Raw genomic sequence first — 232,576 nt, 5'->3', positions numbered from 1 at the left:
GGACCTCTCTTTGTCAAACAAGATGAGCTGATGTCTCTTAACAACTTCTTATTACTGAAAGTGTGTAATGATTGCAGCAGATTTTAGCCAGGTGCTTTATTTCTTCCTTCCTATTGCTCCCGGGCTCCATTCAGGCCCACTGGGTTTCTTAAAAAATAGAGGTAGCAAGTAGGTGGGTTAGGTGTTGCCTGCTTGGGGACTTATTAAAAACAGAAAAGGAAGTCAAAAAAGGAAAGAGATCCCTGCCACTGCTATTGTTGATAGGGCTAAGGGCATGCAGAAAGTATGGCGTGGGCAGGGGTTAGCAGTAGGGAGTTGGGATAGATTTGTTTTGGTGTCTTTGTGTGAGCAGGGGTAAAGGAATGTGTAAGAAAGAGTAAGAGCTGGGAGTTGATTCTTAGAATAACAGCATTTGTGAGTAAGGTTAAGGAAGAGTAGGAAAAAGGCAGGGTGAATGACTGGTGGGACAACTTCTGCTAAATGGGTGGCTTGCCTTCTGCAATGTGGGCTGCTATTCCAGCATGCTGCTTTTTCTCAAAATTCCCTATCCAAGGTGATGAACAATGCTTGACCTAAATTACACTAACCTTCAGGATTACCCACTTAGGGTTACTTTCATTGAAGGCATTTGAAGTTTCTTCATCCTCCAAAGGAAACACAATCCTGGGAACAGCTGTGACTACGTCAAAGAGTTGCACACAAATGCACATTATTGGAATCAAATCCAAAGCAATGCACAAGCATACTATTTCCAGACTCCATTTTCTAGTTTCATTGAATGGCTTAATACCGGAGTCCCCAAACTCTGGGCCATGGCCAACCACGGGCCCTTGAGCCATTTGGAGTCAGACAGTGGAACGGGCGGGTGAGCACGCATGTGCAAAACCACTTGCATCAGCAGCGGGTGAGCATGTGCGCATGCACCATTTACGCAAGCAGCAGGCGCGTGTGCCCGACGTTCACCTAAATGGAGCTGCATGTGCGCGCTTGCCTGCCTCTCCCACAGAACCATCCCCTCTACACCTCCCCCTGCCGGTCCGCAAAGCTGGAAAGTTGGGGGACTCTGGCTTAATACATTGTCATGTATTGGTTTTATGCATTGTTTTTATTTTCATTTCTACTCTTATCAGGCTAGGGTGGTTCCTCCCTATAAAAATTGAATTTGTCATTGCTTCTGCTCTATATGTAGGAAGAAATGGCGCATTTGAAGGAAGAAGAGAAGCCAAAGGGAGGATTACCCTTCTTTCATTGGATTTGTCAGCCATACCTAAGAGCGGGGTGAGCGCTGATGTTGCATTGTTAATTTGACAGATTGATTTGTGCAACATATGCACTTTATCAAAGTAATCCTGAAGGTGAAGGAATATAGGGCATGATAGCTTAAGAAGCCTGTCCATGGCGGTCTGAGTTTTTTCCACTCTGCCATGTAACAAGAGCTGTAGTGATAATTGCAACAGGTGATTCTTTTCCTCTGAATAGCCATCCTTGTGTGTATTGAGGTGCACATGTATGTTACTCCTTCGGGTCTCAGCATTTTCCTCTAGGCTTGTCCCACTCTAACGCAAGAGAGGCGTGTATTACTACTCACATTTAGTGGAATTGTTTTATGCAGCGTGGCTACTTAGAAATAATATAAATTGATGTCCTCAACTTTCTTTGTTAATTGGAGCAGTAAAGAGGAGTATCGTGAGCCACAACATTTTTGAAAGAGTTGTTGTTGAAGTGAATTTTTTAAAAACTTTATTTGGTATACCCTTCCTGGAGAATATTTTCTTAAATCTCTGTTTATATAACCATTTATAACTGATTTTTGTCAGTGTTCATCCGGTCAATCTTCTCTCCCATGACTTCATATCTCTTCTACAATGGAACAAAGATGGCAGGAGAACATGTGGTATCTCTGCTTCGTTAATTTTAAGAAGCTTCTGTAGGGTCCTAAATTGGTGGTATTAGCAAAGAAAGTAATTGTTGCATTTTAGATGTTTTCATATTCAACCTTCACAGGCCTAAGGAAACGTTCAACAAAAATGCCCCATCTGGCATAGAAGGAACTACTCGGGGGAAACGAGCTCTGGAGGATGAAGAAGATGGAAACTCTGATTCTCTCTCAAAGAACAAACAAAAGAAGAAATTAAGGAATCCCAACAAAAGCTTTGATCCCTCATTAAAACGTGAGTTATAAAGCTGTATATAATGCAGCTGATGTGCATAACTGTACTAAAAATAGGAGCATCAGGCATTTATGTTTCTAAAATATCTCTTTTTAAGCATAGGGAACAATTTCTCAAAATTTCTGCAACAACAGGTCACCAAATAAACATTTGGAAAATGTGCAATTAAACAAATAGTTTCTCTTTGTATTTAAGTGCATGGCAAGGGTAGATGGAGGGACAGGGATTTCTTAGCATCAGGTTGGACAATAAAGGAGTAATAAAAATAGGTAAGCATAAAATCAGCTTTCAACTCAGAAGTGTAAAAAGATCTTTAAAATATGTTGTTTGTTGTTTAAAATAATTCAGTGCATTCTGCTTTTTATGGTTAACCCTTTATCAACAATATACTGAGCATCAATTATACAACTTTTACAATTTTTCCGTCCACTTACCAATATTTTTTTCTTTTTTAAAATGCTTGTTTGTTTTTTAATGGTTAAATAAAAATACACGCTACCATGTTAGGGGAGTAATTGCATCACACGTTTTGATATTCCTGAAGTTTTGGGACAACAAAAGCACTGAGCATGTTCTGTGAGTGGATCCTCTGTTGGTTGTGGAATGTTTTTAACTGTTGTTCAAAGTCTCTAGAAGAACAGTTTTAACTGACAAATGCAATACTTAGTTGTCTTGTTCTCTATATTTTATTTTCTCTTCAATAAATCTGTTACGTCTTTTAGCTAATAGTGGAACATTTAATTTCAAAAGCTATTTGAGGCAACATCTTAATTAGGCCAGCTGAATATTGCAAAAGAGTTGCAAGCAGAAATACTATCCCACTCTTTTGTAACCCTGTTAGCCTTTTAAAGGTGTTGCCTTCAACAGGTATTATATTTTTTTCATGGCTAGCCTCTCTTCCTAGTTTTTTATTTAAATTAGGGTACTTTAAAAATCTCTTTTTAACTATTTTTTTCCACAATTGTTTTTAAATTCAAGAGATAGAAATTGTATGTCACTTTCTAGGAGAAATGTTTGAAATAATCTGAAAACTAATCCATTTTTCCTTGTTTCAGCTAAATATGCAAAGTGTGATCAGTGCGGAAATCCAAAGGTGAATCTTTAAACATTTCATTAATGCCCTAATCGTTACAACCTGGAGTGGAATGATAAATGCTTAAAAATATGTGTGTTAAGCCAAGGGATCTGCTGCAACATAGTTTTAATAATATTCCTCCCAGTAAAATTGCAGTCCAGGGCAAATCCTAAAAATTTAAAAGATTGAAACTATTTCATCCTCTAGTCTTTAAAATAAAGTCATAAGCACTATGTTAATAAGAAATTAATTATCATGTCTTTGTTATAGGCTTAAATGCTGTATGATGCTTGCTTAGAAAGGTAGGCCAAAAAGGCATTGTCTCCAAGTCAGACTTCTGTTGGTTTCACGAACACAACCGTACAGCTTTCTTAGAAGCCATACAGCATATCCTAGTCTAACCTACAGCCCTGTTATTTTCTAGAAGATTCCCATGCAAGTATGAACTGGGTCTGACCCTGCTTGGCAAAATCAATTTAGTCCAATGAAATATCACTTAGAACAAGCAGATTTTATTAAATTATCTGGAAATGTACTGCCACCTGCAGGAAGCACTTTATATCACTTCTCTTAATTTAAAAAAATCTTCACTACCAAAGCATAGTACAGCCAGTCCTCGCGTACCAATTGCCTCATTTAATAATAGTTGAAGTTGCAACAGTGTAAAAAAAATTGCTTTTGCAACCAATCTTTGCATTATAACTGATGCCGAGTCCTACAATCATATCATCCCCAACTCTGTGCTTCATCACTGGCTTGGCAACAAGCAGAGTTAATATAGAAGGCAAACATAAAATATGTTACAGTTATGTGATGTTTCACTTAACTGTGGTGGTTTGCTTAACTACCAAAGGGATAGTGAGGCCATAAGACTGTCATGGTCATATGATTTTTGCTTAGCAACTGCAGCACTTAGTGATGGAGTTGCTGGTCCCAATTGTGGTTGCTAAGCAAGGATTACCTGTAAAGAGAAGCATAATGCTGTCCAAATCTATGATGGATTCTTTAAATTTTTCTGTATAGAAGGCATAGATAGACTAAACAAGGAGGAGTAGATTTATATCCATAAGGGAGTTGACTCATAAATCATCTGCTGTAATTGTGGTGAAAAATCAGCTATTGGCTCTTGCTCTCTTTTCCCAAAGACAATTATAGACAAATAATAAAGTGACATCCACATCTGCTCAAGAAAAAAATATGGCATTTATTAATGATGTGGTGGGATCATAACTTTTGTTGTGCTTTTGGCTTGTGTCAATGGGCCTAATAGATTTTACTTCCACCAGATTATATAAATTATTCTAAAAATATTCTAAATCTAATCCCTTCTTCTGAAATACAAACATATCAGCAACTCTTTTCAGCTTGTAGAACATTAGCTATTTTCATTTTGGGGAAACTTGAGATTATCAGGATAATCCATAACCTGCAGTGTTTCTTGACACTGGTCTGTTGGGGACAAAAGGGGGGGGGGGCAGAGTTCATGTATTAAGGTTATTTTTCAGTAGGATGTTTCTCCCAATGTAGGTGTGGTAATTTGTCTGCACCATAAAGTTAGCATTATAATCTTTAGTCCACACCTGTACATCTTGGGGGTAGATGGCTATTTTGTCCAAATACCTAGATGAGTGGGAGGTGTTGGCAAGAGTCAATGTTTTAATGATAGTGATGTGGTGTGATTTGCCACGGTGCGTAAGGCTTACCTAGATTCTTCTAAAATTGATGTGTCCATTTTGTCACTGTTCTAGATCTTTAAATAAATCTGCATGACACATTTTAAAAGGTTTCAGCAAAGCCTGGGAGACTTTAAACAGATGGGTATCTCTCTTGTAAATCTTGCCCATTTTTTCTGGATTAGCAGTAAATCCTATTAAAGGGAGGGTGAATTATCTTTTTCTTATGAAATGGCAATCTGTTAAGCATTTTTTTCTCTCTCTGTTTTTAGATTCGTTTCACACTTTAGTTCAGGGACTACATAGAACTTTAAGTACCCCCACATACTGGCAATGTGATATCATATGAAAACTGAACTAATTTGCATCTCTTCCTAGGGTAACAAGTGTGTATTTAATCTGTGTCGAGGCTGCTGTAAGAAAAGAGCTTTCAGAGAGACAGCAGATTGTCCTGGTGAGTGCCTGTGTAACCAAAACTCAGTTTTTCAAAATAAAAAAGTACTTCTAAAGGGAGGAATGTTAAAGTCTGTTGCATGATTTTATACTTGAAAACACAGAGCTTACACTTCAAATACTATTTATCCCAAGCCAAATCAGAAATATTTCCTGGAAATAGCATGCTTGATTTAATACAATCAAAGCAGATTTTCTTACATCTTTACCAAAAGAAAAAAAGGTCACATCCAAATTACGGTATGAGAGTGATACCCTTTATTCCCCAAATAGTCCTAGAATGTATTAATAATAACCACAGTCGGCTAAGCTATTGTCCTGTATATAAAATTTAGTTTCAAAATAATTCTCTCTTTTGAAATACTAATTACTATCATATTTTTTAAAAAATAACTCTTGTGGTTTTATTTTCATCTGATGTATTTGATTTAGGAGCTAAATTGTAGGATTTTTTAAAAAAATGTTATGAAATTTGAAAGCGCGCTACTTTTAATACAAAAGTGACATTCTTTAATCAAGTCACACAAAATAACTCACAGAATCAGATCAGCTAGTGATCATGAATAAATATTTCTGTAACTTTTATAGAGAATCCTTTCTGTCATAAAGATATAAAATTACTGAGTTTTTTTTTACTTTCCCTTTAAATAATCACCTTATGCGCAGTAGCTTTTAAAAATTAGTGTCTATCCCATTTCAGACATTTGATCATAGTAATAGTGCCATTTGTATTTGGGGTCATTTTACTTTTCTGCTCAATACAGCAACCTTCTGAATGGAATCTTTTCCATTTCTTATTCTTCAACTGCTAGCCATCCAGGATGTATTTTCTTTTCCCTTTTTTTTTTCTTTTTTAGGTCACGGTCTGCTTTTTAAAACCAAACACGAAAAGTCTATTTTGTGGAAGGATGGCCAATCCCACATAGAAAATATTAAGCGGACGACACAGCAAGGCGAGGTGGAGGAAGCGATGTTGCTTAAAGAAGCTATCAATGGTGTGGCATGAAACCTTGGAAAGCCCTCCTGGATCTTCTGACCGCCCTCCCTCCTCCCGCCCTGGGCCAAAGAAACCTCTGCTTCCAGAACACAGCTGTTGACACCACCACAAGGCCTGTTTTAAAATTAATGACAAATTTTACTTAAGAAAAAGTTACTTTCTCAGGGAAATGTCCTGCAATGGAAATAAAAGGATGCAATTAAAGTTTTCACGCTGTGTTGAAAAGACTTCAAAGACTGAGCCAGAAGTACTAGCCTTACAATGCTGCATTGGAGACATCTTTAAAGACACGGCCTGCCTGTTTTAAACTTTATGTATGGTTTTAAAATTGGCAAATAAATCTTTTATAAAAGTAGTTTTTGGACTATTATAACTAAAACACAATTAAGGCACAGTCTGTATGAACTCTAAATTTAAAAAAAAATGTTTGAAGCTGGCATTGGGCACAGGCAAGATGATGTGTGTAAAAGGACCGAAAAACTCAAGAGGGAAGCCATAATTAACAGGACAATGGACTATTGGATTTAGATTTTTATGTTTATAGCTTAATGAAGATAGTGTCTGCAACTACGCCTTTGTTGGAAATCTGCAAATCAGCAAGTCAAATGATGCCAAAAATGAAAGCAGCACACTGTGTGTTTCATGTTGATTTTGAACAGTGAAAAGGCAATGGTTCTACTACTGGCACAGAGGTGGGTAATGGGTGGCTCCTGACCTAACTTGGTACTGCTGTTAGCCTGATTTCCAACTTCCCTTTAGAGATCCTGTAATGATAGCTAGTTGTTCTTGCTTTGCAAGCTGTTAGTCCAGAGAGAAAATGGGAATTTCCACTGGTCTAGCTTTGTTCTTAGCTTACTTGCCCAACCTTGGATACCTCCAGTGGATTATCCCTTAAGAGATGTGGCCCTAATAGGATAAAGGGTTTCTCACCTCAGTGATGAATGGTGTATTAGAACAGGTTATATGCATCATGAAGGACAATGACTAAGCATCAGCCCATTCTTTAATAACTTACTTGGGAAAGTTATTTGGGCCACTTACTAATCTTTTCCAAAGGAGGCATAAAAGAAATAGATTTTATTCTAAAATAGCTACACTAAAAATACAAAGTTATTTGCTTTCCAGAGAGACCAAAGTTTGGAGCATTCTGTGGGTTTGTCTGCATACCAACCCATGAATATTGACGTGTTTGTGAACAAATATTGCTGAAAGAGTAATTCTCATTATAAAAATCCACACCCTCCACTCTGGATATCAAATAGGTCATTAGGTCAAATTACAGTGTTTACTCTTATCAGACTATGGTGATTCTTAGAAATAAATGCCACTAAATTAAATGGATGTCCAAGTAAATGTTATTAGTAACTCTTAAATATTTGGGCACTTGGAAAAAACAGAAATAATTCACAGTAAAAATATATTGTTACTGTTATTGTGATCCAGAAAGATTTTCTTCTAACAGCTTCATAAATTATCTTAGAGTAACAATGACCTGTCCTGGGTTGCATGCTGTTTACTTAGCCAAGAGCAGTCCTTGAACTTGGCCTCTCAGGAGAATGTTGCAAAATACAGCAGGTGGAACCAGCTATATTTTCTTTCTGTGTAAACCAGGGGTAGTCAACCTTTTTATACCTACCGCCCACTTTTGTATCTCTGTTAGTAGTAAAATTTTCTAACCGCCCACCGGTTCCACAGTAATGGTGATTTATAAAGTAGGGAAGTAACTTTACTTTATAAAATTTATAAAGCAGAGTTACAGCAAACCCTTACCGCCCACCATGAAAGCTGGAACGCCCACTAGTGGGCGGTAGGGACCAGGTTGACTACCACTGGTGTAAACAAATCAAATGCAAATACAACATTACAATACTATCCAGTCATTAATTTAAATATTTTCTCCTTTAATTTTAATCAAAATTACAATTGGATGGCACTGTTTGGAATCCTTGGGGGTATAAACTAGGTTCTCAAGAGCTTCAGATTGTGCCACTTGGGAACACATGCAAGCACAGTAGGTATATTGTGATTTCTCTTCAAATTTCCATTCAGCCTCAGAAATATTGTCACATGAGGAAAAAGCCATCTCTTGCCTTTTCCACTACAATGCATTTGTTTCCCATATGTTGGTCTTATCTGAGAACATTGTAGAAAAGTTTTTTGTCACAATTATTTTAGGAATTGTGATTACAATCCATAACTTGTGATGGTTTTCGTCTTCCTTCATATTGTTCTGCAACTTTTTGCTCCCATTTGGGTAAAGTTAGAGAATGCTGTGAAAGCAAATGCAACCATACTAAAAGTTGTAGTTGACAACAAATCTAGTTTGGTTATTCAGAAAAATTGTGCATCCATATGCAATTTATTATACAATATATTGCTTTAGTAACCTTTTAATCAGGTTTTCTGACAATACTAACACACACATACGCACACACACGCTTTTGTTCATTTTCCTACCAATATGCCAAGTTAATATTTTGTAATGAGAAAATCCCAATATCTCATACGTAGGCATCCAGTGAGTGATGGCATCAAGAGGGAAGAGATGAGATGTGTGTCATGTGTTGTTATACAAACCCTGTGATTACATACTTGCAGTTAAATCTGGGATGAAAAAAAGTAGAGTTTGCAATATGGCATCATTGAAACTTAGTGATAAATGGCTATGATCTCATGCGTCATTTGCCTTTTCTTCTGAAATGCACCTATTTTAAACCACACTGTGGCATAAGGGTAAGGCCTTAACAGATTAACAGAGTTGGAAGGACCTTGTAGGTCATCTAGTTCAACTCCCACCCAGGCAGGAGACCCTACACCATTTCTGACAGATGGCAGTCCAGTCTCTTCTTGAAAGCTTCCAGGGATGAAGCCCTTACAACTTCCAAAGGCAAGATGATTGTTGATCAAGGCCATTGGTTGATTGTTCTGTCAGAAAATTTCTCATTTCTAGGTTGAATCTCTCCTTGTTCAGTTTCCATCCATTATTCCTTGTCTGGCATTCAGGTGCTTTGGAAAATAGCTTGACCCCCTCCTCTCTTTGTCAGCCCCTCAAATATTGGAACACTGTTATCATGTCTAGGTATTTTAGGTGTGGTCTTACTAAGGCTTTATCGAGTGGTATTAGTACCAATCCAATCCAATCCAAAATGAATTACTGTGATGAAACTGGGCACTTTTTTCAATTACTGCAATTTATAGTTCACCATTTAAATGCATAGCTATAAACATTAATATGTTTGGGGGTGAGGGGGGGGGGACATAAATTAATCTATATATTATAGCATGTGATTATCCTCTCCTGTTGTATTCCTGTATATTTGCTAAAAGTTTATTCTGTTTGTAACTTCTAGCAAAGAGGAATCCTCCCCAGCACTTCTTTGTTCACTAGCTGTATACATCATTAGTGTCCTCTCAGTCCTGAAAAGGGGCTGTTGTCTTAAATTTGTTGGGGCCTGATTTACTAACACACACACACACACACACACACACAAACACACACAGTCCTTTCTTCTTTCAGTCTTCCTACCTGGGGCCCGAAGGGTGTTAAAAGGAATCTGATGGACTTCTTGGAGGAACCTCCCTTCCCCCGCCCATCCCCCTTTGTTAGGATCTGACTGGAGGTTTAACCTTCCTAAAAATTTCTCAATATTTCCCCCTGGCTGAATGGCAGAATCTAGTACAAATTTCCTTTTTAACACTACCCTACTAACCCAGCAAAGCTTATTGTATAAACACAGGATGACTAATAAATTAATAGATATATGAACTACCATGACTGAGAATATGAAGCAACATTAAGAATCATGCATGATTTTTAATTCCTGCTATTCAGTCCAATCTTCAGAGCCATTTTGCAAATCAGTCTTAGCTGTACTTTCAAAAGGGCGTGAGAGATTATTCTAATTACTGACAATTTATTGTGTGGCTGTCAGACACACCTCCGCCTCCATTCATTCCATCCTATATTTTCAGCTTTTACTTTGCTTTTGCCTCACACCTACTACAGGATTTGCTTCTCTGACCCTTGACTGCAGGTCAGAGATTGCTAAGGGGTGGATGCTTGCGCTCTCATTCATTCACAAATTCACATCCATGGAGGTAAAGCTGCACTTTCACGTTAACAGACTGATCCATCTTCCACGTGGAGATCAGGAAGCAGAGCTGGAGCTTATCTGAAGGTCTAATCTTTAATTCCACCCTCCCTTTTATATAAGAAAAGATTGAGAAGATTAATCAAACAGCCAGGATTACATTTTGCAGGGCAAGCTTCTCACGCAGAGAGGAAAATGTAAACCTAACTGAGGGAGCATGCTACTCTCTTATGGATTACGGATTACCAAGGACTAAAATTATGCTTTAATTTGCACATATTAAGGAAAGATAAGGACCTGCATACAGAGCTGGGTGAGGAACCAAACAGCTAATCTACTGGTAACTGCCCATTGATGGAGAACAATGCCCTGCTTTCTAGAGACCAAACAAATTGGTCTCACCGTGTGAAGGAAAACAGTTTGCTCAGCCTAGCTTGGGAGGGGGAGGGACTCAATTATTTAAAAATGCCCCCACTGAAGCAGCTCTATTCTGCATGTTTGACAAAGGCTCGAAACAAGTCTCAAGGACTGGGTCTTTCATCTGGCAGGTAGGTGGAGCTTTGAACATGCATCCCTTTTATATTGCATTGTTACACTGCTCACAGCAGCAGAACTGGGAGTAAGCCACAGGCTACCTGGGGAATTCTGGGAGCTGAAGTCCACCCATCTTCAGGCAACCAAGGTTGAGAAACATTGGACTGAATCAGCCAAGGCAGATAAGGAAAGAGAAAATACATTGATGAAAGGCTCCAGTTGGACATTACTGTGATAAACCTGAGATTTATGCTGTTTTCCAGCGACTACAGCTGTTCTAAATCTAGTGCCTAATTTAATGAACTTGTATCTCACCTTTGTTATATTTTACAAATAACTCAAGATGCCAAACCCTCCTCCTATTTTCCCCACAACAACCACCCTGTGAGGTGGATTGATTTTGCTGAGAGTGATTGGCTCAAAGGCACCCAGGTTGTTTTCATGGCTAAGGCATGACATGAACTCATGATCTCCTACTTTCTAGACCAAAATGTCTCTTGTGACATGTGAGTGCCCCAATATGGCATGAGTTAAAGGGATAGAATCAAGATCACGTAAAGTGTTAATGCCACTTTATAATGCTTTGGTAAGGCCACACTTGGAATACTGCATTCAGTTCTGGTCGCCACGATGTAGAAAAGATGTGGAGACTCTAGAAAGTGCAGAGAAGAGCAACGAAGATGATTAGGGGACTGGAGACTAAAACACATGAAGAACGGTTGCAGGAACTGGGTATGTCTAGTTTAATGAAAAGAAGGACTAGGGGAGACATGATAGCAGTGTTCCAATATCTCAGGGGTTGCCACAAAGAAGAGGGAGTCAAACTATTCTCCAAGGCACCTCAGTGTAGAACAAGAAGCAATGGGTGGAAACTAATCAAGGAGAGAAGCAACTTAGAACCGAGGAGAAATTTCCTGACAGAACAATTAATCAGTGGAATAGCTTGCCTCTAGAAGTTGTGAATGCCCCAACACTGGAAATCTTTAAGAAGATGTTGGATAGCTATTTGTCTGAAATGGTATAGGGTTCCCTGCCTAGACAGGGGGTTGGACTAGAAGACCTCCAAGGTCCCTTCCAACTCTGCTATTGTATTGTATTGTATTGTATTGTATTAAAACTATCAGCAGTACTGGAGTTTAGATAGAAGTTAGGAACAAAACCTGTGCCAGTAGTTCCTCTATCCTTCCATGCATTAAGTCTTTGTAAAGGAGTCAGAGGCTCCTCTGGAAAAAAAATAGCCACTGGAACTCAGTAATAAATCACAAATGTGTTTACAGACCCTAACAGGCATAGGTCAAAATTAGAAAGATTTGGATCCACCCTGCCCCTACAAGCTTTTAAACTCTAAAAACCTGGCTTTTACTACAAGTTGATCAGTGACGGGCCCATTTGATCTGTAGTTTGCTTTGGTTGTGATATCCATTTCCTTGTTCTGTAATATTCCTTTTGTTTCTTCTTAGGTTGTAATTGTATGCTGCCTAGAATCAGTTTTGAACTGGAGCAGTCTTATCAATTGAAATTATAAATGTAGCCTCTCTGAATTACATTTTGCTCTGCATATTTTTGTCTGATTTACTGCAGATGTACTTATGTTATGTCCTGTATATTTGATTTTTAAAGTTGCATCTTACTTGCCTTCTCACAGAGCTCAAAACAGCTTGTAATAAAATCAGCTCTTTTTATTAATAACTTGAAGGCTTTAAGTGAATTAAACCCAAAGACACACCCCCAGCACTGTTAAGTGTTGAAGATTTGTTAATTTGTACATCGTTGGCACAATATACCTTCTGATTTTTCTAAAAACTCTAGTTTGATGGAATTAGAGGTCAGAAAAACCACTGATGTTAATGGATGAAAGTTATGACTGCCAACAAAATGGCTATGACTTTGGAAATACTTAAAAAAATTATTAAGTATTCTGTTAAGGTATATGAGCTCCTTGAGGATGTCACATCTGTCTTCCTATAAGCCAGGAAATCTTTAAAATGGGACCACATAAAAGGACTAGGTTCAGGTTGTCGACTTACAACCATTCATTTAGTGACTGAAGTTAAAGCAGCATTGAAAAAAGTGACTTATTGCCAGTTTTCACACAAATGACCACTGTAGTATCCCCATGGGCACATAATCAAAATGACATACTGTATTTTACTGTAAGCTATCAAATCATACTAGTAAACAAATAAAAACAATATACCATATTTTTCAGAGTATAAGACGCATCTTTCCCCACCCAAAAAGAAAATCTGGATGTGTCTTATACACTGAATACAGCATTTTTAGCCTGTAAACCCTGTCCCACGTATCCTGTTTTTCGCAAAAATTGACGCGGAGAGGGTTTGGAAGCCTGCGGAGTGTCCCTGGGGGCTGGGGGTGGCAAAAATGAGAGAATGACGGGCCCATATTTCACAAAAATGGGGGTGTTTTTGCCCTCCCCAGTCCCCAGCACTCCGCAGGCCTTCCAAACTCTCTGCATGCCCCATTTTTTGCTCGTTTTTGCTGTCCCCAGCCCCCAAGGGCACTCTACAGGCATCCCAAACCCTCTGCAAACCCTGTTTTTCATCCCCCCAAACCTCCACGTTTTGCTTTCCCTGGCCTCCAGGAACATTTTGCAGGCCTCCCAAACTCTTTGCACGCCCCGTTTTTCACAAAAAAGCAGGGTGTACAGAGGGTTTGGTAGGTCTGCAGAGTAATCCCTGAAGCCGAGGAGGGCAAAGACTTTTTTTTTAATGTATCTCTTCAAAATCTTGATGCGTCTTATACTCCGGTATGTCCTATAGTCCAAAAAATATGGTATATTTATGAGAGTTACAGTCCCCAAGTATGTGATCACCGTGTATAACCTCTCCAGTCAATTTCTGACGAGCAAAGTAATGGGGGAAGCCAGGTTCACTCAACAATGGCATGATTCACTTAACTCAGCAATTCACTTAACTGTGGCAAAAAATTCATAAAATGAGGTGCAACTCACTTAACTACTGCCTTGCTTAGCAATGGAAAGTTTGGGCTCAACCGTGGTAATAAGTCGAGAACTACCTGTAATATTCTCAGTGTTACCGTCTGTTTCTCATAGCCCTTTTCCTATCCAGAAGTGGTGCTGCATTAAAAACACCACTCCCATGCCTATGAAAGGACATCAAGCTATACCAGTGACATAAGATGCTGAAAACGTATTAGAACGATAGGTTTGCTCAGTATAAATAACCCTGGCCAGCCATACAGACGTGAAAACAATATGCACTGGATCTTTCCTTATTGTACTGAGTATATTATTACCCATCAGATTCTTATAGATTCCCATCCAGTCCTATGGTTAAGTACCTTCAGACTCGATTTGTCCTGTTAATCAGACTGTACCTTACCCATTGCCTCAAAAAACAACTACAGGTAGTCCTCAGCTTATGACCACAACTGAGCTCAAAATTTATGTTGCTAAGTGAGAAATGTGTTGAGAGCTTTGCCTCACTTATAACACTAATAATCACTTTTGTTAAATGACTCCCTACAGTTGTTAAATTAGTAACACGGTTGTTAAGTGAATCCGGTTTCCCCATTGCCTTGGTTTGTCAAAAGGTCGCAAAAGGGGATCACATGACCCTGGGTCACTGTAACCATCATAAATATGAGTCAACTGTCAAGCATTCGAATGTAAATCGCGTGACCAGAGGGATGCTGCAATGGTCCTAAGTGTAAAAAGTGGTCATAAGTCACTTATTTCAGTGCCGTTGTAACTTTGAATGGTCACTAAGCGAACTGTTGTAAGTTCAGGACTACCTGTATTTTGTTAGGAATGCTATCTATTAGAGACCAAAGAGAGAACTATAAAATGAAGGGGGAAAACCCCCCAGAAGAGTGAAATATCTTCTAACAAAAAATACAAAAGTAGCAAAAGTAATAGCAGCAGCTAAATCTACTAATAATTAAGCCATACAACTACTTCAAAAATTGCTTCTCAAGTAGTGCAGAAGACCAACCCATATGGAACAATAATGGGAAAGGATTGCAATTTCATTTTTAACTGTGTTTGTGAGCAACAGAAGTAAGAAATCTTTTAATTTGTTTAGATTCTGAAAATCTTAACATTTGATTTAAGAAACCCAAGGACCATTCCCTAACTTGACCCATAATGTAATGACTCAGCAGATTAAGAAAAGTCAAGGTTTGTATACTGCAAAGTCATCTTTTTTTTTCCAATACTGGGTTAAAATTGTTCATTTGGCTTAGGCAGTTTATTTTAATCTTGCTTACTGTAATGGTGCGCTTTATTTGTTACATTATGCTATCTTCATCATTAGTTTTGCCTACTATTTGTTTTCAAGTGGCCTTTAAGTCATATTATATATACACACTGCCTTGATATCTATGAGGAAAATTCAAAGTATTTGTGCACTAAATGCATATGGATTCTTTTAAGAAAGGTAAGGAATCTTTATATATTTTGCATCGAAATATATTAAATACCAGATAGTACTACTTGTAAAGCTCCCATCAAATTACGTAGATTATATGGATCACCCGTCTCACCGATTTCTTTCCATACTTTTATAAAAATGGCATGATAAGATAACACTCAGGTTAAAGGGTCCACAAAAAGACATGTTCGGTATCATCTAGGATTGTAATTCAAGCAATCCTTAATTTCGGAACTGCACCCTTCGGATATCTGTACTAGAGGATAATTGAGTTGAAAGGTTTGTGGAGGAGAGCAAGAATTAATGCTCAGATCTGCAGTTATCATTGCAATTATGTTTTTAATGCATAGGAGAGAATGTGGCTTTAAACTAAACAACATTAACAGTGTCTGGGAAAAGTAGATAAATTGGCCAAGAGTTAAATCCAAATTTGTAACTGCTTCCTTGGAACGAACCCCAGTGAAGCGCCCCAAATGTAAGCAACTGTGGAACACTCAAACACTCAACTTACACTTGTTAACGCAACACAATCGGAGTCAGGTCTGTAACCACACACCCCTTTTGTTACGAAGGAAATTAAAAAGTAGTAGTGCAGGCAGCCAGGCAAGTCCTGCCCAAGTGCAGGGGGAGACAATTTCATGTGTTTCCCCTCCCTCCCCCATCCCATTTGGAGCAAGGATTATCAAAGGAACCAGCTAGCCATCTGAGGTCTGGGGATGTGAAAACAAGCCAGAGCGCACACTTTAAAAAAACAAACAGGAAGAACAGCTTAAAATGGAGCCGATTCCAGGTGAATGGAAAAAAAAACCAGCCCTGAAGTGAATGAAGGGAAAGGATGCCTGTTTTCCTGTGATGCTGTCCAAGGGAGACTCTCGGGGTCTGAGACGATGCGTTCGTACAAATGAGTTCCGCACGAACACACAGGTCCTCCAGTTTCATGCTACTTTTATCTTTTACTGAACAAAAACAACAAAGCTCTTTTGGCAGCCGAATGAAACCAAGATCAGCTTCTGTTTGTGAGGAAACCCCCGGGAAGGATAGGATGAAGCCAGCACTCGCAGGCTTGCATATTCTCAAAGGGCTGCACCTGACAAACGTTGTCTGTTCTAAAAGGAGTTCTCAGACTCTCTCAAAGCTTGCCTTCAACGGTCTTGCCCCCCAGCGCAGCCCTCCCTCCCCCCCCCCCCACAGCCAGAGAGTCTGAAAAGGCACCAAGGGACAGTTGACGTTGTGGATACTGGATACACATGGCCCTGGGTAGGTGGGACAGGGAGGGAAGGGACAGTCTTTTGTTGGCTCAGAGAGCTTCACATGTTGGTGCTCATCCGGGACTGGCTGTTTGCTGGAGTGAGTTCACCTTGGCTTCCTTCTCGTGGAGGAGACTGTAACAAGGCGAGAGAGAGGGAGGGAGGGAGAGAGAGAGAGAGAGAGAGAGAGAGAGAGACCCAAGGCCCAGTAAGCAATCAAATAGGAAAAGAGCTCATCTCCCATCCCACAAGTTGCCACACCAGCAGGCAAGTGAAGGAAACCCCCAGGGAGCCAAAACCAGGTGAATGGAAAAAGAATTAGGGACTAAAAGATTAGATAGCATGGAGAGACATGGTTTTACTCCTTTGGGGAAAAAAAAAAGGACCAGCGGTAAAAGAACCCCATCTTTTGGGTGTCTCACAAAGTGTAACACACAGTTAAGAGAAACTGAGGACTTAGGGCCCCCAAGCAGGAAGGTCTCTTCTAAGGCTGGGCAAAAAAAAATTTGAAAGAAGGGTTTCGTAATGTGAGCAAGCAAAGCCCTCTTCCTCTGAATAGTTCAAGCAGTTATGCCTGTTGCTAGGGTCACACTACTACTTCAAAAGCCGTTCCCAGCCGCTTCTTTCAAATGCCTCGCATAGCCCTCTTCTCTTCCTTCATCTTCCCTGTGGATCTGCCAAGAAAAATCCACTTTTGGATTATGTTCATTTTGTCACTTCCTGCTGCAGGAAGCTCTGTGCATAATATATAATAAAACAACGACATTCATTGCTACCACGTGTACAATGGATTCAAACCTAACATTTCTAAGTGGAGCTAGAGTGATTCAGGGAGTGACCACCACTGTTAATCTGCACAGCAGGCAGAAGCAAAGTTTCTTACCTCCCAATTTATAGGGAGCCACATTGAAAAAGGGCTATTGACGTGAGGTCCACAAGTGGATGGGTGTGTTTGGTTATTGCAGAATAGAAAATTTGACTAGAAAGGCCTTAGGCTTAATGCAGCAAGGCTCTTCTTACATCCGCAACAAAATCTGTACTGAAATAATGTTTCTAAGAAAGTATCTTATCTAACCTGCTTGGGGCCTTCAAATATCTATGCATCAGCTGAAGTCATTCAGGAGATGCATAGGAACTACTTGCCCTGGTTCCGCTCAACAGCTCAGTCCAAATGCCCTCATTTATATTTACACCAACTTCTGATTGATCCTGATTCATGAAGATGCAAACCCCCCCATTTTTGCTCACCTTCACATGGATCTGATTACGCAGGACAGCAGCTCGTAGGATCATAGCTTTGGCGCGACGCTGAAACTCCTTTCCCATGAGCAGGGACTTTTCAAAGGTAGTACTGCGTTGGTCAACCTCTCTGGCATACAAAATCTACAGAATAAGATTAAGTAATAGGGGAGATACAATTCAGAGATGAAGAGGAGCAGCAAATGATGTCTGAGAAACAAAATGCAAAAGCCCCTCTGGTATTTGTTGAGGGAAATGAAAGAGACCTTCAAGTTTCTAGGTTTTATCATATCTCAAGACTTAAAATGGACACCTAACATCAAAAACATCATCAAAAAAGCAAAACAAAGAATATTCTTTCTGTGCCAACTCAGGAAGCTCAAACTGCCCAAAATGCTGCTGATTCAGTTCTACAGAGGTATTATTGAGTCTGTCATCTGCACCTCTATAACTGTCTGGTTTGGCTCTGCAATCAAACAAGCCAAACATTCAACAGATAATTAAATCTGCAGAAAAACAATGGCTACCAATCTGCATTGAGGACCTGTACATGGCATGGGTCAAAAAGAGGGCTGTGAAAATATCTACAGATCCCTCATATTCTGGACATAAATTGTTTCCACTTCTGTCCTCAAAATGACGCTATAGGGCACTGCACACCGGAACAATTAGACACAAGGACAGTTTTTCCCCGAATGCCATCACTCTACTTAACACCTCATCCCCACAATTCAGTCAAATAATTTACTAAGACTGTATTACTATTATTCTTCTCTTCCTTGCTAGTATTTATCTCTCCCCACTTATGACTGTAACCATGTTGCTTGTATCTTTCAATTTATATTGTTTTTATTTGTTTACTAATATGATTTGATAGCTTATTAGCAACCTTGACTATCGCTAATTGTTGTATCTTTTTATTCTTGATGAATGTATTTTATTCTCCTTATGTACCCTGAGAGCATATGCATCAAAGACAAATTCCTTGTGTGTCCAATCACACTTGGCCAATAAAGAATTCTATTCTATTCTATTCTATTCTATTCTAATCTATTCTATTCTATTCTACTCTACTTTACTCTAAATAGCAAAAAGCATCTTCTGAAAATTTAAAAGACAAAAGAATTGAATTCTTTTTACATAGAAATGATTTTTTTCCTTTAAATAATTACTTAAAACCGAAGCAGAGTTGCTGGGTAACTAGGAGTTATACCTTGTCTACAGTATCCAAATTCTTATAATTGGCTAAAATATTCTAGACTGCAGGTATTTGTCAACTCACAGCCAAGAAGTGACTTATGACCTTTTTTTACTTACAACCACAAAAGCATCTCTATAGTCACATGATCAAAATTTGGATGCTTGGCAAATGGCATGTATTTATGAGGGCTGCAGTGTCCTTGATCAGTTTCTACAACCTTTTGACAAGCAAAGTCAATGGGGAAGCCAAATTCACTTAATGACCTTGTTACTAACTTAACAACTACAGTGAGCCACTTAGCAACTGTGCCAAGCAAGGTCGTAAAATGGGGTAAAACTCATTTAACAGCGGCCTTCCTTACCAACAGAAATGTTGGGCTCAATTGTGGGGCCCAACTGATTACCCAAATGGCATAATTACTATGCACAAACAATTAAGTTCATTCTTTCTAGCTACCCATTGGCTTTCAGCAGTGGCCAGAGAGACTTAGGACCACTTGTACGACTGGGACTCACCTTGCTATGGGAGTCTATTCTGGCATTTATTAGCCCCTCTAGGATCAGCTGAGTGAGCTCATCCTCCAGAGCTGCCACGGTAGTGTTGAAAGCGGTGGCCATCTTGCGCATGTCTGCTGACACATAGGGGCTAAAATACTGGGAATAAAGGGAGAAGTCAAGAGAGAGAAAGAGACAGAGAAATATACGGGGAGTGACTCTGCACTGCATTCAGAGAAGGAAGGAACCAAGGAAAGTCACAATTGCAGCCACGGGTAAAGACAGTTACCTGGATAAGGGCCCGGTTTCGTATCTGGGTGTAAAGTGTTCTCACATGAGGCGCCAGGTACATATCCAGTAGTAGGTTATCCTGTCCAGAACAGCAATAAGAATGGACATAAAGCTTTCCAAAGCTTTGCTCTATAAAACAATCATTTCTATAGTTTGCAAAATGTTAGTAGTAAATAGAAAAAAAAAAAAACACTGAATCTACCTAATAAGATTTACTAAGGCACTGCCACATTTCCTTTGGAGTTACCATAACATCCATTAATCTCTTTCTACTATTTTGCTATTAATCTGGGAGAACTGGAAATAACTGTAATAGCAATAGAGTGAATATCCAAAACTATTAACTGTTTCCTTGTTTCCCCCCCGAACAGGGCAGTCTCGTCCCTTACACATGATGGATCTGAACTAACTCTCAAGATAGTACAATTTCAGCCTAATGGTTTTTCATGGACAATCTTTTCCTCTAGCAACATTTGTTTGCTTTTTTTCCTGTTTTTTTAAAAAAGATATTTTATAAGAATCTGTGTATTTATAACAGTACATAGCTATAACGTATTTTTCTATTTTTCAGATTGAGCTTAATATCTAGTAGCTTGAACATTTTACCTGAACACACTGAAACAGTGTAGTTAAGGTTAATGTGCAAGAAGGGGAGAAATTCTTGCACACACACACACACACACACACACACACACAATGACCTGATGTTATCTCTGAAGTCTTTCGCTTAGCCCTTCCTAAGCCAGGCTTTCTGATACTTCTGAGACAAGAGTAGCTTTACCAGGTTAAGAAAGGGTCCTCAAGAGTTCAAATGATGTTGCAACTGTTTTGCAAAACCTACTGAGGAACCCTAAAACTCTAGGACATACCTTCATCTCATCCAGCATCTTGAGACATGAAGCATATTTGGATTCATAGAACTTGAAGATGATGTCACGAACCTGGGGTTCAAGCTCTAAGAACAGTTTGAAGGAGCTGTAGATACAAAGGGAGTCGCACAACCCAAAGTCGAATCATCTTTTATGTTTCTTTCAAAGAGGGCTAACTCTATTCAATGGAAAAGTCATTTTGATTGTGTGATCATTTCTACAAGATTGTGAGTGACCGCTGTCTAAAGAGCCAGAGAGCATGGCAGTGGAAAGGCATGACTGTCTAAAATCTGGACCAGATGTGAGTAAGTCTATAATTCTTCATCCTGCCTTTCTTAAAATTACAGGTAGTCCTTGACATATGACCATAATTGACCAGTTGTAAGCTGAGGACTATCGGGACCAAGGAAAAGGAATCAGAAGAACTTAAAATTGAACATGGTGGATACAAGATGAGGGAGACTACTTAAATCTCTTTCACTCCTGCCATTTGTCTGCTCCCATCAATAAATACACTAACATATCCATTATTATTTAGTTTATTTCATCATCAAAGTTCCACAGATTGTTTTACCTGCTGGAGATGACATTACGTTGCAATTCTTGTCGGTCAAAAGTTGCTAGTGCACACAGTCCACCATATACAGCTACATTGCTAGGAGAGAGCAGCTGGGGAAAAAGAGAGAAGGGACAGCCTCTAAAGAATAGAGATAAAGAAGCCAAGATTGCCTGAATCCTTTCCCTAGATTTCCAAGGAAAGGAAGAGGTGCCTCCCACCCAAAGGAAAAAAAAAAAAACAAGGGGGAAAAATAGCTGATCTCTCCAGATTTAGCTTGGACATGTGGTCTCGTGTGTGCCATTTTCTCCACATTAAACCCCACTGTTTTGCCAGCTCCCATCTCTTCCACATCCTCACCTCAGGGAAGTCACAGTGATCAAATGAGGCCAACAAGAAGCACTTTGCTGCCTGCTTGTACTTCCGGGCAGCTAGTTCAGCCAAGCCTAAGAATGAGATTAAGTTACCCTTTTGTGCAGATGAATCAGAAGAAAGAGAAGGCTGGAGGTCACGTAGAAACCTAAGCCTCTTAAATTAATAATAGTTTCTAGGAATAGAGACTGACTTGGGGAGCTTTTTGCAGTTACAACATTGGGACAGATATTGGAAAAACAAATTGGAACGTTTTGCTAATCTATTGCACTGCTTGGACACAACCCTTCCCAGGAACACTAAGGACGATATCAGTTAAGGAAGCAAACCATTTTCTCACCTGCGGCACATTTCAATTTGGTAAGGATGGCCTGTGTCTGGCTGTCCCGTTCTCCTCTTTGCTAGACAGGGAGGAGGGGAAAATCAATCGATAAGCAATAATATTTCAGCTAATTCGTTCCATTAAGCTTGTCTGAGGGAGCAGTTCTTTTTTCTATTTCTTTTCCCTGGGCACGGATCAAGAGTCCATCCAAAAGGCAGATGGATTCATTCAAAGCTCTAAATAGGGATTGTGTCCACAACACATTAACACGTACAGGTGAAACTTGAAAAATTAGAATACCGTGCAAAAATTCATTTATTTCAGGAATGCAACTTAAAAGGTGAAACTAATATATGAGATAAGACTCATTACATGCAAAGCAAGATAGTTCAAGCTGTGATTTGTCTTAATTGTGATGATTATGGCTTACAGCTCCTGAAAACCCCAAATCCACCATCTCAGAAAATTAGAATGTTACATGCAATCAATAAAACAAGGATTGTACATAGTTTAGTTTAGTTTAGTTTAGTTTATTAGACTTCTAGACATAGAACAATATTGGACCTCTGAAAAGTATAAGCATGCATATGTACTCAGTACTTGGTTTGAGCCCCTTTTGCAGCAATTACTGCCTCAATGCAGCGTGGCATGGAAGCTATCAGCCTGTGGCACTGCTGAGGTGTTATGGAAGACCAGGATGCTTCAATAGCGGCCTTCAGCTCTTCTGCATTGTTCGGTCTCATGTCTCTCATCTTTTTCTTCAATGCCCCATAGATTCTCTATGGGGTTCAGGTCAGGCGAGTTTGCTGGCCAATCAAGCACAGTAATCCCATGGTCATTGAACCAGGTTTTGGTGCTTTTGGCAGTGTGGGCAGGTGCCAGGTCTTGCTGGAAAATGAAGTCAGCATCCCCATAAAGCTCATCTGCGGAAGGAAGCATGAAATGCTCCAAAATCTCCTGGTAGACGGCTGCGTTGACCCTGGACTTAATGAAGCACAGTGGACCAACACTAGCAGATGACATGGCTCCCCCAATCAACACAGACTGTGGAAACCTCACACTGTGCATGTGCACAAGAGCAATACGACATTTGAAGCCCATGTCCAGGATCTGTCTGTGTGTGGTGGCTCTTGATGCACTGACTCCAGCCTCAGTCCACTCCTTGTGAAAGTCCCCAACACTTTTGAATGGCCTTTTCCTGACAATCCTCTCCAGGCTGCAGTCACCCCTGCTGCTTGTGCACCTTTTTCTTCCACACTTTCCCCTTCCACATAGCTTTCTATTAATGTTCTTTGATACAGCATTTGGAGAGCATCCAACTTCTTTTGCAATTACCTTTTGAAGCTTTCCCTCCTTATGGAGGGTGTGAATGATGGTTTTCTGCACAACTGTCAGGTCAGCAGTCTTTCCCATGATTGTGATTCCTACTGAACCAGACTGAGAGACCATTTAAAGGCTCAGGTACCCTTTGCAGGTGTTATGGCTTAATTAGCTGATTAGAGTGGGACACATTAGCCTAGAATATTGCACCTTTTCACAATATTCTAATTTTCTGAGATTGTGGATTTGGGGTTTTCATAAGCTGTAAGCCAGAATCATCACAATTATGACAAATCACGGCTTGAACTATCTTGCTTTGCATGTAATGAGTCTATCTCATATATTAGTTTCACCTTTTAAGTTGCATTACTGAAATAAATGAACTTTTGCACGATATTCTAATTTTTCAAGTTTCACCTGTAAGCCAATGAGGAAATGGAATCTCTGCTTCTTTTCACAGGGGAATCTGAACCTCATGTCTACTTCCAAGTTCATTGTTAATTAAATAGCTCTTAACAATCCTTCTACAATTTAAAACAGTACACAGTGCCACAAAGGTACTATAGAGGACTATATTTTATCAGGAGATCAAAACAGGGCAGCTAAAGTCAAACAAGGAATCAGCATGATCTAGCTAGCATATGGCTACTTCCAAATTCCCATTTGCTTGGGAAAGTGACTTGACTCTATCATTTGGAATGTCTTGCCACAGGCAAGATGGAGAAGAGTTAATTACCTCTGCAATCTCTGGCGTGGATTCTGCTTTGCTCACGTAGCTCAGGACGTGGGACCAGTTTTGAAGATAAACACTGACCTGCAAAGAAACAAGTCCAGACGTAGCTGAGCAACCCATTAACTGACTCGTTCTATTCTGTCCCCCTATTAAAAGAGGTAATTGTGAAAAGAGACACCTTTTAGGGGGAGTTGCGGTAGCCTAATATTACTGACACAATGAGGCCTCGTGAAAACTACTGATGGGAAGGTTTATAAGTTAATTATGAATTGGGGAAAAAAGCTCTATTCTGAACAGAGATTAGATTCTACCATACTTAGTCTCCCCTCTCCGAATAAAGAACTGCTGAGATAAATGGCTGTTTACCTTGATAACATTGAGGCACATGTTAATAACATGTTTTGCACTGGTGCAGTAATCACGGGCTCGTGAGTAACATTTAAGGGCATTGCTGAGGTCTCCACAGTCAAGGTAGTGATCTCCCAAGTCATCATGTCCTCTCCTAAAAAGCAGGTACATGTCAGCTATAAATGACTATGCAACAGAAACACATTACCCTAAACACGGTTGGCCTTTCTCCAAAAGGTATAACTACAGGGTTACACACGGCAAAGAACGTTCTTATTTATTTCTGGCAGATACTTAGCATCAACACTTCCATAGAAAACTAAAAATGAGGATCAAGTATGCTTCTTGATTATGCTTTTTAGTATTCTACTACAAAGTCCACTGTGTTTCATTGCTAAACAGATCCATAGCCTCTTCTGAACATTTATTTCCTTGCAAAAGTATTCATAAGCTACCATGAATAATGCCCACCGTTGCTGAGGAATACAAACTGTTATGCACATTATCGAAGTCAACAAAGGTATACTACATGGCGAAGAGTGCAAGATACATGCACTGCAAAATCTGAGAGTGGGAATAAGCAGTAGCCGCATTAGGAAAAATGTGGGTCACCGAAGGGAAAAATTATATTGGGGGATGTGTCTCACACATTACATGTTTAGAACAAAAATAGTATATTTCCCACAACCTTCTGAAGGGTTCACAGAGGAGGGACATTATGGTGGGCCAACTGTTTATTCAATTCTTGGGAATGAGTGAAAAGCAGTTCAATCATTCAATTTTCTTTCTCAAGACACATTTGAGAAATGATCTGTGACTACAGATTATGGAAAGGTTTTTCATGTGAATAGGAAATGTGTAGCATATTCTACACAAAGATTCCTTCATGGTTTTATTCCATGGCAACATGTATCGGAAAACAGTAAATAATAAATTCAAGAACGTGTCATCTGAAGCATACACAGCCCATCAAATGATTGCAGATTACATTTTAAAATGTTTTTCTTAGATTAGCTTTACAAATGTGTAACTACCAACTGCATTTTGTTTTCATTGTTAAGGTCCTTAGTGTCACCTGATGCTTTCCTTGATTGAATTTCCTTTATAATTCTTAAGATCTGTGTCTAACTTTTCCAGTTTGAGAAGAGCTTTTTTGCGTGTAGCCTCAACCCATGCTGTGTCTAGAGGAGGGGGCTCTATCCCACCGTCTGGGACCGCGTCAGGTGTGTTCTGCAGCTCTCTGAAACGAAAACAGTAGATACACAAAGTGTACAGGGACACAGAATCATCTGTTACCTACAGATAGAACAACCTATCTACTGCCAGAATCGACAAGAATTGAGAAGGATCATAGTAATGCATTAGGAGTACAATCAATTGGCTCAAGACAATATTGATATTTTGATGAACTCTAAACTCAGAAACGGCGTTCGACTCATATATAGAACTTCTATAATGCACTGCCACATGCAGTGCTGAATGGATTGATGGAAACTAAAACTAATGATATATAGGAAAACTACTACAGATAGAAAACAAGACAGATCCCTTTGTTCCACGGTTTGAATGAGGAATAGCAATATATCTGTGAATTAATCAAAGAAGTTAAACAAAGAGCCAAGACAATCAAAAGCTGACTTTGACTAACTACATTCTATCTCCCTGCTATGGTAAGCTTTTATTTAAACAGCAAACATTCTCAGATACACTTGATTCTAATGCTTAGTTCATCAAAACACCAGAAAGCAAATGAAAGAGCTCCCTTTCTAATGGGTGAACAAATGGCTGTTAGGATGTAAAGAAGAATTTCAAACCATATGCAAGAGCTGGAGTAAAAAAGATAACCACCTAGATACAGTCATCTGGCTAAAAGGGGGCCTCTCCCATGGGTTTCTACTTTTTATATATACACATCAGTGGTGGGTTCCTGCTGGATCGCACCGGATCGCGCGCGCTCCCTTTCAGCGCTCCACCTGGCTTGCGCGCTCCCTTTCAGCGCTCCACCTGGCTCTCGCGCTCCCTTCCGGCGCTGAAACCGGAAGTACAGTCTTGCCCCGCCCCTGGCGAAGCAACGACGCCTGCCTGCGCTCCACCAGCTCGGCTGGGAACGGAGATGTTTCCTCAGCGGAGCGGAGCGTCTGAAAAGACTTTTCAGGCGCTCCGCTCCGCTGAGGAAACATCTCCGTTCCCAGCCGAGCTGGTGGAGCGCAGACAGGCGTCGTTGCTTCGCCAGGGCCGGGCAAAACTGTACTTCCGGTTTCAGCGCCGGAAGGGAGCGCGAGAGCCAGGTGGAGCGCTGAAAGGGAGCGCGCAAGCCAGGTGGAGCGCTGAAAGGGAGCGCGCAAGCCAGGTGGAGCACTGAAAGGGAGCGCGCGCGATCCGGTGCGATCCAGCAGGAACCCACCACTGATACACATGGTAGTGCAAAATGTCCATGGGAATGAAATTTGGCAGTAATAGCCCTAATTGAAAACTTAAGTGCTCTACCCTCAAATTTCAGTACAGCCAATAAATACCTTAGACAGACTGACTGCAGTCTATCTAAATATAGATAAGGTAGGACATTAGCACAACTTAATCTTTTATCAACTGTTGACTTGGAAGTATAAGAGAATATCTTACAATGAACAATGTTGCCCAGAATGGATAATGGTGAGACGGCTGCTCATTTTCTTCTGAGCTCTCTTCCTTTTATAAGGATATTTATGTGGGCTATTAGCAAATTCTCCAGAGGATCCAGATTTATTTAATCTTTAGTTTCCATTGTCTAAAAGGCAGAATATAATCTCACTGAATGCTTTTAAATTTTGCTATATTAACTACAGATATCAAAAAGGGGTAATTGTTTATTTCAGGGAGTACTGTTTGACATTTATGCCATAGTTTTTTATATCTATTAGATTTTGTGTTAGAAATGATAATTTACATTTCATATTTTGTTGCACATTTGTATAAAGGTTAGTTTGAAAACACCAGAATAATCTTTTTAAAACTTTCATAAGTTGAAAGGCTTACTTTTATAGATTTCATAGCTACAATGTTTATAATGCCATGTGCAATACTTAATTCATATCATTCATATTTCTATTAATGCTTTTATTATATTTAACTGTAATTATGTATGTTGGTCACTAACATTCTCTCTGTCTCTTTCACTCTCTATGTGTGTATGTACACAAACAGAGAGAGAGAGAGAGAGAGAGAGAGAGAGAGAGAGAAAGAGAGAGAGAGAGGAAGGAAGGAAGGAAGGAAGGAAGGAAGGAAGGAAGGAAGGAAGGAAGGAAGAAAGAAAGAAAGAAAGAAAGGCAATCAGGCAGGCAGACATAGGTATATAGTTATAGATATAGATGCAAAGTCAGTCAACTAAAGATATATGTGTGTGTGTGTGTGTGTGTGTGTGTGTTATATTTGTACTGATAAATAAATAAAGGGAGACTAGTATAGATCTATTTCGAGCTAATTAGCTCTCATCAGCTAGCCATACCCTTACTGGTATATATATATATTAGTACTATGCATCCCCAAGAAGCCTCTCAAGACCCTACTTCATTGTATTACCTGGTAGCTTCAGTCAACTTCCGGTGAATCTCCTCATAAACATCCACATTGAATGTTCTTTGGACAAATGAGAGCGCCATCTTCAGGGCTTCCACTCGCAGCTGTGGGCAATGGTCAGCAATGAACTGCAATCTCTCAATCCTCATCAGGCCGCTGTAACTTGCTGCATACTGTTCCAGATCCTGCTCCAGCCGGAATGAAGAGATCATAGATGATAGTGTATACTAGCCCAACTATTAGGCCTCTTATATTTTTAGTCCAAGAAATTTAGAGTAGCCATAGAGTTCCCAGAGGATTGCTAGCTCCAGATGAGGGCTGTCAAACTCCCAGCCTGAGGGGTGGATACATCAGGTGCTGGCCATGCCCACACCCGGTTTAACGAAGGGGGAAAAAGTCCTGATACGTCACGAGACAGTACCCTGACGATATGGGTTTGACACACCTGCTCTAGATTCTAAAGAATACAGGAATTATTCCTTGATATTTTTGTTTCTTAATGACAATTATCCAAATTGTACACTTGATTAATTTTTGCTATATTCGGTAATAAGTAGAACAGGTATCTATGCATCAACATTTTCTGTAGAAGTAATGCATTGGATGATAATCACGCTATATCATTTTTTATCTCCAAAAAGAAAAAAAAAGTAATAACTGGGCTTATTGAGAAAGTTAGTAAAACAATACAGTACCTATTTTACTCCCACAACTTTGTGAGCTATGGTGGGCTGAGATAGAATGACTGACCCAATGCCGGTCAGCATTTGTGGTTAAGGATGAATAGACTTGAGCTAAGATTTTTCTAGTCTTAGCCACATTCTTAACCTCTATACTGTAAAAAGCTCATATGATGATGACACTCCCCAAGACTGCAGAGCAGAGAAGGAAGAACTAGGAGGTACAGTTATCACAGTAATAATTTTGCTCCCTTGAGGCAATAGATATGAAGTTCATCTAGAGCAGTGGGTCTCAACCTTCCTAATGCCGCGACCCTTTAATACAGTTCCTCATGTTGTGGTGACCCCCAACCATAAGATTATTTTATATTTTCTGTATTTTTTCGAAAATATGTTTTCCGATGGTCCTAGGCGACCCCTGTGAAAGGGTCGTTTGACTCCCAAAGGGGTCCTGACCCACAGGTTGAGAACCACTGATCTAGACAATGGTAATTTTATTTCCAATATGGGGTTAATACTGACCTATTTTACAGGGTTATTGTAAAGTTTATAATCAAAAGCACTACCTAAATATAAGAATTTGTTTTAAACTGACAACTCAAGCATTTGTATGAGATATAACAAACAGATAACGCCACCCAGTCTCAAAAAGCTAAGATGGCTGATATTTATAAGAATGGAAGCTGAAAAAACATCCTGGGAGAAGGCAATGGCAACCTATTTCCCTATTGGTGCCACTAAAGCAACACAGGTATCTTCATAAGGTCTCCAATAGTTGACCTTCACTCAAAAGACACTTTACCAACAGAAGAAGAGGAAAATTGTGGACTGTTTTCATTACACAATGTGAAAGAGTTTCTAGCAGTTGTGATTCAGCTCCTTCTCGCCTGCCATTTTAACCGACAATATAAATCAATTTTCCTCTATGTATAAGCAAAGGTTACAAGTAAAACAATAAACAGGTACCATTTGTTTAAAGTAAGGACTAATGGAGAACCTAGATTTAGGAAGGCAATTCTAAGAAGCCCGCTTTGTCATTTTTGCCCTCAAGCACATACCAGAGTTGGGTTCTCCACCACATAGTTGATATCAGGTGCATTTTGCTGATCTTCTTGGGGATCTACATCAATCTGCATGGGCTCTACCGCACCCTGTAACGGCAGAGCATGTGAGTGAAACAGAAATGAGGAGCCTGACGTCCCAGCCCCAAGGAAAAGATTCCCAGGAATCAGCAAGTATAGCTGAACTTGACATTTAAGCAGTGCAGCTACAGCTTAGCATTTTCACTCCATAAAGTTGTTTTCCAGGCCTGCCAGAAATACCACCCTCCCTTTTCCTTGCTCTCAATAACAAAACAGAGATAACTAACCATTTTCTGAACAAAAAAAAAACCAGTTTAATCCCCTCAATTTGAACCAAGTGTATGTACGTATGTGTGTGTGTGTGTGTGTCACACACACACACAAAATCAATGTCTACAAAGTTTGTTCTTATGGTAAGCAAATAGAACAATGTTATACTGGGAAAGAAATTAACAGAATTTAGCAAATTAAATTGGGATATTTTTCTTACTTGTCAGCTTATTATGTAATTTTATATTGTTTCATATAACTCAATAGGAAATTCTAGGCATACTTTTTATTTTCATTCATAATGAATGGAAATAATTGTTAACAAGAAAATCAACTTAAATCTTTATGAATTTTTTTCAGCCAAACCCAAGAGCACATATACCTTATACAGTACTGAATATACTGTTATTTCCACAATACTGCCAAGGTTGAAACATGAAATAATAGTCTGAAATTATTGTTGTGTTGTTTTGTTATTCTGCAATAATTCATTATCCAGGATCAGGGCTGGATTTATAAGTGGACAATTCAGGGAGTTCGCCTGGACTTTTAAACTTTTTGGGAGAGGGGAAGATTGCCCTCATCGTGAATTTTCTCAACAACTGAAACAAAGAGCAGTAATTTTACATGGCCTGAGCAACTGCAGATTTACAATTCCATACATGAAAATGTACAAAGTTATACACTATGGATAAATCAGGCAAGCATACACACTTCAAAAAGACGACTAAAATGCAAAGAAAAGTAAAACTATTCATACCAAAGGGAGCTAAATATGAACCGTGACAAAAGCACAATTAGATCTAAAGCCATGTCTGATGCTCCACAAATGTCATCTTTCACACTTATTTGGTGTAATCTTGATCTAAAGGACATCAGTATCAGGAATCTCCCTAGATCATATCAAAGATCCATTTTTATATACTCTATATTCCGTCCAATTGAATTCCTTTAGAAAGCCCATAAGGACATGAAGGCAAAAGATTCAGGAGAATCTAGGCTTCTTGGAAATTAGACATTTACCAATGTGAAATTAAATAAAATTAGTTTTATAGCATGACAACCTACCCATTACCCATCTTCCTCTGTGGTGTGAAAGCAGGGATTGAATATGATGTAATAGGTTGCACGCTTTATTTATAACAGCACAGGGCAACCCCGTGCCCCAACCCAAAGACCGTGGTGAATCAAGAGGCAAATGCTTCATTGTACAAAATATATGCAATGCATCCTTAACAGATTCCTCTATTTCTAAATCCTTTTTTTAATTGTAAAACAACAAAAGGGGGTTTAAGAGCTTGTCATTTTAAGCAGCATATGAAGGATATTTTATCTCCTTTAATTAGAAAATTGTTTTGCTGAGACATAAGCCTCACAAAGAAAGATTTAAAATATTTGATCCAAAGAAAATTTTATTGCCATTAGATCCTAAGTATGTTCTTATGTGAAGAAATAATGTTGTGAGTCTTCCAGAGTCACTTAGGTGAGATGGATGGCTATATAAACTGAAGAAATAAATACTACTATTGTGACTTTTCACCTGGACCCTATTGTTTCAAAGGATAAATGAAGAGGCTGGACAATAAAATGTTCAATTTCACAGACCCTTCTGTGATTATAAATTAGCTACCTGAACCCACCCAAGGTTTATGGCATTCACCTAAGTTGAATCCTCGTAGGGTATTTTAATTAACCCTATGCCCCAAATGGTCTGGATAATGAAACAGTGATAAACCTAGGCTTCAAATTTACCCCATTTGCAGACATTGGAGCTACCAAATTTATATGAACATTTGAAGATATAGTATCAGGGCCAGATCATTGGTCAATCTATCTTGATAAATTGCAGATTGGCAGCCTAAAGTTCTGCAAATGCCATTAGAAATATCCACTAGTTGGGAAGATTAGGACCGAAGCAGCTAGCCTAGCAACATATGAAAGGCTACAGGTTTCATAACTGTAGTCTTGTCTGGTTAGCCTAAACTCTCCAAAGTCTTACTCAAAACCGTTTGAATTGCCCAAGGTTTTTCCAATTGAGAATCTGCATTCTTTGCATAAGAAAAAATGTGCTCTTTCAGAGGATAGTCTTTTTAGAAGAAATCATAATTTGAGTTCTTTATGATTAAAGTTGGGTATCTGAACATATACAAAGGGCAGACTGTTTACCTATGAATCCTCTTGATTGTTTAGACTTTGTTTTTTGAGTGCCCATCTTTTGTAAACAAGCTTTTTATGGCAAAGTACTATTTTTTTTTAATTTGGGGATGTCTGAATGTCAAATTGGACAGGGCAATATCAGGATGACAACATGCATGGAGTGGTCATCCAATGCCCTCTACGAAGAGTCCTCCTTCTGTCAGTTCCATGACTGTACAGTACTAAACTATGATGATATATTAATGGCGTACTTCAAAACCCAGAAGAGTAAAAAGTACAATTTTCAAAAGAATGATCGGAAGTTTTAAGAGATGAAATATTGTAAGGCAGTCATTTCAGTCCTTAAAGCCATTCAGCTTTTTCAAAATAGATCTAAAAGGGCCTAGCTTTTTGGCTTCACCCATTCTATGGAGTCTCTGAGAATTGCAGAAAGGGTTCCTGCCAGGGGTGCGCATTTACACAAAAATAGATCTGTGCATGCGCACAATGTTAAAAAAAGAAAAAAAAAACAATAAATTTGTGCAATTACAATTGTTCTGTGCATGAGCAGAACCAAAAATCAAGATGCCGGTCCCATAGGAGAACTGATTCGCGGGCATGGCAGCCCTGGGTCACTGCCGGTTCCAGTGACCCAGGCTGCCAAACCACTACTAGTTCAATCAAACCAGTCCAAACCGATAGGACCACCTCTGGTTCCTGCTAGACTGTACTCTTTGCATACACTGTTTTTATTTCTAAGGATTAGAATACTGTGCTTTATTACTCAGCAATTTGCTGCCAAATTTCACCTCTGTGATCTCTGGAGGCCATTAAAAACCAAGCAAAACAATACAGGAGCCATATGCAGTCTCTGGACCATTTATCCCCATTCCAATAAAAGATGGCAAATTATTTCCAAAGAGACAGCCTTCTTCATGCCAGTACCTCATCTGTGCATTCCCTCCCACCCACCATGAAACAAGGGATCCCAAATCAGTCCTGCAGTTTTCTTAGCTTTAGTATAGTTGGGTAATCCTGCTGTTGTGTTAATGTCCATTGTTTTGATTTTAAGTAATGACATTTGTTAAGAAGAAGAAAATAGATAATTCAATGTTGTGTTAACTCCCTTACTTAAAAGTAGAAAAATGTTTAAAATACATAAATTACATACACAACAAAGTAGAGCCATACAACTGCTATGGAAAATTATAGTCTGTCACCCATTGCTTCGAGTCTGCACGCTTTCAACTATTCTTAGACAATGGGAGACAAATATTTTTGCTAGCAGCTCAACAGCATGTAACAAAACCCTTTGTTATTTGAAATGCATCCAATTCAGAGAAAGGAAGGGATTTTGTTTTGGGGTTGTTTTTTTTTAAAAGAGAAGAATATGTCTTAATGTTGATAAAACTTAAGTCATTCTCACTCAGACATCCTTGAGTGCTTTCTCCTTTGAGATACCTCATAAAGTAGGGTGCAGGCTGATAAGCAGGCACTCAGGCTGAAGTCTCCAGATGTACCTGGGAGGAAGAGGTCTGACCTACTGCTGCGGGGAGTGTTGTATAGATCTGTCACTGACGAGGAAGCTGAGCTTGGAACTGAACTATCCCTCATCCTGTCCTGACTCTCTGTACCCCCTCGCCCTGACACAGAGCTCGCCAGCTGCTAAAGGAAAGAAAGGAAGTTAATGCCCCTGCAGTCATAAACAGCTATAATTCATGGTAGGCTTAAAATAATATGAACTGGCTTTCTTTCTCTTTCACATAGGCCTTTATTAATATCCATCTTAAAGTTACAAAGAATTAGCATTTATGTGCCACATTAAACAAGCAACAAATGTCAAATCCACTGGCTTGGATGCACAATTTCCTAAAACCTGTGTTATAAATAGTAAAATCAGAACAGATACATTTCATGCAACTTGTGACACTGCAATTATGAAATTGTGTGCAGAAAACTTTCCATGACGCCCTTAGAGAAGCTGGAAAAATACATGGCATCTCTAAAGTAAGAAAGATGAGGAAGGTTTTTGGGGAGGGGAAAGCAAATTTTTTTTAATTTTTAAGACTTAAAAATTAAAAATTAATTTCCTTAATGTGGCAAGGAAAATGTTTTAAGAGACACTGATCAGGGAGAAAATTGAACATCCAAATTCCTCCCTCTGTTGTCATCTTTCAAGGATGTTGGTTTTGGTCATCAGTTAAAAACAATAACAGAAAGCCAAAAAAAACCTTTGAGAAACAAAAGAGAACTTTTGGGCAGAGGACTGTAACCAGGAAGGAGACAGAAAGATGCAAAAGTTTCTCCATCCTTATTTCTGTCCTGCGATTCTACTATTCTTAATGCAGCAACAATTGTGAAGTTTCCGACATAGGAGATAGAATTTGATTGCCCAAATATCTGTTCACTGGTACTTCAATTTCTCACTACATTTCAGACATCATTTTGATATTTTTTTAAAATCTCCAGAAGCAAATGCACAATTACAAGAGCACAAAAAAGTGTGCCAGTTTATTCCAACTTTTGAGTAGCAGAACTTGCTGGGGCATTGCATTTCATAACCAGGAGATCACACAACTCTTCCTTATGCAAACTGTAAAGGTATAGGTAAAGGTTCCCTTCACACATATGTGCTAGTTGTTCCAGACTCTAGGGAGTGGTGCTCATTACTGCCCAAAGACGTCTCTGTGGTCATGTGGTCGACATGACTAAATGCCGAAGGCGCCCGGAACACTGTTACCTTCCCACCAAAGGTGGTCCCTATTTTTCTACTTGCATTTTACATGCTTTCGAACTGATAGGTTGGCAGAAGCTGGGACAAGTAACGGGAGCTCACTCCATTATGCGGAGCTAGGGATTCGAATTGCTGAACTGCAGACCTTTCTGATCGACAAACTCAGCATCTGAGCCACTGAGCTACCACGCCCCTTATGCAAACGGTGCTAGAGTATAATTCCTTTTCGGTGGTATTTAGGGTAGGACCAGACAGCGGATTGTGACAAGTCATTTATATCTACTTCTCCCACTTATACTGTAGTATCATGGCACAATTCTGGGAGGAAGGAATAATAAAGGCAAAAACAGACACACACACACACACCCCAAACCTAAAAGCGTTCAAATGAAGCCCAACTGCTCTGTTTAAACCGTACAGGGGTATATTCAGTGTTTTTTGGCAGTGGTTTCTCTCTCCAACCTTGTTTCAATTTAGCCTCTGAACGTTTCATTACCAGACTAGGTAGCATCACCAGGGCCACTTTCTTGTCCTATCCCTCTTTATCTTTATCAATGCCTATTAAGGGTTCTCAGCCCGTACGTGTAGTGGGAAACTCCGGACCGACCCTTCGGCTGGAAAACAGTCCCCGAGGAGGCCACCTCTAATACCGCGTCTACACAGAGATCCCAATGAAGAGCAAGGAGAGGAGGGCAGCGCAGGGGGTTGGGCGGGGAAGAGAGGGGAGCAGCAGAGCCAAGCGCACCGGGCGGCAGGGCCTCTCCATCCGGCGGCCACGGCCGCGGCCAACCGCTCGACCTCGGGGCAACGGATCTGTTTTCGCCGCTCGAGGGCCCCCCTGCCTCCCTCCCGCCTGCCTCCGCCGCCTCCCCTCCTGAAGGAGGCAGCCGGGGCCGGGGGGAAGCTTCCCAAAATAACACATGGGCTGATCCCACCGGAGGAGACGCTCGGCAGCCTCCTTCCCGCCGCCGCCTGAATTGCGCCTCGAGCCACCGCAAGACACGCCCTGCGGCCAGGCCTCCCCCCGCCCGCCCCCCCGAGGCGACCCCCTCGAAACTTCCTCGATACCTGCAAATTGAAGACTTGGACGGGTAGCGGCATATTGACCCTGGCACCATGCACCTCCGGGTCACGTCCTCCCCTCCCACTTCCACGTCCGGGTCACTTACGCAACCGGGTCAAGCCAGCGACAGGTAAAGCCCTTAAAGGGACCGTAGCCCCTGTTCTCTTCTCTTCCCCGACCGCCCTCTTCCCCGCCTCCCCTCACCCCCCTCCCGGTGTCCGCTTGATTCGGCTCGGCGAGGGCTCGTAGCCTGGGTCGGCGAGCGCCACGAGAGTCCAGCGCCCGGCCCGGCTTCTTCCGCCGCCAGCGGGAGCGGAGCCGGCCCTGCCGGTAAGTGCCCAGAAACCCTCGCTCTGGCGGGCAGCGGGAGGGGTGGAATTCCCATAGCGTTCTCACGGGGCGCGGGAGGGAGGGGGGAGGAAGGAGAGGAGTGGGAGTCAAGGTGTGCGTGTGCGTGCGTGCGTGCCTGTTGCCATGGTGAGGAGTCGAGGCAACCGCTTTGGGTCGCCCGGTCCCCAGAGAAGCCCCGCACGGAAGCTCGGGCGATCCCGATGACTTCTTTCTAAATGTGTCCGCTTTAATCTGCTTGAAATGACAGTTGACCTAAAAATGATTTTGAGACGGCAATCCTATCTAAGTTTATTTAAGAATAAATTCTTACTCAGGATTATAGCAACCTGTAGCAATGTCACTACCCTCCTTTAGAATAGAATAACGGAATTGGAAGGGACCTTGGAGGTCTTCTAGTCCAACCCCCTGCTCAGGCAGGAAACCCTCTACCATTTCAGACAAATGGTTGTTCAATCTCTTCTTAAAAATTTCCAGTGTTGGAGCATTCACAACTTTTGGAGGCAAGCTGTTTCACTGATTAATTGTTCTAACTGCCAGGAAATTTCTAAGTTGCTTCTCTCCTTGATTAGTTTCCACCCATTGCTTCTTGTCAACAAAAAGCAGTTCATGGGGGAAGCAGTTGTCATTTTCCAAAAAATACAAATATCGCTTGGAATATATGTTATACGTTTTGCTTATTTACTGGAATGATCTCATTTGACATATTCTGGGGCGAGGAAGGATGCTCTGAAGATTTCTTTACCAAAAGCACCAATACACTTAAAAATCAAATCTGTAAATTTCACTTGTTTGTGCTATTGGGGTTTCCTAAACACATTTGATTTAATGCATCTGATTCTGTGCAGAATGGACTGCAATTTTACAGTGTATTTCACAACCCTTATAATATAAAGCAGGGGCGGTGGCCAATGTGGTTCTTGCCTTAATTTCATGCACTTTTTGGCCTTATTTCAAAAGCGATTTGCAAACACTTAATTAAGAGGTTATGCAAGGTTGATCTGGTTTTTCTGGAAGTCTGCCAGATGGGAAAAAAGAGATAACGTGAATAAGAAAAGGGAGAGCATCAAGAAGAAAAATTAGGTGTTAGGAAAATATATTCTCCATTGCTTAATTCAACAACATCCACTAATGGTAGGTATGTGGTCTAACAGTATATCATTCACGATGCATGTTTCTAGACAGAAAATTTCTGTCTTTTTTCTTCTCTTGAATAAACCATCTAACTTCAATTATTAATTTGGTTTCACTTATTTCCCCAAAATAAGCCTAATCACCCAAAAAATGTAATTAAGTTTATTTCCTTATTTTGCGGGAGGAAGTTTCTACTAAGTTTTTAAGTAGATAGGGATGTCAAGCCGCGAGCCAGATGCGTCACAGGCTGGCTACACCCACCCCGATTTAGCAAAGAGGAAAAAGTCACGATATGTCACATGACATGATCACATGAGTTTGACATCCCTGTTGTAGATTGTATATATAGATTATATATAATAATTAGATATTGTAGACCCCTTTTTAAGTAGGCTTAAATCAATAGAACAAGTAACAGAAACTCACAGACATAACAGATTCTTTTTCAATTATATTTCCCTTTCTTTCAGCATGTTTCCTAAATGTTATTTAAGGTTATTTTCATTAATAATGCACATAAAGCTCTAAAATGCATTCAGTTTTTTGCATAATATCCAGTTTTTCTGTTGTAATAGAGTTTCAACAATATCCTACACATTAAAGTTCTAACCAAAACAAAAGCAGATAATTGGAAAGACCTGGGAACTGCTGTCGGTCACAGTAATACTAGAACAAGGAGATCAGTTATGATTCTGTATAAAGCAGTTTAATATATTCACATGTTAGTCCACAGTAACAATCTCTTTGATGGTTATAAGGCACTTTGATTCTTATCTCAAGGTTACTTAAAACATTCAAGTTTGTTTCTTTGTTTGTTTGTTTTTGTCTCTCATGTAACAGGTTACAAATTCTGTGTTTTAGGATGACAAATCCAGGCCCCGGTATACAAAGAAATCAACCCCTAATGATTGAATGCCACAAAGATGATACTGTATGGCTATAAAAGTCCCACAGCTTCAATAATTTTTACACAATTGGGCTTCACTTCAAAGGCTTCATCTTCACTGGGAAGTGATATCCCAGTTTTACAAGATGGCAAATGCCCTTAGGGGCTGAAGAATGAGCTTCTCTTGCATTAGGCTCAGTAAGATAGGCTTCCTGCTCTCCATTATCACTTGCACAGTTCTCCTCTTGCTAATTCCCAAATTCCAATCCAGTTGGAGATTTAAGATCTATCCTCAGCCGCATCCATCTCTTGTTTTTAATACTTTCAACAAGAATGATACCCCACTTCAGCAAGTGGAGTTCAATTCCCCCAATCCTTTGGATACTGAGATCTTAACAAAAGAAAACCTACTAGAAAAATGGAATCATTATGTCACAGACACTGGTGGATCCCATCTGAAAGCTAATGGAAGGATAAATGAAAGGCCACACAATGTGATACATATGGATTCTGCTGAGGTCTCTGATAAGGAAAAGTTGGATTTGAAAGATATTTTTATTGCTGTGAAAACCACAAGGAAATATCATAAAACAAGGCTAAACTTGCTCTTCCAAACATGGATATCTCAGGCCAAAGGTCAGGTAAGAACACTATTTAATAGTTACCGTATGTTATTTTGTTAGTGATATTTATTATTAACATTTTATGTATAAAGATGCACGTTAAAACATTTTTTAAAGGTTAAACATAATGTCTTTTTACCATTACAGTGTTGGAAACAAATGATTTGCTTATTTTCTTATGATAGCACAATAGTTGAAGTTAAATCATTCAATTAAAGTAAAAATGATAATTTTATCTACTTATATCATCCTTTCCCCAAAGACATTAGAGTTCTAGAAGCTCTCCATTACAGGGAATTCCTGGCACGAGTAAATAATACATTGCAGAAATCGAGCTATTCAAGCTAGCCCCGTCCCTTGTTCCTAGTGAAGCAACTCTGCAGATTCACCATGCATCAGATCAGTTATGCATGCATGCTGATTCTGACATGTTTTTCTGCATGAAAGTAAATCATATTTGGCTATTTATGGTAGTTATACAATGATTCAATTGAGAATATTTTTATTTTTATCCCATCTTTATTATTTTTACAAATGACTCAAGGCGATGAACATTCCTAATTCTCTTTCTTCCTAAATAACCCTGCGGGGTGAATTGGGCTGAAACAGTGTAACTGGCTCAAGGTCACCCAGCTGGCTTTCATCCCTAAAATAGGATTAGATTGACATCTCCTAGTTTCTTGTCTGGTGCCTTAACCACTAAACCAAACTAGCTATGAAACCCTTAACCTTGGTTGGTTGGGATTTTGCTGAGTTAAAAATAAGAATGACACGACTGCTTCTTGTACCATATTACACCATATATTTGGTTTCCTTTCTGCCTATTGCAGGAGTCCCCAATCCTCAGCCTGTGGACCGTCTGCGGCACGCCAGAAACCTGGCCGTGCAAACCAGCAAAGCCCCCATCCGCACATGTGCGGGATGCAGGCAGTACATAAAACTGCGCCCCCTGTGGTCTGCGAAAAAGCCTCTCTCCGTGGAACCGGTCCCTGGCACCCAAAAGATTGGGGGCCACTGGCCTATCAGATAATGTGCTTAACATTCCTGAAACCTATAATAAGGGGGGAGGAAGAGACCTTTTTTGGTTTGAGGCTGTGAGGAACCAATATACAGGTGAAACTTGAAAAATTAGAATATCGTGCAAAAGTTCATTTATTTCAGTAATGCAACTTAAAAGGTGAAACTAAAATATGAGATACTCATTACATGCAAAGCAAGATAGTTCAAGCCGTGATTTGTCATAATTGTGATGATTATGGTGTACAGCTCATGAAAACCCCAAATCCACCATCTCAGAAAATTAGAATATGACATGCAATCAATAAAACAAGGATTGTACATAGAACAATATTGGACCTCTGAAAAGTAGAAGCATGCATATGTACTCAGTACTTGGTTTGGGCCCCTTTTGCAGCAATTACTGCCTCAATGCAGCATGGCATGGAAGCTATCAGCCTGAGGTGTTATGGAAGACCAGGATGCTTCAATAGCAGCCTTCAGCTCTTCTGCATTGTTCGGTGTCATGTCTCTCATCTTTCTCTTGACAATGTCCCATAGATTCTCAATGGGGTTCAGGTCAGGTGAGTTTGCTGGCCAATCAAGCACAGTAATCCCACCGTCATTGAACCAGGTTTTGGTTCCTTTGGCAGTGTGGGCAGCTGGAAAATGAAGTCAGCATCCTTCATTTCTGTCCTCTTTTCTGATGAGAGCAACTTATGCCAAAAGCACCAAAACCTGGTTCAATGACCGTTGGATTACTGTGCTTGATTGGCCTCTCTATTCTTCCTCCATACTCTGGGTCCTTGGTTTCCAAATGAGATGCAAAAGTTGCTCTCATCAGAAAAGAGGACTTTGGACTACTGAGCAACAAGACTTTGGATCACTGTGCTTCATTAAGACCAGGGTCAACGCAGCCGTCTACCAGGAGATTTTGGAGCACTTCATGCTTCCTACCGCAGACGAGCTTTATGGGGATGTTGACTTCATTTTCCAGCAGGACTTTGCACCTGCCCACACTGCCAAAAGCACCAAAACCTGGTTCAATGACTGTGGGATTACTGTGCTTGATTGGCCAGCAAACTCGCCTGACCTGAACCCCATAGAGAATCTATGGAGCATTGCCAAGAGAAAGATGAGAGACATGAGACCGAACAATGCAGAAGAGCTGAAGGCCGCTATTGAAGCATCCTGGTCTTCCATAACACCTCAGCAGTGCCACAGGCTGATAGCTTCCATGCCACGCTGCATTGAGGCAGTAACTGCTGCAAAAGGGGCCCAAACCAAGTACTGACTACATATGCATGCTTATACTTTTCAGAGGTCCGATATTGTTCTATGTACAATCCTTGTTTTATTGATTGCATGTAATATTCTAATTTTCTGAGATTGTGGATTTGGGGTTTTCATGAGCTGTAAGCCATAATCATCACAATTGTGACAAATCATGGCTTGAACTATCTTGCTTTGCATGTAATGAGTCTATCTCATATATTAGTTTCACCTTTTAAGTTGCATTACTGAAATAAATGAACTTTTGAACGATATTCTAATTTTTTGAGTTTCACCTGTAATATTCTGACTGAAATGAACAATAACATTACTCTGAAATCTTCAGATCAATAATTCTTGATATGTATCTTTTATAGACGTTTGTATTCACAGACGGGGAAGATCATGAGCTGCATCTTAGAGCAGGTAAATTATTACTCACTTTCCAGATTTATATTTAAAATAAGATATGAATTACTCTTACCAGTCACTTATCTTTTTAGAGTAGGGATTATATAGTTCAATATCTCAGGGGTTGCCACAAAGAAGAGGGAGTCAAACTATTCTCCAAGGCAACTGAGGGTAGAACAAGAAGCAGTGGGTGGAAACTAATCAAGGAGAGAAGCAACTTAAAACTGAGGAGAAATTTCCTGACAGAACAATTAATCAGTGGAACAGCTTGCCTCCAGAAATTGTGAATGCCCCAACACTGGAAGTCTTTAAGAAGATGTTGGATAGCCATTTGTCTGGAACGGTATAGCAATAGCACTTAGACTTATATGCTGCTTCACAGTGCTTTACAGCCCTCTCTAAGCAGTTTACAGAGTCAGCCTATTGCCCCCAGCAATATGGGTCCTCATTTTACCAACCTTGGAAGGATGGGAGGCTGAGTCAACCTTCAGCTGGTGAGACCCGAACTGCCAAATTGCTGGCAGCCAGCAGTCAGCAGAAGTAGGCTGCAATACTGCATTCTAACCATTGCGCCACCGTGGTTCTTAATAGGGTTTCCTGCCTAAGCAGAGGGTTGGACTAGAAGACCCTTCCAACTCTGTTGTTCTGTAATTGTATAATCTGCTTTGCAAAAAGAAGATCCCCAGCTGAGTCATTGTCTTGAGGAGTACCGGAATCAGTTCCTGTCCTGAGAAACAAGGGATAGATGCTGTCCAGAATGCACTTGCTGTTTATGACGTTATACAGAGTTATTTCCATTTCTGGGTAGAAAAAGATTATTTTCTTTTTGAAATGCTTCCTTATTTGCCTCCATTGAGAATTTTACATTGATGCCTCTACATGGGGCTTCCCTTGGGACGCGCCCGAAGACTGCAGCTAGTCCAGAACGCAGCCGCGCGGGCGGTCATGGGGAGTACCAGGTATTCCCATGTGACACCGCTCCTGCGTGAGCTGCACTGGCTGCCTGTGGTCTTTCGGGTGCGTTTCAAGGTTTTGACTACCATCTTTAAAGCGCTCCATGGCATAGGGCCCAGTTACCTGCGGGATCGCGTCCTCCCACATACATCCCTGCGGCCAATTCGCTCTCACAGAGAGGGGCTTCTCCTGGTGCCGTCCGCCAGGCAATGCCAGCGGGCGACGCCAAGGAGTAGGGCCTTCTCTGTGATGGGCCCAACCCTCTGGAATGACCTCCCCCCCGACATTAGAACCACCACCGACTTCCGCTCCTTCCGGCAGAAACTAAAGACTCACCTGTTTCGACTGGCTGGCCTGGCATAATTTCAACACCTATCTCCTGGCATTTATATTTTACTGGTTTTTAAGGGTATTATTCTATAGTCTTAATTTTATTGGGTATTGGGATCTTAATGTCTGTTTATTTTAATTATTTATTAGCAATACAGTCCTGCACATCTTTTATCCTCCTCTTATCCATCCATGCATTTTATATTTGTATATATATATTCCCCATGTAGTAAATTTAACTGTTTTAATTGTGTTCTTTGACATGGACTGTACACCGCCCCGAGTCCCTTTTGGGAGAGGGGGCGGTCTATAAGCGCTAATAAATTGAAATTGAATTGAAAATTGAATGCTTATATCTTTAAATTCCTTCAGACTGTTAATGTTCCAGAAACAGTAATGATAAGTAGTGCTTGCAGTGATCAATGTAATATATGTTGCAGCTTTATGGTTGTGGAACATGGAATTGCAAAAAATACTATAACACTATTAAATGATACAATAATTTTCTTACATTCCTGGTGAAAACTTCAGAAGCATTAAGTAAAACTATCATGCTTGCCCATTTGCGTTTTCCATTTCATATTCTTATAGCATGACATTGTTTGCTCCACAGTCTAGATCCTTCACAGCTAGCACTGGATGCTTATTAATTTATGAATCAAATTTACATAGCTGCCGATCTCACCAAAGGCAACTCTGAGCGGCATAGAACAGTAGATGTGATGTAATATTCGTGGCTCTTCTTCAAATATGAATATGATTATATTTGCTTTCAGAAACTGCATAGCTTGTTCCTTTACAATCAATTTTATTTTATAGGGGATCATGTGATTAATACCAATTGCTCAGCTGTTCACACCCGCCAAGCTCTCTGCTGCAAGATGTCAGTGGAATATGATAAATTTCTAGAGTCTGGGCAAAAGTAAGTGGAAATCACTTGTTTCATAGTTAATTTCATTGCTCTTTTGGCTTCATCAATTAGTATCTGCTGTTCTTTTGATCAGCAGATAAAATAGGAGAATGTTGTGTTTGATCTAATTTTATGTAGTTAAAAAGATGTTCTCCATTTGTTCTCTCTCCATTCCCTTACATTTTAATTATGTCATTTGTATTGTCAACAATGCATAGATATGAAAAATTAGATCTTCTTCCAAGAGAGCTTTGTTATATTTTTGTTATGACCTCCAATGCAATTTTCTTTTCTGAATTTTCTGCAGGTGGTTTTGTCATGTAGACGATGACAACTATGTGAATTTGAAGAGTCTCCGGAGTCTTTTATCTGCTTTTTCACACAGCCAAGATATATATTTAGGAAGACCAAGTCTGGACCATCCAATTGAAGCAGCAGACTATCTCCGGAATGATGGATCAGTGAGCAGATTCTTTCACTGTTGGTTTTCATGAACTGAAAAAAGCAGATTTTTATAGTCTTGCATGTTTACTTTCATCTGGAATTCACACCCTACTTTGTTATTTTTCTAGCCCACCAGCATGGGAGAGGGCAACACTTTTCTTAGAGGCATGGCTTGAAGTTGATTTTTGCAGATGCTATTATTTCAGATTACCATTGCTTCTTTTGTTGTACTGAATTGACTGCTGGGAAACTGACTAGTCTTGTCTCCAGCCAGAAAGCAAAATCACGGTCATGTGATTTCCCACTTAGGGTCCACTTAGCAGTGTAGCTGCCTGTCCAATTTAGGGTTATTAGGTGAGGATTACTTGTATGTCTTGCAGGCCAAAATGAGTAAACCGATGGAAGAAGAATGATATCCAGCAGGAACACCAGAAAAATCACTAGAGGAGGGCAGTTCAGTCTTTTTGGCTTAGATTAAATTCTCCATCCTTCACTGCTAATATAGCAGGCTAATAAAATTGAAAGCTTTATTTGCAATAATTAGGCAATTATGCAACTTATAGGAACATATATTTGTAAATTTCCAACACTTCAGAATACAGAACACATGAAAGATTATTTTTTAAAAGAAATTAAAAGATCTAAGCTTCTTCATGTGAAATAAGAAATATACAGATTTTCACATTTTAAAACAAATTGCAAAATTCAACTTTGAATTTATAGATACAGTTGTGTTTTCATTCCTTTACTTACACTTGGCTGTCTATCTGTAATTAATTGTAGTGATTATTTTGTTCTACAGCCATAGAATATGGTATTACATATTATATGGCGTACGATTACAATTCTATACATGTTTCCTTCCATAAATCTGATTGAACCAATTTTATTGAAGCTATATGAAGAATTAGTTGTACGCAGAGAAAGTCCAGAGCTGGTGTGTTTCTTTAAATTCAAATTTGATTTAAGATTGGTTTCCCGAAGCGCCAACAATTTTCTGAGGCTTTCTAATGGTCAAATAGAATTGATAACGTCCAATTGATCACAAAATAGTCAGCCGTTCTAACTTGTCTCTTGTTTATTTTGCTAGACCACTACAAAATTCTGGTTTGCCACAGGTGGTGCTGGATTTTGCATCAGCAGAGGCCTGGCCCTCAAGATGAGCCCATGGGCTAGGTAGGTGCAGTTGGAAGGCTTGCTCCCACCTGTGGCTCAAATAGAACTAAGGACAGATTCATTCCTTGACTTTTGCTTTTGGCAGCCTTGGCAGCTTCATCAGCACCGCAGAGAGAATTCGCCTCCCTGATGATTGCACCATTGGCTACATCATTGAGGGGCTCTTGGAAGTGAAACTGTTGCACAGCCCTTTATTCCACTCTCATCTGGAAAACCTACAGCGGCTGCGTGGTAGAGCTGCACTCAGACAAGTAAGGACAACTCTCCTCTAAACTAAGCAGATGCTTCTCCCCAGCCCCCTTTCTTCCTTAAAAGGGTCTGTTTCATGGGAGTTTCTTACTGAGACTACTACAAGTTGGTCATCTGCGACAGTACTGATTTAGTACAAACAAAATACAAAAGCCTTTTGTGAATTTTTCTCATGGTGATGGGAAAAACAAGGAGAGGAAACGATGGGCATTTTCAAAGTAAACTTAAAAAATAAGACTTGCTCTTAAATTATTGTTGAGGCGAAGGCTAGGTTTTGAAGCCAAAACAATTGGGAAAGAAGTTAAATGTCAGTGTCGAATTGCCAGTAATCCCACGGTCATTGAATCAGGTTTTAGTGCTTTTGGCAAAAGTTGCTCTCATCAGAAGAGGACTTTGGACCACTGTGCTTCATTAAGACAGGGTCAACGCAGCTGTCTACCAGGAGATGTTGGAGCACTTCATGCTTCCTTCCGCAGACAAGCTTTATGGGGATGCTGACTTCATTTTCCAGCTGCCCACACTACCAAAAGCACCAAAACCTGGTTCAATAACTGTGGGATTACTGTGCTTGATTGGCAAGCAAACTCGCCTGACCTGAACCCCATAGAGAATCTATGGGGCATTGCCAAGCGAAAGATGAGAGGCACGAGAGAGAACAATGCAGAAGAGCTGAAGGCCACTATTGAAGCATCCTGGTCTTCCATAACACCTCAGCAGTGCCACAGGCTGATAGCTTCCATGCCACGCCGCATTGAGGCAGTAATTGCTACAAAAGGGGCCCAAACCAAGTACTGAGTACATATGCATGCTTATACTTTTCAGAGGTCCGATATTGTTCTATGTACAATCCTTGTTTTATTGATTGCATGTCATATTCTAATTTTCTGAGATGGTGGATTTGGGGTTTTCATGAGCTGTACGCCATAATCATCACAATTATGACCCATCACAGCTTGAACTATCTTGCTTTGCATGTAATGAGTCTTATCTCATATTTTAGTTTCACCTTTTAAGTTGCATTACTGAAATAAATGAACTTTTGCACGGTATTCTAATTTTTTGAGTTTCACCTGTATTTCCAATCCCTGTTAAGTAATTATACCAACTGTAGAACCCAATTTTAGGACTTGAGTATGTTCCAATTTTTAAAATTCTTTCTAACAAGTGCCATTTTGAATATGTGGGTTATGTGTGTTTTTTTCTAGGTTACCTTGAGTTATGGTGGCCCTGAGAATAAACGCAATGTTGTCAGTGTGGGTGAAATATTCAGTATACAACAAGATCCAACTCGGTGTGTACATTATGTCTTAAATCCCCTAACTTACTTGTTCAGTTAAGACATTCTAACATGAAAACTGAAAATAGCCAGGTAATTTATTTGCAGTATTTATAACTTACCTTATTCTTTGCAGGTTCAAATCTGTTCACTGCCTCCTCTACCCTGAAACACTGTGGTGTCCTACCGTAATAGTGAAATGACATTTTACCTTTCCTGTGAATCTCTTACGCAGCTTTCTTTAAATGAATAGCCAGAGCTATATATCGGAGGAAGAAGACAGACAAAGCAAGTCCCAGATGAACCAGCCACTCTTCAAAATAATACTTGAGAACTTTGGACTGGGGCACATTATAAATAATATCTGCAATGTTTCTTTTGGGGTCTTAAATATATCCTTGCTGAGCCATAATCCTTCCCACATTGTAGGAATACAATTTCAATGTAAAGCTGCAGTCTGGCACTGTAGCAACATGGCTGATAAAAAGAGATTTATAGAAATGTTTGGAGCAGAGCATAGCTTTTTTGTTTTTATTAGAACAAGTGTTCTTATTTGGGAAGGCAGTATAATCAAAGTATTTTTGTTAATTCTGCTTTACCAACTGTATTCCTGTGGAACCACAGTGGAAATGTTAGAAATATTGTCTCTTACAGGTTGAATATAAGACAAGCTAATCCCTAGCAACCTCTCTGCTCCATGCAGTACCAGAATCTCTTTCCTTCATGGCCCTTTAAAGTTTGCTTTCCTTCTTACCTTTTCAGAAGTTCTCCACTGTTACAGTCAAGTCCCAAGTGATTGGTCTTCAATATTTTCTAACCACTAATTGTTTCAAAATATTGAAACAGATATTTCTGTTGGCTGGACCATCATCTGAATCTTACATATTGCATCTAGACTTCCTGAAGTGATACATCCAACACCCAGTAGATTGGATCTTTTAGCAAATGTATTTGTAAAAGGATAGATCATGAGGGGTTTTTTGAGGGTTTTCCACTGGTTCCATGATCAACTTAGTCACTTAATAAAAGATATTTCTGAGTCACTACTATTGTACAGAATCCTTCTTGTAAATATAGCAGCATTAATCAAAAAGCTTTTATGACCCAATCCAGGCTGTGCTGGATTGTCTGATCTATCTGGTATTCTGTAAGCTCCAGAACAGTTCTGATTGTGAGCACCACCTGATGAAAAATGTAACACTACTGACAACTCATTTTGGAGAATAGTTGCATGTATTGTTGTCTCTGCTGGGCATTCCTGATACAGCTGATGGACATTTTAGTTTGACAGAAGAATCCAAAATAGAAGCCAAGTATTTGCCATCAAGTCGAGGCACAGAAAAATGTAAAAGTTGAAACCAAGATTGTTATATTTAAAACTAACTTAACTATAGATGGAAGCTTGATTTTAATGCACATTCATCTGCTACAAAGAATTGAATTGGTCAGGATACAGCTTTGACAAGTGACAAGAAGTTATTAAATTATTAACATCATTAAATTATATTAATATATTATTACTGGAATATTAATGAGAGTGGTGTGGTGGCCTACTGGTGGAGCTCTCATCCAACAATCAGGAGGCTGTGAGTTCAATCCTAGGTAGAGGTAGGTATTTCTCTCTGGACATGATGAGAATATATCTGCTGAATATAACTCCACATTGGTGACAGGAAGGGCATCCGGTCAGTAAATACTCAGTTCTCTTCAGTTGCCCAGATTCCACCCTGAAAGGGATTATAGCCTCATTAAAAGGAGATGATGATGATGATGATGATTGGAATATTAATAGGGTCCTGATGTTAGATGGCAGTGGTTAGAAGTACTGTAGGCTAATTCTGCCGACTGCCAGCAGTTCAATCCTGACCTGTCAAGGTCAATAAAATGAAGACCCAGATTGTTTGGGGCAATATGCCGATACTGTACTCAGAGACGCTGTGATGCTGTAAAATAGGGACACCCAACCCTTGGGCTGTGGCCCACTACCAGGCCGTAGTCCATTCAGAACAGGCCCGCAGATATGGCAGGCAAGCACGCACACACGTATCTCCACTTGCATGTGCAGCTCCATTTGTGCACGTTCACCTGCCACTCACACAGAACCATCCCCTCCCTGCCCCCAAAGCACAAAAGGTTGGAGACTGCAGCTTCAAAGCACCGTGAAGTGATATATAAGTCTAAGTGCTATTTTGCTGAAGTATCAACCGAGGTGCCACATAAAATTGTTCATTCTGTATTGTTGAATTTCTACTGCTTATTGCCTCCGGAATTAAATACTGTCTCTTTTACACCGTGACTAGGAGGGAAAAACATTTACTGCTCTGCGTTTGGTGATTATCAGAAACTAACTAGTGTAATAAAAACGGAACTATATTAAAAATTATATTACAATTTCTTTCTCTCAACCACCTCCCTACCCTAACTATTGTATTGATCAGCCTGCAATGCGCTCGTGTCATAAACTCTAAGAAGCCTTGCAGGTCTCCGTTTTTCTCACAGGGATCCACACCACAAAAACTCTTGATTCCTCCAGAAAAAAAAACATGGCGACACAAAGAACCAAGAACCTCCCCTTCAGACAAAGGAGCGGTCGCCCAGATGCGGTTTTACACCCGGTGCCCCGAAGGATGCCAGAAACCGGACTCGGGCGCTCCCGATAGACCCGAAACGGGGAGATAGGGGAGGCGCGTCCTCAGGCGGGACTGCAAACGCGACACTCGGGAGCCGGGAGGGCTTAACAGAAGGCGAAAGGGGCGGCGGCGGGAGGACCTCCTTCCCCCTTGTGGAAGCCCCTTCGGGCGCCGCCTCTTCCCTTCCAGCGCTGCCTCCAGCGCCTATTGGAAGTTCAGCCGCCGCGGAAGATGGAGCGCTTCTTTGGCCATCGCGCTTTGGTGACGGGTGCAGGCAAAGGTAGCGTCCCCGGGGGCCGCGCCGCTGGAGCAACCCTGGCGCTTCGGGGACGAGCCCCGCCGCATTGGTGCCGGTGCAACAACGTTGTGCTCCCCTTTGCAGGGATCGGCAGGGCTGCGGCAGTACGGCTGAGCCAAGCGGGGGCCCAGGTGGTGGCGGTGAGCCGGACCCAGACAGATCTCGAGAGCCTGCAAGAAGAGGTAGAGGCAGCGTGGCTCCTGCCTGCTCAGCCTCTGTGCCCAGTTGTGGATCTCCTTTGGCTTCTGCTTGGCCCGACCCTCGCTTTTCCTCTGGTCGAAGAGACATCCTCTCTTCCAGGAGGTTCATGCCTGGGTGGTTGCCTCTCGCTCAGAGGAAGGCTTTGCTTCTGGGAGACAGAAATACGAGGCAGCTTTTCCACTGGGGTCTCTACATATAGGACTAGATCGGTTCTCAAAGGTTTTAGCCTAGGGGTCTCTTTGATTTTTAAAAAGTGATTGAGGACACCCAAAAGCTTTGATGTGTGTGGGTTATATCACTGCTGTGTAGTATGTTAGAAATTAAAACCGAGAAATGTTAAAAATATTTATTTATAAAATACTCCGCCATCCCCCTGAAAGAGTATGGTAAACCATACTTTGAGAATCACCGCTCTAGATAAACCTTGAATTTCATTCTGTAGGGCCCTTATTACCTCAAGCTTGTTCATTTCTGTGAGTGGAGCTACACTCCAATTGCATCCTATTTTTGTTAGCCCACCCTCAAAAAGAAAAGTCCTTGTATATGCCAGATGCATGTTCCTATACATGCCTGAAGAGTCCCTATATACGTGACAGATCTCAACTATTTGAGGCAGATCTGCAATAGAATGGTCAGCAGATACTACTACATTTCACCACGCAGGTGTGCTAAGTGCATGGGTTGTGATTTTGACCATTGCAAAAGTAGACATTCCACCCTGTCTTTCTACTACATATTTATCATGCCTCAAGGTAACCAATTAATCAGAGTATCCAGTGCCACTAGCTGCTGAAGAAATAAAGAATTCTTCCATTAAAATTGCTCCCTTCCTTCCCTTTGCCCTTTACCCAAACATTTGAAATACTTTAAAGACAAAATCAGTAGTAGTCCTAGCAAGGTCACAGAAAAACCTTCAGGGGTGTTCCCATTTTTTCACCAGCTGTTCTAGCCTTTAGGCTATACTGAAAGGCAAAAGAGTAAATTAATTTCCACCCTGTTTTCTGCATTTGTCTGGCATAGAAGGGGAATAAAATGACTTGACCTAATCTGGAAATGCCTGGGTTTTATAGATTAAAATATTGTGCCTGGCTTGCTAGAGTGTCATTGAAAAGCTACCACTATCAGATAAGCCACCTGCAATCTATGTCCCCAGAACAGCACCAATTTAAAAATAAGCTATTTACTGCATTTCTCATCATTTTCTCACAGAATTGCGATGAAAAGGGAAAATGTACTTTGTACCAAATGAACTCATCTGCCATTCTTGGGACATTCTTCACATAGTGTAAAACATGTTTCAAGGGCATATTTTTTTAAAAAAAAATTAGGTGATTATCGCAGGATAGAGAATCTAATTAGAATTGCAGATGTCTAAATTATTCTTTTTGACTGTCAAAAACAAAACTGGAATGTTGTATGAAAATATCCTTGCAGTTCAAGCTTAATGAAGGAATTACATCTCCTTGGACCTTTGTTTGAAATCAGTATTCTGTCCTGGTAAAATTTATTTTGTATACTTTGTAAGAAAAAGTCACTTGAAACTAGCAGTCCTAACACCCTTGCTTTATAATCAGCATCAATCCCCGTGTTCCTTAATGTTGCTTCTATCCTCAGTGCCCTGGCATCCAGACATTGTGTGTTGACCTCGCAGACTGGGAAGCTACAGAAGCTGCACTAAGCACAGTGGAAGATATTGATTTGTTAGTGAATAATGCTGCTGTAGCAGTTTTGCAGCCATTCTTACAGGTTTCCAAGGAGGCCTTTGACAGGTAATCAAGGGGAGGTGGTGGAAAGCAAGTAAGCAAACGAAGAAATAATCCAGGCCAAAGAAAAGATGTAAAAAAATTGAAAATTTAAATAAAACAGGACCCACAATTACCAGGTAACTAAAGGGAGATGTGAGAATTCGATTTTAGAAACCACTGCTGTAGGTTCTGATTTTCAACCTTAGAGGTCCTTTCCATTCCACTTTGAAGGGTATATATATATAAAATGTTCTTCTAGAACAGTGTTTCTCAAACTTGGCGACTTTAAGTCCTGTGGACTTCAACTCCCAGAATCCCCCAGCCAGCATAGCTGGCTGGGGAATTCTGGGAGTTGAAGTCCACAGGACTTAAAGTCGCCAAGTTTGAGAAACACTGTTCTAGAATAAAAAGCGAGCTTCAGATGTTAATTTGGTTCAGTTTGCAGAACAATTGTTTTCCTTGTCCTTGATGAAAAAAGTGCAGATTTGTTTGTTTGAGCAACCTGATCATTCCTTTGTTTTTCCAAGACTGGTGATGGGATGGGGAAGACTTGGGGTTTAGTATGCAATCCCTGCACTTTGGGCTTCTAGCAATTTCCCACTTTTGTTGCAATTGGCTTTTCTTGGTGTATTTAATCTGACTTTCCTTTTATATAGATCTTTCAGTGTCAACCTTCGGGCTGTGCTGCAGGTCTCCCAGGTGAGAAATCTGCATGATGTTGGAAGGACCATGTAGGACTATAGAAGCAGTTAGTAAAAAAACTTCCATTAACAAACGGGAGATTATCATGGTCTTAAAGAAGTTGGATTTCTGGTTGCATCCTATGTGCATTTGCTCAGAAATAAATCTCCACCTCACTGCTTTGGCAACTCTCTTTATACTAATTGTATACTTTATACACCGAGGCCCTGGATATCATTAAATTGCAAATGATAAATGTCTGATAAATTCTGTGTTGTCATAGATTTTTGCCCAGAAACTGATTGCCAGAGGAGCACCAGGAGTTATTGTCAATGTTTCAAGCCAGGCTTCCCAACGGGCTGTGTTAAATCACACTGTCTATAGTGAGTATCACTATAGGAAAGTAAAGGAAAAACAAGGAGAAGAGGAAGAAAGGGGAGCATTTAATACACTTATTTTTTTCTGTTTGCCTGAAGGTGCAACCAAGAGTGCCTTGGATATGCTGACAAAGTCAATGGCTCTGGAATTAGGCCCCCATAAGGTAAGCACCTCTGCCTGAAGAGAAAGATAAGGTGAAGGAGAAGCAATAACTATAGGACATGCAAAGAGCAAATAAAAATAAAATATTTTGTCATTAGGTGACTGTGTAGAGCTTACTATAAACCAAAACTGCAATAATAATAATAATAATGGAGCCTTATTTTGAAGGAAGAAGGCTCAGCAAGACTGAATGATATATTTCACCGAGAGCCAGCTGATTAAAATGTTAGTTTTCATAGTGAAAAACCAATTCCTTAAGAGTAACCTCAAAAAGCAGGGATGAATAACGTGTGACCCTTCAAATGTTGCTGAATTCCAACTCCCATTTTACCTTGACCAACATGACCAGTGATGAGGGATGATGATAATTCTAGATTACCAATATTAATGAGAGTTCTAGACCATCAACATTTCTAGACAGAGTATGTGTCTGCTGGGTGCTTAGTCTAACCATGCATTCATTCTGTATTTCCTTTCTTTGCGTTTCAAGATTAGGGTAAATTGTGTGAACCCTACAGTTGTCATGACCAACATGGGACGCCTAAATTGGAGTGATCCCCAGAAATCTGGACCTATGCTTAGCCGCATCCCATTGGGAAAATTTGCAGGTAATTTGGGAGACAAACATCCTGTGTCAGAGGACGAGAGAGGCTCTCTGGGGATCTAGAAACATTATTACAGAGGCAAAGTGGTTAGCAATAACTGAGAAACATGCACCAGTGCTGTGGCTGCTTTAAAGAGCCTATTCATCTGGAATGTACAAGCTTCTGATCAAGGCCTATAGTCTCTCAATTGTTCTATGCCTCTGATAGTGAAGCTGAAATAGATTGCATTTCTGGAGAAGAGCTCTCCCCATTCCTTACATAGCAAGCCCTAAGCCAGTTTAGTTAAAGTTAATGAAGTGTTTTTCTTAGAAAAAGGTGATTTTTGTCTTTTCCTATCAGAGATTTAACTTATCCCTGGAACCATATCACCTCATTTCTCTGTTATCAGTATCACACCAATTACAGACAATTTAACAACAACAAAAATATTACATCTGTTCCTGTGAAAAGGAACTTTTGAATTTAATTGCCAGAAAAAGCTATCAGGGTTAGGGTATTGCTCACTGGATAAGAGTAGATAGTATCATTTGGTTTTAAGGATAGGAAACTCCTTCCTGTCTTTGAAAGATTTCAACAGATTTGATTGCCTTCGCAATTGCTTTCAGCCAAACTTCCTGAATCTGTCTTTACAGAACTGGATGATGTGGTAAATGGCATCCTGTTCTTGTTGAGCGACCAAAGCAATATGACCACTGGTGCCACACTGCCCATTGATGGAGGATTCCTCTCCAGCTAGAAAACCTTGTTGGATAAATTCTTTTGGGATGAATAGCCTGACTCTCCATGATTTATCCAGATTAGTCTTTTCAAAATACAGAAGGATCATGAAATGGAACAATTTGATATACGAATAAATCAATAAAGTAGTAGAAAGAATTTATCTTCTTTAATGCAATTAACAGGAAGAGGGATGATGAAATGTTCTTCCATCAGCCGATGACTCTAAAACACTACTTACTTATGGATAAATGTTTATTGTATAAAATAAGAGGTGTTCAGCTCATCACTACACGATGATTAAAAACTGGACCCGTCTCCAAATCCCTCAAAGCTCTCTCTAACCCAACCCCCATCATTCCATCATTCCTGTCAAAAGGAAGGCGTCGCTTGACATCTTCCACACGTCTTACGGAAAGGTTCCTCCCAGGTGGCCCTCTTCTGCAGAGGCTGGACAAGGTAAAGAGACCTCCCTCTTCAGGGGAATTTGATGATTAGTCAAACCACTTAGGAGCAGCAAACAGGCTAATGGCCTGAAAGGCAGTGGTAGATTTGAATAGCACAAGAGTGGTCCGGACTATTGGCTTAGATAGTGTCCCACTTCATAAAGCACCAATGGCTTGTTCTTCAACCTGTGTCTCGTTTGTCTTTCCTGCCGCACCTGGGGTTCATGATATATTCCCACCACAATGGCTCTAGCACCAAGAGAAGTAGTAAGAAAGGGCTGTTCCTTTCATTCATGAATTATGTCCTAGCAGAGAGCCATGGAGGGTGTGTTTGTTGCATGGCTCCACCCTGGGGGTGGGATAGCACCGAGCTCCTCTTTTTTTCCCATGCGGCCCTTTTACATCAACACGTTAAATTAAAGAGACATTTAAAAAACACTGACTTCACACATGATGAGGGACCCCCGCCATCCCCTTGTGGGAACACCCGACAAACTCTCTTCCTCCTCAGACTCTAGAAGAGTCATCCATAACATGTGGAACTCAGGAATGCTCTAGAACACGGTGCATTTCTTGCCAGGCTTCTTCACAGGTGGGGGGCAGAGCACAGCACGGATGGCTTCATCAAAGACAGTCTTGAGGCCTCTCTGGGTAAGGGCAGAGCATTCTAGGTATTTCACTGAACCTGGAGGGAGAGGGCATAAATGAATTAGGAACCACGCTTCTTTCTCCCTGAAGACTTCATCAGATTAGGGAGCTTTATTATTTCACTTTTAAAAAAGTATGACAAGGAGAACAAAACGGGTCTCTTAAACATTCTATTCTCTCTACACCACGGGTGTTAAACCTGCGGTGTCACGTTACCATCACGTGATATATTGTGCCGTTTTTCCCATTCGTGGAGCTGGGGTGGGCGTGGCCTGTGTGTGACACATCCGGCCTGTGGGCCGTCAGTTTCACAACCCTGCTCTAGACCCTAATGCTGCACCTGTGCTGGGGGTGGTCTGGCAGTTTTCTGGAAATATCTCTTCCAGAATAGGAAATTGTTTGTGGTTTATTCCCTAAAAACTGCCAGGTCACCTCTAGAATTGCTTAATCAGCGTGGCCTGAAATGAAACAGATGAAATTGGGATTTCTCAGGGTGTCCTATCTCTGGAAACAGACTTTCCTCAACATCACGTCATGATTCCAATGTTTCTTGTTTTCCTCACCCCCTTTTTCTCCTTCCATCCCGCTTACTGAAACCTGAAAGCTTGCACCTGTTTACTTAATAAATCTCTTGTCCTCTCCCCTCCCTTCCGCTCCTCCCTTTCCTTTTGATCAATATAACCACTATTCATTTTTAAAAGGAAATATGCTACTTAATCTAACAGAAAGGAAAATGGAGGATAACCATCTTTCCCTGTTTGGGGAAAGAGTGATAAGAGAGTCTTCATGGTTTTAAGTTGGATCGACTGAACTATATTTGTGATCTCTAATGCAACAGAATGGGAACCCAGCTGCCATTTTTCAGCCAACCAGCCATCAATGTTTAACAGGAAGGGAGCTCTGTAAGCTGCAAAAAAATGGGCTGCATGGCTCACTCCTGCTCTAGTTTCTGTTTCTAAGACTCACCAATCTCCCTGGCCATGGCCAGTCCTTGGGGATAGGTAATGGGAGCCAATTTCTTATCGCGTAGCCGCTCGATGGTGTCCTTGTCATCTCTCAGATCCAGTTTGGTGCCCACCAAAATGATTGGTGTGTTAGGACAATGATGTCGAACTTCTGGGTACCACTATAAGTAAGACAGAACCGTCAAGTCATTTGATAACCAATTGGAGCAGCAGAGAATGGTTTCAGGATCAAATATAATCATTTCTTGCATTTTAGCTGACCAAAACCTGGTCAACCTTAGAAAGTGGGGGAGGATGGATTGTGTTCTGTATCATATTCCTTTGGGTTACACATCTATTCGAAGTATTCTTTGTTGCCATCAACTAAGAGTAAAATATCGTTTATTAATCAATAGCAAGAATGTAAGTAACAGTCCCACCTTAGGAAAATGATTTTCAATGTGAAAGAAAGTTACCTTGGCTCGGACGTTTTCAAAGGATGCAGGGCTCACAAGTGAGAAGCAGATGAGAAAAACATCCTATAAGGATATGAGCAACAGTGTTCATATGAAATAATCAAGATGCAAACGTTTTCTTTCATGCCAAGTCAAATCTTGGTTTCCCACCCACCCAACATTCAGTCCATAAAAACTGAAACCCCCCGTTTTATAAAACTGATACGTCAGGTGATGTTGACATTTAATTGGCTGGAACTGATATTACTCAGGTCTGGTTCTTATGAAATATGGAATGGGTTTATTGTAGAATTTGCACAACAGGTCCTATTGGGAAAGGGAGGAACCCAGTTAAACTCCACTTCAGCGCTTGACCGAATAACAGAGTTGGAAGGGACCTTGGAGGCCTTCTAGTCCAACCCCCTGCTCAGATAGGAAACCCTAACCATTTCAAACAAGTGGTTGTCTAATCTCTTCTTAAAAGCTTCCAGTGTTGGAGCATCTACAACTTCTGAAGGCAATTTCTGATGAATTGTTCTGTCAGGAAATTTCTCCTTAGTTCTAGGTTGGTTCTCTCCTTGGTTGGTTTCCACCCATTGCTTCTTGTCCTGCCTTCAGGTGTGCTTTGGAGAATAGCTTGACTCCCTTTTCCTTGTGGCAGCCCCTTACTTACCGTCTGGGGATAGGAAAGTGGTCGCAACCGGTCATAGTCTTCTTGTCCTGCTGTGTCCCAAAGCCCTAGATTTACGGGCTTTCCATCTACCATGACATTGGCAGAATAGTTATCAAATCTAGGGCAAAAGGTCTTGTTAGCAGTGGTTTAGTTAGATGAATACAGTCTCAAGAGAACTCAAATTCTCTTTTCTCAACTAGTAAAAGTCACTAAATTCTACTTTAATAAAAACATATTTTATTACTTTTGCTTATTAAACTCCCGGCACAATTTCTATGTACAAACAATAAGCAGTTAAGACTGAGGTCTAGTTAAGAGCATGGGTTTCACTTCTGTGTTATGTAAGCCGCTTACAAGGTGGTGTTTTCTGAATGCCTTTTGTACTTTTGTACTTTTTGTTTTTTATAGTAAACTAGCACTATGTAGGCTTAAAAAATAATCTCTTCAGAGACAATAATTGACCATTAACAGCAGACCCGCTGTGGAACAAATAGAGAACCAGAACCATTGAGCAGAAAACTTAATGTTGGCCTGAAGAGGACTTCTGATAAATTTTACAAACTACTTGGCAACAGGATTAGATAGTGCTGCGTAATACACTGATACATTAAATTCTTTCCAAAAAGGCAACTTTCAAATGACCTCAGAAAAAGTGCCTTAAGAGTGACAATGGGATCAAACTTAGTTAATCTGTATATTACACACCAATAGGTTATAAAATAACATGTGTGGAGATGCATAGGCTTTGAAAAGATCCTTTACAAAGCTAAAGCAAGAAAATAAACTGGATCTTGTAAATGTTTAATTTTGTAAAACTGTTTGAGAACAATCCTGGGAATTACTCTTGCCAGCATGAATTATGTCAGACCATAGTATTTCCACACGATCATACACAAAATAATGTACAATCCTCAAACATCTCATCTTCTGCAGTGATTACTCAAGGCACTTTATGCATAAAGGTAAAGGTTCCCGTCGCACATATGTGCTCGTCGTTCCCGACTCAAGGGGGCAGTGCTCATCTCCGCTTCAAAGCCGAAGAGCCAGTGCTGTCCGAAGACATCTCTGTGGTCATGTGACCGGCATGACTAAATGCTGAAGGCGCACGGAACGCTGTTACCTTCCCACCAAAGGTGGTCTCTATTTTTCTACTTGTATTTTTACATGCTTTCGAACTGCTAGGTTGGCAGAAGCTGGGACAAGTAACGGGAGCTCACTCCGTTACATGGCACTAGGGATTCCAACCGCCAAACTTTTTGATCAACAAGCTCAGTGTCTTAGCCAGTGAACCACCGCATCATATACATATACTATGGAATAGTGGCTAACAAAACTCTTAATGCATGATTGAGCGTACTATTTATCTGTATAGAACTTGGTCACGCTTGAAGGGCCCCTTGGTGTATTAAATTCTTCTAATACCTAGCATCTCAAAACCCTAATATGGGAACAGTTCAAATCACTATGCTTTTGCATTTATCTTATCTCCTGGAACCTAAGCTTTCTTCCACTCATACTCACACAGTGGGGATGTATTCTCCAGGGAAGGCATTTGTCGTGTAACTGATCAACAGACAGGTCTTTCCCACAGCCCTGAAAAAAATGAAAGGAGAAAGCACTCCTTTAAGCACAATAAATACGGTAAGATAATAAATCCCAGAGTTTGGAGAAGAAACAGATACACACTATAGCCCTAAACTTCAGGTTACTAACCCAGGTTTCTTTGCATTCCATACATGGAAAGCACATCTAAATATCATCATTATCACATTGTCATCTGATGGTCTGAATGTGGCATTACTACTGATTCCTTCCCAAAACTCTGGCAGCTAAAGATATTGGTATAATATATATGTTGTTCCAAATAATGCAACTTTTGGTAATGGATGAAAAGGTATATTTTGCAAAGATTCTTTCCAAGATACTCATAATTTAAATTATTAATTATTGGTATTTAAATCACCAATCTAATTAATTAAATTACCACAATCAGATTAAAAATTAGAGGAATAAAATGTAACACATTCAAATTCTGAATTATTAACCCAATAACACCTTAATTGTTGACATTATTTCACCTTATACTGCAGACCAGCTAGTAACATTATCTTCTTCAAGCTCAAGAATTCTTTTTACTATGTCCTGGAAAAGCCAATAATTAAACGGGTAGAAATCCATACTTTTGGCCCAAAGATAATGTCAGCCACATGCTGCAAATACGAGTGCTTTTTGGCAGGAAAACAGTGCAGGAACACCCAACTTAGTATAAGAATGGCTCTGTAATAGCTATTCAGAAGGTGGCAAACGTATTACTCCCTGCTATTTATCTTTCAACACTCCCCCTTCCCCTAGCAATTAATGCTGTTTCTACAGACTGTCTTGAGATCAGCACTAGCATTTTTAGCAAACCAAAATATAAGGAATAATACTTAATTTTGCTCTCACTTCCGATTTTGAACCAGGGATATGTTTTTGAGATTAAGGATCTGAATTATAATTTAGAGGACTTTCTCTTGTGTGGCCAATTATAGTGTGTGTCTGAGTATTCAAAATAATACTCATATATTCTCATATATTACGTACCAGTGCAAGGCAGTGGTTAGGGCAGTAGTTAGGCAGTGGGCTGACCCTAGTTCAAGCCCACCATGCCCAGTCACAAATGCTCCCTTAGTGATTTTGGGCCAGGTAGTCTCACTCGGCCCAGTTTATCCTACAGGATAATTATAGTGATGGAAAATGGGAGGAAGGAGCTCTGTGTATACTCCTGAACTTCTGAATGAAACAACTTAGGTAATTTCATATCAGAGTGGTGTGCCTGAACTACAGTGCAGTGAGAACAGGTACCTGTCATAAATTAGATGGGTAGATAGATAAGATGTTGAACTCAAATGAAAATTGAGCAACAGTTCACAGCTTTATCACCTACTGCAGTGATAGCGAACCTTTTCGGCACCAAGTGCCCAAACCAGAATGTGTGTGCGCATGTGCCGGAGCGCCGGAAACCCGAAGACCAGCTAGCCGGCGCATGCATGCCTGTTTTTTGGCCCATTTTCAGACTGTTTTTCGGCCCCCAAAACGCCCTGGAAACTGGCCTGAAAAATGCCCAGAAAAAACACCCCAGAAAATGCTCCCCAAATGGCCCGTAAAACAGCCTGTTTTTTGGTCGTTTTGGGGCACTCCGGCACCCATGAAGACCAGCTGGCCGGTGCACATGTGTGTGCCAGAAACCAGAAGAGCAGCTGGTGATGGCATGTGTGCCCACAGTGAGAGCTCTGCATGCCACCTCTGGCACGCATGCCATAGGTTCGCCATCACGGACCTACTGCATCCTAACAGCAAAAATCAAAGCTGTAAGCTCTTTTCTTCCCCCAAATAAGCCTATGGTATAGAATTCCACCACACAGAGACAAAGCAGTCAGGCTTACCTGTGACTGCTTGGCTTTCATTTAATGTATCATATGAACCGGACATTGTGATTTTGTACGTCATAACCAATGATTTATCAAATAAACCATAACTAAGCATCACCCAACCACCAACAGCACAATCCAACAACAAACCATGATTAAACAGATCATTGCTTAGCATGGTGCATGAATCATGGCAGTGACTCCTCCAAAGCTTAATCAGCAAGGATTGAAAGCTCAAACCTCAGCAACACATGGCAATTCCCCCTCCCTCCAAACACATGTTGCAAAGTTATGCTGTACAGCCAGTCCAAAATCTGTTCACATTATTCTGGAACCACAGGTGGAAACTTCCACAAGTCCCTCCCCTGCCCTAGCAGGAAAGCACAATACTAAATTAAGATATGATTTGCTGACTTTCACTATGCCGCAAAATAGCTGCTTCATTCTGTCCAGTAGAAGGATGGTCTCTGGATATAGGAATCCATGAGGCTTCAACTCCAGCATTTCAGTAGCTCTACAGACTAACCTGCTGTATTTTGTAGATATCGCAGAGGGGCACTTCACAAAATGATCCCCAACCCTCCCTTTAAAAAAAGCTTTTAATGCTTCAAGATGCCCCCACCAATCTCTGTTATGTAGTAGTCTATTTTAAAGCTCTATTCTCTACTAATTACCCATATCAGCCTAGTAAATCCTTTTCACCCATCCTTCCCCTTGTGGTCCATTTGATCCTCCCACCACAGAACGTAAGAGAGCTAGAACTTAGAATCACTCAGGGTGGGCACTGGATGGAGTTCTGCCAGTCCTGGTCCTGTTATTTTGAATTGGCTTTTCTTTCCCCATCAGTCTGGAAGCAAGGTGGACAGGATGCACCATGAATCATCATTCCACTTCAAAGAGACACCTACACTTTTCGGTACAATGGCAGAGTCTTTGGGGACAAGGGTTCAAGTGCCCCTTGGCCAGAGAACAGAGCGAAGGGCCAGGGATCAAGCAGCTGCTGCTTGAGAAAGCAGCCTTATCAAACCACAGGCTAAGAGGGAACCAGCAAAACATTTTTTGGGGGGGGGGGGGAACCTCCCTTGAGATTGCAGCAGAGTAGGGAGAGGGGGTGGCGGCAAGAACTGAGCAACAGAATAATGGAGAACAAGCCGTCCGTCGCTAGCAAGGCAAAGACTTCAGCAAGGGCTGGCTTTTGCCACAATAGGTGGAGATGGATGGGCGTGTGTGCCCAGCGCTTCCAGCTCCACCTCGCCTCCCCGCTTGCTCCCGACCCGAAAGGAAGGGTGAATGCGACCTTCCTCCCCCACCCCACACCGCTCCCTCCTCCTCGGGGGAAAGAGGCGGCAGCCTCCCCGCTCCCTCACCCAGCCCCACCCTTTAGCTTCTCGCCCAGCGGGCAAGCCAAGCACATGGGCTGCCACTTGGGCCGAGTGCCCAAGCCTTGCCCCCCACCCCCACCCCGCCCTCCCCGTTCCCCGCCGGCGCTCACCCGTCTCCCACCACCACACACTTGATGGCCTGCATCTGCCCGGGGAGTGCGGTGGGCTGGGAGGGACGAAGGCGGCGGCGAGCTCAGCGCTTCTCCTGCCTTGGCGATGGATGCCGTCCCGCAGTGAGCGAGCGAGCGAGCGAGACCCGTAGCCGGGCGGGGCCGGGGAAGGAGGAGGAGGAGGAGGAGGAGGAGGAGGGACAGAGACAGAGCGGGAGTCCGGGAGCCCCTCCCTGCGACCCTTCGCTCTCCAGAGCAGCCGCGCGGAAGGAGGCGGGCGCGGAGAGCAACACTCCCCTCGCCCCCCCCCCATCCCGGCATCTCTCTCTCTCTCTCGGCTTCTTAAGCAGCCTCAGCTTGGGAGCCCCCCCCCCTACACCGGTATCTTAGCAACTGGCGCGCGTGCTGGCCCCTCGCCGGGGCCGAGCGCTGTGAAGGGGTTGGCGGCCCTTTGTAATGGGGGGGGGGAGGATTGGAAGCGGCTGGCTGCTCGCTGTCTTGGGTCGTCGGGCCAGCGCCTTTTTCCCGGGGGGAGCCGGCTTTCTGACCCTTCCTGAGAGCGGGCTTGCAAGAATGGCATTATTTTATATTTATAGCAGCTTTTTTCAAGCCAGTCTTTGAGTTCTTTCACTTAATGCATTTGGGGGCTTCGAATTAGTCCTTTGGATTTACGATTTTGATTAATTTTAAAATTAATTTTCATTCATCCATAAATGGGTGGCTTTTCTACCTGTCGTAAATCTTCCTTACTGAGGACGAGGCAGTTAGGAGTGGAACTTGGGCCAGAATTTGGGCGGAGCCCTGACCTGTCTGGCAGGCAGTAACAACCCAGTGCGGGGTTGTCACCGGCCCGTTTGGTTCGGGGCCTCGCAGTTATTCAGGCGACCTCTTTGTATTGGTATTGCAACCCTCCCCCTCCCCCTCGGCTGAGATCCCAGAACATCGCTTTGCTTATTGATACCTCTGCTTCTTTATGCACGGCCCATTCCTGAAGACTGGGCAAATTTTTTTAACAGCAAAGAAACTCTTCCAAAATAATAAACTCGTCCAGAAATTAAACCAAAGAGAATATGAATAATACAAAAAGGGGGAGGGGGTAAAGCCACATTTTGGTAGAAGAATTTGCTGGGGGGGGGGGAATCCAAAAGGTTGGTCGGTGTTGCATATAATTGAAGCCCCACCGCCTTTAACGTGCGTTGCAAACCTATAAAAAGAGAGGCAGGGCTTCAATCTCATTGCTTTGCTGGACTTTTTGGATTCCTCTAATAATTGATCATTCTTCTTTTGGCTACTAAGTTACCTGGAGACCTCAAATCTTTCTTTGTGTTTTCTGTTCTTTATTCTACCTACAGGAGTCGTCACTCTTAAACACAACTATGTTCCTTTCATCCTGTCAGCAAAGAATTAATTCTGCCCTATGGTCAACAACCAGAGTTCCCTGAGAGTAATTCAAGTGACCTACAGATGAAACTCGAAAAATTAGAATATCGTGCAAAAGTTCATTTATTTCAGTAATGCAGCTTAAAAGGTGAAACTAATATATGAGATACTCATTACATGCAAAGCAAGATAGTTCAAGCCGTGATTTGTCATAGTTGTGATGATTCTGGCTTACAGCTCATGAAAACCCCAAATCCACAATCTCAGAAAATTAGAATATTGTGAAAAGGTGCAATATTCTAGGCTAAAGTGTCCCACTCTAATCAGCTAATTAAGCCATAACGCCTGCAAAGGGTTCCTGAGCCTTTAAATGGTCTCTCAGTCTGGTTCAGTAGGAATCACAATCATGGGAAAGACTGCTGACCCGACAGTTGTGCAGAAAACCATCATTCACACCCTCCATAAGGAGGGAAAGCTTCAAAAGGTAATTGCAAAAGAAGTTGGATGCTCTCCAAATGCTGTATCAAAGAACATTAATAGAAAGCTATGTGGAAGGGAAAAGTGTGGAAGAAAAAGGTGCACAAGCAGCAGGGATGACCGCAGCCTGGAGAGGATTATCAGGAAAAGGCCATTCAAAAGTGTTGGGGACTTTCACAAGGAGTGGACTGAGGCTGGAGTCAGTGCATCAAGAGCCACCACACACAGACGGATCCTGGACATGGGCTTCAAATGTTGTATTGCTCTTGTCAAGCCAGTCCTGAACAACAAACAACATCAGAAGCGTCTTACCTGGGCGAAAGAAAAACAGACCTGGTCTGTTGCTCAGTGGTCCAAAGTTCTCTTTTCTGATGAGAGCAACTTTTGCATCTCATTTGGAAACCAAGGACCCAGAGTATGGAGGAAGAATGGAGAGGCACACACTGCAAGATGCTTGAAGTCCAGTGTGAAGTTTCCACAGTCTGTGTTGATTGGGGGAGCCATGTCATCTGCTGGTGTTGGTCCACTGTGCTTCATTAAGTCCAGGTCAATGCAGCTGTCTACCAGGAGATTTTGGAACACTTCGTGCTTCCTTCCGCAGACGAGCTTTATGGGGATGCTGACTTCATTTTCCAGCAGGACTTGGCACCTGCCCACACTGCCAAAAGCACCAAAACCTGGTTCAATGACCGCAGGATTACTGTGCTTGATTGGCCAGCAAACTTGCCTGATTTGAACCCCATAGAGAATCTATGGAGCATTGCCAAGAGAAAGATGAGAGACTTGAGACCGAACAATGCAGAAGAGCTGAAGGCCGCTATTGAAGCATCCTGGTCTTCCATAACACCTCAGCAGTGCCACAGGCTGATAGCTTCCATGCCACGCTGCATTGAGGCAGTAATTGCTGTAAAAGGGACCCAACCCAAGTACTTACACTTATACTTTTCAGAGGTCTGATATTGTTCTATGTACAATCCTTGTTTTATTGGTTGCATGTAATATTCTAATTTTCTGAGATGGTGGATTTGGGGTTTTCATGAGCTGTAAGCCATAATCATCACAATTATGACAAATCACAGCTTGAACTATCTTGCTTTGCATGTAATGAGTCTATCTCATATATTAGTTTCACCTTTTAAGTTGCATTATGGAAATAAATTAACTTTTGCAGGATATTCTAATTTTTCAAGTTTCACATGTACTTTAGATGAAGTTCTTGTGTGAAAGGAGAGGGAAGTTATTTGGCCGGCATTCCTTCTCATTCTACAAAGTAATGCTATAGTTTATTTGTTTGTTTTATTTAGTTTGTCACTCATGAACAAGATAACAGGAATAAGAATAAACATGAATAAGAACACAGGGAATGGAGACAAATAAATGGGGACAGTAGGACAGGGATGTTAGGCACGCTGGTGTGCTTATGCACGCACCTGCTGACCTCTTAGGAACAGGGTGAGGTCAACAGTAGACAGTTTAAGGTTAAAGCTATGGGGGTTTGAGGATGTAACAACAGAGTCCATTCCAGGCATTGACCACTCTGTTGCTGAATTCATATTTTCTGCAATAAGTGGTATGCAGTTAAGTCTATCGATAGATATAGATATAGATAGTTGTAACTAGAGTTTTTCTAGATAGTTCCTGTACTCAGCTCGCCAAGTTGAAAAAGTTTCTGGCAATTGGTCTGTAGCTTTTAGCTGTGTGAGGATGGCCCACTAGTCAGGTTTGACTTCTGATGGTATCTAACAGTGATCCGAAGCCTTCGGGGATCTGCCAGACAGTTAAAAGCTCCATTTGGAGAAACATTCAAAATAAGAGAATCTTAGATGAGCAGTTGGCAAACAAAGCTATCCATAATGTTATGTGCCCTGGAAGCCAACTCTTTTTTTTGCCCACATTACTCAGCACAAAGCATTGCCAACATAGATTCCCCTCTTTATTGATTTTGGTTACTTCACTGCAAGACACAGGTAGTCCAAAACAGAATTGCCAAACCTGGAATATGAACTTTTCAGTTCTCCTAATTAGATATCTAAAACTTCAGACTAATCTGTTATTGCTTATGTTCATCTTCTGCCCCTTCAAATAAAGTCTCTGCTAGTCATAGAAGAACTAGAGAGGGGAAACCTAGAGCAGAAGTCGAATTGTCTGGCTTCACATTTGAAACTACTTTTGCTCTAAGCAGAGTATAACTGGGGTTGGGGACAGGTTGATTTGACATTCATAGCTTCAAAACTGCCTGTCAAAGTCACGATTTGGTGATTAAAAATTACATTCAATCCTGTGGCTCCTTTCATCAAGCAATTCTTCCTCCAAGGGCCATCACTTCGGACCTCATGGCATTCCATCCCCTGCCAGTGTGTCAGTTCCATATACTGGTAGTATTCACACACTACAAAATGGTTTAAAATTACAAAGCCCAGTGGCTGGATTTATCCAGCATGCAAAATAAAACAATGCATTGTGTTTTAGCACAATATGAATATATCAGCAGGATACTTTCAACCAGCTTTAGCAACTGAACATGAGAAAATAAAGTATACAGGAAAAGGTACAAAGTAAACTGAGTAATTGCTAGCCAACAACAAGTGTTAAGTTTAACACTCGTTGTTGGCTAGCAATTATTCAGTTTACTTTTGTTTTATATTTTTATATGCTTGCTTTTAAAACTTTATACTATCATACAATCACTGTTCTACATAAATATATTTGATTGGTGATAATGGTGATGGTGGAAAATTTAGGAACTTTTGTTTTAATTAAAAATCCAAGTGTGTAAACCAGGGTCACAGCTACTCCAAACATTACTGTCTAAAATTAAATCTGTCCCTCACACATTTTGAGTTTCTCTTCCAGCTCTTGCCTATATGTGGGGTAGGAAAGTTCATTAGGACCAGTAGCAGCAGAAATGCAACAGCTGGAGTGACTTGGTTTGGCAGTTGTTCCTGCCACCTGCCTTTATATTTGGTGGCCAAAAAGAGTGTTGCAGATTAACCCTATATTTCATGAAGTTTCACAATTCAGTAAATATACCATATGAATATATTATTATTGGGGAGACTTTAATGAGATGTTAAGACCTAAAAAAATCCAACCCTTCAGTAATCAAAATGACAATTCAAGATCTATATGGAGGAGTTAAATTTGATTATTTTTTAGATACTGCTATGTCTTAAATGCACCTTTGGCATTTAGTCATGCCGGCCACATGGCCACGGAGACGTCTTCGGATAGCGCTGGCTCTTTGGCTTTGAAATGGAGATGAACACTGCCCCCTAGAGCCGGGGACGACTAGTACATATGTGCGAGGGGAACATTTACCTTTACCTAATAAAGTGGTGGCTGAGTGGCTAAAACTCTGAGCTTGTCGATCAGAAAGCTCAGTAGTTCGGTGGTTTGAATCCCTAGTGCCGCATAACGGATTGAGCTCCCATTACTTGCCCCAGCTTCTGCCAACCTAGCAGTTTGAAAGCATGTAAAAATGCAAGTAGAAAAATAGGGATCACCTTTGGTGGGAAGGTAACAGCGTTCTGTGCACCTTTGGCATTTAGTCATGCCGGCCACATGGCCACGGAGACGTCTTCGGATAGCGCTGGCTCTTTGGCTTTGAAATGGAGATGAACACTGCCCCCTAGAGCCAGGGACGACTAGTACATATGTGCGAGGGGAACATTTACCTTTACCTAATAGCTTATATGTTGGAAAAATTATTACATATACCAATTCAACTCAAATTTATAAATAACAATTTATAAATGAATCCCCTGGTATAAACTATGGATCATTACAATTACATATGGCTATACAAATATGTTTCTTTTCTGTTTTATTCTTATATAAATTTGTATATTTTTATTATTTTATTCAACTAGTAAAAAGCAAAAATGAACTTATTTTCAAAATACTCCCAACTAAGTTTAGACAACACTACAAATTGTAGTTTAAATGAATAAACGAAGTAAATCGTGATGGTAATTTAGGATTAAGATTGCTCTTCCTTAAGCACAATTTCTTGGTCAGATTTAATGTATACTCTAGTTTCTCTTCAGATCATACAAATCCAGATGTCATACTAGGCTTAACTTATTCCCGATGCGTAGATTTACAATTTTGGTGCATTGTGTGAATGAAGTATGAGTGGTGCATATTTTCTAATTCTTGCAACAATCTATAAACTTATTGACAATGTATAATTCCTTTTTTCTTAAAAACTTACACTGTTGCTTACTTGTGTAGATAACATTCATACAGACTACAGAGATAACAAAATAACTACATAAAATGTAACTAGAGCAAATTCCTTCTAGCAACTGTTTGTTTTTGCAGTCTAACCCTGAACAAATTCACAAGTATTAAACCTTTAAAAAGATTAGAACACCATACTAAAAGTTATATCAACATCCAGCTTGAGTTTAACCCATTTGTAGTCAACATGCCCACCCTTGCTCTAATGACAAGTTGAAATGAAGAGGCATGGAGCTGCCCATGTTTCACTCTTGACACTTTATGCTTCTCCCTACTGAAAAGGAGTTCCATCTTGACTTTAATTTCATGCCTGTAAAATGAAAACCAATTTCTAGTCATATAAGAAAGATTATGTATGAGAAAATATATTGGAAAATGTATAAAAAATGGATGGGGAACCTGAAAATACTCCTAATGAGGGTAAATAATTGATGTTATAACAACAATTAGAAAATTATGGGTATTTAATGATATCTAGATATGTAATATTATTATGGTGATAGCTGGAAATGCAGATATGATTTCAAACTATGTGAAACCGGCCCACACTTTGTCCAAAAAAAGATGCACTTGTGGGAGGGAAATTAATGGAATTGTTATATATGTATACATTTAAAAGGAGGATATATGTAAAATTATTAATATGAAAGATGATTACTGGAATGTGACTATTAATACCATCAATATTAAATTTGAGTCTGCTCAGATGCTGAAATACACCATGTAAGCCAAGCGGAGAGAGTGGAAGGGAGGAGGGGAGAGGAAAGGACGGGATAGGAGAGAAGGAAGCAGAGAGAGATGAGGAAAAGAGTAGGAGAGAGAGAGAAGGAGTGGAAAGAGGAGAGTGTTTGTTAAGCTGTAATAGTATACTTGTGGATACTTATATGAAAAAAAGAAAAGAAAAAGGAGCTGATGTCACGACGGTACAATGTGTGACCTCGGAGCTCCGAGATCGCAGTCAACACTTTTGCCGCTGGACGGTCCATTTGGAGCTAAACCATCCTGAAGAGAGGGTGACAGGGAAGAGTACGTCTTGCTGATCTCAGGGAAATCGCAAAGTCCCTGATTGATCCAAGAGAATCTCTTGTTACCGGCAACAAAAAACACAGCCTCAAGCTGCTGAAGTTGGGACAGCTCCGCAACGGGAGGAAAGCGGAAAGAGAAAATGTGTCCATCTGGTGAGAAAATCTTATTTTTATAAAAGACTGCCCAAAAAAGATTGAAGTTAAATTAAACTGGTAAAGAAAAGGAAATAAGCGGCGAAATTAAGCATTATTGGACAGTATGTTATCTTTTTTATTTTATTTTTTTCTATCGATGGAAGTTTTGTGAACATTTTTTACTTTTTAAAGTGAAAGTATCAAAAAATTTTCTTCTATTTCTTTTTTTACCTATGGATTAAATATTTTCCTTTATTTCTACAATACTGGTTGGGATGGATTCTTTTTTTTATTTTGTTTCATTTAAGAATTTTGTTTCTTCTAAGCCTGAAACATAAACAAGATATAAAAGGAATATAAAGAGGGTAGTAATCTTAGAGGGAAAAGAAGTTACACTGCCACTTGGAGGTTGGAGGTTGAGATCTGGAAATGTTGTTTTTTCTTTTTTCCCTTTGATCATTTTGACCTTGCACTTCAAAGGGTTCAGCTTGTTTATAGAGAAGAGCATGGGTTGCTTACGCAGGTGCTCTCTGGATGCTTGTTGGTAGCTGGAAAGAAGTGAAAACAAAGATTTGTTTTTAAGCTAGAGTGGCAGTGTTTACTAATTGGAAGGATGGCACTACATCAAAAAGAAACCATAACATCACAACAGATTATGTTTGGAATTCAAAAATTATTAGAAACAACAGAGAGAATTGAGAAGAGATGGAAAAATATTGAAAATATAAATTTTAATGTGGTAAAACCTGATGGAAAAATGGAAGATATCCAGCAAATGGAAAAAGTGGAGGCTAGAGTCCTAAAAACCCAAGGGAAAAATGAACAGAGGCAAGATAACCGTGGATATTGACAGTGAACTGAGTGTGGTTGGAGATGGAAAGGGAACAAGGAAAGGGAAGATAGATGGAAAGGTGCTTTACTTCAGATTTCAAGGTATAGAAGAAGAAAAAAGAGAAGAATTGATGGACTTAAGAAGAGAAACTTTGACAAAAACACTACTGATAACCAAAGATAAGCTGATTAAAGAAGCTGATGAAGGGTTTCGAGATTTTACAAGATATGTAATAAGCAACAAGTTGCGAAGAGAAGTCCAAACAAATTTGATTAACGAAATAACCAGAAGACTTAATTCCACAAATAGCAAAAGAAATTGGACTACAGAATTATTGGAAAGACACAGGTTGAGATATGAAAATCAATAATAAAACATGTTAAATTTTGTTAAAATTAGAGCATTATGTTAAAAATGTAGTGATAATGGATAAAGTTAGATAAATAATTGATAATGATAACAATGTATATATATGTATTAGTTTGATAAGAGGAAATTTGGTAAAAATTTTAAATGGTGAAAAAAGGGGAAAAAGTAAATTAAACTTAGTCATTCTATTGTTAAATAAATGACTGATAATGAGAATAATGTAATAATTTATATTGCCTTGATAAAAGGGAAATTGGATATAAATTGGAAACAGTGATTAAGAAAAGAGATCTAAATTTTTTGTCATTAAACATAATTAATTTTTATTTTGAATGTTATAAAGGTAAAATGTGGTTGGATGATATTGAAAATAGATAAGGGAATGCCACTATGTGGTTTTGTTTTAAATTTTGGAATGTTTGTTATAAAGGGACGTTAAAACAACTATGGTCATATGAAGGATGAGGTATGATGATAGCAATATATAAAAATGTATGTGATGTAAAATATATAACTTGATATGAATCATAGGTGATGAATGTGGAAGGGATGCAGGAAAGTTCTTTGTAACCAATTGACACACTTTTTACAATTTGTAATGGAAGATGATTTTAAGGTGTTTGTTTGTGTTTATTCAAAAAATAAAAAATTTATATAAAAAAAATAAAAAAACTTTTAAAAAAGATTATCTAATTAGTTATAGATGCTCTCTTTTAAAAGTACTTTGTGTGTGTGTGTGTTTTAATTTCCTGCTCATGTATTGTTTAGGAATGTGTTTTGTTTCTTTGGATGTTTAATGGCTTTTCTCTACTTTCTGTCATACACTGTAGAATTTAGGTTTCCTCACAGTGCAAATCATTTGTTTTAGCTGCAGTTTTCAAATAGCTACAGTACTCAATGAACTGCCATTTTATATAGCAGCCACGGGCTATAATAAAAACAAAAACAGTAAGGAGCGAACACAGCAGCGACACAATCTACCCATTTCTAATCACATTTTTTAAAAAATGGGAGTGGGGAGCTATTTGGTTGTTTAATCGTTCTTCTGTTAGGAAACCATGGAAAAAAGGTGTTGCCTTTATCCAAAAATTTGAGATCAAATATCAGCCATCCAGGATCTTGATTATAAGGCTCCAGAATCCACAAATTGCTCAAGGTACACCTTTTCAGGGAATGGGTCCCATTACACCCAAAAGGCCTTTTTTCCAGAGTTGCAAGCATTTGATCACTAGTGCCATGGCTGAAAAGTCAAGTTTCCTGCCACAAAGTCAATAAACCACGGAAAGCAGATCAGACTTGGTTGCCAAAGTAGAAATGTACAATAATAATGACTGATTTGCTGCTTTTCCCTTTTAGCCTCGCATTCTATAAAGCAAACCTAACAACAAACCATATTTCTTTTATACTCTGTCAAATGGTATTACTACCAAGACATTGGCGGGTTGCAGGGCACTGATTATTTCAGAAAGGCATGAATAAAAAGCACTAAACTTTCTTGCAAAAACAGGTGGACAAAGCTTTGAAAAGGGAAGGACTATCCTGAGCCAGAATACTAAATTCCAAGGAGAAACTTCCCTGGTGCTGTTGCTGTGAAAGTCCCCATCTAACTCCACCATGATTGTTTTCTGTATGAAAGATGGGAAAAGGGCAGCCACTTGTGCTTTTTGAATGCACAATCACTAAATCATACGCGTCAAAAGTAATTCGTCTTCCACTATGACAGCCTCCTAGTTTTGATATGGCACTATAGCAAAAAAGCAAACAAACGCCCAATTCCTGATAACTGATCTTTGTGCTGGGAAGGTCTGAAAGTTGGAAAGTTTTTTGTTCTCTTTCTCTTTACCTTCCTTTGTAAACTAAGACAAGAAATAAGATTTAAGTAAGCCAAAAAGTGACACGTTTTACAGTAGCCTAATACATTAACTTGCCTGCATCTTTTCCAGAGCTGTGTTATCAGAACTAAGCAGAACTTACACAGTAGTTCAGACACTGGAACTTACAACAGCAGTTTTATTCTCAATCCTTTTTCAATAATTTCTACTACAGAATTATTTTTTGTAGCACATTAGATCACTTTATTTAAGCTTCCCATGACAAGATTTTTTTTCTTAATCAATCACTGCTAGCTGCAGTCCCATTAATATGTGTGAAATTTAGAAGTTTTGCTCTAATATGTATGATTTGAAAAGTCCTTACCCTGAAGGATACTTGCCACGTTAAAACCTATTCACCCATTTTAATGTGCCGTCAAAGCAATATAGACATATTTATGTGCAATTAAACCTGTAAGAGCAGATATTCTTACATGTTTCATTGCATATAAATATGTCTATTTATAAATTTATAATTTATATGGAAATAAATGTAAGCCAGCCCCTGCAACAATGGCAACATTTCAAATCTTTCATTTTCGCACTAGTTATAAAACTAAAAACCAAAAATCATTCTTTGTTCCATATGTGTCATCTTGTTCTCAAGACAACTACAGCTAAATCAGGATTATTTGGAAGTTATTCTAGCCTCTGGCTCACATTTCAAATGTTGTCATCAGGGAGAGAAGCTGTCTCTTCTCCCTACTGAAACTGAAAAGGCTTCGTGGATAAATTGAATCCTGCCCCTAATAGGACCCTCCATCTGTTTCACCTTTAAGTCCAGAGGAATCAGGAATTAATGGCTGAGGTTTACTGTAAAAGAGCTCCTTAGAAAATTAGACAAAACAGGGATATTCTCAGGCGTGGGAAATAAATTCAGTGTTCTACTGGGTCAGGACAGCCCCAAATGACTCTAGACCCAACGTTAGTCCTTTTGAGATTATCTGGAATGCTGTAGATCTTGCAGAGTAAATGAGTATAGGAAAAATCTACATGATTTGGCTGACTTAGTAAATGTTCCTTTTAGTATTTGTTGATTGATGCATTTAAAAGAGGCGAGCACCTCAAAGCATTGTTTTTTGCAAGGACAATCCTAGCACTGAAGTGCACTTTGGATCTAAATTCGAGGCCAAAATCAGTGAGGGAGAACTCGTGTGAACATACATTGGTGTCTGTGGGCTACACATGGGGATAGATGGCTTTCTCTAGCAAGACTATTCTTGCTGCCGTGGTTGAACAAGATTTTTGCACAGAAATTAATATGGTTTCTCTAAAGCAGCCACAAGTTCTTCAGTGACACTTCACACTTAGTTCCAGGAAAGTGGCCATGCAGATTCTTTGGTCTTCAAGAAATATAAGGAAGCCTGGCCACCATGAGCCTCCTATGATTCCTTTCCTTGACTAACGAACGGCAGAACTCAGTTTCATTTCTTGGGGCTGAGAGGGCCAAGTGGGGAACCCTGCACATAGGTCAGGATGGCATTTTGAAGGAAACTGGCCCGCTGAGCTTCCTCCTCCCTTATCCGGGAGATTTCTGCCTCCCGAACCCGTAGTTTCTCAAGCAGGCTGGAGATTTCGCCCTCTTTGTCCAACAGTGCCTCCCGGTGGTTACTGGACAACACTAGAAAAAGAAAAAGAAATGAAACACAAATGTATTTAGCCTTTTTTGACTCGGGATAATGAAATCCTTTAAAGGCAGAATATATTTTACATGGCCTCAAGAGAACTACATGATGTTACATAATTTCTTAGATGATTGAAACATGGAGATGATGTCATTGTCTAAATTTAGAATGAAAGAGCAATCTAACCGGGATACGTTAACTGTGGCCAATTTCTTCCTAGGATACCATTAGCTTGGCAACAGAAAAGATTTGCAGTATTATTGAGAAGTATTGGGCTTCAAGGTTTAGTGATTGTGGTTCATCAGCAAGAGTGGGTGGTATCTTTAGAGTCAATGTGGTCTGGACACGTGGCTATAAAGACCACAGCTCAGTCAGTCCGTCCTTGCTTAGTTGACTATGGTCTGACCACCCTGCCATTGAAGATGCCAGCCGGAGTTGCTGGCAAAATGTCAGAAAATCTGTTGCTTAGACCATAGCCACTGAATCCTGAGGTTGCCCAGCAGATACCAGCTGTGAAAGCCTACACCAGTACATTATCAATTAATTCCTCAATAAGAAATCAAACGGGAAACTGTCCTCCAGCCAGAGAACTGAACTGGCTTTCAGCAAGGAAAAAGGATGGGATGCTACAGGCAAGGAGATGGAAAAAGCGAGACATGAGATATTTCTGGACTAGACAAACCAAAAAGCCCCCATGACTTTTATCTAGAATTGCAGACTTAACGATGTATGACAAGTGAAGATGCCCTGTAGGAATTACAGTGGTTGGCCACCCAGTCAGCTGGATGTTTAGACTGGATTTGGCATTTTTGTTCACATCCTTCCCAAGGACCTGGAATAGGCAGATATTGTTTAATAATATTAATGGTATTGTCACAGGATGAAAGCTGTTTCAAGTAAAGCTGACATTTGCAATTGACTGATGGTGATTTTGTCAATGCCCTGAGTGCTCAAATGGTGCTCTAGATGTCTTGGGATTGCAACCAAGGGACACTTTATCATTGGTAGTGCTTTTGCTTTCTTTTATTACACCCACTCTATTTGCATGGTTTATATTTTGTAATTGTCTTCTTTGTCCGATTCTTTCTCTTCTGCTATTTCCAGGAATTCAATGTCCATGACATAGACATTTTGTCTTTCTTATCAACAATTGTTAAGTCGGGGGTGTTGTGTGGCAGATGCTTATTATTACTTATTATTACTGAGGTTATCTCTCTGAGCTTGGTTGTCTTCTTGCAAGTATTTCATTACCCAAACTAACTAATATCAGCAATGATCATCATTACCATATTCAACTTCCTTCCTCTAGTTGTTCTGACCTAGGCTTCCTGAGACAGTAAAAAGCACATGTTTAGTCCCTAAAACCCTCTTTTTATTTCAAAGGCTGTGAATTATGTTCATTCACAGCCCGTAATGAGTCACAAATAGTTTGTAAAGAGTCCAACAGAAGTCTGCCACAGTCCTTCAGGATAAGGCTGATAAGCACCCACCTTTATCTCCCTTGACACGCTGCCAAAGACCTAATTGGCAATTAGCTTTGCAAGGCCACATGGAGCACAGAGTCAAAACAGAGCTTCAGAATGTAAACCAACCAGAATGAACAAAGTTGCTTCCTGCAAAAGCTCACGTACCTTTGCTCCTCCTTTATGTCTTATGGGAGGGGCCACTCCTCCAAGCCTTACTACTGAGTCGTCCCTTTTGTCATAACTGTTCTTGCTTTCTGGCAGCTCTGCGCATGCACATACTGGGAACAGGCTCCCCCTGTTCCTCTGCCTCCCTGATGTCTAACTCTGGAGGCTCCGGAGACAGCACATACCGTATTTTTCAGAGTATAAGATGCACCTTTCCCCCCCTAAAAGAGGGTGAAAATGTGGGTGTGTCTTATATACTGAATGTAGCCTCACCCACCCACCGGCCCCCACCCTTTGGCCTCTGTCTCCCAGCAATTTACCTCCTTGCAGCAAATGGGGAAAATGGGGCTTGCAGAGGCTGCAATCGGCTATGGCAGTGATGGCGAACCTTTTTCGCCTCAGGTGCCAAAAGCACGAGCATGTGTGCTATCGCGCACGCTCGCGTGCCCACCCCACAATTTAATCCCCCCCCACGCCTTGCCCCCTGCACGTGCACACGTGACTTTGGGAGGGTTGAAGCCAGGACAGGCCTTTCAAGGTAAACCAGATCTCTCTTTAGTTTGTTCTAAGACCGAGGTTCCAGAAGGAGAGGTAGGTGTTTCGGGGGGGGGGGGGACCACTACCTCGGAAGGCTTGAGCCCCTCTGCTTCTTGGGGGAAATAATTAAGATGTCTTGGAGATGGCCCCAATTGGAAATGTCCTGAAAGAGGCCAGTTGAATATGGTGGCTATTTCTATCCGAAACTCACAAGTTTCCAATGCTGAGGAGGGAGAAGCTGTAGTTCCAAGAGGCCTGCATGCAGCCCCCAGCAAAAAGAAAAAGGAAACAAAAACCCAGGGCAAGATCCCTTATAAAAAACAGGATCCCAGCTTTCCAATGAAGCTTCCCAAGAGTTCTAAAGTGAAACCTGCAAAATTGATTGCAGATCAAAACGAATGGAAACACACACGCACACACCCACCCTTGCATTTATCTTTCAGTTTTAGCCAGCCCCCAACAAAAAGAAAAAAAAAACCAGGGCAAGATCACTTATAAAAAGCAGGATCCCAGCCCTGCTCCATTCTACAAAAATCCACCGAATGTTTGGCTGTTTGCAACGAAGCTTCCCAAGTGAAACCTGGGGAATTGACTCCAGGTCAAAACAAATGGAAACAATGCTCCTACCCTCCCCCCACTCTGCCAAACTTGCAAGCAGGAGAGTTGCAAGCAGGAGATAAAGGTGGGGGAGGGGCGAGGGAGGAAGAGAGCGATCTCAAAAGTTAGCAAATGGCAAAATCTCACCTACCTGTAACAATACCCAGAACGTTTGGAGAGAACATCACAGCCACAAATCACACACACACACACACACACACACACACACACACACACACACACACACACCTTTCAGTTTTAGCCAGCCTAGCTAATCTTTACTCTCTCATGCTCTTTTTAATTTTTAAAGTTATTTTTTAACTGACAATTTAGAGAACAACCGGATCACCAGCCACCTTAGCCAGGCTTGTTTTTAACCAGATCAACCACTTGCCGAGCCTGGATCCAAGGGACTCCAAAAGGCAGCTTACCTTATGATTTGCTGATTGATCCAAAGAAGGTGTGTGGGGGGGACAAACCGAACAGAACAAACCAAAAGGAGTACGGAAGATCAAAAATAGGAGAAGAGATCAGCTGAAGAGCAAAAGTGTCTCAGAAGAGGAAAGGCTTCTCAGAAAGCCCCAAGCGCGGCTTTGTACTCCAAGCTCGTCTATTTCAAAGAGGTAGGAAGAAGAGGCACTCCCCCCCGCCCCCCCCCCAACCTTCCTCACCAACTGCTTGGGCCGAGGGTGCAGAGCTTGCAGTGTTGGGCTTCTGGAGGGAATGGCTGGCTGGCTCTTCTGGGGGGGGGGGGGTGCTTATCTTTTGAAAGGGGAACGTTTGGCGTCTAGGAAAGCAGAAAGGCTAAAGGGAACCGGAGGATGGGGGCTCCTCCAGCGCAGCCCGTGCAAAGCTGAAGCTCTCCGCAGTGACTTACTTCTCCAAGAGGGCCATAGCTGTGCTGGAGTGACGCGCAACTTCCGTTTTGTGCCTCAGGAGATTTAAGGAGCCTTTTTTGAAGCCCCCGGAGGCTGAAAAAACGCCCAAAATGAAGGCGAAAATCAGCTGGCCATCGCGCACATACACGCTGGAGCTGACACAGGGAAATGCCTTGCGTGCCCCCAGAAATGGCTTCGCGTGCCACCTGTGGCACGCGTGCCATAGGTTCGCCATCACGGGGCTATGGCAATCCCTGCAGCCTGAAACAGCTGATGATCGGGAAGCCCAAGCTGAAATTGAAAGTGAAACTTGGTGTTTGCTCCACAAGGCAAAGGCAGATTTTTTTTCTTGTGTTAATCAGGCTGTTTGCTGTCTACTGCAAGGAGGTAAGTCAATAACTATAAATGCCTATAGAATGTTCAAATTATTAGAGATATTTTTAAAGACTGTTTTATTATTATTCTAGACAGCTTAACAAAATGAAGAAGCTTTTTAAAATAAATGCTTGATCTGAAGAGGCCAGCGCTAGTGTAACTTCTTTTAAATAGCAGAGAATAACTATACTACCAGAAAGCACATCAATTTTAACAGCATCTGTACAAGTATAGTCTGAAATGTAACACTACAAACAGTGTATATTGTCTGTACTGTTTGCTGTTTTTTGCAAGAAGGCAAATTGCTGGAAGGCAGAGGCAGATATTTTCCCCTTGTTTTCTTCCCCAAAAGCTAGGTGCGTCTTATACTTCGAAAAATATGGTAACTGCCAGATGGCCCTGGTCCCCTCTGTGCCTCCGATGCAGAGCCCTCGTCTGAGCCTTCCCCAGACTCCAGGACTGCCCCATGTTCCTCCCCAACCTCCTCACTGTCCGATTCTGCTGCCAGCTCTGCAGGCCGCCGGCAGACCACAACACTGGTCAGATTGGGATGATAAACGGGAAAATTGAAGTCTCACCTTGCCTTTAAGGAAATGAGTTGCTTGGGTACTCCTTATTCATGTGCCAAAATCATGGGGGGGGCGTGTGCACGCGTGCCCACACCCATAATTCTATGCACCCTCCCCCCGCGCCTACGCGCACGATCCTCCTTACGCTCCCCATGCTTTTGGCATGTGATGGCATGGTGGACTTGCTTTTTGCCTTCCCCAGGCTCCAGACACTTTCTAGGAGCCTGGGAAGGACAAAAAAGACCTTCCCCACCCGCACGGAGGCCTTCCAGAGGCCAGAAACGGACTGTTTTCTGACTTCCGGTTTGTGTGTTGGTCAGTTTTTCGCCCTCCGGAGGCTTTAGGGAATCCTCCTGAAGCCTCTACAGGGCGAAAAACAGCCCAACACGCAAACTAGAAGTCAGAAAACGGGCCATTTCCAGCCTCCAGAGGGCCCGTTTTCTGACTTCCATTGGGCTTCTCTGAAGCCTCCAGAGGTTGAAAAACAGCCCAATGCGCAAACCAGAAGTCCGTTCCCGAATTTCTGGTTTGCACATTGAGCCTCTGGAGGGCCTCCAGGGGGGCTGGGGAGGCCGTCTTCACCCTCCCCAGGCTCCTAGAAAGTCTCTGGAGCTTGGGGAGAGTGAAAAATTGACCTACCGGGTCCACCAGAAGTCAGAAAACGGGCCCTCTAGAGGCTGGAAGCAGCCCATTTTCTATCTTCCGGTTTGCATGTTGGGCTGTTTTTCAGGGAAAGCCTCCGGAGGGCAAAAAACATCCAAAAATGAAGGCCGAAATCAGCTGCCAGCACGCATGGAGCTGACAAAGCAACATCTTGCACGCCCTAAGAAATGGCTCCGCGTGCCACCTGTGGCACGCATGCCATAGGTTCACCATCACGTCTCTAAGGGGAACATCAAGAGATACAGGAATGTCAAAAGTATATCAACAAGCTGACAGAAATGCCAGGAAGCAGACATGGTGGCAGTGAGAAGTGGATGGAATCTCCCATTGGAGAGAAGGTCAGAGGTAGCCCAGTACTACTGAGAAAACCAAGAGACCCATCACCTGCCTCCCGTGTCCCTGCTCTCCCCTGTTAGCTCCAGATCTGGAGCCTCACTTACGTTTCAGTTGCAGTAGGTAAGGTATTGATTACAGGTGCAATATTATGGCACATCATGCAAGTTACTGCAGGTACTTAGGTGGAAGAAAAAGGGCGTTTCTACTTACCTTTCAGCTGGCGCTCAAGAGCCGCAATTTTGCCCCGCAGCCCTTCTTGAGCTGTTCTCTCAGCCTCCAGGTGACCAATCTGCTCCTGCAGCTCCACACGCACTTTGCTGACCTCAGAAACTTTCTCTTGTTCCTTAATGCCCAGCTCCTGCCATCCATAGCACACAGGGGGTGGGGTGGAGGTGGGGAGTAATCAGCGGCTTGTGCTTCAAATGTTGGTACTACAGACAAAGCCACCATAATGGCCACATGGAGCACGCCTTCACCATCGGCCCAACAACCCTGTATTTCTCCTGTGTCTCACGCTCCCTTTACCACTTTTGGGATATGTATGTTCCCAAATAAAATTGGGAGGCTGTCTAACCCGGTAGAGCACCTAAGCAGATTAGGAATGGCCAGTGGTAGGCTGCAACCGGTTTAACAACTGGTTTGGTGATTGGTGCTTTGCTCGTGTGCCCCTAACGCGCTTTCAATTTGAAGCTCAGCTGCTTGCCTTCTAAGGCAGCCCCGGAAGTAGAACAGCGGAAGGGCGGAAACCAGCTGTGCCGTGCAAATCAGCTGAGCCAGAAAGAAGGAAATAAAGGACAGGAGAGGGCCGGGGCGGGGCCAGCTGATCATCACAACTACCGGTTCACCTGAACCAGTCCAAACCGGCAGCAGCCCACCACTGGGAATGCCACTCCCCACCCCTCATTTGAGAAGGCAGCAATGGGAAGCCACTCTTCACCATTGCCAAGAAAACTATGTGGATGGGTCAAGTCCCCCACCAGGAGTCAGGCTCAATTTAAGGGAATTCTTTAATTTTTATGATGAAGTTATGTTGAACCTGCTAGAGATATTGTGAGTAGTTGAGTATGAAACAGGAAAAGTGATCTAATGTTTTGCCAAGAGGAATAGCAACTGCACCCACTACCGGCCAGCATCACCATTTTGGATCTGAATACCAGAATATCACAAAAAGTTCTTGGCTCAAATATGGTGCTTCTAAGGTAAAGGGTCCCCTCGCACATATGTGCTAGTCGTTCCCAACTCTAGGGGGCGGTGCTCATCTCCGTTTCAAAGCCGAAGAGCCAGCGCTGTCCGAAGATGTCTCCGTGGTCATGTGGCCAGCATGATTAAACTCCAAAGGTGCACAGAACGCTGTTACCTTCTCACCAAAGGTGGTCCCTATTTTTCTACTTGCATTTTTATATGGTTTCGAGCTGCTACCGTGTTTCCCTGAAAATAAAACGGTCTTATTTTCTTTTGACCCCCGAAATAAGCACTTGACCTTATTTTCGGGGAGGCCTTATTATTTTTGAGGTGCAGGTGGCAGCGAGCATGGTCATCTCGTGGCTGCTGTGCTGCAATATTTTCGGGGAGGGCTTATTCTAGTGCATGCGCTCTAAAGCCTGATTGGGCTTATGATCTGGGGAGGGCTTATTTTCAGGGAAACAGGGTAGGTTGGCAGAAGCTGGGGGGCAGCGGGAGTGGGGGGACGCCTGCATGTACAGGGGAGGGTTGCGTGCGGATGTGCAGGACGCACATGAGGGCACTGTGCGCATTGTATTATGGGTGTGCATGCGCGCTTCTGGCACATGGTAAAAAGGTTAGCCATCATTGGTATAGGGTTTCCTGCCTAAGCAGGGGGTTGGACTTGAAGACCTCCAAAGTCCCTTCCCACTCTGTTATTCTATGTTTTATACCCTCCCGGTTAAGTCGGTGGGAAGTTTAAACAATGGCTAGGTGACCGATTGTCAAGGACCACCTGTAATCCCAGGTATGTACCTAAGGAACTACTGTAGCCTACAGTTGAATGCTGATATCAGGCTTCTTCCTGTGAGACTTTTTCCAACTCCCTCACCTGCTGAAGGTCTTCCAGTCGCCTCTTGAGTCCTTCCACCTGCAGACTCCACTGGCCCTCCTTAGCGTGGGCTTCTGCCACTGTCTGCTTCTGCTGCAAGCAGTGATTCTGGGCCTCGTCACGAGATTGCATCATCAGCCTCAGCTTCTCCTCCATCTGCTCCAGGCGCTGTTGCTATTAGTTGCCCAAAAAAAGAAAAAAAGAAAGAGAGAGAAAGCAACCATCTTTTTTTCAATCTATTGCTGACAGCAAGCACCCCTCCTTACTAGCCCTGATGATGTTACCTCGTTAGGGTAATGAAATGTCTGCAAGAAAACCAGCAAGCTCAGGGAGCACCAAGGGACCCCTAAATAAATAAAGCCTCCTTGAATTAGAAAGCATCATCAACCACCCCTCAACTTGGGTGCCCCCCCCGTTATAATGAGATGCAATCAAAATTCGCAGGTTGGTCTAGATCAGTGGTTCTCAAATAGTGGGGCGCGCCCCCCAGGGGGGGCGCGAGGCTCCATAAAGGGGGGCGCGAAGGCTCCCTTTCCATCTGGGTGCAACGGCGTCGGCGAAGGCGGCAATGGCGGCAGCGAAGGCGGCAACGGCGGCGGCGGCGTAGGCGGCGGACTGGAGTTTCCCGCCAAGGTTGCCTGTCCGACCAGCCCCCGCTGGCTCCTGGCTGAGGGAGGAGCTGCCGCTCTGCCTTCTCCGAGCGGGATCCACGCCCTGCAATTGGCCGCGAGGGGAAGCGGAAGCAAAAGCTTTTGCTATCAAGTCTTTTGAAAATCTCCAGGAAGCACAAAAAATGGGTGAAAATGGCAGGTTTTGGCCAAAAAACGGGCCATTTTTGCCCATTAGTTGCCAGTAGAATTCTTCTGGGGGTGGGGGAGGTGAAAAATGGGGTGCACAGATGCCCCAGGAGGCACAAAAAATGGGCCCCTTTTCACCCCCCCACCTTCAGAAGATGATAGAGAAAGAGAGAGCTAGTGAGAGGGAGGGAGGGAGAAGTGAGACAGAAAGAGATAGACAGAGCGAGAGACAGAGAGAGACAGAAGGAGAAAGAGGGACAGAAAGAGAGAGGAGAGAGAGACCGAGAAAGACAGAGAGAGACAGAGAAAGACAGAGAGAGAGAAGAGAGAGACAGAAAGAGAGAGTGAGACACAGAGAGACAGAAAGAGACAGAGAGAGGAGACAAAGAGAGAGAGACAGAAAGAGACAGAGTGAGAGAGAGACAGAAAGAGAGAGGGAGACAGAAAGACAGACAGAAATAGAAGGAGAGACAGAAAGAGAAAGGCAGAGAGAGAGAGAGGGAGAGAGACGAGGGAGGGAGAGAGACAGAGGGAGAGACCACTTGGACTGTCTTCGCATCTGGGATGCATGGGTCTTTCCCACTGAGATGAGCAGGTGTTGTTTCTAGAAATCACTGCGTGCAGGAAATATATGTGTGTGTTTGTGTGTGTATACATGTGTCATTTCTTCAGTGTTATCACAGAAGTGAGTACACCCCTTAACATTTTGTAAATATTTAAGTATACTTAAATATTTACAAAATGTTAAGGGGTGTACTCACTTCTGTGATACTCTATATATAAATATATGTATGTATATGTTCTAGCTGTGCTCCTTTATATCTTTTCTGCTACAGTTAATAAAGCTATTCTTTGTTGTAAATTGATCCACATTTCTTTTTTTATTCTCTTATACGTTAATAAGGATACAGTGTTATGCAGAGGTGTACTTATAACAATTTTATAGACAAATGATACTATTTACAGTCGCGCGGGGGGCGCGAAATGTTTTCTTCTTCCTAGGGGGGGCATGACAGAAAATAATTGAGAAGCACTGGTCTAGATCGACCTTGGCAACTGGGGAATGCTGAATGGGGAATTCTGGGAATTGAAGTCTACATATTATAAAGGTGTTAAGGTTGAAAAACACTGAGGATATGAGAAAAGAACGGATGCTTCCCTTTTGCCACCTGCAGCTTTTATAAGGAAAAGTTAAACCATAGTTCATTGTCTTCATTCTATTTTACTGAATAAAATAGGTAAAATAGGATTCTATGTGACATAGAATAAACAGAGACACACTTCTGGGTCAAGCAAGAGAGACTATTTTAGCTTGATGAACCGGAAAACGTAATGTTAAATTCTCCCCAAGTGGACATTCATCCAATATTCTAACTGTAGAACATCCCAGCATGCCAGTTGTAAGAAAATACCAGTCTTAGCTAGCCCCGCGCCTCCATCTCTACTTTGCTTCTGATGTATCATTGGCATGAATAGGGGATTTCAATATCTGATGGGGAAACAGATTATAGGCTACCTAACAGATAAAATAACGTAGCAATGTTGCTTTTAAGCTGTCCTGTCAACCTTACCTCTTCCAGCCTGGTTTGGTTTTTGGCTCTGATGACTTCTTCCTCAATTTTGCCTCGTTCCATGAAGGCAGCAGCTTTCACTTGGCTCAATTCCTAGGGTCAAGGCAGAAGAACAATGCACTGCAATTTCTGATCATAAAAGCAAATCAAGGAACTTGCAGTGGTCTGAACCTGGACATATTCCTAGAGAAGATCCAAAACCACCAAGGACAAGACCTTTCTATGGTTTTCAGGGGGGAAAAAATCAACAATACTGGGAAGCCATTCCACTCACCTCCTCGAGCCCAATTCGGATGGCCTCCAGCCTTTGGATGCGCTCCTGTAGAGCATGTTCACTTGTCTCCATATGCTGAGTTATCTGCCCCACCTGCACGTCACACAACATTGTTCAGAGGATCTTTAGCAGCACATAAATACAACTGATTGACACTAGCCTTTCTCTTCGGTAAATGGGAGACACACGAAGAATATTGGAGCAAACATAATTATTTATTCCACAAAACCTTGGGGCAACGTTTTCCAACTCCTTAGCAAAACAAATCCAAACATACAAATGTAATATGAACCCATAGAATGGGTCATCCATCCATCCCTATCTACAGTATCTATCTATCTATCTGTCTGTCTGTCTGTCTGTCCGCCCGCCCGCCTACCCATCCACCCACCCATCTAATTTCTTAACTACCCATCCTCCTCAGATAAATAATGAAAAAAACAGAGCCCTGAATTTTGAAGGGTAATGACAATCCTATTGTAAAAAAGGAAACAGATTTATTTAGGAGAGTCTGATTCCCAGAACCCTGAACTAAAAAAGAAATCCAACAAAGGGAAACATAATTGCCTTCCCTGGTCTCAGACTCTTGAATTGTAGACGTGAGGCAATAGTGAAAGTGTGCAATTACTTTTGTGGAGCTGGGGGATTGGAGGCTCAGTAATGGAGAGAAGAAGCCATTTCCTGGCATCCTGACCAAGTCTTACAACACTCCCAAAGGACTTCCTTTATTCATATGGGCCAGGACGGAAGAGCTCAAGACCCTTGTAGGCAAGCCATAATTGCATCCTATCTTACAAACAAGATGCTGAATTTATTTTCAGGTCGGAAAGCACATTTGAGTCAGATCCACTTCAGCCACCCCATCTCTCCATGTAGGAATGCTAACATTCCAACCGGCTCCTCACCTCCTTCACGCGAAGGGATTCTGCATCACTCAGGATCTGCTTGAATCGCTTCTTTTCATTTTCCAAACGCTCTAAGGAAAAACACACGAGTGAGGTACCCAATTCCTTTCATCTTTCTTCCCTTTTCGAAGGACTCCAGCAAAGCCCTCCTTTCACTCAGTAGCTGAAGACTTGTGAGTTATGCTCACCTTCAGCCTGTACCGCTCTCAGTTTCGTTTCTGCAGTTGTGTGGGCCAGCTCCTCCTTCACCCGGAACAGCTGCTCTTGCTGGGTTTTGCATCTTCTTTCCAGCTCATCCACCTAAAAGGAAATCCACCCGTAGTAGAGACAGACAAGCCCCCCCCCCCATCTGTCTACAACAGGTTGCTGGGAAAGAGTGTCAAGCCCAAACAGGCAACCTATAGTTCACAAGCAACAAGAAATCCTTGGCAGCCTTCTATCTGAAGGGCTCCCTGGTAGCCTATCTAGCAACTGATTGTCTATTGAATAAGTGCTGTCAGCCTGATTAGCAGGCTTCCTGGGCAGACTGTTCCACCGTGTTGGATTGACTGTGTTTACACCTTTATGGCGCCTAACCCACAATCTGTAACTCACTGAAGCAACTGACCAAAGCTGTTATTGCCCAAGGCTGCATCCAAGAGTCAGAATCTAAGCTGAGAGGATCTTAGTTAAATAACTCTTGGGACACGGAGTGTGTCCCAACCTTGGGAACTTGAAGATGTGTTGACGTCAGCTCCCATGGTGGCTGAAGAATCCTGAAGTCCACATATCTACAAGTTTGTCTGAGCCATGGTGGCGCAGTGGTTAGAGTGCAGTACTGCAGGCTACTTCTGCTGGCTGACTGCCATTTGGCAGTACAAATCTCACCGGGCTCAAGGTTGACTCAGCCTTCCATCCTTCTGAGGTGGGTACAATGAGGACCCAGATTGTTGGGGGCAATATGCTGGTTCTGCAAAGCGCCTAGAAAGGGCTGTAAAGCCCTGTGATGCAATATATAAGTCGAAGTGCTATTGCTATTCTCAAGGTTAAGAAACACTGACATAATGTTATTCAAACAATGTTTTACCTCATTTTGGAGCTGGAAATTATTCTCGTTGGCTGTTGAAAGTTCCTGCAGAAGCTTTGCCTCACGATCAGAAGAATTCTGCAAAAGCAGAGATGCATCAGTCAGCCCTTCTTCTTATTTCCAATGTCCTTCCTTGTTTGATCCAAACCTTGGCTTCACACCCTTTTCCCACTAACACTTGGGCTTGTGTCAAGCAAAGACATCTGTTTCAAATAGTGCCAGATTCCTTGCTCGATTATATATGCTCCCTGACTCCTCAGATCATCCCCAGTCTACCTTCTTGTGTTGTTGAAACTCCTTGGCGTGGTTCTCTACCAGTTTTTTTTGCTCCTCCTTTGCTGTGCTCAGAAGTTCTCCCAGGCTGCACACCTTCTGCTCTGAGAGCGCCAAAGCTGCCTCTGTCATCTGGAGTCTGCAAGGCAGCAAGTTTCAAGTAAGAGCTACTTTCAAGTCTGCCTTGACGTTTTCTGAGCCAGCAGCCCAGCAACAAGAACACCTGCACTGCAAAGCAAGACTTTTGCCTCAGAGTAACTAGAATGGTAAAGGAGCTAAGCAATCCTTGTTTGTATCTATTGCCAAATCTACCCATTAACCTCACCCTCTGGATCTGGAGTGTCAGGCTGACCAAAGCAGATCCAGAATTTGCGTTCCTTGAAGGCTTTCCGTAATACATGTACCTGAGATTGAAATCTTTGGTCACTGATTGAGACGATCATTAAGCAAGATGTCATGTGACCAATTCTCTCAAATGACATTGTGATCTCCTGGGTTGTTAAGTGGAAGGAGGAAAAGAACTGCCTGCAGAAGGAACTCACGTGGGGCTAAAACTCTACGATGGGCAGCCTTCCTGCTCTCAAAGAAGCTGACTGAAAAAGGTCCATGCCAAATCCAAGTAGGATTTGGGCACAGAACATGTGCACCAATGGGACATTTGCAGGAAGCCCCCCAGACACGAAAGGACTCCCCGTGCTGCATCTGTCCCCAAAATCTAAGTAGGGTTTTGGCAAAGTGTTTGCAAGCCCAAGGAGTTTGCAGCCAGCCCCCAGAAACCAGGGGAGTCCTCTTGTCTTGTCAGGTGGCAGTGGCTTAAGATCTTCCCTACCGGCTCCCCCACTGACTTACTGGGGAAGTTGGCAGGGAAGACAGCAAACGGCGATCACATGATCGTGGGAGGATTGTAAGTGTACAATGGTTGCCGAGCACCCAGATTGTAATCACGTGATAGTGGGGCAGAGATGGTGTTCAGCCAGTTCTGACAGGTTCTGGAGAACTGGTAGCAGTTCTTTTGTTTTCTTTTGTTGCCCTGAACAGGAGAACGGAGCTGGAAAGCAGGGTTAGTGGGGTGGGGAGAGAATGGGGATTTTGCAGTATCCTTCCCCTGCCACGCCCACAAAGCCATGCCCACAAAGCCACACCCACAGAACCGGTAATAAAAAAAATTGGATCCCACCACTACAGTGGGGGCACTGGAATGGCTATAACGATGGGCACATATATCCCTTCATTCAGCACCTTGTAAATCTGAATGGTTGCTAAATAAATAGGATGCTATACAAGCACTACCTGCAGGTATGTAAATAGGTGAATATCTGCTTTACACCGCATTGAATGAATTATTGTGTTGCTGGCCACATTTCCCAAGTATATTACAAGTCAAGTTTTGTATTTGAAAAACTGCCTCCCAACAACAGGAGCCTGACTTTTTTCTACCCTCTTCTCAAATTCTGTCACCCATTCTTACAATAACGGAATATGTTCCCCATTTCCCCCTGCCCCCCCCCCCCTATGTATATTGTTTTATATTTGTACTTAGGATTATGGCTAAGTAAGTCTGCTTCTCTTTTATACAATTACTGAATTTTGCCATTGGGCTACTCAGTCAATTGTCCTCTCTGACTTTATAGCTGTTTCCTTCCTCTGCTTCCACAATTTTCCATTCATTTGAATCATGAAATGGGAGTGCCAGCTGGACCATTCCAATCTGGAATCAAATCTGAGTTGGGACTGTCATCTGCAACATTAGCCTGCTTGCTCAAACCACATTGCGAAACTGTTCTCCGTACTTTGCTTTGACAGAATTCATCACCGAATAGCGCTCATTCAAGGCCTCTTGTAGACGCCCAACTCGTGCTGCTGATACCCTGCAAGGAGAGCAAAGGGGGATATCCATGCATAAGGGAACATTCCGTGGGTAGAGTTTTTGCACTGAAAATTTGTCCTGACAAGAGAGGATCCCTTCAGGCAAAATACGAACCAGTACTGGTAAAAAATGTTTTCTGCAGTTTATATACAGTAGAGTGCTCTCCCCTCATCCTGAGCAAGCAGGATGGTGTATCGATAGCTGATCTCTGTCAGGTAGCTGCCAAACAATGGTGTCCTTAGTTAATAGTTAATAACCTGGTGTTGCCCAGGTATTTATTTATACAGGGAAAATGTCTGGACCAAATGTAATTTCTAACGTTGGATTTTCCCCCTTACCAGAGGGAGCACCCTTGTGGAGTACTGTGAAACCGTCACCATGACAACTTCACTGCGCTGTACAGTAGAAGCCATTTTACGGCGGTACCATAGAATCCATTTTAAGGCACAACAGGCTGTATCTTAACAGAATACACCCCCTGAGGGGTTTTAGGGGTGTCTTACCCCAATAGTATTTTTTTCCAGAGGGTAAGTCATCTGTATACCAAGTTTGGTTGAAATTGCTCGAGGCATTCCAGAGTTATGCTGGAACGAACAAACACACACACACACAAACAGCCATTTTTATATCTATATAGAAGATGTATGGGCTTGCTTCCTTCCCCTCTGGGGTGGGAAGAAGGGACACCCTCTGTTCTGTATACAAAATCAATTACTCTCCAGTTCACACCTAGGCTGGAAAAATATAAACTTCTGTCCATTAAAAAAAAAAGAGCAGGAATAGTAGAACCATGACTGGAAAAGAGGGCTTTATTATCTTGCCAAACAGTGTTAGAGAGATGGCTGATGTTTTCTGGACTCTAAGTTGGAAATCCAGATGGTTCAAAAATTGTTATTCCTATAGAAATTGATATATCTGTAAGGTTGGTTTTATTTCTTGTCTGTACTTCAAGGAGAGAAAGAAGGGCTGAATCCTCTAACTCAATGTTTCTCAAACTTGGAACTTGAAGATGTGTGGACTTCAATTCTCAGAAGAAAAAGGCTGGGGAACCAAAGACCGGGATCAACTCACCTGGTCTTCTTTGACTTCTCAGCAGCTTTTGATTCCACTGATGCTGATGGAAGACATTCACCAGGAAAAGGGTTGAAAACAATACAGTACTCACTTCTACATGTTGCTTCAATGCACTTACCTGTTGCTTCGGTTTATTTCCTCTCTCTGCTTGTCAATGGTGTCCATTAGATCCAAGAACTGTAAAACAGATTTAACATTAACAGCATCCTTTCGAAGTGCAAGCATTTGGTAGACAAACCTTCCCTACATATAAGCATGGTCGCTAGTCACTTTATTGAGTAAAAAAATAAATTTAGGTTGAAAGTTTCCAAAGTTAAGCTCTAGAGGGGAAAAAGTTACTTTTTTTTTTCCTACTAGGGAGATCAGGGCACTCTAAATCGTTTTATCCCCCTTTAATCTCACAATATAAAGGAGGCTAACTTGAGAGGTAATGCCTGGGCTCACATACTGCACTAAATTATCATTTGTTTGTTCGATTTGGGCTGATGGTGTGTGATCCCAGTCAACGGTTCCTTATTCAATAAATCATGGCAAAACACATCCAAGGCTCATGGGTGATTTCAGCCACTAACTGGCCTAAAGTAACTCAGACAGTTTTCATAGTTGAGAAAACTATACGTTCAAGCTCCATCACCCGCCACAACTCTTAGTTACTTCAGATCCACCAACCTGTTTAGCTTTCTCCTCTTTCAAGCACGTCACCTCTTTGCTGAGAACTTTTGTCATGTTACGATTTTTGGAGAGAATATTCTGACGCTCTTGGTTATGTTCCATCGCTTGATCTGAATCGTAAAGAAACGTAAAGTTAACTGCGCCTTCATTCAAGGACCTCCGCTCCTTCCGCTCCTTCCGCCGGAAACTTAAAACCCACCTGTTTCATCTAGCCGGCCTGGCCTAATTCCAGCTTTCCCACCTCAGTTTGTATTTTTAAATTTTATAGTTTGGTTTTAAGGTTTAAGTTTTTAATTCTTATAAATTTGTACAGGGGATATTTAATTCAATTTTAGTTATGTATATTATCGAGTGTATGGTTTTTAAATTTGTACCTGTACACCGCCCCGAGTCCCTTCGGGGAGAGGGGGCGGTCTAGAAGTTTAATAAATAAATTAATTAATTAACAGGCTTGCAGGTGTATTCGAATGTTGCTGCCTGTGATCCTGCAGAAATTATATCATCCCCACTACTGGATCTGACAAAGGATCTGCCTAGACCAGCATTTTATTTCCGAACAATCATTAACGAACTATCACTCTGGAGCCCATCCACACTGTCAAAACAATTAATTTCTTTTGTAATGTACCCCCACCCCCCAAAAAGGTCAGAAGATTGTATGCCTGTATACAGCCATCTAATACCCACCCATTGTTAGAATATGTAATTTATCATTACAATATTTTTAAAACCCCTCAAGCTGGATGTCACCAGCAATGACTTTCAACTGCTATTGTCCTTGCCCACTCCCAGGGTAGATCTCTAAAGGCACCCCTTGCCCACTCCCAGGGTAGATCTCTAAATCCAGAGTTAGAAATGTCTCTGAGAATTCTGAAAAAGTCTAGGTTTTCATGCTGTATGGTGATTCCTTAGCCCTCCAGCTGTAAGGACAGGAGGCACACGGTAGAACAATCTGTAGCCAGAGTTGAATTTAATTATTTTTTTTATCAAGTAGAAAGCTGGCACAATTGCTTACCCACAGCCTTCAGGATATCACTTGGTACATTGTTCCCCGCTAATTCGAGCTGCCGCACTGTCCGGTTGCTATGAAGAGAGTTCAGAAGTGCCCGGCCTCCCAAGAGGCCAATGTTATTCCAGCGCAGATCTAAGCAAGAAGCAAACATTCATGCCAGATTTTGCATTCCCAAACTGGTACATCAGTGGTTGAAACCAGTTGACTTTTACCAGGATGAACTCTAAATGGTATTTCTCAAAGGGTGCTGCGGAATTTATTATTGAGCACTGCTTAGGAAGGCAATAGCAAGTCAATCAGCATGGCTTAACTTTTGATAGTTTTGTACCAAGTTGTACAGAATAGGCCTCTCAAGTTGTGCCTACCTTTGGACATTTCTGGTGTTCCCCCCTCCCTTACTTGGTAGACTACATGCAAAAGTATCTACTTTGGAACAGATGTACTACAGTACAATATCTGCAAGCTGAAACACTTCATTAATTGTATAAACATCAGCCCTAATTCCGTAAAAAGCTCCACCTAGTTTACACAGTATTCATGCAATTTTCAAATTAGCAGCACTTATTTCCAGATTTCCACCGGAGGTATGATGAACTGAAGATGGCTCTGCAAAAGTAGAACAGATATCTGTGGCAAAAAACAAGGAACCAGTGAGCAGACTAGTTCCTTGTTATCTCTCTAGATAAGGACAGGATAGGAGATTGCCCAGAAGTGTTCTAGACAGCTGCTCCTTGTAAGGAGATTGCAGGACAGCAGTTTTGTCCAGTTACAAGACAATGGGATTAGCCAACTTGCTCACTACTATAGTGTAAACTTTTAAAGATTTTTTTAAAAAAACTTCACATTTTAAAATTCCTGATGGAGACTTTTGAAGAATGGAATCGGTAAACACTAGCCGTAATATCAAGAATGTCACTAATGATGTCTGCTTCTATTGATAGACTATGTCCAAAAGATATTATTGAATAAATGATAGATGTAGAACAAATTTTATCTGATGAGAAGAGAGGAAATTGGATTTACAACCGACAGGCCAAGAGAATGACTAAGAAAAGGATGTTTCATTGGATCTAGAAGATAAATTGGATGAAGTTTTAAAATTTAAAAGGGAAATATAAATGATAAACTCAGAGAGTGATCTATTTTTTCCCTACTGGATTTACAAAAGTGGCTTGTAAAACCTTGAAGAATGGCAAAAAGAAGAAATGAGAAATTAAATCCTATGACAATATCTGAATGAATGAAATTATTAGAAGTAAAAGGAAGGAATATAAAGCTGGTTTATTTGATCAAGGCTATAACATATATAATAATACATTGTTACTTTTGGCAACCTTTTATGGACTTTCTACTGACACTGGGACTAAAAACATGGTGTTTTATGGATTTGTTTGCAGATAAGAGATGGGATATGTGATGAAGAGATATCCCATACTTTTTACTCCTTCTATTCTTTTTTTTCTTTAAGTTTAATGTACATCAGATTTGACTATTATAATCAAAATTTTACAATACAATGGCAGAGTTGGAAGGGACCTTGGAGGTCTTCTAGTCCAACCCCCTGCCTAGGCAGGAAACCCTATACCATTTCAGACAAATGGCTATCCAACATCTTCTTAAAGACTTCCAGTGTTGGGGCATTCAAACTTCTGGAGGCAAGCTGTTCCACTGATTAATTGTTCTAACTGTCAGGAAGTTTCTCCTTAGTTCTAAGTTGCTTCTCTCCTTGATTAGTTTCCACCCATTGCTTCTTGTTCTACCCTCAGGTGCTTTGGAAAATAGTTTGACTCACTCTTCTTTGTGGCAACCCCTGAGATATTGGAACACTGCTATGTCTCCCCTAGTCCTTCTTTCTATTAAACTAGACATAACCAGTTCCTGCAACCTTTCTTCATATGTTTTAGTCTCCAGTCCCCTAATCATCTTTGTTGCTCTTCTCTGCACTCTTTCTAGAGTCTCCACATCTTTCCTACATCGTGGTGACCAAAACTGAATGCAGTATTCCAAGTGTGGCCTTACCAAGGCATTATAAAATGGTATTAACACTTCACGTGATCTTGATTCTATCCCTCTGTTGATGCAGCCTAGAACTGTGTTGGCTTTTTTGGCAGCTGCTGCACACTGCTGACTCATATTTAAATGGTTGTCCACTAGGACTCCAAGATCCCTCTCACAGTTACTACTATTGAGCAAGGTACTACCTATACTGTACCTGTGCATTCCGTTTTTGTTGCCTAAATGTAGAACCTTACTCTTTTCACCATTGAATTTCATTTTATTAGATAGTGCCCAAATTCTTAATAAACCAAGCATAATTTTTTTTAAGCAATCTTTGTTTCCCAGTAAAATGGTCTTGGTTGTCAAAGGGGGAGGGATGGGAGTTACCCTCTGTTTTTAAAAAAGGCCAGGCTTACCGAGTTCTTGTAGGTTAGAATTGGCTTTCAGTGCCATGGCCAGTTCTCCTGCTCCCTGATGGTTGATTTGATTATTGCGCAGGTCCAACATCTGGAGATGGTGGTTTGCACCAAGCCCCTCACAGAAGATAGTGAAGCTTTCTTCCCATACACCTAGATTGTTCCATTCCAAAGTGAGCCTTGGGAAGAAGGAGACAATTAATAGAGGCCGATGCATAGAAGACATAGGTCAGTGATGGCGAAACTTTTCGGCACCAAGTGCCAAAAAGGGAGCGCACATGCACTCGTCTGGGCCGCAACCAGGAAGAGGAGCTGCCCAGGGGGCATGCGTGGGCTGCAAAAGCAACTTCAGGTTTCTGGAATGTGTGCTATTCCAGTTACTGGAGAGTATGCAAGCTCAACAATCAGCTGGCCGGAGTGCATGCGCATGGTGGAAAATGGAAGACCTCCTCTTTCTGTTTCTGGCACTGCTGCACGCATGAAGGCCAGTTGATCGTCACGCACGCCAGAAACCTAAAAAAGGAATGAGCAACACCACATGTGCCAGGTGACATGGCTCCACGTGCCACTTCTGACACGTGTGCCATAGGTTCGCCATCACGGACATAGGTTATAGTTGAAAAGGGAACCCTGAGTTCTCTCCCAAGCAGACATAATGCAAATATAGGAATCCTCCTCTGGAAATCTGAACCAATTGGGTGTGCACAGGTTGAGAGACACCGCCCCCATATTCCTATGATTGCTGACCTCTGGATAGTCTTGTTTTGCCTGAGGAGCTTTCCCACAGCTTCAGCCCCAACAGCTCGCATGTTGTTGCCCTAAAAGAAACCAAACCTAGTCAGTCTCTCCATTACCCAAAACATGAGATACATCCAAACATTAAACAGAACCATGGCTTCATCCACAGAACTCTGAAAATTCAACACACTTGACCGTCTCCTCTTCACACAACTTGTTAATTCATGCTCACTTGCATTGTTTGCACTTCTCGCTACAGAACCCATGAATTTATGTCCATTTCTATGTTTTACATTTAATGGTTCTGCGTTATCTTTACGATTCTACCATTGTACATCATTTTGTGTATAAATAGAAAGGCAGCTTAGAAATTTTATCGATAACTTCCCAGTATTGATTTGGAAAGAAATTATGGTGTGAAAATTGATGTAAATCTGAGTCACGAATCTGTATGTATATATACATCCATATACTTACTGGTATGTGTGTGATAATATAGTCAATTAATAGTAAATTTAATAATACTATTATAATCTCTAATAGTAAATTATCTAGTAAGGATTGGGAAATATAAATATGCTTAAAAATACACAGCTGAAAAACAATTTACTAGAATTCTTTTCTTTTTTTTAACCTTTATTCTGTTTGTGCATTTTATATTATTTAATTATTCAAAAATTACTTAGCTTCAACTCCTATTCTAAAACCAACAGGTTTCCAAAGGTTGCACACACCCTATAGACTCCAGTTATATGATTTGCCTCGGAAAGCTTTTGACTATTTTACCCTGCTATTATTTCCCAAAGCAAAAGCATCTTAGACATTTTGCTACCCTAAACCTAAGGTGCAGCACACTCACCTTCAAATTTAAGAACTTCACAACGGTATTGGCACAAAGTCCATGTAATAGCAGCTTAGCCCCTACAAGGAAAAATATTCATATCTGAATATGTCAGCAAGTTTCCCAATTGAAAACAAACAAGCAAACGCACATTCACACATTGTACTGAATCTTGTTTTGTTTACCCCTGATTTATTGAGTAAACCAGAGTGGGTGAGTTCATGCTTGATGTGACATGTGAACCCACTGTCCTATTATTAAACAATGTATAGATTTACTTTGGCTGATCATGAGAATATATTCTTGAATACTCTCTCACAGTGATGGCTAACCTTTTTGTCGTCGTATGCTGAAAGCGCCCACATGCACACGCCCGTAATGCAATGCATGTGCGAACCACCACCATCCGCCCACATGCGCGCGACCTCCCTGCATGCACCCCTCCCCCACGCATACGCATATGAACACCCCCCCGATGCGGTGCAGAGACCCAAAAACCAGCTGGCCACTGGGAGGTGCATGCGCATGTGTGGTGGAGCTGAGCTGGGGCGACAGCTCCTATGCCCGCAGAGCCATAGTTTCGCCATCATGGCTCTTAAGACTTCCTTCTCCTCCTGCCCTTTGGGAAAGTATGTATCACCATATGTCCTTGTCCCGATTTTATGACTGATCTCCATTTTAGAGATGACCCGTATAGGCAAATTGTTAACACAGAGTGTTTGATTACAAAGAGAAGTTAACAGCAAGCAACAGAGTGGAAGTGCCATGAACTCCAATACGTTTTCAGGACAGGAGAAACAAAGGATCGGCTTATGGACAGAGGAGGTCCCACCTTCTTCACTCAGCATGCAATCATTCAGTATGAGCTCAGTGAACTGGAGGTCATCCTGCAAGAGTTTGCCAAGGACTCCGCAACTATCTACAGAAAGGCTCTGGGTGGCCAAATCCAAGCGGTTTCTTCCTGTTGCTTCCTCCAAGTGTGGCAGGATGCTCTCTTGAGGCTCAGCACCGCTCTCTTTGCACAGCCTAGTATAAGACTGTCGGAAGGCATCCATCTCTGTGGCAGGCATCAGCTTCACTCATTCCCCCATGTCGATAGGGGGTTAAGACTGATGGCAAGATCAAAAGGCAGCAGCGGTCAGCCTGGTGGACAACAACAACTGCAGGTTATTGCCAGAGCACATTTTGCTTAGTGATCTTATTTGAACCTAATCTAAGTACTCTCCAAATGTTGAAGCCAGCTTCCTCAGTTTATACCTCTGTTACTAGAAGCCTTGACACAAACAATCAAACTTGCTTCAAAAGCTTGCTGAGGGTTGCTAAAACTAAAGCCTCGCCCTTCAACTGCCAATGCCTACTTTTGTAACTAAGGGGACTGCAGCATGTTGGGAACTGTAGTTAAATATCTTGTCTTCTACATCTTACAACCTGGGAAATAGAGCATGCTGGGAACTGTAGTTCAGAGGCATTTTAATTATGGTATTTCTTTGGTGTTGTTTCTCTACTGAGAAACAGTAGATTTACTGAGTTATTCACACTATAGGGAGTATATTTGTTCAATAAAATGGTCAAGAGCAAAGATATCAGTTAAAACATATGCTTAAGATCCTGTTTTGGCAGAAAAATAAAAATGATCTAACTAAATAAATAATACATTTAGTGGTTGTTTTATGGCACAACTGTGTTTTGAGATAAAATATACCAATTGCATTCTTTGAAGTTGTATCGTCTGGTGGAGTTAAGAGACCACTCATTACCATAAACATGTGTGCAGCCCTCTGTGTGTGTGTGTGTGTGTGTGTGTGTGTGTGTGTGTGTGGTTTTTGTACAGGATTCCTTGAAACTCAGTGTGTGGGTTTTATTGTTAAAATCTGGATTGCACATTCTGCAAACATACGACATCTGGCAAGTTTGTCTATTCTTTGTGTGTCAACAAGCTAATGTTCTAATTTAATTTAAAATGTAAGGATGGAGCCAAAGTTTTGCACAAAGGCGCCAAGTTGATGCCTCTCTCCCCAGATATTTGTTTTAGGATCATCCTGTTGCCATTATGGTATTGTGGTCTGTGAGAAGGTAATGTAGCATACTATGTATAATTACAATAGGTACTTTGTGTTTCTGTATTTCAGACAGTAATAACCCATTTCCTTTAAATTAGTTCAAAGTAAATGAACTTGACACTTATGTGTTCATCACTCAGAAACTGAATCTACTCTCACAGGCCAAACAGTGAAACAATTTAAGAGTATTTCACCCACCCCAAACTGAACCGGTCCTTAAATCATGTAATACCCTGTTTTCTTGAAAATAAGACTTCCCCGGATAATAACCCCAATCCGGCTTTTGAGTGCATGTGCTAAAATAAGACCTCCACCGAAAATAAGCCCTCCACCGAAAATATTGCAACACAGCAGCAGCCATGAGGTGACCATGCTCGCTGCCTCCTGCACCTCAAAAATAATACCTCCCCAAAAGCCAACTGCTTATTTCGGGGGTCAGAAGAAAATAAGATAGGGACTTATTTTCTGGGGAGTCATAGTTTTGAAGCCTGTGGAATCTTTTCTAGAAATACTTTGTTTCATTCGATATGAATTAATACAATGTGTTCTTTTAAAATGTGAATTAAAAAGGCTTGAAAATATTTAATGCACACAACTCCCTAGTCCTCCTGCATTTTATTCGAAAATATCCCAGCAATTATTTATTTTTAATCCTTTCTAAAAGTTTTTGGTGAATTTTCAACATTAAACCCTAAACTCACTTCATCTCTCTTTAAATACTTATAAATGAAAAAAATTAAACAGAAGTGTAAGGAGGAGGGAAAAGAAAAAGAAGGGAAAGGCAACATCAGCTATTAAAGATAACTTGTTGGTGTGGAACCACTTAAAGGGACTTCTAAATTATTTTAGATTTAAAGCAAGATCCTAAGCAGGTTTACTGAAGTCAGGTCCTAGCGGAATTGCCTTTAGAAAATAAGAATCCAGAACCCCAAGCCACTTTTTAAAGCTAGATTTACAGCAGTGAATTCAACGGAGTTGAGTTGCAAATAGTTCTGTATCTATTAGTAAGTCCGACCTATGAGTTCAATATATTATGGCTCTACAGACATAGATCTCAGTCCTAAACCATCGCTTATGTGAATCCACTTATGTTCTTGGATGGAAGTCCCACAAGCAAAGAACTAAAGTTTAGGACTATGTGATTCAATAAGGTCCATGCAACGTCCACCTACAGTCAATTCTCACAACTTTTCAGAAAACGAGGACTGATGAGCAAAAGGCTACCAGCATGCCTACCGTCCCTGTCCTAATGTTCCCTTGCATTCGTATCCATTTCATGTATCCAAAATCATGTTTATACATATATATGTTGTCTAATACATGCTTGAAGAAATAAACAAATAAAAAAACAAAGTAAGCGGAACCGCTAAGCAAGGGTCAATGAGAAGCGCGTTCACAAAGCAAAAGGCAACTTGGCGGCGCAATGTTTTGAGCTGCCAAGGGTGGCCTCCCTGGGCGACTTACTCACTGTAATCAAGGCTCTCATATTGTGATCGCTCCCCCTTCTTTCCCTATTTCCTCCATCCTCGGAGCCTGACTCGATGCTTTCGGGCACCGACCCCAGCTCAGCTTTCTTTCCTGTCCTAAAACGAAACTTCTAACTTAAGCCTCCCGCCTCTTTTCAGATCAGCAGCTTTACGCTGGGACTGAAAGGCGGGAGGAACAAAAAAAAATCAACTACGCTTCCCAGCATGCCTCTTGGTTAGAAGAGGCGGGTGCCCCCCTCCCCCCGCTTCTTCTCCGGAAGTAAACGCTTGAGGGTGGGACTCCAGGAACTACATTTCCCAGCACGCCACGCGGGTGTACTGAGCGCCGAATCTAACCCAGGGGAGGCAGTGTGAAATGGAGACGAGGGAAGAGTGCGCGGGAGGCTTCAAAAAGGTTAGGGAAACGGGCCGAGAAAAACGAACAGTGGGGAAACAACAACAACGAGTTCAGCTTGGACGTTCTAGGTTAGGATTTAAGATGGGCGAGAAAGGAAAAGGGAAAGAGGCGCTAGCAATTGGAAGTTTTGCTCGTACCAGGATGTAACGGGAGACGTAACGTGGGAATGGCCGGAGGCTTCCATGCAGAGCAGCAGCTGTCCCAGGGGTGGGTGAAGTGTTGCTGCAAACGTAGATGTGTTTTAAGGTTCGGGGATCCGGCCGTCAGGCAGGACGGAAACTATAATTGGAACCGAGGCAGGAATTAACCGGTCGATTGACAATCGTGGGAATGGAGTCTGTGTAGTAGGAATTGGTCCGAGTTGGTGGGTGGAGAAGAAATGGAGGGTCCCACTGGCTGAAAAGCAAAAATGAGAGGATTCTTGGAGGAAATGCCCAGGAGGTAAAGACGATTGAGGCGGCGCCTATAAAGTACAAGCTAGAAATAGATTTAAGTTGAGCTATAAAATGAAATCGAGTCTCTCTCTAGTATCCTGGAGTGGGGGGCAGGGGCGGAGGGGATCTCTTGTTTTCCGACCCCTAATATCGTGAACGGACAAATTTACTAAATGTTTATTATTGCTATTATTACGAAATAATCTAGGGTTACTTATTCATCATAATGTATTTGCACTAGCTTTACATTATAAGGCGAAGGCGCTTTTGTTAGTTGTTACGCCGATAGGAGAGGAGTACACAACTTTATACTGAGCGCTGTACCTTGGAAGTATCTTTGTTGCATAAGAGCAAGCTATGAACACGTAATTAGATATAAATCATGATGTGCAAAACGGGTGACAACTTTGATTAGAAACGAACAGCCCCAGACTTAACTTTGAATAATACATGGGATTTAATAAAATATATATAAAGTATACTGTTGAACTGACGGAAAGACGAGATCATAATATTGAAACTGGGATATTGCCCATAAAATCAAACAAAAATTTAAAATGTGATTAAAAAAGAACATCCAAAGTCCTCAGGATAATAGTTTGCTTAAAAATTTAGTACTAGAAGACTAAATACTATGGATTAGGAAAGGTCTAATAGCAGCGGTGAAATTCAGCAGTTGGGACAGGTTCTGGAGAACTGGTAGCAGAAATTTTGATTAGTTCGGAGAACCAGTAAATACCATCTCTGGCTGGCCCTAGAGTGGGGTGGGAATGAAAATTTTGCAATATCCTTCCCCTGCCACACCCACAGAACCGGTGGTAAAAAAATGAATTTCATCACTCTCTAATAGGATGGCAGTGTGGTCAAGATAGTAAAGTAATAAAGATGGAGATGGACTACTAAAAGAGGCCAGGAAATGTATATAGAAGTTGAGTTCACTTTGGAGTAAAATGCTATCAGAGTACTGAATAAATTTCACTCAACTACTGAAGCTGGTATATTAATAACTTTTTCCCCAAATGCATTTTAAAAGACACACAAACGTTTAATGTTTCTTCAAGTGAATGTTAGATGTTGAATGAATGCAATTCTTTGGAGCAGTTCTAGACGAATACAGCAGATAGCACTAGAGCTTCATTCATTTCCTATTTTGTTTCGTATTAAACCTGCAGTAGAATACAAACTGCGCTTGCTTCTTTTGTACAAAAGATGTTTTTAAAAAATTACTTCAAAAGCCTAATTGAATGCATTTTTAGTTAGCCCGGTTTTATAGCTCAATTTTATATTGATTAAGTATGCCTAAACCCAAGTCCAAAGTTTTAGAAGACAAATCACAACTTCTTTGTAAAATGTGGCTGGCAAGTACAACTGCAAAAGATCTGAAATCTTAGAAACCTGCTAGGCAGGATACATAATATCGAATTTGGTTTACTAATAGTCTGACTTGATATGTACAATTACATGAATAGGAAGACAAGAGTACCTGGCTCTAGAGCTGGCAAAGCACTTTTTTTTTCCTTTCATGGAAGGGAATTTTTTAAAAAAACTTAGAAAAAAAAGATAATGTGCTCCTCCTATTCTGATTAGGATAAGCCTATGAAACTTGTTTGTCACAAATAATTCTTTTCATCCCTCCCTAAAACCCAACCAACAGGTTGAAGAAATGGTATAGAAAGAATGCTTGAAGTGAGATAATTCAGCTTATCCCTGACATGAGCGAGAGGAAAATATTTTTAAAAAAAATTCTGTAAACTTGATAGTTGTTTGGATATTCTTTGTTAAGAATTGTTACTTCAATAGCTTTTGTATTGTGTACATTTGTATATTATATAAATATGTCATCTGAGTAAAAGTGAGCAGAATAGCAAACTAGGTGTGCTTGGAAATACACTTTTTTCCCCATCTCTTTGCCAATCAGTTATTTAACAATTGCTACTAATCCATTTGAACTTCTTTAATTGTTCAGTTCTTTCTAGTTTTTTTCTCACTATGTTTATAAACTTTTAATTATCTTTATAATTCATAGAATTATTTTTAATGGTAATTTTATTAAAGATTACAATTTACAATAAAAACTAACATAGACTAAAAAGTAAAAATAGAAGGTGCAGAATAGATTAAAGTATTTTAAAAAATGAGAAAGGAATATAGTTAAAAAAACAAAATAAATTAAAAAGTAACTTCACCCTTTTATCACAGCAAAAATAAATAATTTTAGTAACATCATCTTTTAAAATACAACAAATAATCTCTTCTTTCCCATTTTTATAAAATCTATATCCTATCTCTTATCTATAAATACATTCATAAAACTTGTCATTTCAGTCCTGATATCAGCAGATGTCCATTAAGGGTTACCAGAGGAAGGATATCTATTTTAGCCTTGATCAAATACACTAACTTTATATTCCCTACTTTTACTTCTATCAATCTTGATCTCTACCCCTTCAACAGTGTCTCAGAACTTGATTTCTTTTCAATACTTGCCCTTCTCACAAAATTCTTCACAGCCTTAACATGCCTCTTTTGTAAATCTAGTATAGGAAAATTATCCTTGTCAGTTTGTTATTTGTATAATCCTTTTAATTATTAAAACATCAGCATCTTTTATATATCCAGTGTAACATCTTTTTCCATGTTACTCTGGTAGCCTATTATTTTTAAATCCACTTTCAAATCAGTCTCAATCAGGTCAGGTCAAACCTCTTACATAGCATTTTTAAACATAGTATATCTGTAGAGGCAGACACTCTTAAAGTTAACTTCTAGGTTCATTGTTCAAAAATATTTTAGTATGTTCAATGTTAAAATATTTTGCTTTATTCTGTATTTGTAAGTCAAGTGTGAGTGTTCTTCTATAATTGTAATGTTTCATCTGTTTTCCTTTAATGCCCAATTTTTAGTCATTTTCATTTTTTATAGAATTTAAAATTATATTTTCTTAAGAGCATGGATCTTTATAATTAACTCTAAAGTGTTATTTCGAATTTACCTGGACCCATAGCCACTTGAAACTTTTTAAAATCAAAATTTTAATCACTTTTTTACTATTTATTCCTTAATTTTTGTCCTTAATAACTTCTTTCAGAAAGGATTGAAGGAAACTCACTCAGTTCTGTAAAACATATTGATCCAAAAGTTCCTAACAGCTGAAAAACTGTTAACAAGAAATTTCCAAAAGTGATTAAAAAGAAAGTACATGAACTCAGTATAGTTTGAAAGGTGCTGACTGTGATTTGATTAAGATGGTTATTCCCTCATCTCTCAAAGCTCTAAACTCACCAATGGCCTGCAAAGTGCAATTGTCTGGAGCACTTGTGGGCCCTCTCAAATCCTCTTGTCTGGAGAGGAATTACAAAAAACTGTTCTACTTGACAGCTCTTCATTCCATCCTGCTTTTCACTTATTCATCTTCAATTCACCATTAATTCCCCAGAAGACCAATTCATGGAATTATTTCCATCAGTGTGTTGATCTTCTAAACAAGAATTTTTAGGGTGAGGTTTGATTAAGTGGTAAACCAATAACAGAGCTTAATTAATAGGGTTATCCATGTCCATTACGTGTAAACTTTTAGTATCAATTTCTGTTTAAAATAGTTGCTATATATCATACATGGATTCATATACCCGTTTGTTCATTTGCTAGAATTGCAATTATTAAAATGTAGTGTTCTGACTCTTCAGTTTTAGAATTAAAAAATGAAGCTTGTCTTATTAAATACAAATTCATAAAGCTTCCAAAGAAATATTTTGTCAGCACTTGCGTTTTCTTGTATATTTTCTGTCTTTTATCAAAAGTTGCTATATTGCTATGTACTTTTAGGTTATGTGGAATGCAGAATTGCTAGTTTCTGAGTTTTGATGTACTGACTTTGATATTATTGTATCACTTAAAACCCCCACCCTAAAAAAAAGCCTGATACATGTGAACTTACTTTCTACATTAATCAGTAATTTATTGGTTTAGAGCTCAAAATTCAGAAATGGTATGGGTTTTTAACACAAAGGAACAGCTGTGTACCTAGGGAAGATATATGTTTATAGCCCCTTATCCAAGAGAAAGCTCATTGAATTCATTACCTAGTAGATGTATCTATAAGATTTACTGTGTTAAATTCTTAGAAGTTTTTAGGCACTATAAAATGCATAAAGTCCAATAGCTTTGAAGTTGAGGCAAATGCTCCTTTAATGGGAGATAGCTCTTGAAGATGACAAACAAAATAATAGTTGTCCCCAGCCAAACCAGAGGGTTGCAGCCAGTTTTAATAGCGTAACACTAAATGTGTTGGTTAGAGAATAGTAATAATATATCACATTTTTTTTGAAGTTGAATTGTTTGTTCTAGTTAGAATAGAAAACAAAGATAAAGGAGGGTTGTTTTGCTTTTAAACTATAAGAGGTTTCTCCCCAAGGTGTGCATATTAAGATATTGGTAATGTGATACTTGACAATAATCAGCTAAAGGTCACCTTAATACATTTAGCTCTATTTTCCTCTCAACATTTCCCTATTTACTGAGATGAAAGAAGCCTCTTTTGTATGCCTTTACTCCCCACCCCACCCCAAAGAAACCAACTTTGTCGGTAGGAATAATGGAAAATGCCTAACAATGTACTTCATTGGCTTTCTATCATTTCCAGAAAAACTAGGAAGAATGAATTTTTTTAAAAAAACAAGGAATAGTCTTCATCAAAATAAGTAATTGTAAGCAGGTAGGATAGCTGGTAGAAATGAATGATGTAATTAAGAGTTTGGCCCAAGCAACCAGAAGAAGGGTGGATGATGGGACCTTCATTCTGTATAGGTATGAAGGCTTCAATAGTTGATACCCTCTTGCTCTTAAGAGAATAAGATGTAAAAAAGAGCCAAGGTAGTGCAGTGGTTAGGGTGCAGTACTGCAGGCTACTTCTGCTGATCACAGGCTGCCAGCAGTTCGGCAGATCGAATCTCACCAGGCTCAAGGTTGACTCAGCCTTCCATCCTTCCGAGGTGGGTAAAATGAGGACCCAGATCATTGGGGGCAATAGGCTGACTCTGTAAACAGCTTAAAAGCACTATGAAGCGGGATATAAGTCTTAAGTGCTATTGCTATTGCTAAACCTGGTAATAGATTTGGTCAGTTTCTTTTGGTGTATTCCTATGCCAACAGAGGCTGACCTAAAATATATTACTTTACTTATTGAGTAGCTTTTTGAAATTGAAAGATAGGAGATTCACTTTTTCCCCATTAACACTTCTTGACCGAATCCCTTTCTGTGCAGGAGACCATGAACAAAGTGCTCCAGCTCCACTTCAAAGATGACAAAACGCGAGGTAATTGCTTCCCCTTCTGCCTCCGTAAAGAGGCCAACTGCTGCTAGACATCTTCCCAGATGTTTCTGTGGCGAGACTGTGCCCTGGAACATGAGAAATAACTGAAATATAGTCATGGTGCATGGGTTCCAGGGTTCCATGTGCATGAATGAGTATGGGGAATGGGGATGCTTAGACATGGTCTCATAGGAATGTTCCTTCTCTTTCAGCCAGTGGTGATGCTGTGTTGCTGATGGCTGAAATGCTTAAAGTATTCGTTCGAGGTGAGTAATTAAGAGGAGTGGGACAGGACCAGTGGAATCGTAACGTTTTCTTGTACAATTAAGTTCCAGCCGCCTTATTCACCGCTTGATGTTTTTAGCAGAAGAGCAAGTGTATCACTCATAAATCTCATTTTATTCCGATCCCAGAATTGATTTCTGATCTTATTAGCTAATATATCTAAGAAGATATAATAATAATATCTTCATTATTGACTGCCTAAATAAGTATGCATGCTGATAAAAAACCAGAAATTTCCTAGAAATTTTAATCCATGAGTTAGGATCCCTCTGCCTCTTATGAATTATCTAGTCATGTGTCAAGTATATATATAAAGAGAGCACGTACTTGCTTTCTAATAATTTTCTGTTTTTACAATAATGGCAACAAGGAAAAGGATCACAAACATAAATATCCTTTTCCATTAAGAAAACGCTTTTCTACATGACAATTTTTGCCATCTTTCACAGTCCTATCTACCATATTTTTTGGATGATGCACCGGAGTATAACACGCACCAAGATTTTGAAGAGGTAAAAGGTTTTGCCCTTCCCGGTCTCCAGGAGCCGTCTGCGGGCCTTCCAAACCCTCTGCACACCCCATTTTTTGCGGAAAACAGGGCATGCAGAGTTTGGCAGGCCTGCAAAGTGCTCCTGGCAGCAGGAAGAGCAAAAATGTGACGTGTGGGAGTTTGGGCCCGTTTTTTGCAAAAACGGAGCATGCAGAGGGTTTGGGAGGCCTGTAGAGTGCTTCTGGGGGCTGGGAAGGGCAAAAACAAGCAAAAAACAGGCCCGTTTTTGCAAAAAATAGGGCATGCAGAGAGTTTGGAAGGCGTGCAGAGTGCTCCTAGGAGCTTGGGAGGGCAGAAACACCTGTCGTTGTGAAAAACGGGCCCGTTTTCAGTCATTTTTGCCTTCCCCAGGAGCACTTTACAGGCCTCCCAAACCCTCTGCATGTCCATTTTTGGGAAAAATGGGATTGCAGGGTGGGGTTTCGGTAGGCCAAAAATGCTGTATTCAGTGTATAAGACACGCCCAATTTTTAACCTTTTTTTTGGGGGGGGGGGAAGGTACGTCTTATCCTCCAAAAAATGCGGTACTTATTTTTGCTTGCCCTGTTATGTGTCTTTTGTAGAAGCATCAGCACGAGCAGCACGGCAAGCTCAGACTGAGGATGTAATGAGGGTGGAAGTGGAACACGTGGAAAAAATCTTGCCACAGTTGGTGTGTACAACAGCTCAGATTCCATAATTCATAGGATAAGGATATGGGAAAAGGCATCATCTTCATCTCCTTTTACAGGGAGATGTTTAACTAGCAATATCCCCACTGGGCAAATGGAACTGAGATTTGTTATTTAATTTAAGGCAATTCTGTTATTTATGTTGAAACTCTTAATTTCCACAGCTTCTGGATTTCTAGAAATTCAATGAGTGGAAAATCTACATCCCCATTACTAAGAAGATCTTGCTGAGCTCAGAAGCAAAATGAACCACAGACTTGTAATATGGAATTTCCTAGAAAATGTGCTGACTTCCTGGAATGACAACTTACCTTCCTTCTCGGCTCTGTTTGCCATCTCTTTTGGGGTGCTTAGTGGCTGTCAGTGTTGCCCAAAATAACTTTGGGTTTGTTGGGAATTTCTTGTAATACAATTCTTGGAACAGATGGTAGCTATCTGAAGCTGTGCCCTGCCCTTCTGATTCCCATTCATAGTCAGGTAACGGCTTTACTTTTCTAATGAGAGAAACAGGTGCCGCCTCCTAGGTGTGTGGAAAGGGGGAGTACGCTTGGGAGGCTTGGCCACATCAAGGCCTCTTGTCACTTCCAGGCCTGAGCTCTAAGTTCTTAAACAGGAGCCTGGCCCCAAATCTGTGCCAACGGCAGGTACCTGATCTTTATTTTATGAATAAACAGTGCCTGTCCTTCAACCCTTTCCCACATTCCAGAAGGCCATGACATCAAAGAGTGCATGGAACCTTTTAACCATTTGATATTCTTCTAAGAAGCTGCTTCCCTCTGCTATAAATTTGTTCTTACAAAGAAACGTCAATAAATCAAAAATAACCTCCCTCCCTTGTGTGGGCTCCTTGTTGCAATTAATCATAGAAAGTCAAGTATCTTCAAAGAGTTGTTTGGCCTCCCCACCCCGCCTCTTCTTTGTAGGAGGAAAGAAAAACTTTCAGAAAGGGGCAGAATAACAAACAGCATGTGTGAGGATCCCACATCATGCAAGGCCCAGCCCCTCTGTCAGCAGGAGGGGGAAGAGAAAGCTGTGAAATAGTAAACCTTACACATGGAGGCAGGGCGTAGCCTAATGAATCTGGTTTTGTTGTGAAAGATCAGGCCTAAAAGAAGTGTAATTGTATCTTAAGTAGTAAGTAACTCAGAAATAAGCTTCACTAAATTCAGTGGGGCTTAGGGAACATAACCAGGAAGAACTGTGCTCTTGTGGATGTTGGATTACAGCTATCATTACCTCTCATCATCAACCATGCTGATGTTGTAATCCACCAGCGACTAGGAGTAGCAAACTCACCATTTCAGATTTTTATACTTCTGAGTAGTTAATGATTTGAAATTAATTTGAAATAGTGAGTCTGTTGCCATGTTGGCTTTAAACTAAGAATGGTAATAACTAAAGTGGTCAACAGGAGTTCTCCAGAGTGTTTCTTTCTACATTAACTTTGTACAAGAAATTACTGTTGCTTTGCATTGTTTCTGCTATACCTAATACTAGTTACAAAGGAGATGCTGATGTATCCAAAATTATTTTGAGAAGCAGGTGCTTCCGACACAAGTGTGATGTGATTTATGTATTATATTAACCATATTATCTGTTAAGAAGTAGGTGATCAACCAGCCAAAATTTAGCTAGTGACTTTTGAGTAAATCAGAGGTAGGCTGCTCCCGGTTCGGCCAAACCAGTAGTGGCAGAGGCAGGAGGCTCCACCCATCCACCCGAGAGCGCACACACATGAGCAAACCGGTAGTAAAACCGGTACAAACCCACCACTGGAGTAAATGAGAATGCTAATTTTGATTCCTCAAACTCAAGCCAGATCCTGTACTACAAGGGTTTTTCACATTGGCTTTATACTTACACACATAATCAAGTTTGGAAGTATAATTGCAATCAAAAGTAATCAAGAGTTTGAAACATTGACAAGAGGCTCTAGTTACTGTTAGCCTATAAACTTACTTTGATTGAAAAAGATATTTGTCTAACAACCTCAACATGATTATTACATATATAACTGCATGTATTGAAACAAATTGCTCAAAGTGCTTGCTCCATTTTCCTTTGGTTTGATTTTTGTATTCCCTGGAGAGCAAATGGCCAACACAGTTTCTTCTTATGAGACCTTTAACGTGAATCCTGCCTAGGACACTGCCAAAGCCAGGAAGCTCTGTACTCAAGGCGAAGGTATTCAAGAAATATACAATGAATTCATTGCAATCAATTCTACAGCTTATAATCATTCTCTAGCATAGCTACCGATAGAATTAATAAAATGCCCTTGTTTGGATTTTTCCAAGAACCACTCCAATTTTAGCCCAGGCAGGACTAGAACCGATTAAATGTGACTTAAAAGTGATATTTAAGGTTATTCAGTGAGGAACACTGCAACTACCCTGTTTCCTGAAAATAAGCCCTCCCCGGATAATAAGCCCAATCGGGCTTTAGAGCACATGCGCTAGAATAAGCCCTCCCCGAAAATATTGCAACACAACAGCAGCCATGAGGTGACCACGCTCACTGCCTCCTGCACCTCAAAAATAATAACTCCCCGAAAATAAGGCCAAGTGCTTATTTTGGGGGTCAAAAGAAAATAAGACCCTGTCTTATTTTCAGGGAAACACGGTATCATAAATATGAACCAGTTCCCTAGCTTCTAAATTTTGATCACATGACCATGGGGATGCTGCAATAGTCATAAGTGTGAAAAAAAATCATAACTGTCAAAAACAGTCACTTTTTTCAGTGCCATTGTAACTTTGAATAGTCACTAAACAAATTGTTGTAAGTTTGGGATCCTGTAGCCGCCACATGATATACCAAACAGCTGCTTTAAAGAACTGCAAACAGGTGTTATATTTCTGCCTACCTATAATTCAAAGCATTTGGGGAGAAATGAATCCAAAGCACAGCAACACCCTAATGAATATTTCTGCAACACTGTGTTTAGGAATTGCAAATGAGAGCTGGAAGATTAAGTTAAGATTATTTTCAATCACAAAATGCCATTGACTGATTTTGGTTAAGAGATAGCAATGAGGTAAATTGATAGCCCAATTTATCTCATAAACTGTTATGAAAATGAAGCAGGAAGGAAAACTGAACATTATGTTGAGAACCTGGGAAAAAAACCTATATAAATTACAAATAGCCATGTAAAGTTTGGCAAGAGAGTGCATACTTTGTGATAAAATATTAACAGGCTGAGCAAGTTATGCTTTTATTTGGGATATAGAATAGGCGTGAGAGGATTGTCACACTTTCAAAGAATCTGGTACCTATAAATTATGTAAGCAACACAGATGCAGGCCAGCCTGTCTTCTCAGAATAGAGGTGCTCCTTCTTCTCTTCTTGAAAATGCAAGATAAAGCAAGCAAGAAATCAATTTATCTGAATTGCCTAGAGCAGGGGTGTCCAAACTTGGGAACTTTAAGACTTGTGGAAGTCCACAAGTCTTAAAGTTCCCAAGTTTGGACACCCCTGGCCTAGAGAGAGAAGCAAAAGTACTTTCTGTAATTATTGTGCTATTGCTTTGAACCATTTTCCCAATAAATCTTCCTAATCAGAGTTTGTTCTTCTCCAGTCTTAATCACTACTTGTTTTATATAATGATGGATAGGTGCTAGCCTAGAAACCAGGAGTTCTAGTCCTGCCTTAAGGCATGAAAGCTGACTGGGTGACTTTAGATCAGTCATTCTCTTTCAGACCAATCTATCTGACAAGAGCTGCTGTGGGGAAAATAGGAGGATAATATACGTATGTTCGCTGCTTTGGGTTACTTATAAAGTAATAAAAGTGGGATAAAAATCTAATAAACATAACGTTTTGACAATTATGCCTTTTTCTCAACTAGCATTCAGTGGAATTTATGCATTTATGACAAGATCCATGTGTGTGTGTGTCAGTTGAAGTATCAAAACAAAATCCTCTATTTTTAAAGAACCCACATATACTGTTCAACCAAATGTATGTTAATATGTACAATTCTCTGAATAGAAGGGATGTGAAGATGTTGTAGAACAGAATATCAACTATCCAACTATACAATAGTATAGCATATAAAAGGATATTATATGAAAGACCAAAACCAGCTCTGATGTCAAGAGTAACTGGTTCAAAGGAAACAAAGCTTCCAACACAGGATCGAGAAATAAGATACCCTCTAAGCTCTTATGCAGAGATGGACTAACTGAAAAGTATACAGACCCACATTCTTTCAGTAAGAATAGGGTGATTGATACAGGCTGTCTTGTATAGTAACCTGAATTTGCTTTGTAATTATATTTAGAGCAGCCACTCTTCAGTATTATAGATGATAGCAGAGTGTGTGGGCAGAACTGTTCTATGGATTCAATTTTCATTCTCATTTTAACTGACATTAAATATCACATTGTTTGCTGTTTTAGTTACCTTCTGTTCTTTTCATTCATAAAGGTCTTCCTACCTTTCTCTTCCCTCATTCCCTCCCAAGTTTCTTCAAAGCAGCTGGAAGCATTTGGAAGTAATTAGACCTGAAGGGAAATGTTGGCCAATCGAGGAGACAAGTGCTAGGAATCCTTAGTGCCCCTTCCAGCCACTTTGAAGTTCATTCAGATGGTACAATGCTGTTTTCTTTGTTAAAAAAGCTTAGAGGGAACTGGGCCATATCAACCCCTCTGAATGAAAAGCTGGTTAGTCTGACTGGTGTCTGAACAGTGGATAGAGGTGGTTCAAATGGAGATTGCACAGCCATTTTAAAGATATGTCCTTACAGAAAAGTCACACATCCCTCATTCGCCTAATGTGAACCCCGTTTGATCATCTTTCAAACAAAAAGGCAGGCACAATTTTTTAAAAAACACCTCTGGGTGATGTGGATCATTTATTTCTAAGAAGAATGTACTGCTTCCTTCAGTGACATGCCAACCCAGGAGAAGGATTAGGATCTTTTGAGCATTACAGCACAGATGTTAAGGTATTAGTCTAGCTTTGTAGCTAATTACAGGGGTGCATCTTTTCTATCTGCCCATTCCCGTCATGAATAAATATAGCAGCTCTTGAATGTAAGTACTGTTGTCATGTGAAAATATGTATGTGCAGTAATTTGTAAGCAGAGCTATACAAAATGTTCCACATTCCAAATGAATGCTTTGAAATTCTGAGCTGGGGGGGGGACCCCAGTGGTCTGAAGTTTTGTTCTCTACTGAGAACAAAACAGGGCACTTTGTTTCAGCATTTTTAGCATGTACTGCCATCTCACAATTGAAGGAACTGGTTTTTTTAAATAAGCCAGCCAGAGGCTTAAAGTGCATTAGTCAATAAAAAAGGAGCAACTTGCCACTATTGGAAGGCAGGAGAAGGTATAATAAATAAATCAGCTAAGTTTATGTTCAATTATTGAAACTTAATTTTTCTTTAAAGGCTTGCTTGCCTGTTCACTGGGGTTTGAATTCATTCTTATTAGGAAGTTAGAATCCTATATTGGAATACAGTGATAATATTGACATGCTGTGTTATCTTTTGAGGTAGACTATTAAATGCAAACGCTGCATTATATAGAGGATAACTGACAGGATATTGATATCAATAGCAACAGCAATAGCACTTAAGACTTAATAATATTGCCCCATAGTATTTTACAGCACTCTCTGGTTGGTTTATAATGTCAGCATATTTCCCCCAACAATCTGGATCCTCATTTTACCCACCTCAGAAGGATAGAGGGCTGAGTCAACTTTGAGCGAGTCAGGATCAAACTTTAGACTGCGGGCAGAGTTTGTCTGCAATACTGCATTCTTAACCACTGCACCACCACGGCTCCTAATCAAATGCTGTATTGAAGTGAATCTGTCTTTAGTTGGGGTTACTTGTGTAGCTAAATATAGCATTAGCTATAAAGAGCTCACAAACTATTATACTGTAGTAGTATGGCTTCCCCATTTTACCTGTGTTTATGGCTTTATGGCATAAAATACTTTTTTATAAAATACCTACTACTTTTTTTGGCAGAACACTCAATATTTTAAATGTTCTCCTAGGAATATGGGGCATTCAAATTTGACATGGAGCCATTTGGTTCAAGGGAAGCGTTTTGTGGAGTTCTTGGTACTTATTGAGCTTGGTTGATTCCTTGCAGAAATTTTGTTACTCAACTACAAAACAAAACATTTTCAGTACTAGAAGGGAGTTTGGTGCCCAATAGTATTTATATACAGGAATTTCCCTGTCAGAATCAGTTGGAACGTTGTTTTCTCCTTGATGGTTTCTTGATTAACTTGAAACTATATTGTGAAATAAAGTTTTCATCCTGTCTTCTGAATGCTAGTTGGTATTCATGGATGTGCTCTGCTAATTTTATGTCTGTCTGCCCTATATCGTGTCTGTTGCAGTCTTTACAGATGACTCCGTTTTTCTTCTTGGGTTACTGGATCTTTTGGTCTACTTTATTTTGGAGGGCTTTAACTGGTTTGTGATGCCACGTGGTATAATAGTCTTTACCTGTTTCTGAGATGTTTTTGAGGTACAGTAGTACTACCATTTTTATAGCTTGTGTTGATTGTAATGAGGGGTTAAGTGGTCATGAACTTTCTGATAAAGCTACATGAGTATCCATTTTGTCGGAAGATACTGTCTGGGCCACGGGTGTCAAACACGCATCACGTTGCCATCATGTGACATTTTGCAATGTTTTTCCCCTTCACAGAGCTGAGATGGGCCTGGCCTGCATGTAACGCATCTGGCCCGCCGGCCGCCAGTTTGACACCCTGGTCTAGACAGTCTTATTTTCTTTTTTCTAGTGTTTTGAGTTGTTGCAGTACATTTGTGCTTGCCTGAATTATGTTCCTTACACAGTTCCTCTTGTGGAAGTTTGGGTTGTTACTTTAGTAGTGGAGCACTTGGTTAGCATGGGTGGTTTTTTTGATAGACTTATGTTTCTAATTTGCTGCCATTTCTCTTTTGATGAGGCTATCCAGGAAGGACGGTTTGTTGTTTTCTTCTTCCCTTGTGCATTTTATTCCTTTGAAGATGTAGTCTATTGTTTCATGAGTTTTCTCTAGTTGTTTTCTTTTTTAATAGGGCAAAAGTGTCTTCCACATACCAGATCCATATTTTGGGGGGTATGCACGGGAGTGATGTGGTTTCTATGTACTGCATTACAGTCTGAACGTGGTTCTGAGACTGGTGATCCTATGGGTGCTTCTCTGTTTTATTGGTATATGTGTACATCAAATTGAAAGTGAGTCAGAGGTTGATGAGACAGAGATTGATGCGGTCCACAATTATGAGTATTTTGAAGTTAGTGTATTTGGTTGTATAGGCTACCTTGGGTAATACTGCTGCCATGGATTCTTTCACTAGATCTGGGTCTATGCATGTAAACATTGAATGAAACAATGATCTTTTCTTCTATTATTAGGTGTTTGATTTTTCTGAAAGCACTTAATGGAATATGTCCAAGGTTTCTTGTAAGTCCTTTAGCTATGTTCTCTGTTGGTTTCCCTTCTAACAATGCAATCGAACCAAGAAGTATGTTGGGCTTGTATGTTTTTAGATGTTGATAGAAGTTTTTAGGTGTTCATCTCTGACTATTCCTTTTTTTTGTTATTTGACCTTTCCTAGTTATTTTGTTAAAAATTCTCCAGATCTGGTTGTCTAATTTCTGCATTAGGCTGGTGTTTACTAGGATGTAGGTTTCTTTGTCTTCTAGTCATTCTTTGTCTGCTGGTAGAAGGATGATAGTTTGGTCCTTTTTAGGTTTTTGAAGCCTGCTCTGTCTTCTGCTTTGAGATGGTTGTGATTTTGTGTTCTAGTGGTGTGTGGTATGATTGTCTCCCTTATGTTTTCTTGACTCTTTGTGGCACATCCTGTGGTTTTAAATGCTATTTCTAAGGCTGCAAAGAATTCTAACTGAATAGCATTATTTATGTTATAACTGGAAGCTTTCTGTAGGAGATTTTGTTTTGTGTTATATGTACACCCCCCTCCCCCAAGGAGCTATTCAGGGCTTCTTAACTTTTATAGGGGTTATATAAAATTCAGCCAAGGGTTAGAGAAGAATAATACTCATCTGATTCAGTACTACTGATACAATACTAGTATCAGCTATCGGATACTAGATCTAGCTACCTCTCTACTGTAAATATGCCTTGCAGTTTAAAGCAGTTTGCTTGTATATGACCAATAAGTCTTACATTATTTACTACCTGGGTGCTCCTAGTCAGCAAATGTATCTCACTTTTCATTAACAGAAAGAATGATTCAGAAGACCAAATGTATGCAGAGGTCAGACCTGAAGTCCTTAAACCCTTATTAGATCAACCAAACTAATATATTACCAAATCAAAGAGCAACATCTCCTTCTCTACTAATTTTTACAATATTTAACCTTGCACAAAATATAGAAAAGAACAATAAAGAATCTGATAAGGAAAGGTATAAACCCTTTAAGTATGTCGACAGCAAATATATCTTTATATTGTTGTAATAATATCTAACATTTTTACATTTTAAGCAAGGAATATAGTAAAGCCTTAATATAATAGACTGTGCTTAGCATGACAGATTTTGTCCACTTTATGCTGCATATAAATAAAATCTCATTTCCACTTTATGCACCTAATCATAGTAATTAAGGCATCAGGCTAGAAGCTAGGATAATGTGAATTCTAGTCCTGTGTGAGAAAAAAAGCCAGCTGGGTGACCTTGGGCCAGTCACTCTCTCTTAGCCCAACTCATCTCACAGGTTCTTGTGGGGAATTTAGGAGAGAAAATAGTATTGTGTGTGTTTGTGGCCCTGAGTTATTTATAAAAATAATAAAGGTAGGATATAAATAAAACCTAAAATTCATTTACTGTAATTAGCTGTCTATCCTAGTACTGCAATTATCAAACAGAATCATATATATCCTTTGTTTACTTGAATTAACCCCCTGATTTTTTTTCTAAAACATTTAAGAAGCAGATTGTGCTCATCAAGCAGAGAATCTTATATGGTCAAAGCTTCTCTGGTCCATTCATTTTAAGTACCATTTCTACATCCTAGCAGTCCCCAATAGATCCATTTATCAGTTTCCTTAAAGCATGTCCCTTCATGGAAAGGTAAATATCTTCAAATCCAACTTGATCCCTGGAATGTACCTAGGAGAAACTGTGGGAGCCAGACAGAGGAAGAGATCGCCGACCATGAGAAGAGGCAGTGTACCAAGGTGGCGGCAGCTATGAGAAGGAAGTATTTCAGAGACCCCACTTTAAACCGACTTGTTTAATTCTGCCTAGGACCAACCTTGACTATTTTAAAGATTATGTTTTTTGTGATTAGCACTAAAGGTGCCTTTCTAAAATCCTATTTCTTGAGTTTGCCCGCCATGTACAGCTTGACAGTACTTGATATTCCCATACAATTTTCTTACCAGCAGTACAGAAGTGATTTGATTTCTCTCCTTTTCCAGGGTCTATAGACTTAAGAGTCTTGTGGTCTTCCATCCAAGCATGACCCAGGTCTGACTCGATTTATCACTTTCAAAATCAGCCAAAGTTACTTCACAATTACCACCCGCTTTAGATTCTCATTGAGTACCATGTTGTTGAAATTCTCAGCATCCACACAAAAAAGATGGCAAATGGTTTTGCCTGAATTTCTGTCCCTACTCCATTTATGTGATCTGAAGTCACAGAAAGCCTGTGCTTTCTCTTGCTTTACGACACCATCCAAATATGCATTGTGTAGGTCAATGATGTTGCAGAACGCAGGCAACAATTCATTCCCAATTTAACAGAACTGGCAAATGGAAACAGCATTCAACTTTATTCTGAAAAATCATTTGTAGGTCATATATTTTAGCTTGTTATTGGAAGCAGAAAATAGTAATTAAATGTTGCTTCTCAACCAAGCAAAGCTTCTTTCAGCAGCAGGTATTACCACTTCTTCATCTCTTCCCACCTGAAATGCAAACATAAGGCAACAATAGCAAATGAGTTTCATGAACTTTTCCAAAGAAATAGATTTTCAAACTAAAATCCAGATAGCGTATTAGCATACTGAAGAACATGGATCATATACATTTCACATTCTAAAGTGACTGGGGAGAGATCAGTTTGGATTCAATGAGGGTCAACACTTGGGAATAACTTCACACAAAGTGGAGGAGTTTTGGGTGAAGACAGATTTGCATCTCTCTTTTCGGAGGGAAAAAAAAGTACATATCTTGCTATTACATGTAAGGTAGTACCTGGCAGCTTCAGCCACTTTGGCACTTTTCCAGTTGGGGCCCTCCTTATTTGTGGCTGTGGTGTTTCAAGATTTGCTGATTCTGAATGCTCTGCTACTATATTTTGGTTAGCCTCGTTTGATATAAGTGAGGAGCTAGGAGCAGATTCCAAATGTTGAGCTGTATGATCTACCAATTTAGACAGCCGCCTGGAAGAAAAGATAAATATTAGATTTTCATGTTGGTTCTTCTCCATATGTAAGTACAATAAATTACATGATGAACTAAATGCAAGAGGCAAAGGTGCAGATTTTCTTTCAATCTCCGTGGAGTTTGCAAATAAGTTGTCCTTTCATCATCCAGATGGAATTGAGATAGATGTAAGATATAACATGTCTATACTCTGCCAACTGATAAATTCCGATCTTTGAAATAAATTATTCACAATTTCTACTTACTTAGCTACTAAGATGTCAGCTTCAGAAGGGGACACAGCAGATTCCAGCAGATCCAACCTCAAATAGTGATCTGTAAAAATGAACAATTTGAAATGGTCCGTCTTGTTTAAAATTTTGGAATACCTTTTGGAAGATAGGAGTTCTGGAATTTTATTAAATTTGATCAATTTAAGAAAACATACAAAAGTGTAAATGGAGAACTAGCAAAACCCTATGAGACATAAAAAGATATAAAAAGAGACAAGGCAAAGAGAAATGTGGGAGTACAGAATAAAGTAGAAACTTCTAAGCTGACGGTATTTGCTAGTTTTCTGCTAGTTTTGATAGATTCATTTAAAAAATAGAAAAAATAATGGGAAATTAAAAGATTTGTTATGCTAGTAGGTATTAAGATTAATAATCAGGAGATCAAGATGTTAACAACAATTAGGAAAACAAATGTTCAAATAGAACTGATAGAGAAAACTGGCTTTAAAATGAAGAAAAAAGTAAAAACAAATTGAATGTTTTGCCTAGAATTTTGTTTTTGTTTCAGATAATACTTGTTTTTAAAATTGATGTACCGTGTAAAAATGGTAAAAAGATATACATAAGTTTGTTTAACAAGAGAAAAAAACATGATTTAAATATAAGATATTACAAATACAAAGGAAAGAGAACAACTGGATAACACTTTTAGCATGTTTTTTGTTTGGATGACTTTTAGAGTTAGAAGGAGATTACCTGAGATTTGGATGACATGGATACTTGTGGTAATAAAGTCAATGTAGATTTCATTATGTTAGACATGCCATATTGAGAATACGGAATAGTTAAAAATCCAAGCTATGCCCCAAACCACCTTTAGTGCTCTTAACACATGAAGCATTTTATAGATAAGAAATAACAGGTATAGGTTAACATATCATGGGATACTAGAATATTACCAAGTGGGATTTTAAATAAAATCAAGAGAACAAGGAGACAAGGAGGCTTAGCTGACAATGATTTTATTGCTTACCTTTACCAGAAAAATTAAAAGTAATAAAATAATTCATGTTATTAAACAATGTAAGACAGAATTTGAAATTAAATGTATGCAAATGATGAACATATAATTGCTAAAATGTATTTTTTTTAAAAAATTGAAGAAGGACAAGCGGAAGATTAAATGATAAAATGGGCTAAAAATTTTGGACATAATATACTGATGGAACAGTGGGAAAATATGTGGTTAAAAGATTAAAAATTACATTATGTCATAATCTTAAAGAGAACTTTTATAAAATTATATTGTTGGTATATTTAATTAGAATATATAAAGGTACTTCAAATTTATGTTGGAAACAATTAAATGGTCATTTTATCATGCTTGATGGGCATCTAAAAACACCAGAAAACAGTTTCAAACGCATATAGTGACTGATAGGATTTTAAAGATGAATGTTCAACTGAAATCAGAACATTTCATCCCAGGACTTAGAAAAGATACTGTTGAAAATGAGCTATGGAATACCATTCATTCATTCATTCGTTCGTTCGTTCATTCATTCATTCATTCATTCATTCAATCAATCTCTATAGTCATCCAACTGACTCAATGACTCTGGGCAGCTTACAATTCAAACAGAAAAAAATATATTACAATTAAAAATACTAAAACATTTCTACAATGGAGAAAAGGCTAGCAAAGATGACAGAACTTGCTAAGATGGCTAAATTATCTAACGAAATGTTTGATTAGAGACAAGATAGTATACTTATTAGTTACAAGAAACCTCTTCTAGACTTTTTCTGTAACAAAGAAAAAATGAACTTGTGATTTATGGTTTTGATTACACTGATAGACTAAGAAGAGTCATGATGTCACCCTAGAGAGAGAGGTTGAAGTATAATTGTACTTATAATTGCTGTGAATAAGATCAGAAGCCACTTCTTTTTATCTTCTTTCTATGTTCTTTTTCCTACTTTCTTCCCATTTTTTGTACTGTTAGCATTTTCTTTTATTTCTCCCTTTCTCTTTCTTTTTTATCAATCTACTGTATTTTGTACTAGTTCTTACTATATTGTTGAAACTTTTATTGAGAGAGAGGGAGGGAGAGGAGGAAGGAGGGAGGGAGAGGGAGGGGGGTCTGTGGACCTCTTGCAGATACTCCCTGGATACTCAATTCTGTCTCAATTTTTTTTAAAGTTCCTAGAATAAAGGGACAGGGGAGGGATTGAAATGTTGCACTCCTTTCTCAATGGCAATCATTTTGTAACCACGTTCACTAAAACTGAGCTGCAGAGGATGTAACTAAAGGATGCTTTCACAGATGTCAGTTTATACCACTAACAACCAAAGGGTATTTTTTGCCTTGCTTCTGAATATAACTTTTCTGTAAAAGTGCAGGTAGTCCTCAACTTATGATCACAACTGAGCCTAACATTTCTGTTGTTAAGTGAGACATTTGTTAAATGAATGTTGCCCCATTTTACGACTTACCTTGCCATGTTTGTTAAGTGAATCACTGCAGTTGATAAGTTAGTAAACCAATTGTTAAGTGAATCTGGCTTGCCCATTGACTTGGCTTGTCAGAAGGTCACAAAAGAGGATCACGTGGGACACAGCAACCGTCATAAATATGAACCAGTTGCCAAGCATTTGAATTTTGATCACATGACCATGGGCATGCTGGAAAGGTCAAAACTGTAAAAAACGGCCATAAGTCATTTTTTTCAGTGCTGTTGTAATTTTGAATGGCCACTAAACGAACTGTTGTAAATCGAGGACTACCTGTATGACAGGATTCTCTCTCTCTCTCTCTCTCTCACACACACACACACAGTGAGAGAGGTTTGGACCCTTGCTAAAATTCCATGAGTTGGATAATGAATCATATTTGGACCTGTCCCTTATTATTTCACTTTCGAGACATTTCCCTTACTGATATTTTCACATTGAAGTGGCTACTCCAGCAGCTATCCAAAGAAACATACTCTGATTTAAAAGTCCATAGAAACTGATATGCTATACATTTATTAATACCTCTATAATCCAGTGGTAATTTTTTAAAAATCTGCATATCACAGAAAGATTTTCACAATTTATCTATGCAGCCTCTACTATGGAGGCACAACTACTCACCCTTGTGCACTTCAGATCCAAAATATACAATAGCAGCAGGGAAAAGGTTAGCCTGCAATAGGAGAGAAATCAGAGGATAAGAATAAACAGAAGAATTGCTGAAATTGTTCTTCTCCTATTAGTCTTGCAAGAATACATTCTCATGAAATTGCAATAATGTTAATCCTATCTATTTCTCTGAGGAATACCAGACTAAACTTTCATTAGAAAACAAAAAACCCTTTAAATATAGATGATCATAACATAATTCAACAGTATAACTCAAATATGTATTCATCCACAGATTTCTTAGTTACAGATCCTGAAAATAATTTTTACATTAACACTGTGAGTGGTATGTGGAAAATTCTCTTTTCCACCCCTGATTGTCATAAAAATTGTGTCTTGAAAAACCGATGCTTATCTATATATTATTTTATTCTTCTTTCCTATCATTTTTTTTTTCTTGTGCAACCTATTTTATACATTGTAAACTAGAGGCCAAGAACTAGTTTATGTTTGTCATTTGAAAATTGCTCTGTGAGCCTTGTGAGTAAAGATGAGGGTAAAAATGCTTTAAATAAATGATATGTTAACATTGAGGAGGTTACAGGTGAGAGGAACCTTCCTCAGTATTGGTTCCATTCTCAGAGGCAACTGTTCTTGCCAGTTTCCTATTGAACCCATCTAAGCGTTCTAGAAAAGATATTCAGAATTGTAATAGTCATTTTCTTCTTTTAATTATCTAACAAATGTATATACACCACAGTTGCAAGACTCTCAGTAGTTTACATTAAAATATATATATATACTAAATAGCATTTAATCTTCATTCTGAATAAAACGTGAGTACATTGGCATACTATTGTCTCTGCAGAGCTTGCTAATGTTACCATATCAGTAGAAATAGTTTTTAGGACAGATCTATCCATTAGATTACAAACTTGAGATTTTAAACTCGGTAACTAGGCAATGACCCTAACTGGCTATTTCTGCAGCAGAGAAGTTCCCTGTGTAGATCTGTTGGGTATAGAACTCTCACCTATTATATTCAAAATTATGATATAATCAACAAATGCATAGAAAATTATTACTATATAGATATTATGCATGATTTTACAGCTTTTGATAGATCTTCGCCAAAATCTACTGAGTAAAGAGCAAGAGAAGGGACAAGGGAAAGAATTTTTCATTAATTTTAAGGATATTAATTTCATAAAATGTTTACCTTAGGAAAGGGGTGTGTGTGTGTGTGTGTGTAAATTATTCTAAAATAAATACAGTTTAAGTTTCTTATAAATAATCTGAATTTATATCTGAGCAGCAAGATCATCACCAAACCCCCCACCACCACCACCAAGCTGTGAAACAATTATTTCTAAACTGCAAAAATTGGCAGCAGAATAAAATGTAATGAATATAAGCAGGATTTTTCCTTCTAACAAACTGCTATTAACACTAATAAAGAAAGGATTTTCAGATCTCTTATCTAATTACTAGAATGGTATAAACACACTGCTACTTTTGAAATGATTTCTGCTGTTATCTGGATACTGGAAAAATCCAAGTACAACAATTGATATTGAAAATAACAAACTTCAGTAATTACTTCACCATGAGATATTGACCAACGACATTAGGCTGTAAAGAATTCTAAAGAATTGTGTCTGCATGGCAGCTATATTCGTCTCTCCACCAGAGCATCAACCAGATATTATAGTGGCAAAAACAGTATTAGTCTTTTTAGAATATTTTTCTCTCCCAGACAGTGGGACACAAGGTTGGCTAACGTCACCAGAAGCCAGTCACAAAGGCGGCTCTTCGTAAACTTTTTAATTAAAAAAGGACCAGACACAGTTAAGAAACTCCAAGAAAACTCTTATAAAAGCTTTGATGTTTCGCTGTCTTCATCTGAAGGGATCCTACTATTTAGAGAATGGATTAAAGGAAAACAACAACAAAACCCTCCTCAGCTTCTTCGCACACACACTATCCTTTTCACGCCAGCCACAGAATTGGAAAATGAGGTTTTGTAGTGTGTTAGTGTTGGAATTTTTTAATAACCTCTTCTCTCTTTTTTTCTCTCCTGCCCAATTATCGTGATGAATAATTAACATTCTGAAGGAGATAACTAAGCGCAGCATCTCGGAGCTCAAAGCCCTTTAGTTCAAAGCCCTGCCCTTTTCAGTTTCTCCAGTTGCCGCCACTAAAACTTCCTTGTCAATCAAGCTCTGGGCACACACTTCAAAGCTTCAAGTGGGAACGGCCCCAAGGGGTCAGAGAAAATTCATGGCAGAGCCTGTGAGGGAAACACAAAGAAGAGGGAGAGAGCGGGCACGGAGGAACACAATCCAAGAATGAGACAGACACATGGCAGTACAAATGCTTATATCACACACGCACACGCACACACACACGCACACACACACACTCTGCTACCCTATTTTTACTCACAAGTTGACAAATAAGCCCAGCTTTAGCTTTCCAACTCCTCCCCCCCAACCAATTCCCAGCACTGGCAAGACATCAGACCAAAGCACTTTTAATTGGAAGAGACTTAAAGAAATGAGACAGCAGTTCAGGAGCACACAAATTTCAGCCGCCACCTCTTCCCACCCCCCACCCCAAAACATCTATTTTCTTTCCTAGAGTTTGGCTAATAAAAACTCTCTTCAGAGAGCTTGATCCATAGCTTGCTCTTTTTTTTTCCAGGCTAGGCACACAGCATGCTCATTTGGGCACCAATTGTCTCTTTGAATATGTTTTACTGCAACCCTCAAAGCACACTATGCCTAAAAAATTGTATGTGGCGTGTAAGATTTTGACCCAATCAAGTGCAGTCTAACAAAATGAAAATGTATGTGTTTCTGGGATAGTTTGAACCTCTTAGTATCTTTTCTTAGGTACAGGATTTGAATACATGTATCAATCCAACCAACCTAGGAATATACAGAGAAAACAACTTCTCTCCATGCCTTCTTTCCTCCCTAATCCACCTTGGCAAGACCCATCTTCAATTCTTTTTTTCTATAGCAATGCTTGATAGAATCATTTTACCATTTTCACTCTTATTTGCTTGAAATTTATTATATGAAAATGGATGTCAATTTCTTCATTGACAGAAACTTTCTCTAAGTTGTGAATCATTCCCTATTGCTTTTATAGTATGGATGCCTATAGCTTTTGAATATTTGGAACTGCTCCTTCCTTTTTATCAAGATAACACATTCACAATTCCTGCAGAGCTCCTGAAAAATCACATTTTCATCTAAATAGTTTTCAATTATTCAGCCGAAAGCTTCTAGACTTCATAAAAACTATTTTTCAAAATTAAACTCAGGTTAGAGGAGAAGCAGGGCCACCTATCAAAACAAAAACACGGAGAACGTAGATGCTACATAATGTAGGTATTTAACAATTCAGCCAAGTTGAGTACAATTTTCTATCCCACGTGGAAAACATGTAGCATTCTACAATTTTATTTAAACATTTGTGACTATTTGTTACACCATATGCTTGGGGTATCTTTGTATTGTCATCCCTTTGTATGCACATACACACATACACAGTTTACAAACTAAACAGATAAAAAGAGAAAAGCTGTGGGAGAAGACTTGTAAAATAAAAGATCAAAGAGACTGTCATTAAATGTAATAGATCTCTGCTATCACAACGTTTCAGCTTTAGTGCATCACTTTAATTCCAAGGCTTAAAAACACTAGCACAATAACAACCAAAAGAACTCCCTTGTTGGGTCAGACCTACAGCCCATCTCGGATAGGGTAGCATTCTCCTTCCAAGAGCTTTCAGACAGATGTTTCTGAAAGTTTGCAAACGTAACATGGAACTAATACTCTAAAAAAAAGATCTAGATATTGAGATTTAAGTGACTGGTCAGTGCATCAAAGTTGCATATTATTAACAATAATGTGCGCATTGAAAAATAATATGGGGATGGAATATGGCATGTGACAATAATTCTCTTGAAATTGTCAGGCCTTTTATTGTGTCTGATTTAGAAATAATGGGAAAAAATGGAAATATGTCAGCCTATGCAGCAAAGTGCCAAGCATACTAACATCTTTATTTACTATAAATTCACTAAATTTGAGGCACAAGGTTACATATAGCACCTGGAAAATGCAACTCCATATTTACAGGCACAGGCATCCTTACAAAACAGAAATGGTCAATGTCTGTGGTAACATATTGCTAGTTTTGGAAGAAGGTCAGAAAACAAGCAAATGGGTCGTAGAGACCATTTTAAGACAGCGGGAAGAGGAACTTAGTAGTTTGCCTTGGGGAGTGAGTTTTTGTCATTGGCTATGCTTCTGAGAGCCATTTTGTGAGACCATCTAATATAGTCACAAATTTGATTCATCGGGTCCAAATGATTGCCTATCCCTTGAACCATGTGTTAATGCTGCTAATTACCTTTTTTTGGAAAGGATGACACCCTAGCAATCATTGCCCAAAAGACAGTGCCCTATATTAGTGCAGTTTTGAACTACAGCTGAAAAGTCATCATCAGTGCTGAAAAATGGGATGCTCTGAGTAGTAACTAACTAAACAATGAAAGGAGTGCTATGGAAGAATACTAACTGGATATCCTACAGCAACAACGTGGATGTGTGCCCATCATTCTGGGAAAGAGTGTATCTCTGGAAAATGATCAAAGATAACATGTCCTTTGTTTCTGAGCACTTAAAATGAGTAACAAATGAACTGCAACAAGACACAGAAAAAATGTTATTTTACAAGGACAACACTTTGAGCCTTTCCTTCATGTAAAAGCCTAAGTATGGCTAAAAACTTTGAAGTTTTACCTATTCAATTTTTGGGGGGGAACAGGGGATAGAATTAAGGAAATAAAGTTGCAAAATATGCTTATCTGTTGAAATTATCCTTACATGACTTTATAATTATTAGAAATTCACTAACCCTTTGCCTTTGATGCCTTTGTACTTTCACAGTACATATTTCTCTTTTAATTAACAAACAATTGCCCTGTGCTTCCACAGCTGCCGATTGCCTCCACATCCGTAGCAGGTTATAGTATCTAAGTTGTCTACTTCTGAAGCCAGACTAAGATGTCTTTCAAGTGTAACAAATATACCTTCCCTACCAGGTAATTATCATCTCTTGATTCACATCAAGCTGCAAACAAGTATTACAAATTTATTTTGTGGCATCAGAAGTCACATTTCATCAGTTCAAATAAAAAGTTATGGAAAGCAGGCAGAAGCCCACATATCATACTTAGACAAACTTCATATTCACAGCACCTTGCGTAGTACTTAAGGTTTTTCTTTTTTTGTGTGTGTGGGGGGGTGTAGTTGGTTGAAACTATGTGTCTACATTTTCATGAATCATTTTTCATGGAAAAAATCCTCTTCCCCATCACTCCCTGTATTTGGACAGCTTCACTTTGATGTATTCTCCTGCCTATTGTCCAAGCTAGATCACCCTCCTACCCAACAGAAAAAGAAAAAGAAAAGATTTGCCAACTTTACGCAGAGAACACAAGACCAAATAGTGGCTGCTGTCTTTGGAGGGTTGGGGGAAGAGACTTGCAGCTGCCAAAAGAAGGAGCATTCTTTCCATGACACGAGTTGTAATGACTAGAGTGCCATGAGTCCACAGTTAGTTTGATGGGTAAAGATTAGTAAGTATATGAGTACATCAAAGGGGACATGCACATCAATGCAGAACTCTAAGCTAGTAGCATGACGTACCATATAATCCAGAACACCCTCCCCATCCCCAACCATTCACTGCACACTGAAACCAGCACTTGGAAAATTTAATTGGGGAGCTTGTGGATCAAAGCTCCTCTGACAAGAGGCAAAGAGCATCTCCGGAAGGGATATAAACATGAGAGCCACGGTCACAGGGACACTGCCTAAATGGCCTTGTCTTAGTACCTGAGAACAAAGCTTCCCAAGCTGAGAAGACCCTGATCAAACACAGAAGGCAGCTGGGAAAGGAAGACTTTTTTTTTAATCAGATAATGTCTAAAAGTTCAACTTCTACTCATCAGCCAGAGCGCTAGCTGTTTCACCAGAGTGCTAGCTGTTTTAATATTACAGTGGTACGCTACTATGGATTTAGTGTAAAACTTCAAACATCCTGAATCATTTCCTTGCTTTTATTCCTTGGTATAATTATTTCTGCAATCCAGATCCCCGCCCCACCTCCCCGGTCCCGCTAGGCTGCCCTACTGTGACAGCTGAATATGTTCCTGGGAGGAACGAGCGAAGAATGCTTGGAGGGTATGCCAAAGAGTACCTTCTCCTAGTCAAAGCTGCTCAGTTGAAGCTGACAATACATCTATATTGAGCAGCAGCAATATAGAAAGATAAGAGGAGGGAAATAATGACTTTAGCAATAATGGCAAGGCATTATATCATACCATGCAGGGCAGGACAATGGTAAATCATCCCTGAATTTTACTAAGAAAACTGCATGGACAAACAAGATAACGTAACTGATTAGATAATGCTGGATGACAATCTCTTCAAGTCAGATGACACCTAATAAGCCCCTGAAGAAAAGAGGTGGTTCTTTTGGAATATTATGTTTATGGATTAACTAGATTAAAGCTATGGGATCTCTAATTGCTGATGTTACTATGCAGAAAATGTTATGTGTGAAAAGTGTGAAAATGATTCCCCCAAGACAAAATGAAATGGCTACACATGGACTTCTTAGACACGAATGGACTGAAATAGACTGGAACTGGACACTTTCAGTCAGATGATCATACTGTTTACTACTTAAGGACATGAAAAATAAAGAAGGAACTGTGTTTTTTTTTAATCAGGAAAATGGCACTTGGGTAATAAAGACAGTTCTTGGGTACAATGCAGTCAATGAACCAATGATATTAATTAGACTTTGTGGACAAGCATTTAATGTGACAATTCAAGCTTATACGCCAACCACTGATGCAGAAATAAATTTTATTCTCAGATCAACAGAATATGCAAGCAATATGTGGTGTTTCTGGTTGGAGAATATGTATGTTGGAAATTACATGGATTTATGAAACAGAAATGAGAAAGGGAGGAACTTATCAGTGTTGCTAAACCAGTGATTTTTCATTAGTAATTGTTTTCCAACATTTGGAAATGGCACCAGAGGTGGTATTCAGCAGGTTCTGAACAGTTCCGGAGAACCGGTAGCGGAAATTTTGAGTAGTTCAGAGAACCGGTAAATACCACCTCTGACTGGCCCCGCCCCATCTATTAACTGCCTCCCGTGTCCCAGCTGATTGGGAGGGAATGAGGATTTTACAGTAACCTTCCCCTGGAGTGGGGAGTGTGAAATGGAGATTTTACAGTATCCTTCCCCTGCCACACCCTCCAAACCACACTCATCAAGACATGCCACACCCAACAAGCCACGCCCACAGAACCGGTAGTAAAACTGTTTGAATCCCATCACTGAATGGCACCTCTATACATGAACATTACTAGATAAAATGATAGCAGTATTCCAATATCTCAGAGGTTGCCACAAAGAAGAGGGAGTCAAACTATTCTCCAAACCACCTGAGGGTAGAACAAGAAGCAATGGGTGGAAGCTAAGCAAGGAGAGAAGTAACCTAGAACTGAGGAGAAATTTCCTGACAGTTAGAACAATTAATCAATGGAACAGCTTGCCTCCAGAAGTTATAAACACTGGAAGTTTTTAAGAAGATGTTGGATAACCGTCTGTCTGAAGTGGTGTAGGGTTTCCTGCCTAAGCAGAGGGTTGGACTAGAAGACGTCTAAGGTCCCTTCCAACTCTGTTATTCTATTCTAAAATATATAGAAATAAAATTCACTGTATTATTACTAGGAAGGGGGAAGAGCTATGGTTTAACAGTGAAAGACATTAGCCGAGATTGACTGTGGAATAGATCCCAGACCGCTCACGTGCAAGTTCCAAGTACAGCCAAAGCAGAAGAACAAAGCCAACCAGTTTCCATAATATGATGTTGAATGTATACCCACCATTTGCAATGAAAACCTCAGGAATTGCTTTGAAGTCCTAAACCTCATTGATAGGCAACCAGAGGAACTGTGGAATGAAATCATAGAACTTGTTAAAGATGAATGTAGTAAGAGATTGCCAAACAAACAATCAAACAAACAAAAACAGCTAAGGAGTCAACAGATGATGGGAATTGCCGAGAAAAAAAGAGAAACCACCCCCAAGAAAGGCAAAGATCTCAGGATGGAACTTGAGACAAGAAGCAGTAATTACATCAATGTCTGTAAAGACAGTGGAAATGCAAACAGATACGGACAAAGAAGAAGTGTCCAAAAGATCCCCAAATATAGGAGCTTCTCACAAAAATTGGTATGTTAAAGGACATCAATGGAAAAACAGTAAATTGATCCAACGAAATGGAAAAATATACTATTATTCTTTATAGCTGAATGTCAACATCAAAGATACCTTAGAAATATTCCCTACTTATAAGAACCTCTAGTAGTTAAAGTTCATTGTGGGAGAGTTATAATTAGGTAGATTTGGGCACGAAACATCTCTCCTGACTAGAAGGCTATAAAGCTTTTCCTATAGACAAGTTTATTATAGAACATGTATGCCTATAATGTGTTAAATGCAATACATACCCTGTATCTACTTACCAGTGCCTAATAATACTTTTATAAGTGATACTGAGTGAAAATATTTAACCATGTTACAAGTTTTCATTTTACTGTTTTTAACTGCCAAGAGTTTATAGCAATAAAAGCAGTTATTATCAGTTTTTTCCTAGTCTTCAGAATTCTGTTCCTTTTATCAAGGACTTAATGTTTTTTAAATCTTATATTTAGTTGTAAATTATCCTCCACCTTCCAGCTTCAGTAGATCCTGCTGGGGATTTAATAGGCTGGTAATTGCTCCTTTGTACTAAGTTGTTTCGCTGCCTCCCCTTCCTTATCAGTTTGTAGGAGGGATAAAGCAATTATTTGTTGCTAACTGGCTGTAGCTAGTCAGTGTATTCTGAAAGTTTGTGAGATTATAAGGCTGTTACTCCTTTCTCACTTGTAGTAGTTTCAGAGTCTCAGAGCTCATTCCACCATTTGAGTTTTACCTCTTCTACACACAAATTATCAAATTACCACATTTTGGACACATTATGCAAAGACCTATAGTATATATCTTTAAGAAGTCCATGATGTTGGAAAAGATGGAAGAACAGAGATAGGGAAGACAAGTAGCAGAAAACTGGGTGTTATTTAATTACAACACCAATGAGTACATTGTTGGGAGATGTGAAGGGTCATTTTAGCGATAAATTATCCCAGAGGAGGCCTTTCCATTTGAGTTTTACCTCTTCTACACACAACTGGCTTCCTTAATTCTCCAACACAATTTCATTTCTCTCTTCCACTGACATTTACACTTTTATCTCCATGCAGTACAGGTTATGCTACTCTGATAGCTGAACCAGCTGTCTCCAAGGAGTGTAAATCCTTCCATTCCCCACCATCCAGCCAGAACTGAAGAAGCTTCTTCAATGAGAAGCAAAATGTCTTCAAAGAAAAACCAGAAAGTCCAGTTGCCTCTTGAAAAAGTACTTTTGGAACAACCATGACCTGGATGACTGAGAATCTCCATAGACACTAAGAAACACAGTGAAAAAATTGGGACAATTATTAAATATAAAGGAGAGCAAACTAATGGCAATAGATACAGCAACCTAGAAAGGCTAGAAAGTGGGAGACGGTGAGTTCTAATTCTGCCTTAGCCATGAAAGCCAGCTGGTTGGGCTAGACACTCTCACAAGGTTGTTGTTGTGGGGAAAATAGGAGGAGGAAGGGGCATTGGGTATGTTTACTGCCTTGAGTTGTGTATAAAAATACAGGTGGAATATAAATAAATAAATAAACCAGCATTAGAAATGCAAACAAAGACACTGATAAATAGTTTCTGCCTTTTAAGATACTCTACAGTAAAAGAATCAGCAATCAACAAAAACACCATGGATTAGCTCTTGTTTTAGGGTAGCAGTGAAACTGCCTTGGAAAAAATATTCAGATGCTGTGATGTGTCAAATATCTGAATCATACAGACAATGGTTCTTCTGCCTGTGAAAATCTATGGAAGTGAAAGTTGGGAGTTTGGAAACAAAAATAGAGTAGACAGGATATTTTGTTGCTTTTGAACTTGGGGTTGAAGAAGACTCTTTAGAATACTATGGATAGCCAAGAAAACAAACAAATGGCCCTAGAAAAAAATAAATGAGAGTTCTCACATGAAGCACAAATGATCAGAATCAAATTACCACATTTTGGACACATTATGCAAAGACCTATAGTATATATCTTTAAGAAATCCATGATGTTGGAAAAGATGGAAGAACAGAGATAGGGAAGACAAGTAGCAGAAAACTGGGTGTTATTTAATTACAACACCAATGAGTACATTGTTGGGAGATGTGAAGGGTCATTTTAGCGATAAATTATCCCAGAGGAGGCCTTTCCATGTGCTCACTAAAATAACCACTAAAATAATCAACACTAACTTATGTGTGCTAGAAACTAACATGATTAACGGTATCTGAAAGGAGAAGACGCCCAAATCCTTTGCAATAAGGCTGTCTCAAAAGCTAGGCCTGCATTTTCCTTCTCAGGCTTAGAACTGATGTTATGAGAAATCCTTGGGTCTGAATTGAACCATGTTTACATGCATTGCGCTTCACAATAGAAAGACATTGATAGAAAGTCCATCTGGAAAGTTGTTGTTTGTTTTTGCTTCAAAAAGCATTTTAATAAATGTAGTCCCTGTATTACAAGTCCAGCAACATATTTCACCCTGCATAGCCCCCTTACAATTTCCTATCACAGGAAAACACAAGGAAACTTTTGAGGTCTTTTTAGTTCTTTTGAGGATGAAATTACAGCTGTATTCCATCTTTGCCGAAACTCTGAGATACCTACTTTTATTCTCAGCCCAAATTCCCAGCACACGTTCTAGACTTTTGCCAAACTAGTCGACTCTAGTCCTATGAATGGTGCCTGTATGTGTTGCTGCAGTGGAACATGGGAGGAGGAGGAGGAGGAGGAAGGGAAAACATATCTGAAAAGTTTAGTGAACTTAGAACAAGTACATAAACCAGCTGGAGGTTGGCTAGAATTCTGCAACAGTGAAATCTGCAGTTGATCAGTTCTGCCCTGAAGAACATTTTAAAATAATTCATGGGCCACGGGGGTAATGCAGCCAGCACAAACAGCCATAACAAAATATCAAAGCCAATGCCTTGAAGTCTTTATAACTTTCAAAAACTTCATGTTGCTGCCAGTCTGCACATTTGTCCTGTTGTAAACACACACATACAACAGGATGTTCACTTCAAATATAGCCTCTTTATTTTTAAGCTCACATTCATCTAGTTTTCTTTTATCCGACAACTTAAGTCTTCTATTTCCCCATGGCTACCAAGTTTACAGTTGAAGCTCTCAAGGTCTCTTCAGCTTTGTAAGGAAAACAAACGTAAGTAATAACTTAATAATTTGCCAAGTATTTACAGAACATCATTAATATTTCCTTTAACTTCTGTATACTCCTTCAGCCAACACGGAGCCTTTCAGAGACGGAACAAGACAGATACTGGGATTGTATAAGCAAGGGAATTAAAATAGTCTTATCAAGGTGATCTCAAGACAATGAAAGACACCAACCACCAAGAAAGGGATTTCTTGAATGGGATTGCTGAACTTAAAAGCATCAATGCATGGCAATTGCTTTCCTGCTCCTGAAAACCTACACAAATCCTGGTATCAATGAGGCAATTTTCACTTTATATAGGAGCACACAAGCTTATTCATTTCATCAGATTTGAGACATCACTTCACTCCAAAATGACTGAATGTCTCACAATTTAAAACAGAACGTCATGCAAAACACAATATGAAATATACAAGATCAACATCTCTCTGGATAGTACACTCTATATACAAAAGATACAATCCAATAAGCGGATCCTTTCCAACCCATTTTAAGGCCTGGGAGGTTTTTAATGCTTTTGGGAATGCCATCAGAGTGGGAGCCACATGATTTTCATAGGAGAATCTGATTCCAGAAGGCAGGTGCTGCAACAAAAGGACATACTTCCTGGGTTCTGATAGGGTTGTTTAATCAAGAGGACTTGAGCATTCCAATTCTGCCAGTTCTTATGCGATCAGCAAATACCATGGGACATAGGCGATCCCTCAAATAACCTGACCCCCTGCCATGTAAGGGTTTATAATGATAATCAGCATCTAGAATTCTACCCAGAGCACAATGGCAACCAATGTCACTTGCAAAGCAGGACTGGTATGTGGCCGTCCCAAGGGATTTCCATCATTGCCCACACCACTGAATTCTGGACCAGCAGAAACTTCCAAGTGCTCTTCAAGGGCAGACTCATGTAGAGTACATTGCAATAGATAAGTGACAATACTCTGGTAAAAGTGACTGTCTGAAGAGCCTCCTAATCCAGGAAAGAGTATAAATGGCACACAAGAAAAAACTGTACAGACACCTTCTTGGCCACCACTACATTTGTTCTCCAAGTGGGAGCTATGAGTACAAAACAATCCCCAGACCTTGCATCAAACTATTCTCCAAGGCACCTGAGGGTAGAACAAGAAGCAATGGGTGGAAACTAATCAAGGAGAGAAGCAACTTAGAATTGAGGAGAAATTTCCTGACAGTTAGAACAATCAATCAGTGGAACAGTTTGCCTCCAGAAGTTGTGAAAGCCTCAACACTGGAAGTTTTAAACATGACATTTGACAGCCATCTGTCTGAAATGGTATAGGATTTCCTGCCTAGGCAGGGGGTTGGACTAGAAGACCTCTAAGGTCCCTTCCAACTCTGCTATTGTATTGTATCAGTTTTGAATGGGGAAGTGCCATTCCATCCAATATTAGAGACAAAAAAATATCCCTGGATCTGGGGACCTCCTAATTCCATAGCGATGCAATCTTGACAGGACTAAATTGGGGTTGGTTTCTCCACATCTAGCCTCAAGGAACTGGGCCAGTACATAAACAGAATACTTTGACTATCTCAGCACTGAGAAATGTAATACTAAACACACACACAGCCACTGAAATCAGAAATTCTGCTTTCAACCAATATTTCCAGGTCTTATCTTTATCAATTTCCCAAATAGTGGTGTGTTTATATATTCATTGTTCATCAAACTGAAATGGAGTTGGATGGATGACTTGAACATACGTGGGGTATCAATTCTTCTACTAGTCATCTTTATTAATTACAGGGCATTGAAAATAAATATAACCCTTAAAGTTATAGCATAATTTCAATTCAGATCTATACTGATCAATGTTATGGTGATACAAGTATGTGCTTCAACCGCAGATAAAAAGGACAAAGATACTAAAGAGTTCTTTAGCAACTGACCAGAAAAATATTTCAATGAAATAGTGTAATTGGAAGTAATAGAGCATGTAGATTAATGGGAAATTTTGACCTGAGTAGTCCATCAAGAAATTTAAATATTTATTGCAGGATTCAATCAGAGTAGGTCACTGGGAACAAAGGTTTATTCTTCCAAGCCCAACTTCAGAGAACTTCTCTCTCTCCAGAATCTTGGGACACATATTTTTGCCTTCATTCATGTTAAATATTTATAACAAATACCTTCCAATAATTTAAATGACAGATATTGCTGGATGGACAACATCAACATCAAACTGATTACAGGCTCTGCAAGAAAATGGAGCAGAAGCTCTACCAAGTCTCCATAAACAAGATCTGCTGCTGGCTTGGATGCCAATCAAAACTCCTATGATACAACTTCAAGAGTATTCCACAAGATAATGTGTTAAAGGTACAGAACACAAACATATTAGATATGAAAAATAGATTGTTTGAAGAATTCTGTACTGAATTTCATGACAATATTAAAGATGAAGCAAACAAAATTTTCTGAAAAGCGAAAAATAAAAAGAAAATGAAGTGCCCATCTCTTGCTGAAATGTAAGTGACGATGGAAAATAAAAGACAACTGAGGAAGCTTTGTCCAACTAAACATTTAATTCCAAAGTAAAGCAAAAATAAGAAAGAAATTAAGATAATAACGGAATCGGAAGAATATAATTATAGAATATTATAAAAATTACAGAAATTAAAGGAACCCTTTATGCAAAACTGGGCAAATAAAAGGAACAGAAGGCAAAGATTTACTGAAGCAAGAAGACAATATATGGAGGAGCTGGAAAAAAAAACCATATCCCAATATTAATGACAATGCATTGCATTGGATCTCTGAGCTATAGCTAGACAATTTGGAAGAGTGGTTTTTGAATTGTTTGACCCAATTAAACCTCTTTCTGGTTTTAAGTGATGTGAATTATCTGCCCCCCTCCCCCCAAAAATACCCCTGTTGCTTTACACAAATCTTTAAGCAGCAGCAGTCCCAAACTAGATTCTTGATTTACCAACAAGCAACTACAAATTGCTCTGTTACTCTGAGATTTCCCAAATTACCTCCCTGGAAGTAATTACTCCACTGTTCTGAAAAAGAAAGCTAAATGGGCTCTGCAACTGCAAAGATGCAGGATTTGTTGAAATATCACCCTATATATTTAGGAATATGTAAGACGATATATAAAGATAACAATTTCGTTGTATTTATTTTGTACAATGACAATAAAGGCTATACTATGGTGGAATTAAAGTGTTCTTGCAATTTTTAAACTGTACTGTTAAACAGTAGCCAAGAGACTGGAAAATATCATTTTCTACTTCAACTTTTAAAAAAATCAGTGATAAAGAATATTCAATCTACTGAACAACTACAATTATCTCATATATTAATAATGATCAAGATATTATACTTTAGGATCAGCAATATATGAAATAAGAACTGCCAAACATACAAGTTGGATACTGAAGACAAAAGGGCACCTAGGATCTCATTGCTAATATCTGATGAACAAAAGAAAAGAGAAGGTTCCAAAAACATGTTTATTTTTGCTTATTGATTGTATTAAAGCTTTTGAGTATATATATATATCCCAACCAATTCTAGGCAGCTCTTAAGAACATATGTATATATTCATTTGTCTAGGGAAGCAACCGGATAGTTTAATATTGAGAAAGGAATACACTGAGGTTGTCTTATGTACATATACAGAATATATAATGAAAAATACTGAACTAGAAAAAAATGAAATAAGAATTAAGATTTCTGAAGCCTAACAATCTCAGATATGCTGATGATACTGCTTTTATGGATGAAAGTGAAAAAAAGATGAAAGAACAGAATACAAAAGTTGGTCTATTCAAAACTATTTTAAAAACCATAATCTGCAGGGCAGCCCATTCAGTTCCCTTAGCAATAAACCCAGATTTTTTGCTAGTTTCCAGTATTTTGGGCACTTGCAGGCAAAAAGTATCCATTCAGGAGAATGGCTTCACACTTATGACTATGTGATTGCTTAACAAGCACATGATTTAAATTTACATCTGCATGAGTTGCTTAAGGACTGCCATAAAAATGGGTCTGGTCACCTAGGTAACTTGACATACAACTGTCGGGACATACACCTGAACTTCTGATCAAAATTGCAGTCATAAGCCAAGGGCGACCTATAATTCAGTCCAAGTATAGATAAAACCCTGGATGAATAAATATTTGACACTGAAAAATACAATGTTTTTAAACAGTGGTGTTTAATATTTTAATGTAGCACTGGAAATACACCCAAATTAAGAGCTCTCCTTAAAAATAATAATGTTCAAGTTCTAGATTTTTGACAAGAAATAAAACCTGACTAGAAAGTAACTTCTGGGTTTCTGAATATTTAAGAGTAGCCACTAACATTTCTGCTCAAAACATCGAGTTTCTTTAATGTTCTCCCAGCTTTTTCCAGCAGCCTAGGAAAGGATACATGAAGCCTGAATAGATTCTTTTGTGCTAACTTAGAAACGAGGAATTTAAAAACTTCTAAATCATCAAATCATTATACCAAGGACTCACCCTAAGCCTCATTTTCTTTTATCCTAATTTTCTAGTGGTGTCTTCTTGCACATCTAAACTCCCAGAGTTGGATAGATCAGGTAATACAGAGTGTTCCAAGACACATTTAATTATTTAGGCCCTCCTAGTGTAAAATAGTGAATTACAGCGTTTGTTGTTTCCAATGCAACATGTGTTCCCCTTACCCCCCAGGAAAGTCTACATATTTATGATCCTTGAAATAAACTAACACAGTAACAGCTCCCACCCAATAAAATGAGAACAAAAGAAGTACTGTAAAGTGCATGATTGCTAGGCCAAAACATTTAAAAGCGAATGCATCATAATTTTTATTGTAATTACAGGATCTGGAGACTACAGACTGTGACGTAAAAATGTAAAACTGCAGAGACCTTCAGAGGAAGATGTTAATTTTTATTCTTTCCAAGCCAATAAAATGTTGGAAAGATATATTGGAAAGGGATTTGGGATTCTGTCTATCAGCAGAATAACTCCGAAAACAGAATAGACCAGGACCAAATTTGGTGTACAGGAAGAAGTTGGCAAAAGAAGAACTAGAGTTCAAAAATATGCCAGATCCAGCTGGGGTTTGCAGAGATTAAAAATCTAAAATATATAAATCTCCTCAATGCGTCCCTAAGATGAGGCAGTTGGGCAGTGATCCAGAATCCTGCTGACACTTCAATTCTGTTTTCCTCCCTCTTGGCTACATAATCCAGCATATGTAGGTTTCCTATATTTCCCAGTGCAAACATATACTGTATACTAGTGGTCACCAACTGGTGGTCCATGGACCACTGGTGGACCACGAGGTGAGTAGAGTCTGGCGAGGCGAGTAGTGGTGAGTAGAGGCTGGCGAGGCGCCCCTCAACGTGAGTGACATCAAGTTGGTCATACCCACTCAGTCACATGACCATTAGCCATACCCATCATTAGCCATGCCCACCCAGCCGGTCTTTAGGGAGATCATATTAGTGGTCCACGGGATTTAAAATTATGAATTTAGTAATCCCTGAGATCCAAAAGGTTGGTGACTCCTGCTGTATACCACATAAGAGAAGTAATGGGTCAGACGAGATGCAACACAAGAGGAATAATGGATCTGACAAGGGCAGTACAGAAATAGACACTATAGATTCATACAGCAAATCCAGACAGGTCCCTGGGGACAAAATATAGATCATATATATGCCATATCCTCACTTCGTTACACAGAAAGTAATACATGTGCCTGCTACAGCAATTACTGGTGAAAGTGTGGAAAGAATTCAAGAACCACACCTTGCTGACAGAAATAACACTATTATCTTGACTTTTTTTTAAAATGACTGCATATGTTCAATAGCAATTTATATATGACATTTTATATGTTTTTGCACAAACTCTAATATTGATTTGGAAGGAGACACCATGGACACTTGTAAACTAACCATGGATACTCTAAAACTGCATACTTACCAGATTAAAGTAAATCTGCTAGTTTTAAAGGGGCTTATTTTCAAAGGTGGCATCTAATCTAATCTAGATTAGATTAGAGTCATCTAATCCCTGCCTGGCCAAAATTAATTAACAAGATTAACAAAAAAATGTGATACTCTATTCTAACTCTAACATTACAGGAATCTAAGCTCTAAAAGCCCTCTTATACAATTCATCAAGATGCAAAGAAGAGATAAAATAGGGGACAACAGGCAACCCAGCAGGATCAAGGAGTGTGAATATATGCCCAGAATCTGACGGCTAACATTCAAAACGGGTGCAGAAAAAATGAACACGAAATAAAAGAAAGCATTCTGTTATAAAGGAATTTTTGCAAACAAAAAGTTCTCCGAGTCTTAGGAATTGATCAAAAAGTTAAGTTCAAAGATAAAACTGTATGTCAAAGTATATGCAGATTAGGAATGTCTGGCTTCAGAGAAGGACAGACAATTAATGTTCTGACATAAATCAGAAGATTAAAAAAAAGATGCATTACTAGCAGCAAAAGCTTGGCAGTTATAAAGCACATGCAGTCAGGAACAGCTAGGATATTGTGTATAAAACCACAGAGTTGTAACATGAAAGTGTAGAATCTTTCTCTTTCATGAATACACGTGCGCGTGCACGCACGCACACACTGAAACAGTGCTATTCAATGGCACCATTTCTGTTGAAAAGTATCATTGAATAATATGGATTAACATTTTCTTCAAAAGTGAATGAGGTTCTTGTTGCCTTTTGATTCAAAGGTTGAAAGGCTGATTAAGGTTTGCAGGCCTTATTTGGTTTATACCCCACTTCTAATTTGAGGCGGCCAACCAGTATGGAAAAAGTCCCATTTTCAGATACAGAGTTTTGTCAATATTTTATATCAGAAACCCAGTGTGGCTCTTTTCCGGTAAGCCTTCTTATGGAAACTTCTGATTTCCTCATCTTCCCACCATGACAGATGTGTGGGAATCAAAGATCATATTGGGTGGCAGCTGTGGGCAAGATGGCACAAAACAAGTAAAGATGAGAGGAGCTGCTTTCTCAGTAAGCGAGAAAGTCGCTGAGTTCAAAGACACACAGGATCCTGCCACTAGCACTTCTGCTTTTAATTAAAATATCTTCAGTGACTTTGAAGGAGGAGAATTACAGGGAGGAAAAAAAAAAGACACTGGACTGCCTGATCCTCACCATACTGACATTGTAACTCAGAAACAAAGGCACAGAACCTTTTGTTCCAGTGTTGAAGGCTGCAAGTGAATCTGAGCAGTAGATAGACGCAGGTATTAAAATGGCTTTTCAAGGCCTTTCTACACCATCTGTTTATTGTCCAGTAAGAACACATTTGGTTCTAATTTGCTATACGCAACCTTTATTACTTCCGCTGATTAAGCTTACGAGAGACTTCCACCAGCCCAGTGCAGTTCTTAAACCTACACCTCAAGAGCTGACCTTCACAGTGTTGTAAACTTTCTGTATGCCTATGGAACGATTCCTTATTTCTTTGAATTCTGCCTGTGATTAAAAAGTGCATCCCTTACAATGTACTCCTAATTACAATAGTAGGGGTTAATTCAAGAGACACATTGCTGGTGAGCAAAGCAGTTCTCTGGATCAACATGTTAGGCCTGCAGCCATTTTTCTTTTGGATCTTTGGCCTGCCAAACTTTCTATGATTCTACCATGCATTTTCTATTGTGGGAAAATGGGAGGGGGGATTGTATGGAGTTAGATGCTATGTAGCCATAACAAAATTCTTTCTAGAAAGCCAAGGTCATCTTTTGTCTTTGCACCTCTGCACCTGACCGGAACTAGATGGGTGGAACTGCCAGCATGGCAGTGGGAGATTGGACTATGTGATGGACTTGTGGGCGTGGGGGCAAGATCTTGAACTTTCAACTGGATGGGGAAAACCAGGAAGCTTTCAGATTCAGGTTTTCCCAGATGTGCCAACATGGCTCTCTTAATAAATTGGAACTTTGAGCAATATTTTGCCTTGGACTCTGACTTACTTTTGGATGCTATTTGGAACCCTGACACGACACTACAAAGGCCCAAAACAAGATATGCCAAAGTTTCCTACATTTGCAGTTGCTTCACACTGTTGAGACATGGATACAGAGTGAATAATCTGCACAGGCCCACTCACATATGTGAACTATACTTCCATGTTATTGTTTTAGGTGGATAGTTAATAAAAACTGGCCCATCTACCTTTTTCTTAAAAGGAATTGAGGTTTGTGTCCCTGCACTATGCTTTAGTGTAAAAAAGTGCACCATTTTTAATAGAATAAAGCTAAGCAGAGCTAACCCAAAGACACTAAAACTCAAGACGGAATGTGTTCTACCTTGTTTCCAGGAATAAAGCAATATTTTATGGAAACACTCTTTTGGGCTAGAGTTGCCATCTAGCCAGATCTCTGTTTTCCTTCAAAACAAGAAAAAACTTTCTGCCCATGCAATTACCCACAAGTAGCATGTTTGTAAAAGTAGAGTACTACCCTTTGGAAATACTTTTGGGGAATTCATGCTTATGGTTAAAATGCAGCTCTCTGTTTTGCTCATGCAGAAAGGCCCTTGGGACAACATCAAGAATTAAATAGCCTACGTATCACAGAACCACAACCTAGAAATAACAAATATGTAACAAGGCTGAAAAGAGCATAAACTGGACATATTCTCATAGGGAAGTGGAAAAGAGGCCGATGTAAGCATTGTAGCAAAAAATAAAATCTTATTGGTAATTCATATAGAGATACTTTTTGGGGGGGAAACCCAAACTTTTTGGCAAGAGATCTTCAGTTAGACACATTTATCAAAAGGAAAGAAGCCTCAAATTTGGATGCAAGTAGCCACAGTACTAACTTTATATGTTCAGCACTCTTGACAGCAGCTGCACTTGTATCTCATCCATAAGAAGTCATGGAATTTGGAAAGATCAATTATAAACAACTTCAGAAGAACTCTAATCCTTTCCTAATTCAGTATGTCGCCTGAAAGGCTATGAGATAAGACTATGGAAATGAATTCCTAGTACACTCTATATAACCTATCAACCTCTAAGTGACTCTTGGGTATATATCACATTCTCCGAGCAATATTTTCAGATCAGCTAAGCTATTTTTCATGCAAAATAATAATCATCATCATCATCATCCTGCAAGGCTCTTTTCGTTCCACCTAGAATCTCACTCTCATTATGAAAAATAGCCAGTTTATGCAAAAAAAAAAATTAATGTAAAGAGTTAAACTCAGTCACAGCAAGCTTTGCTAAAAATCAGGAATGCAATTTTTCAAGGCCTCTGAAACAGAGAAAGATTGTTCAGTTGGCAAAAGCATGCTCTTCTCTGAGGCCTGGGGGCTAAAAGATCAAAAGAAAGAGAGGGAAGAAAGAACAGAGCTGCATTGACCCACAACAGGGAGGAACTCTTACAGAAGTTAACAAATTAACCTCAAGTCAGAGAAGTAGAGGAAGGTCAGTCTAGTGATCTTCAGGACAGATAATCAACACTGTGGGATTATAGTAACCGTAAACAGTGACTGATACCAGGAAATAAAACACAACTCATTACATCTGGGATGCAATGATTGTGCAAGGGATCCTATCTCCCTTCCATATCTTCCTAAAGTAGAGAGTCATTTCATGTTTTGTATAACGCTTTCAAGCGTGACTGGGTTGCCTGATTCGTAAAAAGCCTACAATGAATGCAAAATATATTTCAGAACCGGCATTACTCACTACATGTCTACAATACAAAGCAGACAAACTGAACAGAAGTTTTTAAATAACCTAAGGCTTACCGCTGCTGTTTTATTAATTCTGGGAAATGAACCCAGGATGGTGAGATAATTGAGCTATCTACAATAGTTTTAACACTTCCATTACAAGAATATACTTTTTTCCCCATAACCTCTTCACAATGGTATTATTTTACTGACTAGTCATTAGGCCATATAAGAATGCAATATATAAAACACAGAATAGTATATAAGACCATTATGTTAAAAATAGAATAAAAGAAATAAGCATTAAAATTGGCATAATTTGGTACAGACATATTCGTTTCCAAAAAACAAGGCAAATAAGGAGAACAAAATCTGTTCGGGGCACATATTCAAAACTTTCAGTCCATATTAACACCATATTTTTCTCAAGAACCGATTAGAATGAAACATGAATTGTTCTCTCTCGCTTAATATCCCATGCACTTTGCAAAGCAGTAGTCATATAAACTAAAAATAACCTGCACTGTAGTATCACAAGACAGTTGAGATGAGTTGAGTAATAAGCACGGACAGTTAATGTGCCCAAATAAGAACAAGATACAAGTGCTTGCAGGCAGAGGACAGATCAGCATCTTCCTTCATTATTTACCAATCAGTGGCTCTACAGAGAGATAATGTTTCCCACATTCTTTTAAGAACTAGGAGACAGGCTTTGGGACAATTATTAAACAATACCATGGCAAACATAGAAGATTGGCTAAATCAAAGGCTATTCTGTTTGGTATGTGGGACGTATGTAGCAAAAATGTGCTACTCAGTGTAAGGAAGAGGACAATGTTGCCTTGCTCAAAGGAACTAGTACTGTAGGAGCTAATAAAGGATATTGTATCACAATAAAGCTCAAATTTATAAATGAGTTTTAGTTCTTAGCAATCTGCCTTAGGTGTCTTTCTCCTTGCTGCATCCTGAAAGATTCATTTAGCTGGACAGAAATTCTTAAAATACATTACTATATAGCATTAAAAGTAGCTGAAACCAACACCTTATTTAAAAATCTTGATCCTGAATTTATTTGTCACTTGGCACTATTACAGACAATGCTCTGTTTTCAATGATTCTTAATTAGATGATCCCGAGAAATAATTCCTATTGCTCAAATACTACAATAATATATAGCTATTCCCTTCTTAACTGATAATTAAACAACATTGTGAGGATTCCATCTGTAACAGATTATCTTTAATTAGAAAAATGCTGGTAAGAAAATCATGAAACAGCTATTAAAGAACGATAACACTGCTTGTTCTCCCTTAACATTTTGTAATAAACAATGAATATATAATTAAACTTTCATCCAGAAGAACCTTAACTCCAAGAAAATGAACTATTACCCAGTTAAATCTATAAGAATTAGCTTAAGGAAATTTCACGGATCCAGAAATATAACATGTTAAAAAATAAAGAGGGCTTAAGCCAAATAAAAATATCACTATGATTCTGTAGAATTCCAGAATGTTTTGTTTATTTCTGGACAATGTTGAACCTCTCCAGGCTTTTCAGGGTTGGTCCAGCAGTTTCCAGAAGTAGCTTCTTGGAAGTACAATTGCTTTCTGGGATTTCAGATATTGAATTATGAATAAAACAGGCACGTTTTAGGGCTGGATATAGATTTTACATAGTCTGGAATGAAACAGAATATTTTCCAGATCAGTGGATTCTACACCCATTCTAATATCCAGTATCCTCCTTCATGTTAATGCTACCATTATCTTATGAACAATCCATTATTCTACACATTACCAGGTATTAAAGGACCAGTGAGATAGATTTTCACAATTTAGAATAAAAGAACTATTGATAGAATCACTATAGTCAAAGCAAGACGCAAATCAAGAAATTCTAGCACAAGAAATAAAGTCATTTCATCTGTCCTTCATTTGATTAAGATATACAATAGTAAAAACACAAAAGTATTTTAAAATTTTAAAAAAACTGAATGAGTGATATAACTACTACCTGAAAAAGAGTCATGCCATCGTCATTCAGAATGGATTTGGGTGGTGTAATAACTACAATAAAAAACAATATTTTCATTAAGAAACAAGATGAAGGAAACCAAAGGGCTTTAGGAAAGGTCTAGGCACAGTGAAAGTGAGTTATATGTCTCACAACCTTACATATAAATACAACGTATGGTTTGTAAAATCATTTTCTCCAAATCAATAGCAGCAACAGACCCAGAATGTTATCTGTAAAAATTATAAAACATAAATCTGAACTTACACAAATAAAATGATATCTCTGGATTTACAAGGAGACTTTTCACAAATGCCCTCAGAGCACCAACTGTTAAACAAAGCAAAAAAAAAAAGTTTACTATGAGCTGCACATATGTTATAAGCACCATCCTCTTTGATGGTATATTTTAAAGAGAATATCAACTTAGTCTTATCTCAAAGACTGACACAGTAGAAAGCAGAAACTTTAAATTACCACCATCTTTACTGAGTTCACCTTTTGATTCCAGCATCCACGTGGAACATTTTGCTGCTGTATTTAAAATCTCCTTCTGCATCCTTAGAAATGTTAGCTATCTTTTGACCATAAAAATTATATTCTTATAGGCAACAATTAAAATTGGTTTATTTACACAAGCTCTTCCAGCACATTTGACCAGAGCTGCAGTGGTGCAATGGTTAGAATGCAGTACTGCAGGCTACTTCTGCTGACTGCCTGCTGCCTGAAATTTGACTCAGCCTTCCATCCTTCCGAGGTGGGTAAAATGAGGACCCGGATTGTTGGGGCAAAAAGGCTGACTCTGTAAACCTCTTAGAGAGGACTGTAAAAGCACTGTGAAGCACTATAGAAGTCTAAGTGCTATTGCTATCCCAAACTGACAGGCTTTTTTGTATGGTTGCTGTCTTACAATATTGAATTATCTAAGATCTTTTGCCTTTAGAAACAGCTGAAGTAGCACTGCTTACCTGAGGAATATATAAGGAAAACATTTACTAGTGGAGACTGGGTACTGCCGGAATAGTAGTGAGAGATGATACAAAGAACATGACTACTTCTAAGTGAAGGTAAAGGCTAAACCATTCTAAAGTACAAAGTAATACAGTGAAGATGCAGTGTTGTCTATTTACGTTCTCCCAAATCAGCACATATAAGAATTGGAAATCCAGCTAAATCTCCAGATAAGCCACCTATATAATCTATATAGCATGAGAAGTTGGTGGTATAAACAATCAGACACTAGAGTTGACTTCCTCAAAGGTTGGTGGATTTCATCATTAGACATTTATAAGCAAAAAACTGATAATCATTCATTAATATTGCTATAACAGTAAATTTGCATAGAGTAGGGATAGATTCTCTAGATTCCCTTCCAATTCTATGATTCTAAGCCAGATCTCCTATCTGATATATTCCACCTAACCAGAGGTACTATTCAGCCAGTTCTTACCGGTTCTCGTGAACCAGCAGCAGAAATTTTGAGTAGTTCAGAGAACCGGTAAAGACCACCTCTGACTGGCTCCTACCCCATCTATACACTGCCACTGATTGGCTGGGTCTTCAGCTGCCCTGCACAAGAGAACAGAGCTAGAAAGCAGGTTAGTGGGGTGGGGTGGAAATGGAGATTTTACAGCATCCTTGCCCTGGAGTGGGGAGGGAATGGAGATGTTACAGTATCCTTGCCTTGGAATAGGGTGGACATGGAGATTTTACAGCATCCTTGCGCTGGAGTGGGGAGGGAATGGAGATTTTACAGCATCCTTGCGCTGGAGTGGGGAGGGAATGGAGATTTTACAGTATCCTTGGGATGGGGTGGAAATGGAGATTTTATAGCATCCTTGCGCTGGAGTGGGGAGGGAATGGAGATTTTACAGTATCCTTGGGATGGGGTGGAAATGGAGATTTTACAGTATCCTTGCCCTGGAGCTGGGAGGGAATGGAGATGTTACAGTATCCTTGCCTTCGAGTGGGGAGGGAATGGAGATTTTACAGTATCCTTCCCCTGGAGTGGGGTGGAAATGGAGATTTTACAGTATCCTTGCCCTGGAGTGGGGTGGAAATGGAGATAGAACATTGGTCTTACCTGAACGTGTCTTTTCAGGGGAAGAGAGGGAGGGGTCACGGGTGGGTATTCTCAAAGCCTGATTGGTCCAAAGACTGAGAGAAAACTTCTTAAATGCTCCTTCCTTCTCCTTATCTCCCAGTTTCCTCGATGGTGAACATTGGACCTGAAAGCAAGTATAGGCCCGTCTACCCGTTGGCCCCACCTCACTCAATCTAGGGCGGGTCGTGACCCCTCCCTCTCTTCCCCTAAAAAGACACGTTCAGGTAAGACTGTTCTTTTTCCAGTGGAAGGAGGGAGGGGTCACGTGTGGGATATACCCAAGCTTAGTCCCAGGAAGAACTATGACCCAAGGGGAGTGTCAGCCACCACCCTCTGTAAGACCCTACGCCCGATGGAAGCGTCCACAGGGATGAATGCGTCCAGTCAATAGTGTCGGATGAATGGGGTCGGGGCCGCCCAGGTAGCCACCCGACATATGTCTTCGAACGGTGCCCTGGTAGCCCATGCTGCTGTGGTCACGGCACTTCTAGTTGAGTGGCCCGTAATCCCAGCCAGGACAGACTGACCCACCGCCTCGTAGGCCGCTACTATAGCCTGTCGTAGCCACCGGCCAATGGTGGCTGAGGATACCCTGGCTCCCAATGACCTCGGCTGAAAGGAGACAGAGAGGGCCTCCGACCTGCGCAACCCCGCTGTCCGCCTGAGATAGACGCGCAAGGCGCGGCGGACGTCCAAATGATGCCAAAGTCGCTCCCTATCTCCAGAAGGAGCTGGGCAGAAACTGGGCAGAACAATTTCCTGTGCCCTGTGAAAGGGGGTGTTCACCTTTGGAAAAAGTGGGATCAAGGTGAAGAACCACCCTATCCTGTTGAAAATGACAGAGGTCATCTTTGGAGGATAGGGCGCCCAGCTCCGAGATACGACGGGCGGAAGTGATTGCCACTAGAAAGGCTACCTTAAGGGATAGAAATCTCAGATGAACCGTCCTGATCGGCTTGAATGAGGACCCTGTCAGAGCCCTGAGGACCAGGGGAAGATCCCAAGTCGGGAACCTGTGGATAGTTGGGGGCTTGAGGTTAGCCACCCCTTTCAGGAAACGTTTGACCAGAGGAACGTGGGAAAGAGAAGAGGAACCCAAACCCTCCAGGACGGAAGACAGCGCCGCTACCTGTCGACGCAGAGTGTTGGGCAATAGGCCATCGTCCAGTCCTTTCTGCAGAAAGTCTAAGACGTTGGGGATCGTGGCCCTAGCTGGGTTGTTGCCTAGGGGGGAGCACCATCTGACGAAGGTGGCCCAGGTGGAGTTATAGATCCAGGTAGTTGATGGGCACCTAGAGGCCTCGATGGTTTGTATGACCTTGGAGGACAGGTTAGCCTTCCTCAGGAGTCGCCGTTCAAGAGCCAGGCGGTCAGATGGAGCCACTGGGGCTCCGGGTGGATCAAGACCCCCTGGCGCAAGACAATCTCCTCCCAAGGAATCTTCCATGGAGGGGACACTGACAGCTGTACTAGATCTGCAAACTAGGGTCTCCTGGGCCAATAAGGGGCTATCATGATGACCAAGGCCCCTCTGACACTACCTTCCTGAGGGTCCCAGGGATAAGGGGTATAGGAGGGAAGGCATAGAACAGGCCCAGAGGCCAACGGTTCCTGAGGGCATCCGTGCCCTCTGCGGTCCGGCTCTGGAAATGGGAGAAGAACCTCCGCAGTTGAGAATTTGCTGGCATGGCAAAGAGATCCATCAATGGGGGGGGGGGGGGAACCTCTGACAGATTACCTGAAAGAGATCCGGGTGGAGCTGCCACTCGCCATTGTCCAGAGTCACCCGGCTCAGTCAGTCCACCTGGTGGTTGGACTCATCCGAGATGTGCTCCGACACGAGGGACATTAGATGTCTCTCCGCCCAGGACCCGATCCTCAAGGCCTCTAGCCAGAGTGCCCGAGAATGGGTCCCTCCCAGATGGTTTATGTGGGCCTTTGTGGTGACATTGTCCGTCAGGAGGGGCACGGGACGGCCCTGCACCAGGTCTTTGAAGTGCAGGAGGGCCAACTGAGCTGCCTTCAGTTCCAACCAATTGATATTGTGTCGGAGGTCTGAGGCAGCCCAGCGGCCCTGTATGAGTCAAGGCCCCCCAACCAGACTCCCGTCCGTGGTGACCTTCACTCTGTCTGGTTCCCAAATTGAGCAGCCCTTCCATAGGGCTGGGGAGAGCCACCACTTGAGAGATGCCCGGACTGTCGCTGGGAGCAAATGTTCCGGGGGAAGTTGCTCATCCTCTGCCTCTGAAAGGGAATGAGCGCCCACTGGAGAGGGCGAAGATGTAGTCTGGCCCATGGGACTATCCCAATGCAAGAGACCATCTTGCCAAGTAACTGAGACAAGGTCAGGATGGAAACTGACTGACTTCTGTGGACCCTGTTTGCAAGTTGGCGCAGACTGGTCTGACGGTTGGGGGACAGGTGGACCATCCCTGCCGCTGAATTTATGACCATCCCCAAGTGGAGGATGCGAATGGAAGGGGAAAGGTGGCTCTTGGGGAAATTGACTGAGAACCCCAGGGACTGAAGGCACTGGATGGTAAGCTGAAGATCTGTCACTGCCTGTGGAAGGGACCCTGCCTGAACTAGGACATCGTCTAGATAGCATTGGAGTCTCACTGGGAAAGTTCAGAGGTGAGCCGCCAATGCCGCCAAGACCTTTGTGAAAGTGCGGGGAGCGGACGCCAGGCCGAAGGGTAGAGCCCTGCATTGGTAATGCAGGTCCCCTTGTGAAAACCTTAAGTACCTGCGATGGGCCGGCAGGATTGGGATGTGGAGGTAGGCCTCTGTGAGGTCTACTGATGCCAAGAGATCCCCACTCCGAATGCCCTGCAGAATTGACTTGAGGGAGGACATATTGAAGCGCTGTAGACCAGGTAGCGGTTCAGGCATTTCAGATCCAGAATCGCCCTCCAGCCTCCCGAACTCTTCGGGATCACTAACAGATGGGAGTAGTAGCCATGACCTCGTTCCATAGGAGGGACCGCCTCCACCACCTGGATTTCAAGAAGGTGCTTTACGGCCAGATCCATCAGGCGACGGCGCTCCGAGCACCTCGATGGTGGGAATGACCTGAAGAGATTCAGGGGGTGGAGAGGAACTCCAGTCTCAGGCCATGACGGACTGTGGATCTTACCCAGGCGTCCAAGGTAATTTCGTCCCAAACATCCTCATAATGGGACAGACGGCCGCCTATGGGAAGACTCGGGTTCGAGTCACTTCCCCCTGCGGAAGGGGCGACCACCTCCCCCTGCAGAAGGGGCGACCACCTCCCCCTCAAAAGGGCCGCCTAGACTGGTGTTGAAACCTGTTACGGTCTTGATACGTCTGTCGTGGGTACTTCCTGTCTGACCTGAACGACTGATACCGTTGCTGGTGGTCATACTCAGTGACCCTATACGAAGGTCTGCAATAAGGGTAAGTGCGGGCCTCGGACTTTTTGGCGTTAGATGGGAGAACCTTCTTTTTGTCTTTATCCTCGACTAAGATTGGGTCGAGGGCCTCCCCCAAAAGCTTGGGACCGGTGAAAGGGGCAGCAGCCAGATTCCATTCCCCTTATTGTCCATCTGCCAGTTACGTAACCATAGCAGACGACGGGATGTAACCGAGGTGGCCAAGGCGCTGGAGGTGAATTTCACCGTGTCCAGGGTCGCATTGGCAAAAATTGGGCTGCGGCCATTATTTTAGTAACATCCTGATGGAGGCGCTCATCCTGGATCGGGATACGATCCTGGAGCTGGCAGAGCCACATCACCATGGTGCGGTTGAAGTATGAGGCTGCTGCCGCAGACTTTACGGCCCAGGAGGAAGCATTGAAATTTTCATCCTCCGAGAACCCCATGTCCTGGAGATTGTCCTCCCCCAGGATGGATCCCTCACTGACCATGGATGGTGAAGGAGCCCTATGCTGTTGCAGGCTATGGCCACTCTGGGTTCTATAGGAATGGAAGTTCCTTTCCCTCTGGGCAATGCCCCAGGTGATGGCTGCAGAAATAAGCCTCTTAATATTTTCAGGAAGGTGTTCCAGATCCTCCATCTCCTCATGAGAGGAACCTGGGTTCTGAGGGGCTAATCTGCAGGAAGGCTTGTGTGTTCCAGAAGTACCCTCCAAAGGGTCCACAGCCCCCTCCCTTGCAGGATTCGGTGAAACAGAGGGGAAGGTGACACCCCTTGTCTGGAATAAACGTAAGACCTGGGTGGGGAGACCGAAGGAGAGGACAGACTGAAGCCCCTGGGAGAAGCTGATTGAATAGAGGAGGGCCTGACTGGGGACCTGGACCAGCAGGGCGATCTGGGCCTAGTGGCTTAGGCCTGCTTTTTGGCCCTGGTCTTTTCCAGCGCCTTCTGCCTCCTTGCCTCCTCCCTGGTTATGGCCCTAGGGGGGCGCTGGGATGCCATGGGTTTGTCTGCCACCACCCTTGCCTTGGGGCCCAGGCCTTGATCCTCCTCAGTTGCCCTAGAGGCCTCTGCAGGGCCTTGGGAAACTCCTGATCTCACCTCCATTGCCCCACTCACGAATTGGTTGAGCCTCTGTAGACCCCATCGGAGCCTGGACCCTTAGGAGCTTGCGGGCTGTGCCAAATTCCGGCCTCCCTGTCTGAGGCCTTCCAGCGCCCATGTGGCCTTTAGCGGCCCTCTGCACGTGGCGTACAAAATGGCTGACGGAGCTTCGGCCGGCTGGCGTGTTCCAAAGCGGCCCGCAACTGGCTCCAAACTGTGCGGTCGGGCTCCCCGCTGCTGAGAACGGGCTCTCCTGTCTCAGAAACCTGGTGCCAAAGCCTGTCTGCCTTTGCGCTGCTCCTGAGGCAGAGCGAAAAACGGCAGCAGGCTCTTCGCACGCTCCTGCAAGCGGTGGCAAGTCAGCGCTAACTGAAAAAAGCTCCCGAAGCTGCATTTCAGAGTCCGTCACCCCCACTGGCCCAGGGATAGGGAGAAGAGCTCCAGGCCCGCGGAGAGGGAGTGGTAATGCCCCACGGGGCTCTCACCGACCCCACGGGGCAGAATTAATGTCCCTTAGGCCGCAGCAGTACATTTGGAAATGTATACTTTTTAGAGTCTACAATAGGTTCGAATTACAATTTTCCAATTAATAAGTAGTCAACAATTCAATTCCTACCTATCTCAACAGTGCTTGGACCAAAAGACTGAGAGGAAACTGGGAGATAAGGAGAAGGAAGGCGCATTTAAGAATTTTTCTCTCAGTCTTTGGACCAATCAGGCTTTGAGAATACCCACACGTGACCCCTCCCTCTCTTCCACTGGAAAATTTACAGTATCCTTGCCTTGTAGTGGGGTGGAAATGGAGATTTTACAGGAAATTTTGAGTAGTTCAGAGAACCGGTAAAGACCACCTCTGACTGGCCCCACCCCCATCTATTCTCTGCCTCCCGAGTCCCAACTGAGATTTTACAGTATCTTTGCCCTGGAGTGGGGTGGAAATGGAGATTTTACAGTATCCTTGCCCTGGAGTGGGGTGGAAATGGAGATGTTAAAGTATCCTTGCCTTGGAGTGGGGAGAGAATGGGGATTTTGCAGTATCCTTCCATTGCCATGCCCACCAAGCCATGCCCACCGAACAGGTAGTCAAAAATTTTAAATCCCACCACTGCACCTAACCTAACTCAACATCCTGATATAAGAAAGCAGAAACATTAAATTTACCTACTCACAATAGGCTGGGGAAAGTCAGCAAGTAGTTGGGGAGTGAACAATTTCAGGGGTTTAAGAGCAGGCAGGAAAACAATGCCCCCTCCAGTCCATGAAAAAACCTCTCTTCATGGAACCAGTCCCTGATGCCCAAAAGGGTGGAGACTACTGGCCTAGGAGGTTCACATGTGACCCCAGCAGTTAAAAGTCCATGCCTCTGGAAATCTGGCCAGAGTCTGAAACTAAGCACAGAGGGCTGGAATGTGGAACTGGTACCAAACACCAAGTCTATGTTCCCTGAAAATGGCCCGCCCCTCATCTCATGCCATATCTTTATCTATTACTGTCTTGATTTTGCATGCTTGTTTGTGTGGCCTGGTTTCTGGCATGCCACAGACTGGTACTAGTCTAAGGATGGAGGCGGGGTGATGGTTGGGGACCCCTGTCCTAGGCTCTGGAAGGAGTTTGGGATTATCCCTGAAGCCTTCATTGACAGGTCAATTTAAGCCTTATTCACTGCTTGGAATGAAAAGGTAGCTGGGCCTTTGTATCATATTGTGTCTATGTGCTTTTCCTTCTCTGCGGATCCTGGCATTCCTCCTGGATTATGGAAGAGCTGAGAAATCTTTGTGTTGCATACCAATTGCCTCTTTCCCTGGACCAAGAGGCTCTGCCCATGGACATGCATGGTCACTCCAGAACAGACTACTGAATAGACTAGGAAACAAGCTGTCCCTGAGGCTACCCTTTAAAAGTATCCGTAAAAATGAAGTTGATCAGAATGGAGCATAGCCTGTGGATAATTACGGCATTTTACCTTTGTACACAAACCGTACTGACTCTCAGTAGACTTGCATGTGCAATTCCAGCTGTTGTTTGTCACCCAGAAAGGGCACAGGCTATTTGAAGCACCACAATCCTGTGGTGGTCTCCATCTGCTGTATTAGATCCAGTGGGAGAGGTATTTTTTGAGTCCAATCAAGTAAAGAATATCATCAAGTTTCCGGCCTGAGAGGAATTAAACTGCGATGTAGGATGTGCACCCAGAGAGATGTCCCTCTTCCCCATTGAAGAGGGACATCTCTTTGGGTGCATATCCTACTTTGCAGTTAACAAGTCCTAGATTTTGACTATTTAAAAGTGCAGGGAGTCTGGTTTTCCTCTTGACCCCCAGCACATTGAAGCAGAGTGGTTGATTCAAATTCTTTCCAGTATTTCCAACTCTTTTTTGGGCTCTGGCTGAAACTATGCTAGACCAACACCCTGTTTGTTCATGGGCTCATCTGAGCATGACTAACGCCGTGATAAGTGGTCTGAAAAAGAAGCCAGCAGGCAGTTGTAGGAAACACATTCTGTTCAGAAAGCAATTTCAGCTATCTTCCATACCACTCAGTTTTCCATACAACAAACTTTTAAAATAGCAGTAAAATAAAGCAGCTAGAGACGTGTAAATCTTTTAAAGTCACAAATATTAGCTTGATAGCCAGGCACTGTTGGTCTTTTTCAGTTCGATTATTTATATAAAGCAGAAGATAGGAGATATTAGAACCACTACTGACCTCCGCTCCTTCCGACAGAAACTGAAAACACACCTGTTCCGACTGGCTGGTTTGGCATAATTTTAACGTCTACCTCCTGGCATACACATTCTTACTGGTTTTTAGAGGGATATTGTTTTAAATTTAACTTGATATTTTAAACTTTTGTATTGATTTATTTATTAGCTGTACAGTTTGGCACATTTTACCCTCCTCTTATACATGTATTTATATAGTTATTTCTACGTTTTAATCTGTTGTATTTTGGTACGGACTGTACACCGCCCCGAGTCCCTTTCGGGAGAGGGGGCGGTATATAAACGCTAATAATAAATAAATAAATAAAGATGTACTCCTACCTGTTTCACTAGGGTGAAAGAAACCTTGCAAAATGTGACGATCTGGGAAGTAAACACGTAGTACCACCTAGTTGAATGCAAAGAATCAGGCAGCTACTTACATAAAAAGAAACATTAGCTTCATGCATGTTTGAAAATAATACCAGCCCATTTTCAAAAACTTGCTTCTTTTCATGAATGGGCAGTGTAGCTCAGTGAGAATAGACATGTAGTTTTCAAGAGCCTTTTTAGAGTGATGGAAACTAACCCACACAGATGTTTTAAAACGAAGTGCAACATAAAAACTGATACTTGGACCACTCAGGGATAGCAGTGTTCAGCTGAAGTAGCAGAGATGGAAGGAAAAGCATAAGTGTGAATTCAAATCTTATCCTCACCAGAAATTAATTAGGTAATTTCTGGATTTGATCAGGAAGGTTATACTTTAAAAGCATTGTGTAAATGCTAAGTATTCTCACTTCATTTTAGCAACAGAACTCTTGTATCTCACACCAAAAGAACATGCAGAACAAAACATGCAAGAAATCTGTCCACTGCCCTGCTTTTAAAAATTCTCTCAGGGGGAATCCTAAAACAAGACAACACTTACTGCTATTCAGTGTATATTCCAGTTCTTCCAATTCATGTAAAAAGAAGCAAAAACAGTAGTGGAAGATTGGGGGGGGGGGGGGGACTCGGCCACAGTTATTTGCTACTTATATATTCCTTTAAGTCACTTAGACATCTATATTTCTAATTCTGTGGGACAATCATGATCACACAAAAAAGGTTTACCTTTGGATAACGCTCTAATTTCTCCTTCACTTGAGCTTCTCGCTGTGCCTTTGTCATCAAGGGAACTTCTTCTAAACACCTCCTAAGAAGAGAGAGACAAGGCTTAGCAGACTGCCATAAGTGGAGATCAACTCAACCCTGTTATGCTGCACAATCATCAATTTAACTTCTGTATCTGTTCATTCTGATATGATCCTTTTGCTATCATTAACCTCTTTGTATAAAAGTTCCCTACACACTAAAGATTAGATTGTTCAAAAGACAGAGGCAATTTGTATCCTGAAAAACCTGCACAAAGTCATTTTAATGAAAACTTGTCATTCCATTTTCCTAAATATATATCAGACAATTAATTTTGAGATACTGGAAATAACCATATTTTTACATAGCATACCTAAGCCTCATAAGTAATGACTGCATCAGTATTTCTTGATTACCATATTTTTCGGAGTATAAGACACACCTTTTTCCCTCAAAAAAGAGGCTGAAAAACTGGGTGCATCTTATACACTGAATACAGCATTTTTTGCCTCCTGAAACCCCCCTCCTTCACCAAAATGGCCGTGCAGAGCCTATAGAAGGCTTTCAGAGAGCTCCTGGGGGCTGGAGAAGGCAAAAATTAGTGAAAAAATGGCCTGTTTTTGCTCAATTTTGCCCCCCCCCCAGCCCCCAGGAGTACTCTATAAGCCTCCTAAAAGTTATGCATGCAATTTTTTTGATGAAAAACGGGCCTGTTTTCACGAAAAACAGGCCATTTTTTGCTCCTTTGGGGGGAGGGGACACCTCCCCAGGAGCACTCTGCAAGCCCCCTAAAGGTTATTCATGCCTTTTGGGGGGGGGAAACGGGCACGTTTTCGTGAAAAACAGGCTGTTTTGGGGAGGTTTGCAGAGTGCCTTAACCTTTTTTTTTACATTTGCCTCTTGAAAACCTTGGTGCGTCTGTCTTATACTTCGAAAAATATGGTAATAACAAATTTAGACTGTCATAATGCATTGCAGAATTTGTTTTAATGAAGAACATCATACCATCTGCAACAGACTTATATCTATCCTTATCATTTTTTCTTCTGGAGGGTAGCAATAGCACTAGTAATAGCACTTAGATTTATATACCACTTCACTTCTTATAGCCCTCTCTAAGGAGTTTAGTGAGTCAGCATATTGGTTTTTAATATCACCGTGATGTCCCGATAATAACTAAGCCCATTTTGAGATATAGGTAGTGGTGGAAGCAGCCAGGCAATGACAATGTACAGCCCTGATCAATTCAGGTTGCACTCGTTGCTTAATGAATGCCACAGTTGCTGATAGTCTTGGGGTGGGCCTCAGGAAGTTGGCTAGGCCGATCCGTTTTGAACAGATGGATGGGTCGTTATGGGGGGGGGGGCAACCAACCACGCTTGTGACTGATTGGGTGGTATTGCAGTCTTCCACTGCAGCCTGCTCCAATCAATTCAGGCATCTGATATCAGAGGAGACCTGGTATGGCCGCCAGCCCCAGTTACTGTAGATGGGGAACAGCACTATGTAGTGCAAGATATACTAGATACCAGGTGGCACAGAGGGCAGTTACAATATCTTGTTTTATGGAAAAGTTATCCCCTGTCGGAGGCATCATGGGTTCAAAGTACGGACTGTAGGGCGCCCCACCTGGTAGCGAAATTCCACCACAGACATCCCTTAAAACTGGGGGGAAGGGGTCCCTTCAACTCCTAATTGACTGTAATTTTTTAGCTCCCAAGATGCTGTCTCTATGGTAGAGGGGCTGTATGTCAGCTCCAACTGCCATTTGGGGGGGACAACTGGGCCAGCTGCCAAGACTCATGCTTACCAGATGGAGATTTCTCTCCTCCACAAGCAGTCCAGCTGAGAACTCTACAAAGCTCTTCATGATTGACTGCCGGGAGAACGTTCCAGAACTGATAACTGACTGCGAACAATCCATGATTGATTGCCGGGTGGTTTTCACTCTGGGTCACGAGGTGATGGGTGTCCACGCGCACAGGGGTGGGGTTTAGCCTAATTACCAAGTAACTATAAAAGGTGGTGGGGAGCACCGGGTGCCAGCTCTGACAATTTATTTATTGCCTAAGTGCTTTGTTGGTCAGTTCGTGCCGGAGGAATAAGATAAACTGCATTTTCAAACCGTCTCCGTGTTTGGCTGTTTTCATTAACCCTTCAGAACCTGATAGTAACAATCTGGGTCCTCATTTTACCGACCTCGGAAGGATGGAAGGTTGAGTCAACCTTAAGCCTGGTGAGATTCGAACTGCCAAATTTCAGGCAGCCAGCAGTCAGCAGAAGTAGCCTGCAGTACTGCCCTCTAACTACTGCTCCACCGAGGTTCCTAAGGGTATGTCATAAAAGTTGGAATTGCCATAAAAGTTGTATTTCTGTTGTCTTATTTTAGAAAATTATTGTACAGGTCAGTATAATTTATACATAATTATCAATTTTTATGCCAACTTATAAAGCAAAAATGTCAATGAAAAGGTAAATTTAATCTTATATATAAAGCAACAAAATCCTATCCTACAATATCAAAAAGAACTGTTGAAAGTTAAGACAGATATAATTAATTTGGCATTTAAAATATTGATTCAAGACAGATTAAATATAAAGTATTTATTATCAATGGAGACCTGACAGCGAGCTTATAAGTACAACTTTGCAACTCTTCTCAGTCAGAGGTCTTCCAGATGGGTGGTCCTTAACTCAGAATTCTAGCCAGCATGGTCACTGCTGAAATATTTGAGAAATTAGGCTCATGTGTCTAGAAAGTGACCATTTTGGGAAGGTGTCTTATAGACATATTTATAGGAATTAATTTATAGCCTATCAGGTTTTACAGAAATGAAAAGAAAAACAGTCTATAAAACATGTGAATATTTAGAAAGTGTCAATAGTTGGTATGCTTACAGAGTTTTAGTAAAAGCTAAAATAACAGAAATACCAGTATATCTTTTGCAATTTAGTACACTGTCTTTGCTCATATTAACACAAGTGCTTTCATTCTATGTCATTTGTTTATCCCACTTTTTGTTCAGGAGCTCAAGGTAGTATACTCAAAATCCTCTGCTCCCTCTTTTATTCACAAGCATCCTGTGAGGTAGATTGAGATGAAGGAGTGACTAGTCTCAGGTTACCCACTGCCTTTCTGCAGCTGAGGGTGGACTTGTACAGAGATTTCGCTGGTGCCAATGCAATATCCTAATCACTATTTTCAATGGGGCACCCCATGTTATCACCAATATACAATGTGAAGTATTGTATTATTTCGAAATATTCTCTAGGAATTCTGTACAATCTCTTGCATCTATCAACAATTGGACAACCCCTGTCCCCTGTGACATGTCTTCCCTGTATACTTTCTAGATTCTTTCACCTCCAGATGAAGACTCCAGATTTCAAACCAATAATATCACAATTCGGAGGACACAGATATTCTGAGTTAAAAGTAGCTTGGACTTGCTTTTTGTATTAACACTTGTGAAGACTTGCTCTATGATCAAAGGGTTCACTGTCATATAAACAAAGAAACCATGAGCTTTGTTGACCATTCATCCACCCTTTTTCCAGTGTTTATAATAGATGCATCTAAGCAGATGACAATGTAAAAAAACCTTCCAAGCAATTTTGTGAATTAGATGAATTGGCTGGTATTTCTGGAAACTAGTAAGAACTAAGAAAATCCTAGTCCAAAGAATCTTCAGCGGTGCAAGGAACAGATATTGCCATCCACATATGTTTGCAAAGGCTTTAGAGACAAAAATGTTTGTGGCTAAAAAAACTTTTCTACTTAAAAAGTTAAGTTACAAATTACAAAGGAAATTAAAGTCTACTGTCTAAATAAGATTTTTACGGTAGAGAAGTGGATTTATCTTCTACTGCTGAGTCTACATTCATATATTCTTTGAAGTACATCGTACTTTAATATCTCAACAATCATGTTTAAGAAAATACTGCATTGATGTTAGATTCTCTAGAATTAGAGGGAATCTAGTAGTACCTTTTCCAACTAATTTTATGTTATTAACAAGTGTATGTTTTTTGTATGACAGAAGAAAAGTATCAACAATAATAGTTGTAGTTGTTCTCTTTAATTTCTTCTTTCATCTCCTTCAATTGTCTCTTTATTTCCTCTTGTCCCTGTAAAAGTTGTTGTAACATTTGATGAAGCTCCAGGTCCGTAGATTTAGGTTGCTTGAAGGCTATTAACGTTGATTGTGTGCTAGGACTGGAGGTTTCAGATGTTGGGGCTGAGGCAGCAAAGCCTGACTTTCCAGGAGGTGGTCTTTTAGATGCCATTGTTTATAAAATAAAGAGTCCAGTCAGTATAAAGAAGGATCAGTCAGAGAGATAGAACAGCCAAGAGAGTCCAGGAGACAGAGAGTCCAGGCACAGGAGAATTTTCTAATCACCCTGGCAAAAGAGCAGTCGTTTTTCACTCCAGGGGGTTCAGAAGCAAACAATCCACAAGAGAATTATCCAGGTAGCACGGAGACAAAGACCGGAAGCCTGAAGTTAAAAGGTGGAGTCAAGTCTCACATCTCATGAAGACAACGGAAGTGTGCCATCTTGCCCTGCCAGCTTCGGGTATTGAGGCAACAAATAAAGTTTTCAAAGTTCCCAGGGCTTCCAGATCTCATTGTCCTAAACCTTAAAAGTTTAAATCTGAAAATCCATTTAGTAGGGGTGTGACATCTTTAGTTTGGCTCTCCCCCTCCTCCTTCCCTTGGGGCTGAGAGCTCTCTTGTTTCCAGCCGCTTGTCCAAGGGGGGGGAAAATCCCCCTCCCCTCCAGCCGCACCTCTCCAATTCAAGCCAAAAGTTCAAGTTTGCACAGCAGACAGATTTTATAGTTGGTAATAGGAATGAAGGGAGTCTACACCTCACCGCTCCACCGCTGCATCCTTCAGCTTTCTTTTTTTCACTCCGAACAGCCTGTCAGCGAAGACGCACCCACGCGCCCTCCAATCTGCTCCCCGGTGCCTTGAGCGCGCATGGGACCTCCCGCCGGCCGCCACCGATGCAGGGATCCCCCGCGATGCCGCCCCTCCAGCAGGACAAGGAGTGGGGAAGCCCACCGGGGAGCCGGAGCGAGCAACGAGTTGCCCGTCGCCGTCAGCCGCCGGAACCGCTTTTTCCAGGGAGGTACACATTAAATTTCTTAGGAAAAGCACAAGAGATGCAATCCTGAATGCACAAAGGGGGCAAGCCTTGATATACAAAGATAAGGAGATAACCATTCTGAAACAGATCCCCAAGAAAGTGAGGGAGAAAAGAAAATCTTATTCGCAATTGGCGAATAAACTATACCAGAAGGGGGTGTGGTTTCGATGGTTATTGCCTGAAGGTATGCTAATATTCTGGGAGGAGACAAGAGTTAGAATTAATATACCCATAGAGGCGCAGGCCTTTATGGAAAAAAATAAACTACTCCTAGAAAAACCAGAAGACACTTCAGTAGATGTACAAGACACGGGAGGGGCCAGAGCACTGCCAGCTGGGGGAGATGGGGCGACATCAAGAAAGCTCAGATCACACAAATAAGTAAGAAAATCCACGTGATATAAACTGACCGAAATTACCAATTGAATTTACCACACTGACTATATGCTATTATGTAATATTTGAATTTTATGCAAATGTATACTATGAGTTTGGAGGGGGGGTGCACCTACCGCATTTCGCAGCTGCCAAAATTTGTAACCTTTCCCCTACCTTTTCCCTATGTAAAACATCAAAAAACCAATAAAAAACTTTGTTTAAAAAAAAATAGTTGTAGTTGTTGAGATCTGTTGAGGTTACCTGAAACTTTTTAATGCAAGTCCAGAAACTCTTGCTAACTAATGCTGTTAAAACCTTGTTTTTCATTTTGGAGAACTGTCTCAAATGTAACCCTGCAATTTACATAACTCATCTGTATTCCCCTCCCTCCATTCCAATTTAAATCTGATATCAGTGTAGGCATTCTAAGCATCTGATGAAATAAGTGTGGCTCATAAAGCTTATTACTTTTAATACAGTTTTTAATCAAAAGGTGCTATTAGGCTTGGTCTGGGGTTTGGGGGTTTTGTTTTGTTTTTTGCTATCATAGATGAACTAATATAGATCTCCTCCTACAAAGTTAGTATTTAGAGAAAAACATTAAGTTTCTGTCTAGGCAGGTGAGCATACAACTAGAAGACTACAAGTAAAATCTCCAAGAATATGAAGAACATTAAGTACAACTGGGAAGCAAATCCTGAGCATATTCATTGTTTAGGATTCTGTCAGAATCAAAGAAACAATCTATATTGTATGCACATTGGCCATAAAAAATATTACTTAACTACTAGTGAAAAATAAATTTACCTTTCATTCTGAAGTTGGGCCAAACGTTTTCTCACATCATCTACTGTAACCTCAAAGAACTCATCAGGGAGATCTTGTGAATCAGAATCCAACGGCTCTTGAAGATCAGGATGGCACACAATTGGCTCTCGGTCCAAATGCTGTAGAATGAATATAAATTAAAGCTTGATGCTTGAATCCATCAAGGCACAGAATCCACAAAGCACAAGGAATATAATCTTTGCACTTAGAAAAATGTGGATTTTGTGGTATCCCCCCAACATTTCTGAGCAATATATTTATTTATTTATTAATTTACATACATAACGTCATAACTGACTTATGCTATGATCTTTCCTAATGTAAATTCCTGCCCTAATTTTCACAGAGCATACATTATATAATTATATAAAATAGCACTATCTTCAGAATTCATGTTTGATTACAATCTGTAAATCTATGTTAGACATATATCATACGCCCTTTCTAAGGCAGAGATGTTCGGATTCTAGGGGTTTTAAAAAATGCTACTTTTAATATCCATATTATACAAACCCTTTTGAACATGAATTAGATCTGTAAACAAAGAGCCATTATGTAGTGGTCAGCTGAAGTTTTATAGTCTGGATTTAATAATCCTATGTAGTAAGTAGGTAGGTAGGTTGTTTAAAAAATGGAAGGAAGAACTTTTTATTGGAAAACATTGATTGACAGTGCCTTCTAAGCATTCATTATTGATACTTTTAAAACCTTTGAAAGATGATAAAATGAATATAAATAACCACATCATCCAAACAGTAATACATAGCGTTTATTTATTATGTTTGAATTGGGTGCTTTAGCAGGTCTCAAAAAAAACAACAACAGTTGTTTCAAATAAACTAGAAAAGGCTTTTATGGAAATCAAGCAACAACTTAATATTATCAACAATTTTAAAAAGATTAAAATAAAATTGGATAATAATCAAGCTATTTGGAACTAAGAAAAAAATGATTTCCAGTTTTAAGAAATAACCAGGGTAGTTCTTTCAATTAAAAGCTACATTAGTTTCACATTTTTTTTAAAAAAAATACTGCACTTTCCAATGGATGTTCCCAAAAGGTTGATTACCTTTTGTTCTTCTTGTATTGGTGATGCAATACATTCAAAGGAATATATTATAGCATTGCTGTTCTTTTGTTTTTATGTCACTACCACATTATTATACTGATATACTATTTTTATTTGGATTTCCCCCCTTTTTTTGTTTTATTTTTTATTTGTTTCTTCTATTTAGTTTTTTTGAAATCTTATTTTTAATGAATAGTTTGGAATGAAATTAGTAAATTTTATTTTCAACAGTTATTTGCTGTACAGTTCTACAGTATTTATTATTATTATTTTTAAAACTAGCAAATGCATCTCAATACAGCCTGAAACTTATCTATCGCTTGTTCTTGTGTAAACATGGAAAGATGTCAATCAGATAGATAAACCTGTTGTAGAAAATCTAGACTCAGGAAAGGTTAAAGGGTATAGAAGTTACGGTGCAGAAGTAGCTAGGAAGAAGAAAAGACTGCTTCCTTAGCACTGAATGCCTAAAATGCAGACTCCGATGCAGTTGCACAATAAAAACTACTAAATGAAACTGTACCACATTACAAGTAAAGTTTCCATTCAGTGCACAAAACTTTCTTAGGCATGGGCTAGGTTCTGCGAGTTCTGAGAGATTAAAGTAAATACTGTGCAATGAGACTTGGCTGACACATTATGAATCCAGAGCTATAAAGTGATGGCACCAGTTGGTCTGTATGGTTAATAGGCTGCTTTGAAAACTAGCATCTTTGACCATCAATGATCTGCCTGGCCTGGCCTGGCCCCAGACTCCGTGAACTTGAGATAGTCCTATTTTTAGTCAGCCGTACCACCACCACCACCACCACCCCATCTTGATGTCTCTAGCATACCCTGTTTTTGCTTGTCTTCCCACCCATCTCCTGTCCTATCATCCTCTCCAGCAACACTACCCCCTCCCCACCCTGAACAAGCCCTCTGGGAATAGAAGGAGCCTCTCTCAATTATCAGTAGAGACAACACAAATTACAAGGCAAGATTTCCTCTATTTGTGGGCACCAGAGGGTAATTTGGAAAGTTAAAAGAGTGAGGTTGCGTGGGTGGACCCTCAGCTACTTTTAGAAAGTTGAAGAGAGTCAGGTCTAACTAGAGGGTGAAGGAGCCTGATTGTAGCTTTCCCTGGGCAGAAAGCACAAGGAGTACCCACGAGCTGCCAATCTGTCCTTTCACAATGACTACTGTCGCCTGACTCCAGTTGTTTGGAGACTGGGCTGCAGCGTAAATGAGCAATTGTGTTGAACCGAGAGTCATGGACTCCTCCCCCTGGATTAGAAGAAAGAGAGTTGACAACTTCGCAAACCCAAGTAATTTGTCACTCGCCCACATTAAATATAAATGGAGTTGAGGGTCACTATTTCTAATTATTAGAACAGAATGGACAATGGGTGGCCGTGGTGATGTTATGGGACTGCATGATAGACCCTAACAATTTCTATTAATGCCTGATAAATAAATTTTACACAACTTCTGATAGATTCTCCATAAGACCAAATAATTAATCCAGGACCAAACGCCATCAACTATCTTCCACTAGATACTTTTTATTTATTATAGCAATAACAAAGAGTAGCAAACTGAAGTGGATAAAGTAAGGAAATCACAAGAAACAGCAAATATAGTAATTGACACAAAAGAATGTTTAGCTTAAAAAATTAACCATGAAGGTGACATTTCAGCTTCAGAGGCAGGTACCTCATTCATATAACCAATTTATTTTATGTTCTCTTTTTCCTCTTCCAGCTGGTCTTCTATGCCCTACATAAAACGTATTGTACAAGCCTGAAAAACTGATTTTTCTATCACATCAATATAATTATCCTGAGAAATATTGCCTAGAATTTTCAAATTGCAATTGGCACCGAATGTAGCTTGGGAGACAGGGCTTTCAAATACAATACAATACAATACAATACAATACAATACAATACAATACAATACAATAGTAGAGTTGGAAGGGACCTTGGAGGTCTTCTAGTCCAACCCCCTGCCTAGGCAGGAAACCCTATACCATTTCAGACAAATAGCTATCCAACATCTTCTTAAAGACTTCCAGTGTTGGGGCATTCACAACTTCTGGAGACAAACTGTTCCACTGATTAATTGTTCTAACTGTCAGGAAATTTCTCCTCAGTTCTAGGTTGCTTCTCTCCTTGATTAGTTTCCACCCATTGGTTCTTGTTCTACCCTCAGGTGCCTTGGAAAATAGTTTGATTCCCTCTTCTTTGTGGCAACCCCTGAGATATTGGAACAATGCTATCATGTCTCCCCTACTCCTTCTTTCTCTTAAGCTAAACATACCCAGTTCCTGCAACCGTTTTTCATATGTCTTACTCTCCAGTCCCCTAATCATCTTTGTTGCTCTTCTCTGCACTCTTTCTAGAGTCTCCACATCTTTTTTACATCGTGGCGACCAGAACTCAATGCAGTATTCCAAGTGTGGCCTTACCAAGGCATTATAAAATGGTATTAACACTTCACGTGATCTTGATTCTATCCCTCTGTTGATGCAGCCTAGGACTGTGTTGGCTTTTTTGGCAGCTGCTGCACACTGCTGGCTCATATTTAAATGGTTGTCCACTAGGACTCCAAGATCCCTTTCACAGTTACTACTACTGAGCAAGGTATCACCTATACTGTACCTGTGCATTCCGTTTTTCTTGCCTAAATGTAGAACCTTACTCTTTTCACCATTGAATTTCATTTTATTAGATAAAATAGAAAGCATTAAACTTTTAACTCTCCTCATAACAGCAATGACTTCCAAAATCTGAAGTGAGTTCCAGAAGGGCTATGTCTAGAAACAAGTAATTGACTTGAGGATGAAAACAATGCAACACATTCCTCTCTACTATTGAACAAACCCAAGACACTGGCAACATCCCACTTGGCTAGGGCTGGCTGCCCAACGCTGAAGACAAAAGCACGGGTCCTCTTGTATTCAAAGCTTCTCTAGTAGACCACCAATACAAAGTCAATTACCAGACCAGCACTCTGTTTCAGATATGGAGATACAGGCTGATGAATAATAGTTCAGTTTCCACAATGCGGTTCTTAGAAGCAATTCTCCAATTACAGATTCCAAAAAAGGAGGATAAGCAGCAGCTACACAATACATATAGCACGGACTGGGTGACATAATGATTTGATGGATAATCTCTTTGAACTAAATAGTTCTTCCATTCCAGGAATTACAACACAAGGCAGTTAAAGGAAAGTTAAACATAAACATACTCGTCTTTTTCACCTATTTTGGTTTTGATTTCCAAACTCAACCTATGACAGAATCTTCAACTCTAGGATTATTATAGTGCTGTGGTCAAGCCACTCAAAGCTATCTATTACCGACCTAAATGTTACTGTGCTGCACAATTAAAAGGTGAGGGGCATGCTACAACTTCCAAAAAACATGCCGGATAAGACTGAAACCTCCCGCATTGCAGAATTCTTCTGATCTCTAGGGGAATAGGGAGTGAAGCTACCTTCTAACAATTAATGTTTTGACATCAAAGTCAAAGCATAGCTTGTCTGTGAACCAGTCCTAGCCCAGAAGTGGAGGGACGCCGGCACAGATTTTATCCAGCTTCTTCCATCAAATTAAAAGAAAAGAAAAACCCCACACACAAGCACAACATTAATGGGAAGATTCTTTTGCTAAAATGGACCTTTGATGTTTAAAAATAATTTGTTTTGTTTTCTTTTGTTTTTCCCCCTTCTCCCCGCTCCCTGGACTAAAAAGGGACAAAAAGCAGATGCCATGTGGCCAGCCCCATTCTAGGGCTGTTGATGAGAGCAAGAGAAGGGAATGGAAGGAATAGAGGAGGGAGTGCAACGTAATCAATCAGCGGCAAAGGCACCCAAGATCAAAGCGCCTGAAAGCAGCAGTCAAAGTCACACGCTGTTTAATATGAGGGAGGGAAGGCTCCAGCAGAACCTGCAGCCACTCTAAAGGCAGCACTCTACCAGGTCTGAGAAGGCAGGCTCCAAGAGCATCTCTTAAGTAGTCTGATTTTGGCAATGCAAGGACGTTGGTCAAGTTATAGCAGGGGGTTCCCATGGCTACAGGCAAAACAATGTAAGAGGGTGTATCCATGTCTCAATCTAATATCAGAACTAAACACATCAACCATGCGCAGAAATATTAAATGATCGTCCAGCTCCTAATAACAAAGCAGAACAGCATTCATCATGAACTGTCTCAGACCTAACAAAATGAATGCTCTAGAAAATTAAAACAAGAGGTGATGAATGATTTCAGCCACCCAGTTTGAAATGTTCAAGAGCATTATCACTCACCAATGAAACTGTTTGCTATCATATAAATAATAAATAAATCACGTAAAATAAACTGAAGGTGACATAATTTTGTCTAAATTTGGGAGAATATATTAACACATTGGTTCAATTGTCTAGAAAACTTTCTCCTCCCGAAGAGCTCTGTAAGCAAGCTAAACCGCTACCTCTTTTTGCTCCTTTCGTTTTTCTTGGCTGTTCTTTGACTTCTTTGGCTTGGAAGGCCCTCCAGGACTGGATAGAGAACTTGGCTGGTTTGTCAATACTGGAGATAGCATTGGTGTGGGACTGCCACCACCCAGAGACTGGCCACTGCCCATGAAAGGGATAAATGAGGTAGGCATAACCTCTGAAGGAGAACTAAGCTCCTCTGAATTATCCTGAGATCCTTTACTCCAGTTCTGCTTATTAGTACATTGGTTGGTAAGTGCAGCTTCACTTGAACGGGATGAGCTTGGAAAGGGAGGGAGGTGTACAAGAGACACAGCCTCTGGCTGTTCTGTAGAAGCTGACCCTCCTGGTACTTCTTTAGAAAGAATTTCATTGCTCCCACCTTCTGCATTATCAGAGGAAACAGCCTTCTTTGTGTTCACTCTATGAAAACGAGACACATGAAAAAGAAGGCTTAAGTATACGTACGCATAGACAGAAGAAATTATTTTCCTTTTCAATCAAAAAAATACAGAAATATGTGGTCAATTATATTATTGGGAAGTGGGATTCAGGTTTTTTTCCTCCCAGTAACAAATGAAGCGTTTCTCACACAAACTGTAACAAAAAAAGAAACAATAGACTGAGATACTTACATGCAGTACTCTGCCAAATTTAATGAAGTTTTAAGTTTGATAAAGTGTTAAAATTTACAGCCTTAAAGGGCAACTCTTGGTGAACCAGGAATTTAACTCTTTTTGGGAGTATTCTTGAAGACAATTCAGACAATTCTGGCACAGGTGTCTAATTGCAAAACGGGGTGGCTAAATAAGGAATATATGATAATGAATGCAAAGCCCTGTGCCAGCTCTTAGAATTTTTAAGTTTTATTTTAAAAGAATGACATTGCTCTATGACCGTAATGGCAAACCTATGGAACATGTGCCAGAGGAGGCACGCAGAGTCCTCTCTGTGGGCACGCGTGCCGTTGGCCCAGCTCAGCCAGATGGTTGCCAGGTTTCCAACGTATGCATGCACGCCAGCCAGCTGGTCATTGAGTTTCCGAGGCGTGCATACCCACTAGCCAGCTGGTTGTCGGGTTTCCGGCACTCTGGTGAGCGCATGCGCACACCTTCAGGTTTGGGCACTCTATGCCTAAAAAGTTCCCCATCACTGTTCTAGGATGACTTAGGGAAGGCCTACTTGCTATCCTACTGACGGAGTTCTCACAATGCCTAAGGACTACCATGTCTCAATTGTGAAATTATCTCCCAAAAGAAGTACAATCAGCTCCAACTGTTGCTTTAAAAGAAACTGAAGATATACCTATCATCAAGGCATCACAAAGGAAACATCAATTTCAGGACCAGATTGCATTTTCAAATATTTTAATTTTACATTTTTATTGCTTTACAATAGATTATTATATTTCATTGTTCTTTCTGCATACTGCTCTTGTCTCCTTCAGGATGTAAAGTGGTGACATATAACATAAATAAAACAGTAAATTAAACACCAAACAAAATACCAGGTACAGGTCAGAACATTAGATATCAACAAGGGGCGGGGGGGGAGGTACTTTCACTGCTGGCAATCTAAACTAACGAAGGTCTTCAAAAACATGCCCTTAAATGCTCACTCGCACAAAAGTAAATTTATTCCTTGGGCAAAAAGAAAAGAAAGAAAAAACACAAAAAGGGGAAAAAAGGAAATGGTGCTCCTCCCTACCTGATAATGGCATTGCCTCCAGTCAGACCAAGCGACTTCAGACTTGTCTTCTCCAAAGCAGTTTTCCCAGATATCTACCAGGGAAATGAACATACAGTACTGTTTTATCAGTTCTGAAAAGGCAACTCACTCAAAAGTTATTTAAATACTTGAAGTATCAAAGAGTAATATACAACACTCTGTTTTATGTACTTTTCCTCTAAATGCTTTCAAATAGTTCTATGCTTTTGTTGACCTTTGTTCAGAGTGTTAAGGATGATTTTTTTAAAATGTTAATTTTGTATAAATAAAATCCCACTGTCCATTTTTGACATTTGCATTTAAAGAAATCTTAGACAGCAGAACTGAAAAACACCTAATTGGAGATATTGGAATCTACCACTAGCCTTGATTAACCATTGCTCCAATTTGGAATTAAGCAATTTCATAAGTTTAGGCTCTTCCATTCTTCAAGTAGTAATTTAAACATGCTGAACTGCATTTAGCTCTATGATGACAAGCTTATCCTGAGAGGAGGCTTAGAAGAGGCTTATTCTGCCTATCCACTCCTCCCCACCTCTTTCAGTATTCCACTTCCAGGATAGCAGAACTAACACTGACTACTATAAGGGTGATCTGTTCAGTACCTGGAAGGAGAGGTTGGCATTTATTCTAGGGTAGGTGATGAATGACTCTAAAGTACTGACATATAAAAGCATTAAACAAAAATAAAAACCCTGCAGAGATCAAAACAAGGAAAAGGCAAATATTTATTAAGCTGTAACCACTGTTGTGAGTCTTGAGTTTTATAAGAAGTTGAAAAAACACACAAACAGATCATTGAGTATATTTCATGGGTTCAAAGTCTTGAGCTAAGCAGCCCATGATTATGTTCCAGTAGGGGTTTTTTTCCCCCTCACCCCTCAAAATACTTCAAACTTTAAAGAGACTAAGTCCTTCCATTTCCCTTCTCCAGTGAGTCAAAAGGAGGAACGGATTTTCCAGACTGCAAAGCTACGCAGAGTAATTTTGTCATTTTCAGTGGGAGAGGAAGGGGAATGGCAGAGAAGTGGGTTTGTTGACTTACTTCGTCTCTCATGTAAATACAGACAGGGGACACTTCACTTTGCTCTTCCACATATTCCCTGTAAGGAAACATAAAAATGAAGTATGCCCTCTTGAAGAAAACCCTATTCTGGTTTCAAAAGCCCCAAACAAATCTAATGTACAGTCTGTGAATTTTCTAAGCTTTTTCAGAGAAAAGTCTATAGAATGTCCAGAGTAGCTTACCAACATTAATACTCAATGGTTTCGTACCCATCTTCCACTTACCATAGCACAAAAGGCCTTGCAAAGCTCAGGTATGCTCTTCATCTCTTTCTCATCCCAACCCACTAGAGAGTCAGACTGAAGTTGTATTCAGCTGAAGTGATATTTTCTCCTAACTTAACTCTTACTGCATATAAACAATCTATGTAACTTCAGTGAGAAGGATGGCAAGCATATGTCCAGTTCCTATTCGCACATTGAAACATGTTCCTGCCTGGTTACTGAACACCGTGTTCTATATCCATTTTGGGTTGTAGGAAACACCAAGACTGTCTGGTGCAACTTTAGTGTTTTGTTTTTGTTTTGTCAAAGGACTATTGACCTTCATGAAGAATTCCTTATATGTCTTTGTGGTAAAACAACACAAACTATTATTGAATAACAACAACAATAATAAAGAACAGTTGAAGAATTCCAGGGTAGATGAATATAAGGAAGCAATAAAGCAAATGAGTGATGGCTTAAATCTATATGTAAACTATTACAAGTACAGGTGATCCTTATCTACAACTTTTGGTTTTTTTATATCTGCAGTTGGTTAATTCAGACTAAATCACTCTCTGTGTTAACTTGTTTTGTGTATCTGCCATTTTGAGTGCATGGTTCTGAGCCATCTGTCATTTTGTACATATGTAGAAGTCTGCATTGGGCCTCCAACTCTCTGATCTTTCAGGAATCTGCTACAATCAGTCTGACTAGTTTTGATCCCACCGTTGTACAGATGGCAATCTTCACAGCACTTCCTTCCTTTCTTCCTTCCTTCCTCCAATCTTCCCTTGTATAACGTCCATTAGATAATGTGATTTTAGATACTTGGTAAAGATTAAAATATCCAGCAATATAGTATCTATAAAGAAATAAAAGGCTTTCAATTCAATACCCAATACCACTAAACCAATAGTTAGTTTTCAGGACTGAAAGATAAAGCAAAAGAAATCTAGCAAAACTGAAGTGACTTGATAAAAAAAACTCAAAATAAAATAATAAAAATTAGTGGAACAACAAATCTTCTAAGATCCAAGCTTTTTATATCAACTCAAGCAGAAAGCATCCAACATAAAAATATAGTATGTCCTTCCAGAAGGCAATACCTGCCAAAAGACTTATAGAAATGCTGTGGAAAGATGAAAGTATTATTTTTAAATTTACGTAAACTCTTATTACTGACTCTTACAAATGGAAATTCCCGTTCTTTATAGTTTTTTCTTCCAATTATGACCATAACTTGAATTCCTTTATTCTTCTGCCAGAAGCAGCCCAATATGTTTTGAAATAGCACTCCCACTTTTTTTCCACATATAAAGATGCTGAACGGATTGGCAGTTGAAAAACTTCAGCACTGGAAATGAAAAATCGTATTTAAATATGCATGAAGACAAGAAGTCATATGGCACACAGCCTATTTGCCAAGATTGGAAATCAGTGCCACTTACTATCTCCTAGTATCTGCAGCATAATCAAGCTAGCTCACTATGCCTAATAATTGGAATAAATAGATTTTGCATATCTTCTATCTCTTTTTGCTTACATGTGCATTTATCTCGTTTCCTGCTAATTCCAAAGACATTTTTTGGACTGTGTTGACATTCTCTGCAAGTCTGTATACAACATGTGTGGCCCTTCAGACTTTCTCTACCAATGATCCTAATGGAAAAAAATACTGTTTAAATCTATGTTATATTTATGATAGAGAAAAAGAGATACACCTTCCTTTTGAAAACATTTGCAATTTGGGAGGCAGGGGAAAGCAGATCAATTCTGCCACACAAGAGGAAAAAAAATAAAATTATCCAGAAAGTACTTGATCAAGGGTACATCAATATTAAGGGACAAACTTATTTGTTAGATTTGTATGGCTGCCATCTCAAATACACAACTCTGGGCAGCCAACAATTAAAAAATAAATAAAACCACATTTTTAAAAAGCCATACAACACAGAGCAGCTAAAAGAAAATTGGCTCCACCACACATATGGGGTCCCAGGTTTGAGCATAGAACCAAGTCTCCAAGACCTTTTAGAGGCCAGCAAGGTTGGGCCCAATCTGATCTCCAGAGGGAATATTCCAGAGGAGAATATTGGGAGATCAGATTGGGCCCAATGGGAGAAAAGGATCTACTCCTGGGCTCTAACAAAAAACACTCCCTAATTGATGGGGCCCAGAGATACCCCTCCTGCTGGTCTAGATGGCACAAGCAGAAACAATTCAGGAGAGATGGTCCCATAAGTAACCCCGGCCCAAGTCATGAAGGGCTTTAAAGGTGACCATCAGTACCTTGAATTGCACCTGGAAACATACTGGTAATCAATGCAGCTTGCAAAGAGGAGTGATCACACACGTTGAAATGAGACCTGCTTACCCTGCCACATTGTGGATCAGTTACTTATTCAATGCTTCAGTGTATAGGTTTTAAATGAGCATGTTAGAGAAATCTTGCAGAATGACAAGTCCCTAGACCAGCAGCCCCCAATCTTTTGGGCACCAGGGACCAGTTACGTGGAGAGAGGCTTTTCCACAGACCAGAAAGGGTGTCGTTTTGTGTGCTGTCTGCATCCTTCAGATGGGGCTTCGCTTGTTTGCGCGGACTGGTTTCTGGCATGTCTTGGACCAGTGCCAGCCCATGGATCGGGGGTTAGGGTCCCCTGTCCTAGGTTCTGGAAACAGAAAGTTTCTCAAGACAATTTTGCTGCAGAAAGTATTAAAAATAATAATTCAGAAACTTGACAGAGTAATCTGCCAGCAAGGATGCTAATGATAAACTCTTAAGTATATCTTTAATTCAGAACATGACATGAATGCTAGAATTATTAACATATTAAAGTGTAAATCAGAAAGGAAGTAAGCATATTTTTAAAAGCCCAGTTAAAGCTCTTGAAATTGTGGATACTTTTACTTTACTTTACTTTACTTTACTTTTATTTAGATTTTTATACCGCCCCCTCTCCCCAAAGGGGAGTACTATTTACTGAAGGGATGATTGGCAAAAACCAAGAGCTTGCTTCCTTATAGACTTCTAGAACTATGAACTACGGTTGCTATTCTGCTTCCTCCATCTCCAACTTTCAGATGAGGGGATAATGTCTATATTAATGTTACTAAATGGCAATTTTAATTTAGTCCCCCAATATTATATTTTGACTACAAGGGATTCCACCAGAATCTGAAGCATCAGAGCTCTCTGCTTAAATATGCAGATTAATTAATCTTTTATTGTATTTGTTTCCTTATTTCTAAATAAGGAAGTTTCCAGTTTATGAGAAATATGCACACTTTTAAAAAAAAATATTTCGAGAAGGTTACAATTCTCACTTATCCTTAAATTAAGCTTATTCATTTTTTTCTACAAGCTATCTAACTTCAGAGATGGGCGAACAGAGTTCTCAGGGTTGCTGTTAACAAGAGAATATTCAAGATATACTTCTCCAAAGTCACAATAAACAGGAACCAACTTATTTGCAAAAGATAGGATCACAGGCTTAAGATGCAAGACTAAGAATGCTATGATCTAGCAGACAAATTTCAAGGAAAGGGTCATCTCTTTTAATTTCAACACCTCTGGCATTATGATCCAAGGCTGTGCTCTCTGATCAAGTGTCTGCAAAAAACAACATATACAAAGATCCCCAAGAGATGGTTAGAAGCCAGCAGGCCTCTCCTCCAAATGTTAATCCATTACGTGCATTCTCTGAGGCAAACAGACACATCAAACACGCTGCCATTACTTTGATGTGCTGTTTTTCAGAAGGAGAACAGCAGGCAGATTAGATTCCCTCATGTTGGGATCTGACAGGGCCTGTAAACATCTTGTGTAAGGGCTAGAGCATGCTGGAGGAGGAGGAGGAGGAGCAGCAGCAGCAGCAGCAGCTCACAATAGCTTCCAGACCTTCTTCAGACCTAATTAGCAGAAATGGACACTAGGGACCTGGGGGAAAATTCCAGTGGGTTGACCACACTTATTCTCTTCTGCTCCAAGAAGACGCACAGAGCTCTAACAACATTCTCCATATGGGACAGTCAGAGAATGAGGTTTGAAGCGTTAGCAAGCAGAAAAAATGGCTGTGGCTACTAGAATCTATCCTGAAATAAGCTATTTAGCCAGATACTTTATAAAATACAGAAGCATTCCAGCTTACACAATGTGAAAATGCAACTAGGAGTTCAAACTGCTACTAAGCTAGCTCACATATGGCTTTTTTTTACTATTCCTTCAATTAAAAAAAAAGAAGTCATCCAAAACTCTTGTTCCTTCCCACACAGTATCCCAAACGCCAGTGATGTTTCAAAAATTAAGATAAATTAATACTTTTGTAATATTTATTGTATCTTGGGAGAGTTAAGCCAAATTTCTGTACAAGAAAACCAATTTTATTTAATATTTAAAATATTCATCAGAAGAACAAAAGCAGACATTGCACATGTTGGGAAAATAGGCCTCAGTGGGTACCAAGTTCATCAATTAATTCCTCAGGTAAATACATGTAACTGCCTAGACAAAAGCAGAAAGTCTAAGAAATTAACTATCACTGAGGCTTGGATTTTTTTTCCTTTTCTTTAAACTGAAGTGCTTGAAGATAGAAGGCTATATATTCAAAGTGCATGCTGTATTTCTGAGTTAGAATCCTTCAATGAGTGCAGGACTGTCTAGACATGAGACCTGTTTTATATTATTTGTTACTTTCTTAAGTTCTATTGTTTCAATAATTGAAACAAAGCATCTACACAATTCATGCCTATTAAGATTTTTTAAAATATAGAAGACCATTTTGTTATATTCACTGCCAGGAGAACTGTTAACAGTATATAGTTAAATAGAGATAAGAATGAAATTTGTAACATATTCTTTAAAAACAGTCACAATTCACTAGATGCAGCAGAGTTGATGATATCAGAATTTCATACATCTTCTTGTTGTGTTAAAAAAAAAATCCACAACTTCTCTCTGAAAGAGAGCCCTGAAAGAGCTATTCACCTGTTTAAGTCTGTAGCCACATGCACACAATTTACATCTGCAGATTGGTTCAATTTGCTGCTAGGTTAGGAAAATTGAACCTAGGTTTTTTTTAAAAAAGACACAAGACTGAAGTCTTAGTGATAGAACATTTTCTTTTGAAGATGTTAGGCAGGTGGAAGAAAACAATGAGGGGGAGGAATAGAAGATCAAAAGAAAGAAACTGGAGTGTTGCACAGTTAAAACAAACAGCTGTGTACAAAATGCAAACATATTTCTCACTAACCATGCAATGTTTTTATTGGACTAGATATCTCAACTGTATTATAACTAAATGTTACAGATTTTTCCTTTCAAATACTGTAGGAATTATGAACATGCAGGTGCTTTCATTTTTTTAAACCCTGAAATTTCAAATATTATGAGAAAAATTACTGAGTACCACTAAACTACTGAATGTACTGTTTTGAAAAATGTCTAGAAATAAACCATTACTAGGCATCCATACCGCTAGAGAACTGCATTTTGACAATGAATAATTGCTAAAGCACCTTAAAAGGTACAGTTGGAGACAGCCCAAATATTTGTGTCCTAAAAGTAATTTAATTAATTCCACTTATTTTTTTGTTTTTATAAGCTAGAAAGTTCAAGAACTGTAATGGCACAGTTCTAGCAACATTTTTAAATTGATCATTATAACCATACACAAATGCACACATACATATACATACACCCCAAACAAAAAAGAAAGCAGAAAAAAAATAGTAATACAAAGAAATAAAATTAGTAGGCAAAGAAATTGCAAAAGTTGTATTGTTGATGCTCAGTAAATGAAGGATTAACCCTAAAAAGCAGAATACATTATTTTTAACAAAATAGAAAGGGATTTAAATGATCTTTTTAAAAAAATCTCTGAACAGAATATTGGTATCTCCATTCTTTTATTATTTAAAGCAAAAGAAATTCTACTAAAAACATTACTGAAAAAATTAATTTCTAACTTGTCTTTAGTTTTCTTCAACTGATTTGCAATATTTATAAATATTTTGTCATATAATTCTAATTTTAGTTCTTTAATCAGTTTCCTTTTCCACTTAAAAATCATACTCTAAATGTTTAAATTTCCCTTGCTGTGCAATATATGATGTCTATGGAAGCCTTTCTTGGTTGAATTTATGTTGTTAATTTTCTCATATTCCTTGTTGCTGTCTACATGTATCTTAGAAAATTGATTTTTTAAAGTTAATGCTTCTGGAGTTATGTCTATTATGCCTAATTTTTATAAAATTATTTCCACTTAACATTAGTTTCTAAAATTATCTGAATAGTACTATATATAATTTTCCAATTTTTATATGTCTATCACATGTGGTAAAACGGTCCTTCTGTATCATAAACATTCCATCATTTATTACTACATGATTTTTATATCTTTACAATTTACTAATAGAATACACCAACTATAAAATATTTTGTATCAATTTTCTCTTAAATTGGAATCTGTCTCTGTATCATATTTAAGAGTCCTAGCAACCCTTTTGGCTAAAAGTAATCCTCTTCCAAATTTGAACTATTTTCTGATGTCATTATAAGCAACTTTACTAATGTCTAAGAGTCCTTACAATTTTAAATCACAAGTGAAGACAGAGGGTAAGCAAAAATGGGAAATCATCTTGGCTGCTTAGGATAAAGTGTAAGGGACTACTTGATACTAGGCCTAATAGTAGATGAGCAATACTTCAATTTCCAACTTCAGTTTCATCACATTATGATGGTTGCAGTATCCCGGGGTCATGTGATAACCTTTTCCAACCTTTTGATAAGAATGACAATGGGGAAGCCAGAGTCACATAACTATGTTACTAACTTAACAACTGTCATGATTCACTTAACTGTGGCACAAAAAGGTCATAAAATGGGGCAAAACTCATTTAACAACTATCTTGCTTAACAACAGAAATTTTGAACTAAATTGTGATCATAAGTCAGGACTGCCTGCATTACATAACCAAAAGCTGTATTGTACAATTGAAACTGAGCACAAAAATAAAAAACCTAAAATGACGACGACACTGGATGATTATGGAGCTGAAACAATTTCCCAATGAAGAAAGTTATAATGCTTTGGGGGCTTAAATAAGGGGGTCCTTTAATCCACACTTTTCCAATGAAACTAAATGGCAGTTAAATTTTTGGAAGATCTTCACAAAGAGTATGGTTAAATTATAGAAAACACTACCATATGTTGTTGAGAGGGTTGCTAACTTGCATTACTTTAAAAGGATTGGGAAAATTCAAGGTAGACAATCCTTATTTCACAATTTCTAATTAAGGTATTTATATATGGCCTCCAATAATAGAGGCAATATCTAACTAAATATCAGTTGTTGAGTAATAAAAACAGGAGAATGTCATTATGATGCCTAGCTGTTTTTCACAGCTATCACTATGTATTAGCATATATCACTGGATGTTGTAGACTTTTAACGCAGTTGAGTTTTTATCAGCCCTTCAGAAATCTTTTTCAGAACGGATGTGAAGCAAAACAGTAAAGGAGAGACAGGAGAGAAAATCTATGCAATAAAAAATTGCATTCTGCATTTATGTAATTGTGAAAGGGGAACTTCTTGCAGTCTGAAACTGTTTTCAAGCAAGGAACTGATTCCATACAAGACACTAATTTATATAAGGTACAGAATCTGTAAAATGTAGCAGGAGTTCATTGAGTGGGAAATATGAGCTAGATAAACAATAGATGATTTATCAGATCAGTTTAAAGATAGTGGAGACCAAATTTAAATGACTGTTAAAATGACAAAAAGATAAAACCTCTACCAGGGAACCCCTACAGAATGGTTTGTTAATTCATATATTAAAATATGAACCAACACATGGACAAAGAAATAAGTGACATCTTTTGGAGATATTTGTAATTAGATTCTCTACGCAATCATAACTCACTAGACATAAACAATATTATTTGTGAAATTGTATCTGGAATGTGTCAGGGGAAAAGTACAAAAAAACTGTAAATCAAAGGTTGGCAAAAAACAAAACAGTCATCTGTTGTTATTCATGCAAGTGTTCAAGTTGGCTCATCCACCCTTTCTTGATGGTTCTATCATCTCTGCTTTGGAAGTTCTAGTCTGACAGTCTTTCTGAGATGTTGCTGGAACAGTTCTGATTCTGAAAGAAATAACTACCCACAAAACAATCCTATAACATAACAAATGGGTGATAGTAAATGTGTTTTAAAACAAAAGGGAACTTAGAAGATCCATTTAATATATTTCTACACACACACACACACACACACACACACACACACACGCACATCAAAGAACAAAGGGGGACAAAAATGCACATCAGTGATGGTCCTTTTCTAAGTATTAGGCAAGCTCGCTAAGAAGTGGTTTTGGGGGGAAGAGGGAGAAGGAAGAGAAAGATGCTTCAGCATAATTTGCAACAATTGTTTACAATTTAAGAGGTTCAGCCTTCTAGGCCACAAAAAACAAAGTTAAGTAACAAATCATCTGTGAAGTACAGATTATTAGCTTGACATTTGTTTTTAAGGAGTCTTGAATCCACTTCAGACAGAAAGAACACTAAATGCAGGCTGCAGCAAGAGGGAGGCAAACTATCACAGAAGCTTCATAACTCAGAATATATGAAGCATAGGCTAATCCTTTTTTTAAAAAAATCTAAAATACACAAAGGGCAATAAGTAAGTCTTTTTTTAAAAAAATAACATCTCAATTGCTTGGAAATGTCCAGTCAACAATTGAATTCAAACACTCTGCAGAAACTGTAGAATTTGGAGAGCAAACCATTGCCAAAATCTAAAACCCAAGCTACAAGTATTTTCTATTATTTCTGTAGAATCTTTTGCAACAGACAAGAGAAAAATCTTCCCGATTCCAGAATAACTGTTCTTCATGTTCCCATTTGATTATGCCAGAACCTAGGAAGTTGTACATGATATGTACAATTTATTATTAGTATACAATAAGCAGAGTTGTTTAACACCAGAGAGAAAAAGTACAGGATGATCGTTTTGTTTAGTAGTTTTTCTGCTCTTACCAGTCATTTCATACATTATCCAATCATATTTTTGTGACCAAGGGAATCAAGGGGAAGAAATATATACTCTAGTGGAAAAGTCAATTGCTTTAGTTTAAAATTTTTGAAGACTATATAAATATTCCCAGGCACAGAAATATAACAGTGAGAGAAACTTACATAGGCATGAAAACAAATGCGCAATATAATAAATTATGACAGGGGAAGCCAATGAAGTCTCAGGACCAAATTGTATTTTGAATATAGCATTTTTTAAACACACAACACAACTATGAGCACATGGACTTGTGTCTTTTATATACCCCTTAAACTGTGGTGTCTATTTGTTTGCAATCTTCAATTGGGAGAAAAGGTACATCATAGGGCAATGATTTCTGAATCAATATATCTCAAATGGGCTCACTTACAGAAGGTGTCCAAAATCCAGAGCTCATGGCTCTTTGGGATTGAAATTCAGCAAATTTATGGCCACTTCAATGCTGCTGCGCCACTGTGATCAGTCATGGTTGGATGATTGTCATTTCCAAGTCACCAAGTCCATGGGGAACTTAACAAGAAGTGCAAACATGATTGCCCAAGTACCCTGAGAGTTTCCCACAATCAAAGGAAGGAAAGAAGGAAGGAAGATTTCCAGTGCTCCCTGCCAGCTGCCCTCAAAGAAACTCAGTGAGGAAGATAACAGGAAGTTGAAAACCACTCTCACTTCTACTACTTTAACATACTTATCATTGGTTACGAATATCATAATATAGAAGAAGGCTCTCCAAATTAAAAGGTCCAGGGTATATAACAATATCAATTTGTATTCATTTACCTATCCTAGGTAAGAAAGCCAGGTGAGTGATACTGAGCCAGACCCTCTCTCCTAGCCCTGTGCTGGTTCACATATTCTATTAGTTTATCAAAATATAAAATACAGATACACAAAGAAAAATGAAGATAATGGAAAAATAAGGGAGGAAAAGGGGAAGAGAAAAAAGTATAGGGCAGTGATGGCTAACCTTTTTGTCGTTGCGTGCCGACATAATGCAATGCATGCACAATCCCCTCCATGCGCCCCACCCCCTCACATATGCACGTGAACCCCCTGTGTACGCCCCCCGCACATGTGCGCATGACCCCCCGTGCTCCTCCCAGCCCCTGCGCAAGCACCCCACCCCCTGTGTATGTGCGATGGAACTGAGCTGGGGCAATGGCTCGCATGCCCACACAGAGGGTTCTGTGTGCCACCTGTGGCACACTTGCCATAGGTTCGCCATCACGGGTATAGGGTAAAGGAGAATTCTCAACTCATAATAAATTTTTGCTTGCCTGTGGTCCTTCTGTTTCTGTTTAGGTAAGGAAATATATCTGAAATGATGATCTAATGGGTGACGTATTGTATAGTTCATCATACAGTTTCAGCCAGACTTATTTTTCCTTTTTACTGCTTGTCTATAGATTCAGACATTTTTCCAGGGAAACCTAGCAAGCTTGGTTTATGTTTATAATAATTGTCTATAGATTCAGAAAAAATGACGAAGGGTCTTTTATTGGTACAACTAATGTAGTATACCGTTCTTTCCAAATGGATTGGATAAAACAACCCAAAGTTTAAATTGGCTTTCTATCTAATTCCTTAGTTAAATCATTTATTTTAAATAGGGAAACCAACCAATTTCTCTAAAAAGAACATTATTTTGATCATCTTAAGTGTAAGTGAATTAATACTTTCTGACTATCTTATTGCATGTTCTTATCACACAATATGACCAAATTCTATCCAAAGTAGTGTCCATTATACTACAGATCTGTTCAATAATGCAGGATTATGAGCAAGACTAAGTCTTGCTCATAAATACAGTCTATTCCTAGACTGTATTTATTTTAAGAGAGATTTTAGTGTGAAGTAACAGCATAGCAGATATTCATTCTAAATCTTGGTTGCCCATAAAATTTGGTTTCGAAATGTTGTATGTTCATGTTTGTTTTGTTATTCTTGTTTTTACACTCACCTGGTCTGTGCAAAATGGTGAAGAATATCCCACAAGGTCTGACTGGAGCTGAATGTGTCCTGGAGTCTAGAACCATCATCCAATTGCAGTGCAATCCGTATCTACGAGATAATATACATGTGTATAGAAGATATACGCATACTCATCTATTAGTAAAGCTGCTCATGAAACTTGTTCAAAATCACATCTGGTAAACAGAAATCTGGCCCCTGTCCTTAGTTTTAACTAACGCTTCAGAGCAGCAGGTATTTGTGGCATTTAACACTTTTAAACAAACTCTCTAAAGCAAATAGCTGACAGCATGGATTAAGTTTTATTTTTATTATTGCCTTAACAAAGTTATAAACATTAAAGGAAGTCCACAAAGTCCACTGTGGAATATATAATTTCAAATGGCACCTGATAGATAGTATTTTTACTCATCCAGTATGTCTGGAAGAATTAGCAGAACAATTATGTTACTCCATGACCTATTTGTTCCACAATAGCCAAGCTTGATAAGTGCCTTATTACAGGACCTTTTTCATATGAACAAGCTTATTATAAACGAGAAGTCAGTTTCTTTGCATAATCTCAGAGCTATTTTATGTATTTCAAGCTTTTTTTAATTTACATTTTTCCAGGGAATCATCCTAACGCAGCAAGCTTGGTTTATGTTCATAATAATCATTCTGAGAATGAAACGCTAAGAGGTTTCCATCACATTATTTTCAATACATCTTAAATCTTATCTGAACTTAACTTCATTTTCTAAAGCTTTATTTTCTTTAGGTAAAGGTTCCCCTCACACATATGTGCTAGTCATTCCTGACTCTAGGGGGCAGAGCTCATCTCTGTTTCCAAGCCAAAGAGCCAGCACTGTTCGAAGATGTCTCCATGCTCATGTGGCCGGCATGACTAAATGCTGAAGGTGCACGGAACGCTGTTATCTTCTCACCAAGGTGGTTCCTATTTTTCTACTTGCATTTTTACATGCTTTCAAACTGCTAGGTTGGCAGAAGCTGGGACAAGTAACGGGAGCTCACTCCGTTACCGGCACTAGGGATTCAAACCGCCAAACTGCTGACCTTTCTGATTGACAAGCTCAGCATCTTAGCCACTGAGCCACCAATTTTCTTTACCCAATGTCAAACTAAGTTATAACTATAAGCTTCATTCAGCACATGGCATCATTTTTAATCCATAAACTATTATTTTAGTAAGGTATCAAGCTTACCATATTGTTTCAACTCAAGTACTATTTGTTCTAGCTTTTTACAGCAAATTTAAAGTCTAGTATCTAGATTAAAGGGACCCAAAAGAGCCACTTAGGCTCTGCATAACACAATAAGCTTATAACCTTCTATAACAAATAGCACACAGGAGATTATAAATGGCACAAATCCCCAATGAATTTCATATCTGAGCATCTCATGCAAGCATAACTTGAGATCTGCTTCTTTGGGAATTGAAACATTTAGTTAACATGCTCTAAACACACTTGTACTGTAGATTTTTTCCCCAAGCACATCATCCATTTATATTTTCTCTGTCCGAATTCAGGATAAAAAATAAATTTTGTAGTAATCTAAATGAAGAGTCATGTTGGTTTTTCTCAAAATTGATTCTGGCCAAAGGAATACTTCTACCGGTAGTTGCAAACGGGTACATTTGTTTCTTTATTCTATTAATTAAATCGGTTATCTGCCAACTATGAAGGTTTACAACGCAACATAAAACTAATAAAATAAAATTGAATGAATAAAAATAGATAAAATAAAGCAAACACTTTAAAAAAAACCAAGTTAATTGTCTTAATTCAGAACACAACCCATTTCAAAGACTGCAACAGCACAAAAGGATCAACTGGGGGGAGAGGGAGAAAGAAGGTTCATGGGTGGCTTCCCTGGTAGAAGGAAAGACCCAGACAGGGGATCAAGAGCTCCACCCAAGCCTGTAAAGAAGGGATCTGGCTGGTTGCTTCACCCAAGACCCTGAGAGAGATTCTTTCCCCAACAGTAGACATTTGTCTGAGTGGAGTCAGGAAAAAGTCAAGCAGTTCCAAGCATATTACAGTAAATTCCAGCCCCTCCTGCTCCCCCTCTTTCTCCCCCCCACCTGTGTCCTGAGGAGGGAATAGAGGGAGGTAGCAGGAAACCATGCATTGGATGAACACCAGTATTGTGTTGTCCTGCTGTAAAATATAAGTTATTGTACGTAGTTAAAAGTATAAAACTCTGCATTGTCTTGTTTTCCGTGTCAACTGTTTCCAGTGAGGAACAAAATGTAAACTCCAGTTCAAAAAGAATCCTGTCACACTTTGACAATCAACCACAATGCTGTTAAGAATCCAATTGGCTTAGTTTCTACAGGCCTAGCTCCTTCTAAGAGAGCCATGACATCCATATATTCATTCTAATTTGGCCAGGATTCCTCTAGAATACCAATCAGTTGTTCTTTAGATTGTTAATTTGTGCAAACATAATTTATTCAGAAAAGGCTATAGTTTTTCTTCAACACAGCATTTGGGCTCTGTTGCCACAACTGGGAGTGAGACATCTATGGGCATCTAATAGATCTATAATCTATTGCTAGATTACTTTACTTATTACTCTAGTTCTATTTTATTCTGTTATTGTTATTAGTAAAATGCTAGAAGTCATATTATAGTATAGTAGTATGGAAAATAATATAAACAAATAAGAACATTTGGTGGCAGGCCATTTTTATTCCCTTCAGAGGTAATATGGTCATCACACCAAATCAACTAGATGGTTTGTCAATCCACAGCAATGAATAAACATGTGGTATCCCCATCTAAATAACTTCTCTCTGGTTAGAATAAACAAATCAAAGCGCACATGATTTGTGTCATGTTTTAGCCTGTGACAACATTAACAGACAAATCTGGTAATAGTAATGTTAATGCTTATGGTAAAATGTGATCTATTATCAAGACCAGTTGGTCTTTTACTCTGGAGCCCAACTTTGCTTTTATTCCTGGTCTATTACACACACACACACACACACACACACACACACACACACAAATCCAAGTTTCTAGATCCTCAAGTATCTCTTAAGAAATATAAATCACTTGTTTAATACTTTTCATTACATTCTCTTGAGTTCTGGATTTGGAAAACTTCTCGCTGAATGAAGTATTATATGAAAGTTATTTTTCTGATACTGGTTTTGCAGTCAAAACTGGTCTTCATTTTGTAGCTGTATAATGATATGTTTCAAATTAACAATAAGTAGAGGTAACATGCCATGTTCTATCTTTCACATGCACAAAAAAGAAGGATAAACAAAGCAGATCAGAATTATGTCTGCTACTTTTGAGGGTACACTAATTTGGATATACTGATTTTTGTTCTGTTTCAACAAAAAAAATACTGAGAATATAACTTTTCCCTTTTTCAACATCATTTATGTTACATCTGAAAATCTGTAGTCCTCTAGGTTACTGAATTATGATTCCAAACACTCCTTACCATTGGCTGTGCAAGATGAGGTTGATTAATTATATAGCTCAACACAGCAACAAGTAGAGGATCCACCTTGATTCCAACAAATTAAGTCAGAAATTCTGAGCTGTAATATCTATATCTATATCTATATCTATATCTATATCTATCTATCTATCTATCTATCTATCTATCTATCTATCTATCATATATATATATATATATATATATATATATATATATATATATATATATATATATATATATATATATATATATATATATATATATATAGTGTGTTTGTGTGTTTGTGTTACAAACAGGAGATTATAAATGGCACAAATATATGGCACAAATATATATATATAATCTAAACATCTAATAAATCTAAAAGCAAGACTACAGAGACACTATAATTGGATATCATTCCACAAACAGCGTTCATCACTGAAATAATTCAAGGATCTGAAGAAAAAGATATTTAAAAAATCTTTCTAAAATTTTGACAAGAGTTTTCAAAGTAAACCTTAGATGCCACAAGATTTCATATGCACCATGTTTTTGCTGGCAGGATGTTTTTGATGTCATTCTTATAGGATAGCCAAGAGGGTGACTTGCTAGAAGCAATCCGATGCTCATGGGAAACACGGCATCACATCAGTCACCACTCAGAAGGACTAAAGTACTTGCATCCTCCACTAATAAGGCTAGCCCAATGCCTTCCCTGCCCAAGAACAGCTTTCAGATTATTGTTGGCTCTATAAAAGTGTTGACAGCTGACATCACTAGACCACAAGATGTTTGCCCAGAAATCTACTCTGCCAATTACATCAGTTTTTAGGCAACAGTACAAAGCCAAGAATTTCACAAATACACATTTAGGCAACTAAAACTTTACAGAAATTCCAAACTATATATTGAAACTTAATCTAGAAAATAGAAAAACATGTCAATTAATTTCTACGTTTACAACGATGGGAAAACAAGACTGATTAATAGATAAATTACTGTCTGACCTTTCCATCATCGATACAAGGACTTTCACCTTTCACTGTCTTACAAATAGTTCAAAAGTCAGAAAGTTTCTGGAGTAAATTTAAAATTACATGTGTGTTGCACATTTCTAAATAAAACCAATCTATAAAAACGTATTCGACTCCTGAATGGGCTAAACTCATCCTAATATTTTACCATGTAATTGCAGTCTACCCATCCAGGATAATATACATACATATTCATAATTCATGAATTTAAAAAAACATATCCAAGGAAAGATATTCTGATATAAGAAATGTAAAGAAGATCCAGACATTTAACATTTTGTTTTTTTGTGGTTGACACAGCTAACAACACTAACTACTAGTTTGTTGTACTCTCTGAACTTCTTTTTCTTCCTGAAGACATTTTATTACCAGGCTAGGTAACATCAGCGAATAAGGGAGTGACGTTTACTGGCTGTTGAACCGTGGTAGCTTGTCCTACCAACCTTAATTGGGGTATTGCTTCTTTCTTCATTATTCCTGTTTCTCTGATGTGTGGGGGTTATTAGTTAATAAGAGATATGATGGGGAAGGATGTCCTTTAGGGTTGTCCTAAGGATGTCCTTAGGAAGCTAACACAGTCCTAGGCTGTCTTAACAGACTACGTGAAATGTTAGTACCATTTTATAATGCCTTTTGGTTACCGCAAAAAAGATGTTGAGATTCTAGAAAGAGTGAAGAGTGAAGAGAAGAACAACAAAGATGATTCGGAGTCTGGAAGCTAAAACATATGAAGAAAGATTGAAGAAATTGGGTATGTCCACTTTAATGAAAAGAAGGCATAGAAGTGACATGATAGCAGTGTTCCAATATCTAAGGTGCTGCCACAAATAAGTAGATGGGTTAACCTTTTTGCTGAGCAACTGAAAGCAGGACAAGAAGCAATGGGTGGAAACTAATCAAGGAGAGAACCAACCTAGAAATAAGGAGAAATTTCCAGACAAAACAATTTGTCAGTAGAAAGGCTTGCCTTCAGAAGCTGTGGGTGCTCCAACACTGGAGGTTTTTAAGAGATTGGACAACTACTTGTCTGAAATGGCGTAGGGTCTCCTGCTTGAGCAGGACGTTGGACTAGAAGACTTCCAATTCTGTTATTCTGTTATTCTGTTTATCCTCTTCCTTGATTTTGTATACTTTTAGCGGCTTAAACATTAAGCTTATCTCTGTGTATGTTAATAATTGATCTGTCAAGAGTGCTGAGCCTCTATGAATTAGCTTCCATTTTTGAATTTTATGAACAGTTTTCCAATTGAAACTGTTTTGTAACTTGTCAGTGTGTGATTAATTTAAGGACCTTTATTTGTTTGTTGTTTACAAAAGTTATTGGCCGCCCATTTTACCATTGGGTAACTCTGGCCAGGTTACAGTCAGTGGTGGGTTGCTGCCAGTTTTACTACTGGCTCGCTTCTCGCGCGCTTTGCCCGCGCGCACAGTTCAATTTAAATTGTTCTTCGTGCATGTGCAGAACAATTTACAGTGAACTGCGCACATGCGGTCACTAGAAAACAACATGGCAGCAGCAGCAGCAATGGCGAGAGAACCGGTTCAGGGACATGGCAAGCCTGTGTTGATGCCAGTTCTGCGACCCAGGCAAAAATACCACTACCGATTCGGCCGAAGTAGGAGCAACCCACCTCTGGTTACAGTAACATATACAGTTAAAACATAAAAAGACATTAAAGCCAAGGACACATGGGGTGAGTGGGGGTGGAGTGGGGGTGTAGGTGGAATCTGTTATCATTAAATTAACCACCTCTTACGCTGTCCCCCACTGGGACTCCAAGCCAACTGATACGGTCATGTCTTTAGGCCCTTACAAAAAGATATCATGTATTCTGACTACCAACTAATATTCATGATACAGTTTGTCTGTCTGTCTTCTATCTGCTATCTGTCAGTCTTTGCACTGTATGTTGTATAGGTTGTCCTCGACTTACCACTGTAAGTGAATGAGAAAGAGCTGTCTGCCAAAAGAGGGCAAGCAACTCCTTCTGTGACAAGAACTGATGGCTTGGAATGGAGAAAGGAAGCTAAGATCCCGATGATCTAAGCTTTCTTTTCCTAGTCCTCTCTTTCCCTGTTGCGATCTAGAAAGTTAAAAAGACTTTCCAGTCCAGGGTAGGGAGAGGAACTAGGACGATGCACTGAAGGAACAAAGCTTGGAGACTTCCCTTTCTCTGTCATAGAATGCCAGTTTCCTTGTCCCTCTGGATTAGAAAGTCTTTGAAGAAAGACTGAAAAATCATGCAAGAATGAAGCAGGTTTTCATGCAATTTTCAGAAATTCTGGAGACCGTGCAATTTCCAGGGGTCCTCTTGCAAATTTTTCAGAGGCCATACAAGGGCATATATCATTTTCACAGCACCTCCACAGCCTCCAAACATTGCACAAAAGCACACTCCATCCTTGAATGATTTTTGGAAGCTGTGGAGGCCAAGCAAGAATGGGGTTTGCTCTCATGTGGCCTCTGGGCCCTCCAGAAATTGTATGAGATGTCTGTGGTTTCGTGTGGTTTTTGGAAATTGCAGAGGTTGCACAAGGAATGCCCGTTTCAAGAACGAAGGCCTAATTCAACCTGGGACTGCCTTGATAGGCCATGTACTCATAAGTGGCTTGCAGTGGATCCTGGGCAGCACTAGGCTTCAGAGGTAATCTCACCTTGAGGATGGCCCGAGGGAGCCTTCCTAAGTGGCAGTGGAATTATTAGGGCTGAAGTTGTGGCCCAGGCTGCCCAGCCTCAGAGCTGCCATCCATTGCTGCTGTTCAGAGTGGCCTAGATAGAAGGTTGGCAGGTTGGGGGGTAATTGCAGTATCCCTATGGTTGGAAAAGTGGGAGTGCAGCTAAGTACTCAAATTTTGATTGTATGACTATAGGGGCGCTGTATCAACCCTAACTTCAGGCAGGGGTCATAATTCCAGTTATTGCCATTGCGATTTTCAACGGCCACTGAATGAACGGACATTAATCGAGGACTACCTCTAACAAAAGTTAATAGTATTAGGAACTAAGAATTGGAGCCTTCTTATTAAATAAACTGATACTACTTCTTAAATAAACTGATAGAATAAAGGTATAGGGGCCTGTCAGTTCCCAGGGTTCCACACAACGGTGTCTGCTCCAGAAAAGATATGTTTCCTAAATTCCACTAAATACCAATGTTTACGAAAAGGGACCTGTAGCATGCTTACTCTATCCAATCTGATGGAATGGAAACATACCCTCAAGGAGGAGGAGCCTACCTTTAGCAGCTGTGGTGGCGCAGTTGTTAGAATGCAGTATTGCAGGCTAATTCCGCTCATTGCCAGGAGTTCAATCCTGACCAGCTCAAGATTGCCTCAGCCTTCATTCCTTACAGGTTTGATAAAATGAGGAGCCAGATTGTTGGGGAAAAGAGGCTGACTCTATAAACTGCTTAGAGACTGCTGTAAAACACTATGAAATGGTATATAAGTCTAAGTGCTATTGCTATAAGACACCAGAATCTGCAAAGTCATTAGGTTTGGCTTGGGTTGAGTTGGAGCTAGTTCTTCCCTGTCTAGACTCTTACATCCTCCAGGCACTGGGTCATCACCGCAACAGCATTTTCCACCCAACCCAGAATTGTGCAACTGGGTCTAATCAGCACACTGACACTGTACCATTACCATCAAATGACCTCACCCAGCAACTGTATGTAGATGTTAAAGAGGAACAGTTAGTGACCTGAGCACTGAAGCATCCCATACTGCATGGGCCTAGGACTAAATCCCTCCCCACCAAAACTGACTGAAATCAACGATGATGAAGGAGAACCACTGCAAAACAGTGCTTCCCAATCCTAGGACTAGTCCAAAGAATCCCTAGCCAATGGTATCAAAAGCTGCTCAGAAATTTAGGAAAACCAGAGCGATTGCACCGTCTCCATCGTAAGCTCTCCAAAGGTCACCCCCAAAGCACAACTAGTATCGGCTCAATGCAATACCTTTGTCTGAATCCAGATTGAAAGAATCCAAATAACGTTACATCAAAGGCTCTCTACAGCAGAGCTTTTCAACAACCTCCTAGAAAGGGAAGGCTGGATATTGGACAAAAGTTATTCAACATTGTGGTTCCGTGGAAGGCTTCTTAAGGGGATGGTACCAAGGCAGGAAGTACCATCTCCTCCACAAAAAGACATTAATCATTTGGCCCCAACCACATGGAACCTCCCAAGAAGTCTTGATCAACCAGAAGAAGTGTTAAGGTAATGATTGAATTGCCGATGGGCTGCTGTAAGGCTGTAAACTAAAATGATGAAATCAGAATGAGTCAGCAGGGTTATTGCCACTTTAAGAAGCTGTGTACATCAGCTGTCCAAATATTCGATAAGATCAGTTATAGTTCTTCCAAGAGAGATTTATGATTAAATATACCCACTTCTAGATATAAAAAGATACTAATAAGCATATAATGATATGCTGTTTTCTAATTATATCTGACAGAAAATAAATCAAGGAATGTTTTATAATTCACTCACCAGAAATATCTAATTTCAATAGTAAACATAAGCTATGCACCAAAAATCTGATCATGTGCAATAGGTTGACTTTTACTCCAAATAATATTCATAATCATTTCATACTGAAGGCCTAGAAATCCAAAATTGTCTTATATACAAAATGGCAGCAAGGAATATTTAACGTAGCCATACATAAAAAAGCAGCCTACTTGAAGAATCAGATTCCCAGAATTTAAGAATACATTGAGAAACACAGCAGCATTCACATGCAACAACAGCACAGGCCTGCTTGACCAGACAGACCCATTCATTTTTTTTAAAAGTGATAATCAAGAGTGCTAACTTGCTCTTTCTTAGATAAATCAAAGTTTTAAGCCAAGGCAAAGTATGATTTCAAACTCTGTGTGTTATTAACACAAGAATCAGTCAGATTTTCCAATTTCCACATAAGCAAACTACAATGCAACCATCCAGGTTTGTTAATACCGCCTACTGGCAGAAACAGCACATGTTTGTTTTCAGGTTGTATAAAAGCATGACTATACTTGAAATATAGTGGAATATTACCATATTTTAAAAACTGGAATTCTGCTATTGCTGAATTCATTCCTTTCTTTCTCCTTCCCTGTATTAATATATTAATACAATTTAATACACTAAACTGTACTAATAAAAGGAGAAAGAGGGAAGGGAACTAAAAATGAAAAGTAAATTAGCATATTCTATAGAGATTAAAGAATGCTTTTATATAGGATTTTAAGATGCAAAACACTTCATTTAAATAATTTCTATTCATGAATATATTTATCATAAGGTAGACAGGGATCCCTGCTAAGGGAGAGGGGAACATATCGTTGTCTAAGAAAAATGTACAAAGATCTTGATAATAAATAAAAATAAAGTCATCATAAAGTGAAAAGTACATACTGCATCTTCAATCCCTACTCTATTACGAGAGATTGGCACCATCTCCAATTTGGCATTGTTGGGTAGGTTGGCAAATCTCCATTGCAAAGAAAGATCCAGCACGGTCCTCTGAAATCTGAAAAACATACATGCCTGTTAGTTTTTACACTGAATCTGCATTCATTTTTTTCAATATATTATTTCTAAAAGCAATTATATCAATAGATACAGTAGAAGGATAAGCTCTTATTTGGGGAAACAATTATTAAAATGGAAGTTAGTCAGAAAGGCTAAATTTATATGCAGATAATCCCAGACTTATGGCCACTCATCCAGTGACTCATCAAAGTTACGCCAGTGCTGAATGAAGAGACTTACAAAGGACGCATGTATTTGCAGCTTTTGTAGTACCCAGATGGGCATCTGATTAAAATTTGGACCATTAACACCCTACCCACAATTATGACCACAGGGGTACCAACTCCCACTTGCCCCTCGCCTCCCTATCTATGCTCTTCTGATCTCTAGTCCTGTGCTCCACCTCCCCAGCTGACCTTTAGTTTCTTGCTCCTGCTGATGAAGCATATTTAACATGGCCCTTCGCAAGGCAGCTACTGGGCACATGAGGCTTTCTTCTAGGTCATGCACAGTGGCTTCCTTGAAAGACTGAGACTGGAACTGGGTTGGGGTGACTAAGGCTTTGCAGTGCACTGCTGGGCTTTGTGCTGTGGCTCAGGGGCCCCGTTTTGCTGCCCCAGAGATGTAATGTACTAAAAAGGCCATTTGGGTCATACTCCTGGGTTGAGTTGGGGCTCGCCTTTGCACTGCAGCTCAGGGGCTAATTTTTACAGCCCCAGAACCATGCCACACCTGTCATCAATGGGAACAAGACGACAGCAAAGGTAAACTGGGGAGGGCAGGGTGCAAGATAGCTGCAGCTTCCTGCGACATGGCAAGCAGCCCTAGAGCCATGCAATTCTGGGCTGCCTGCTGCCAGATTAGTATGGGTCCTCAGCTAATAATCACAGTGGGGAGCGCCAGGACTGCTGCCACTAAGCAATGTGAGCATGTCAAATCTCACTTTACAGCTACATCACTTAGCAACAGAAATTCTGTTCCGCCCCAACCTCCGAACAAGTTTAGGAGGAATTTTCGGAGGCAGCAGAAGGCGCGAAACTGTCAAAATGTTTGAAACGGGCTAAAAAGCCCCGCGGCTGCACCCGTGGCTTCACTCACAGCATGAAGAACAACTTCCAATCCTGGTGATCTTACTAAGCAATTCAATCAGTCCAGGGAATAAAACTAATTTTCTTTCAACTCTGAGCTGAGAGCGCAAGAAAACCAGTCCTGTGACCTGAGACTGAATTGAAAGACTGAGGACTGTTACCAGGGAGGCGTGACTTCAGAATTTCAATTCAGTCAACGAGCCTCCCGTCTATACCAAGCAGAATAGAGGACCTCCTGCATTGCAAGCCATAAAATAGTGTGTTTTATTTTACTGTATGAAGCCATGTATTGAGATTTTATTCACCAATGTTTATGGATTAATGCTGCATGATTCCTAACCAATTATGGTTTACTCAACATCATATGGCTTAGAACAATGTCTGAACCAATCAATGTGTGTGTTTACAAGGAATGCTAAGCCATTTTTTTAATTTGAATTAGTTATGTCATCCAAACCCAGGGACAATTGAGAGTAAAGCTAAGGATTAAAGCTATTGGAGTGTGGGTATATGCCCACTGATCTTTTTTTTTTAAATGAAGGAGTTGGAAAATGAATTAAATTTAGATTAAGATGATTTCAACAACTCAGGAAGTGTTAGCTGAGCAACCAAAATAAATTTGTCTGGAATACCAGCCAGGAGGAGAATGAGGTACAAACTATTGCTAGATTTTTTTCTGCAGTTGGAGCCCATTATATTTGGAAATATTCACAAATATTTCACTTTCTTTTTCTCATAAAATTAAAGGTAAATGAGAAAAACATAACCAAGTCAATATGGGAACTATAACAAATACTGGTATGTAATAGTTATTAACTAATAATATTAATAAGTTATAATGAACAGTCCTTTGCCTATTATGCTATTAAGTTCTCCAATAAAGTTAAATTTAGAGATTCTAGAACTTTACACCCAATATCCCAATTATTAAGGCATTGAGGGGTCTCCCTACTAGAATGTGTTTATCTTACTGTAAGTAGAAAGAGGGGATATGAATTCCTATTATAGTACAATATAATTCGATGCAATAGTGAATAGTTAACTTCTGTCAAAATTCAATCTAGAAAACATACACATTTAGAATCAGATAACAAAAAGGAATATCTTTGGAATTATTACTATAAACTCTTTCAGATGTTTTTTTCCTATAAAATAATGGCAAAGAAAGATGAAAATGCCAAACTGTGCATTGGTTGCCAATCTGCTTTCAGGTACAAAATTAAGGTGTTGATTTTAACATTATAAACCCTTCATGACATGGGACTGGACTATCTGAGGGACCATCTCTCTGTAGTTACATCAGCCCACCCCATTAGCTCTGGCAGAGAAGGCATGCTTGTATCATCAGGCAGGGATCTACATTTGGTGGGTACCAGGAGAAGTACCCTTTCTATTATGACACCTGTGTTAAGGAATATTCCCCCTCCCCCCACAAACTTGGCTAGATGGCTCCATCACTGAGGTGAGCATTCTTATTCTCTCTCTGCCTAAGATTTGTATATTTGTTGGTTATAATATTTATCTTTTGGTGTGGATTTTTATGCTTTTATATCTGTTGTTTTTATACCTAGGGTTTTATTCCATTTATATCACCCACAGTCGCTTTTTGTGAGATGGGCAGCCATACAATTTGATTAAAAATAAAGCAGTAAGACTTACTTCAAATCATATTCATTAGGACTAAAATTCTGCTTTCTACAAACTTCTTCCAAGACCTGAAGAAAAAAAATATACAGAAAATTAATTTGGACTGACATACACAAGATATTTCAAATAGATTATTTACTTTTTCCTCACATGTGTCAAGTAGGAATTCAAATTCACATCTACATAGGAAAAAGCAACCTTTTTCCCTCATAACTTAGATCAACAAAAATGCATTTTAGAATCATATTAACTACTCATCAATGATACTACTTTTCACAGAAAGTGGGGTACCTCAATTATATTAGTTCACAACATGGTCATGAATCATGGCTATAACAAGTGCCAAAATATAAGTAGTCCTCAACTTACAACTGTAATTGTGCCTAGATTGTAAATCGTAGCAGCCTTCAATGGGCCACCACTTGACTATGACCAATTTTACAACTTTTTTTTCAGCAGTCATAAAGCAAATGTAGCAGTTGTAAAGGAAACACCACAGAAACATCGTAAATTATGATCATATGACCACAGGATGCTGAAAATGACCATAAGTGTGGGACTATTTACCGAATGTTCAAAATGCGATATGACTATGGGAGGGGGTTCTTCACCATCAAAGCTTCAAATCTAGGCTACAAGTAGCCCTAGGATGGTCTGTCAAAACTTGGGAGTAGTTTCTAAGTGACTGGTCATAAATCAAGGACTATCTGTAGAGCCAATAGCTATGGTGTTGAATCTGTATCAAAATACCGTTTGTTTACTGCCCAATATATGTCATAGGCTTATAGTTGCCGGGGAGGGGGGACCCTATGTCCTTGAATTTGCAGGCAACAGCTCGGAAAGATTATAAATTATAAACATGTCAAATATAAATATAGGCATCTATCTAATCTCAAAAGAAATCAATCAGATTTAGTTAATATTTAGATAGGAATGTTTCTATAAATTGAACTTGAAAGTTTGAAAAAATCTGGAAGAAGGTAGTTTCAAACCACTTTCATAATGCTAATAAAACAGTGTGAATATGTTCATGTAGCTAACAGAACTCAACTTGATTACCAGAAATGGAAAATAACCTGTGTGATATTTTATTGTGCTTCGTGTCTATGCCCATATATAACACACAATCATACAATTGTTTTGTTTTAGCTTAGCCCAAGATGTCAATATAGTCACTTTTTATGTCTTGGAATGACTGTCAATCTTGTCATTTGTACTTATTGCGTAAATCATACTTAATTTTTTTAAAAATGGCTTAGCACGAGATGCCAAACTAATCTGTATGAAAAGATAATATAACCAAAATTTGTTTGCATGGCAAGAAGAGAGTTAATGTGAACAAGTGTACTTATTTCTATATTCTCTTCCTCTCAAGAGAAGTTCAGGCAAAAACAAGTTTAAACAAAATAAATCAAATATCAACAACTAAAAACAAATGTGGAATTAAAATATTGCTTTACCTCAGCAGGGCACTGGAAACATAGCTATAGAAGTCTTAAATTATGTTAAATGGAAGACATTTATCTTTCATTTACACATACGTCACATAAAAGGCATTAGCCATGTCCACATGAAGATAAACTCTCCATTGTGCAGCACTTTTTAACCATAAACATTCAAACCCAGAATCTGTCATGCTTGCCATTGCATTGTGTATTCTCATTAACTGGATTTTTGGCTCAATATATTATGTCAACACAGCAATAAATTTCACCCTATCAAGGTTCACAAATAACACTAAATAGAAAGGTTGCTTTAGTTTGCCCTACGTTATGAGCAGAACTGTTGGCTGTAAGCCATGACATATCATTTAACACAAAAGGCGAATTTGAGTTTATTTAATGCCATATTTAAAAACTGAGGCTTAATATGATGTATAATCTCTTAATGTGATGAATTTAAGATGAACCACTAAATTAGATTGCTGAGAAGAAAGTTTGAAAAAAAAACTAGGAGTCATAGTTTACCTCATGCTACGCAAATCCAGTTCTTGTGGTTAGCTTCTGGATGAGCATATCATGAGAACCCAGAAAAATAGATTAAGTAAAACACCAGTAAATTAGCCATAGGAAGCATTTCATGCAAATATAGCAATTCATTTTTAATCTGGTTTTAAAGTAATAGTAAAAACATACAATGGAACCTAAAACTCTTTACGTATTCCAATTCAATCACTTATACTGATCATTTCTCTTCAGTTGCTTTTCCTTTACACAGACCATATTTAACAACAATTAATTCAACTGCTTTTATTAGCTCAATTTTTCTGGCTTCACATAACACTCTGAACCATATAGTAATCATACAAACGGGGTTGGCAGTGAGTTAAGTTGTGGCTGGCTAATCTGTGGCTCAATAGATCATGTAACCTACTACTACTTTTATTTTTCAGGGAAGTTCCTCCCCAAGTTACACTTAGTAAGGCAAGCATGCACCAAATACACTCTGGCATAGTATAGGGACCAAGCATACTTTGTATAGGGACCGAATACACTTTGCTAAGCATAAGGATACTAGTAGTCCCTTCTGTTCCCCGTAAGAGAGAACTAGAATGGTGAGAATCCACAGGAGGCGGCAGTGCTCCACGGAACTCCTTTTGCAAAGAGGAGCGTGAGAAAGCACAATCCTCACCTGGGGAGCACATAGCCCCCCCTTCCCCTTCCTCAAAGGCCTAGCTTTCTATTTTTAACGACACGGCCACCCGCACGCTTTCTGCTTTCCCCCACCCACAACAACATTCTGCGGGCCCGAGAGCTACTGAGGGGCAACGACCTGTCCGCAGACCCAATCATAACTAGCCTGCTCACCTGTTTTCCAGACCGCGGCCAATCAGAGCGAACGCAACCCTCCCTAGCCCCCCCACACACACCCTGTCTTGCCCGTCACCAAACCCACCTGGATGAGGGGGGTGCTTGGGCCTACTCGGACCGTCACTCGCCTCCCATTCGGAGCCAACACCGACACGGCGGAAGTAGCCCCTCCACCGGCCGCCGACATCTTTCTCTAGCTCGTTCACTCTCCTCCTCCTCCCTCCTCTTCCTCCTAATGCAGGCCAGCTTTCCGCCAGCTTCCCCCGCCCCTTGTAGGCACCCGGTTCTTCCGCAACGAAGCCGAGTGGCCACGGCGGAGGGGTGCGGCTTCGACGTCGGACCACCCCGCTCCGCTCTTCATCCCTGCGGGGCTGTGCCTGGCTCTGGCGACCCTTCTCTATGGAGCAGAGAGGGAGCTTGGTCGAGGGAATCTCTTGGCCGCATGCAAGGCAGCTTTGCCTGGACTCTCCTTTGGTTCACACGCGCGAACTTGTCGCCCTTCTGGGCTTCTGGAGGCGTCTCCTCCGTTGCTCGCATTTTGCCGCCTTCTTTCGCTTCTCTTAAGCAAGGGGTCCCCAAACTTGGCAACTTTAAGACTTGTGGACTTCAACTCCCAGCTGGCTGGAGAATTCTGGGGGTTGAAGTCCACAAGTCTTAAAGTTGCCAAGTTTGAAGACCTCTGACTTAAGCAGTCCGGAGCGCTTTTTTCCAGTGCATTTGGGCAGCCCATGCAGGTGCTAAAATTATACGGGCCACCTGGGGAGGGGAGGAATGTCAGCGTCTTCTACCTGTAAAAAGATGCACAGGGTTGTAAGTACCCTGAATGGAAAGCTCATTAAAAAAATAATTGGGGATATACTTGCACTCAACAGTGCTTGACTGGATCATGGCTTATTGAATAAACCTCAATTGGCTTCATCATCCAGCAAAGAAAGTATGTCCATACCTCCGGTCCTAATTGTGGTTGTAAATCAAGTAATTCTAGTATCTTTGTGGAAAAAGTCTTATTCCTCTGAAGGCTCTAAGACTTCGAGCCTTAGAGAATAAGCCGTTTTCATAAAATATGTTTTCCCATTGTTTATGGAATACAACATGCTAGAATCACTGAATTCACTGACCACATTGACATTTTAATCTATAATGTAATGTGTTTAGTTTTGGCTAGTATTTATATTGTCCTGATTGAAGTGCTGTATATTTATTGTAATATACTAATATTTAGATTGAATGTTATCCTTTATTTACAGTTCTCAAGGCATTTTATCAACGAATAAAAAGTCATATAAGACTACCACTTTCATCTGGCCAACAACTGGAAAAGCACAATCCATGTGTCATAAACATGTATTGCTGGCAAACCAATTTACCAGCTGGAAAGAGTCTTCTTTCAAACTTAGCTCTCCTTCTATTTGCCAGATTTCTACCTTTATTTGGTTAAAAGACCTAGTGCTTGAAGAACAATGTTGTCAAACTGGTGGCCGGTGAGCTGGATGCATCACATCCTGGGTCCACCCCAGCTCCGCAAAGGGAAAAAATGTCAAGATACATCACATGATGGCAACGTGATGTTGCGAGTTTGGCACCCATGTTGAAGAAGCAACTCCATAACTCTTAGTTGACAGGACTGAGTATATGTCTATTTGTAAAACAGTAGACCCCTGTTCATGGCACAACCCCATTTTTGCATTAACTATTAGGTGAGCCTTTAAAAAAAACCCACCTGATTAAAAGAAAGAAAGAGTGTTGAATACATAGAAGTCTACATTCAAAATAATTTCCTAATCTTTCTGTGGATTCCATAATGCAGCAGTCTCCATCACTTCAGCATGAAGCCTTGTGTTATCTGTTTGGTCCAGGTATAAAGTGCTAAAACCCAAAAACTAAATCTAGAGTTGAAATCCAGAGCTTCTGAATTACACTCCAAGATGTGATAACCTTGCATTCAGCATGTTACTAATCTGAAGTCCTAAAATATATTGGGAAATATATCAGCAGTAGTCTCCAACTCTTCTTTCTCTTTCATTTTCTCTTCTCTCTACCATCAAGATGACATAAATATTAACATTAAAATATTAATCCGGATTTTCTCTGATGTGCTACATATCTTTCAGGTACATTTTTTTTTAATATGAGCGGGTATGGGATACATGCTTTTTTCACACAAGCAGATCCCAAGTAAAAGTGGCTGAATTCACACATCATATTATGTTTCAGATGATTTTGACACAGTACATTTTATGAACTCAACAAACGTGTGATTTATATTTATTATGACTATTCACTCAAAAAGAAGGGAAACACAAATGATAGTGTTTCAAAATATTTCAATATAACTCTTTTAGAAATATTTTTCATTCTATGCCTCAAATATTAATACAATCATTGCCTAATTTCCATACTGACTGATTCAGTATTTCTTTCCTAGACTCAGTGCTGCTATGGCAAAAACTTCAGTTATTTCCCAAACAGTTGTATTTAATATGAAGAGATTTTTGTGACCAAGCCACATTATACAAATGTGATTCTTACATCAGTAGCCATTACTTTTCTTTGTGAAATGTATCAAAAAAGTGAAAGATATAATTTGTAGTTGGCCTATCAAAAATTATGAAAGCAGTTTCCTCTTCATTATGTTGAAAAACATTGGGTAACTCGGCATTTCCCAGTTAATTTGGATATAAGTCTTCTGTCCATTTATATTTCCCTCATATCTTTCATATACCACATCTCATTAGATCTATTGTTGTAGTTACATTAATCAATTCCTGGTTCTCTTGTCTCTTCCATATGTAATTTGTTCCAGTAGCCCACTTATCGTTGTGTTGTCCTGGTTCCCAAACATCTGATGCAGATCTTTTTAATCCAGGTTATGTCCCAGCTGGCATGATTCTCCTAGTTCATGTCATTCTCATATTAGTGATAGGTAGGTGAAGCATTAGGGGGCCTTATCCCATTTAACCCTTTTGTAAGGTACGTACTAGCTGGAATTTGATTCCTGATCTCCCACTTCAAAATCCATGCTGTAACAACTACACTATCCAGCTGCACCACACACATTTATCTCTTTTTCTCTCCCTCCATCAGTAAAGTTTAATGGCAAATATAAAATGCTAAATTAAAACATGCGACATATTAAATTTTATGACTGAGGCATTTGGAAGGGACATGAGTCTAGCTGGCAGGCCCTGTTAGGCTCAGGAATTGACCTGCTCCTTAAGTTAAAGGGTTACATATAGCTAGGCTAAGAAATGCGTGGAGAACTGCTACTAGCCAGAGTACACAGGGAACAACATGAACTGTTTGGTAGAATAAGGTAGCCACCTTGAGTGGCAGGAATTGTTGAACATAGTACTGACAAAAGTGTTACTGGATAGTATAGCATGGCTAAATAGTGCTTGACATACCACTAAAACAGATTTCAGTGTATCACTGGATAATGTGTGCTCTAACCAGTGTCAAAAGAAAATTCAGTTCTCAATGTTGTATAAAATGAGGAACAGATTGAACTGTTTTGCCCTTTGCCCAGTGCAGACAATGAATTTGAGTGGTTCAGAGGCAACCCATGTTTTTAAAAGATCATCCCTTTAAACTTGCCAGAACAAGGATTTATCATAATCACATTTTTGAATATACTGTAAAATAAATAATTATAATTAACTGAAAAGGCACAGCCCATTAAAACCAACTGGCATGGATTTAAAAAGGCTATACAGCCAGAGCTTTTTCCTTCACCCAGTCTGCATCTGGGATGGCCAATATTCTTCTCTGAAACATACAGCTGTTTTCCATTTTGTGTCTGAAAGTGGCACATCTTTATAAGAACTGTGTAACTTCTGTAAGAAGAACACTCTTTGAAGTAACTTGAGCTCAGTTATCCAGGTTGCATGATTCAACCAATGACTCCAATTTCCAAAGGCATATAATACAGTAATCACAACTGCAAAGAAGTGAAAGGTCACATTTCACATCCAGCACTACTTCTAATTTGAAATAGTTGGATAAAATTGGAAGCATCAGGGCACAGAGGAGGGGGAAGGGACTACCACCTGGAGCTCATTACAGTTCAGAAAAGAGAGATGCATTCATTTGAGAAGAGGTGACTACACACTTCAATTCTCACTTCTTCCATTGATTTATACAATAATTCTTGAAGTTCATTTATATCCCACTCTAAGTAAAACTCAACTGTTTTGCCTCTCTCTCCACACTAAAAATGTTTTCACTATCTCCCCAGTCTGTTTTAACTTCATCAGCATAAAGCTCAAAAGACTTAGTTAAAGGACCGATAACTCAAACGCAAGCTTTACTTGTAGAAGATGTCACAGTCTATTATGTAGAAAAAATAGATAGCATGTGACATAAAAAGCTTTTTTTCCTGGAATCCTAAAAGAGGGCTGAACTGGATGAATTATAAGCCCCCAGATAATGTTGGGCTATAATTATCATCTTTGTCTTGCCATTGTTTTAAAAACTATAAAATTAGTATCTTGCGATCTTAAAATATAATTAACACAATATATATGTACAGTATATGGGGTATCTTAAAGAATACTCAATAAAAATAGTAGGTCCGTGATGGCAAACCTATGGCATGTGTGCCAGAGGTGGCATGCAGCGCCCCCTCTGATGCCACATGAGCTGTTGCCCCGGTTCAGCTCTGCTGCGCATGCGCGTGTGCCTCCCACCAACTCTGCCATGCATGTGTGGGGGTATGAGTGGGGGCCATGCATGCATGTACAGGGGACACATGTGCAGGGGCTTGCACACATTGCATTTTGGGGGTTCAGGCATGCGCGCATTTGCACATGCATGCTTTGGGCACTCAGTCAAGAAAAGGTTAGCCATCACTATAGCAGGTTATAATCATCTTGAGTTTGGAGATGCATTTTGGGACATACACTGACATGATTTGACCTTGCCCTAATATTACCTTACGAGGACTGAAATTCATAGAATTGTTAACATACTTAATAGCAATTGCTGATTGTTGTAGTCACATACCGTACTTCTTCCTGGAAATATTTCCAATAGTTGAAGGTTATTAAAATATCAGGAAATATGGAATCTGTAAGTACATATCAAGTAATGAAATATTCTTTCAGATACAAATACTTTGAGATACAAACACTGCTGCTTTTCTACTTACATGTGACAGCATGCTGCAACTATAAAAGAGTGGAGCATCTGATACTTTATCATTTTAACATCATTATGGTTAAAAATAGATGCCTACGCATGCGATGTGGATTCCAAAGACTTAGCAGGTGATAAAATGAGCATCATATGCAATCTGATGTGGCACAACACATTTTGAAGTAATTCTTTGAGAATCTGCTTACTTTGTGAGGTCATCTTATGAGAAAGATAGCAAAATGTTACATGGAAGAAGAGTTGAATAGACCTCTATTCAGGCCTCAGGAAAATATTTTTCCTCCATCTACTTCCTACATCTTGCACAGGTCACAAATGCATTTAACCAATATTCTTGGATTTTTTCCATTGTCTGCAGTATAAACATTCTTCAGGAAAAAGATAACTGACTTTTTCAGGCAAGGCTTTGTGATATAGGATTGAAATGGGCATTTTAGGTGTTAGATACTAGCATCAGCTATAATGGTTTCCACCAAGGTCCTCTGTTCTGGTGGGAACAGTGGCTTAATCTCATTGGTCAAAGGGTCTGACAGCTCCCTATAAAAGGGCTGCTGTCAGACTCAACCTTCACTGGATTGTACATAGTTGCTACTGACTTAATAAAGAGCTGTTGTTACTGTTAGCCTGTGTGTGCCTTTCCATTACCCGATCTAACACTGGTGACGAAGATGGGATTGGAAGGCAACTAGGCGAACCAAAAAAGAGCGGAGCAATCCAGCAAGTAAATCCAGCCTGGAACTCAGCGCAGCTTCGAGCAGCCATTTTTGAGCAGCAAACTCAAAACGCCCTCAGAACACAAAATGGCCATGCACGCCCCACCAACTCCGTATGACCCAGTCACCAAGCACTGGGACTTGTATATGCTGAGGTTCGGCTGCTTCCTCAAAGCCAACGACCTCATGGGCCTTTCTGAAGGCTGCAGGAATAACATGTTCCTCAGTTACTGTGGACGTGAAGTGTTCGAAAGGGCCAAAGACCTGTCAGAACCAACGCTGCTTCAATCAGTTGCTTGGTCTGCGCTCCAGCAGACGCTGAAGATCACTACGCTCCCAAGCTGTCTAAGCACATCCACCGGCATGAATTTAATATTTGCAACCAGAAGGAGGGCAAATCAATCAACGAGTACGCTGCGGCGCTAAGAAAGGCCGTAAAATACTGCGAGTTCCGAGACCTTGACGAGCTTATTCTTGACCGCATCATATGCGGTGTGCAGGATATTAATTTACAGAGGAGGTTAGTCGCCAAATCTAACCTCACTCTACAAATTGCCTTGGACGAAGCCAGGGCGTCCGAATCGGCCGTCAAGTCAACAGAAACCTTGCAGCGCCAAAGCACATCACAAGACGCCCGAAAGAACACACACGTTCATCGTGAGGCTGCAGAGGTTGAGAGCTCAGAAGGCAAAGAAGATGATAGCTGCCGCATGCGCAGTAGCTGCACCAAGCCAGCACGCAAATTCAAACAGAGTTTCCTGCCTTGCGCTAGCTGTGGAGGAGACCATGCCCGATCGGGTTGCCGTTTCTGTGATGCTACCTGCCAGCGCTGCGAGCAAAAGGGGCCCATCGCCAAAGTTTGCATAAGCGAGCACTCCACAACCTGGCAGCCAAAAAGCCGATCCAACCGCCAGCAAAGGCCCAACCAAGGGGCATGGCAGAAGCCACCACGGGGCTCAGAGGGCGACACCAGAGTCACCTACCACATCTCAATTAGCCAAGTCCACACTAGGTGGCCAAAAAAGCTGAAGGTCACAGTCCTCATCGAGGGCTCTCCATGAGAGTTGGAGATCAACACGGGGTCATCACTGACCATCATGCCGTGGTCTACACTCAAGCGGGCTACCCCTAGCCTGAAAAAGCAGCATCTACACGCCCCTGACATCCGCCTTCACGATTACCAGGGGAACTGAGTCCCCATCGAGGGCCAGGGCACCTTCCGGGTGCAATTCAAGAAGTATAGCGGCCAGCTCCCAGTGACGGTGGTCAGCGGCGACCTGCAGGGCCTCCTGGGGCTTGACTGGTTCGAAGCCCTGGGCCTAGAAGTGACCAGTATCAACGCCTTGAAAGACGAGAGTGCTGAAGCGATTTTTAAGGAGTTCGAGCATGTCTTTGGTACCAGTCTGGGTAAGTATGTGGGGACTCTAATCTTTTTTAATTTGGACCCCAACATAGCCCCAATAAGGCTAAAACCCAGGAGAGTACATTTCGCTCTCCGCCCCAAAATTGATTCTAGAGCCAGTTGATCACACACGCTGGAAGACCACTTTAGTGACACCTGTCAAATCTGATGGGTCTGTCCACATCTGCACGGACTACAAATGCACAATCAATAAAGTGCTACAACAAAGCGCTTACCCTGTACCCATTGTACAGCACCTACTACATTCTCTAGGCCCCGGCAAAGTATTTGCTAAATTGGACATGGCGCAGGCATACCAACAATTGCCTGTAGATGGTGCTACGGCGGAGGCCCAAACCATTGTGACGCACAGGGGTTCATTCAAATGTCACCGCCTGCAATTTGGAGTTAGTATCGCCCCTGGACTGTTCCAAAGCATCATGGAATGGCTTTTGCAGGGGATTCCAGGAGTCATCCCCTATTTTGACGACACCTTGGTATCAGCTGCAAATGAGGCGCAACTTTTCAAACGTTTACAAACTGTTTTGGTTAGAATTAAGAGACAATGGCCTCTGTCTCAAAAAAGAAAAATACCAAGGGTTGAATTCTTAGGGTACCTAATCGACGGCTCTGGGATTCACCCAACCATGAGAAAAATTAAAGCAATTCAGGACTCCCCTACACCTCGCAATCAAACCGAGCTACAGGCATTCCTCGGGCTCCTTAATTTCTACAGCATCTTTCTTAAACAGAAAGCCACCATTGTTGAGCCCTTACATCGAAGTAAAAAAGATGTGGAGATTCTAGAAAGAGTGCAGAGAAGAGCAACAAAGATGATTAGGGGACTGGAGGCTAAAACATATGAAGAACGGTTGCAGGAACTGGGCATGTTTAGCTTAAGAGAAAGAAGGACTAGGGGAGACATGATAGCATTGTTCCAATATCTCAGGGGTTGCCACAAAGAAGAGGGAGTCAAACTATTTTCCAAGGCACCTGAGGGTAGAACAAGAAGCAATGGGTGGAAACTAATCAAGGAGAGAAGCAACTTAGAACTGAGGAGAAATTTCCTGACAGTTAGAACAATTAATCAGTGGAACAGCTTGCCTCCAAAAGTTGTGAATGCCCCAACACTGGAAGTCTTTAAGAAGATGTTGGATAGCTATTTGTCTGAAACGGTATAGGGTTTCCTGCCTAGGCAGGGGGTTGGACTAGAAGACCTCCAAGGTCCCTTCCAACTCTACTATTGTCTCCTGGAGAAGAACGCGAAGTGGACCTGGGGCAGAGCCGAGGCTGCCACATTTGCTGCAGTAAAAAAACTTCTCTCAGCAGACACGTTCCTGGTGCAGTACAGCCATACCTTGCCATTGGTGTTGACCTGTGACACTTCCCCATTTGGCGTCGGAGCCGTCCTCAGCCACCACATGCCCAACGGACCCGAGGCTCCCATAGCCTTTTACTCTAGGACCTTGTCCGCTGCCGAGCAGAACTACAGCCAGCTGGACTGTGAGGCTTTGGCTGCAGTGGCCGGAGTAAAGAGGTTCCGTGAGTACCTATATGGCCGTGATTTCGAACTAATTATAGACCACAACCCGCTGCTGGGCTTGCTGGTTGGGGACCAACCTACCCCTGTGTCATTATCACCGTGGATGAACAGATGGACCATTTTCTTAGCTGCCTACTCCTATTGCCTTGCCCACCAACCAGGTGCCACTTTGGGGCACACCGACGCCTTGAGCCACTGCCCACTACCAGAACCTCTTGCTGACCCTACCCCCGAGATGCCAGTTTTTCTCAATGACTACTTTGAGACTGGTCCTGTCTCATCTAGTGACGTTGTCCGCCACTCTGCAAAAGACATCACCATCAAACAAATTTTGAACTGGGTGTGGAGGGGGTGGCCCAAGGGGCCTGTTGTGTCTGAATTCAAAATGTACCATTGTAAGTGTGACGAACTGTCTGTGGTTAATGGCTGTTTGCTGTGGGGGGACCGTGTCATTGTTCCACCCAAACTGTGCATTGCAGTATTAGAGGCTTTACATGTAGGGCATCCTGGAATTGTCAGGATGAAGTCTTTGGCCAGGAGTTACGTGTGGTGGCCTAATATGGACAGAGAGATCGAAGAATTGGTGGCTACCTACACACCGTGCCAGGAGTCCAGACCAGCTCCCCCAGAAGTGCCCGCTAAGGAGTGGGAGCGACCTCAAGCACTGTGGTCTAGGGTGCACATTGATTTTGCTGGCCCAGTTCATGGCCAGACATTCCTCGTAGTTGTGGACGCCTACTCGAAATGGCTAGAGGTAGTCCTGATAACCTCCACTACGGCAGAAGCAGTCATCAAGGTACTACAGAGACTTTTCTCCATGCACGACCTGCCCGACATCCTGGTCTCTGACAACGGGCCCCAATTCACGGCAATGCAATTCGAGACCTTCTTAGCAGCTCAGGGAATCAGACATGCCCTGGTTGCACCATTCCTTCCGGCCTCCAATGGTCAGGTGGAGAGAATGGTGAGATCTGCAAAAGAGGCCCTATCTAGGGAGATTAGCAAACATGGGTTGGCCACTATTTGCTAATTCAGCACATCACACCCAGTGCCATTACAGGGAGAAGCCGTTCCGAGCTTCTCATGGGTTGCCGGCTAAAGTCCCACTTAGACCAGTTACACCCAAACTATTCTGCCGCATCGCCCCCTGACTCCACAAGTAAGATCCGGAACTTTAGCGTAGGGGATTCAGTTTACGCCCACAACTACGCTGGAGGAACTCTGTGGATTCCTGCCACAGTAATAGGCATCACCGGCCCTTGCCCTTATCTTGTAGAGCTCGAGGATGGTCGGAATTGGAGAAGGCACGTTGACAACTCCATGGCCGCCTCTCCAACTCCACTCTTAGACAACCAGAGGTAACTCCTGCATGAGTTAGCCAAAGCCCTACCCAAACAGAGCAAGAACTCACTCCATCCACAGGCAGCTCAAGCCCGAGGCTACCGGGGAACTTATCTGGTTGTGTTGCAGGCCTGCAGCGAGCTCCGAGCGAACCAGCTCTAGAAGCTCCAGCCGCAGCCTGTAAAAGGTTCCAGGAGCTTCCACCAAGCGGGGCTGCAGAGCAAACAGGTCCATCCGACCTGTCCAAAGAACACCCTCCGACTGAACTGCGCAGGTCAGGCAGAGCTATCAAAAAGCCCGCCTACCAATGTGATTACGTTACCAGTAGGATTGTTCCATCTAAGAGGGGAGGGGGGTTAGATACTAGCATCAGCTATAATGGTTTCCACCAAGGTCCTCTGTTCCGGCGGGAACAGAGGTTTAATCTCATTGATCGAAGGGTCTGACAGCTCCCTATAAAAGGGCTGCTGTCAGACTCAACCTTCGCTGGATTGTACATAGTTGCTACTGAGTTAATAAAGAGCTGTTGTTACCGTTAGCCTGTGTGTGCCTTTCCATTACCTGATCTAACATTAGGCATGTCTGGAAAAGGATCAGAGAGCTGTTTGGGATCATAAAGCATGAAGAAACTGGTTATCGTGATAGCTTTCAAACTGAAGAAACATAGTTTACAATGTGGTTTTTAAAGATCGGATAATTTAAACAGTAGTTGAGTGCTAGTAACTACTAGAATTTGGCATTATATTTGAAAAACTGACTTTTGTGCAACAAGTGTGAACTAAAACAGTAAGTCAGCAGAGTTCAGGAACTCCATCAACCCTACACAAGTCTCCTGTGTCTCTGTGTCATGATACTGTCAGGAGCTTCTGGAACCTAGGAAATTCCAGCAAGGAGACAATTTGGATTGGCGCACGGAGCAAATTTCTAGAACTCTGCTGTAGAGAAGCCTTCCAAATACTCAGCCAAGTAGCAGTAGCCGCAGCAGCAAATTGGTCAGTTTCAATTCCTGGGCTGAAATGGGGGCTAACACCATTTACTAGTCTGTCAGAGTTACAGATGTTCATATGGTTGTTGTTACTTTTAGTCTGCATTATCCTCTCCCAGAATTGAAGGTACTTTGGCAATAGTTTAATAGTAGTTTACTTTGGAAAATGCCATAGAATTCTGTTAGACTACACAATGAAACTCAAAACTTGACACATTTAGAGTTTGTCCTATGATCAGGCAGACTGTAAGGTCCTTGATTTAATAACCACAACTGAGCCCAAAAATTCTGTTGCTAATCAAGACTTTTATTAAGTGAGTTGCGCCCAATTCTACATTTTTGCCGCAAATGTTAAGCAAATCACTGCAGTTGTTAAGTGAATCATACAATCATTAAGTGAATTCAGCTTCTCCCATTGATTTTGCTTGTCAGAAGCCAAATAGTGACCATATGACCCCCAGGACAGTGCAAATGTCATAAATACATGTCAGTTGCCAAGTGTCCGAAGTTTGATCACATCACCATAGAGATGCTGCAACAATTGTGAAAACTGGTTATACGTCCATTTTTTTAATGCTGTTGTAATTTCAAATGATCAGTAAATGAATGGTTGTAAGTCAACCATTGGTACTTTTACAGTTTGATGGGTATACAAATTCATGTTTACTATAATTTTTCAAAACTGATATAAATCATGCAATTATTCACTTAATTGTAATTTTTTCCTAGTAAAACATAAAATATAACTACTTTAGTCTTTGGTGCAATAATTTTCAGATCCATGCTTTATTGCATCTTACAGTGTAATGTGGAAAATAATTTTGATTCTCAATAACATGGCAATGTCAGCAAACAGAAATTTGACTTCATGTCTTCTCCTAATATATTTCTAATATCATTGTGAGCATTTCTTATACAGTCACCCATAAATGTTCATTATTGCATAATGAAATATGTGCATACAGAAGTATGCATACATTCATGTCTTCTCCTGATACTTCAAATATCACTAAACATTGCTTGTACATTTACTTTCTAAATCTACAACCTGCTTACACATCCTTGAACCATTTGCTAAGCATTCCATTTATTCTCATGTATGCTTTATTTCCATTATTTTTTAGTTATTGCATCCAACAACTACCCTTCAATGTTATAGCACAAAATATTCTATAATTCCCCCTATTAACTTTATGGTATCTCAAAACAACAAATAAACTTCCTGTTTGGCTAAAACCATCATATGAAGACATTATTGGGTTCATTTATCTTTAGAATCCTGTATACTTAAAATTTTGCTATTCATTTTTTACTAAAAATGTTCACTAAATATTGGAAGAACTATGTTTAGCTGCTAATCAGATTAATCTATTGTTTTAATGTATTCATAATCAATGCTTCAGGATAGTTAATCAGATCGTCTATGTAAATGCTACATAAGATTTTATATATAAATGTGTATGTGATTTTATATAAAAACTTAACTAATACTATATATTCATGTTATGTGAAAATCTAATTTTAAAAATGGGATTATCCTTCTTTTCCACAAAGGTATCTTCCCCAAAAATATCTCTGGTAAGAAACAATTACAGTATGCATAATCTAAAAACAAAGAAGCTGCTTTTTTTGAAAACATTGGTTTTATTAATATGCAAATGTATCAATTATTTCATCAAATAGTTATAGTCTAAAACCATATCCTTAAATGAACTACAGTGCCTATCCTTAGGCAACAGTCTCAGAAATAAGACAAAAACACTCAGAGATCTACTTTACAGATAGTTTCAACCAACCTGTCGCTAAGGTCAGCTCTACATAAACATCCAGTATTCAAACAGCTCCACTTTTGAATTTAGGACACTGGTGAGGAGCACTGATCTCCTCGTGCCGCTGGCATTCTTTGCCATGGTTCCAAATAAGTCAGAATAATTGTTTTACATTATCTAGAAGAAAGATCCTACTTCCATGGGGATCCATCCGCCCAGGCAGCTCGTCTAGATATGATATTTAGCTATTATCTCTCTTGATATGTGAGGGTGAAAGTTTGTTCTCTGAGCTTGTGAGTTGGTTTCTGAACGTTTCGTTATCAGGCTAGGTAACAGCAGAGTTTAGGAGATCATGATATGTCTGATGTGTCTTGAGAATAAATGAATAGAGTGTCTTGTCCCACATTTTATTTACTGATTGGCAAAAGTCATCTGGCTGGTCAGCTAGAGCTGATGGTGGTAGTAGTAGTATTGACTGCATGACTGTAACTTTGTTGCTTCTATCCTTACAATTTATATTGATATTGTTTCCTGGTTGCTTATTTCTACCCTATGACTATCATTAATTGTTGTACCTTATGATTCTTGATGAATGTATCTCGTCTTTTTATGTACACCGAGAGCATATGCCCCAAAGACAAATTCCTTGTGTGTCCAATCACACTTGGCCAATAAGGTATTCTATTCTATTCTATTCTATTCTATTCTATTCTATTCTATTCTATTCTATTCTATTCTCTCTAGCTCCTTACCGCCATCTAGGGGTCATCGAGAATCCTGCAGCCCGGATATGGTAAACCTAATGGTAGCTATCGTGAAACATGAATGGGTCGGGTTCTGCCCTGGATGTTTCTCACGACCGGATGGTGGGGAAGAAAAGGATGAAAGCAGACAGAACCGAAGGCAGCGGGACATCCGCAGATCCTCCTGCCTTTTCCCCAAAGAGAACTTGGGCTCGAGAGAACCGCCGCTGCTCCTCACCAATACTGCACACACGCGAGCGCCGAAGAGGCTGCCTGGCGCTGCCTACGTGGTTGAGGGCATCCCGCAGCGGGGCAGGGGAAGGGACTCGAAGCACTGGCGAGAAGGAGCAAGACGTTCAGGCGCGTCTGGAAGAGGAGGCGGGTTGCAGTCGCCGATCCTTGAAGCTCATAACCGAGGCGCCGAAGGCGGCGGCTGGTCTTTCATCGAAGCGACCCCCACTCCCACCCCGAGCTCCGGTTGCGAACGAGTGGAAGGCGGCTGTTCACCGGCATCCGCCTCCCAGTTGGGCTGCGAGTCCCGGCGGGAAACCGGGAGAATTCAAAGTGCCGCGGCCGCTTTTCCCGCTAGGAGCTTCGCCCTGAGTTTGGGCGGGAAGTTCCGAAGGTGCTGTGGCCTCCCTGAACGCCTCGACAGACGGGACGGGAAAAGAGGAGACCAGAGGACGGACGGCAGAGCGACGTCTGTTGGCGGGGGCATGAAAGGGGAAATCTCCCCCTCCCCCCGGACTCCTCCTCCCCTTCTCTTCCTTTTCCAGCGACGGGGAGGCGGGGGCTCTCTGGCCGCTGCCTCCCCATGCGACGCCCAGGCTGGCGGCGCCCCCGGTGGGCTTCCCGTGACTCCTGGCCCCTCTTGTCATGCTTGTGGTTTGGGACGAGGCGGCGAGTCCGTGCGCCAAGAAAAGCCCAGCGCCCTCCAGCCCCGCCGCAGAACCCGGACAGCGCGAGCACCAGGCACCGGCTGCCTCTAACTACGCCCAGACGCTGCTTTGCTCGCAGCTCATTGGAGCGAGCCAGACGGGGCCGCCGCTGCCAGACCCTTGGCGAGGCAAGGCAAGGCAAGGCAAGGCACGGAGCAGGCACAGAGGCCGAAGCCCCCCAGCCCGCCAAGTGCCTTTGGCCACCAGGGGCAGAAGGAGCATCCCGCCGCCCGAGGCCAGGCGACCGAGCCCTAGTCCCAGCTCTGCCCCCGTGGAGCTAGCTAGCCGGTGGCGCTTACCCGGTCCTCTCTTGCCTCCGCAGCAGGTGGCTCGGCGTCGTCGCGATGGGTGGAGGGACGGTGCAGATGTTGCTGTTCTTAGGGCTCCTGCATTGGGGTCCGGGCGGAGAGGGCAGGAAGAGCTGGAGGCGGCGCGGACCGCAGCAGCAACCCGCGGCGGCGGCGGCCCGAGAGCGGAGCGAAGCGGCTGGGCAGCCGGTGGAGAGCTTCCCGTTGGACTTTACCGCCGTGGAGGGGAACATGGATAGTTTCATGGCTCAGATCAAGAACCTGGCGCAGTCGCTGTACCCTTGCTCCGCGCAGAATCTGCACCAGAAGCTGAGGCTTCACATGCTGCTGAACAGCTCGGTCACCTGCAACGACGGCAGTCCCGCCGGGTGAGTGTAGATGCCAAACTCCCTGCGCCTCCGTCTCTTTCTGTTTCATTCAAATTGCCCATCTCTCTGGAGCCTGTGCCCGGTAGGGGGGGAAAAGAGAACTTTTCATGAAATGCTTCTTCGTGGGCTTTGCTTCGTGTACCTATTTATTTGTCTTATCTGAAGTATCTGGAATTCAAAGCGATACTCCTTGGAGGTGCCTTGATTCACAAATCTTTAACCGAAGGCAGACGAAAATCCTCAAAAGTAGGGAGGAAAGAGAAATTGTCTTCTAGATTTCTGAGATATTGATAACTGAACCTGCATTAGATAAATTTACTCTACTGCAAAAGAGCAGAAGTTTGCAGAATGTATTGAAAAGATGGAGAAAGTTTCTCTGGGTTCTAATAAAAATGCAATTCTCCATCTTTTTAGAAGGAGCTTAGCTCTGGATCAGAACTTAGTGAATTTTCTAAGCAAGCATGTGTAGACTTTGCCTGTGTGTGCTTCATGTATGTCTAGTCCCTTTTTTTCATAAAGCATCATTTCCATCACCACCCCCAAGAAGTATAGAGATGCTTCAGAGAGCACACAGAGCTGTTTACTATTAATACTTAGAACTTCAAAAGTGCTGAAACAATCCATCTTTAGTGTTTAAGCTTTGCTTCCACCATGTGGCTGTTACTAAGAGCACAGTCAGTAACAGGTGGAATAACTCTTTCCTGCCTGGAAATACTTAGGAATGCTAGGAATTTGTTTAATGCATTTAGTTTGGAGCAAGATGAAAGCCAGCTCAGCCTGGCTCAGAGTCCCTGAGAAGGTCCTTTGATCAGATTCTGTTTGGAGCTCTTCTGACAGCCATCCTGTTTCTTTCTCTTGTTCTTTAACCAAGTATTTTATGTAACTCTCTTGATATTATAATGAGTTGGTGTATCAAAGGGTTTGTGGTCAAGCGAGCCAGTCTCCCTAATTAAGTTCACGCTGCCTTCTATTTGTTTTTATTTCAGCTACTACCTCAAGGAATCAAAAGGCAGCAGAAGGTGGCTTCTATTCTTGGAAGGTGAGATTGAGTTTTTCTTTAATTTTATTTTGAGTTTTAAAGCAAAGTTCAATGATTTCAGACTCTTTAGGTTAAAAAAAATTAAGAGATGACAAAGTAACATCCCAGCTGCTTTCTTCAAAGCTTTGCAAGGAATATTAATATGTACTGCCTGCTTTCTTTGCAGCCAATGTCTTTATCCTTTCATCTTCACCGCCATTGTTGCACATGTCCCTATGTCTAGCAAAACTTACGACAGTCTAATTAGTCTAATAATTCTAATCAGAGCTACATATAGGAATAAATTTTGCTGAGTTAGGTTTTCTAACCTGGTGCACTTCATACACACTGAGTACAATTTCCGAAATCACCACTCAGCAACACAACGTCTGAAGGGCACCAGAAGGTAGAAGGATGGTACATAAGACTGTTGTTGCCTTCGTCAATCAATCCATTTCTTCTGTTTGCTTGTACTTTAATTTTCTAATTTGATGTCTATGGGGATTTTCAATCATCCAGGTCATGGTTGTCCCATAGGTGCTTTTGCAAAAGGCAATTGACTTTCTGGATTTTTTTCCTTGAAAGCGTTTTTCTTCTCATCCAAGACTCTTCTTCAGTTCTAACTGAATGGTGGAAAATGGAAGGTGGACCCTTCTTGGGACTGAAGCTTGTCCGCCCCCAAAATAAAACATCCTGACACAAATTGAGCAATGTGGTTTATGAAGGGGATTACAGCGAGACATGTGCAGATCTGTACATTAAGGAAACAAAAGAAACATTTCACAAACACATAGCACAACACAGGAGAACAAACCCATCAGGACAGGATTAAGAAGTCCATCTGCATCTGAAAGACAAAGATCACACTTTGAAGACAGCAAAGTCCACATTCTGGACAGAAAGGACCACTGGTTCCAAAGAGGGATCAAAGAGGCTATCTATATTAAAATTGAATAGCCCTCTCTCAATAGAGGGGTAGGGGTAGGACACCACCTATCTTCTGTCTACAACACAGTCCTTTCAGCAGTCCCAAGAAGATTCCACCCCCGTTTGCACACTGATTCAGGTGAATCTGAGCATACAGATAAACCCTCAAGTGGCCTCAACGAATCTCAGAGAGGCTAACAACCAACCTTCAGACTGCTAAAAGATTAGATGATTGCAAAGATTATAAATCCTTCCATTCCCCACCAGTCTGAATTAAAGAAACTTAGATGAGAAGCAAAACATTTTCAAAGGGGAAAAAAAAAGAAACTCCAGTTCCTTTTGGAAAAGTACCTGTTTCTATTTTGATCTTAAACCATCTGTTTGGAAGTAAGTCCCACTAAGTTCAATAAAATTTTGTTTCAGATAAAAACAATTAGGACAGCAACATTATGCTACTTTGGAAGAAATGATCAACTTTTGCCTAAGGATTACTATTGTGATTTTTTTTGCTATTCAGATAAACAAGATATGATAAACTAGAGATGTCAAGTAGTTCTATTCTAATTTCAAGAATCTTGTCCCAAATCCTGCATTTTCTACACAGGAAGCCTTCGGTTTTTCATCTCAACCCTCAATGCATACAATTTAATCTAATAAGGAAAAACAGATGTGTGTGTGTGTAATATATATATTACACACGGATTAAAGGCAGAGTTTTCATGGTTATGACCTGGGAGTAAATCCTACTGAAAGTAATTAGATTTACATCCATGGATTCTATCCTAAGGAATATGCGTGTTGTGTGCCCTGTAAAGAGCAGAACTATCTTTATTGGCATTTAATTGCTCAGTCAGAAAATAATAAAGCAATCCTATTTCACTTGAGTCACTTTCAGGTAAGGGAATTAAGGTGTAATATGAAAAAACCAATGGCATAGAGATTAATTCTTTGAAACGTACTTTGAAAGCTGAATGCAAATATGGTTTGTAAAGAAGAAATTCAAGACAGAACATACTGTATTATAAAAAAGATAGCAATCTGCCAATGAAATCAATGGGCTGATCAGTACTTTTACAGTAGATGTTAAAAAGATGGCAAAAATTGTAGACTACAATACAGTCCTATCCTATTCAATACATATTTTCATATTTATAGGAAGTTAATATTGCTATGTTCAGATTATTGAAAAGGAAGTTTGCATAATTTGACAAGTTTAAGGTTTCAATCAAATTAGATTCTATGATTATTTTATGTGGGATTCAATGTAGCTTTTAAAATATATCTATCAGATCTATAAATTTGTCTAGGAAAAATAATATCTACTTTGTTATAAAACAATTTTATGACTAATTTAATTCCACCAAGCATCTATTTCATCAATCACAGTTTAAAATTACGTGAATTACTGATACAGGGAAAAATTACTGAAATATCATCATCGTTGTTATTGAATGCAGGAGGCTGGTATTGCTTCAGCAGAGAGAATTGCAATTCTCGTTATGAAACAATGAGGAGATTAATGAGTTCCAAGGAGTGGCCCATTACCAGAACTGGTAAATGTTTTTTATTCCAATTAGTCTGAGATTTACATTGTGAATTATATATTGTTTCTGCTGTCTCCATAAATGCATAATTCTGAATGCACATTTATGCTTATCTTTAGTAATATTCTATTATTTATGTAGAATAAATAACGCTTGGTTTATTCACTTAGCATTTACACAGAGGTTTTTTTTTAAAAAAAAACAGGTAACACCAGAATCAAAATAATGCATGTAATTATTTTGAATTTTAATAGAAAGAGGCCTCCAATGCAAAATCTCCTTTTCATTCTTTGCAAAGCGGATCTTCTTCTATAAATTTAAGAGAACAAGAAATATTTGAGTAGAATCCTAGAGCCATTGCAGTTATTAAATCTCTGCTTAGAGTAGTAATTCAAACTGATATATTGTTGACAGATGGCTAGTAGGAACTCATGTTATAAAAGGAAGCCCACCACCTCTCTGATTAATTGGTTCCATTGACCATTGTAATTGGTTCCACTGTTGTTATTTTTTTCAATCAGAAGCTGCCCCCCTCCATAACTTAAATCTATGATCTGTCCTCCAGAATGGTATGGAATAGAAATGACAATCTTAGATTACACAATCACGTTTTGACATTTCTGCTGCAAGAAGGGCTTAATCTGAATTTTTTTTTAATGTTAGAGAGCAATATTAATCTCATATCTAATTAGCTCTGGAAGGAGAGAGAGTAATAACTAGACAAATGTATCCCCTCTCCTGCTACACCACATGCAGATTCCTGAATGTGGGTTACAGAAGTGAAGTAAGAGGGGAAAAGGGATCTAATTACCCTTTTGCCAATATTGGTATGAAGCAACAGGGCTTTTAGATAAAATAAAAGATCAATTTCTTTCAATCCCCACCTCTTCATAGATAGTCATAATCCATTTTAGATTATACCCCTAAATGAAATATCCGCATACAAAATTGCTTTTTATTTGTGGTGATATTTGGCTATGTATTTCTCTTATTATACTCCTCTATACATTTTGAGAACATCTAGATGGAAAAGTGGCATGAAAATGAGGTATACCTATACCTATATCTAGAAGAACAGTTCATTGTTTGCATCATTTTCTCTACTTGGTGCTGGGTAAAGATGTTGGGATAACACAAAGCTCACCTTATCCTCAGCCTGCACTGGACATATTATCTGAGGATCCGAAGGACAGTTTGGAAAAACGAAATTATTATTTTTTGGCTGAAATCTGTATCTGTCCAGATGATATTAATAAAACAAAAAGTTACTTTAAAAAGTTTCAGCGTGGTGGATACGTTGATTTTGTAATGACATTGACTCAGAGGGAAGATAGTCCACCACATAGTAAACATTTCTCTGTTTGCATTTCCAGCAAAGTGGGCAGCATTAATACCCTCTTTTTCCTCTTTCATTAATTATAGGGATTTGTAATGAACTGTTTAAAAAAGAGATGCCTTTTAAGATATGCAGACAGGCCTAATAAATAGATTTTATTACAGATCTCTTCAGGACTGCACAGCCTCTATGGCTCCAGTACCTACACTGATGTTCATGGAAGTTGGAGAAGGCACTTCTTTGTGGGCAGATCCCCAAGAGATTATTGGCTGTCCTTTTATGGCATGTTTAAGTTATCATAGAACAAAGCTCTGGTTCAGAAATGGAGATTGGTTAACTTTTGCTGGCTCACCAATACTTCTTCCCAGTGTTAGCAATGTAATGCCTAGCTTAATAATCAGTTATGCTCAAAGTACTCAGAATACTGTAATTTTCCTTTGTGCCATTGCTTAGATGAGTCTGCGTTCTTTACTTCTAAAACCTTTACAGTCTGTAGTCCATCCAAAACATATCTGAGAATAAGGGTCCATGAACATGCTGAATTTACATTTTAAGTATATATACGCGTTTAGGTTTTCCACTATGTAAGCTTATCTGTTTAGACCAAAAAGAAGAAACATTTCAAACATTAGTGATATAGGTTCTATTTTTGCATACATGAAGTACAAAAATGAAGTATTAAATCTAATATTTTCCTATCTTAGTCTGAAGGTTTTTATTGTGAATATTGCATCCTTTCAGATGCTTTGGCATATATACCTACAAATGTTTTTTTTTTACCATCTGTCATTGAATTAATGCTGAATGTTCTGTGTTCTTTGCATGAAGGATATTTTTCTCTATGTGTTAGTATGTATATTTTTCTCCATCTACAGGAACAGGCATTTTGTCATCACAACCAGAAGAAAATCCTCACTGGTGGAATGCAAATATGGTGTAAGTAGAATAAACAGCTGTAGGAGTTGAATGGAATAGTCAAGCAAAAATAAACGAGATAGAAGAATAGTAAACTAGGGGAAAGGAGAACTTAGCCTGCATATGAAATAACAAAGGACCAGAGTTTGCAAGTTGTAATGTTCCTATAAAGAAAGAAAGCAGGAGTAGAAATTGCAAATGAAAATAAATGAGAATAATGATGAAACAGAATGGATTGTTAGTACATTAAGAAAGTCTTCGAGAACAATCCAAAGACAACAGTGAGGGAAAATCCTGAAGGTCAGATTTGAAGTTCTGCCTGATTCTTGACAGCAAGGCAGAAGTAATGTAGGTGGGTAGGTGGGAAGGCAAAAATAATATTACCCTGAGGCCTTTGTACTCCTCCATTACTGCAGGGCTGTATTGGAAGCACTACTGCTAGGTCTTTAATGCAGAATGGCTTGGCCATAATGAAGAAGCCAGAGAGGATGGATTTCGTCCTCTGTCTGCACTCCCCTGATGAACTGTAGTCTTAGATATTTTATATCATAGTAATAACTGACCCAAGAAATGTATTTTGATTATGTGCCATCAAATTGGTGTTAGTTCTTAGCAAAACATACCCAGAGTTTCTCCAGCAAATAAATTCATACTAAGCCTTTTAAAAAGGAATCAGTCCCATGTAAATAGAACTTCTGGCTAGAATGATTGGAGAGCAGCAGACCCGAGGAATAAAAGCAAATATCAGAGGATAGCTGTTAATCTGAAAGCCCACTTGGGAGCTAGTGTCTGTACGTACTTAAATGCTGTTAGAATGGCTGATAAGAATTAGAATGGCTGTTCTATTCATTGGGATATTTTTTTTTCCTTGCATGGCATTGTTTTTAGACAGCAGGGACATTCTTTGACCAAGAGTAATTTCTAATTCAAAAAGCATCTAGACTAATTAATGTGTAGTTATCAACTAAGATGGTATTGATAGCTTCAATGGAGCACAATACAGGGGAAAATAGAAATAGAAAACCAGAACAGTGGCATTTGCCATGCAGATCTATGAGAGTTTTATAGTTACTGAACATTTTCCATGCTTGCCATAAAAATAAGAATAAGAATATTATTAAACATGTATTGGAAAAGCACTAAACTTTGACCAATTGTAGCTCCCTGGCATTTAGCTCCAAGTGTTATATAATTTTTCATTTTATTATTATTTTTTCTTTGATGCTTCATGCCCTGGGATATCAGTTGTATAAAATGCTGGTACCATCAGATCTGAGTGAGCCGAGCTTAAACGATTTTCTCTTATCGCTCTTAGGGTTTAATTTGCTGGACTTTTACTCTTGTCTTACCCCTCCATGCATATCAAAAGAATATTGGTGCTCAAGGACATCTGTTCTCTTGCAGTTTCATCCCATATTGCTCAAGTGATGTCTGGAGTGGAGCCTCTGCCAAAACTGAGAAAAGTGAGTGCTTCTGACAGGCTCTTGCTGCCAAACAGGCATTATGCATTAAGGGAATCTGGCCTGAATTCTCCACAGTTGTGCAAAGGAAGAAAGGATTCTCGCCAGCGGGCAGGAAGAAATAATAAATATCCTCTAGATAATGCATCCGCTTGCAAGCCCTGCTTTGTCACGGTTCAGAACCCCACATGGGAGTAACCGAGCAACAGCCTGAAGCAAATGGTTGCATCTCAGGGGTCTAAGCAACTGTTTCATTTAGCTAAACTTGAAATAAGGGAAGACCAAATTGTGCCAGGACTTCCAAATGGAATCGAGAAAGTTCTTGATATCTGTGCATGCGCTTGAGGGCCATCCTCATTTAGATCTATCACAGATATGGCACGGGAAGGCACTGTGTGGCCAGAAACATCCCTCTGGAAGATGTTGACATAAGTGACAAAGAAACATTTGCTCTCTTGGCTGACTAAAGAAGAGCTTCGGGCAGTTGGGACTTTTTAACATAACTGACTCAATAGATAAAACATGGATCTTTTGTATTTCTCTTTCCAAAATGTTGTATTCACCTCAGGATGCCTAGCTTCCATTTGGTGTCAGTAACTGACACCCCAGATTCCTGGATATCACTACTATTGATCTTGTATGAAGAATATTAGTTTTCACAATCCTACCTAATTAAATGAAAGATTTCTAATCTAAAAGGAAAAGCTGAATAGGAAAAAAAACAATATTTTATTTCAGTCAGTTATTTTTTGAATTGGGTTGATCTCAGTAATAGTGGAAGCTTTCTGTTTACCAATATTGAGAGGATGAGTAAATTTAACTGCCTTAATTCCCTTAAGGAAGAGTTTGCTTCACATTACACTAGGAATATTGTTCCCATCTTTGCACCCTTATTTTGGAAATTTTCCCAGGTAGTTGTTCTTGAGAGAGCACCACGGTGGCCAAATACTTTATGATCATGAACTCCATACATTGTGCAGAAAACTGGGATTGACCATCTTCCCAGTTTTCCTTTTGTATGGAAAACAACTAAGGAACTTCTGACATCTTCAGTGTTGCCTTAAATGCAGATTGATGTATGGTACGACAAGCCCCTCTGTTGTTTTTCATGCAAAAAATGAAAAGACACCCACAGCAAGCATTACTGACTGTCTTTATTTCCTTGCTAATGTCACCTCAAGAACAATTTCTCTACTTGCATTTCTATTTTACTTTCTACAATAGGATTTGGTCTTACTTCTCTAGGACGCACTTCTCTTTCATCATAAGACATTATCCTTTATGTTAATGGAAGGTCATCATTTGAAATTGATTGAAACTGAATTTCTCTTCCTCGGTCTACTAATTTTATTAATGTAGAAAAGATGTAAAGTACATTAGCCTGGCTCACATATTGCAGTCAGTATATAGCTGGTTTCATTCCAGCATAGAGTTATTTGTGAATCTAGCCACTGTAGTTTGTGAAGACTTTACACAGTATGGAAGAGCAGGTTGTTGTTGTTGGTGTTTGCTAAATCATAGTTTGAGATGTTCTATGAATCCAGTCCCAGTTTCCAATTTGGTCTCAGTTAGCAGCGATCATGTGCTAGGTATTCTAGCAGGGGGGAAAATTAGAAATCTCCTGGAGTTGGATGCAGATTAGGTGGAAGCAGAGGCTAGCAATTGCCAAAGCATACTACAATCTTTCTCAACAGGACCTTCTCACAAATGCTACTTTTTTCTGTCCTCTGTTCTATTCTTCCATTGTTTGGATGGGGAACTTGTAGCTTCTGGATCTGTTGAACGTCAGCTCCCAGCTATTGAAGCTATCATGGCCCAGATGAGAGATGCTGCGAGTTGAAGTCTAGCAATATTTGAAGGGCTACAAGTTCTGCTTTCCTGAAACAGGAAATTCAGATTCCCTGCTGTGGCTAGAGGTCCATCTCACTGCTATTTTTTAAAGAAGCTTTTCTCAAAATTTTGTTCTTTCTTTGCTCAGCTTATCAAACATATACTTGGGAGGTCAAATAAATGTTCAGAAAACTAGTCCTAAACATTAAAGAACATGAAAGGGGGAGAATATTCCATTTGTCACACTCAACAAAGAAATTAAATAATTTAGATCTGAAACTAACTGACTTGCAATATTTGCTACGCTTACTTTTCCACTGAACGCTCATGGGAAATTTATGGTATGAAAAGTATACTTTTCAATATTCATTACTCCATACCTTCAATAGGAATGGCAAAAAATGTTAGCCAGTTTTACTTACTATGATTGTTTTTGGTCTCCCCTCCTTTCTCCTCCTACAGATGAATTTGTCTTCATGGGTGCTCTCATCATACAAGAAGTTGTAAAGGAATTATTGGGGAAAGGCCTTGGAAATGCCAAGGTGTTGCTGTTGGCAGGAAGCAGGTATATGTCTGTTTATGAAAACACATCTAGTATGCTTGTGTGTGGGTTGGAAAAGGATGTTATTAAAACATTTCAAAAGTAAATATAGAAAAAGACCTAAATAGAAGCAACATTTTAAAGTAAGAGATACAACTCAGTGATACCTATAAATAACCACAATGACTAACAGTACTTGTTGAAATGCCCACTTAAACAAAATAGGTTTTTTTTAACCTGAACATGATATCAATCACCTCCAGGAGAGATTTTTGGGGTAGAGTGTTACACAGGTGGAGCACAATCTTCAAAACCTGCCTTTGACAATTGTCCACTTAATTTTAAGGTGCTGGAATCGACCTACACAATCTATTTCCTTGCATTTTTTCTTGCATGATAAAATCATTTTTCAAGCCATTCTACAAATGCCCTCCCACGATAAGCAATCAGTGGAAGCCATGATGAGCTCACAGATCTTGTATCACCATACAAATGATAGCAATTTCTATTTGTACAATGTTGTGACATCATTCTTATGCAGCAGTGCAGTGAGTTGCTTCCTGGAATGGGCTTTTTCAGTATCCATTCTGGAATGCCTTCTCAGTAAAGACCACTCGGTTGTCTTTTCAGAACCAAAGGCATTTCTATTTTCTCCAGTTAAAGCTATTGTTTAATCAGTTCTTTAACAGCTTCTTAGAAATTTGCTAATTATCCCGACTTCTCTTTATCTGATGTATTTTAATTATTGCATTTTAAATTTATTCCAAATTCGTGTGGTTTTTAATGCATTGTAAATTGCCCAAGGAATGAACATAAATGAATAAGCAATTAAACTTGGTATTTCATTAACGTTAATTGATGCGACGTGTAGACCTTGCTTACAAGCCATGGCTCTTCAGGCAACCAAATGGAGGAGTTCTGCTTCAAAGGACTTGACTTGTCATTGCAGCGCTGGTGGAACAGGAGTCCTCTTGAATGTGGATCGAGTGGCTGAACAGCTGGAAGAGCTGGGATATCCTGGGATTCAGGTCCGTGGCCTTGCAGACTCTGGCTGGTTCTTGGATAATAAACAATATCGTAGGACAGACTGCATTGATACCATAACCTGCGCCCCCACAGAAGCCATCAGGAGAGGAATTAGGTATTGAAGTTTTTAACATCTTTCCTGGAAATCTAAAACTGGAGTGAGACATCCAGTGAGACTTTCCCTTGATAGTTAACATGAGCTACAATCTTCAGAGATTGCTAAGTAATATTCATGAAATGGGACTGTGTAGAAAGTACATAGTAGACATTCTAGTAATCTGTCAATAGACAGAGAAACCGAAGGTGTCTTTATTCCAGCAAGCACCACATGATGGAGTGAGCTCCTTTTCTCACCCCAGCTCCTGCCATTCTAGAAGTTCGAAAGCGTGCAAATGTGAGTAGATAAATAGCTACCACTTTGGTGGGAAGGTAACAGCGTTCCATGTGTCTTCAGTGTATAGTCATGCCAGCTAGCCCAATGAGCACACAAACCCATGTCTTTGGAGGTTGCTGCCTCCCTCAGCTAGGAAGCAAAGATGAACACCGCCCCCTAGAGTCAGACTCAGCAGTACAGAGGAAAACTTTACCCTTTTAACTTTTAAAATATAAATAGACATTTTCAATGTGTGGTTTGCCTGCCCTCTACTGTCCACTGTTTTTGGGAATTTACATTTGTAGCTCAGGTTTCATGTGAGGGGTCCTTGGTGCTCTCGGAGCTTGCTTGTTTTCTTGCAGACACTTCATTACTCAAAGTAGGCAATATCAACAGTGCTAGGACTAGCATTAGCACTGATAACGTTACCTAGTTTGGGTAATGAAACGTCTGCAAGAAGACAAGCGAGCTCAGAGAGCACCAAGGACCCCTCATGATTTACATGCTCTTGCCTCTCAATCCCAGATATTCTATACAGCATAGTTATTAACTATTTCTAGTAGAATGAATTTGAATAATTAACTCCAGCTAATTTTTTTTAAACACTTAGATATTGGCATGGACTTGTTCCTGAACGCTGCAAAATGCAGTTTAGAGAAGGAGAAGAATGGAATTGTTTCTTTGGCTATAAAATTTATCCTACTCTCCAATGTAAGTGTGCCAGTAAAAGGCCTGTTGCTGAGTGACATCTGAAATGCATTTTAGACAAATTCTCCTTATCTGTATAATTAATACTAAGTGGTTATTATTAAGCCTTGCTAGTATTGTCAGCCAGGTAAAATGTTTTGATTTAGCTAATTATGTGATTTTTACACTTTTAATTTATTTGTTGAATATAAATAAATATATTACTTTAATACTTCAGTATATATAGGATGCATTTGGGGGATGCAAGACTGTTTTAATTACTGAAGAAAGTGTGGAATAATTTTCAAGAAACATCTACAATTTAGAAAATAAAGACTACCATGTGATTAGATAAAAATGGTTTTAACAGTAAATGCACAAGAAAATGTTACATGACATAACAGAATATACCAAAATTCATCCTTAATTTTTTGTTTCTCTTTCTAAAATTTCCACATACTAAGAAATCTAATCCATTCTTCCTTACTTAGTTTATGACTTAAGCCAGTAAGTTTATAGCCCTATTGATAACGTCATTGGTACTAAATTCCTCTTTGTGTAGGTCCGGTTTTTGTGGTGCAGTGGCTGTTTGATGAAGCTCAACTCACTGTGGACAATGTACATTTGACTGGCCAGCCTGTACAGGAAGGACAGTGGCTTTATATCCAAAATCTGGGCCGTGAATTGAGGAATACTCTCAAGGATGTGACGTTAGTTTTGTTTCATGTTTTTAAATTTCCGTTTAAGGAAATTTCCTTTCCTGGAATCTAAGAATTTTATCTTTCAGTGATATGTCACATTATTAAACACTAGATTTGTATGGTTAAACTTATTTGTTTGTATTGCTGTTAGTGGGAGTCAGCAGTGCATCTCAGGCCTTTTACTCTGTGAAAATTAAGATAAGGATAGTGGCTTTATATTGCTGTCATATGACTCAGTTGCTTTCTCATGACAGAAGTATTCATAATACCCAGTCATAAGAGATAATGAAATTAAATCTGTGATGTCTTAGCTACTGTATGGTATGTTAAGAATAGTGCTTCAAAGCAATTTAGGTCTGAGATCTAAGCTTCCTCCACCTAGAAACTTATATAGGTATCTTTATTGCAGCAAGATGCCTAAATTCTACTATGAAAAAACTCAAAGTTGTTAAAAAAGACATACCAAAATGTTTCTTTTTCTATCACACTGATTTTATGACTTTTCCCTCTTCTGATTCAGAGCCAGCTTTGCTCCAGCTTGTTTGTCTCATGAGATCATAACACGCAAGTAAGTACGTAGAGTGGAAAGATGCACCTTTCCTGTTTTCTTACTTCTTCTCTATTGTAAGGTTTTTGAATTCAGCTCAGAATCTGATAATTCCAATGAAACTCTGAACACGAGGCTACTGATAATCCATTTTTATTTTCTGCAGAAAGCAAAAAGACTTGACGGCATTTTTGTCTCCCACCTTAACAGAGCAGGCATAGAGGGAGAGAAAAAAACAGGCGCGAGCCTCACTATCCAGTCATGGAAAAAAAAAACTTTTTGTCAAATTTCTTATAGTCTTTGCACAGCTTGTACAGATCGTCATAGTGCTAGAAACATTATTTCATGTTACACAAACCTCATGATTTTTCTCTGTGCACTGAAAACAATAGACTTTAGAAGAGGAAAGAAATACATTTTCTGGCATATAAGACAGAGCTTTGTTAGGGAATGCTGAACACGCATTTCAAGTTGCAAGCAAGGTTATTTCATTTTTTAAAAAAACTTTTCACAAGTAGTTACTTTGCTAAGCTTGGCAATTTGCCTAGAAGTTTTATCTCTGAAGTTGGCACGTTAGGTTACAATGGAGCTTCTCTGAACAGCAATTTAACAAAAGCTGAATTAGGTTACACTCTGTGTATGCTCTAATCCTTCAGGGCTCCTTTCACTATCGAATAAAAGACATTCAATAATTATTTATTAAGAAAGACTGGCTAAATCAGCAGTGAGCAGAAAAGAAATTAAAATCTGCAGTATGTTTGTAGATTTCTGGGTAATTTACATTTATAAGCATTTATGATTAGCAGAGGTGACATAAATTACCCAACGCCTTTTAATCAGGCTGCTAAAAAAAGAAGAAAAAGTGGGGTGGACAGGATTGATCTTTTTCTCTGAAAAGACTAAATACAGTTTTGATACTGAGAATAAATGACTGGTTTCAGAAGGCTCCCTTTTTTTGCATCCTGCAATTCGATGTCTACCCTGAGTAACTGTTTTATAATAAAATATCAGTGGATCTTGAGCTGTCTTGGGAAAAGAGAGCAAAAAGTAAAATCCAGAAACCGAATTTCTGCCTCTCCTTCTCTGGAATGCTGCTGACTTTCTAGAATGTTAGAAAACTATAATTTGAGCATATAAATGATATATACAAAGCAGATCATCCATTTTTCGGAATTTCTAGTAACCTGTCTAAATTGATTCTGCATTGCTTTGATTCTCATACATTGTCCAGTATGTTTCCGATAGATCGAATCTTGGCAGCTCTTTTCTTTGGTTGCTCCCTCATATGACCCCCATGAGTGTTTAGAAGTGAAAGTTCTAATGTCAGCGGGCTCTCTTGGAGTTATGCCTACCCTGTGATTAGTCACCTATAAGAAACATGCAAATTGTCACACGCTTTCATCTGTATGGGTTGCTTTTTCAGTCATTGGACAGACATCCAAGTGAAAGGGACCTCTTTGCCCCGAGCTCTGCACTGCTGGGATCGCAGTCTACATGACAGCAATAAGAATGGGAAAGCCCCATTAAAAGGCTGCCCGGTCCATCTGATTGACAGCTGCCCGTGGCCACATTGTAACCCATCATGCCCTACCATCCGGGACCAATACACCGGCCAAGAGATGAATGTGATCCAATTTCTCATGCATATGGGTTTTGATGTGCAGAAGATGGCCCAGCAGCAAGGGTTGGAGCCCAGTAAACTTCTAGGGATGCTGAGCAGTGCAAGCTAGAAGTGCATTCTCTTAACGACAACGGCTTGACTCTTTAGACACCCAAACTTTCTGCCTTCTTTGCTCACGTACAGCACATAAACATCTACAGAGACAAGTAGCCGGACTGACGCACATAGCTCTTGCACAATTAGTCTATCAGGATCAAATGGACAGAATCTCATCTACCCACTTAAATGAAGCATTACCTCCACATTACTGCCAAGCAAGTACCTCTGTTCACAAGGACAATCTACAGGAAATAACGGGTGCCTAGAAACTCCAGCCTCAAGAACCCATAGGGGCCTTCGTGCATTTTATCATTTCCAAGGCATTTCTAGGCCATAGAGTGACTTTGGAGATGGGTGGGAGCATTGAATTATTCTCCCATCAGAAGTGAAGATATGACCACGAGGACTTCCTGGAGCCAGCAGCTCTCCATGTAAGATACTGTACAAACAAAGCACAGCGGCTACAAATGGATCTACCGTGTATTCAATTTACTTTTGCATTGTTTTATGAAATGGTTTTATTACTTGACTCTTAAAAGAAATAAGCAAGAAATCTAAAATTAATGATATTGTTTTGTAACATATTTTTTAAATAATGAAGAAAACGGCTTATGCTATTTTGGCAATGTGAAAATATTTATTTTAATATGTAAATGCTATTTATAAGGGCTGATCCAAGATATGCTCCCATGTTGTAAAGTTGTAAATACGTTCTTGGAAAGGTTTTCCTTGTGAACATGTATGTATGGGAGAGGGCAAGGGTCAGCATTGGCATTATTATAATATTATTATATTATTATTATTATTATATTATATTATTATTATTATTAAATCCTTATGACTCCCTTTGTACTATGTTCATTTGTAGAAATTATAAGTGAAAGATTCAAGAGAGAGCTTTTTTCCAATTTAATCTATATGATGTTTGCACCTTTATCCATCTTTTCATTATAGGAAATGCACAAATTTGAGGGAGAGAAGAAAGGGCCACAAACAATAGGATGCTGATTTAAATTGGGTATGTATGCAGGTAGTCCTCACTTAACAACAATAATTGGGGCTAGCAACTTCATCCCTCGGTGATATCATTATAAAGCATGATGCCATATGACTACACCAGTTTACAATAACAGTTGTGAGACAGTCACAGTTGCCATCAATAGGGAATCTTGTGCAAGTCACAGTATCCTGTAAACACGTGATTGCCATTTTCGACTTCCTGATGGCTTTACCATTGACTTTCTTGTCGGAAGGCTGGCAGAGAACAGAGAAGAATAAACATAAATTCTATCCCCCCCACTGCTGTTGAGGCAATAGTTATTTGGCCCTTCTTGTGTTAGTCTTGGGCAGCAGCAGTTGACATAACAATTTTTCCTAATCTGGGACTATCTGATTGTTGAATTATACACTCACTCCTGTTGTCCAGCTGGTCCAGGACATTTTAGTTCTCAAATAAGACAATCCAAATTATACACTTGTGTTAAATGTAAATGCAATAACAGATGGTGTTATGTGCTTCAATGTTACATTAAAGCAGTGTTTCTCAAACTTGGCGATTTTAAGTCCTGTGGACTTCAACTCCCAGAATTCCCCAGCCAGCATAGCTGGCTGGGGGATTCTGGGAGTTGAAGTCCACAGGACTTAAAGTCGCCAAGTTTGAGAAACACTGCATTAAAGCTACAAGCAATAGCATCCATGCAAACCATGATACTGAAATGAAGTCAGGTATGATTGGGTAATCGTACAAATGCCACAATTACATAAAATGCTCACTTCTCTCGGGACATCTGATACACGTACAAAAATCATCCACTGTCACGTTCATGTTGTCATTGTGCCCTCCAGCCGGCCAATACCATGCCCAATTGGGATGTTGCCTTCAAATTTTATTTCCACATTTTTAATAAAATAATAATACGTATGAATATATAAAGATCAGTATCTCAAGGGGAAAAAAATGTAAGTATTAAGAAAGATCAATGCTACTTAGTCTAAAATTTGACTACAATTAATTGTGTTCCACTTTCTTGTCTCTATTTTCTGTAAACCTGAAAGAACAAGCAACAATAAGACAAATCTGATACTACTATTATGAGGAAATTCAGAAAATAAAAAGTTGTGAAGGCGCTCTAATGTAAAATGAATATGCAAATACTGTGTTGTTGCCACCTAGTGGTAAAGTCAGAAAGTAATAACAACCACGTTACTAACTTAACAGCTACAGTGATTCGTTTAACAACTGTGGCAAGAAAAATCGTAAAATGGGGCAAAACTCCACTTAACAAATGTCTCGCTTGGCAACTGAAATCCTGGACTCCATTGTGGTCGTAAATCAAGGACTACTTGTATAGCAAAGACAAAAAGTCAGCAATTCTAGTATAGTGTATACTATACTAATACAGTAAGTATTAGTATAGTATACACAGACCCCATGTTTATGAATATTGTGGAATTCATAAGAGATACAGCCAAGTTGGCTAGTGGTGAAGGCATCAGAGTAGCAACCAAAAGACTTGAGTTCTGGACTTGCCTTGGGCACAATGCCAGCTGGGTGAACTTGGACCAGTCCTTATCCCTCAGAAAGCGGCAAGGACAGACCATTTCTGAAACAATATTTCCAAGAAAACTGCAGAGACTAATCCAGGCAGTCACTATAAATCAAAAACTTAAGGTACAAAAAAAATTTTTTAGGACTATCTTAAGAGAATTTCATCTCTTGTTTTTAATCTTTATTATTTTGGATAGTGGCTGTATATTAGATACAATAAAAGGTTTCAATTAATTGTGTTTCAGATAATTTAATTAATTTAATGTCTTCAATACTGGTAGTCCTTAACTTGCAACCGTTCGTTTAGTAACTGTTCAAAGTTACAACAGCACTGGGGGGGAAAAAGACTTATGACCATTTTTCACACTTATGACTATTGCAGGATCCCTATGGTCATGTGATCAAATTTCAGGGACTTGGCAACTGGCATGTACTTGGACTGTCCTAGGATCATCATGTGAGCACCATTTGTAACCTTCCCAGCCAGCTTCCAACAAGCAAAGACAATGGGGGAAGCCAGATTCACTTAATGACCACCTGAGTTGCTTAACAATGATTCACTTAACAACTGTGGCAAAAATAGTTGTACAATGGGGTAAAGCTCACTTAACAACTGCCTGGCTTAGCGACAGATTGAGGTCTATTGTGGAAAGTCAAGGACTATCTATAATTGAATTTTTGGTTTCTATTTTTTTGAAGTGAATGGGCACCCTTCTGCAAAATAAGCCACTTGTAAAGTAACATCAATAGATGTCATTTTAACAGTTTACAGGCATCTTCATGCTTTAGAGCAGTGATGGCTAACCTTTTTCTAAAGGTGTGCCAAAACTGTGGGTGTGTATGCGCTATTGCACACGCACACATGCCCAGCCCTCCTGCACAAGCGCGTGTGACTCTCCTCAGCGTATGTGCGTCCCCTCCTTTGCCCCCTCTCAAACTTCATTTGGGAACGAACCTCCGGTTTTCCAGTTGGGCCTGTTTTTCGCCCTCCACAAGCTCAAGAGGCTTTCCTGAAGCCTGGGGAGGACAAAAACAGCCTCCCCCAGCCCTCCGGAAGGCCAAAAGTCAGCTGGCCAGCATGTGCATGCACACCGGAGCTGAGGGCTGCCATGCTGGCAAATATGGCTTTGCGTGCCACCTGTGGCACACGTGCCATAGGTTCGCCATCACGGCTTTAGAGGGACCTGAGGCTGAACTCATTAACTGTCTCCCTTGTCTTGCATTAGTCTGCCATATTGAAGGTGTAGAATTATGGACAATCATTAGATGACAGCAGAGAATAGCAGCAATCTCTCTATGTTGTTCCAATCTAATGTCCAGATCTGCAGTCTATATGGGGTAGCCTTAGTCTCGGATTGTTTTTGCTGTAAGGATTATTCATTAAGATTTAGAAAATTACCAATTCACTTTGTTGCCAGGTCACCATGAAAATGTCACCCCTACCTCATTATCAGAAAACAAAGGAAGAGATAAGGCACCTGGCCAACTATGCAAAAATTATCTCCTGACTTCATCAGAGGGCTATTCTTCAGCTTTCCTGTGTTTGTTCTAGACTCAAGGAAGCTGGAATGGTCATCAGGCCATCTCCACCTCCTGTGCTGACATGTGTATCCAAGGTCACAATCAGATGCCACCTGTCAGACAAAATGGTATTTGAAAGTAGTGAGAACCACTTGCCAACAATTGAAATGGATCTCCATCAGCAAATTTACACTCCCTACCTTCAGAAATTCCCTACCTTGCCAGGGTTAGCTGTCCATCATTTCTCTCCCCACCCCCACCCCTCTCAGGGTGTTCCAACACCAGAGGTTTTTAAGAAGAAATTGGACAACCATTTGTCTGAAATGGTTTAGGACAGAGATGACTAACCTTTTTCTCCTCATGTGCTGAAAGCATGCATGTGCCCACACCCATAATGCAATGCATGCATGACACCTCCCCCGTGCGCCCTGCCCCAGTGCATGCACATGCGACCCCCCCCACGCAACACCCACACATCTGCGCATGACCCCCCCACAGCCCGTTTTGGGCCTAGCAAGCCTCCCTAAAGCCTCCTGGGATCAAAGAGGGGCCAGGGGCGGCCTGTTGCACCCCACAGCCCGTTTTGGGCCTAGCAGGCCTCCCTAAAGCCTCCTGGGACCAAAAACAGGGTATGGGGGAGCACCCCCCTGTGCTCTTCCCATCCCGTGCATGTGTGCATGTCTCCCGCATGCACGGCAGAGACCCGAAAATCAGCTGGCTGGTGGGAGGTGCACACGCATGCATGGTGGCCCTAAGCTGGGGCAACAGCTCCCGTGCCTGCAGAGAGGGATCTGTGTGCCACCTCTGGCACGCGTACCATAGGTTTGCCATCATGGGTTTAGGATGTCCTGTTTGACCAGGGGGCTGGAGTAGGAGATCTCCAAGATCCCTTCCAACTCTGTTCTTCTATCTCTCTCTCTCCATCTATCTGTCTCTCTATCTATGATCTGCCTACTTATCTACCTACTTCTATCTATCTATCTATCATCTATCTATCTATCTATCTATCTATCTATCTATCTATCTATCTATCATCTATCAATCATCTACCTATTTACCTACCTACCTACCTACATCTATCTATTTATATCTATCCAGTGGTGGGTTTCAATTTTTTTAAGAACCTGTAAACCTCTTCTGTAGATGTGGCCTGCTTTGTGGGAGTGGCTTGCCAGCCATGCGACCAAGTGGGAGTTGCTTGGCAGTCATGTGACTGGGTGGGCGTGGCCAACTTGTAAAATGTGAAACTCACTTAACAACGCTTTTGCTTAGCAACCAAAATGTTGGCTCAGAAACTGGCATTTGAAGCACGCAAGTCTTAAAGCTGTCAAATTACAAGACCCTTGCACCCTTAACCCTTTAGAAAAAAAACCCCAGGGGTGTTCAAACTTGACAGCTTTAAGACTTGTGGACTTCAACTGCCAGAATTCCTCCTCCAGTCATGTTGGCTCAGGAACTCTGGCATTGAAGTGTGCAAGTCTTAAACCTGTCAAGTTATAAGACCCTTGCACCCCTAACCCTTTAGAAAAAAACCCCAGGGGTGTTCAAACTTGGCAGCTTTAAGACTTGTGGACTTCAACTCCCAGAATTCCTCCTCTCTTTCTTTGTGATGATGTACGGACGGGCGGGGGGGAGGGAGCTGGAACCGGTTCTAAACGGCACTGTAGATTTGTGGAACCTCTTCTATAGAAGAGGTTAGAACTGGCAGGAACCCACCCCTGATATCAATCTATCTCTACATCTATCTATCTCTACATCTATCTATCTCTACATCTATCTATCTCTACATCTATCTATCTATCTATCTATCTATCTATCTATCTATCTATCATCTATATCTATCTATCTATCTATCTATCTATCTATCTATCTATCTATCTATCATCTATCTATCTATCTATCATCATCATCATTTACCCACCTAACATGCCTCCTTCTCCTATATTTATTGAAAACAGCAATCCAACAAGAAAAACAATACACAAGATAATTGAATCTGCAAGAGGGTGAGTAGCTCATAGTCACCAGGTTTTCTATGGCTGAAGGTTCTCTATGGATTTTCCCAATGCTAATCCACTGTTTTATACCTCACTGATTCTCTAAGCCATGATGGCAATGCAGTTGAATTACAGTACTGTTCAGTTAACTCTCTTCTCCCTTCCATTCAAGTCAATAGGAAGTTTGGGATGGAGTGTAGGGATAAAGAAGCAGAAACCCTCCACTCCACATCTATTCCCAAAACATCTCAACTCCTATATAAATCCCACACGAATACAGTGGCTAGCTTCACTATTATTTAATTGTAAATCAGTATATAAATAAGCATCTGAATTTGCACAAAACATTAAGCCATAGTTTACAAACCACTAGGGCTGGCTTCTTATTATGCTAATCTCTTTTGGGACAAGAAACATGGAGAAAAAGAGTAAGAAGTACCAATGAAAAGCAATTAAATCCGGAGACAAAGCAGCAGAAAAATAACTAAATTAGAGTTGTACCAAAGCTATACCTCTGTCATGAAATAAGTAATCTTGAAAGAGGTGTTAGGTTTACTGGAGAAGTAAAATTTCTGGCTGTAAACCAGTGTTTCCCAACCTTGACAACTTGAAAATACGTGGCTGGGGAATTCTGGAGAGTTGAAGTCCACAGTTCTTCAAATTGTCACGATTAAGAAATACTGCCATAGATATTAGCTCAGCAGATACTGTAATGTGCCAATAGCAATGGGTTAAAAGCATCTTCACCTCCTGCAGTACTATTGGAAAGGTTGTTGGGATGCAGGAACTGCTTGGATCCAGCACAATATATCCCTGCTGAAAATCAAGAGGTGGCTTCTCTCAAAGCCTGCAGAGAATGTGAGCCTGTGAGCCTGCAAGGGAACACACCAAAGCCTTATTTCATACATTATGCTAAACAATACCGTATTCGCTTGGTTTGGAGTTGTGTAAACCTAGCCTCTATGCTTTGTAAGCCATGTTTTCAGCTTCAAACTTTGTGTAAATTCAGCAGTTGCTCATTCAATTATTTGGCCTTGAATAAAGCATTACTTTTGATATAAAC

At 40.2% G+C, this 232,576-nt stretch overlaps 9 protein-coding genes across 20 annotated transcripts in view; 5 read left to right on the top strand and 4 right to left on the bottom strand.

The window, feature by feature from the left end:
• The window catches only part of DUS1L (dihydrouridine synthase 1 like), a 15,437-nt gene extending 8,713 nt beyond the window's left edge, over window positions 1–6,724 (top strand). Inside the window, exons 9-13 of the mRNA XM_081962577.1 lie at window positions 1,190–1,278; window positions 2,005–2,171; window positions 3,227–3,264; window positions 5,298–5,373; window positions 6,230–6,724. Of these exons, the coding sequence (XP_081818703.1) occupies window positions 1,190–1,278; window positions 2,005–2,171; window positions 3,227–3,264; window positions 5,298–5,373; window positions 6,230–6,378 (519 nt within the window). The 3' untranslated portion in view covers window positions 6,379–6,724. The remainder of the gene's footprint in view (window positions 1–1,189; window positions 1,279–2,004; window positions 2,172–3,226; window positions 3,265–5,297; window positions 5,374–6,229) is intronic.
• Window positions 6,725–15,725: 9,001 nt separating this feature from the next.
• Window positions 15,726–36,079, bottom strand: GPS1 (G protein pathway suppressor 1). Of its 4 annotated transcripts, none has more exons than XM_081955956.1 (14): window positions 35,924–36,079; window positions 29,692–29,784; window positions 27,957–28,138; window positions 25,474–25,638; window positions 24,417–24,552; window positions 24,054–24,131; window positions 22,016–22,076; window positions 21,664–21,749; window positions 21,322–21,416; window positions 20,748–20,853; window positions 19,877–19,957; window positions 19,609–19,746; window positions 17,902–18,036; window positions 15,726–16,788 (listed from the first exon to the last, which is right to left on the bottom strand). In XM_081955956.1, the coding sequence occupies exons 1-14, from the start codon at window positions 35,954–35,956 to the stop codon at window positions 16,714–16,716; spliced, it is 1,464 nt and encodes a 487-aa protein (XP_081812082.1). In that variant the 5' UTR covers window positions 35,957–36,079; the 3' UTR covers window positions 15,726–16,713. The 4 variants fall into 4 exon arrangements, with proteins under 4 accessions (XP_081812082.1, XP_081812080.1, XP_081812081.1 ...); XM_081955954.1 differs by lacking the exon at window positions 35,924–36,079 and adding an exon at window positions 33,583–33,750; XM_081955955.1 differs by lacking the exon at window positions 15,726–16,788 and adding an exon at window positions 17,159–17,327.
• A 30-nt stretch (window positions 36,080–36,109) lies between these two features.
• RFNG (RFNG O-fucosylpeptide 3-beta-N-acetylglucosaminyltransferase) lies at window positions 36,110–47,970 on the top strand. Of its 2 annotated transcripts, none has more exons than XM_081955999.1 (9): window positions 36,110–36,248; window positions 38,262–38,927; window positions 41,555–41,603; window positions 43,692–43,794; window positions 44,090–44,243; window positions 45,317–45,402; window positions 45,488–45,653; window positions 46,857–46,942; window positions 47,064–47,970. In XM_081955999.1, the coding sequence occupies exons 2-9, from the start codon at window positions 38,460–38,462 to the stop codon at window positions 47,128–47,130; spliced, it is 1,179 nt and encodes a 392-aa protein (XP_081812125.1). In that variant the 5' UTR covers window positions 36,110–36,248; window positions 38,262–38,459; the 3' UTR covers window positions 47,131–47,970. The 2 variants fall into 2 exon arrangements, with proteins under 2 accessions (XP_081812125.1, XP_081812124.1); XM_081955998.1 differs by having other exon boundaries at window positions 36,111–36,248; window positions 38,241–38,927.
• A 1,698-nt stretch (window positions 47,971–49,668) lies between these two features.
• DCXR (dicarbonyl and L-xylulose reductase) lies at window positions 49,669–54,688 on the top strand. Its single transcript, XM_081938097.1, has 8 exons — window positions 49,669–49,837; window positions 49,940–50,037; window positions 51,671–51,825; window positions 52,458–52,500; window positions 52,766–52,865; window positions 52,959–53,023; window positions 53,513–53,630; window positions 54,260–54,688. The coding sequence occupies exons 1-8, from the start codon at window positions 49,789–49,791 to the stop codon at window positions 54,361–54,363; spliced, it is 732 nt and encodes a 243-aa protein (XP_081794223.1). The 5' UTR covers window positions 49,669–49,788; the 3' UTR covers window positions 54,364–54,688.
• Window positions 54,689–54,828: 140 nt separating this feature from the next.
• On the bottom strand, window positions 54,829–62,668 carry RAC3 (Rac family small GTPase 3). Of its 2 annotated transcripts, none has more exons than XM_081938099.1 (6): window positions 62,434–62,668; window positions 59,032–59,103; window positions 57,511–57,628; window positions 56,859–56,921; window positions 56,405–56,564; window positions 54,829–55,475 (listed from the first exon to the last, which is right to left on the bottom strand). In XM_081938099.1, exons 1-6 carry the CDS (start codon window positions 62,445–62,447, stop codon window positions 55,345–55,347), a joined length of 558 nt encoding a protein of 185 aa, XP_081794225.1. In that variant the 5' UTR covers window positions 62,448–62,668; the 3' UTR covers window positions 54,829–55,344. The 2 variants fall into 2 exon arrangements, with proteins under 2 accessions (XP_081794225.1, XP_081794224.1); XM_081938098.1 differs by having other exon boundaries at window positions 62,413–62,667.
• A 9,945-nt stretch (window positions 62,669–72,613) lies between these two features.
• LRRC45 (leucine rich repeat containing 45) lies at window positions 72,614–99,243 on the bottom strand. Of its 4 annotated transcripts, none has more exons than XM_081936382.1 (18): window positions 99,036–99,243; window positions 96,344–96,654; window positions 95,530–95,591; window positions 94,680–94,750; window positions 93,933–94,111; window positions 91,522–91,650; window positions 90,504–90,616; window positions 89,953–90,011; window positions 88,684–88,761; window positions 86,897–87,032; window positions 86,621–86,698; window positions 85,743–85,854; window positions 85,555–85,625; window positions 84,650–84,742; window positions 84,376–84,468; window positions 82,008–82,181; window positions 80,165–80,312; window positions 72,614–74,364 (listed from the first exon to the last, which is right to left on the bottom strand). In XM_081936382.1, the coding sequence occupies exons 2-18, from the start codon at window positions 96,579–96,581 to the stop codon at window positions 74,168–74,170; spliced, it is 2,031 nt and encodes a 676-aa protein (XP_081792508.1). In that variant the 5' UTR covers window positions 96,582–96,654; window positions 99,036–99,243; the 3' UTR covers window positions 72,614–74,167. The 4 variants fall into 4 exon arrangements, with proteins under 4 accessions (XP_081792508.1, XP_081792509.1, XP_081792507.1 ...); XM_081936383.1 differs by lacking the exon at window positions 99,036–99,243 and adding an exon at window positions 96,769–96,849; XM_081936380.1 differs by having other exon boundaries at window positions 72,622–74,364; window positions 99,040–99,243.
• A 76-nt stretch (window positions 99,244–99,319) lies between these two features.
• On the top strand, window positions 99,320–107,536 carry CENPX (centromere protein X). Of its 3 annotated transcripts, none has more exons than XM_081938105.1 (5): window positions 99,320–99,452; window positions 105,153–105,204; window positions 105,414–105,467; window positions 106,600–106,688; window positions 106,872–107,536. In XM_081938105.1, the coding sequence occupies exons 1-5, from the start codon at window positions 99,414–99,416 to the stop codon at window positions 106,884–106,886; spliced, it is 249 nt and encodes an 82-aa protein (XP_081794231.1). In that variant the 5' UTR covers window positions 99,320–99,413; the 3' UTR covers window positions 106,887–107,536. The 3 variants fall into 3 exon arrangements, with proteins under 3 accessions (XP_081794231.1, XP_081794232.1, XP_081794233.1); XM_081938106.1 differs by having other exon boundaries at window positions 99,393–99,523; XM_081938107.1 differs by lacking the exon at window positions 99,320–99,452 and adding an exon at window positions 99,541–99,662.
• Window positions 107,537–116,473: 8,937 nt separating this feature from the next.
• On the bottom strand, window positions 116,474–195,834 carry ASPSCR1 (ASPSCR1 tether for SLC2A4, UBX domain containing). Of its 2 annotated transcripts, none has more exons than XM_081938104.1 (16): window positions 195,647–195,834; window positions 192,764–192,819; window positions 189,900–190,014; window positions 180,006–180,106; window positions 168,742–168,799; window positions 167,676–167,749; window positions 165,965–166,391; window positions 160,415–160,554; window positions 154,059–154,140; window positions 153,285–153,351; window positions 143,905–143,967; window positions 143,638–143,690; window positions 120,456–120,507; window positions 117,350–117,419; window positions 116,899–117,100; window positions 116,474–116,623 (listed from the first exon to the last, which is right to left on the bottom strand). In XM_081938104.1, exons 1-16 carry the CDS (start codon window positions 195,746–195,748, stop codon window positions 116,552–116,554), a joined length of 1,734 nt encoding a protein of 577 aa, XP_081794230.1. In that variant the 5' UTR covers window positions 195,749–195,834; the 3' UTR covers window positions 116,474–116,551. The 2 variants fall into 2 exon arrangements, with proteins under 2 accessions (XP_081794230.1, XP_081794229.1); XM_081938103.1 differs by having other exon boundaries at window positions 116,913–117,100; window positions 195,647–195,830.
• A 14,250-nt stretch (window positions 195,835–210,084) lies between these two features.
• Window positions 210,085–226,360, top strand: NOTUM (notum, palmitoleoyl-protein carboxylesterase; the record flags this gene model as incomplete). Its single annotated transcript, XM_081938473.1, is given in 12 exon segments — window positions 210,085–210,465; window positions 210,467–210,822; window positions 211,809–211,861; window positions 214,225–214,320; window positions 216,523–216,583; window positions 217,967–218,025; window positions 220,315–220,417; window positions 221,343–221,534; window positions 222,403–222,503; window positions 223,042–223,189; window positions 223,701–223,748; window positions 225,151–226,360. Coding segments are annotated over 12 exon segments (1,905 nt in total). The 3' UTR covers window positions 225,458–226,360.
• Window positions 226,361–232,576: the final 6,216 nt, after the last annotated feature.

The sequence above is a fragment of the Natrix helvetica genome (genome assembly GCF_964273705.1).
Source record: "Natrix helvetica genome assembly, chromosome: 1".
Taxonomy (NCBI): domain Eukaryota; kingdom Metazoa; phylum Chordata; class Lepidosauria; order Squamata; family Natricidae; genus Natrix; species Natrix helvetica.
Note: the sequence above shows the minus strand (reverse complement) of the source record. Positions and strands in the feature narration are given on the sequence as shown.

What these genes read in the sequence shown, in the direction of transcription:
- DCXR (XM_081938097.1), top strand. Translation starts at nt 49,789, where the DNA reads ATGGAGCGCTTCTTTGGCCATCGCGCTTTGGTGACGGGTGCAGGCAAA. An exon ending in GGTGACGGGTGCAGGCAAAG is followed by an intron (nt 49,838 to 49,939) that starts GTAGCGTCCCCG and finishes TCCCCTTTGCAG; the next exon opens with GGATCGGCAGGGCTGCGGCA. An exon ending in TCCAAGGAGGCCTTTGACAG is followed by an intron (nt 51,826 to 52,457) that starts GTAATCAAGGGG and finishes CCTTTTATATAG; the next exon opens with ATCTTTCAGTGTCAACCTTC.
- RFNG (XM_081955999.1), top strand. Translation starts at nt 38,460, where the DNA reads ATGAGCTTCTCTTGCATTAGGCTCAGTAAGATAGGCTTCCTGCTCTCC. An exon ending in TTTCTAGAGTCTGGGCAAAA is followed by an intron (nt 43,795 to 44,089) that starts GTAAGTGGAAAT and finishes AATTTTCTGCAG; the next exon opens with GTGGTTTTGTCATGTAGACG. An exon ending in ATACAACAAGATCCAACTCG is followed by an intron (nt 46,943 to 47,063) that starts GTGTGTACATTA and finishes TATTCTTTGCAG; the next exon opens with GTTCAAATCTGTTCACTGCC.
- CENPX (XM_081938105.1), top strand. Translation starts at nt 99,414, where the DNA reads ATGGAGACGAGGGAAGAGTGCGCGGGAGGCTTCAAAAAG. An exon ending in GCGCGGGAGGCTTCAAAAAG is followed by an intron (nt 99,453 to 105,152) that starts GTTAGGGAAACG and finishes CTTTCTGTGCAG; the next exon opens with GAGACCATGAACAAAGTGCT. An exon ending in GCTTAAAGTATTCGTTCGAG is followed by an intron (nt 105,468 to 106,599) that starts GTGAGTAATTAA and finishes TGTCTTTTGTAG; the next exon opens with AAGCATCAGCACGAGCAGCA.
- GPS1 (XM_081955954.1), bottom strand. Translation starts at nt 33,735, where the DNA reads ATGAGGGATAGTTCAGTTCCAAGCTCAGCTTCCTCGTCAGTGACAGAT. An exon ending in TCAATCAAGGAAAGCATCAG is followed by an intron (nt 24,553 to 25,473) that starts GTGACACTAAGG and finishes CCTGCTTTTTAG; the next exon opens with GAGAGGACATGATGACTTGG. An exon ending in GAAACCGGGCCCTTATCCAG is followed by an intron (nt 19,747 to 19,876) that starts GTAACTGTCTTT and finishes CTTTATTCCCAG; the next exon opens with TATTTTAGCCCCTATGTGTC.
- LRRC45 (XM_081936382.1), bottom strand. Translation starts at nt 96,581, where the DNA reads ATGCCTGCCACAGAGATGGATGCCTTCCGACAGTCTTATACTAGGCTG. An exon ending in ATGAATTCTGTCAAAGCAAA is followed by an intron (nt 87,033 to 88,683) that starts GTACGGAGAACA and finishes GCTGCCTTGCAG; the next exon opens with ACTCCAGATGACAGAGGCAG. An exon ending in GACTGGAAGACCTTCAGCAG is followed by an intron (nt 80,313 to 82,007) that starts GTGAGGGAGTTG and finishes TATGGATGGCAG; the next exon opens with GAGCTGGGCATTAAGGAACA.
- RAC3 (XM_081938098.1), bottom strand. Translation starts at nt 62,447, where the DNA reads ATGCAGGCCATCAAGTGTGTGGTGGTGGGAGACGG. An exon ending in GGAGAATACATCCCCACTGT is followed by an intron (nt 57,629 to 59,031) that starts GTGAGTATGAGT and finishes CTTTTGCCCTAG; the next exon opens with ATTTGATAACTATTCTGCCA. An exon ending in GGCCATGGCCAGGGAGATTG is followed by an intron (nt 55,476 to 56,404) that starts GTGAGTCTTAGA and finishes CTCTCCCTCCAG; the next exon opens with GTTCAGTGAAATACCTAGAA.
- ASPSCR1 (XM_081938104.1), bottom strand. Translation starts at nt 195,748, where the DNA reads ATGTCGGCGGCCGGTGGAGGGGCTACTTCCGCCGTGTCGGTGTTGGCT. An exon ending in GCCCAACTTCAGAATGAAAG is followed by an intron (nt 154,141 to 160,414) that starts GTAAATTTATTT and finishes CTCTCTTCTTAG; the next exon opens with GAGGTGTTTAGAAGAAGTTC. An exon ending in TGGATCTGAAGTGCACAAGG is followed by an intron (nt 117,420 to 120,455) that starts GTGAGTAGTTGT and finishes TCATTTTTACAG; the next exon opens with ATCACTATTTGAGGTTGGAT.